At 47.6% G+C, this 274309-nt stretch overlaps 83 protein-coding genes across 83 annotated transcripts; 41 read left to right on the top strand and 42 right to left on the bottom strand.

Annotated features, from left to right (window-relative positions):
- Positions 1–28: 28 nt before the first annotated feature.
- PG994_004313 (Alpha-dioxygenase 1) lies at positions 29–3965 on the top strand (the record flags this gene model as incomplete). Its single annotated transcript, XM_066855722.1, has 3 exons — positions 29–1590; positions 1662–3148; positions 3229–3965. The coding sequence occupies 3 exons, from the start codon at positions 29–31 to the stop codon at positions 3963–3965; spliced, it is 3786 nt and encodes a 1261-aa protein (XP_066717889.1).
- A 172-nt stretch (positions 3966–4137) lies between these two features.
- On the bottom strand, positions 4138–5501 carry PG994_004312 (uncharacterized protein; the record flags this gene model as incomplete). The annotated part of the gene is made up of 2 exons (XM_066855721.1): positions 4138–5300; positions 5360–5501. The coding sequence occupies 2 exons, from the start codon at positions 5499–5501 to the stop codon at positions 4138–4140; spliced, it is 1305 nt and encodes a 434-aa protein (XP_066717888.1).
- A 569-nt stretch (positions 5502–6070) lies between these two features.
- Positions 6071–13112, top strand: PG994_004311 (hsp70 family chaperone; the record flags this gene model as incomplete). The annotated part of the gene is made up of 8 exons (XM_066855720.1): positions 6071–6223; positions 6294–6338; positions 6360–6922; positions 11781–12048; positions 12124–12223; positions 12290–12399; positions 12479–12722; positions 12777–13112. Exons 1-8 carry the CDS (start codon positions 6096–6098, stop codon positions 13110–13112), a joined length of 1794 nt encoding a protein of 597 aa, XP_066717887.1. The 5' UTR covers positions 6071–6095.
- Positions 13113–13867: 755 nt separating this feature from the next.
- On the top strand, positions 13868–16145 carry PG994_004310 (ankyrin repeat-containing domain protein; the record flags this gene model as incomplete). The annotated part of the gene is given in 4 exon segments (XM_066855719.1): positions 13868–14289; positions 14586–15438; positions 15452–15867; positions 15887–16145. 4 exon segments carry the CDS (start codon positions 13868–13870, stop codon positions 16143–16145), a joined length of 1950 nt encoding a protein of 649 aa, XP_066717886.1.
- A 1584-nt stretch (positions 16146–17729) lies between these two features.
- PG994_004309 (uncharacterized protein) lies at positions 17730–19062 on the top strand (the record flags this gene model as incomplete). Its single annotated transcript, XM_066855718.1, has 3 exons — positions 17730–18239; positions 18341–18618; positions 18645–19062. The coding sequence occupies 3 exons, from the start codon at positions 17730–17732 to the stop codon at positions 19060–19062; spliced, it is 1206 nt and encodes a 401-aa protein (XP_066717885.1).
- A 716-nt stretch (positions 19063–19778) lies between these two features.
- PG994_004308 (uncharacterized protein) lies at positions 19779–20135 on the bottom strand (the record flags this gene model as incomplete). Its single annotated transcript, XM_066855717.1, has 1 exon — positions 19779–20135. The coding sequence occupies one exon, from the start codon at positions 20133–20135 to the stop codon at positions 19779–19781; it is 357 nt and encodes a 118-aa protein (XP_066717884.1).
- A 2773-nt stretch (positions 20136–22908) lies between these two features.
- Positions 22909–24582, top strand: PG994_004307 (uncharacterized protein; the record flags this gene model as incomplete). The annotated part of the gene is made up of 1 exon (XM_066855716.1): positions 22909–24582. The coding sequence occupies one exon, from the start codon at positions 22909–22911 to the stop codon at positions 24580–24582; it is 1674 nt and encodes a 557-aa protein (XP_066717883.1).
- A 572-nt stretch (positions 24583–25154) lies between these two features.
- On the bottom strand, positions 25155–25841 carry PG994_004306 (uncharacterized protein; the record flags this gene model as incomplete). The annotated part of the gene is made up of 1 exon (XM_066855715.1): positions 25155–25841. One exon carries the CDS (start codon positions 25839–25841, stop codon positions 25155–25157), a length of 687 nt encoding a protein of 228 aa, XP_066717882.1.
- A 1242-nt stretch (positions 25842–27083) lies between these two features.
- PG994_004305 (uncharacterized protein) lies at positions 27084–27720 on the top strand (the record flags this gene model as incomplete). Its single annotated transcript, XM_066855714.1, has 2 exons — positions 27084–27397; positions 27528–27720. The coding sequence occupies 2 exons, from the start codon at positions 27084–27086 to the stop codon at positions 27718–27720; spliced, it is 507 nt and encodes a 168-aa protein (XP_066717881.1).
- Positions 27721–28487: 767 nt separating this feature from the next.
- Positions 28488–29079, top strand: PG994_004304 (uncharacterized protein; the record flags this gene model as incomplete). The annotated part of the gene is made up of 3 exons (XM_066855713.1): positions 28488–28554; positions 28714–28806; positions 28898–29079. 3 exons carry the CDS (start codon positions 28488–28490, stop codon positions 29077–29079), a joined length of 342 nt encoding a protein of 113 aa, XP_066717880.1.
- A 586-nt stretch (positions 29080–29665) lies between these two features.
- PG994_004303 (release factor) lies at positions 29666–31116 on the top strand (the record flags this gene model as incomplete). The annotated part of the gene is made up of 3 exons (XM_066855712.1): positions 29666–29669; positions 29881–30272; positions 30355–31116. The coding sequence occupies 3 exons, from the start codon at positions 29666–29668 to the stop codon at positions 31114–31116; spliced, it is 1158 nt and encodes a 385-aa protein (XP_066717879.1).
- Positions 31117–31492: 376 nt separating this feature from the next.
- PG994_004302 (Carboxypeptidase D) lies at positions 31493–33427 on the bottom strand (the record flags this gene model as incomplete). The annotated part of the gene is given in 4 exon segments (XM_066855711.1): positions 31493–32197; positions 32208–32951; positions 33009–33184; positions 33244–33427. The coding sequence occupies 4 exon segments, from the start codon at positions 33425–33427 to the stop codon at positions 31493–31495; spliced, it is 1809 nt and encodes a 602-aa protein (XP_066717878.1).
- A 4104-nt stretch (positions 33428–37531) lies between these two features.
- Positions 37532–38822, bottom strand: PG994_004301 (short-chain dehydrogenase; the record flags this gene model as incomplete). The annotated part of the gene is made up of 5 exons (XM_066855710.1): positions 37532–37668; positions 37813–37935; positions 38017–38197; positions 38288–38381; positions 38437–38822. 5 exons carry the CDS (start codon positions 38820–38822, stop codon positions 37532–37534), a joined length of 921 nt encoding a protein of 306 aa, XP_066717877.1.
- Positions 38823–38908: 86 nt separating this feature from the next.
- Positions 38909–41228, top strand: PG994_004300 (uncharacterized protein; the record flags this gene model as incomplete). Its single annotated transcript, XM_066855709.1, has 6 exons — positions 38909–38938; positions 39382–39574; positions 39616–39906; positions 40126–40252; positions 40323–40445; positions 40763–41228. The coding sequence occupies 6 exons, from the start codon at positions 38909–38911 to the stop codon at positions 41226–41228; spliced, it is 1230 nt and encodes a 409-aa protein (XP_066717876.1).
- Positions 41229–41634: 406 nt separating this feature from the next.
- On the bottom strand, positions 41635–42090 carry PG994_004299 (uncharacterized protein; the record flags this gene model as incomplete). Its single annotated transcript, XM_066855708.1, has 1 exon — positions 41635–42090. The coding sequence occupies one exon, from the start codon at positions 42088–42090 to the stop codon at positions 41635–41637; it is 456 nt and encodes a 151-aa protein (XP_066717875.1).
- Positions 42091–45711: 3621 nt separating this feature from the next.
- PG994_004298 (uncharacterized protein) lies at positions 45712–47219 on the bottom strand (the record flags this gene model as incomplete). Its single annotated transcript, XM_066855707.1, has 5 exons — positions 45712–45886; positions 45909–46638; positions 46710–46792; positions 46874–47054; positions 47198–47219. The coding sequence occupies 5 exons, from the start codon at positions 47217–47219 to the stop codon at positions 45712–45714; spliced, it is 1191 nt and encodes a 396-aa protein (XP_066717874.1).
- Positions 47220–54430: 7211 nt separating this feature from the next.
- On the top strand, positions 54431–55331 carry PG994_004297 (uncharacterized protein; the record flags this gene model as incomplete). Its single annotated transcript, XM_066855706.1, has 3 exons — positions 54431–54684; positions 54832–55235; positions 55318–55331. 3 exons carry the CDS (start codon positions 54431–54433, stop codon positions 55329–55331), a joined length of 672 nt encoding a protein of 223 aa, XP_066717873.1.
- Positions 55332–55649: 318 nt separating this feature from the next.
- Positions 55650–56623, bottom strand: PG994_004296 (thymidylate synthase; the record flags this gene model as incomplete). The annotated part of the gene is made up of 2 exons (XM_066855705.1): positions 55650–56130; positions 56262–56623. 2 exons carry the CDS (start codon positions 56621–56623, stop codon positions 55650–55652), a joined length of 843 nt encoding a protein of 280 aa, XP_066717872.1.
- A 1108-nt stretch (positions 56624–57731) lies between these two features.
- On the top strand, positions 57732–58263 carry PG994_004295 (monothiol glutaredoxin grx5; the record flags this gene model as incomplete). The annotated part of the gene is made up of 2 exons (XM_066855704.1): positions 57732–57966; positions 58091–58263. 2 exons carry the CDS (start codon positions 57732–57734, stop codon positions 58261–58263), a joined length of 408 nt encoding a protein of 135 aa, XP_066717871.1.
- Positions 58264–58603: 340 nt separating this feature from the next.
- PG994_004294 (gamma-glutamyltranspeptidase) lies at positions 58604–60576 on the bottom strand (the record flags this gene model as incomplete). Its single annotated transcript, XM_066855703.1, has 5 exons — positions 58604–59509; positions 59569–59658; positions 59711–59920; positions 59968–60320; positions 60393–60576. 5 exons carry the CDS (start codon positions 60574–60576, stop codon positions 58604–58606), a joined length of 1743 nt encoding a protein of 580 aa, XP_066717870.1.
- A 2324-nt stretch (positions 60577–62900) lies between these two features.
- PG994_004293 (zinc finger domain-containing protein) lies at positions 62901–63821 on the top strand (the record flags this gene model as incomplete). Its single annotated transcript, XM_066855702.1, has 1 exon — positions 62901–63821. One exon carries the CDS (start codon positions 62901–62903, stop codon positions 63819–63821), a length of 921 nt encoding a protein of 306 aa, XP_066717869.1.
- Positions 63822–65979: 2158 nt separating this feature from the next.
- PG994_004292 (cytochrome p450) lies at positions 65980–67776 on the top strand (the record flags this gene model as incomplete). The annotated part of the gene is made up of 5 exons (XM_066855701.1): positions 65980–66159; positions 66209–66775; positions 66820–67179; positions 67322–67491; positions 67587–67776. The coding sequence occupies 5 exons, from the start codon at positions 65980–65982 to the stop codon at positions 67774–67776; spliced, it is 1467 nt and encodes a 488-aa protein (XP_066717868.1).
- Positions 67777–68450: 674 nt separating this feature from the next.
- On the bottom strand, positions 68451–69350 carry PG994_004291 (uncharacterized protein; the record flags this gene model as incomplete). Its single annotated transcript, XM_066855700.1, has 1 exon — positions 68451–69350. One exon carries the CDS (start codon positions 69348–69350, stop codon positions 68451–68453), a length of 900 nt encoding a protein of 299 aa, XP_066717867.1.
- A 2682-nt stretch (positions 69351–72032) lies between these two features.
- On the bottom strand, positions 72033–72212 carry PG994_004290 (uncharacterized protein; the record flags this gene model as incomplete). The annotated part of the gene is made up of 1 exon (XM_066855699.1): positions 72033–72212. The coding sequence occupies one exon, from the start codon at positions 72210–72212 to the stop codon at positions 72033–72035; it is 180 nt and encodes a 59-aa protein (XP_066717866.1).
- Positions 72213–92179: 19967 nt separating this feature from the next.
- On the top strand, positions 92180–92788 carry PG994_004289 (uncharacterized protein; the record flags this gene model as incomplete). The annotated part of the gene is made up of 1 exon (XM_066855698.1): positions 92180–92788. The coding sequence occupies one exon, from the start codon at positions 92180–92182 to the stop codon at positions 92786–92788; it is 609 nt and encodes a 202-aa protein (XP_066717865.1).
- Positions 92789–93478: 690 nt separating this feature from the next.
- On the bottom strand, positions 93479–94288 carry PG994_004288 (NYN domain-containing protein; the record flags this gene model as incomplete). The annotated part of the gene is made up of 1 exon (XM_066855697.1): positions 93479–94288. The coding sequence occupies one exon, from the start codon at positions 94286–94288 to the stop codon at positions 93479–93481; it is 810 nt and encodes a 269-aa protein (XP_066717864.1).
- Positions 94289–94876: 588 nt separating this feature from the next.
- Positions 94877–98982, bottom strand: PG994_004287 (ankyrin repeat-containing domain protein; the record flags this gene model as incomplete). The annotated part of the gene is made up of 8 exons (XM_066855696.1): positions 94877–96686; positions 96743–97207; positions 97273–97875; positions 97928–97952; positions 98011–98220; positions 98384–98464; positions 98514–98628; positions 98878–98982. The coding sequence occupies 8 exons, from the start codon at positions 98980–98982 to the stop codon at positions 94877–94879; spliced, it is 3414 nt and encodes a 1137-aa protein (XP_066717863.1).
- Positions 98983–106521: 7539 nt separating this feature from the next.
- Positions 106522–108659, top strand: PG994_004286 (uncharacterized protein; the record flags this gene model as incomplete). Its single annotated transcript, XM_066855695.1, has 4 exons — positions 106522–106587; positions 106643–107283; positions 107340–107883; positions 107988–108659. 4 exons carry the CDS (start codon positions 106522–106524, stop codon positions 108657–108659), a joined length of 1923 nt encoding a protein of 640 aa, XP_066717862.1.
- A 2716-nt stretch (positions 108660–111375) lies between these two features.
- Positions 111376–111837, bottom strand: PG994_004285 (uncharacterized protein; the record flags this gene model as incomplete). Its single annotated transcript, XM_066855694.1, has 1 exon — positions 111376–111837. One exon carries the CDS (start codon positions 111835–111837, stop codon positions 111376–111378), a length of 462 nt encoding a protein of 153 aa, XP_066717861.1.
- Positions 111838–112413: 576 nt separating this feature from the next.
- On the bottom strand, positions 112414–113359 carry PG994_004284 (uncharacterized protein; the record flags this gene model as incomplete). The annotated part of the gene is made up of 2 exons (XM_066855693.1): positions 112414–113056; positions 113325–113359. 2 exons carry the CDS (start codon positions 113357–113359, stop codon positions 112414–112416), a joined length of 678 nt encoding a protein of 225 aa, XP_066717860.1.
- A 2033-nt stretch (positions 113360–115392) lies between these two features.
- PG994_004283 (interferon-induced GTP-binding protein Mx1) lies at positions 115393–115911 on the bottom strand (the record flags this gene model as incomplete). Its single annotated transcript, XM_066855692.1, has 1 exon — positions 115393–115911. The coding sequence occupies one exon, from the start codon at positions 115909–115911 to the stop codon at positions 115393–115395; it is 519 nt and encodes a 172-aa protein (XP_066717859.1).
- Positions 115912–116253: 342 nt separating this feature from the next.
- On the bottom strand, positions 116254–117638 carry PG994_004282 (Interferon-induced GTP-binding protein Mx1; the record flags this gene model as incomplete). The annotated part of the gene is made up of 4 exons (XM_066855691.1): positions 116254–117172; positions 117225–117297; positions 117346–117433; positions 117474–117638. 4 exons carry the CDS (start codon positions 117636–117638, stop codon positions 116254–116256), a joined length of 1245 nt encoding a protein of 414 aa, XP_066717858.1.
- Positions 117639–117654: 16 nt separating this feature from the next.
- PG994_004281 (uncharacterized protein) lies at positions 117655–117960 on the bottom strand (the record flags this gene model as incomplete). Its single annotated transcript, XM_066855690.1, has 2 exons — positions 117655–117801; positions 117823–117960. 2 exons carry the CDS (start codon positions 117958–117960, stop codon positions 117655–117657), a joined length of 285 nt encoding a protein of 94 aa, XP_066717857.1.
- A 2353-nt stretch (positions 117961–120313) lies between these two features.
- On the bottom strand, positions 120314–120852 carry PG994_004280 (uncharacterized protein; the record flags this gene model as incomplete). Its single annotated transcript, XM_066855689.1, has 2 exons — positions 120314–120501; positions 120573–120852. 2 exons carry the CDS (start codon positions 120850–120852, stop codon positions 120314–120316), a joined length of 468 nt encoding a protein of 155 aa, XP_066717856.1.
- Positions 120853–122743: 1891 nt separating this feature from the next.
- PG994_004279 (uncharacterized protein) lies at positions 122744–123429 on the bottom strand (the record flags this gene model as incomplete). The annotated part of the gene is made up of 2 exons (XM_066855688.1): positions 122744–123158; positions 123215–123429. 2 exons carry the CDS (start codon positions 123427–123429, stop codon positions 122744–122746), a joined length of 630 nt encoding a protein of 209 aa, XP_066717855.1.
- A 1057-nt stretch (positions 123430–124486) lies between these two features.
- PG994_004278 (uncharacterized protein) lies at positions 124487–125225 on the top strand (the record flags this gene model as incomplete). Its single annotated transcript, XM_066855687.1, has 2 exons — positions 124487–124567; positions 124638–125225. 2 exons carry the CDS (start codon positions 124487–124489, stop codon positions 125223–125225), a joined length of 669 nt encoding a protein of 222 aa, XP_066717854.1.
- Positions 125226–126378: 1153 nt separating this feature from the next.
- PG994_004277 (uncharacterized protein) lies at positions 126379–127823 on the bottom strand (the record flags this gene model as incomplete). Its single annotated transcript, XM_066855686.1, has 2 exons — positions 126379–126878; positions 126956–127823. The coding sequence occupies 2 exons, from the start codon at positions 127821–127823 to the stop codon at positions 126379–126381; spliced, it is 1368 nt and encodes a 455-aa protein (XP_066717853.1).
- Positions 127824–137198: 9375 nt separating this feature from the next.
- Positions 137199–137414, top strand: PG994_004276 (uncharacterized protein; the record flags this gene model as incomplete). The annotated part of the gene is made up of 1 exon (XM_066855685.1): positions 137199–137414. One exon carries the CDS (start codon positions 137199–137201, stop codon positions 137412–137414), a length of 216 nt encoding a protein of 71 aa, XP_066717852.1.
- A 5596-nt stretch (positions 137415–143010) lies between these two features.
- PG994_004275 (uncharacterized protein) lies at positions 143011–143853 on the bottom strand (the record flags this gene model as incomplete). Its single annotated transcript, XM_066855684.1, has 3 exons — positions 143011–143299; positions 143349–143809; positions 143845–143853. The coding sequence occupies 3 exons, from the start codon at positions 143851–143853 to the stop codon at positions 143011–143013; spliced, it is 759 nt and encodes a 252-aa protein (XP_066717851.1).
- A 1-nt stretch (position 143854) lies between these two features.
- Positions 143855–144372, bottom strand: PG994_004274 (uncharacterized protein; the record flags this gene model as incomplete). Its single annotated transcript, XM_066855683.1, has 2 exons — positions 143855–144170; positions 144332–144372. 2 exons carry the CDS (start codon positions 144370–144372, stop codon positions 143855–143857), a joined length of 357 nt encoding a protein of 118 aa, XP_066717850.1.
- Positions 144373–145045: 673 nt separating this feature from the next.
- On the bottom strand, positions 145046–146249 carry PG994_004273 (uncharacterized protein; the record flags this gene model as incomplete). Its single annotated transcript, XM_066855682.1, has 3 exons — positions 145046–145153; positions 145189–146034; positions 146187–146249. 3 exons carry the CDS (start codon positions 146247–146249, stop codon positions 145046–145048), a joined length of 1017 nt encoding a protein of 338 aa, XP_066717849.1.
- A 961-nt stretch (positions 146250–147210) lies between these two features.
- PG994_004272 (uncharacterized protein) lies at positions 147211–147492 on the top strand (the record flags this gene model as incomplete). Its single annotated transcript, XM_066855681.1, has 1 exon — positions 147211–147492. One exon carries the CDS (start codon positions 147211–147213, stop codon positions 147490–147492), a length of 282 nt encoding a protein of 93 aa, XP_066717848.1.
- A 4873-nt stretch (positions 147493–152365) lies between these two features.
- On the top strand, positions 152366–157978 carry PG994_004271 (Translation factor; the record flags this gene model as incomplete). Its single annotated transcript, XM_066855680.1, has 12 exons — positions 152366–152652; positions 155283–155425; positions 155602–155917; positions 155952–156123; positions 156183–156371; positions 156433–156648; positions 156771–156945; positions 157002–157120; positions 157155–157337; positions 157399–157521; positions 157569–157741; positions 157771–157978. 12 exons carry the CDS (start codon positions 152366–152368, stop codon positions 157976–157978), a joined length of 2304 nt encoding a protein of 767 aa, XP_066717847.1.
- Positions 157979–158920: 942 nt separating this feature from the next.
- On the bottom strand, positions 158921–160207 carry PG994_004270 (glycosyltransferase family 2 protein; the record flags this gene model as incomplete). The annotated part of the gene is made up of 4 exons (XM_066855679.1): positions 158921–159131; positions 159192–159748; positions 159816–160047; positions 160128–160207. The coding sequence occupies 4 exons, from the start codon at positions 160205–160207 to the stop codon at positions 158921–158923; spliced, it is 1080 nt and encodes a 359-aa protein (XP_066717846.1).
- Positions 160208–161513: 1306 nt separating this feature from the next.
- Positions 161514–162819, bottom strand: PG994_004269 (transposase; the record flags this gene model as incomplete). The annotated part of the gene is made up of 2 exons (XM_066855678.1): positions 161514–161576; positions 162001–162819. The coding sequence occupies 2 exons, from the start codon at positions 162817–162819 to the stop codon at positions 161514–161516; spliced, it is 882 nt and encodes a 293-aa protein (XP_066717845.1).
- Positions 162820–165764: 2945 nt separating this feature from the next.
- PG994_004268 (uncharacterized protein) lies at positions 165765–166089 on the bottom strand (the record flags this gene model as incomplete). The annotated part of the gene is made up of 2 exons (XM_066855677.1): positions 165765–165848; positions 165913–166089. 2 exons carry the CDS (start codon positions 166087–166089, stop codon positions 165765–165767), a joined length of 261 nt encoding a protein of 86 aa, XP_066717844.1.
- Positions 166090–166680: 591 nt separating this feature from the next.
- PG994_004267 (protein kinase-like protein) lies at positions 166681–167616 on the top strand (the record flags this gene model as incomplete). Its single annotated transcript, XM_066855676.1, has 1 exon — positions 166681–167616. One exon carries the CDS (start codon positions 166681–166683, stop codon positions 167614–167616), a length of 936 nt encoding a protein of 311 aa, XP_066717843.1.
- Positions 167617–169463: 1847 nt separating this feature from the next.
- PG994_004266 (uncharacterized protein) lies at positions 169464–170622 on the top strand (the record flags this gene model as incomplete). The annotated part of the gene is made up of 2 exons (XM_066855675.1): positions 169464–169884; positions 169940–170622. 2 exons carry the CDS (start codon positions 169464–169466, stop codon positions 170620–170622), a joined length of 1104 nt encoding a protein of 367 aa, XP_066717842.1.
- Positions 170623–174520: 3898 nt separating this feature from the next.
- On the bottom strand, positions 174521–176105 carry PG994_004265 (uncharacterized protein; the record flags this gene model as incomplete). Its single annotated transcript, XM_066855674.1, has 4 exons — positions 174521–174952; positions 175000–175777; positions 175828–175993; positions 176042–176105. 4 exons carry the CDS (start codon positions 176103–176105, stop codon positions 174521–174523), a joined length of 1440 nt encoding a protein of 479 aa, XP_066717841.1.
- Positions 176106–182383: 6278 nt separating this feature from the next.
- Positions 182384–182818, top strand: PG994_004264 (uncharacterized protein; the record flags this gene model as incomplete). The annotated part of the gene is made up of 2 exons (XM_066855673.1): positions 182384–182759; positions 182805–182818. The coding sequence occupies 2 exons, from the start codon at positions 182384–182386 to the stop codon at positions 182816–182818; spliced, it is 390 nt and encodes a 129-aa protein (XP_066717840.1).
- A 2213-nt stretch (positions 182819–185031) lies between these two features.
- On the top strand, positions 185032–186159 carry PG994_004263 (uncharacterized protein; the record flags this gene model as incomplete). Its single annotated transcript, XM_066855672.1, has 3 exons — positions 185032–185086; positions 185149–185623; positions 185745–186159. 3 exons carry the CDS (start codon positions 185032–185034, stop codon positions 186157–186159), a joined length of 945 nt encoding a protein of 314 aa, XP_066717839.1.
- A 542-nt stretch (positions 186160–186701) lies between these two features.
- PG994_004262 (uncharacterized protein) lies at positions 186702–187393 on the bottom strand (the record flags this gene model as incomplete). The annotated part of the gene is made up of 2 exons (XM_066855671.1): positions 186702–186913; positions 186994–187393. The coding sequence occupies 2 exons, from the start codon at positions 187391–187393 to the stop codon at positions 186702–186704; spliced, it is 612 nt and encodes a 203-aa protein (XP_066717838.1).
- An 871-nt stretch (positions 187394–188264) lies between these two features.
- On the top strand, positions 188265–189099 carry PG994_004261 (a-factor-processing enzyme protein; the record flags this gene model as incomplete). Its single annotated transcript, XM_066855670.1, has 3 exons — positions 188265–188534; positions 188596–188844; positions 188899–189099. The coding sequence occupies 3 exons, from the start codon at positions 188265–188267 to the stop codon at positions 189097–189099; spliced, it is 720 nt and encodes a 239-aa protein (XP_066717837.1).
- A 21-nt stretch (positions 189100–189120) lies between these two features.
- PG994_004260 (ubiquitin carboxyl-terminal hydrolase) lies at positions 189121–190231 on the top strand (the record flags this gene model as incomplete). The annotated part of the gene is made up of 6 exons (XM_066855669.1): positions 189121–189287; positions 189483–189531; positions 189577–189798; positions 189844–189888; positions 189964–190047; positions 190145–190231. 6 exons carry the CDS (start codon positions 189121–189123, stop codon positions 190229–190231), a joined length of 654 nt encoding a protein of 217 aa, XP_066717836.1.
- Positions 190232–190258: 27 nt separating this feature from the next.
- Positions 190259–190546, top strand: PG994_004259 (a-pheromone processing metallopeptidase ste23; the record flags this gene model as incomplete). The annotated part of the gene is made up of 2 exons (XM_066855668.1): positions 190259–190363; positions 190445–190546. 2 exons carry the CDS (start codon positions 190259–190261, stop codon positions 190544–190546), a joined length of 207 nt encoding a protein of 68 aa, XP_066717835.1.
- A 3450-nt stretch (positions 190547–193996) lies between these two features.
- PG994_004258 (uncharacterized protein) lies at positions 193997–194448 on the bottom strand (the record flags this gene model as incomplete). The annotated part of the gene is made up of 2 exons (XM_066855667.1): positions 193997–194350; positions 194401–194448. 2 exons carry the CDS (start codon positions 194446–194448, stop codon positions 193997–193999), a joined length of 402 nt encoding a protein of 133 aa, XP_066717834.1.
- A 73-nt stretch (positions 194449–194521) lies between these two features.
- On the bottom strand, positions 194522–195090 carry PG994_004257 (uncharacterized protein; the record flags this gene model as incomplete). The annotated part of the gene is made up of 2 exons (XM_066855666.1): positions 194522–194928; positions 195060–195090. 2 exons carry the CDS (start codon positions 195088–195090, stop codon positions 194522–194524), a joined length of 438 nt encoding a protein of 145 aa, XP_066717833.1.
- Positions 195091–195215: 125 nt separating this feature from the next.
- Positions 195216–196158, bottom strand: PG994_004256 (uncharacterized protein; the record flags this gene model as incomplete). Its single annotated transcript, XM_066855665.1, has 3 exons — positions 195216–195275; positions 195693–195881; positions 195940–196158. The coding sequence occupies 3 exons, from the start codon at positions 196156–196158 to the stop codon at positions 195216–195218; spliced, it is 468 nt and encodes a 155-aa protein (XP_066717832.1).
- Positions 196159–200173: 4015 nt separating this feature from the next.
- PG994_004255 (uncharacterized protein) lies at positions 200174–201296 on the top strand (the record flags this gene model as incomplete). Its single annotated transcript, XM_066855664.1, has 3 exons — positions 200174–200848; positions 200905–201014; positions 201071–201296. 3 exons carry the CDS (start codon positions 200174–200176, stop codon positions 201294–201296), a joined length of 1011 nt encoding a protein of 336 aa, XP_066717831.1.
- A 551-nt stretch (positions 201297–201847) lies between these two features.
- Positions 201848–202294, top strand: PG994_004254 (uncharacterized protein; the record flags this gene model as incomplete). The annotated part of the gene is made up of 1 exon (XM_066855663.1): positions 201848–202294. One exon carries the CDS (start codon positions 201848–201850, stop codon positions 202292–202294), a length of 447 nt encoding a protein of 148 aa, XP_066717830.1.
- Positions 202295–204016: 1722 nt separating this feature from the next.
- PG994_004253 (uncharacterized protein) lies at positions 204017–204564 on the bottom strand (the record flags this gene model as incomplete). Its single annotated transcript, XM_066855662.1, has 2 exons — positions 204017–204077; positions 204146–204564. The coding sequence occupies 2 exons, from the start codon at positions 204562–204564 to the stop codon at positions 204017–204019; spliced, it is 480 nt and encodes a 159-aa protein (XP_066717829.1).
- Positions 204565–206070: 1506 nt separating this feature from the next.
- On the bottom strand, positions 206071–206343 carry PG994_004252 (uncharacterized protein; the record flags this gene model as incomplete). The annotated part of the gene is made up of 1 exon (XM_066855661.1): positions 206071–206343. The coding sequence occupies one exon, from the start codon at positions 206341–206343 to the stop codon at positions 206071–206073; it is 273 nt and encodes a 90-aa protein (XP_066717828.1).
- Positions 206344–208364: 2021 nt separating this feature from the next.
- On the top strand, positions 208365–209736 carry PG994_004251 (uncharacterized protein; the record flags this gene model as incomplete). Its single annotated transcript, XM_066855660.1, has 3 exons — positions 208365–208655; positions 208700–209337; positions 209430–209736. The coding sequence occupies 3 exons, from the start codon at positions 208365–208367 to the stop codon at positions 209734–209736; spliced, it is 1236 nt and encodes a 411-aa protein (XP_066717827.1).
- Positions 209737–211818: 2082 nt separating this feature from the next.
- On the bottom strand, positions 211819–212250 carry PG994_004250 (uncharacterized protein; the record flags this gene model as incomplete). Its single annotated transcript, XM_066855659.1, has 1 exon — positions 211819–212250. The coding sequence occupies one exon, from the start codon at positions 212248–212250 to the stop codon at positions 211819–211821; it is 432 nt and encodes a 143-aa protein (XP_066717826.1).
- A 4746-nt stretch (positions 212251–216996) lies between these two features.
- PG994_004249 (DDE superfamily endonuclease domain-containing protein) lies at positions 216997–217957 on the top strand (the record flags this gene model as incomplete). Its single annotated transcript, XM_066855658.1, has 3 exons — positions 216997–217513; positions 217567–217907; positions 217943–217957. The coding sequence occupies 3 exons, from the start codon at positions 216997–216999 to the stop codon at positions 217955–217957; spliced, it is 873 nt and encodes a 290-aa protein (XP_066717825.1).
- A 3008-nt stretch (positions 217958–220965) lies between these two features.
- Positions 220966–221950, top strand: PG994_004248 (Secondary metabolism regulator laeA; the record flags this gene model as incomplete). The annotated part of the gene is made up of 4 exons (XM_066855657.1): positions 220966–221003; positions 221148–221439; positions 221492–221672; positions 221763–221950. The coding sequence occupies 4 exons, from the start codon at positions 220966–220968 to the stop codon at positions 221948–221950; spliced, it is 699 nt and encodes a 232-aa protein (XP_066717824.1).
- A 2386-nt stretch (positions 221951–224336) lies between these two features.
- On the top strand, positions 224337–225263 carry PG994_004247 (uncharacterized protein; the record flags this gene model as incomplete). Its single annotated transcript, XM_066855656.1, has 2 exons — positions 224337–224581; positions 224612–225263. 2 exons carry the CDS (start codon positions 224337–224339, stop codon positions 225261–225263), a joined length of 897 nt encoding a protein of 298 aa, XP_066717823.1.
- Positions 225264–229688: 4425 nt separating this feature from the next.
- PG994_004246 (uncharacterized protein) lies at positions 229689–230192 on the bottom strand (the record flags this gene model as incomplete). The annotated part of the gene is made up of 1 exon (XM_066855655.1): positions 229689–230192. One exon carries the CDS (start codon positions 230190–230192, stop codon positions 229689–229691), a length of 504 nt encoding a protein of 167 aa, XP_066717822.1.
- A 1306-nt stretch (positions 230193–231498) lies between these two features.
- PG994_004245 (uncharacterized protein) lies at positions 231499–232280 on the top strand (the record flags this gene model as incomplete). Its single annotated transcript, XM_066855654.1, has 2 exons — positions 231499–231873; positions 232002–232280. The coding sequence occupies 2 exons, from the start codon at positions 231499–231501 to the stop codon at positions 232278–232280; spliced, it is 654 nt and encodes a 217-aa protein (XP_066717821.1).
- A 5584-nt stretch (positions 232281–237864) lies between these two features.
- PG994_004244 (uncharacterized protein) lies at positions 237865–238227 on the bottom strand (the record flags this gene model as incomplete). Its single annotated transcript, XM_066855653.1, has 3 exons — positions 237865–237930; positions 237975–238017; positions 238067–238227. The coding sequence occupies 3 exons, from the start codon at positions 238225–238227 to the stop codon at positions 237865–237867; spliced, it is 270 nt and encodes an 89-aa protein (XP_066717820.1).
- A 555-nt stretch (positions 238228–238782) lies between these two features.
- Positions 238783–239442, bottom strand: PG994_004243 (uncharacterized protein; the record flags this gene model as incomplete). The annotated part of the gene is made up of 1 exon (XM_066855652.1): positions 238783–239442. The coding sequence occupies one exon, from the start codon at positions 239440–239442 to the stop codon at positions 238783–238785; it is 660 nt and encodes a 219-aa protein (XP_066717819.1).
- A 322-nt stretch (positions 239443–239764) lies between these two features.
- Positions 239765–240499, top strand: PG994_004242 (uncharacterized protein; the record flags this gene model as incomplete). Its single annotated transcript, XM_066855651.1, has 1 exon — positions 239765–240499. One exon carries the CDS (start codon positions 239765–239767, stop codon positions 240497–240499), a length of 735 nt encoding a protein of 244 aa, XP_066717818.1.
- A 2472-nt stretch (positions 240500–242971) lies between these two features.
- On the top strand, positions 242972–243265 carry PG994_004241 (uncharacterized protein; the record flags this gene model as incomplete). The annotated part of the gene is made up of 1 exon (XM_066855650.1): positions 242972–243265. The coding sequence occupies one exon, from the start codon at positions 242972–242974 to the stop codon at positions 243263–243265; it is 294 nt and encodes a 97-aa protein (XP_066717817.1).
- Positions 243266–244128: 863 nt separating this feature from the next.
- PG994_004240 (uncharacterized protein) lies at positions 244129–244772 on the bottom strand (the record flags this gene model as incomplete). The annotated part of the gene is made up of 2 exons (XM_066855649.1): positions 244129–244291; positions 244348–244772. The coding sequence occupies 2 exons, from the start codon at positions 244770–244772 to the stop codon at positions 244129–244131; spliced, it is 588 nt and encodes a 195-aa protein (XP_066717816.1).
- Positions 244773–245227: 455 nt separating this feature from the next.
- PG994_004239 (uncharacterized protein) lies at positions 245228–245965 on the top strand (the record flags this gene model as incomplete). The annotated part of the gene is made up of 1 exon (XM_066855648.1): positions 245228–245965. One exon carries the CDS (start codon positions 245228–245230, stop codon positions 245963–245965), a length of 738 nt encoding a protein of 245 aa, XP_066717815.1.
- Positions 245966–246425: 460 nt separating this feature from the next.
- On the top strand, positions 246426–247403 carry PG994_004238 (uncharacterized protein; the record flags this gene model as incomplete). Its single annotated transcript, XM_066855647.1, has 1 exon — positions 246426–247403. One exon carries the CDS (start codon positions 246426–246428, stop codon positions 247401–247403), a length of 978 nt encoding a protein of 325 aa, XP_066717814.1.
- An 823-nt stretch (positions 247404–248226) lies between these two features.
- Positions 248227–248961, top strand: PG994_004237 (uncharacterized protein; the record flags this gene model as incomplete). Its single annotated transcript, XM_066855646.1, has 1 exon — positions 248227–248961. The coding sequence occupies one exon, from the start codon at positions 248227–248229 to the stop codon at positions 248959–248961; it is 735 nt and encodes a 244-aa protein (XP_066717813.1).
- Positions 248962–251210: 2249 nt separating this feature from the next.
- PG994_004236 (major facilitator superfamily domain-containing protein) lies at positions 251211–252909 on the bottom strand (the record flags this gene model as incomplete). Its single annotated transcript, XM_066855645.1, has 4 exons — positions 251211–251430; positions 251512–251869; positions 251924–252488; positions 252538–252909. 4 exons carry the CDS (start codon positions 252907–252909, stop codon positions 251211–251213), a joined length of 1515 nt encoding a protein of 504 aa, XP_066717812.1.
- A 587-nt stretch (positions 252910–253496) lies between these two features.
- On the top strand, positions 253497–253844 carry PG994_004235 (uncharacterized protein; the record flags this gene model as incomplete). Its single annotated transcript, XM_066855644.1, has 1 exon — positions 253497–253844. One exon carries the CDS (start codon positions 253497–253499, stop codon positions 253842–253844), a length of 348 nt encoding a protein of 115 aa, XP_066717811.1.
- A 587-nt stretch (positions 253845–254431) lies between these two features.
- On the bottom strand, positions 254432–254794 carry PG994_004234 (uncharacterized protein; the record flags this gene model as incomplete). Its single annotated transcript, XM_066855643.1, has 1 exon — positions 254432–254794. One exon carries the CDS (start codon positions 254792–254794, stop codon positions 254432–254434), a length of 363 nt encoding a protein of 120 aa, XP_066717810.1.
- A 1047-nt stretch (positions 254795–255841) lies between these two features.
- PG994_004233 (uncharacterized protein) lies at positions 255842–256131 on the top strand (the record flags this gene model as incomplete). The annotated part of the gene is made up of 2 exons (XM_066855642.1): positions 255842–255887; positions 255950–256131. The coding sequence occupies 2 exons, from the start codon at positions 255842–255844 to the stop codon at positions 256129–256131; spliced, it is 228 nt and encodes a 75-aa protein (XP_066717809.1).
- Positions 256132–266819: 10688 nt separating this feature from the next.
- On the bottom strand, positions 266820–267373 carry PG994_004232 (uncharacterized protein; the record flags this gene model as incomplete). The annotated part of the gene is made up of 2 exons (XM_066855641.1): positions 266820–266883; positions 266943–267373. 2 exons carry the CDS (start codon positions 267371–267373, stop codon positions 266820–266822), a joined length of 495 nt encoding a protein of 164 aa, XP_066717808.1.
- A 4089-nt stretch (positions 267374–271462) lies between these two features.
- On the top strand, positions 271463–273528 carry PG994_004231 (GMC oxidoreductase-domain-containing protein; the record flags this gene model as incomplete). The annotated part of the gene is made up of 6 exons (XM_066855640.1): positions 271463–271523; positions 271599–271705; positions 272020–272721; positions 272779–272846; positions 272922–273051; positions 273118–273528. 6 exons carry the CDS (start codon positions 271463–271465, stop codon positions 273526–273528), a joined length of 1479 nt encoding a protein of 492 aa, XP_066717807.1.
- Positions 273529–274309: the final 781 nt, after the last annotated feature.

Genomic DNA, 274309 nt, shown 5'->3' with positions numbered 1-274309 from the left:
CAAAACCACCAGAAGGGAAAATACCACCATGCGTTCTATTAGCATTCTTGCTGTGCTAGCGACATGCTTAACAGCTGCATCAGCTAGTCAATGGCCCTACAAGAGGTTGCACTCTTCAGTACCCTTCTCCCAAATCAACAAATCGGATCCGTCCGTAACCGCACACGAAGGCCACTTCGTATCCTGGTTTCGCGGAATCGTCAACAAAGACCAAAGCGGTTCCTTGCCCGACATCTTCAAGAATGGGACTATCCCGGACGAGAAGAAGCTCACGTTCGACAGCCTGGTAGACTTCATCCAGCTCCCAGAGTCCGCCCCTGAAGGCCCGCGGACCGGCCCGCCGCCGGCTGGTGACACAAAAGGGTCGAAGAATCTCTCCTCGCACGAAGAAGCGCAGCGCGTGTTCCAGCACCTGAACTACTCCGTCGACGCCCGCTGCACCACCGACCGGGCCTGGTGGTGGTACCGCACGTACGACGGCTCCTGCAACTGGCTGAAGCAGGACGAGTGGAACGAGGGCGCCGTCGGGACGAGGCGGGAGCGCGACTACAAGCAGCACGCATACGCCGACGGCGTCTCCGAACCGCGCGAGGGGCCCAACGCGCGGGCCGTCAGCAACGCGTTCTTCCGCCGCAAGAAGGCCATCTACTACGAGCACACGCCCTTCCTCCTCGGCTTGGTCGAGTTCATCATGCACGACGTGACGTACTCGCTCGACTCGGCCTCGGAATACGTCGAGGTGCCCATGCCGGAGGATGAGGACACCTACCCGCTCAATACCACTTTCAAGGTCATGAGAACCGCGCCCATGCCGGATACGGGCACCTCGAAAGCTAACCCGCGTGAGAATGTCAACATGGCCACCACCTGGCTCGACATGTCTGCGCTGTACGGCAGCACGCCAGACGTCGCGAATGCGCTCCGATCACACAAGGGCGGCAAGCTGCTGACCCAGGAAGTCCAAGCGCGCGGCACCGGCGGCAAGGCGTCGTATCTACCATATAACTCCATGAACGTCTCCACGCGGACGCGGCCCGGCGTCGACCCCGCCAAGCTCTTCGCGGGCGGCGACCCGCGCACGAACGAGGACTGGATGATGCTGGGGGTGCACACGCTGTTCCTGCGGGACCACAACCGCATCTGTGACATACTCACGAAGCAGCGCCCCGAGTACGACGACGAGCAGCTGTTCCAGACCGTCCGCATGGTCATGGGAGCCAAGTACATGATGATCGCCAACTCGTACCAGATGGCCTACTGGACCGAGGACATGCCGTGGCCCAACGACGATGGGTTCCCGCTGTACCGGCTGATGTACGACGAGGACGCACTGGATATCAACCCCGCCACCACCTACCCGTGGCCGCTCGTCACCAAGGGCGGCAAGCCAATGACCGTCTCCGTCGAGATGGCCGTCATCTACCGGTTCCACGAGTTCATCATCCCCAGCTTCCCGATCAAGAACGGCAACAACGAGACGCTGTGGGAGCAGGACCTCTTCGCGACGGGCTTCAACTCTACCGGCTTCGTCGACGCCGGCCTCGAGAACATCGTCCGTGGCATGCTGGCGACCCACATCCCCAACTTCAAGTCCGGCGTCGACGAGAGCTTCCGCAGCGCCGGGCAGTACCGGGCAAGCCGTTCGACCTCGTGACCTGGAGCATCGTCCACGAGCGCGAGCAGGGCCTGCCGACCTTCAACCAGTACTTCCGGGCCTACAACGAGCAGGACCCGGCGATCGAGGTGCCGATCCGCGACACCTTCGAGAAGTTCTCGTCCGACCCCGAGACCGTGGCGAACCTGAAAAAACTCTACAAGCACCCGGACGAGGTGGACCTCGTCGTCGGCTGCCAGCTCGACGAGGAGAACTTCCCGGGCACGACGGTGCCCAAGGCCTCGCTCATCATCAGCCTGTTCAGCCTCTTCGGCATGGGCAACTCGGACCGCTTCTCCATCGGCTACGCCATGATGCGCTGCTTCCTCGTCGACAAGCCGTGGGACTGCCACCCGAGCAACGCGCTCGAGGACCTGGTCTGGGAGCGGCGCCACGTGCCCGGGTTTCCCGATTTTCGGGTTTACAGCACCTTCTGGCTCAAGGAGATGGACATCGAGGCCCACGGCGCCAACTTGCTCTGGCGCTTGATCACCGAGAACTCCGAGATCAAGTGCATCCAGGAGCGGCCGCTGTTTCCCATGGATCCTGAGACCAACCCCGTGCTATGCGACCTGCCGGACGAGCCTTTCGACTTTCCGGGCGTGGCCGTTACGGCGATGGCGGCGGCGAAGTTCCTCTTGCGGCGCGACAAGCTCGAGATCATCGTGTCGCTGCTGGCGGGTCTCGTCGTCTTCAGGCATTTCCGCCGCAAGAAGCAAGCTGATCAGCTCCCCAGGCTGCATGGTTTGCCCGTCATCGGCATGGCTCTAAAATGGCAGAAGGACCCGTTGCACATTCTCCAAAAAGGCTTTTCGAAGTTCGGCAGCTCCTTCTCCCGCAGCTTCGGTATCAAACTGGGCAGCCAGACTCACTACGTCATTACCAACAAGCGCGACCTGGAGATGATGAAGCAGGATAACACGTACGAGGTCAAGTTCAGCCTGTCGGAGTTCTTCAAGACCATCAGCATGCCGATCATCACGAAGCAGGAGAACTTCGATTCGGACCTGCACAATAAGCTCGTACGGATGCATCTCAGCGACCCCGCGACCGTCTCGGCCTTTGGGGCAGTCATGGAGGAGGCGAGCAGAGAGTTCCTGCGCCGCAGACCCCTTGCGTCCGGAAGCCGCCCCAGCAGGCATGCTAGCCTCAACGATTGGTCCCTGGACTACATCGTGTTCGTGGTTTCTCGCTGCATCGTCGGGCCCCAGGGATACGACGACAGCGACCTGCTTAAGACATTCCTGGCTTTCAATGACCACGCAACGAAAGCAATGACCATCGCCTCTTTCTTGCCCGGACCCTTGAAGTTGTTGGCGCCGCTGAAGATCCAAAGGGACTTCAAGACGGCCTCGAAAATTCTTCTGCCCATCATCGCGGAAAGGAAGAAAAAGTACCCATACGTCAATAGCAAAACTACCAATGGGGGCTCCCCCTCCCCGGTGTTCTTGGATTTCATCATCGAAGCTGTTGACGATGATAAGCGTGTATCAGGTAAGCCCCCCCCCCACCAGAAATGCCCCAACCATACAAAAAAACGTCTGGATGACTAACAGTAATTACTCCCTGGCTAGATCTCGCCACCCTGATTGCATGGGCCGGCATCACCAACCTCCAAACCCCCTTCGCCGCGACTCTGCTCGACATCATCAACAACACCGAGGACCCCCAACAGTCCTCTCTCGTCGCGAGCCTAGACTCCGCGGCCGCGGCGAGCCTCGATACCTTCCAGCTGCCGACCACTTCCCCGCGGTGGACCGCCCTGCGTGCCGCCGTGCTCGAGTCCGTCCACCTCAGCGGTCCCGTCACCGGGCCCGCGCGCCTGGTCGTTGGCAGGGAAGATGACAACCACAACTTTCACCACCACAAGAAGGGCGTGCACCTCGCCAGCTACCCTTCTATGCGTTCCCCAAAAGGCGCCGTCGCGGCCCTGAGCCCTTACGCGACACACCGGGACACGTCGCAATGGGGCTCGGATGCGGCTGCCTACAAGCCCGAGCGCTGGTTGACGCACGCAAACGGTAGCAACGAAAACGGCAGTAGCAGTAGCAACAACAGCAGCAGCGGTGGTGGTAAATGGGCGCAGCACGAGATTGGCGACCCGGCCTTCATCGCGTGGGGGCTCGCCGACCCGCACCTGTTCCCGGGCCGCTGGTTTGCGCAGACGGCCATCTGCGTCATCGTCAAGGCCGCGCTCGAGGCGTACCGCTTCGAGCTGCCCGAGGGACCAGTGGACGAGGCGGATAAGTATGTCTATACGGCCACGGGTGCGTGGAGGAGGCCGGTGCCCGTGGATGTCCATGTTCGTTGATATTTGCTTGGTCACGGCGTTGGATTAAATAGATGTTTACTGAGATATGGTCTTCACTTTACGATGTATGTACGATTTGTGAAGCCTGATGCAGGTTCATTTGGTTCGGATTTCAATTGACTGGTTCTTGTCTTTCACTAAGTAGATGTGATAACTTTAGCAGCAAAGGGTATTACAATCTGCCGGCAGCAAGGGCCTGTTGATCCACGCAAGCACCGTCCCGCTTCCGAACAATAGCGAGAAACCTGCTTTCCAGCTCGGAAGGGCTAGCCTCGTCTTGCTCCAACAACACCCGTGGTTCCTTGTCCAAGTCATCCCCGTTCGACATGCCCAGTTTGGTCAAGGCTGGCGCGGTGACCACCATCTGTCGGGTGGTCACCCCATCAGTTCCTGCATTGTCCAGGTCCGCACGACTAGTAGTACCAAAAGCCCAATCGATCACGGCGCCCTGCTTGCAGATCTCCAGGTCCAGCTTCACGGCCTGCTCAACGATGTGGTACAGGTGGCCACGGTACCAGCCATTTTGACCCATATCAGAATGCTGGAACAGCCGGAACGGGTACGCCGTGGCGCAAATGTTGGCGATCGCTTCCTTGATCTGGCGGTCGTCTTCCTGGCTGGTCGTGAACTGGGTCTGGGAGGGCGCCGGGCCCAGCATCATCGACGCTGTCGTAGCTTTCCAAGCTTGCAGTTTGCGCAGGGCCTGTGGGCCGCCACCAGTTCTACCTTGTAGTCGGACCCAAACGTCGTGCAGGCCTTCCGCGTCGCCCGCGGCCCATACAAATTTGCCGAACACCTTGCTCGCCATAATCTTCCACGTGTAGGCCTGCATAGAGACCGGCGTGACAGGGAACCCGTCCCGGGCGAGAGCGTGGTCGGGAAAAGGAATGTGCCGCGTCTCTTTAGCCGACCAGCGCAAAGAATGGTTTCTGGGGTCCCCAGGAAGATGCTGTGGGTGGAGGAGTAGGGCAAAGGATCGGATGGCCTGACGGAGGCTGAGGACCTTCTGCATAAGGCGCACGTCGGTCATGTCTTGAAACACGCCTTGATCTTGAGCCTGCGCCGCGGCTAGCTGCCGCCTGGCGGCCTTGTACTTTTGCATCAGCTCCGTGAACTGGGCGTCGTACTCGGCTATAGTCCAGTTCAGCTTGCGCTCGTACTGTCGCGCCAGGTCTGCGAGCCGGGCTTCGGCGTGTGCGTTGGCTTCTTGTAAGTCGTTCTTCAAACTTGTGACCTCATTATTGTGCTGGGCATGCTGAGTGTCCAGAATATCGTTGAACGAATTCCACTGCAAACTCTCCGTTCTCAGCAAAAGATTATGACCCTCTTCATCGTCTGTGGATCTATGGTCAGTATTGCAGGAGCATTGAGGAACGAAAAGAAGAAGTGTGTACCAGTGAGGTTGTTGGTGCCTTCATCGGCGTCAAAGCTAGACGCGCCGCAGGAGCTCCCATCGCTGAACTCGCATAGATCCGCCGATTCTTCAAAGAGTGCTTGTTTACCGGACCCTTCTGGGGCCAAATTGTGTTCGCTCATTGTAGTGGGATTGCTCAAGTCCGCTGCTTGGTCTGGAGTTGTATCACGTGTTTAGTGAAGTTGCAAAGGTGTAAGTCGAGAAGAGAAAGAGCCTTGCACTGGATTTCACGAGGTACTAGTGCACTGCGTGAGTGAAAATTTAGAAAGAGTAATCAGTCACTGGGTTGAGCAGGATGCAAGCATACTTAAGTATATAATAGATTTTTCAGAGTTCGGTTCGATTATACAGTCATTCGCCTGGTAGAAACGGGAAGTGGATTTAGTAAAGGAAAGGTTTCTAATATCCAAGGCTCTAGAAGGTTAATACTACAAGAAAATGACGAAATAGCGCTAACGCCTCACGCATGGTCAGGGCAGTGTTAGATGCAAAGTTAAATATCACCTGGAGAATGTTTAGATAACAGCACTGTCCCTTGATTGAGCAACTAAAGCCTCGAACTATGCTAAGTTTATCGCAGCAAATAAATCCCGAGAAAGAACACCGCCCTGTTCTCCCTAACTATTATTCGCCATCTTCAGCAGTATAAATACACACATGTTCTCAGCTAGCTCCTTAACTTGCACAAAAGCGTAACCACGGGCAAGACTGATGAGATGACTTTATCTAATGTCCTTGGAAGCTTCGCCTCCAGATTAAGGCGAGGGTTAGCCCAGTATGGTTACGTTGGCGCAGATGAAGACGGCGATGCCCTGTTGGTTATCGGGATAGATTTCGGAACCACGTAAGTTTTCGTCTCTCAAATCCACTAATGGGACAGAACCTCGCTTACTTGTTTTGGAAAAATTGATTAGGTCGTCCGGAGTGGGCTGGGCCACCGCTGCCGACATCAAGAGTGAGTAGATCAATATCATCACGAGCTGGCTCGGAAGCGGCCGCGAAGAAGGCAAGGCCCCGACTGAGCTGTTCTACGAACATGGCAAGACGAGCTGGGGCTTTGGGGTCGGACAAGACTGCGACCCAGTCCGCTGGTTCAAGCTCCTCCTGCTGAAGGAAGAAGACCTGGCCCCCAATCTGCGATCGTCCGAGTTCGTGCTCCGTGCCCGGCAGCAGATGCGCGACGAAGGCAAGACGGCCGTCGATCTCGTGGCTGACTACCTGCGAGCCATCTGGGCGCACACGATGGAGGTCATCACCAAGGCACGAGGGGAGGTCGTTGTGGACGTGTCGCGCTTCCACGTAGTCATCACGGTACCCGCCATCTGGAAGGGACATGCGCGACAGACCATGCGAGATGCGGGTGAGAAGGCCGGCATCTTGAAGAAAAGGTCGGCTGCTGGCCCGACGTGCCTCAGCTTTGTCGCTGAGCCCGAGGCTACGGCTCTCTCTACGCTGTCGGGGCCCGGCCGGAACCCTAAGAAAGACGAGGTCTACCTCATCTGCGACGGCGGAGGAGGGACAGTTGTGAGTAAAGATAGTTCGGGTAAGCCAGCTGACGGTGCTACGGTCACCCCATGCAACGGCGACCCTTAAATTTAAATAGTCCTTAATAGCACTACATATAAATTATTATATAAACTAGTCAACTTTTGATTTATAGTTAATTAAATAATATCATCTTCTTTTTTTTCTTTTTTTTTAATAGGCCGTAAACTTAACGAGTTAATATTATAACGTAAGCTAGCTAACGGTGCTACGGTCACCTTATGTAACGGCGACCCTAAAAACTAATAATAATATTATATAATAATAATACGAATAATTTAATTAAAGATTAATATAAAATCTTAAAAATACCGTTTTAGTCTCGAAACGCTTTTATAACACTTTTAATCTTAAATTTAAAATTAGATTTAATTATAACGACTTTCGACGTTAATAATAAAAAAGTAATAGCCTAGGGTTTCGATATAACGCTATTTATTTCCTTTTTAATTATTATAATATTTCGTATACGCGTAAACTTTTAATTAAAATTAAATATTACTCTTTTCCTTTTTTTACCTCTTTTTTTTAAAATTATTTTTTAAAAATAACTTCTCGTATTCTAATTAACCGATCTAGTCGTTTAAAATATTTAAACTCTTTTAAAACTTCCTGAATAAAACCCGGCGCGTCGCGCTATTAAAAATAATATTATTTATAATAAACACTATTTAAGTTCTAAAAAAAACCTAGTAAAACGTACTAAGGTTTATGTTTAATAATACGAGAAAGTATTTAAACGTGCGATAAAAGTCCGCCTTTATCGATATAATATGTAATAGTTATAAGAATAAAAGGTAATTAAGGTGCGTAAATTTAAAGGTATTTATAATAAGGTTATTAAGGTTATTTATTTTATTAATAAGTTAGATTAATATTTAAATTAATTATTAAAAAAAAAAATTTATTTAAGATATATAAAAAACGTTTATTATTTATATATTTAATTCTTTTTTTATTAATATAGGTATCGTTTCGTAATTATTTAATCGTAATTAATATTATTTAATATTATTTAATTAAGTATTATTAAGTAGATCGTTAAAGCTTCATTACGTAACGTTTTAATCTCGTATTTTTACGTGACCGAGTATTACCTTATCGTAGTTATCTCTTCTTAATTATTTATCTCGTATTATCCCTTAGGTATTAATTTAAGGTAGCTATGCTACTTTCGGTTATCGTGGTATTAGTTATCGTAATTAGTAAACTCCGATAGTTTTAATAGTCTTTTATTAATAAACGAGCCTTACTAGCCGAGGGGCTCGTAGGGTAGTTTTCGTAATTAGTATAGCTAGTTAAATTAATAAGCGCCTCGGGTTATTCTAACGCCGTTTCCGAGGTGGGGCTGGTCGTATAAGTTAGGCCCGTTCGTAACACTATCCCTTCTCCCCTGTTTACTTTATCCTTAAAGCAGTTATTATAAATATCTAGTGCGCGCCGTTATGTCGAGTTTGGTAGGTTTTCCCTCCTTCCTTTGCCTTCTCGTGTAGTGTGCTCATTATAATATCCAGTCGTGTTAAGAAACGTTGTTCTTCGCCGAAAGCTTTTACGGCTCGCCGCTATTATCTTGTTTCGTCCTTTAACGAGTTTGGTTTTAAAGTCATGCCGTGCTCTCGTTACGCTTCTAGGGGGTAGAAATACATCATGATAAAAGGCGTCGGAAAGTGTTAGGAGTGCACTCGTTCGGCCTCGGTCTGCGACGGGCTGGGCGTTCCTCTCCATTCCCTTGAGCGGATCCAAGAAGAGCACCGTCGCCTTGGTCGTGAGGAGGTCCTGGCCGAGGAGCGGTTCCTTGAACTCCAAAAGCGGCATCAAGAGGAAATAAACGAGGCCATTGCCCGTTTAATTCGTTTACGTAAACAGAAGGAGATGGCTCGTTCCTAGGGTGTCAAGCTGATACAGCGTGGCCTTCGCTCTTTGGACGAGTTGGAGGAACAGGAGCGCCGGGAGTCGGAGGCTGTTATGGCCGTGCAGTCGCGTGGGGGTTTCGGCGTGGTCGATTAGAACGCCACGGACTTCTCCTTCTTTCCGGACCTTCCCGATCCGTCTGCGGTCGTGCCTTAAACGCCTAGAGAGCCTCAGCGGCATTCTTTAAGTGTTTCCTAAGTTCCTAGGTATTATCTTCTATAGGGTAACCTTTCCACTTAACGAGGTATGTCCATCCTTTTCCTACTCGTTTCTTATTTAAGATCGTCTTAACCTCGTATTCGTATTAATCCGTTTCGACTTTTAGTTATATTTTAATTTTTACGTCCTCGATAGCTAGCTCGAGTAATAAAATATAAAATATAAGGTGTATTTATATTATTTTAAGTAGTAATAATCGGTAATTAGTTTCTAAAATAACTTCTACGATTTTAAATAGTCCGATCTTTTTAAAGTCTAGTTTTTCGCTTAGTCGCTTAGTTTTAATGTTTCGTCGTAGGAGGTAAACTTTTCCTCCCTCTCCTAGGGTTGGTCCCTTTAACCTGGTTTAATCGGCGCGTTTTTTTATCCGTTATTAGAGGAAGGTGAGGTGTTACTATAGTGCTGTCTAGAGTTCTCTTAGTTTTTCGACTTGTATGGTTACGATAGGTGCTAACTCTTAAGGGTCTAGGCAGTAACTCGTAAAAACAAGAGTAATTAAAATATAACGAACGCTATCTAAGTTTTAAAAGAAACCTAGTAAGACGTACTAGAGTTTATATTTAATAATACGAGAGAGTATTTAAACGTGCGATAAAAGTCCGCCTCTATCGATATAATATATAATAGCCGTAGAAATAAAAGGTAATTAAAGTGCGTAGATTTAAAAGTATTTATAATAAAGTCGTTAAGGTTATTTATTTTATTAATAAATTAGATTAATATTTAAATTAATTATTAAAATAGATTTTTTTTATATAAAATATATAAAAAACGTTGATTATTTATATATTTAAACCTTTTTTTATTAATATAAATACTATTTAGTAATTATTTAATCGTAATTAATATTATTTAATATTATTAAATAAATCATTAAGGCTTTATTATATAACGTTTTTATTTCGTATTTTTATATAACCGAGTATTATTTTATCGTAATTATCTCTTTTAACTATTTATCTCGTATTATTTCTTAAATACTAATCTAAAGTAACTATACTATTTTTAATTATTATAATATTAGTTATCGTAATTAATAAACTCCGATAATTTTAATAATCTTTTATTAATAAACGAGCCTTACTAGCCGAGGGGCTCGTAAAGTAATTTTTATAATTAGTATAGCTAGTTAAGTTAATAAGCGCCTCGGGTTATTCTAGCGCCGTTTCCGGGGTGGGGCTAGTCGCATAAGTTAAGCCCGTTCGTAACATTATTACTACTAAACGTATCCGCTAATTCTTTAATCTTATAACTAATCGTAAATATTAATAACGCTATAGAGGAGAATTATTTATTAAAAACGTCGAGGGGAGGCTTAAATAATCCTACCTCTACCTAGTCTTTTATTCTCCGGTTTCGGCTATTAAAAAGCTTATTAATATCGCGAAAAAATATACTAGTTATAGCCCAGCCGCTAACTATTATATACGGCTAAAAAATAAACCTTTTAACTAGCTCGTAATATTAAAAAAAATCCCTCTTACTTATATTTATATTATTAAGCCCTATATAATATAAGGTTACTTTTCGGTAATAAATATCTTTTAATATATTAAAAGAATTAAAATCTAAAGGTTATAATAAGTACGACGAGTATACCGGAAAAAAGAAAAGCTACATCTTATACTTTAAATACGTTATAATAAAGTCCTCGCTTACGTAACTAACGTAATTATCTAGGATAATAAGCCGCTATTAATCCTCGTTTTCAAGCTTTATATAAGGGATAAAGAACTTATTTAGCCACACTAGGGCTAGCTCTTTATTAGTCCAGCCTTTAAGGGATGCCGTAAAGACCTAATCCTCTATAGTATCCGTTAACGAGTCCTCCTTTTCCGGAAATTATTACTATTAAACCTATTAACCTTTAAATATAATAAAATGAGGCAAGGCTCGGCTTAAAGCGTTATTATATTCGATTATAAAAGCTTATTTTCGGTTAAAAGAGTTTATAATTAATATTTTTTTTATTTTAATAAGTTTAATAACTATTATATTCGTTTTATAGCCGAGCTAGTTACCGATCTCGTCGATATTAAATCGAAACTCCGAAAGGATCGATTTTAAAATAGGATTATTAAGCCGCTTAAAAAACTCGATAATTTTTTTTACGGAAGTTACGTTAAGCTATAAAAAATCTATCCTTTTAAGAAGAGTAGTATCGATAAATAAATAACCAGTAATAAATCTTTTAACTTAATATTTACCGAGTATTATATTAATCCCGTTAACTTAAAAAATTTATTAAACGAATATCCGGAAAATAACGTACGCTAGTAAGCAGCTTAAATTATATTACGCAAGGTAGTAAGTCACGATTTAAGACTCTTCCGCTATTATTAAGGCTTAGAAGGACTTATTCCGTTGTTTTATAATTTTGCGGCCGTAAATCCGAGCCCTTAGAGTTATTTTAAGAATATTATACTTCTCGGCGGCTTGTTTTATTAACGAGCTATTTATAATATTTTAAATCGCGCGTTATAGTATTAACTCGTTAAGTTTACGGCCTATTAAAAAGAGGAAAAGAAAAGAAAAAGATGGTATTATTTAATTAATTATAAATTAAAAGCTAACTAGTTTATATACTGATTTATATGTGGTACTGTTATGGGCTATCTAAATTTAGGGGTCGCCGTTGCATGGGGTGACCGTAGCACCGTCAGCTGGCTTATTTTAATGTGGTGTCGGTTATGGGGTGACATACGTTAACTATTTGGGCTTGCCAGGGGGGGTTTGTGGTGCCATGTTCATTGACCAGGCCTTCGAAAGAAAGGTCAAAAAGTGCCTTGGACGCAAATGGGACCGCCTCTCCAAACTAGACATCAACGAGTTGATGAGCAACAACTGGGAGTACGGGCCCAAACACCAGTTCTCGCTTAGCCACGATATTAGCTATGTCGTCACCCTCCCATCTGCAACATTCTCCCATGACTCGCACAGGAATAACGACCAGTGCGATCCGCCAATCAAGGAGGGTCGAATGGTTCTCACTAGGTTAGTCTCCTCGCCTTTGTACCAGCCCCAGGCGTCCCGCCATGCTGATCATATTATACTGCGACCTCACGCTAGAAAACACATTCAAGCTATCTTCGACGAAGTCATAACAGAGATAGATGAGTTAGCCGATGGCCAAATCGCAGACGCCAAGCGTAAGCGCCTACAAATCACCGTATGCACACGTTTAGAACCAACAATCGCCCGAGATCAACTTTGTTAACACCACGAGCCGAAACAGGGCATCATCCTCGTGGAAGGCTTGGATTCCAGCCCATACCTGTACGAGCGCCTTCAAGGCAGGCACAAGAAATCCAAGATCAATGTATTGCAGTCCGGTGGCGAGAGGCCGTAAGTAAAACTGCTCGTGGCAACGGCCCGATCCTTCTTCTATGCCCGCGGCCAAGAACTCATTATTCTGCTTTTATAGTCGAGTTGCTATCTGCAGGGGTGCTGTACTCAGTGGCTTCTTGCAAGAGCAAGCCAGCAAACCCCAGCCATGCGACGAAGACATCGTTCCCGTGAAAGTGGTTTCTACCATCGCGAGAGCAAGCTATGGCCTAAAGCATCGACAGCCGTACGACCCCGCGAAACACAAATGGGAAGACATTTCTTGGTACAATGACGAACAGGGTTGGTTCTGCCTGAAAGAGATGAGATGGTACCTCGAGAAGGTGAGTTAGTAGCTCAGCATTTCTTTACTACTTATCTAATTCATTGCTCGATAGGGGTCAAATGTAACAACGGCACGGCCAGTTTGCTATAAGTGGTATCAACTCCTGAATACGATCTCCAACGGACCCTTTCGAGTTGAGTTATTCCAGTGTGAGGAGTTGTCTCCGCCTGCCTTACAGAACAGCAGTGTAATGCCTCTCTGCACTATCACCTGCAAGCTAGCCACTCCGGTTTCCGACCTACCGGACTACTCCAATAGCAAGGGCCAGCGGTTCAAAAAGGTGTGGTACGACCTGGATATGGTGCCTTCGGGTGCCTGTGTAGAGTTATCTGTATGGGCTGGCGGAAAGAAGCTGGGCTCGTCAGAGGCGCAGATCCGGTTTGAATGACCAATAGGCAGGAAGGGATTTGTGTAGTGTTCTAGGCATCGGCAATATTTACAGTTCTGGGATGATTTCGGATATGAAAATCGGACAAAACTTGAAATAGTAAACATCATGGCTCCCGTGTGGTATCTTACGAATCTAACGGCGCTGAATTAATAAGTCGTGGTTAGGGTTACTGCGGGAAAGGGGGGTGGCTACTCCACTTGTTCGCATACAACTATCCCCTTAATGGCGAAGACCAATTGAATCAACAAACAACGCGGTATATAATCCGTTGCTCCTCATCAGTACCGCGTAGTTTTGCTTTTGGCAGCCCGTAGTGGTTCCGTTACGCCAAGCTGCGCGGGAGGGTGTGCCGCCATGTGCCCTATTGGAGGACCCCCTTTATGCCGCTGACGCCCCCTTTATTGCAGGGGTCGCTGGTCACTAGTACCGATGTACCGGTCCGCATATGCAATGAGTTCCGGAATTGGGGGCATCTCACTGCATACCTGAAAATGCATCCCGTCAGCACCAACCCCAAAACAGGAGGTATAGGAGCGGCTGAGCTTCAACACACGTCAGCCTTGGCGCAAACGCGTCAGCCGGTAGGAACCGATCATGCTACAGTTGGTCGCGTTGTCCCCCCGCACCACGAAAAACGATGATGACAGTGGAACACATCCCCTTTTACCACGCCAGAGTTTTGCGTCATTAGTCTTCTTTCCGAAACAACCTGCGATGAGAACCGGAAGTGACATTGTCTAACCCCTTCAAGGATGGGCGAAAAGCGCGAAACACAGCTCACTGCGACCTGCGCAAGTCTGGCCCGATGGGCCGAGTCTGGATCTAGGGAGGTCGATGGGTTACTACGAGCTGAGGCCGCTGCCGCACAAAGCATCGACGCAGACTTCTCGCAGCTACGGCCTCTTTCAGGTGGTCTGCACCACTTGTGCGACGAGGCACACCGTCTCAAAGTCGGGCTCAGCAGCGCGCCGGCTTTGTCGTGGAGACTCCGGACGGTCCTAGCAGCTCACTTGGCCGAGTGTGACGGGGCAGGAGCCGTCATCTCCAAACAGCTTATGCGGCTCGCGCCGGACACGCCGACAGAGACGATCAACATGGCGACTGTTCTCCAGTATGAGTCGTTTCTTAACGCCACCGCTAAGTTCCTCGCGCTTCTGTCGCGAACTCTGCGACAGTGAGAAACTCCCTTCGGGATAGCAAACCTCCTCTCTTTGTCAAAGGGTCCATACTGACGTTTGACGGCGCCTAGAGATTCAATAGTGAAGCAGGACGAGGAACTAGATGCCGAAGATGCGAAACTGCTGATGATAAGGGTCGCAACTTCTTGCCGTGCCATTGGGAGGTCAGGAAGATCAGGGAGCATCCTGCTTGAAAGCCCAAACGGCCGTGCATCTTCCTCCTCGAAGGAATCCTTCGACACATTACCCCCGCATATGAGGCTCCTCCCCTGCTCTTTCCAGAGTCACCCAGTCATGCTCGCAACGGCTTCACCACGCCTCCTATACCTAGATCGAGCAGCGGCAGCGGAAGCAAGGATCGGTCGTCCACTGGCTTTATGGGTTTCTTCTCCAAGCCCTTCCGAGCCGCGACCGACGCCCTGCGCGCCAAACCCGAACCCCTCGTAACGCCCCTCTGCCAAGCCGCCACGACCGGCAGCATCGCCCAGCTCAAGTTCCTGCTGAGCGAGGGCGCCAACATCAACGGCCGCGACGAAGAGGGCCAGACCGCGCTCATCCGCGCCATCGGCGCGAACCAGCTGGGCGTCGTCGAGTTCCTCCTCCAGGCCGGCGCCGACCACCGCGTCTGTGGTAACGGCAGTAGCGGCGACACCACCAACAACAAGAAGCAGCCGCCCCTGTTCCACGCCGTCGATGCCGAGAACGGCGGCGCCATCGACCTGCTGCTCGAGCACGGCGCCTCGGCCAACCAGCGCCACGACTGGGGCGAGCCGTACTTCACGGGCCTGGTGCGGTCAGGCGCGACGCGGCCCGAGTGGATCGAGCTGCTGCTGTCGCGCGGCGCCGACGCCAATATGCTCGACAACTGGCTGCAGCCGCTCATAATCGTCGCCTTGAAGAAGCGACAGCTACAGAAGGACGGTGAGAACGACGAAGACGACCGCGAGGAGGTGGTGCGACTGCTGCTCCGCTACGGCGCGAAGCCCGGCACGCGCGACTCGAGCGGCACCCCGCTGATCCACCTCTGCGTGGCCCAGAAGCGCGACGGGTTGGTGCGCCACCTCCTCGACCTCGGCGCGGATCCGAACGCGAGCAAGATCAACGGCACGCCCTTACTCGTCACCGCCGTGAAGCAGCGGGACCGGGTCCCTGGTGCAGACCCTGCTCGCGCACGGCGCGGACGCCAATGCGCATGACATCTATCTCACGCATATCCTGCTCGTGGTCTTCGAGGACGCCAAGCTGGCGGCCCCGGACAAGGCGGCCCTGATGGGACTGCTGCTGGAGCATGGCGCGAAGCCTGGGAAGGCGAATGACATGTGGGATGTCGCGTTGCTGGAGAAAGCACTGGAGCCTTACCTTGCGGCGATCAAGGAAGGAGGAAGTGGAAGTGGAAGTGGAAGTGGAAGTGGAAGTGGAAGTGGAAGTGGAAGTGGAAGTGGGCCCGCAGGACCGGCGGGTAGTAGTACCCTTCTCGAGATCCTGGAGCTTCTCCTCCAGCACGGCGCACATTCAAACCAGCGGCTGACGGGCAAGAAAAGCAAGGACAGGAAGCAGGCGCCGACGATGCTGACGTACGCGCTGGAGCTGCAGGCCCCCGGGGGGCCGGAACCTGGCGGAGTTGGCGTTGAGGTACGGCGCTAATGCGAACCTGGCGGACGACGACCAGGACCAAAACCGCACGCCGCTGGTCCTGGCGGCGCGGAGCGGGGACAAGCACCTGGTGGAGATGCTGTTGGAGAACGGTGCTAGGGTGGGGAGGAGTGTGTCGGGGCCGGAGCCGGGCTCGAACCGTATGGAGATAACTCGTTTATTGGCGGCACCTGGCCATCTAGGTAAAGCCATGTCGTGATGATGATGTACAGCAGCAGATACTGCATGTCTTTGTTTAAGTTCAAGCGGGACAGACCAGTCGTCTGCCATCAATGGTTTTCTCCGAGTTCATGGCTTGTTTGGGTCTGTATGATTAAGAGGTAGTTTCCCCCGAAGTCAACAAATTTTCTGTCAAATTGAGCTGAAGGTCAAATCGGGACTGAACCCGCCAGTGGGGTGAAGGTGGAAAGATATCCCCCGGCAATCAAACGTCGGCTACATAACCTGCCGAGTTCCTTTAGACCAGAGTTTCGTAGACGTTCAAGGAAGGTTAAGGTTGCGGCGCGACACATGGTCGGATGTGATAGGTGCAAACTCTATCTGACAACTTCGGATGAACTTCAACAACGTCATTCTGCAATCTCCCATCTTGCGGATACCAGACTAGCCTTTTCGCATACCGGGCTTTGATATCAAAGGGAATTCATGCCGGCCTGGAGGCCCTGGAGCCTCGGACGGCATCGCAACATTATCGGAGGCGTATCTTTCGAGCGCACAAGCCGCCCTCGAGTTCATCCCAAATAAATTGTTGGATGGGGATGGGGGGCTTGCTATTAATAGCTCGCTGGACGATGGGCCCCAAATTGTTGGCGTTCCCGCTAACTCGGTACTGGTTTGGGATAAACTCGCCTGCAAGCATGGGCCCTGACGCTAAATCGGGTTGCAGTAAGGCACAAAGCCTTGGATTGAATTTCAGCTTCACCGATACTGACGACGCGAGGATGCAGAGGGGATTCCGAGAACAGAACGAAGAGTTAGGCGCAAAGATGTGCCTCAATCTCTTTGATTGGTAAGAAGGCTCAGATCCAAGTCAGACAAGTTGGGTTCTTACTGATTGCCGCCACATGCAGTTCTTTTGAATGGTTCCTGCGAGCTCTCACTGTAAGTACCTAATCCAGGTCCTGCAAAATCCGTCTGTTAGCGGGGGCTATGCTCTCTTAACAGGGGATGGGAGGGGCTGAAGTGGACATCGCTAATGTGTATCGGCCCCAGCTAGTGGACTGGGGCGATAGGGGATCTCAGTAAGCAGCCCTGAGACATGGATCCTGTTCCTAGAATCAGATGGAGATGTTTACTTCTTAGCAGCTTAGATCAGCCGTTCTGTCAGTCGGCTGCATAAGGAGCTGAGCTGCCCCCTAGCCTGCGGTGTGAGGTGACGTGACGTAAACGACAGTAGCGCATTACTATAATTACCTCGACGCGATGCCTGAAAGTGCACTTCCTTATACACTAGAGACGGAAACGGGGAATTGATCTACTCTAAGAGAAATCGACCAATTGTCGGCCAAGTCAGTAGCCTCATCTGGCTGGCCTCGATCGGCAACCGTGGATATTAACTTACTAAGGGCAAGGGCACATTTGCGGCTGACTTGCCGTTGACCACCCATGACCTGAAGATGGGCAATACTACTGGTGGTGTAGCCAGGCACTCGGCTGCATATAATATACGGTAGCCTAGAAAGGATCTTGAAATACACAACCCACACTCTTTCATCTTTCTTGCTTGCTACTTGAGTTTGTACAGTATATTCTTGTGTGTATTTTTCTTCCATCATCAATCATAATGCTGGGCTCCCTCCCCATCGCTCTCCTGGCCGCCACGGCCAGCGCCGCCAGCATCTCCGCCCGCGCGGACCCGCTGCGCCCGCGCTGGCAGCCCGGCAGCACGCCGATCCGCGGCGTCAACCTGGGCTCGCAGTTCATCGTGGAGCCGTGGATGGCGGCAGACGCGTGGCGCGACATGGGCTGCGGCAGCGCGCCCGACGAGTGGACGTGCGTGCAGAACCTGGGCCAGGACAAGGCCGACGCCGCCTTCAAGAAGCACTGGGCCTCCTGGGTCACTAAGGACGACATCTCGAAGATTGCCAGCCTCAAGCTGAATACTATTCGTATTCCCGTCGGCTTCTGGATCAATGAGGACCTCGTCGACCGTGGCAGCGAGCACTACCCCAAGGGCGGCCTCGCCTACCTCGACAAGATCGTCGGGTGGGCTAGCGATGCTGGCCTGCAAATCATTATTGATTTGCACGGAGGTCCTGGTTCGCAAAGCAAGGACCAGTCTTTCACCGGCCACGTGAGTTTATTTTTTCCCTACCTGTACTTCCTCTTCCTTCTTTGCATCATCTCCATTCCCCTTAACATGAAATTGCTGACACGAAATCTTCGGCCGATCAGAGCACATCGAACCCCGGCTTCTACACATCAGCCAACTTCGAGCGCGCCAACAAGTTCCTCGAGTGGATGGCCGAGCGCATCCACAAGAACAACACCTACCGCAACGTCTACGCCCTGCAGGTCATGAACGAGCCCGTGCACTCGAACGAGTTCCCGAGCCAGGCCGCCGACATGGTCAAGAACTTCTACCCGGCGGCCTGGTCGCGCATCCGCAACCGCGAGAAGAGCCTGGGCGTCGCGGCCAAGGACCAGCTCAACATCATGTTCATGGGCAAGACGTGGGGCTCGGGGACCCGGCCAGCAGCCTGCCCTCGGACCATTCGCTCATGTCGACCGACGACCACAAGTACTACAAGTGGGACCCCCAGTTCGGCGACCAGTCGACACGCCAGGACTACCTCTCGGCCGCGTGCAACGACAACAGCCACGGCAGCAGCGTGGTGGGCGAGTGGTCGCTGCAGGTGGCGACGGACGACGGCGACGACGAGAACTGGTCCCCGAAAAACAACGACGACAACAAGGACCTCAAGACGTTCTACCGCCAGTTCTGGGGCGCCCAGGCCCAGGCCTACGAGAAGGCCGGCGGCTGGGTCTTCTGGTCCTGGAAGTGCAACTGGATCGGCGGCTTCAGCGAGTACCGCTGGTGCTACGAGGCCGCCGTCGACGCCGGCGTCATCCCCAAGGACGCGACGAGCGCCAAGTCGGTTTCGCCGTGCAAGTAAAGCATGCTTGGTGGAAGTAGTTTCTCTTGGTATTTGGGCTGAACGGTAGAGATTCCCTATTGGGGCTGGCTACTGCCGAGTTCTTTCTTCATATTCTTTCCATAGGGCTGTACCAGTTGCTTTCCTCTGGTTGATATAGACTTGTATATTACATTATGTGCTGGAGAGGTCTACACTCGGCGGGATTACGTTATAACATTCTTTCATTTTCATCAGCCCTCACAATAATTGCTTATCAGTGACACAAATCTTGCAATCCTGGGATAGTTAACATGATGATCACAATAACCTATGCTGTTTATGTAATTCCTATCAATATTGATGACTCGCCGTTCGTAGTCATACTATTCTGGCATACAGATAACCTCATTGCCTATTCATCTGATACTATGGCTGGCCGCTGTAACGGCCAGACCGCTTGCGATAGGTAAGAAAAGACGTCCAACACCAACCTTCAAATGCTGCCTCCTTGCTAGGTCCCTATCACTAGCTGGACCTACTGATGCTTGTGAAAGGCATTTGTAATCACACCATAGGATCGTCTGTTTCGTCCCTCTCGCTGATGCTGTCGTGTGAACCGATCCCGGGCAATGTTCATCTGTCTGATCGCCTCGTCATATGCTCCTCTTTCCCCGCTACCCGTCGTGGGCAACACACCTCCATGATTATTATAGGTGGTCTGACGAATGTTGACAGTCACGGTGGTCTCCGAATAGCTATTCTGGCCGCCGCGGCCGCGCTGCTGGCCGTTGTTGTTTGTTGTTGTTGCTGCTGCTGCTGCTGCTAGCCGGGCACGTAACCGCGAGGGGTCCGGATAACTCGTTGTGGCCCAAATAGCTGGGCTCGTAGCTACGGACGCTGCTGTTGTTGTCGTTGGACGATCTTTCGAGCCAGCGGCCGGCCACGCGAGATGCTACCGAGCCATCCTGGCTATTCTGGGTACTCCAGCCAAAGCTGTAGTTGCGTTCACGTGGGAACCCGTAAGTGTCTGTCGTCGCGTGGCTACTAGTACTAGCCACGCTGGGTGTTGGGGAAGGCTGGCTGTCGTCGTTGCTAAGCCCGCTGGTTGTCATGTTGGCAGAACTGCCGCTGTCCGAGAGCGCACTCAACTGAGATCCGGTGGTGATAAGCTAAAGCACCCCCTCACGGGCCACCTCGTTACGGGCCACCGCGTTTTACCCCACGAACGTGTCTTTTTACTGTGCATCCTAATTAGAAAACTTTTTAATTTAATTATTACCTTTTATTTTTTAAAATAATTATTACCCTTGTTCTTTTCGTTTACTTCTACTCTTTATAACGATATCTTTGTTCGATATTTAAAAGCGTATATAAGCTGCCGTGCGCGACGTAAAGCTCGGAGTAGCTATTCGCGAATCCGCTCATAAATAATTAGCCCCCTGATCGTATATTTAACGCCGTCTCGTCGGTATACCTATTAAAAATAAGTTTAATAAAGATTAACAGGTTTTATTATTACTTTTAAAAAACGAATTAATATATTAAACCGTTAATTAAGCTAAGTTAAGCTTCGTATTAATATTAATTAAGTTTAAATTTATAGCTTAGCGAATATTAAACGCCTCTAGGGCCTTTTATACTTTAAAATAATAATAGCATACTCGTTTTTTTATTAAAAACGAGTTTATTAAAACCGTAAAGTTAAAAATAATTAATTATAATTAAATTAATAAAACTATAATAATAAATATTAATGTCTTTTTTAATAAACTTAATACTTTAAAATTACTTAATATCTTTTTTAAACGCTTTTATAATATTAACAAAATAAGTATTAGTTAAAGCGTTAATAATAACCACTAAGTAACTATTAAAACTACTAGCTATTTAACCTTTAAAAAAGACGTCGAAAAAAGGGAATAGATTACTACCTTAGAATATATAGGCTATAATAGGGTAGCCCTCTCGCCGCTAGTTATTTTTAAAAGGGCCGACGTTTAAAGCTAGTAGTTTTTAAATTAAAACGGCTATCTTTAAAATAACTAACGGTTTAAAGCGTTACTTAAAAAGTGAACTAATAATATCACAGCTTTAGATTAAATTTAAAATATTTTTTTTATATATAGTTTCGTTATAATAATAAATAAATTATATATAAATAATAACTTTTTATAACTTTATTTCGTAAATAAAATATAATTAATTTTTTATAAATTATGTTATAATTATATAATATAAGTTTTTAATATAGGAATTTTTAATTTATTAAAAAGAAAGTTAAGAATTGTTTTAAAAAATTACTTAAATACGGTTTTTAAATTAAAACCTATAAAAATAAATATATTAAAAATATACCGTTAAATTAAGATTAATATATTAATTCCTTATATAATTTAAAACGTTTAAAATTTATTCACGAGATCGTTCGAAGCCGTTATTGTTAAAATATATTATTTTAAAAGATATAAAAGTTACCCGGGTACGTTTAAAATTATTAAAAGTAGTTAAAAAAGAATTAATACTCGATTTCTTTGCTAAATTAATTTTAATATTTATTAAAACACCCTTTAATAATTAGGAATTATAAAATAATAATTAAAAATTAGTTATTATAAACTTATTTTTAAATTACTTTTTTAATAGTTTTTTATTAAAAAAGCTAATAAAGCTTTAAATTAAAACGTTAATAAAATCGCGTATTTCGAAACTTAGGTTAATTATTTTTAAACTAAACTAAATATTAAAACTACGAAAATATATTAGAAGGTAAAAATCGTACCGGAGTAACGATTTATTTATATAACTAATATACGCCGGGCTAAGCGGAGGCTAAAAAGTAGGGTCGTATACGAGAACGAAGCTAACGACGTCGAAGTATTAAGAAGGCCTCGTAACGCTATAAAAACTATAAAAAATAATAGCACGGAGGCGAAGGATTATATTATTATTAAAAATAACGAAAGATAATATATTTACGTTAATTATAGCCGTAGAAATGGCTTTGATTATAGGGGTAACGGTAGCTCAGTAAAGGGGCCCGTAAAGGGGTGGCCCGTGAGGGGGTGCTTTAGCTTAGAGGCGATGGAGCCCTTACGAGACTCCGAGTTTCCAGGTGCTCTCGGAATTATATAGGATGATGGTTGATCTTGACTTGGCTTGGGAAAATTTGTTTTTGCGGCTGTGTTTTGAGATAATATGATTCGTGTTGTTTCGTGTCGGTATTGGGTGAGATTAAGGGAAACACATTCGGGGGAGAAACACACTAGTTAAATAGTCAACAGATTACCTGCTGGGAATGGCATTCTAGAAGACTACTTGTTAGCATCTATACTCTAGAAAAATAATAGAAACAACGGTTGGGGTTCCGGAGACGAGTTTCCAGGTGTATATCGCCGGCGATGTTGCGAGAACAGGCCGTCCTTCTTTGTTCACCAAGACATCGCTTATCGAGCAGCATGCACGATGCGTCTAGTAGTATTACTGAGACCTCTGTTACTCCCACCTGCTATGATATAACACAGTATTACGAATGGAATATTCTGAATTATTTATAGCTTCGTAATCCTCGAGCAGAGGTACTTGGCAACTGCCGAGCAGTCATCTGACGAATCGATCCAAGTGTCAGTTAGCAAACCACTGGAGTCACACCCGAGGGGTGTAAGTGGGGTCGTCCGTTATCCGATTGCTCTTGCGTTCCTTCGCGCTACGTCTTACTGCGTCTTATGTAATGTTCAGCTGTTGTGTAACCCATGCATCGTCATTTCTTCTTGTCACAACTTGGGTCGCGAAATACTCCGTTTACACCTCTCAATTGCCATTGAAGCTCTAGTATCCTCGACAGACTACAACCCCCTCCTCCCACTTTAGAATGCCCAAGTCGAGACCATGGTACAGCGCAAACTCGACTACTACTTGCAGCGCTCAATGCAGCCAGAGCGATCGCCGCCGCCACCACCATGCGCCTTATCTTTTCTAGATCTTCCCTACCATGTCCGTCGCCGCATTTACCTTTTGGCCGGCCTTGTTCGTTTCTGCCCTATCAACCTCAATCAAGAAGGGCCCCGCGCCCGCCACTATCTCATGAAGGACGATCTGGTTTCTGACTACGCCTGCTACTTTGAGTCGAGGAAGTTCATGGGCAAACTTTACGAGCACGACTGCAGGCCTGCCTGCTACTGTCCCCCGCTGCCGTTCTCGCTCTTGTACATCTCTCGTGCCCTATCTAAGGAAGTCTCGCACACCCTTTACTCGGAAAATTCCTTCACCATCAGCAAAAGTGATTCGTGGGGTCTGAAGCCTCTGCAGAACCTCAACGCAGCTGCACTATCGAGCCTTCGCATCTTGGCCGTTCGCCTGAATAACTGCGAATGCATCTACAAAGGGGCATTCCAGTCGTTGAGGACTTCTCAGGGACCAGAGGTTCAAAGTCTGTTTTCATGCCATCCGCTATGCCAAGGGCACGGATTCCATGACCAACCTCTTCAAAGTCGAGCGAGGCAGCACACGGCCATTTTACAGGAATGGCAGTATATAGTTGGCGAGCTGAGTTCTCATTGCCAACTGGACTCATTACGGCTCGACTTGGTCTGTGATACTCAGAATATGGACTCAGCTCAGGACGTCGTCAACCTACTTTCGCCCATCCAGAACCTGAGAGCTTGCTCCATTCGCCTGAACCAGAAACCGAGTTGGCAACATTCTACCCTCGCAAGACTGACGGCCTGTCGGCTGGGAGGCGGCTTACCAAGACAAACGGAAGAGGAGAAACCAAAGACGTACTATCTGCCGCCAGAAATACTCTCCCGCATCCTTGAGTATTCGGAACTCGTTGCGCCGTTCGACTTGGAATGGAGCTCCGATCGTGGGCTGGTTCCATTTGACTGTTGCACGAAGTGCACGGCCACACTGGATTTCTGTGCGTGTTCGTTCTATCACGGGGCCCATTCTTTGACCTGCACGTGCTGGAGGTTGCCGTTGCATATCTTCCTTGTCAGTCGTCAGGTCTACGAGATCTCCAAGACGATATTCTACCAACGCAACCGTTTCATCATCCTCCCCAAAAGCGGCCGACTGGATGACCTGAAAGCTGGCGAATTAACTCTTCCTGGAATCACAGAGTGGGTCAAGATGCTACCACCTGGTACAGTAAAACTCCTTCGCTCAGTTGGCCTTGTTGTCCCAGTACCTCATTCGGTAACAAGTCCCTCATACATTCGACTATTGGCGAAGTGGGAAAATGCTGTTCGGCTCCTCCTTACCACATGCGAAAGCAGAAAGCTCAGTCTATCCCTCTTCATGGGTCACAAGGAGGACTGGGGCAGAGGCCCGGAGCCTGAGGCCATACTACGCTCGACGTATCAGGCCTGGAGCAGATCCGTCCAGGGGATTTGCGAGCTTCAGGATCTTTTCATATATATACAGTGGCCGGATTACACTACAGCCGATGACACAATACGATACTCTTCTGAGCTGGAAAAGAGATACTTGGCACAGGCTATGACTCGGAGGCGAGGGGAAATGGGTCCGTCTGCCCCAGCTATGGTACCATGGGATGAGTAGAGAGGGTCCTGTCTTCGCGGCAGATGGCCGACGGGTTTGGCCAAGGGCATATGGTGATGATGCCTATGGTCCGCGCGCCCCTCTGCCATTTACCTATGTGTGAAATGAACTCTTTGGTCCTGGCTATCTAGTGTGGGTTGGTGGGCGAAGAGCTACAGAAGAGTGGACTGTGGGTAAGAGAGCGGTAGCAAACTTGAAAAAAGCATGAGGCTGTTCATCCTCTTCCCTTCCTTGAAGAACATGAGAAATTTTATGATTGCTTCTGTTAGCTGCTTAGAGTATATAATGAGTCCGACGGTGGTGATTTCTAGTAGGCGTAGAGGCAGGCAAGTGAGCAAAATAAAAGCTGAAACGAGTGCGAAACTTTCTAGCTAAAACAGACAGATAATAGAGACCAACGAAAAAGCAATATCCCCTTACGATACTTTATACCAAACTAAACCCACAAAATTGTATATACGACAACACCACCAAGTTTCTGCTAGATAGTAGCAAATTGTCAGGGACTGGTACATCGTAACAAGTCAGGAATTCCCCAACTCCCCTTCAATGAGTCATGGCTGATCATCTCCTCAAAAGCCTACACCCAAGTTGGTGAACACAGTTTGGCAAGGCGGGTCCAGAGGTCGATCCCCTCCACCGGAACAAAGTGGCACTGCGTCCTTGGCCTTGCCGTTCACAATGCCGTACACAGCTATGAAAGAGCCTGTGGGATACTGGGCGCCCGCCGCCAGTTTGGTCGTGAGCGAGTCCTCGTACAGAGACGCGGCGCTGTCTTCGGCGTGGAGGACGCGGGGGGGCTGCCGGTTCTGGACCTGTGACCACCAGGCCGGGGCCGCTGTCGCGCCGTCGTCGTTGATGTGCCCGATGGCGGGACCGTCCGGCACCGAGCTCAGGAACAGGCTGCGTCGGGTCGGGATGTACAGGGCCGCCATGAGGTGGGTGTCCTTCTGCCGGGGCGACTGGGTCATCATGTGCTCCCAGCCTTTCCGCGCGTATTCGGCCACGTCCGCGTGGGTCGGGTTGCCGACGATGCCGGTGCTCAGCTTGGCTTTGTAGGTCGGGTTCGTCTTGGTGCCGGTTCCCAGGCCGTCCCAGAGCTCCACCTTGACCACGTTGGGGACAGCTCGTACATCTAGAGATACGGCGGACGGGTCGACGGTGGATCGCTTGTGGTGATCGAGGAGTGATGCTATGGGAGTGCCCAAGACGGCCAGGCATCCCACGCCCAAGGCGAAGAGTGGTTTGAAGATTTGCATTTTTGAAGACAGATGCAAGAGAGTGCAGTTGACTATATGTAGAAAATCACTAAATGAAGAACTAAAGATAAACAGAGGCAAGAAGGCACGGTGAAAGGGGCTCGACTTGGTAGTTTAACGGAGGGCTGAAGACTATATGGCCATCTTTATATCTATTAAAGATTACATGATACGAGCTGAGAGTCAACAATAAAGATCTATCGTGGCTATGAGGACTTAGAATAGGCTTGAGAAGGATCGGATGAAACAGGTCCTATGCTATATATGATTTCATATTAGGGCAGGCCATCAATCAACGTCTTACATGATGGCTATTTCAATATAACCAATTAGAGCCGGTTATTCACATGCCGATATACTTAGTAGCATAGACGTGTCGGAGGTCCGATCCACACACACATATAAGCTGTACAACTTCTCGTTTTACTGGGGGTCTGGTAAATGATCAATCTATCGATTCACACATATTCCGTACCTTTCCAACTGTTCGACGAGAAGATGTACAGAATGAAACTGACGTTTGTCTTCTAGCCAAATCGGTAAGGGGGTGAATAAGTCGACGTAGTGCTGACATTCTACCCACGACCTAGCCTATCATAATGCACGACCTAGCCTATTCTAAAATAAACCCCAGCCTGTTCTGATATAAGACCTAGACTACTTGAAACGCGTCAGCAAGTATTGAGAAATCAACCGTGGCGAAGCTGCGAGTCCACGCCTGAGGTGTGGCGTCTTAAGGGTCCGTAAATATACATCTATTTTGACGCTTTTAGTTACGGATGGCAAATCTACCGGGCTCGTGATCAACTGTAGTATCACGTCATTCAATGCATGGTACCATGATGATTAAGGGGTCCCTCGTCGGCTATGGGGCGGGAACACATACCGTGGCAGCCAATAATGGAACATGCGTCGAACACTCCCTTAAGGATTTCTGATTCGAAGCAAAATAACCGCCGATCTATTCTTGGGTTTCCCACCATGGCGATATGATCATTGGACATACTATCGGTTGTACTGCCCCGTTCTTCAATACTTGGTGATAGAATACCTAGGTAAGGATAATACCATGTAGCCAAAGGAGCAGAGGCATACAGGGGCCCGAATACTTGGAAGGAAATAATATAAAAGGCTCATAAACTCCTCCCTATCCTCCTCTAATTTTCCCATCACACACTCTCACAAGCCATACACACAATCCATTCACAGCAACTACTCAATCCCTTCCAACATTTCATCATCATGCTCTTCTCAATCCTCCAAACCACCGCCGTTGGCATGTTCCTTGCCGTCTCCGTGACAGGCACGCCGAGCAGCAGCGACCCGCTTGATATCCGCAGCATCCGTCTCGATAACGGCGAAGAGTCCGTCGACGCCATCATCTACGCCGGCCCCCCCAAAGAGGCGCGCTCCATGGCTGACGACGGCAGTGCCCTGATGGCTCGACAGTCCAGCATTGACTGCAAGGGCTCGGCCTTTTGTGAGCGTCTCGGCGGGTCTTGTGACGACGCTTTCAGGAAGGTCATTGCTACGAACGAATACAGTACTTTTCAAGGGTAAGCCGTGAGGAGAACAAAGTTATAACCGCATCCACCCACCCCTCCACCCCCGCCAAAGAGTCTTTTACCCAGCTTTCATGCTGGCATGGAATTTCAGAAAGCTGATTTCCGGACGAACCATCTATAGATCCCAGAATAGCGGCACCTGCTCCGGCACCTGCGGTCTGTTCTTCTCAGGCGACCACTGCCAGGGCACCGGCCAGGAGCTCATCGATGCCTACAATGCCATCCGCGACAAGGGGCACTGCACTCACTGCGGTCGGTTCAAGCGGGACTCTGATGGGTGCATGATCAAGATTGACCGTGTTACGGGATGCTAGATGAGTTAGGGTCCTGAGATGTGTAGGGCTTTGAGACGGGATACTGGTCAGGGAAGGGTCTAGGGTGGATTCTGCTTTTGGTTTTGGTTTTGATTTGACATGCTTTTAATTTATCAGCTATGGCGGTAGTAAAGGCCGCAGCCTCTCGTTTATTGCGTAGTAACAAAACTTATTCGATCTTCTTCTCTACATTCAATGATGCGCCAATAATATTTGTGTATATGATCGATGGATCTGAAAAACCACGACGATATAATCACCCGTTAGGAACAGTGATGAAAGACAATCCTGGAGTGGAAACTCGGTGATAAGGCGTATCAAAGTTATACAGTTCCAGGGTTCTTGGTAAACCTAGTAATGATAACAGTCACCGTCCCATTTCGTGCTCAGAGAGTCCTTCTATTTTCTGGTTTTTATTGGAGTTAAAATGGCCTGTTGAGGCTAAGGAGATGCATAGTGAACTGGGAAAAGCTGAGCCATCTCCGAAAGCTGACCCGCCTGGGGATCTGATGTTATTTAATTGACCCGGTAGATTCCATAGGAAAGTCAAAGGCATCAGTACTTACAACACTCCTCAACACAATTATTGAGACACACCATTCAAGAGAACATATCAGCCAGTCATATTGCACGCCGCGTACTTTTCTCGATACAGTCGAAAGTTGTCTGACATAGTCCTTCCACAACAAGAAGAACCCCCCAAAACACAATCCTCAAGATCCGATATACGACCGCAGACGACTACAACAATCGCTCAAGTTCCAAAAATGGCTCTCTCAAAGCCCATCTCAGGCGTCGCTACTACAGCGAGCTCATATGACGATGACGATGACTGTATGATCATATCTGAACGTCCGGTGGGAATAACTCTGGAGTCTCAAATGCCCAGAAGGGCAGAATCTCGCTGAATGCAGCGAGCTCAAATGTTGGCGAGCGGAAAGTCAAGCTTCTAGAAGATGACTAGACCTCCCACACAAGCTGCCAATATAAAAGGGCAGATTGACGAGCAGAAGGTCAAGGAGGACAACCAGACCTCCCGCACAAGCTGTCACTACCGAAGGACAGATCGTCACAGCTCCATCCAATGTATGCAGTCTCTGTGAGGACTTCGGCACCAAGTGCTTCCTCTGCGACGGCTTACCCAACATCTGCAGTGTCTGTGACGAATCATGTACAGCAGTGGACTTGGATGCCATGCTGGAGCTGCCGCAGAGCCGTCTATCAAACTCAACAGAGATGACAGAATTCTGCGAATCCTGTTTCAAGAAAGCACTGGTCGCGGACAAGGAAACGAAAACAGAGATCGCGGACCTTTCCCTACAGCTCCAACCCGCCCCCGATGACGAAGTTGGCAGATAACATGGTGTTCCAAAAGAGGAAATTGAGGGAGGAGAGGCGTCAGAAGAAGCTCAAGCGGAGAGTTAGGGCTCTGCAGAAGCAAGTTGGTTGAGTGATGTTGGTATCCTTGATACGGGGAGCAGGGATTTATTCTTTTATCACGAGTGTACATTTTGGAGTTTTGTATGGAGCATGTACGATAAATATGTACATATTGTGCACATGACAAATGAAACCCCATTTTGAAGAAGAAGAAGAAGGAAGTATTATGATGTAAATTATGGAAGATGCGACATGCGGAAGTAGAATGTTTGCAGTCAGTTCCTTGCAGAAATGTAGCTTTCCAATCTACCCCAGATTCTCTTCAGGGCTGAGCCTGCTGAGCGGGGGGGATCATGGTAAGGCGGACCGCTAATTTTTAGGGACATTGGCCAATCGTGGCCCGCAGATCGGCGAAGCTCAGACCGAGAGATCCATTTGACCCAAACCCATCAAAAATTTACACAGGACACCTTCAGCTGAATTGGCTGATGATGTGATACGATACCGTCTCTCTCGAAACCTCCCGCAACCAAACACCGAGGATTCAAAACATGTTCCCAGCACCATGGGTATGCCGGCGCTGTGCAACAGCTCTGGCAAAGCCTCTACGGCGCCAATTCTTCCGAAATGCTAGCACAGGTGTGTTTTCCCTTGTCAAAATTCCCCCACCACCAACCAATCCTGCTGCAGCTCTCCCGGGCTTGGTAAATTCTGCCAGCAACACAGACTTGACCTGACCTGACCTGACCTGACCTGACCTGACCTTTCTACGACGAACAGACGCAACCGGCCCGAACCTGCCCCCAGCCCTGCTCCAGCGAGCCCGCAACCTCGCCGCCGAACATGCCTCCCTCGCCACGACCCTCGAGCAGACCTTCGACGCCAAGGCCGCGAAACGGCTCGGCGAGCTGTCACGGGTCGCGACGGCCCTGCGCTCCTACGACGAGGCGCGCTCCTCCCTGACGGAGCTGAACCAGCTCTCCCAGTCGACGGACGCCGAGATGCGGCAGCTCGCCCACGACGAGCTCGTGAGCACGCACGCCCAGCTCACCACCCTCGCCACGGCCCTGTCCGCCTCCCTCACGCCGCGCGACCCCTACGCCCACCTTCCCTGCCTCGTCGAGATCCGGCCCGGCCCGGGCGGGCAGGAGGGCCGCTACTTCGCCGACGCCGTCTACAAGATGTACCGGTCCTACTGCGCGCGTCGGACTGCGCGCCAACACGGTGAAATACGAAGTCGTCGACGGCGCCGAGGTGGCGGCCGGCGGCGCGGCCAACGAGTCGCCGCTCGCGGAGGCCGTGTTCGAGGTCCTCGACGAGGGCGCGTACGACCTCTTCCGGTCCGAGGCCGGCATGCACCGCGTGCAGCGCGTGCCCGCGACTGAGAAGCAGGGGCGGACGCACACGAGCGCCGTGGCCGTGTGGGTGCTCCCGTCCTTTCCCACGTCGGACTCGGCCGGCTCGGCCGCCATGGAGGCCGACTTCGACAACCCGGAGTCGGACTTTTACATCGACTCCAAGGAGGTGCGCTCGGAAAAGATGCGCGCCGGCGGCGCGGGCGGGCAGCACGTCAACAAGACGGAGTCGGCGATCCGGCTGACGCACATCCCCACCGGCACGGTCGTCTCGATGCAAGACTCGCGGTCGCAGCACCGCAACCGCGAAGACGCCTGGCGCCTCCTGCGGTCGCGCGTGGCGGCGCAGCGGCGCGAGGAGCAGCAAAAGATCGCCAGCGCGCTGCGCAACAGCGTCCTGTCCAGCGGCCAGATCACGCGGGGCGACAAGATCCGGACGTACAACTACCAGCAGGACCGCTGCACCGACCACCGCTCGGGCGTCGACGTGCACAACCTGCCCGACGTGCTGCTGGGCGGGGAGACGCTGGGGCGGGTCATGGAGTCGGCGCGGTCGTGGCTCGTCGGGCGCGACATCCAGGCCCTCATCGCGGAGGAGGAGATTAGGGCGGCGGAGGGCGAGAAGGGTCAGGGGAACGGGAACGGGAAGAAGAAGAAATGAGAGCAAGCGATGTACACCGCCAAAAGTGGTGGTTGAGTCGACTCCGGATTTAGAAAATTTCACCGGAAGTGTGGACTGTACAATATGCAAGAACGTGGCTATGATAGATTTGCATATTCTGAGCTGTATCATTTGCAAGAGCCGAGATGCGCTTCATGCCTCATATATACCAATCCACTTTAGAATAACCAAGAAGGGACTCCGCGCGTCCATGCTGTTCATGGTTCAGTTAATATACTTGGCGTTCGTCATATGGCTTCGAAAACGGGATGAACACAAGGCGTCCGACCATATGATGTGAGTAATTATCATTTACTGTATTATTCACTAGTTCTATTCATAGCAGGGTATAATTGGCTCTGGACTGTTTTCACTATTATAGGTGGAACAGAGCCACAGCACTCAAACCCGCAACCACCCACACGCTCACGGGCAGCGCAGCCTTCGTGGTGGTCGCCGCATTAGTAGGCGGACTTCCATTCTTGCCACCGTTAGCGCCCTGGCCCGCGCTCATGTCCACCATCGAAGGCCCAGTCCCGTTGCCGAGCGACTTGGCGTCGACCTGCGGGTAGTCCGGCTCCGCCGTAAACGCCTGAACCGAGCTCAGCGAGTCGACGCGCCCGAGCAGGACCTCGAGCTGGCGGAACGCGGCGCTGGGCGCGTACTGCGGCACCATGTGGCCCGACAGGTCGATCGTGACGTACGTCAGCCCGCGCTCCGTGTGCGTCGTACCCAGGACGCCCGCCGCGGCCATGGTGGCCAGCGCCGTCGGGTCGGCGTCGGCGGCGTTGATGTCGGCCGCGAGCGACAGCGAGTGGTAGGGCACGTAGAAGGGGTCGCGCGGCACGGACTGGAAGCCGAGCTGCCCTCCCCAGGTCATGTTCTGGATCGTCAGCAGCGTGCCGTTGGCGATGAGGACCATGTCGAGCAGGCCGTGGCCGATGATGACGTTCTGCGTCGCGTCGACGACCTGGGGGATCTTGCGGAAGCTGCTGGGCTCGGACGTGTCGCCGTCCTCACCGGCGAAGACGGGCTTGTCGGCGCACGAGCTCCACGTGACTTCCATAGGCGCGTGGATCGCCTTTCTTGACGTCGGTGCGGTTGAAGTAGGGCTGCGTGCCGTCGGGCTGGTAAGTGATGGAGCCCGGGAAGCCGAGCACGTCGTACAGCAGCGGGCACGTGGTCGCGACCTGGTAGATGTCGAAGCAGGGGTTGAGGGAGAACTGCGCCTCGAAGACAGCGTTGAACAGGTCGTTGCACTTCTCGTCGGTAAAGCGGGTGCTGCTGGGCGGCTGGGGCCCGGGGGGCGGGTACTGCAGGTACGTGGCGCTGTAGTTGGCGAAGCCGCACGACTGGTGCTGCTCGTGGATGGAGGCCGAAAAGGAGTTGTTGAACGGCATCATGTTGGCGTTGTAGTCGGCGAAGGGAACGACGACGGCGCTGTCCTGTATAACGTCCTCGCCGATCGAGGGGTCGTAGATCAGCATGCCCGACACGTTAAAGTACGTCTCGTCCTTGGCGTCCAGCATGGCCGACGCGATGTACGGGCAGTACATGCCGGCGTAGGACTCGCCCGTGATGTAGACCTTGTAGCCCTGTAGGGCGAACAGGTCCATGAAGTTGCGCCAGAAGCCTAGGAACTGCGCCGCGAGCTCCTCCTCGTTGGTGATGGTCGCGTTGCCCGTCGCGAACCCGGTCCCGACGGGCTGCTCGATGTAGACGATGTTGGTCAGGTGGTGCCAGCTCCACGGGTTGGGCACCGGCTTGTAGGTGCCGTATTGCCAGATGAACGGGCCGTTCTCCTGGATGAGTCCCTCAAGCGAGGAGCAGCCGGGCTGTGTGGCGCTGATTAGCGTCAGGGTCAATTGGGGGCTGGGGTATTTGTTACTTACACCACCGTTGAGCCAAATTACAATCTCCTTCTCGGCGGCCTTGTTGGTGGACGGGAAGAACCAGAAGAACAGCTTTTCGGCAGCATTCAGGTCTTTGGTGATTGACAGCAAGCCAGAGTACGACTCGCCCACGTCGAAATCCACATCGGGTATGCCGGTTCCATTGACGGCATAAGCTGGAGAGTGAAAAGTTAGAAGGATGAGAACTTCAGGCTGACCAGGTGTCTGGACTCACAAGAAGTGTTGGAATTAGCAAACTTGGGCTTGGAGCTCTGCCTGGAGGCGAGGTGATGGTCCGTGAAGACTTCGGGGGTCCGGGGCAGGATGGGCGACTTCTTGCCCACGTGCTGCCAGCTCCGCCGAGCTTCTATCAAGCTTGCCGCCGAAAGCAGCGCGGAAGCTAGTGTGCACCACTTCATCTTGCTAGCAGTGATTATGCGAAGGCGACAAACGATTCCTCCTCCTGGTAAAACCTTACTCGCTAAGGCTGGGGTGTAAAGACGGATGTTCGAAGTTGACACCGACAGCTCGAGAAACAGAAAGCGAGAGGAAGTGGGAGGAAGTATACATCGAGTAGATATGGATGGCGGCTGATAAGGACGCCCGGGGACCTCGAAATGAATTGGATTTGGAGTGAAAAGGCAGACAGCAGCCCACACATTCGGGATCAATGTAGCATTTGCCAGGGGCCGGCGGCCTGGTTACCCGAACCCATGCATGATTCACTCCAGGACCTTGGCGGTGTTCTTACATACCTTGGCGTAGGATGGACGTTATTGCTTTTTCATCCGGCGACATGACTGATATCACTCAAATAATGTGGCGGGCGGGAGGGTCACCCACGACACAACCAACCGACTGGCTGACGGGCGAAGTGGTGACACATTGATCGATGGGTGGTTGGGACTTTGCAGCGTTGGCAGAGGCACAGCAGGGCACAGCAGGGCACAGCAAGAAACGCCAGGCCGTGCCGCCTACCGAGGTAGCGGTCTGATCTCCAACCGCACGCACATTCTTGCCTTCGAGACCTCTCACTTCCGACTCCATAGGTGATGGCAGTTCATTCATGAGAGCTGGTAGTCCGTATCACGACGAGAGATGGATATCCAAATACCAACCCCTCTTTCAAGAAAGCTTCATTGACAGCTAAGGAAAGCTTGACCTCGCGACCCGACAGGCAATTGGAGCGGGGAGGTGTTTGTTTACTTTACGAGCCAACCATCAACCCCTCCCCCTGCCACCCCCACCATAAAGCCTATGGATGTTTCTGGTTACTGCCGCACTAAACAGGTAGATCGCCATTCAACTAACTTGCACCTGCCTGATCAAGCCTGGCAGATCCATTAGAACCTTTCTCTTTCCTCTTGCAGGTTAGCGAGGGCACAGCAATTGTGGAAAATCATTAAATGAGGCGGGAAAATATGTCTTGCGACTACGGCGTATAAGCTAAAGCACCTCCTCACGGGCTACCCCGTTACGGGCCACCGCGTTTTACCTCATGAACGCGTCTTTTCACCGTGTATCTTAATTAGAAAACTCTTTAATTTAATTATTACTTTTTATTTTTTAAAGTTATTATTACTTTTATTTTTTTCGCCTATTTCTATTCTTTATAACGATATTTTTGTTTAATATTTAAAAGCGTGTATAGGCTGCTATGCGCGACGTAAAGCTCGGAGTAGTTACTTACGAATCCGCCCGTAAATAGTTAGCCCCCCGATTATATATTTAACGCCGTCTCGCCGGTGTATTTATTAAAAGTAAGTTTAATAAAAACTAGTAAGTTTTATTACTATTTTTAAAAAGCGAATTAATATATTAAGCCGTTAATTAAGCTAAATTAAGCTTCGCATTAATATTAATTAAGTTTAAGTTTATAGCTTAGCGAATATTAAACGTTTCCGGGGCCTCTTATACTTTAAAATAACGATAGTATACTCGTTTTTTTGTTAAAAACGAGTCCGTTAAGACTATAAAGTTAAAAATAATTAATTATAATTAAATTAATAAGGTTATAGTAATAAATATTAACGTTTTTTTCAATAGATTTAATACCTCGAAACTAGTTAATATCCCTTTTAAACGCTTTTATAATACTAACGAAATAAGTATCGGTTAAGGCGTTAGCGGTAACTACTAAGTAGTTACTAAAACTACCAGCTATCTAGCCTTTAAAAAAGACGTCGAGAAAGGGAATAGATTACTACCCTAAAGTATGTAGGCTGTAATGGGGTACCCCTTCCGCCGCTAATTATTTTTAAAGGGGCCGACGTCTAAAGTTAATAGTTTCTAGATTAAAACGGTTATTTTTAAAATAACTAGCGGTTTAAAGCGTCGCTTAGAAAGTGGATTAATAATGTTATAATTTTAAATTAAATTTAAAATATTTTTATTCTTTATATATAGTTTCGTTATAATAATAAATAAGTCGTTTTAATTTATAATAATTATAAATTATATATGAATAATAATTTTTTATAACTTTATTTTTTAAATAAAATATGGTTAATTTTTTATAAATTATATTATAATTATATAGTATAGGTTTTAAATATAGGAGTTTTTAGCTTATTAAAAAGAAGGTTAAGGATTATTTTAATTTTAAAAGAGTATTTAAATACGGTTTTTAAATTAAAGTTTACGAAAATAGATATATTAAAGGTATACCGTTAGGCTAAGATTAATATATTAACTCTTTTTATAATTAAAAACGTTTAAAAAACGGTTAAGATTTATCCGCGGGATTACTCGAAACCGTTATTATTAAAATACGTTATTCTAAAAGATATAAGGGTTATCTAAGTACGTTTAAAATTATCGGAAATAGTTAAAAAAGAATTAATACCCGATTTCTTCGTCGAATTAGCTTTAATACTTATTAAAATACCCTTTAATAGCTAGGAATTACGAAATAATAGTTAGAAGTTAGCTATTACGGACTTTATTTTTAGAATACCTTTTTAATAATTCTTTATTAAAAAGGCTAGAAAGGCCTTAAATTAAAACGTTAATAGAATCGCGTATCTCGAAGCTTAGGTCGATTATTTTTAAATTAAACTCGATAAGAAAACTATAAAAGTATGTTAAAAGGTAAAAATCGTATCGGAATAACGATTTATTCGTATAGTTAATATATGTCGGGCTAAGCGGAGGTTAAGGGGTAGGGTCGTATACGAGGACGAAACTAGCGACGTCGAAATACTAGGAGGGCTTCGTAACGCTATAAAAGCTATAAAAAATAATAGCACGGAGGCGGAGGATTATATTATTATTAAAAATAACGAAAGATAGTATATTTACGTTAATTCTAGCCGTAGAAATAGCTTTAATTATAGGGGTAACGGTAGCTCAATAAAGTGGCCCGTGAGGGGGGTGGCCCGTGAGGGGGTGCTTTAGCTTATTACTACTACAAGTAGACTTGGTCGATTGTTTTATAACGCCTGGGTATGTATGTAGACTCCGGGCTGGCAAGATGATCAGAAGCCTGATTGATTGGCCAATGAACCTGGGAGGATGAGAGAGCTAAATCAACTTCTTCTTCCGAAGAGAGCGCTTGTCCGCAAATGCTCCCCAATCCTCATTCGAAAGCTCATGAGAGTCACAACCCGTGGCAGTAGGTAATCTACAATGGTGGCCGGGATACGGTGCAAGTCGTCGCGACCGAATCGCCGGCAAAACCCCGATATTTGATCCGACTTTATTCGTAAGGCCATCTTCTATTGCTAATTGGGTTCCAACATGTGTTAGAGAGAAAACGGGTCCCAGTACTACATCAGTCCGATAATAAAGTTGTCACCCCAATTCTGTTGGAATAACAGCGTATATCAATATGGACATAAAATCTCGTAGGTCCGGCAATACTCATCATCAGCATCATGCAGTATTACTTAATATTTCATGCTTTCGCCGGCTCGTTTGTAAGCAAACGGTGAGATTAGGTCATATCACGGCAGTTGAGACTGCTCGACTGTCACAGCCGGCCATTTTTGAATCCAAAACCCTAGAAGCTCTCGAGACCACGTCGACATGATTGGCCACGGGTGAATTCGTATGTATCACCGACGAGTCTGTGCTTAAACCTTGGTGAATTCGGCGTTAATGTCTAGTCCGGAACAATGGAACCCAGTAGTGCTGTGAGGCAGAAACTGAAGATGGAAATCATTCGAATGGTTAGGAAACGCAGAGACGGTGGTCTAGCTTAGACTTTGACCATAGACACATAACTGCTGGATAAGATACAGCCATATGCTCGATTCTGGGAGTTGGGCTATCAAGTCACGATGTGAAATGCACCTAGACTCTAGGGAGATCTGTACTTATCGAAGTATCTGCCTACCAATATACCCCTAACTATTATCGAGCCAATACATAGAGATGCCTATAATATTGTCGTGTGTATTGTCTTGTATGAGAGTAAGGCTACCGCCACTTGCAAATCCCAATCCCAATTTTATTGACTAGCCTCTAAGCTGATAGAAATGTCGCATTGGTAACAAATGAAAGTAGATGGGTTCTGGGAGGTCTCAGTAAGTGAACTCCTGCGAAACAAGCTTCTCTCCAGTCTTCCAAAGTCTCTCCACGTCCACAGGATCTCGACCCCAAGGCAGCATCTCTTCACGCTTCACAGAATGACAGCCCAACAGATAGGATCCATTCAGTTCTGCAAGCGGGTATGCTGTTAGTAACTTTTGGACTCAGATAGGGCAGAGAGTATGACATCGAGTTGCTAGAATGTTTCGCAGCGAAATGAAGAAGGTGGGAATTATGGTCCGTCAGGAGACGACTGCCTTTGCAGTGAACGTACCTGGTGCATCCAAGCTTGGGTGGAAGGCCGCAACGACGTGGGTGGCCACTCCGCACTCCAGCGTCTTCATCTTGAGTTCTTGTGCCAGGATGGATCTGTGACCCTGCACTTGATCGAGCTCGCCTAGAGGGATTGGTCAGCTGAGAAGTTCAACCATCACAGTGCGCTTACACCGGAGACTAGTCTTCAGCCCTCTTGACTTACCAATTTCGCGAAACTCGTCCTGCTTCACATCCCTTCCCAGGTTGGTCCAGATGACTCCCGGGTGCAGACTGACGGAGACCAGATTCTTCTTGCCCAGCTTCTGGGCCAGCGAGAGGGAAAAGAGCATGTTGGCAGTCTTGGACTGCCCATAAGCAATCCACCGGTTGTAGACTTTGCCGTCCTATTTTCACACGAAGAGGAACTTGTCAACTTTCATGTACCTTCTATCAAGTACAGTAAATCTAGGGAAGTCGGAGCTTTCGTATCTTACATCAAAGTCCAGATCCTCGAACCGCACATGCGAGAAGCGATGCCCATCGCTGCTCACATTAACCACACGGACCGGCGTGTCCCGCGCGGAGCATCTTGGGGAGGAGCAGATTAGTGAACAGGAAATGCCCAACGAAGTTGGTGCCGAACTGCCGCTCGATGCCGTCCACGGTCTTGGCATAGGGGCAGGCCATGACGCCCGCGTTGTTGACGAGCACATCGACGGTCTCGTCGAGGGCGTTGACCGCGGCGGCGGCCTCGCGGATCTCGAACTGGGAGCCCAGGTCCAGCGCGACGCACTTGACGTTAACGCCCGCCTCGACGGCGCGGATCTGGCTGGCCGTCTCCTCCGCGGTGGCGAGGTTCCGCGTCGCCAGGATGATGCAGGCGGGTCGGTACTTCGCGATGGCCAGGGCGAAGGCGGCGCCTGAACCGCCCGGGGTCGCGCCGGTCACGAGGACGGTCTTGCCGGCGATCTGGGTTGCGCAGTCGGCTGCGACTTCGCCGGCAGTAGTATCGGCCGTATAGGGGCTCATGTTGGCTGCTGTGAAGTTAACCAGGGGAGGTAATGTGGGAATGAGTGTTTGAGGGATAGCTTTGACTCTGATGTGTTTGGATGAAAATGGGAGATGAAGGTGTTACAGTTCTGACTGTTGGTGTTAAGACGCGTATTAATAGTCCAGCTTTCCTCTCGCACACAGACACATTCAGCTTCGAGACTCAGATGTAGCCATCGCAGTCTAACCTATGTTGGCCGAATTTCATCATTGCCTGTTGCGGGATGATGGCGGCACACTGACCCCCACCCGGTCGACAATCGGTGCCGGTTGGAATGGTTCAGGGGCTAGATATGCCGTGGCGCGCCAACATCTGCACCATTCCTATTTTGGATGAATTTGTGATGCCCATTTACGACTTAGTTGCCCGCCAGTCACCCACGCTGTTGGAGAGCAACCTGGAGCTAGCTGACACTCCGGTCTTATTGCCGATTAATAACCCACGTAAGATGCACTAGATCTGAAATGGACGAATTATTTCAACTTCAACTCCCGATCAACACCAAGTCAATTTTCATGCTGTGACTCAACAGCATAGGCGACATCATTGTATCAACATGACCCCGGCCAATCCGGTCCAGTCGAGGCTGTGTTCTCACTTGATGCGGGGACCTTCCTGGATTTAGCATCGGGATCTGGGACAACGCTGTTCCAATATTCGAACGGACCGGTGAAAGTCCTGGTCCATGGAAACGCGGACGTCCAAGAGGCGGTCAGCTCTTCCCCTGCAGGTTCGTCAAGCAAGGCCGCAGATAGCGCTAATACTATACAGGTGCCAAGAAAACGCCTCGGAAGAACCCCCCTGGTTACCAATTTGTGAATCTGACTCCTGGCAAGAGCTCAGCTATAGTCCGCAAAGAGGTGAACCGGGTGTCAGCGAAGAAGACAAGAAATACACCGAAGGTCTCAAGCAGATCAGATCTCCCAGCGCCGACCCAGCAGTTCAAGCCAGACTTGCAAAGGCTGGTATCTCGGCTCAACATTCACCAGATACAGGGCGTGGACCCATTCGGCCAGGCTCCTATCAACCTCGAACCATACATGCTCGATCTTCTGAGATACTGTAAATTCCTTTCGCTTACTCCTATCAGATACCCACTGGCTGACCTGCACTGCCGAACAAGACGTTGATACGGTCTGGCGGAACTTCTATACCCTCGAGGATCTGCCGGGTCCAACCCAGTCTCTGAGTTCTGGATCCCCAGGGCATTCCAGGACTCTGCGCTGATCCATACCTTTGTCGGTTGTTCGGTCGCCTATGCCTACGGCTACCATGCTATAGCCTTCCAGAACCGGGGTCTCCGACATTTGCAGGACGCCATATCGGTTGTCAAAAGGCGGCTTGACATCCCCGAAGCTACTCTTTCAAGCAACACTATCGCCGTCATTGCGGGGATCGCAATGTCGAGGTATGTCCCATCCTAATTGGTCATATTCTTGCGGGTGGTTTCGACGCAACCTAAACTGACACACTGACAGAAAGGGTGCTGGGAACCATGAGAATTGGGCAATTCACATGCAGGGCTTGAAGGACCTCGTAGACCATCGGGGTGGACGGCAGGCTCTTGCTGCCGAACCTCTTGTTCTCCACAAGATATACCGGTAAGTGTCCCGAGTGGTTTTGCTTCAACTACGGGAATAATACTAATCACGAACCCCATTCCAAAAGCGCTGATCTATTCGGCTGTCTTGACACTGGCCAGAGATCTTGGTTTAACGGGCCCTCCACACTCTCTTTCGGTGTGCAACCAACCGCACCAATCCGCAGTGAAGGCTTTAAAGATCTCTTCGAGGCCTTCGATATATGTCCGCCCTCCGAAACTGCGTGTGGGAGTTGGAGTCTTCCGTGTCTTTCTGGCCTGGCCTGGATACAACTAGGTCAGGTGGGACTATACTCCCCGTCGATAACCTCCTTGCAGCCAAGCCAGGTCCCAGGCCAACGGAGATACAACAAAGCACATGCGGAATGTGCTGACCGAGGTTCAATACGCCCTGGTCTCTGACGAGGTTTTGACGTACTGCAACCAAGAAACCCATAACGGCCGCATGAACAACTTCTGCCGGATAGTCCTGATCATATACTCCCTAACCATACTGCACGAACCGACGCCAGCGCATACGCTGGGTCGGCAGATTGGATGTGTGTTTAGTCGTGCCTACAGTGACGTCATGCAACGACCCGTGGATTTCAGCACTCGCTTTGCCTCTGAGGTCAGGTCGAAATCCCAGTGGCCGGTTCCCAAGAGTCTTTTGCCTTTGGGCCCTCTTCCTGGCGGCCACTGCCATGAAGGGCACCGAGTGCGAAACAAGCCGCTGGTTCCAGGTCATGTTCGCACAGCTTGCCACGGAGGAGTATGGGAAGACGGTTGGGGGTGCTTACGCTGATCTGCACGCTCGGCTTCAACGGTATCTTTGGGTCCCTTGTATTCACGATGCTGGGTTTGGGCGGCTATGGGAGGATCCATATTGTATTACCGAAACGGAACGGGCATGCTAATTGAAATACAATTTTAACGGCTCAAGGGAGAGGAAGAAAATAATAAATACTTTGCATCATTTGAGCCGCGCGCTTTCGTATGAACATTATTGTCTTGCCCCTTCTTAATAAAGGAAAACCCGAACCACCTGTGTTAGGAGCGCTTGCTACGGCCGGCTGTAACAGCCCACCGCAGAGATCCGACCAATCAGCACCAGCCCGGAAGCATGTTAGCTGTAATAATGAGCGAGCGACTTGGACTTTTATTACTACCTAGTCTTTTGAGAAAACACTCTGTCGGATAGGCAATGTGTTTCATCTTCGATAGGTATTGAGAATATAAAAGAGCACAAGAATAGAAACCCTGATCCTCCCCTTTCCTGCAAATTCATCGACTAATTTGAACGGTGCCCAGTGATGATTCATGGCTGCTTGTAACCCTCTAGGGATTACTTCAGCCATTTTAAAGGGTGTTGCTGCTTCGCATTTGATAGTGCAAATGGTGAGTCTCTCGATGTTGTGTTCGTAGCGCCACTCAGTGTCGGTACTTACCACTTTCGACCCGCTCCTGGAACGGCTCAGTTGTCGTTCTTGACGCAGAGGGAGTTCTTGTTGCAGTGGTGGCCCTCGCAGCAGCGGCCACAGGGCACCGCTGGGTCGCAGGTGTTGCCCACGGTGCGACAGCAGGTTGCCTCGGGCTCGGGGGCTCCGGCAAGAGGCGTGGCGACGGCGAAGGCCGCGAAGAGAAGAGACAACGACGGTGAACTTCATGTTGGGCAAAATTTGATGATAGGGGGTTTTGGTCTTATGTAGATGAGTTTGTTTGTATGGTTCGTGGGTTTCTGGTGGATGATGGTGATGGAGAAGAAATTCAACTCCTGTCTCTGGGAACCTCGCGGGTATTTATATGCGCTTGATGGCGGCCAACTCGATCATGACTGCTGGAATCTCTGGTCTTTCCGTGGTTGATACCTCTCCTCTTGCTCCGTGGTACCGCTGCTCTACCCCATCCAAGAGGCTTGGTACACCAGCAGATGGAAGCCAACGGACTATCACCACCATTCACCGCTTCCAAGCCACTGTGAATTTCAGTACGTAATTGATGATATTAGTAGACACAAAGCTTTTTTGGCACTGTAATCTCGTATGATTGCCAATGAGACGTACATATTCTTCAAAAGAACGTCAATATGGCTTGAAGGAATTCTAGTGCAGATCTGTATGTTGTGATACTGTTGATCCGATACTCATCCCAAAAAGGCAATCTTGCCCAATCCGTCTCATTAGCGTGAGCGCCGCGGGTTGTGTCTTGATTGGAATCTTGTTGCAATTTCTCCTAGGGAGATGATTGGTGTGCTGATGAGCACTAATGCGTTGTAAAAAGGACGAGGCAGATATGGCGTCTGAGGTAATCAACCAAGGGGCTTTTCATTGGTCCCATTAAACAAGCAGCTGACAGGAAAGGCTTGTTTTGCAGCTCGATGCAACTCTCAGGAGTACAGTTTGATCTATAATCTGACATTCCATCTCCTGGGTTCCTCAGAGTGATTCACCTTATAGTGCACACCGGTATAACCCCCAGGAGAGACCTACCCCTCAGATCGTGCATAAACTATACATCATCCTATGGCTTCCTATGGGAAACCGAACATTCTTCGATGTGCATCCATTGCCTCATGAGCACCACTTCATGCGGGAGGCATTGCATGACATCAGGAGCAAAGGAGGGACACTCAAATATCAGCGAGTTCAACGTCAGTCCATGTTGTCGACCGTTTTCCAGGGATGCAGAGAAAGATAGACTGCTATTGGCCTTCTCCTACAAAGCACTTGCATAGATCCATCGTCTTATCTGTTAACAAGCTGGGCAGCCATAATTACGCCAGTTGGGGTGACACTGACCCCCTATTTGCAGATCTATTTTGAACCCTATGAATGGCCCAAGGCCTGCATCTAGAAGATCTCGTTAGGTAAATAATATTACTGTACATCTAAATTTAGAACTATGGATGTCCGAAGTTGTGGATTGCAGCAGTTTATGTCCTTGGACATGCACGAAAGACCTGTTTCTCCTGCACCTTCTCGTTAGACGTTGTGACAGCAAGGTCAGATGACTGTTGAACTGCAGTCATGGAGGGTGGGATCTATGCACTTAGTCTCGCGCATCGTTCAGCCCAGTGCGGGATGGGAAAGCTACTGAGTCCACGATTGGTCTTTTTACGGCGCATCGGAAGCCCAGCGACCTGGGCTGATGCCTGTGGGCGTCCTTCCTTGTCCATATGGGATTCTAGGGCCATAATACATCGTCACCGGCCCTTTTGGTCCTTGATACAGTACCCAAAGGTGTTTGAGCTAGCATATGATAGTTTGCAGAGTCTGAGTCTACCCGAGCCATTTGTGGCTTCCATGGCAGTCACTAGGATAAAAGAAGGATCGATGATGTTAACAATTATGTATATATTTTTAACCCATAGTGGTGCCTAGGCGAAGAAAGCGTCACTAGAGCCACTTCCACAATCTTCCATTTGAACGAAGAGCTGCCCTGGTACTTTTGAAGTAGGGATAAGAGTGTTATCACCACTTCGCAAGCGCCTCCTTTCCCTCCAAAGATCGAGCCATCGCGACATCTTGGTTTCGCTAGGGACCACATGACTCAATGAGAGAAACTTCGAAATGATGCATTGATAGCATGTTGCTTACATATGCCTTCAAACTACACGCGTTGATCTTCTATCAAACAGCAAGTGCCTAGACACCTCTTCCAGCACTTAAGCTCGGAGCTGTGGCGTTTATGGACTAGGTATTAATGCAGCGCAAGGTTCCAAATTTGCTGGTCATGGTTCGGTCTAGGGAAAGGATAAGATGTCAGCAATATCCGATCCATGTTATTGGAGGGGTCCATGTCGCTTATCAGTGTTGTAGGCAGCATCCACGGCCGGATCATCACAAGTACAGTTCAGCCAGGGTGAGAGCTTTGACCACTAATTATATCGGATCTTGGATTCGATTCCGACTGTAGTCTGAACAGTCTGCCCCATAGTTACCATCTGGCCGCCACTATATATCATTGCAGGCACAGGTCAGCGTCCATAAAGTTGAAGAGTTGATGGACTTCCATGCCAATACATTGATGGCCACGCGAAAGGGGTTGGAAGAGCTTTCTTACGATCAGTCCCTGGTCCTAGTTGTTCCAGCCGAAACAACTGTTCAAATTGATTGAGGTGTCCTGCAACGTGCCCTTGCCGTCACCTGTGTCACAAGTGGCTGTCAGAAGGCCGGTCGGCGCGTCGAAGACTTCATCGTGACAACTAACGCTCCAATCCGCTGCAGCAGAGATGCCGATGAGGGCCGAAATAACTCTTATAGTTTTTATTTTTGAAGAAATGAACTAGATGTGAGGGCTGCTTTGCTTCGGGTTTGGCTTCAGTATACCTATTCCTGTGGTGAGTGTAAGATCTAAACAAAAGGTAGACGGATTTATGGTGGGGAAGCGGACTTATATAGTAAGTCCTAGCCTAACTTCTAGGTGCTTAGTGCACCATACATGTACCACTGATGTTGATGACCGTATATGGGTGTTCGGAAAGGGTCCGACCATCTGACGGACAAGTGGGACTGGGCAAACTGTGTTTCGAGGCTTTTGAGCTTACTCGAACGATTCTGTCGGCTTCTTTCCATATAGACGGAACATACATCCTGCCAAGCGAAAGCGATTACGACGTGGATAACCTCCCACATGGGAGCTCCGGGCAGGGCTAGCTGCGTTAGGAGGCCGAACCTAACTTGATGAACTTCACGCCATTAGTTTCAGTCAGACGACTGTCCAGTCCGTTTTGGAAGGTTTACGTTAGTCTAGGTAATTGATTACGGTGGCTTCATAACGACAATGTTGAGGTCGTCTACCATCTCCGGAGTTCCCGGCGGTGCGTCTATGGTACCAATCCTCGCCGAATGTGGGTTCGATAGAGAAAAGAATCACAGCCAAAGGATCTGACAAGGTAGTCATGTGGTCGTCAAATTCGCGCGTCTCGTCCGGGAGATGTGGGTTCGCGAGTGCCGAGTACACATGAATATCCTTGAATAAGTGTTCATCGGAGTTTCGGGGCCTTCACCAGGTGGTTAACCAGAAGCAATGTGAAATTGGGCAACAGTAGTTTTGTAAGTAATCTTGTTCAATGGGGCAAGGGATTTACCCGGAGTAGCTCTAGATCTTCCCAAATCTACGTGTGAAGCTCAATAATGTGTACATCGCGAAGCCCATGCATTTACTCCCTCTAAAGGTTTGGGACTGAGCTCTAGACGTAGATTCGATATTTTATTAGTAGTCTCCAGCAATGATGAACGCCGCCTGCTCCGCCAGCCCATACACCGCTGCCTGGAGATGCGCCCCGATCACGACGGGGAACACAGACTGGCGAGCGAGGTGCTGATGTGCGTGTCGTCGACCGGGACAGCTGGGTCCGTGGAGGGAGCCGGGACATATGTGATGAAGTTCTCCATATCGGCGACCTGGTCGTCGCTTTTCGGGGATGAGTGTGTGACTGGATTGTGGGCCGCCTCCCCCTTACTCTTTGGGAACGGCCGTCGACGTGACGAAGTCGTTCGCGTTGCCTAATCCGAACTGCGGTTCATCAAATAAGGGGTTGCCAGACCCAAGCGCGTAGCCATGGCTCGGGTCCTTCAGCCGCCAGAGATTGATTAGCACCACGTGGTCAGCCAGGTTCTGGCCAACGTCCGGCAAGTCAACCTTTTTTTCGATGCCGCGCTGCGCGAGGGTTTCCGAAGGGCCAATGCCCGAAAGCAGCAGCAACTGGGGCGTCCGGTAGGCGCCGGCCGACGCGACGACGCGTTTGGCCCGGTATTCCGTACCATTGGCGAGCCGGAGACCGGTGGCTTGCGTACTGCCATCGTCGCCTTTGGTCAGCGTGATGGACTCCATCAGAGTTTCCGTCAGGACGGTGACCCCCTCAAGGGAGTAGGCGGAACTGGCGATCTGGCGCTTACCATCGCGGCGGTTCTCGTACAGCTCGCCGACGCCCAGGATCCGCCCCGCGTTGCCGTCGAGGTCGGGCAGGGAGTCGACGCCGGCCTCGTGCCACGAGTCGAGGACCTTGTCTCGCAGCGGGTAGTTGCGCCCAGTGCAGGTGACGGACGCGACGTGGATGGGGCCGCCGTGTCCGTGCTGGTCGGGGTGCTTGCTGTCGCAGTGGTCCTCTGATTTTCGGAAGTAGGGGAGCTGCCCCGAGTAGCTCCACCCTTGGTCGCCGACTGTGTCGGCCCAGAGGTCGTAGTCGAGACTGGAGCCTCGCGTCCAGCCACCTTGGAAGAAGGTGCTGTCAACAGGCTGAACCGACTGATACTGATCGAAACGAGGGCGAACATTTACTCACCAGAGTTAATAACAAAGCCTCCACCCAGGGCACGCCCACTGGGATTTGCAATTTGTCGATTGCCCAGATTGGCTTGTGGGACTCTTGGAACCCAAGTCAGCCGCGTTAAAACGGCGGAAATCACGACAAGAGCGCGGTCAGAGTAAGCAGCGCCGGCGACTTACGTTTGGTAATTGTAATCGAAGTCGCCCATGATCAGGTTTGTCGAGTTGATATACACAATATCTGTCCGATTGCTGACATCGGGGCCGGCCTCAATCAGGAGAATCTTTGAAGAGGGATTCTGCTCCAGTAGGCGACTGGAAACTACCGATCCGGCAATCCCACCGCCGACGACAATGTAATCTCACACGGCTGGCCACACTATAGTGAAGTTTTAAAAGCTGGTGTAGTAAGAGTGGGAGAAAAGAGGAGTGGGTGGCCAGTGGTGAGGAGAGAGAAAATACTGCCAAGATAGCCATTTATTGGAAGATACGGAGTAACCTTACAGCCGTTGCCGATGCAGAACATGTTTGCTGCGGTTGCAGAGGATGTCCGGGATGCTACATGCTGACTGATCCTCAATCATTGCTGCATCTGGTGCATGTCCGCGGTACAGTCAGATCGGACCGTGTTGGTCCAAAATGTTGTTGGTTGTTGCCGGAGCTGCAGCGTTGGCATATCATCCGTCTCTCCATGGTAAGCTGAACATCATCATGCCATAATTAATTCGCTGCATGCCGTATCTGACACGCGATAACATGGGTGCCTAGACCGCGTACTCGACGCAGGTTCTGTACGCCTTCACCATGGGTCTGGTGAAGATGAGCATTAAGCTAAAGCACCCCTCCACGGACCACCCCTTCGCGGATTAGAAAACCTATTAAACATGCCCTTTTAATTTAAAGTTATTTCTATAGCTAAAATTAGTCAGGACATACTATTTTTTAATATTTTTAATAATAATATAGTCCTCTATTTCCGTTTTATTATCTTTTATTCCTTCTATATCGTTCTGCGGCCTACTTAGTACCTTAACGTTAATAGATTCGTCCTTAAATATAACCCTACCCTTTAACCTCCGCTTAGCCCGTTATATATTAACTATACGAATAAATCGCTATCCCGGTACGATTCTTACCTTTTAATATATTTTAATAGTTTTTTTATTATGTTTAGTTTAAAAATAATTAATTTAAACCTCGAGGCTCGCGATTTTATTAGCTTAACGTATTTTATAAGCGAATATTTTATATAAACGAATATCTTATTCTTTTATACCCCTTTCGATAAAATATAAATTAATTTTATTATAACGTATTTAATATATTAAAATTAATCGGAATCCTTATCTTTAAATATTTCTATATTATTCTAATAAGTACGCGTATTATACCTAAGCTTTCCGTAAATTTTATAGCGTTATAAGCGTGTTTTAAACGTTTTTATATAATTATTCCTTTAACGCGATTCGTTTTATAATTATTTATTAATATTCTTTTAAAACTATAAATTTTTTTTAATTTATATACGAAATAATCCTTTATTTTATAGCCGTTTTTTTTTCGTACGGCGGCGCCGGCTAAATATCTTATTTATTTTTCGAAGTATCGCGTTTTTATTTTTTAAAAAAGTAACTCGGTATATAATATATATTATAACTTTTATAATTTAATTAAAACTAATTAAAATAAACGTCGAAAAGTTAAACGTATTCGGTTTAAGATTAGGTTTTAATCGAGTTATTTAAAGTTTTTAATTCTTAAGGAATAAATAAGGTTAAAAACGTCCCTAGAAGTATTAAAATATATAGCTTTATATTTAATTATAAAATAATATATTCTAAATTATATAAAACGAGTCCTATTTTTTAAAAGCTTCTTTATATATTTAAAACAGTAAAAATCGCTTAGAACGCTTTTAAAAATATTAATAAAAAGTCCTCTTTTAAGATATAAGTAATATACGCCTATATAAAATATTTAATTTCTTTTTCGTACACCCTTTTTAATATACGAAAATAGCCGATATTAAAAGCCTAGAGCTTATATAACGAATAAAAAGGTATATAAAATATAATAATCGAGTTCTCTTTATAATAAAGCTCGAAAGTTATCGAGTAATAACTTTCATAGCTATTTAAAACTAAGAAGTAATAACAACCCTTCGTATAAAACCTAGTATATTAATTAAAGTATCAAATCTAGTCCTCGCCTTTTTTATTTATAGTCTAGCTATTTTTAATAATTACGATCACTTAGTCCTTTAATAATAAGCTGTTTTTATTAAATGGGCTCTCGTACGTACGGTGGTTCCGGTTTTAATCGAGGTTATATTAGTTAATTCTATTATTTATATTTATTTTCTCTGTTAGCTACGAGGGGCATTATATGCCCCTTTTTATAAAATAGATAAGGGTTCGTGCGCGTAGGTACGCGGCACTTTTTTTAAAGTAATATAGAAAACCTTAGTTTTTATTATTTTAATACTAATAGTTTTTATTTTAATAATAAACTTAAGTAGTTCCCCTTTTTAAAACGAGTCTTCCTTTTATAAAGGTTTTATACGAATAGGTTACGTTAATTCGGTATTCGGTACTTGCTTAAGCTATATAGGTGATATTATACCTTTTTAACGTTAATTTAATTAAGTAGCAAGTCTTTTAATAATAATAATAATAAGGAAAGTTATTATATATTTATATATATTATTTCTTTATTATAAATTAAAAGTAATAATAGTAATAAAAATAGTAATAATAATAGGGGCGTTATTATATATCGCGATACGTTATACTTCGTTAAGGAAGAAGGTATCTCTTTTTCTCCCCTCTTTTTTTTATTCGCCGTACGAGTTTAGTCTCTTAACGTATACTTTTACGCGTACGATTAACTTATTAGTTAATATTAATTATTTAAGGGCTTTATTTAGAGATTTTTTAGTGAAGGCGTTTATAGGGTTATTTCGGCCGTCGACCTAGTAGATCTTCGAGATCTCCTTTTTTATATGATTTTCGAAGCGATATGATATCGATTATTAGTTTTTTCTCGTTCGTTATTCCTAGTTTAACTAAGTATTTATTAAGTAAATATCCTCGTTAGTAAGCCGGTAGTAGAACGCGGCGTTTATTAAGTAAGTAGTGCTTTATTATGCGTTTTTTAAATCGAGATAGTTATACTTTTTTTGTTATTTTTTAGCTCTTCTTTTTTTTTTCGAACGAAATCCCTGTATTCTTTTTAGGTAAGAAAATCCTGTCCAACGTTATTACACGCTTAGAGGTATTAAATTATTATACGAGTTCGTTTTTTAACTAAGTAGTTTATTAATTAATAGTTTTATTTATAGTAGATTCGGCAGGTTCTTTGTTCGAACTACCGGTTCCCGTATAATAGCCTTGGCTATAAGGTATTAACGGGTTACTAGCTACCTTCTTATCTTGGTGGTCGGCTATTATACGGTAATTTGTTACCGTAGACTAGTCGGTTTTTTTTATACGGTTATTTATAAACCGTTTATTAATTAAGTACGTGTTTTTAACCGGGTTTCGATATAATTCTTCTATTAGATATCGTTTCGATAATATTTAATCTATTATTATACTTAGCGATATACGAAGGTCTGAAAATAATGCTTCGTATATTAGCTTTTAATTAATAAGGGCCGGTGTAAGCTCCGGAATTCTTCGGTAGGCTTATACTACTAAGGTATAAAGAGCGATCTCTTTTTCGAATCCTTTTTTAAGGGCTCGTTATATGAGTTAGAGCTTATTTAGTAAGATTTTTAAAACTTTAATAAGTTATTTTTCGGCGTTTTTACTTTTTATTTATATAAAAAAAGTTATCGTCTAATTCGTAAAATATTATGCGTAATTTATTATCGTATTAAAATACTAGTTTATAAGATCGTATATCTCGTCTTATTTCTTTTCGAGTCCGATATAGTTAAGATAGAATGCCTCCGCACAGTTAAAAAGAATGTTTAAGAAAATTATATAGTATTAGTTTTTTAGTATATCTAGCCGTCGGCATGTTCCGATAAATATCCGTACTTTATTATAAAAGATGTCGTACGGCTTGCCGGTATAGTTCTTTTTTTTCTTCTATACCTTCGAGAAGGTAACGACCTTGTTCTAGTCGATTTTACCGTTATAAATAGCTCGGCTTAAAAAGATATCTTACTCCGTAATATACGCTGGACTAAATAATTATATAGTCTAGTTTAATAATACCGAAGTTAAGGAAAGAAAAGGACGATATCTTGCGACGCTTAGGTACTTAGTAATCTAAGGTGGGACGTCGGGCCTAAAGTATCCCGTAATGTCGCGGATAATTATTCCGTATAGAGATTAGGTATCTCTCGTTTAGGCGGCGGTTATTCGACTGTTTACTCTCGAGAAGAGTATAGAATATCCCCTTTTCGGGTTTTCGAAATCGGTTCTACTAGTCGGTCTTATTAGTGTTTAAGAGCGGCCGGTCGTATTAGGCTTATAAGCTTAGTTTTAAAAGATCCGTTCGTTAGTATATCGATTCTATATTCTTTAAAATAATTAAAAAGCTCTTTTTAAAACATACGATTAATTTAACTAAATTAGTACTCGGTTTATCCGTTAAACTTTATAATAAAGGACTTTTAAAAAAAGGTCCCTATTATTTTTAATATATAGTATTTTAAGAAATATTATACGAGGTACGTCGTGAGTTATTAGGGTAATATCTCCTCGGATTTAGAGAGTATCTTTAAGGGTTCGAGCTTTTAGAGATCGAGGTTAACGTTCTTTTTCTAGATTATTAATAGAATTCCGATATTTTAAGATACTTTTTCGTATATAAATAATTCGAGGTCTAGGGTTATCGGTTTATTTAAGTTCGATACGTCCGGGCTCGTTTTTAATTCCCCGACCGTAATTAATTTTATTTTAATAGGGGTTATTATTTTATAAATCGTACGATAAGGTTATTTAAGTATATAGTTATATATAGCCTAGTTAGTTTCGCGTATAATTCGGAACCTGGTCTCCTCTTTATAATATATATTCGGGAAAAGGGGTTCCTCCTCGTATAGTTAATTTAGTTCGGCTCTTCCTCCGAATCTCTAACGGGCGGAAATTCTCGGGGCTCTTTAGCACGGTCGCCTTTACGTTAGTAGGGGCGTAGAACCGTCTCTTCACTCTTATTAATTATAATCGCTACGGGTAAGCACTAATTAATATTAAATGAGCTCTCGTATATACGGTAATTCCGGTTTTAATCGAGGTTATATTAGTTAATTCTATTATTCATGTCTATTTTCTCTGCTAACTACGAGGGGTATTATATGCCCCTTTTTATAAAACAGAAAGGGGTTCGTGCGCGCAGGTACGCGGCACCCCTTTTGGGGTAATATAGAAAACCTTAGTTCCTGCTGTTTTAACAGTTTTCGTATTAAGAAAAGAAGTATGTTTTCCCGGTAAAAATAATATATAGAGGGATAGCGTAACCGTGTAATCCGACGCCTTAAATAATTATAACTTATTCTTAGTTCTTTTATTATATTACCTTAAGTTTTCCGTATTAATCGAAAATAGTTACGATTATTTCGGACGAGATTTAGCTTATAAAAAAGCCGGTCTCGTCGAAATTATAAATATCCTCCTTTTAAATCCCGTATTTATAAATTATATTCCGTACGAAATAAACTACGCGCGATACGCGTTAGGATTTTTATAAAAGATTCTTTAATAACCGATTCTTCGGTTAAAACGCGTCCGGAGGTTTAATTATTATTATACGAAATTAAAGGCTTAATTAACGCCGACGCGTCCCGCGTTATATAAACTAAATAATCGATTCGTTATATTTTCTATATTACTTAGCCGGGGAAGAAACGATTACGTATTTAAATTAATAATATATCGAATAATTATATTTTTTTTAAAATTTAAAAGCTTTCGAGAATTCGTAAATATTTCGTATCGTATAGGTTAACTATTTTATTTATATTATAAGGTTTTCGATAAAACGTAGTAAATTAATACAGCCTTTCGTACGCTTAAAATTAAGTTTTCTTAGAGCGCTTAAAGCGTTAAAATTATATTACTCTTTTTTTAAAGTTATGGCATTTTCGGACGTAAAAGAATATAAAAAAAGGTTAAGGCTATAAAGAAATTTATAAAAGTGAGATATTCGCTTGTATAAGATATTCGCTTATGGGATACGTTATTCGTTAAAGGCCTTATTAGTTTTATAAATAAAGAGTCTTTAAGAAAAGAGGTTAAAAGTAAAGTTTATAGCGGCTAGCTTTTAATTATTATTTCTTAATACCTAACTACTAAAGGGTGTTTTAATAGGTATTAAAGCTAATTCGGCGATAAAATCGGGCGTTAATTCTTTATTAATTACTAAAGATAGCTCTAGATATAGTTAGGCGACACCCTTATCCTCTAGGATAACATATTTTAATAATAAAGGTTTCGATCGATCCCGCGGATAAATCCTAGCTATTTTCTAAGCATTTTAGATTATTAAAAGAGTTAAAATGTTAATCCTAGCCTAGCGGTATACTTTTAACATATTTAATTTAATAGGTTTAAGTTTAAAGACCGCGTTTAAGCATACTTTTAAAAGGATTTTTAGCCTTTTTTTTAATAGCTTAAAAACCTTTATATTTAAAACCTATATAATATAATTATAATATAATTTATAAAACACGAGCTATATTTTATTAATAAAATAAAGCTATAAATTTTTTTTTATATATAAATTATAACCGTTATAAATTAAAACGATTTATTTATTACCGTGATAAAATTAAATATAAATAATAAAAATATTTTAAATTTAATTTAATATTATAAGATTATTAGTCCACTTTTTAAGCGATACTTTAAACCGCTAATTATTTTAAAGATGATCATCTTAGTCTAAAAACCACTAGCTTTAAACGTCGGCCCCTTTAAAAATAACTAGCGGCGGGAGGGCTACCCTATTATAGCCTATATACTTTAGGGTAGTAATTTATTCCCTTTTCTCGACGTCTTTTTTAAAGGCTAGATAGTTAGTAGCTTCGGCAACCACTTAGTAGTTACCGCTAACGCTTTAGCCGATACTTATTTCGTTCGTATTATAAAAGCGTTTAAAAAGGATATTAACTAGCTCTGAGGTATTAAATCTATTAAAAAAACGTTAATATTAGCGATAATTACCTTATTAACGCGGCTATAATTAATTATTTTAAACTTAATAGTTTTAACGGACTTGTTTTTAATTAAAAATCGGGTATATTAATATTACCCTAATATATAAAACGCTTCGAAAGCGTTTAATATTCGTTAAGTTATATATTTAAATTTAATAAGTATTAATACGAAGCTTAATTTAGCTTTATTAATAGCTTAATTTATTAATTAAGTTTTAAGAAATAGTAATAATACTTACCGGTTTTTATTTAACTTTTATTACGTCGGTATACCGGCTAAACGCTATATAATATAAGATCGGTCGGCATCTTATTTACGGACGGCTTCGCGAACACTTAATTCGAGCTTTACGTCACGTATCGTAGCCTACGCGCGTTTTTAAATATTAAACGATAATATAAAGAAATAATTAGAAAAAAACGAATAAAATAATAATAATATATATAATTAAAAAATAAAAATAATAAAAGAAATCTATATTATTATTTAAAGGTTTAACGCGTTTATAAAGCGAAACGCGGTGGTCCGTAAAGTGGTGGTCCGTGGAGGGGTGCTTTAGCTTACTTAGATGCTTAAGCGTATCTTCGTTACCCAACGGTTCGCCGCCGTCGCGTGGGCCGTCATGGTCTTCACTATCGGCTGGACCGTCATGAACATACTCATGGAGGCCCTGATATGCCGTCCGATCGAGATGAACTGGAACCCGTACACACCAGGGGGGAAGTGCGGTGATCAGGTGACCGTATTCGCATCCATCGGAATTATCGACATCGTCAAGGAGTGCTGCATCTTGGTATTGCTAATCCCGATGATCTGGCGGTTGTAAATGTCTCTTCGCTACAAAGGGGCCCTCTTCTGTGTATTTGGCGCTGGCATCTTGTAAGTTCATCAGCAGATCTCACTTCGTATTCTCCACCCTAAAGCTGACTCAAACTTGATTTATGTTGATGATCTAACAATCGCCCGCAGGACGTTGATCTTCGCCTCTGTCAGACTCTACAACGTGCTATACCTGGACTTCACCGACGTGTCCTATTCCGCAGTCGAGGCCAACATCTACGCCGTGGTGGAGCCGGGAGTTGCCATCATTGTGTCATGCAGCCCGATTTTGCGACCGCTATTCGACAACGTGTTTGGTCGTCAGGTATCATCCAACGCGAAGAGTGGAAGCAGTGAAAAGGGCCAGCACAAAGTAGCACTCGAAACCTTTGGGCGGAGCAACCGCGAGTTTAAACGGAGGCGGGAGATCGCGACAACCGACGGGTTCACCGCGATGGACAATGATACGATCGAGGAGATTCAGCTCTCAGATTTGGGGTCTCAGGACTCCCGAAGAAACTTGCAAATCGAAGCCACGAAACAATCCGAATCAAGTGCCCATTCTGGGGGCTCAAATCTGTCATGTGCTAGTTCCCAAAGAGGGATTTTTATTGTGAGAGACTTCTATAACGTCAGAGAAGATCGCGTAAAACGGTACATTAGAGTAGTCTAACCGGGACTCGTCACTCTAGCTAATCGATATGATCATTTCTAACAGGACATTATTGCAAGCGTCATGCAGATTTTAGATTATTCCGTCGCAGACATAGGAACTGCTTTTTCATTTGAATGAAACCCCTCGCGAAGTCGGTGCCGCCAGAATATTTCAACCTCGATACTAGCTAGCCAACTAGGAGACCCTTCTGTATCCCGATATCACCGCAAATAAAACATTACTCTCCAACCTATGACCCAGCATGTTCGGAAAGGAAAACGGGTTTATCCCGGTATCAACCATCAAATGGCTTTTACTCGGAAGCGTCACCATCACCCCCAAGCCCCAGCCTCTCCTCGACCGCCTGCACAATCTCAGTCCACTCCATCATGGCGCCGTCGCCGACGTCGCCGCACGCCAGCGTCTTCTTCTGCGGCGCGAGCACCTCGAACCAGCCGGAGCCGTCGGCGTTGCCGACGCCGTACTCGTCCTCGAGCACGCGCAGCTGCTTGGCCGTGATGGGGTGGCGCCACATGGCCGTGTTCATGGCGGGCGCGACGAGGATGCGCTTCGTCTTCTTGGGTGGCGCACTGCTGCTGCTGCCGCCGTTAGTGGTGGTGGCGGCGCCTTCCGACGATTGATGTTGCTGTTGGAGCTGCGCCACATCCGTGTCCAGCTCGCCGCGCGCGTCCCAGGCGCGCACTACGCTCGTCAGGATCCCGTCGGCCATACCATTGACGATCTTGGCCATGGTGTTGGCGCTCAGGGGCGCGATGACGAGGAGATCAGCCCATCTATTTTGCGCGGGGTATGTCAGTGCATCAGTTCGTCATTTCCTCTCTACCACCAACCATCACCCCAAACCTCGATCAAAGAAGGGGATTGCGGGAAGTAACGGGGAAACGTCCACTCAAAGGTTACTTACCGTCGGAGCTCGATATGCAGGATGGCGTTGCCGCGCTTCCAGGGCTCCTTCCACTCGTCCTCGTCGACGTAGACGGCGTCGACGTTGGGGCTGTGGCGCAGGCTGGACACGGTGGGCTGCTCGACGGACTGGCCGGCCAGGAAGCGCGACGCCGAGGGCGTCAGCAGGATGCGGATGCTGAGGTTGGGGTGGCGCGCCAGGGCCTGGACGATGAGGGGCAGCTTGATGGTGGCGACGGAGCCGGATGCGGCCAGGAGCAGGTGGGTCTTGCCGTCCAGCAGCGCGGCCGTTAGGGCGGCCAGCGAGGTGGACTCGCGGCGGATGTGGTGGGCGTCGTGGTGGGAGGAGATGTACTGCAGCATGTTGGGTGGATCAAGGCCCTGTCATGCAGCTTGTGTGTGTGAGGAGGTAATGGTACCGTCTTAGAGACAGAGTGATTCTAGGTATGATAATGTTAATTGGGATGAGGCGTTGTTGGATTGATCTTGGAGAACCATGTCCATTCTTCCCCTCCATCAAAGGGGGAGCCAAGGCGGGGTCTTTTGTCTATTTGTAAAGAGTCCATTTGGAGCTTCAGCTTCGCTGGAAACTCAATCCCAGATTTTAGTCAGCTCGCGATGTCGGCTCTCGCACACTCAGACTCACTCCGTTTGGCATCATCGGACTCAATCAAGCTTTCTAGCTTTTGCTACGATCTTCTGATGTCCATCAGTTGGAGAACTATGATGCCATGCCACCAATCGAACGATGAGTGCCGGACAGAGGAGGGTGGACCCTAAGGTGTGGCAGCACGCGACAACTAAGACAACCGAAAGAGCGCCTTCGATCGCATCAATCGCCTGTACTTGCCCAGTTGGTGCAGCTTTTAGCCCGTTTGTTGGAGGGAGGAAGACGGGAATGCGGGGTGGATGACTTGTGGATGAATTGGGCTTGTTTGGTTGGTGCTCAGGCTTCTGCTCAGGTCCCACAGGCTTTGAATCCGGGCGGTTATGATTGGTTCTTCAAGGCGTCTGTCAGGCCAATGCAAGGCTGTTGGGTGTCGGCATCTCGGCCCCACACAAGCTTTTTGCTGCTTGTCAATCCAACATGTCAGTGACTGATTGCTTGATTACATCATCCCTGCTCAATCTCAGTCACCTGCCATTCTGCATCTCGCTGCTCGCCGGTTGTTCAGAAAAAAATCATCCGACACAAGAAGCTATCGGCGCAAGTTTGCATCTTTCGCATCACCCCAATACACAGTATTCTTAGATCGCTAGAAGATCCAAGATGTGGTCCAGATCTCTCTTCTCCGCCGTGAGTAATCCAGACTCCGTTTGAGCTCCAATCAGTCAAACATTGGGATGCTTGCTAGTTGCACACATACCATGCCGTCCGCCTGTGGAAACAGTAACACTGCGACTGACCCGCGACCGATGACAGGGCTTCCGGCAAGCCGCCCGCCCCATGGCGATGCGCTCCTCGGCCGCCATGCGCCCCGCGCCCTTCCTCTCCGCCTTCCAGGCCCGCCTGCTATCCGACACGACGCGCCAGGCCATCGAGAAGGCCGTCGGCTCCGCCCCCGTCGTGCTCTTCATGAAGGGCACCCCCGAGACCCCCCAGTGCGGCTTCTCCCGCGCCAGCATCCAGATCCTCGGCCTGCAGGGCGTCGACCCCAACAAGTTCGCCGCCTTCAACGTGCTCGAGGACGACGAGTTGCGATCAGGTAAGCTTGAACAGAAATACGACGACCATCGCTATGTTGTCGCAACATGGGATTGAGAGTGAATGGGAATACGGGTTTCCATGCAATCAAATGACAAATATCTAACTGATCGCTTGGTATACAGGTATCAAGGAGTTCTCCGACTGGCCGACGATCCCGCAGCTGTACCTTGAGAAGGAATTCGTAGGCGGGTGCGACATCCTGGTCTCGATGCACCAGGACGGCTCGCTAGCCAAGATGCTGGAGGAGAAGAACGTCCTTGCCCCTCTGGAGGGCGCCGAGTCGGAGTCGAAATAAAACTAGGCCGACGGATCGACTCTGCTTTTGTATGGCGGGCGGGCGACTTTACGAGTTTCTGGAATTCGGCGTGCGAAACTACCTACTTGTACATTACGAGACGCAATTCTACCAACTTAATGAACAACCATCTTCGAAGACTGACAACATAACACTGTGCTCGGATGCGCTGTTGAGCTGAACAATATTCGCAGATTATATGCAGTACTTACTACTAACGAATCATGGGGACTAGAAAAGAGCTGCAGCGCCATAACATTCCTTATTCAACGGAGATAACCAACCCCTTCGGTAACTCACGACTCATTTCTCGTACTGTCTCGATTTAAACGCTCTTCCTCTACTGCGGGTGCGCCGCCCCATCCCCCCTCATGTCGCTGCCCGCCGACCAGATGCCAACATTCTCGATCGCATCGACGCTCCACCGGATGATCTGCCCCCGCCCGAACATGCCCCGATCCTGCTCCATCAAGACCTCGACCTTGTGGCCTAGCTTCTTGAGCCCCTCAATGGTCTCCTCGCTCATGCCCTCCTCGACGTAGACGGTGCGGTCCATGACCTCGCCCTCGTCGGGCATCCCCGCCCCGATGCACACGCGCGGCGCGTCGAGCGCCTGCTGAGGGTTGAGCCCGCCCACGATCTGGCTTAGCAGGGTTTGGACGTGGCCCTGCGGCTGCATGAAGCCGCCCATGACGCCGTACACCGAGTGCAGCGACCCGCCGTCGTGCAGGTTCGTGACGGCGGCGGGGATGATGGTGTGGTAGGGCCGCTTCCGGGGTGCCAGGACGTTGGGGTGGTCCTTGTCCAGGCTGAAATTGGCGCCGCGGTTCTGCAGCGTGAAGCCGCACCCCTTCGGAATGATGCACGTGCCGAAGCCGCCGTAGTTGCTGTTGATGAAGGAGATGGCGTTGCCCTGGCTGTCAGAGCAAGCGAAGTACACCGTGTCGCTGCTCTGCAGCGCAGGCGAGGGCTGGCCGTGCAGTAGCGGCTTGTCCGTGACACGGGCCGGGTCGAATAGCTTGGCCCGCTCGCGCAGGTACTCGGGGCTGATGAGCCCGGCCGAGGGCACCTTTTCGACGTTGGGATCCGTCACCCACCAGCTCGCGTCGGCGAAGGCGATGCGCAGGGCCTCGACAATGACGTGCAGGTACGCGGGCGTGTTGAAGTCGGCCCGCGTGAAGGTCGGGATCGTGCCGGCCGCTTCGAGCTCTTGGATGATGCCGAGCGCCATCAGGGCCACGATGCCCTGGCCGTTGGCGGGTGCTCCCAAAGCTCCAAGCCCATATCCAAGTCCTTATCGTCAGCGCCGCTTTTCAGGATGTTGTCCCGGAGCGCCTCGGCCACGCCCTGGCCCCGGAACTTCAGCGAGATAGGGTCCACGGGCTCGCTGCCCATCTCGAGGTGGTGCGCCAGGTCGTCGAGTTCGAGGTCCCCCCAGGTCTTGGACGATCTTGACCAGCTCCTCGGCGATGCGGCCCGTGTAGAACCCCTTCTTGCCCTCCGTCGCTAGTGTGCGGAACGTTTTGGCTAGGGTCAGGTTCTTCATGATCTCGCCCGGCCGCGGCGCCCGCACGCCGTCGGGCGCGCTCGGGTCGTCCTTGAGCATCTCGCGGAAGTTGGGCGAGGCGGCACGGATGGTGGGCTCGGCTTTGGCCCACTGTATTTATTATTAGCTAAATACTCAAACCGTTTGGGCAGACTTACATAATGCGTCACCAGCTCCGAGACAGGGAACCCCTTCTCGCCCAGCTCGATGGCGGGCGCGAGGATCTGCTCCAAGGTGACCTTGCCGCTGCCGAACCGCTCGACCGTGTCGCACCAGCCCGCGGGCGCGCCGGGGACCGTCACAGCGTGCACGCTCTGCATGTCGATCTTGCCGCTCTTGTCGCCCTCCTCGAGACCCAGGTCTTTGCGGATCGTCTCGAGCGTGCACTTGCTGCCGGCGCGCCCGGAACCGTTCAGGGCCGAGATCTTTTTGGTCGCGGCGTCGTAGTACAGGCAGAAGACGTCGCCGCCGATGCCGGTCGAGGCGGGCTCGGTTATGTTCAGGCCCGCCGCTGGAGGGTGGGTTGGTCTTTATTAGTGTGTCTGTTTTTGGCTTGTAATTATGAATTCGCTCAACTACTTACCTACTGCTACCGCTGCATCAGCGCAGTTGCCGCCTACGTCTAGGATCTCGATGCCGCATTTCGCGGCCAATGGTTGGGTGCAGGCGACGATGCCCTTGGTACTGTGGACGACGCTTCGGCGGCTGGCGAACTTCATAAACGGGTCCGAGCCGGGCGGGAACACGGAGGGGACGGTCAGCGGCATCTTGTTTTGTTTGCGAGAGAGGGAGAGGCTATCGTGGGAGTTTCACGCAAAACGTGGGGTAGTGGGGGCGGGGGGTATAAGTGCCTGGATCGCAGAGTTCAGAGAGGGGCAGACTCGGCAGAGGGGCAGAGACGTAGAAACAGAGTTGAGCAGAGAGTTATTGATGAGAGATGCTAGATTATAAGTGCTGCAAGGTTCGATCTTCCAGGTATGGATAGATGCGCCTTGTCCTTATTTACTAATGGAAATACACAAATACTATTCACAGACTGGACAAGCGATGATGCGTCGTCTCTTATCACATATCAATCACAAGGGAACTGAGGAAGCCCGACGGCTAACGCTCAGTATTAGCGTTATCCCCTGTACGCACGGCACAGGCACAGTTGGTTTTGGAGGGGTTAGTGGGAACGCTGACTTCTACTTAGCCGGATCGGTCGCCGGTTTTGGTTTAGCCAGCCAGCAAGTACTCCAACGGGGTTTTGGAGAGTCAGACTGGTCAGAAACTAGAACTCTGGGGAAACAGGTCAAACAGATTCTGGTGATGCCGCACCACCTCCGAGCTCCCAAATCTCGGAGGGCCCCGGTAATACCACTAATGATTATGTACGAGAAGGGAAGTTGGAAGCTTGGAGAGCTTGACTCCAGTATTCGCTCGCTTCGGCAATCCGTCCTGCCGTCTCCCGCTAGATCAGTAGCGGGCTAGAGCGCATCTGCTGCAGAACATGTACTTTCGGAGGAGCTTTACCCGTTATCTGAAGCAATCGACTTTATCGGCGTTTGCATATCGGAGGAACGGATGTCGTAGATTTCGGAAGCGGCCTACTCTCACTCACCGTTGGTAATCAATCGAATAATCTCATCATCCATTTCTTCTAGTCAGATACGGGATATAAATAGGAATCGCTCGTGATACTGCCGAAGATCTCTCAATTTTGTCGCTCTGTCGTCAAAGAATGCCCCGATGCATGGCGTTCTCTGCTTGCATGGAAAGTATGCAGTGGCACACGGGCATCCCTGTCGCCAGTTCCCAAGCACTCCTGGCTGCAGAACTGCCACGTCTTGGTGTACGTCGCCGCTACCACGAGGTCTGAGTGGTTCATGTCGCAAGCCGGGACACTTTTGACCTCTAAAAGTCCACGCGCCTTTTAGAAAAGGCGTTTGCACTTCGATCTCACTGTGATACAGTTATGGTGGTCAAGGGTCCGATCTCGGGCATGCCATCAAGCAACCCTGGTCACCTCATGCAGTCTTGCATGGTAGGCCAGGTTCCATCTCCTCCTCGCACTGACCCAGCAGCAAATGGTCTTGGCGAAGTGACTCTTCCCCAGAGGGCTGCGCAAACGACTCCCGCCATCTGGAGCCGAAAGAAAGCAAATGATGGGTCTTAGGTTCAATTGGCTACCAGCCCTCTGGACCGGACCGTCTATGTCGGCCCGTGCCGAAAGCAATCGGGTGCAAGTAAGGGAGGCAATACCAACCTTGGTGCAGCGTGTGTCGCACAGCGTTGGCTTGGCAAGAGCCCTCGGGTCAAACCAACAGTGACAATCTCGGGTAAACCATATCTTGAGACCCCTATTGATAGAGGTGTGACCTTGTCGCATGGGATCACGAGTTGAAAGGGGGGGTCCGTTAGGCCTGTGCTACATACAATCGCAACCAACAGACCACGATGGGGTTGAACTTCTGCTTCACTAGTAAGCCGAGAGTAGCGCAGAAATGGACGTACTGCGCACAGCACGTCGCCGCCCGATTCATGAACAAATTCAAACTCGACAAGCAGAGTTCAGCTACGTGGATGAAGAAGCCAAGGATGCCGAGTGCGAGGTACGTCTACCACGAGTAGCTGAGGATCTCGATGCTGCCTGTGAGACAGTCAAACCCCAGCAAAGTACTCCGCGAGGGCGTAATACTCAGGGTCCCAAAGGGAGGTATATATGAAATATCCTTGCCAATGCTAAGAAAATATCGGACAATCCTGTCGCTAATTCGAACATGAAGGCTGCTTCAAAGGCCATGGAAGAGGAAGGTGGTGTTGGCGCAATTGTGGCTGGGAAACCTTGTTGAAGCCGGTGAGGGGCCTAAGCGCCCTTGGCAGCCAACTGGCTGCAGATGCTGCCAACGAAAGTAAGCAACCTTTCCCGGACCGAGGAGTCCCAACACACACACACACTTACATCAGATGATGATGGCGGTGAGCTTATGCTGACATCCCACCGCCGATCTCTCTCCGGAGAATCCGCACGCGGTCAGGAATCATTCCTACGATATCCATCATTTTCTGATTTCCCTCGGTTCCGTAGACTTCATCCGTCGTCGTCATCATGCCGTCGTTAACTTTGAGTGCGGGCAATGACCTCTCATATCAAAAGCAGCAGCCAGCAGCAGCCAAGACGTTTCCCCGATTCTTCGCCCTTCCGCCGGAGATACGCTTACTCGTTTGGCGGTGTTTTGCGCCCATATGCCCCGGGCGCGGGCCCCAGGTGCTCGCCTTCGAGGCTTGGCGTCCAGACGGCCGGAAAGGGGCGAAGGTGGCTATACCCTGCCCGAGCCTGGTCCGGCAGACAGCCAGTATAAGAGCAGTATTGGCCGTGAACCGAGAGAGCCGCTTCGAGGCGCTTAGAGCGTTTCCTCACACCTTGGGGAAATACAGCTGCGACAAGCTCGCCATCCGGTTTGACGCTGAACGCGACGTGATATTATTGGACAAAAGGCCCAAGCAAGAATGCCGCCCACCGATTTGGGGGATCCCGATTCAGGAATTCGCTGAACACATCCGTCAACTGGCCATCGGTCCCCACTACTTCGACAAATATCGACTGAACCTCAGGCACCCGAGGTGGCTTATGCGGTTCCTCAAACTCTTTGAAAGACTGGTTGTCGTCTACTATGCACTAGACGCCAGCGTGCTCGAGGAAGCTAGTTGTGCCTGGTGTGTTTCGACAGAGGTGCACCAAGTCTACAAGGCGGAAACCGAGGCGAGTGAGAAGACGTTGCGTCGACCGGAGGTCCTCTATTGCTGGCCCAACCTGGACAGTCATCGGCAGTACGCCCAGCAGGAAAAGTCGATGCGGGAGCCAGACTACTCGGGATCGCACCGTCTCCACGACTTCCTTGGGATGTTGTATGGAGAGATGCCGCCCCCTCGTCGATTTTTATACACAATCTCCAACGATCCCTCCTATCTACTACTCACGCACGAGGATGTGCGTCGACTGGGGAGGTGGAGTATTGGCCGATGGTAGCCTTTGCGGGCTTCTCCAGTATACGACGGTATCGGTCCTTGGGCGGCATTGAGGTGGAAAAGCATCCCGACGATTCTGATTCGGAGTAGTGTTGGGTTCCTGAGATGGTGGTGCAGTTTGATATTGTAATAAGGAGTTGAGGGTCGAGATCATGTTGGTACTTCTGATGCCTTCCTGGATTTGGAATTAGGTATTTGTTATAGTAATAGTAATATAGGTTAGAGTGGAAAAGGTTCTTACTAGTAGTCTATAGTAATCCACTCGCGGGTTATTCTAGTAACTGTAGCATTATGGCCCCTTGCTTTCCAGTCTATGTCAGGACCCCACAATATAACGGCGCCGGCCATTCTCCTGGCTGCCTCACACATGATTGCCCTGTCTAGTAGCCGGTTGATAGCATGCCTCTTTCAGGCAAAGTCTGGTGCAACCCAAGCCCTAACTGCAGCACCACCCACGCCATAAGGCCATGCACTCTGTTGAATGCTGCCGGTGGGTCGTAATCAGCAATGCATTGGCGCCGCATGCCGTGCACGCCCTCTATTGGTTACATAACTGTCGATGGCCGAGGGTACCAATAATCATATGATGCTGGAACCAGCGCCGCATCTGTCGATCAAATAAATATAGCAATAGCAATCATTGGCTGTCCACGGGACGCTGAAGTGACATATCGTATCTACTCATCCAATGTATAGCTTATCAAGCACCCTCTTCATGGTCGTCATCTTTAGCAATACTAAACCCCCTTTTGTGTCTAGCTCCAAGAACTATTATAGAGATGCTTCTAGTCTAATACGAATTGCTGCGCCGCTTCTCGTTTACCCCGTCACCAAGCACTACGGGCTTGATTACAATGATGCTACTTAAGAGTAAAGGATATTCCTTCAGTGGCAGTTTATACAATGAACCGGTTCGAGGTTGGATCGTCATTCCTTTGGGACATGGGTTTGACTACTGGTTCGATATCCAGCCTCTCTGCTACGTGATTGACTAAGTAACCAGTGCTGCTACATGCAATCGGCACTCCCTCAGCCAAGCTTCTATGATATGCATGAGGTTCCCACTTAATAGTATGTGCCGTTACGTGCCGTCCCTTGCCAGTGCGGAGATGATGACACAATAAAGAAACGAGCGGGTGAGGCTGACGTAGGGAGAGAGCCCTACCCACGTCTCCATGATTCAATGTCGACTCCCGACATTATCAGAATACGGCAGATATGATGTGCCCAGTCATCATGTGAGGCGTTTGGGCCCGAGGGAGGTGTCTTCTGGCGAGCGTTGCAAGGGATGGAGGGTATATCCGCGGGAGCTATCCAGCGGTTGCGCCCAATAGGCCTGCATTTGGATCTTGTGGACGTGCACATGAAAGACCCAGAAGCAGGATTTCGCGCAGCTATCATATTTACTTGCATCGGCAAAAGCAACCATCGTCGCAATTGGCGAGCCGTTCGGTTTCCTGCAGAAGAAAAGAAGTGCCCCTCACTAATCTGGAAAACCGGAGTGTAGTTCAATACCCTGCAGGATCATTAGTGGGGGCCGGGGAGAGGTCGCATCGCAACGGAGCCCGCACTCTATTTCGACATCGCATGGCTGTACTACCCAGGTATACATGATTAAGCAACTTGCAGTCCTGCACGTACAGACCCTCCAGTCTCACGCGGTGGAAGCTTGGCGGTGGGGCAATAGGGGGCTGTTAATATGCTTGCGACTTATTACTGGCTGGCCTTTGGTGATGGTGTCGCATATGTTCATGCCACGCTGCCACGAGATGACGAGCCATCCATGGGGTCAGGCGTAAACGTATTGGCAATCTGCACCCAACTCTCGCCTACTCTTGCCTTCGGGCTGGTGTTACACCCGTGGAGGTGCTTCGACCATCGTCGACCTACTGTCTGTGAAACCAAGGGGTCATATCGCTGGGTTGACTTGGCATTGGGTTGGAACAGAAGGAGAATGCTGCTCTGAAGAATCTGGGAGCGATCGAGATGTGTGACATGCCGTACTATACATAACTACATGATACTTATAAAGGTCAAGGGCTTCTGCCCTTGGGCCTTAGTGTGCAAGCTTGTGAACCGTATCCTGGTTTCTATTCATCTTCCATAACCAGCCCATCCACATCGCCAAAACATTACTCTGTAATCAGCCATTCGCCGACATGCCTAACCTTCAACTGTTGGGTAATGTGAAGCCCGCCCATCTCGGCCTAGCCCTGATGATCGCAGCCTCCGCCCTCGGCCTCCTGTACGTCCTCGCCGTCAAGCCCATCTACAACCTCCTCCTCCACCCCCTCCCGCAAGTACCCGGGCCCCAAGCTCTGGGCCGCCAGCCGCCTGCCGTACCTGCGCAATTGGCTGAGCGGCCACGCGCCCCAGACCATCCTGCAGCTGCACCTCCAGTACGGCGCCGACATCGTCCGCGTCGCGCCCGACGAGCTCTCGTTCCTGCGCCCCGACGCCTGGCGCGAGGTCATGGGCTACATCCCGCGCGGCGTGCCTGAGAACGAGAAGGACCCGCTCATCTTCCGGGGCCTCAACGTCGAGGACAGCGTGATCGGCGCGCCGCGGGACCGGCACCGCGTGATGCGCGCCATGCTGTCGCACGGCTTCTCGGCCTCGCGCATGCTGGACCAGCAGCCCATCATCATGCGCTACATTGACCTTCTGGTCGAGCGGCTCCGCGAGAAGGCCGTGGTGGACCGGGGGATTCCCTTGAACATGGTCCTCTGGTACAACTACGCCACCTTCGACATCATCGGCGACCTCGCGTTCGGCGAGGCCTTCGGCTGCCTCGAGAGCGCGGCGCTGCACCCCTGGGTCGCCGTCGTCTTTTCGTGGATCAAGCTGAACGCGCGGGTCGTGCAGTACCGGCGCACGGTGCCCTGGCTCGGCGACCTGATCGATTCGGTCTTGGGCCGCATGGCCACGGAGCAGGTGAAGGAGCACATGGGCTATGTGCGGGAGAAGCTGGACAAACGACTGGGCACCGTGACCGACAGGCCCGACTTCGTCGACTCGATGCTGCGCACAGACAAGGCCGGCCTGTCCCTGACGCGCAACCAGCTCGAGGAGAACGCGAACCTGTTCATCGTCGCGGGCTCCGAGACCACGGCGTCGATCCTGTCGTTCGCGTCGTACCTGCTGCTCACCCACCCGACAAGATGCAGAAGGTCACCGACGAGCTCTTCGCGACATTCGCGCGGGATGACGAGATCAACTTCAACAGCGTGCAGTCGCTCAAGTACATGATTGCTATGTTCGAGGAGGCCCTTCGCATATTCCCTCCTGTGCCGGTCACAGTTCCGCGGGTGACGCCACCTGGGGGACGGCAGATCTGCGGCGACCACATTCCCGAAAACGTATGTTTTCCTATTCTCTTCCTTTTCTCCTTCTTCATGCTTTGCACCAGTCTCATCCTTCTGTGCTGGGTATTTCAATATCCCTTGTAATGCAAAACTCGAACACTTGATACATTTCATTCTCTGCTTACCATCCGGAAAGACCAAGCTCGGGATTTGGCACTATTCGATGTATCATCACCCCGGCAACTTTGCTCTGCCGGAAGAGTTCCACCCAGAGCGCTGGCTTGGCGAGGATCCCCGTTTCGCCCACGACCGCAAAGAAGCATTCGAGCCCTTCTCTCACGGCAGCAGGAACTGTCTAGGCAAGAAGTATGATACAATCCGCCTTCCCTAAGTAGCGTCGACGTCCTCGTCGCCGACATCCAGTACTGCACCTTGACTAACCATGTTATTTTCACACACAGCCTTGCCTACGCGGAGATGCGCACTATCATGGCCCGTATGTTGTTCAACTTTGATATGCGACTGGCCGACGGCTACGAAAGATGGGCCGATGGGATCCAGATCCACAATTTATTCGAGAAGTCGCCGTTGTTCATCCATCTTACGCCAAGAGGCGATCATGAACGCGCCCATCTGCGCTCCAAGCACTGAATGTGCACGTATCGATATCTTTGCACAATTATCCCTCTTGTCATTGATTTCAGGTCACGGTTGGGATGGTATTATTGCATTGATGATCTCATAATGCCCACGGGCGCCAAGATTAGCCCAGCTGGGTTGCCAGGCGAGAATTTTTGTGCTCTCGAGGGCACTGGATATGTTACAGCCTAGTAATATTATAACAAATTATGACCCGATAATACCAATACAATCTTTTCCTTCTTTTCACAATCCATATAATGATGCTTAGGTCCTGTCCCCCTTCCCGTCAATACTCCTCTCGCTGCCGCTTACGCCCCCTTTCCACCGGTTAAGCCTTAAGTGCTGACTAATGCGGGGTCTATATGGGACGGAAACCGTGCTTGAGCCAATTATGACGACTGATCGCTAACCGTCTACTATTGCCTCCACGCGCTTTATCGGGAGTTGCTCTAGTGAAAAGGAAGAAGGGCACCGAGATAAGGACTATGAGAAGGAACGGGGGTTTGGAGAATACTATTAACTTAAGAAATAGTGCAATGCAATCCATCCTGTAAAACTACCAAAGCCTCTACCCAAGAACGTCGTGTCCAACCTACTGGACTTAATCCATCATGGAACTGATATTCAGTTTCGTGACCAATATTCGAGATAACTCTTGACCTGTAAGGAAGTCCTCATCTTCTTCATTGCGTGGTGCTGGTGATGTTCGGTTCGGCACCTTGAGGCTTGCCGTGCCAGGTCACCTTGATTGGAACTCGTTCCTTGCCCAACAGTCTCTTCAGTTCGCAGCAGAACCCTCCTTCACCATGACCTGTCACCAATCCCAAATCCAACTGTTCAATGAACGGCGTTGAGCCGAGTCCTTCGTACAGCCAGTCCAGCAGGTTCAAGGAAATCTCGTTATCCCAGTCATCTTCACCAAAATCTCTCAAGCCTTCGTTGATGGCCAATGTCCGAAGATTCTTCGGATTCTGCTCGGAAACGCAGAGGCGATTGTTGGGAATGAGCCTCCCGGCCAGAAATGGAAGCGGTACTTGAAGTCGTTCGACCTTGTCGAACTCAACCAGTCTCTTGAGGGAACCCCTGACTTCGATTGAGGACTCGTAGTCGAGTCCGGCCTGAATGGCGTCTGCCCCTACCGTTAGGTCCTTAAGAGTATCCTGGACGGGAGTCAGAGCATCGATAAGGACGTCGAGGTCGGCAATTTGGGGGGGGGGGGCTTTCTGCCGCGTAGCTATATTACGCTCGGAGTAGAGGAACTGCCAGTCCAGCTTTATCAGTCGTTTGGTGCATGATAAGATCCCCTTCAAGGCCGATTCCCGAACGTGGCGTAACGTTAACGAGGTAAGGGTGGTAGGGTCGGGAGCTATGGCGGCTGGCCATGAGAACCTGGCTGGGTTATCTAGGCAGAGATCGAGGGTTTGGATCGCAGGCAGATAGAAAGAATGACTGCAAAGTTTCTGTGTTGGGATCGCAATAGCAATCGTAGTTCCTGTAGAAATCTGCAGAGACCTCGTGAAGTTGGTCAAAATGAGGAAGCCAACCGACTTGATTCTGCGGGTGACCAACTCGATTTTGCCCATAAAGAACAGACTAAAACATGGACCGTTGAAGTTTCATTTCTTTCGTGAAGTTATTCGTGGTAACGAAAGAACGTAAGTTTGGGAGTCGTGTAAGTAGGCAGGCGATTATTGCATCCATGGTGCCTTCTTCGAGCCCCCGGAGCCAGTCTTGAGTATAGGGAAGCGGGAGCTCGGCCACTAAGCTGACTACCCGGTCCAGAGTCGAGCCCGTCCCGGCCCAAGAGAGCTTTGGTAGGTTCTTGCGGGACCTCCAGCTATCGCAAAAGCTGCCACCCTTACCAGCCGGAGGCTTTGGACAAGGGCGGCGAGCTGTGGATTGCCTAGATGCTGCGCAGGAAGATTGTGACGGGAGGGGTCACCCCTTCGACAGTCATGATCCTTTGGGCTGTCCATCTGAACTGGACAGTGGAGTAAAGCAAACGGTTTGCCACTCCGTTCAGTCGCTTATTTACCCGGGATAAGCGAAGATGATCGGCAGGAGAGCAGGAAAGAAGAATAGACGATAGGATCTCGCTGGGGCAGTCCAGAATGTTTGGGCTTTCCAGAGTCGAACCAGAACCCATGGCGCGAGTATATAGTGCGGACGTGTATTTGAAGAAGGTGGTGTACCAGGGAGGCAGAGGGGAACACGGCCAGACGAGGCAAGTTCCACTTCGAGCGCTACGGCCCCAGTTCTCTCGGACCAGTCAGCAGTCGCCCCTCATCTAAAAGAAGGCCAACGGCCCTAACGGGATGAGATGTGCGGCGGCATCGCGCATAGTCCCCGAGTAGGGCAACTATGGTAGTTGCAGATGTGGAAGGGCTGGGCACGATGGGTGTGGTTGTGTTCTGTGCTGGCGTGATGGCAAATTGTGTCGGCGACTGTTGGCTTATTTATGCCTTGGTACTGCTGTGGCATGAGTTGGTATTGTGGCTGTGGCAACTGCATGCCCAACCTATCGCTGGGCCCGGACCGAACGGACTTCCTGCACCAGGCTCTTATGGTTGTAGCCTCATCTGTGCCATTTCTTGGCGCAGCGTGCTTTGCATTTGTGCCGTCTTGGCATCCAGTCCATCCATTTGCTACTTGTGCCGGACTTCTCGGCTTCGCTGCGGCACAGCCTTGATTGGCCCCCATTTCACAGATAGGTCCATGCTGCAGGTTCCCAGGCGTGCGGACCACCTGGTATTAACATGGTCATGCTGCGACACAGTCGGGACGCCTGGGACACGACCGGGGATCTGACTTGCAAGTCGCGCCGCACCCAGGAGTAGGGGTTACAAATACCAACCGTAGCGGGGGTTCGGCTGCCATATCCATATACCTCCGTAACGCGCCGCTTCACTCATTGATTGTGGCACGGCAACTGCTCCCCTTCGGCGATACCAATTATGGCTCTCATTATAATGACAGCCTTTTTGCAAGACAACCTGGCAGCGAATATAACGCTGAGTTTTCTTCCCCAAGGACCATATTTTACACCTTGATGGCGTAATTATTCAACATTAGTCGCAGAAAGGGGCAGACAATGCTATAGTTCTTGAGTAAAAGCAAGAAAACATCCAGGTCTGAATCAATCACCACGCCCCATGCATTAACACAAAGCCGGAGCGGCCCAAAAATGCCTTCCTTGCGCGAAGATATCGTGACCCGAAAGCCTAGTAGCTCTAGACCACTCAGTCCCGTCGCAGCGGTGATAGGATCCTGGGCGCCATAGCTGGAGTAGACATATCTGAGGGCCTTTTCACAGAGCACAATGCCACCAGCGGAGCCAGGGAACAGACCCACACCCCCCCTGTAGGCGATGTTGGGACTTGCACAAACGCTGAGAGTGTTGCGCCTTTCCAATAGATACGCCAAGGGCTCTGATGATACTGTTGCGGCCATATATACCTGGAGTGCACAGAGGAGCGAGACGGCACACGAGATGAAGATTTACATGACAACGCTTGGTAACCATCCTAACTAGGGGTTTGAGGCGTCTTTAATCCTCAGATAGCAGCTTTTTCTTTGGCCAAAAGGATACACTCATGCAGTTCCCGTGATGCATGCAAAGTGTAATCCTCTGGAAGACATGCGAGAATGTATGCGACTAATATCGTATCCATTCTCTTACCGGACTCCTGGCTAACCTTGATTGTAGTCCAATGTTCGAGCGATTCCCAATCTATTGCTCGCACCGGGTCAGCGGGATACTCAAGCATAACTTTGACGGCCTCTATGCGAGCACGCAGTTGATTTATTTCGCAATGTTTGCGGGCATCCGGGAACAGTGACACCAAAAACCCTTCCCAAATTTGAAGCCCATACCATCTCACGTTCGGGTCCGCTCCTAGATTCAATATAAGACGAAGAACTTCGACGTTGATAGGATAATACGGCCCTAGCCTTTCAAAGTTGAATCCTATCACTGGCTTGAGAACATGGGCCAAGATAGGTTGGCCTTCCTTGGAACGAATATCGTCAATCGTTAGGTACTCCTTCAAGTACGTAAAAAGGTCAAAGATGATCGCAACAACCAGGAAGTTGTTGTGATACTCGTTGTAGCCCATTAGCATTCGTTACATGGGCACAAAGGTGTCTGTTCTGGTTGATCTTGAGGCCGTCCAAGATGTGGATGAGCTTGTCAGACACTTGCAAGCACCTCTCGTTTGTCTCTATTAGCCTCCCCTCGGCTGTAGTCGGGGGCTGGACGTCTGTGGTTACATAGGTTTGAGCTCTGCACAGAAGCTCTCGAGCATGCTCAGGTTCTCCGTCAACTGCGACGTTTCGGTGGAGGCCCCATCCTGGTAGCATTCTGCGGTCTTAACCAGGATTTTAGCACTTGTCTCGACGATCTGCAAGATATTGCATGTGAGCGCAAACGCGCTTATCGGATCCATGATCGAGTGGCCTCGTTTAGGATGGACTTTGTAGCCTGGCCGCTCGAGAAAACGCCTCTTCCGGGAATCTTTAATTTCGTCGTCAGATGAGGGGTATAAACTAGAAGTCCTAACTCTTCAGGGGCGAAGTGATAGAACAACTGACAGGAAACCCCGCTTTGCACAGCCTTGACGCCTCTAGCCAACCACCAACACTATCTGATCTACCGGGAGCTGGTGTCCCAAGAAGAATGTGATACGTCTCATTCGTGGGCAGCGAACGATCATATTCCATGGATTTCCATTTCACATTAGCCACGCCACAGGATTTGTCTTTGGTCTTGTTTCATTTCGGTTGAGTATCAGCGATCTTCGCTACACCTCCGCAACTACTTGGATAAAACGTAAGACATGTTGGTTTTGCTATACTTTACTTCACGACTCCCAGCAGCCAGTGTTTTTTCAGTCAACTATCCTGGTGCCAGCTGGTACTACTCATTATGCAAGGCATCTTCCTTCAAGCTAAACCCCCAGAGAGTCAAGGTGGTATCATTGATCTTTGCTGAAGAATGCTTCATCGAAATTGGGGGCCAAGATCATATTCCCCTAAAAAATCCAAAGGGCAAGTGTCTAATAGGTGTCATGGCTACTAACTCATACGTGTTGTTCCACTTTTCGTACTTGCATCGCCTGAGTGAAATGCGCTCTATATAGACCCCTTCACACGGGCAGCCGGTGGGGCTCGTGGGTGGTGGAACTTTATATCCACCTACAGCGCGAACCTACTGTACCTTATTTCAACGTCACTCAAACTGCAGTATACTCCGCCGGGCTGGGGACCGGGCTGTCATCCCGGGTGTCTAATGTCGTGACTGACAGGGAGACCTGGCTGGACTCGTTACTGTTAAGCGTCGTGCTATGTTATGTTATACGCCTCGTGGTACCTATGGTTAGTTACGAAGCGAGAATTTTCGGTGGTCGAAATTAAATAGGGAGTAGAGTTAGTTAGTTAAAAGCTTATAGTTTAATTAGTTAATTAATTAATATAAATTATTTAATATTAAGTTATTTATTTTATTTTTTACTTTTATTATTATAATAATATATATTACCTCGTTATTTATTTTATTTATTATTTATTATTTTAATTATAATTATAAATTAATATATATTATATCGTTATTTATTTTATTTATTATTTTTATTATAATTAATAAATAATATTAGCTTTATATTAAAATTAAAATGTTAACGAAATCTTTATAATTATAATATTAAAAAAAGCTATAATTAATAATTAATAAATTATAAAAAATAACTTTTTATATTTTATTAATATAATATAATAAATATTAGTTAAGTTTTAAAAGAAACTTAATAAAACGTATTTAAATTTATATTAATGATATAAAAAAATATTTAAACGTGCGATAAAAAAAACCCTTTATTAATATAATAAATAATAATATTTTAATTTATAAAGTAATAATAAAAATAATCGAGCGAAAGTAATTATAAAATAAAGTTATTAAAGTTATTTATTTATTAATAATTTAAATTAATATTTAAATTAATTACTAAAATAAAGTATATCTATATAAAATATATAAGAAACGTCTATTATTATATGTCTCGTCTCTTTTTTTACTAATTCCCTTAGGATCTATTAGATACACTAGATGGATAAGCATATGTTCAGACAAGATGAACTTTATAACCGGAAGTTCGAAACAGGCGTGGCTAATATCTAGATAGAGGTGTATATTTTTAATTAAAATAAATAAAAAAAGGATAGAAAAAAGAATAAATAGAATAAAGTTTATATGAATAATTGATACATACGATATTTAATAATTAAAAATCTTATTTATTATATAGAAAATTTATTTAAAAAGAAAAGTATCATGACCTTAACTATACTTCAATATAACCGATAATATTTCTTTTTAAAAGACCTTCTTTAAATTATTAGAAAACTGGGATACGTAAGGATCCGAGTTTTAGAAAAAGGCTAAGGCTTTAGAAATTTAGAAGTATATTAATTTAGAACGAAAAATCGAATAGTTAACCCCTCTTTAAAAACCTCTTTTTATAGATTATTTAACGCGACTAGCGGGATTAAATAAACGATTAACGATACGAGTTGGCGAGAGCTCGACCCTTAATCAAGACGGTCTATTAGTAATATCGATTATAAACCTTATTAATAATAAACGAGTTAATTATTAGCCTATGTAACGAACGCTATCTAGGTTTTAAAAGAAACCTAGTAAGACGTACTGGGGTTTATATTAGTAATATAAGAGAGTATCCGAACGTGCGATAGAAGTCGTTTCTATCGATATAATAGGTAATAACTAGTAAGAACGAAAATAATTAAAGTGCGTAGGCTTAGGGGTATTTATAATAGTTTCGTTAAAGCTATTTATTTTATTAATAAGTTAAAATTAATACTTAAATTAATTACTAAAGTAAAGAGTATTTATATAAAATATATAGGGGAATATTTATCGTTATATATCTAATCCCTTTTTTATTAATTTATTACTACTTAGTAATCTCTTTTAAGCGTGCTCGGTATTGTTTAGTAATCGCCCTTAATCACGCTTTACACCGCTTAATAATCTAGCCTAAACGTTTACCGTGCCATATAATTTACTGTCGGTCGCCGTTACTTTACGGGCGTATTCGCCCTATTATTAGGCGTAGCGGTAGTGTTATTTATTATTAAGGAAGGTTTAATTTCGTATTTATATAGCTAACGGTACGGTCTATAACTATGGTATTATAACCTATTTAAAGTATAATAATTCCGTGCCGGTAAATAGGGTTTTTTAGTTATATAATTAAGTCGGGTTATAATATTATCCTCCTCCTTTTAATTATTTTATCTTTAAAGTATTAATTTTATAAATATTTTAGCCGTCCGCTTATTATAATTTATAATAAGTTCTTCCTTTTTTATTACTTTCGTTATAATATATACTTATTATAAATAATCGCGTTAAAAAATCTCGAACTAAGTTTAATCGTTTTTTTACCGTTCGTTACGCAGATTTTATCGAAACTTTTTTTAAATTTAGTTTCGAAGTTATATTTTATAATCGTTATTTTATAAAAAGTTAATTTTATATAATAATAAAAGGCGTTAATAAATATAAAAAGTATATTCGTACTAACTATACGTATAATAATACCGGGGTTTTATTATCTTTTTTACGGCGTGTGCAGAACGAGCACGACCGCCTGTCTCGGGAAAAGTCTACCGTAAAGGCTTACTTTCTAAAGCTTTAACGCTAAACTAACGAGGCCGTTACTCGCTTTATTCGTTTCCGTAAATAAAAAGAAATAGTTTATACCTAGGAGGTAAAGTTAGTATAGCATAGTTTACGCTCCTTAAATAAATTAAAAGAGTAAGAGCGTCGGGAGTCTAAAACCATTATAACTATTTAAACTTACGGAGGTTTTAATATTATCGATTAGAACGCAACCGATTTTTTTTTAAACCGATCTCTAAAGTTATTATTTAAACGCCCGTAATTTTTTAATAATATTCGCTAGGTATTTCCTAAATTTTTAAATATTATTTTTTAATAAGTAACTTTTTTATTAAACGAGGTATTAAAAACTTTATCCTTTCCTTTTTTTATCGATAATCCCGTTAATTTTATACTCGTGTTAATCTATTTTAATTTCTAGTTATATATCGATTAAGTTTTTTTCGGCCGTTAATTTAAGTAATAAAATATGAAATATAAGGTATATCCGCGTTATTTTAAATAGTAATAATCGGTAATTAGTTTTTAAAATACTTTCTATAATTTTAAATAGTTTTATTTTTTTAAAGTTTAATTTATTACTTAATCGTTTTATTTTAATATTTTATTATAAGAGGTAAACTTTTTTTCCTTTTTTAAAAATTAGTCCTTTTAACTTTATCTAATCGGCGTATCCTTTTATTCATTATTAAAAAAAGGTAAGGTTTTATTATAATATAATTTAAAGTTTTTTTAATTTTTCGATTTATATAGTCGCGATTAATACTAGCTCTCCTTTTAAAGGGTTTTTAATAATTTCCAGGTTGTACCTGTAGTTCGCTTAGAATAATAAGATACGTGTAACTTCGTTATCTACGTTATTATAAACGAATTAAATTATAAGTAATAATTATACTTAATTATTTTATTCGTAATTAATATAGTAACGTAAGTATTATTTTAAGGTTTAGTTTATCTGTTCGGTTTATTTATTTATTTAAAGGTGGTAAACCGTAGATAGTTTATATTTAACCTTAAGTTATATTATAAATAACTTTTAGAATTTAGCGGTAAATAGTTTATTTCTATCGGAAATAATTATTTCGGATAGCCCGTATTAATTAATAATTATTTAAAGGAACGTATATATTAGGTTATTAGTATTATTAGATTCTTTATATGATAGGAAGTAGGTGTATTTCGTGAATTTATTCGTAATTATTAAGATGTTATCGTAATTAACCTTAGTTAAGGGTTTTTTAATAAGGGTAGCTTAATAACGAAATTAAATACGATAGTTTTTTATACTTTATTTAGCGGTGAGATCGGTTATAATTCTCCGTATAATTAATATCTAGCGGTTTTAACCTTATTATAAAGGTTATATTTACTAATTACTTTAGCCACGATTAGTTTAAGGTTTTTATAATCGAATTACCTGGTAATCTTTTTTTAGGTTTTGAATATTCCTTAGTATCTATATACGGGGTGCTCGTAGAATTTTTAAATAAAGTCTTCGCGGTATTATTTAAGGATATAGATCTTGTTTTAGTAAAAGGTAAGACCGTCGCGGTTTTCGAGGTAATCCTTAAAGTAATTTATAAGGTTAAAGTTCTAATTAAGTTATCGGAACTTAATAACTTAGTCGTCGTTATATTAGACGTAGTTTATAATATTTAGTTATTTTAAAGGTGCGAGGTTACTATTTTAATTATAGGTAAGAATTGTTCGCGTTTCGGGCGGAACCTCCTCTTAGTAGTCCGGTTGTTAGTTTAGCGCGTCGACGCGACCGTTCTTATTACTTTTTTAATAGATAATAGTAAGGTTAAATTTTAAAAAGAATTTAAATTATTATATTTATTATTTATTTAACTCTTTAATAATAGTAAATATTATAAGGTTTTTATAAGCACCTTAACTATTTAGCCGTCCTACTACGTAAGCAGCCACTTAAATTAATTACCGATAAGCGAAGCCCCTTAACCCCCTTTTTTATATATAAGTTTATATCTAACCCGCTTATTAATAATTAAAGGATATTATTAAAATCGTTACTTTTTATACTTTTTAGCCATGCCTATCCTAACCCCCGAATCCGCTATTTAGCGTACTATTTTAGCCGTATAAGCTAGCGAATCGGAACGTGCAATTTTTAAGAGATTTAAAGTACCTCGAGCCACTTTACGGGATAGAATTAGGGCAGACCGACTCGGACCGAGTCTAAGGAGTCCGCCAGGACCCTCTTTTTTACCTAAGAGGAATATCTTAAGACCTAGGTTATCCGACAGGCGTAGTTAAGCTTTACCTTTAAGTATAACGTGTTCCGGCTATTCGTTGCCCGGCTATTTAAAACGGATTAGCCCGCCTTACTTTTTAAAATTTATTAAGTAAAAAGATTTATTATTTATTATTTTAAATTTAAAATTATATTAGTTATAATAATAAATTTCCGGCGCCTTTATTATATATTTGAAAAAAATATTTAGCTTTTTTTTTAATTTTAAATTAGAATTTTATTAAAGATATTCTTTTTTAATTTATTTATAATATAAATAAAATTAATAATATTATAAGTTTAAATAATAATTATTATATAATTAGCCCGGCCGAATTAATTAAAATTTTTATTTAAAATACCGCTTATTACGAATAAATAACCGTTATAAAGTTTATAAGTATAAATAATATTATTTTACCCCTTTTAATTATTTTTAAAAACGTAAACGTATAATAGTAATAATTTTTAAACCGCGGTAACGATTTTTATAACTTATAAATAAATATTAAGGATTAATTATTCGTTTATTTATTTAAAGGATAAATTAATAATAAGCTAGCGATAATATAATTATAAAATATTTACTTATTACGGACGAAACCGAAAAACCCGGAGTAATAACGGTTATTTATTTTAAACGGCTACGGTAATTATATATAAAACTATTTTATAATTAAATATATAATTAATAAAATTTAATTATTATATTTCCCGGTATATATTTTTTATATATTATAGCTTTTAAATTTAGGTCCGTTTTTTATATTAAAGCGAAAAATCCGGGATTATTTAATTTTTTATTATTAATTAACGTTTAATATAAACGTAAATAAAACTAATTTTATTTAAGCGTGGCATAAGGTTTAAGAGTTAACCTTTAAGCTTAAAATAATAACTAACGGGTAGTAAGCTACCGGAATTTATTCACGAGATATCTCTAAGCCCTTAAATTCTCGGCTACGTAGATACGAGCAGGGCCGTAGTTAAAAAGTGGTCCCTTTACGCCCTAGATAACCTGACGACTAGCAGACCCCTATATAGGAAGCGCCTATACCTACTAACTCCCGGTAAATACGTTATATCGAAGCCCTGGCCCGGAATAGGGATATCTAGCTTAATAGTATTTATAAGAGGCTGTTATTCCGTAAGCTAAGAAAAGGGCTCAACTTTTTAAACGCTTAATTAACTAGATTAGAATAAGAGAGGGACCGTTTACAAGCCGAGTTAAATAAAGCACGTAAGCTTAAAACCCGTCGGGCGGTTAAAGACCCTAATCGGGCCTTTATTACAATATAGGATATAATAGCAGTTAAGGATAGAATAATAGGCTAGCAGTATAACCCTTAAGATAAATCGGGTGAAAATAAGGCGATCTAAGTTATTAGCTTAAATTCGAAAAGCGATTTTAATATTATTAGCTATATTAAAGTTAAAATTCGATAAAGTTATAATTTTACGATTTTTTTTTTAAATAGTTATTAATAAAATAAACTTGGGTTATAATATTATATAGTATTAAATTTAAGTGGCTACTTATATAATAAGACGGTTAAGTGGTTAGGGTATTTAATCGGTATAAACCCTAATTAGTTTTATTATCCCGTTAAAATAATATTTTTATTTTTTATAAGTTTTAATAATAATTATTAATTCTTTATTATAAATTTAACAATTAAGTTCTGGTTCGTTAAGCTTTTTCGAAAAAAATACGATAGGGTATAACCTTCCGTTACCGTTTTATTAATTTAGTTATCCTCTGATCGTATAGTTTAATATATTAGTTTTAATTTTAAAGGGTTTGAACGGGTTTGTTACGTAAAGTATTAATTCGTTAAGAATTCGTTCCTTAATATTATAGAAGGCCTTATTTTCTTTTTTTATTTATTGGAATAGTTTATCCTTTTTTGTTAAGTTCGTTAAAGGTGTCGCTATCCTATTAAATCCGGGGACGAAAATCTAGTAATAATTAGTTAATTTTAAAAAAGATTTAATTTTTATAGCGCTTATAGGCGTAGGCTATTCTTTAATTGCTAAGATTTTTAAAGGTTTTATTCGGATTTCGCCTAAGAATATTACGTATTTTATGAAGGTAACGGATCGTTAATAAAATTCGTTCTTTTTTAAGTTAATTAATAAGTTAGCGTCCTATAGCTTCTAGAGTATTAGCTTTATATACTTTCGGTATTATTCGTCGTTCTTGAAATAAATAAGGATATTATTAAGGTATATTACGATAAATTTATTGAGGTATTTTTATAAGATATAATTAATTATAAATTAAAAACTAGCTAATATATTAATTAAGTTAAACGGCATAGCTTAGTATTTAAAATAGTTATATTTAGTTTAGAACGCGGTTTTCTATTCCTTTCCTTTTTTAATTCGGATTAAGTTATATATATTAAAGAGGTCGAGTATTGTAAAGATTTTAACGTGTAATAATTTATTTTATAAATCGCTAATTAAAAGTAAGAAGTATTAGTTTTTAATAATAATTTCGTTAAACTTCTAGTAATTAATATATATACGCTATTTAAGTTTTTTATCCTTACTTTTTTTTAAAACGAAAAGGATAGGGAAGCTTGTTAGTAATATGGATAGTCGGATAACTCTTTTCTCGAGATTTTCCGTAATATATTTTTTTAAAGCTTGTTCATACTCTTAGTTAAGTTTATATATAAGTATAAATAAGTGTTCTTTCTTATTTTTAAAAAATATTTTATAATTTTATTATATATAAAATAATAAACTTATTTCTAATTTCTTATTAAAAAATATTTCGAATTATTAATACTCTTTTAATATAGTTATTATAACGTTCGGCTTAAGCTTTTTAATAATAATACATATTTTAAAGATTTTAAGTTTATTAAAAAGTTGCTTTTTAAACCGTTACTTATTAATTAAACCTTTTTTTAATATATTTTATTAAAGTTAGCCTATTTTTTAATTAATTTTAAAATTATTTACCTATAATTAAATTATGCTTAAAATTATATCGTATCCTGTAACGTCTGTAATATTACACGTAATTCGTTTATAACGTTTTTTAATATTAATTAAAAAGTTCGTAATTTCCTTTTATATTTCTTTATTGTTATAAGTTATAAATCTTTTATTGACGGCTTTAAATCGGTATAGGGCGTTTTTCTCTTATTATTCGAGTTTAAAGTAATTAATAATTTATAATAAAATATAATTTCTTTACGCTCCGTTATCGAATAACGTTTTAATATAGCCTCTTTTTATACCTAGTATTAATATAATATACTTATAGATAGCTCGATTATCTATTATTTAGCATAAGGACCTATTTTAGTCCGCTTATTATCGTTTTTTTATAATAGGCGGCGTCTATTTTCCGAACGTTACGTTTATAGGTTATTAATAATATCCCGCGATCGATTCTCGTATCGTCGCTATTATTCCTTTCGTTCTTTATAAGGTACTTTTTGATATATTAACGGAAGTGTTTCTATATTCCTCCTTATATAAAGTACTATCCTTAATATTTAAAATTCGGGTTTTTCTAATAATTCAAAGGTTTATTAGGTTTGTAATAGTTTATAAACGTTTTATAAGTTCTTTAATATATTAAAAAAGTCTTTTTATTAAGTATATACTTATATATTTTAAGAGCGTTAAACGTTTTCCTTTAAATATTTATAAGCTCGCGATTTTTTTTAAGCGTATTCGAGGTATTAGTTTTTGAAGTATTCCCTTTAATTTCGTTTTTTTAGGTAATATTATCGTAATTATTGTAAATTTTTTTATATTAGTAAGTACGCGCGTTACCCGTTTAAAATTAATATTCGGATTTTTTTAATAATATAATCCGGGTATGGTTATATAATAAGTCGTTTACCGATTTTTTAAAGAAATTATTTATATTTAAGTTTTTTCGCGAGGTATTTTATATAAGCGTTATATATATACGAGATTTATAAGAGCGTAAAGTGTTTTTCGTAAGTAAGAGAAATTCGTAAATCGTTCTTTATTATATAATTATTATAAATTTTTTAATTAAAACTGGCCGTAATAAGTATTTAGCGTAGGTATTTTAAGCCGGGGTAAAGAATATTAAGGATAGCTAACTATTTATTGGTTTTAAAGTTTTTAAATTTAGCGATCTTATTTATTAATTCGTTTATTAATATACTTATTAAACGTTCGTAGTTTATTAATTACTTTGGTTGGTTTATAATGTTATTTATTAAATTATTATTTCCGTCGTAAGGAAAGGGTTACTCCTTTCGTATTATCGCGACGCTCTAGCTATAGTCCTCCTTGTTTTTTAGTGCTTTAAAGAATTATCCGGTATTTTCTTTATTCGCCAAGTAAAAAGTGTACTTGTTATTATAGTAAGTTATTTAAAATAAATTATTATATTTAATAGTAGTGTTATTATTTTTAATAATTATTATAAAAATATTTTTTACTTTAATAATATTAATATATCGTTTTTTTAAACTTATTAAAAATTATTTTTTTAATATTCGATATTTTTAAATATAATATCCTAGTTTTTAATAATTATAATAAATATCGCGTAATTTCTTATTTTATTTATTATATTTAATAGCGTCGAAATTTATAGGCTTATTATAATAATTATATGTTATAATATTTTTAGGCGGTATATAGTTGTATTAATGTGGTTACCCCGTGTTAGTTTAAATTTAATTAGTTTATTATTAGGGTCCGCCTTATTTTTCGCGGCGTTATTTATATATACGAGTATCGATTTTAATAATAAGCTTTATATATGAGAAAAAATTATTAGGGGCGTCGAGCCGGCTGAGTTCGTTTTTAATATTATCCTTTAGTTTTTAATAGTATATTATAATTTTCGTAACTTCGGTATAATTTAATCAAGTTATAATACGTTGGAACTCGGCTATATAAAAAGCGGTTAATCCTTTTTATTTAAAGGTTTTAAGTTCTTTTTCCGCTTATTGCTTTTTATTAGGGTTTTGGAAAAGTGATTTAAAGGCTTGTTTAAAGCCGTCGTAACTTTCGAAAATACGTTATATTTCCGCGCGGTATAGCTTAATTTACTAATCGTTTTTTACGAGTTTGTTTAAGTAGGGTTTAAATTAAGCGAATACCTTATTTTTAAAAAATAAAGCGGCGTAAATAACTCGTTAAATAGCGTTTTAAAACGTTTTTTTATAAAATTATTAATAAGTTTTAATTTAAATAAAAAAGCTTCGAAAGTTTTTACTTATTTTATTAAAAGGGGTTAACGTGCTAATCTTTATATATTTTTTTAATATAATAGAGGTTTAAATAATATTAATAGCTATACGGAGGAAACGCACCTTTTCGCGTAACTTATCGATATTATAGGGTATTTATCCTGAGGTGCCTTTAACTAGGAGCTCGTTACGCTCCTTTTCGAGCTTAATATAGTAATGTTAGTAGTTGGCGCTCTTTTGTTCGAGCTTTTTAATTCGCTTAACTAGTGCTTATTATGTAGGCTTATTATTATTATCGTTATTATCGATATTTATAGTAAGGTCCCGTTAGGAGGTATTAGGGGTGGCGATAAGAGTTTTTCCTTACCGGACGGTGTTATTAGGGCTAGGTATAGATATAGTTCTTATAGTATTATTATTTAAAGGTTTAAATAATAATTCGTAAAAATAAGAGTAATTAAAATATAACGAACGTTATTTAAGTTTTAAAAAAAACTTAGTAAGATGTATTAAGGTTTATATTAATAATACGAAAAAGTATTCGAATATACGATAGAAATCGCTTTTATTAATATAATAAGTAATAACTAGTAAAAACGAAAGTAATTAAAATGTATAAGTTTAAAAATATTTATAATAGTTTCGTTAAAGTTATTTATTTTATTAATAAATTAAGATTAATATTTAAATTAATTATTAAAATAAAAAATATTTATATAAAATATGTAGGGGAACGTTTATTATTATATATTTTTTTTTATTATTAATTTATTATTACTTAATAATTTTTTTTAAACGTGCTCGGTATTACTTAGTAATCGCCCCTAATTACGTTTTACGCCGTTTAATGATCTCGCCTAAGCGTTTGCCGTACTACGTAATTTACTATCGGTCGCCGTTACTTTACGGGCGTATTCGCCTTATTATCGGGCGTAGCGGTGGCGTTACTCGTTATTAAGGAAGGTCTGGTTTCGTGTTCATATAGCTGGCGGTGCGGTCCGTAGCTGTGGTATCGTAGCCTGTTCGGGGTATAGTAATTCCGTGCCGGTGAGTGGGGTCTTTTAGCCGCATGGTTAGGTCGGGTTGTAACTGCTTAATTATATAATATATATTTATAAAACGAAAAAATATAAGGATTATTAGAATAAAGTTAAAAAGCTTTTAAACTAGGTTTTAAACACGGTTTTAAATATATATAAAAAGATATACTACGATAAAGATTAATATCTAAACGAATAATATACCGCGATTCGAAAGATTAAAAGAGTTTAAAAAAGTTAATAAATAACCGAAATAAGAGATAAATACCGAATTATTATTAAACTATTTATTAAAATGCTTAGAAACTTTAATGCTTAAATTATTTAATAAGAAACTATTATAAGAAATAATACTAGGAAAAAGTCCTAAAGACTTCTAACTCCTAAGCTTGGTGTTAAGACCTGATCCTCGCATTTAGACTAGTAATAGAGAATTAGGTCACGAATTTCCAGTTCAATAAATAAAAAGATATTATCTTTAAAAAAATCGATTACTAAAAAGTGGTATCGGACTTGAAGATCTATTAAAAAACTATTATAAAATCCCCGCCAGCTTTAAAAGTATTTAAAAAATTATTCGCTATATTCGGAGAAGCTATTAAAAACGAGGACAGTTAAGTATAAAGTTCTGATTAAAGATTACCGAACCAGGAAAAATACTAATCCCGGTTTTATCGTAACCTAAAGAAGCTTCCGGCACAGTTAAAAAAGGATACCCCGAGCTTTATTATTAAAAGAAAAAAGGATAAAGTCGGCGAAAATAAACTAGAATACGCTATATATTACAGAAACCACACTTTTTCGAATTATTTCTATCTCTTTTTAAATAAGGCCTACCTAGGTTAAAAACCTTTTAAACCACTTTAACAGGTAATTAAATAAAAACTTAACTCGAATACTAAATTAACGGAAAAAATTAAACGATTTAAAAAATTAAAAACTATTAAGAATTATTAATTTATTAATCAAATTATTAATAAAACGTAGAACTATTTTATAATTTAAAGGTAATATATAAAAGCTTTTATAATAATTACTTACCCCTTAAAAAACTTAATTATATTAAATTCCGGAACTATAATCTATATTTTTAACCAGATTAGCCGTTTTAATAAGTTCCGCCAGGCACTCCTAAATAATTATATATACACTAGAAACGATATAATATAGATTAGCGGTTATAAAAATATTAATATTATTATTAATAGTTTATTAAGATTTAAAACTATAAAACTAACCGACATTACTTATTATAAAAGCTTTACTTATAATTTAATATTATTTAAGCTTTTTTAATTAAAAAAGTATTAATAAAATAATAAAGTTTTTAATAACTCTTTTCGTTAAAAAAACGATATAATTATATACTTCCTAGCGGAAAAGTTTAATTAATCCGTAATCGAGGATATTTTAAAATCCTACTCTTTAGCCTCTTTCTATACTCGTAAGTACTAAATCACCTCTTATACTAAAAGGGCTCCTAGCTCAGCTCCGGACAATAGATAGTACCTACGACTTGGTTATCCAAGACCCGAAGTATTTCGAAACTTAACGAATCACGCTCGGGGGGTAAAAATTAAAGAATTATTAACCGTTAAATACGAAATATACGGTATATTAAAAGCTAGACGAAAAATTTAACGTACCCTAAGGGACGATCCCCTAGAACTATATTACTATATCGCCGTAAACTTTTATAACTTTAAAAAAGATTTTAATAAGAATAGTAACGTTATATTAATTATAGACCGATATAATAGTACGATTTAAAACTATTATTTAAAAGATTAAAAAATAACTATTCTAACCACTACTTTTAACCATTTTATCGGTATATTAAAAACTTATACAATTTTTAAATAAAAATTATCAAATACAATAATAAAATTTTAATAAAGACCCCTCGCATAACCCAGATATTACAGTCAGAGTACTATATTCTTTTCAAACCCTTAACGCTGTATACCCAAGCCCAAAACAGAGCCGCCGAGCGCTCGAGGGGTGTGATCAAAGATAAGGCCCGAGTAATAAAAGCAGGCTCTAAGCTCCCGATATACTTATAGAAAGAGATCTAGTAGACGGCAGTTTATTTAAATAATCGTACCTTTAAATATTCTTTTTATTAAAAATTATTATATAAGATATTCTATATTTACGTAATATATAAAAACGGGATTTTAAATGTTTAAAAGTAGCTAAAACTAGTTTATTTCAAAATTTACGGATATAAATATTACGCTTTAATAACAAATATTTTAAAGAAATCTAACCGATTTAAACAATTAAATTTAAAAACGTGGATTAAATATTTAATTAGGTATAACTTAATAAATATATATCGGGTATAAAATCCATTAATTAATAAAGTTTATACCGTATAGGATATAATCTTTAATAAAGACTTAATATTCGATAGTAATATTAAATAATTACGAAATAATTTTAAAGAAATTAATTAATAAGCTTTAACCCGATACCTATAATTAACGGCATTTTTAAAAAAAGGTGACCTTCCGTAAAAAAATACGGCTACTTAAAAAAAGATAAGGACTTATCGACTAGTTTTAAAAGTGATATAAAAATACCGAAAGTTAAGAGTAAAATAGGCCCGGGAGGCGATATAAGAAAGAAATCCTGTCTCTTCGAAGAGTAGCTATAAACAAAAGCAACGAAAGGAACTAATCACCTTTATATAACCGTAACCTTCGTCCTATTCTTAACCCCCGCGGCCTCGCCTACCCGGCCGGCTTCCCTCCTTACTAATATTATTAAAAGTTTTATTAATAACGAAGATCGTAATCGTATAAGCCCGGAAATAAACCTGCCCGATTTCCGGTACGTATTATTATATAAGGTAAATCCCCCTCCCGTTTAATATATAAGCTAGCAGTCTATATTTAACGCGGGAAAAGTGTTTACTATAATAAGCTTAATCGACGAGAAGAACGTAAATAAAGTACGGTTTAAAGCACTTTTAAATCATAAGTCGAGCTATCTTAATAAAATAAGATCTAACCCTTTGGTACTTTCTTCTAATCAAATATTAAAAATACTTAAAAAAAGGTTAAAATTTATAAAAAATAGATACCGACCTTACCTAAGAATTATCAAGACTTAATAGTTCACTTATATAGAAACCTATTTAAGGAAATAAAAAAGAACTATCTCCACAATTATAAAAATATAAACTTATAAATAGAAATCTCTTCGTTTTAAACTCTTAAATATTAAATATTTAATTATATATAAATCTATATATATATAAATTTAATAAGTATAATTAATTTATTAAATATAAAATACGCTTAATTATTTATAAAAACTAATAAGTAATATTTAAATACGAAAACATATATATATTAATACTCGTTAAACGTTCCTTTTAAATATTAATAGCTATTATAATTAAGTTTAATTTTAAACTAGTTTAATATAACATAATAAACGCGTTTATTAATACTAAACTCGAAAAGAATATATATATAAAAATACCTCTTAAGTATAAAAAATTGAAAATATTAATAAAATTATATAAAACTTTTTATAAATTTCGAAAATTATTTTTTCTTTAATAAAAAGAATTTACTTAAACTCTTATTAAGTTTAATTTTTTTTAAATTCTTTATAAACTATATTATTATTTTTAAAAAATTATATTAATCTTTTTCTATATAAACAATATCGTTATAATATTTAAAAATATAAATAAATTAAAAACTAATTAAATAATTATATACTTAAAAGATCACTACTAGTTCACTAGAAAGGATAATTTTTAATAATTCTTTAAAATCGAAATCCTCTGAGACCGTAAGAAAAAAAACGCTTTTAGTTCTCCTAAACAAACTATATCAACAAGATTATCCAACTAGCTAGCTAATATCAACACTTGTCATTCTATACACCTATAAGTTAAAAAGAGCTATTTCCTTTTAAAGGACTTACAAATTATAACACTATTAATTTATACTAAAAGAAGATCAGGTCTATCTTATACACAGTAATTATTACTAAGCTAGATATCGCCTTTACTACTTCTCGTTTATCTAGGTTTAATATAAACCTTAAACTAATATATTATACCACTACGAATAGAGTTCTCGATTATCTATACTTTATAATTCGAGGGATTAAATAATTTTACCGTCGCTAATAATATATCCTTTATAAATAATTTACTTAATCGAAAAAGCTTATAAACTTACGTTATAAAACTCTTTAAAAGAACCGTAAGCTAGCGCGTAAATAAATAAGAAACTATAATTACTTTTATAATAAAAGCGGAGTTATTCTCTTTTATATAAGCTATTAAAGAAGGATATTTTATTTTTAAACTAATTAAAGAGTTACGAATTAAACTTAATTCGAAAAAAATTCGATTAAAATATAATAATAAATAGATAATACGCCTTATTAAAAAAGATATAATATTTTTAAATACGAAACTAAAATATATTAATATTTATAATTATTAATTATAATAAAAAGTCGGTTTAAAAATAATTAATATAATCTATATACTAATTATAAATATAATTACCGACGGACTTATTAAAGCTTTTTCTTATAAATAATATTAAAATCTCCTCTATTAATTTAAGCTAGTTGATATTAAAGAAAGGCTCGAAATTAAGAGACGAACCGAATTAATATTTATAAACTTTAAAACAGTTAAAAATATATTAAAAAGAGGAGAATTTAAAATAATTAGCTATTCCCCCTTATAAAATCCTATTAAAGTTTAATAACTAAAGGGGTATATTAGATATACTAGATGAATAAATATATATATTAAGTTATATAGAAGCATATGTTCGAATAAGATGAACTTTATAACCGGAGGTCCGAAACAGGCGTGGCTGGCATCTAGATAAAGGTGCATATCTTTGATTAAAACAGATAGAAAGAGGATAGAAAAGAGAATAAATAGAATAAGGTCTATACGAATAGTTGATACACGCGATATCTGATAGGATCGTACCGTTGACTAGTGATCCTTCTAGATGGCTCACTTGAATCACCGTGATTCGTCCGCTCCTGACTTTCCTAGATATGTCATCTTTATCTTATCTCCACGTGACCTGAATTAGTCATCCATCTCTGGTTGTACGGTTCTAGCTATCTAGACCTGGCTGTCCAGTTCGTACTAGTCGCCTAGTACTGCCGTCGTTGCTCTGTGCCGTGTTCTTTCCCCATGACCGTCATCGTGTTCCTGGCGAGTGGGTCCGTTATCGTTGGTGGGTCGTAAGCGCTGACCGGGTGGGGCTAGCTTGTGCTAGGTCTCGTATATATTCCGGGGCATTGTAGAGCCGTGCCGGAAGTGGGTCTAGGTCGCATGGTTAGGCTAGGTTATAATATATAGTTTATATAATAAAAAAAATTAATATTATAAAAAAAAGCCGAGGGTATTTTCAATATTATTAATATTAATACTTTATTAAATTTAATATATTTTAATTAAAAAGCTTAATTAATTATTATATTATTATATTAATTTATTTAAAGGCGCCTCGGTATTATTAATTAATTCGTAGTCGTTTATTATAAGAAATAATTAACGTTATTTATTAAATTAAACTCGAAAGCTATTATTAATTTATACGCGTTATTATTACGGCCGACGGTTATCTCCCGTGCGGGGTAACGCTTATAATATAGAATTAAATAAAAATAACTTATCTAGTTATTTCCGAAGCTTTTACTTTATAGCGTAGTGGTTAGTCTATACGCACTGTAACATAATAACTGGACTAACTTGTTAAATAAGAGACGTGGGTTTAATTCCCACACTTGCCGGATAGGAGCTCTCTTTAACTGCCTAGGTAAGATCGCTAGTAAGCGGGCAGGGCCTTATACATCCCTTATATAAAAGCCCTGGAGTTTCTCTATACTTAGCCTAAATTATATACGTCTAAAACTTGTCACCCTAAGGCATAAGGGCATGCCTTTAAAGAGGAGGTATAGTATTACGGCCGACGGTTATCTCCCGTGCGGGGTAACGCTTATAGTATAGAATTAGATAAAAATAACTTGTTTAGTTATTTCCGAAGCTTTTACTTTATAGTGCAGTGGTTAGTCTATACGTACTATAACAGTTATTTATTTAAAATTAATTATAATATAGAATTTATTATATTTAAACTTTTTTATTAATTAGTTTATATATTTCGTATAATTTCTTTCGTACTATAAATTTATTATTAATTATCGCGTTATATTCTTTCGATTAATATTTATTATTAAATTAAATAAAACATATAAAAAACGAAATATATAAACTTATTAACTAACTTTTAATAATATATATTAAACTTTACCTACGTAATATTAACACCGATTTAATATTTTATCGAATTAAAGTAATTAATAACGTCGATATTAAAAGGTTTTAATTTCGTTAAAATTAATTCGAATTTATTAAAGTAATTATAAATATTATTATAAAATCCTTTAAAGTCGCATAATTATTATTAAATTTAAATATTATTTTTAAATTAAATAAAATAGCTTTTAATTAAATTATATTAATTTTACTTAAAACTTATTAGTTAATATCGATTAATTAATAGTTTTTATTTAAAAAATAAATCGTTAAGTTAAAAGCTTAATTTTAATACTTTTCATTAATATATATATTTATTTTTAAGTTTATTAATATATAACGCGGGTATATTTAAAGTATAAATATAAGTTAATAATATATTTAATTATTCTTAATAAACTAAAGACTTTTTTTATCTCGATTTATAAAGTTATTAAAATTAGCGTATTTTTTATATATATAAAAAATAGCTTATTAAGTTAATTACTTTAATTAATAGCGATAACGAGGATTTAAGGTTTATTAACCGGTTTTCTCGCTATTATTTATAATAATTAACGGTTATTTTTTACCCTGTTTTTAAATTTATAATTATATTATTATTATCGTTAAATAAACGATTTAATAACAGTTTAATAGATAAGTTTAAAATATAACTTAAATAACGACAGCGTTAATGATTTTTATTAAAGCTAAGCTAAAAACCGATATAATTTATCGCGGTATTTATATTATTAACGTTATTATATATAAAATACTTAATTATATTACGAATATTATACGCGGTAGTACTTTTATTAAAATAACCACCGGTAATCTTTTAAACTTAATTAACTAACGCGTTATAAAAAAAGTATATAAAACTATATATATTTATTTTATTAATAATAAAATAAACTTATTTAAACGCGTCACGTAATACTCGAGTAATAGTTTATTAATAATATTTAAAATTAAAAATAACCGGTATGTATATAATATTTCGGCTTATTAAAACTTTACGTACTTCGATTTAAAAGTTTAAATATATATAAATAGCGTAAAATTCTTAAAGCTCGATTTAATTAAAAACTACCGAGTTATTAATAAGTTATTAAATTAATTGCCGTTAAAAGTATTATTATTAAAGAATTTAATTTATTTATAAATTATTAAATTTTATATAAGCGGTTAAATATTTATAACGATGATTAGTGTTAATATTATACTTAATCTTTTTTCTCGACTTTTTTTATTAAGAAACGTTATAATATAATACTTTTTTAAAAAATAACGTATTATATTTTATAAGTTTTAATGAATAATAGTTTATTTTACGGCGTTCGATTAATAATATAAATCTTATAAATTTAATATATTTTATTATTTAACTAAAAATTAAATTTTAACTTTTAAACCCAAGCTTTACATAGCTTAATTATAATGGTCGAGATTTAATTAAGATATTTTTTAAAAAGGCTTAGGTTTACGATTTAATAACGATTAAAGGTTTAATTTAATCGGCTTAATAATAACGAAGTATAATATTAATATTAATAGTAATATTCATTAAATATAAATAAAGTTTATAAATACACGTTTATAACGAATAAAGTATTAATATTAATAATAAAGATTATAATATTATATTTTTATAAAGGGCGGCTTCCGGTTTAATTTACTAGTTAATATAAGATAATAACACTAAAAATTATTATAATATATAACTAAATTTAATAAAAAAAAAGCTTTATATCAACCTAATACACCTAAACCACCAGGTGGCTCATTAAGGCAATCTCTTAGTTGATTGGTATAATACACCAAAAGGCTCTTATTTGGTGGCTCACCAAGGCTGTATGGTTGGTTGGTTGCCAATCATGGTGGTTTCGGTTGGTGTATTGACAGCCTTGGATGAAACTCTGGACGAGATCAGGCGTGCTAGACGAAAAAGTCGGCAATGATCAGGCTCTCCTCCGTTTCTGCAAGGGTTTCAACGGCTGGTGCTGCGATACGTCAGATTCGACGATCGATTGCTGCTCCGAGGGTGTGGGCTTCCAGTGGAACAACGCAACCTCAATCAACTACGACCTTATCCGTCAGCAAGCAGACCACTCTTTCTATTCAGACGGCGCATGCACTACTGTCGCCGCAAGCACCGTTGGAACGACTACATCACGTACCACGGTCTCCGGCACACAGCAGACCGTAGCACCGACACCCGTGGCTATGCCAACAGACGCGAGCTCGGCCTTCTCAGCATGCCCCACCGATACCTGCCCGTCGACGCCGTCCGTCGCTCTGGAGGCTGGCTTCGCCGTCAGATTAAGGCGTTCCCCTGCTTGTGCTACTTGCTGCGTTGCTTTGGATGCTTGCAAAGCAGAGATATCACAAGCCGAAATCTACAAACAGGTTGAATCAGGGCAGCGACTCGGTAGAGCTGAAAGCGAAGCAAATGCGGCATCAGCCGGATGTGTTGCAGCAAGAGCATGTTGGTGGTTAGCACAAGTGGGAAAAGCCTGAACTACCAGCGGAAGAACGTCGCGTTGTTGCAGAGTTAAGGTAGAACAGCGGTAGCAGGTTAACATCAATCCCTTACCATTCTGGCATATTATTATGGTATTTTCATTTGCCCTCTCACATGACAAGTATATTAGTCTCCCTGTTCTTATGGGGGCATTTCCTATTTAACGATATTATATTCCATGGTCCTTGCGCCACAAGTAAGATTGTTGCATGTCTGGACAATGATGTGGATTTTGTATTCTAGGCCCCAAGCCCTGGAGCGAAAAAGTCAAGTTCATCCAGATGAAACCCGGCGGCATTTGCGTGGCTATGTCACCCCGGGAACATAAAACGAGAGCTTCGGCAACTTCCGCTGGGGGTCGTCCAGAAAGTTCGTCAGAGGGTAAAACAATGACTCCAGCACGGGCTCGACACGCGAAAGATTATCCCTCGTGCATGTAGGTGGTAGGTAAACATCGGCAAACTGGCCTGTAGGGTGAACGGACTCATCACAGTCACTGCCAATGACCGCCACTTTTACAGTTACTAGCTAGTCGTTCTAGTGACGCCAGTTATCCTGGAAAGCCTGTTCCATATCCAGTAAAAGGTCAGACTCCTGGCTTGCTCCGCCAGCAATATTCCATTCGAAGTTGGGGGTTGGCGAGCTAGCTGATCGCCTAAGTAGCTATTATGAACACCGAAAAGGGATCATTCCGTGTAGAACGCGTTATCCCGTGCGAAGACCATTGGGGGTTTTCCGTTGCCAGGACTGCGTTGTGTGAGCTGGAACTTGGAGGTGGCCGTAATCAGCTCGCCCAGCTTGAGGTGGCCATAGTTGCGGGGGTCGAAGTCGGGGAATCGTTTGGTGATGAGAATATCCACTTTGGCGAGTGGAGCCCAGCCATCGTCGCCAGCGACATCACGCACGACGGCCCGGAGCTGGTGAATGACGTTGGGGTCGATGGTGGCCGGGGCTGGAGCGCTGTGGGCCCGCTGCAGGTGAGGCTTGCGGGATGGTGATGAAGAAGGGGTGTCGTCACTGCCGACGCCGCTAGGGGGGAGCGGCAGGTTCTGGGCCCGCTCGATGGCGAGGTTTTCAACGTAGATGAACCGGTCGCACGACGCGACGAAGGGCTCGGGCGTCTTGCGTTCCCAAAGGCCGTAGACCACGAGACCGGACTCGCGGATGCGCGCAGCCAGTCGCGTGAAGTCCCCCTCGCTGGAGATGATGCAGAAGCCGTCGAAGGTGCCCATGTGCAGCAGGTCCATGGCATCGATGATCAGGGCCGATGCGGTCCCGCTCTTGCCCTGGTAGGGGAACGTCTGCATGGGCTGGATCGACTGCATCAAGAGCTGGTTCTTCCAGCCCTTGAGGCCCGGGCTGGTCCAGTCGCCGTAGGCGCGCTTGACGGACGCGGTGCCGAACTTGGCGACCTCGGCCAGGAGGAGCCCGACCGCGGAGGCCTGCACGTTGTCGGCGTCGATGAGGACTGCCAGCTTCATTGTGGAGTCGCCCATGACGGCGCGAATACTGCTGAAAATAGTGATTAAGGTGAAAAAAAAAAAAAAAAAAAGAACGTGAAAAGAGGTTATATCGGCATGACAAAAAGGGGAATCCAGCTTTAACAGGAATCCGAATACAGCATAGCCAATTTGGATGAATTTGGTAATGTACAGATTTCAGGAGGTGAGGTCGGCATTGGGCGCTTTGCACCCAAGCACCCTGCGCTGAGTACCCCGCAGTAGCGAATAGTGCGACAAGCCCCCTGGGCTGCTGGGTTTTCAGGGCGCTTGCCGTACATCAGTGGCTTGTCGCGCTCCTTAGCGCGGTGGAGTAGGGCTACATGTAATCATGCAATTGGTTTCAGGCTTCGGCGACTGGGGTCTCGGCGGTGGGAAAACTACTAAGTGGTAACATATATTATTGGTAACATAACTAATAGTCGGTAACGGGGGGATTAACTGGTGCAGCAAAGCTCACGAATGTTGCCAGTCGAGTTGACAGAACAGATGGTACGTGGGGGTATGCCCGTATAGAGATTGAAAATGAAAAAGGGGGTGGGGTTCGACTGTGTTTTTTATCAATCTGGTCCAATAAGTCCCATCCTACGCCCATCGCAATTCGCCATGTCCTGCCAATTCCGCAACCGCCATGGGAGTGTGCCCCTTCTTGTTCAGCAACTGCCTGTCCCCGTTGCGCGCCACCAACGTCGGGACCAAGTCCTTGTCTCCCAGCGCGGCCGCGTGGTGCAGCGCGCTGCAGCCGTCGTCGTCCTGCAGATTCACGTCGGCGCCCTGGAGCACGAGGTGGCACGCAACGACACGATTCCGTGCGTCGACAATGGCCGCGTGCAGCGGTGTGCGGCCGCGGGCGTCCTGCTGGTCGACTGGGATGGTGCCGGCCGCGAGCACCGTCTGGACCAGCGCGAACTCCCCCGAGAGGGCCGCGAGGTGCAGGTAGGACTGCTGCTCGTAGTCGGCCGCCTGGCCGAGCTGCCGCGTCGCGCGGACGAGCGCCGCGACGGCCTCGCGGCTCTTCGTCTTCACCAGGGCCCAGTACAGGGGCGTGCGGCCGGCGCGGTCGCTGAGGTCGGGGTCGGCGCCGTGCTGTAGGAGCAATTGGACGGCGGCGGCGCGCTGCTTCATCACCGCGACGTGGAGGGGTGTGAGCCCGGACTTGTTCCGCACGTTTGTGCCTTTTCCGCGGCTGAGAAAGGCGGCCATCACTGCGTGGCCGTCCAGCGCCGCGGCAGCATGCAGTGGAGCATAGTCGTTGTTGTCGAGGACTTCGTAGTCTGCTCCCTGGTCTAGGAGGAGACCCACCATCAGAGCTTGGTTGGAGGTGACAGCAGTGTGCAGCGGTGTCTGGCCTTGGCGGTCTTGGCCCCCAAGACTTGCGCCCCCGTGTACCAGCAGCCATGCCGCCGACATGTTGGCACGAGCTATTGCCAATTGGAGCGGCGTCCAGTCTTGTGCGTCGTCACGGAGCTCCAGCGCGCATCTGTGCTCGATAAGAAGCCAGAGCAGAGTCTTGTCCCGTACTGCGGGCCAGAACTCGATCAAGCGATGCAGGAGTGTTCTGCCCTCTTTGTCCCTGATGCTCGGATCAGCGCCGGCCTTCAAAAGCAGGTATGCTACCTCGGACCCTCCATAGAGAACTGCCCACTCGATGGGTGCCATCTCAGCCCAGTCCTGTCTGTGCAGGTCGATATGCAGGTCAGGCCTTTCCAAGAGGAGGAATCGAATGAGGCCGACTCTTTGGTTACCACAGCTGGCAGCCTCGCTCAGAATCAGCCAGCCGTCGTGAGGTGACGGTGTGTTGATGTCAGCCCCAGCATCAATGAGTAGCCGGACAATACTTTCGTGGCCCATTTTTAAAGACCACCGGAGTGCGCTATATCCGTCCTGGTCCTCAGAATTTATAGTATTGGCGCATATTGGGAGCAAAAGTTTGATGGCCCAGAGATGACCTTCACGGGCCGCAAAACGAAGAGAGGTGAACCCTTTCTTATCTTCAAGGCTTCCATCCAACTCCTGTGAGTACTGGAGTAGTATTCTGGTACTCGACTCGTCATGGTTCGATATTGCGAGGTGAAGTGGTGTCCTCCCTTTGGCATCTTGAGCATTAGCGTTGGCTCCACTCTCTAGCAACACCTGGAGTATACGCTGCTGTTGAAATATCACAGCCCAATGAGTTGCCGTGTGACCAGTATATGCGCCAGTATCTATATGGATAGCCAATTTGTTGATCGAGTGTAGTACAAGTCCTTTTGAACCGAAGAATGTGGATATGTGCAGGGCAGTTACATCTGACTTGAGGTGGGAAGGGATGTTCTCCATGCATTCTGTGGATTCTGAAATTTTCCTTTGGTCTCCTAGAAGTTCCGTCACAAGCTTCCAGGCTGCTACATCCCCCCTGCGCGTCGAAAGTGGTACCCCCAATGGTCTGCAGCATAAGTCAAATAAGCTGACCTATGGGATGAGATTTGGTGTGAGTGGCCGCTTGTGTCGTCGATAGGACGTTCGAGAAGGTCGATTAGGCATCTTCGAGCCAGTGACGGATGAGAGTCTTGAAAGCGGACAACCGCCTTGCGTCCCCGGAACTCATGGGCTGTATAATGAAACAGACGAACGATGCCCGACCCGTCCACGATGATCAATCCGGCACATATGGCTTCCAACGTGTTGACGTCGACTCTACCGGCTGCTTGATGACCTGCCACTGCGTGACTGAACTCCGAGATCGAAAGGGGTCGAGCCGCATAGCAGACCCAGTTCAGAGCTGCCAGCGCCATCTTCTTGTTCGAGTCTCGCTGGCCCCGGATCCTACGTAAAGCACCTTCGTAGAAATAAGACGAATTCCCTTCGCAATTCTCAATTACATTTTGGTCGGTGTCTCTTTCAAGGGCTTTCATCTGCAGTTGGGCAATGAGGAAACTGTAATGCCGTGTCAGTTAGGTACGATGTCTCAGGACTGGGGCTTGGGCTTTGCCCGTACTCACTTTCCTCGCGCCTTGGTAACAAATTCATCATGATGTTTCGACCAAGAGCCGTCCTTCCTCGTGTCTCCGGTTGCCATTGCTTGTTTCAGAACTTCCGACTGGTTGATCTTCCATTCGAAAAACGCAGCAAGGTCCTGGTTTGTTGCCTGGATATGAATCGGTTTGCCAAAATCGATGGTGTCAAATCTATTCTCACGATCCCTTGACGTGACAATGATCTTGAAGTTCCTCTGCAGCTGCGAAACGATGCCCATCAACGTGTGTGGTCGATTTTCGTTTGTCTCATCAAAGTACTCGTCCAGTCCGTCTAGGACGAGGTAGACTTGATGGAACACTGCCGCCTCTGAGATGAGGAGACTCAGATAACCCTTATGGTTCAAAAGTTCCTCTGATTCACCCCACTCGTTGTACATTCTCGTGGTATCCAGGGAGACAAACGGCTTTTGACACAGAAGCTGCGACAGTAGGTCGGCCAAAATGGCAGCCGGGTTCTGGTTATCACGTTGTTGATAATCGAAGTAAACGTATAGGACTCCTCGCATCTGCTGATCTTGTATGCCTCTCTGGACGACGGTATCTCGAAGTCGACGAATGATCTTTGCCCTGTATATAATTCAGTACAGGATAAAGCGGTTCTGGGGCGACCGGATCTTACGCCAACACTGTTTTGCCAACCCCGGCTAAGAGTCAAGTAATTAGATACGGTAAGTCCTCGGGGGCTTCTGAGATAGGACATACGTTTGCCATAACACCACAAATGTTTGAACTCTCCAGCCTGCCATCTGAGAAACGTAGGATCATTCAGGATCCAGTCCCCGGTGTTGGGCACGGCTTGTGCAGTTTCCTCAAGTCGCCGATGCTTTGTAAGAGAATCAAGCCGGGCAAGTTTTCTTAGCCTTTGAGCGACCCTGCTGGGGGAAACAGCTGCACCGGGACTCCGGAGGTAAGCTGGTGTCTGACTCTTTGACTCATCGTCGGATTACATACCCCGGGTGTTAATGGTTGTTTCTTGTAGCTACGTTAGCTTCGAATAAATAGCTGGAATTGACGCAAGAGTAGGGATGCATCCGTTTTATATCTAGAAGCCGTGTCTGGGATGGAGTTTACTTACTGTATTTCACGTCACCTCCAATAGAAAGTGAGTTAGCAACCACGGAGTTGAGATTTGTTGTATCGGCAGAGCCTTTAAATGCTTCTCGTCGTTAGTCAGCCCATTCATCTCACCAAAATCTTATACGTACCAAATCCTACATTTCCATCTACTGAAAAGTTTCCTGCAATGACAGAATGGTCGGCATTGCCCACGCCAACGCGGTCCGCCTTCGAGGGGCCTTGACGGCCTCGGTCTTCATCCATCTAGTAACTTCCAGTATGGAGTTAGAAACAAAACGAGTGTTTGCACATATGCAAGAAATAGCTTTTCCTGAATTGGGAAGTCTTATGTGTGGACCTCGAAACTGGTGAATGTATACTCCAACACGAATGTTTGTTTGAGCAGGTCGATTCAACTCTTCGTCTCCAATCCTTTTTATTGTAGCCTACCGTGAGCTGCAGGCGAGGCGCACTGTGTTCAGCGCGATATTTGGCGCATCCCAGCCTACCTACTGTAGCATCGGGTTGGTTATCTTCCGCCCCCAATCGACACCCCTGTGTGCGGCAGCCCTGGGCCTTGGCTTGCAGAGCGAGACTCGCGTAGCCAATGGTACTCATTGCATGCGTTGCTCACCGAAACGCCTCTTCAGCCGCGACCCGGCAGCCCCTGTAACTTACCGCTCCCAGACAGCTTGAAAAGGAAGGTGGGCAAGAGGTTGCATTCGGGAGATAAAGAAGTTGGTGTAATCAGGAAGGCCAGCCTTCACATCTAAAGACGGACAATGCTCAAGATGTCAGGCTTTATTGATTTCGTTCTTCTGTATTGTGCGAATCCAAGTCCGTTTCTATGGCGTCGTCTATACTGTTGGACGCTGATCAATTTCCTTGAGCTGGCTCTGGCATTGTTCAGCCTTACCATGTTCAGTATTGTCAGGCGTAATATACTACACACCCTCAAAGTCAAGGCTGTCAAAGTACCATCCACACTAACCGACTGGTGTCGGTTGATTAGTTAGTTATGACTAGCCGATTGGTTAATGTTTTTAGTTATTTAAGAGCCTGTGGTTTAGTTAGTTAATAATTAGTTAAGTAGTTAATTAATATATATTATTTAGTAATAAATTTTTAATATTAACTTACTTACTTTACTTTTAACCCTGTTATTATAACTATATTTTAATATATATTACCTCGTTATTTATTTTATTTACTATTTTTATTATAATTAAAAAAATACTAAATTAATTTCATGAATAATACCGGCTTTATATTAAAATCGAAGCGTTAATAAAATCTTTACGATTATAATCTTAAAAAGGTAGCGGGCTATAATTAATAATTAATTATAAAGAATAATTGCTTATATTTAATTAATATAGCTTATATAATAAGAAAATTTAACATTATAAAAAACGCCGAGGGTATTTAAAACGTTGCTAATATTAATATTTAAATTAAAAGGCTCGATCGGTTTATTATATTATCGTATATATTTATTATAAAGCGCTTCGTTATCGTTAATTAACTCGCGTTTATTTATTATTAAAAATAATTTATATTATTTATTAAAGTAAACTTAAAAACTATTAATAATTAATATAAGTTATTTATTTAAAACTAATTATAATATTAGATCTATTATACTTAAGCTTTTATATTAATTAATTTATATATTTCGTATCATCTTTTTCGTATTACGAATTTATTATTAACTTAAATAAAAAATATAAGCGACGTAATATATAAGCCTATTAGTTAAATATTAATAATACGCGTTAAACTTTACTCACGAAATATTAATACCGATTTAATATTTTATCGAATCGAGGTAATTAATAACTGTTACAACCCGACCTAACCATGCGGCCAAGACCCCACTCGCCGGAACGGGTTTATTATGCCCCGACTAGGCTATAATGTTATAACCACCGACCGTACTACTAGCTATATTAATACGAACTCCCCTATACGGTAGAAATACGTAACTATAAAGATGTCCTAGACAACGAAAGGATAGACCCGACTCGGGAGAGAAACCGGAGAAGTGTCACGTGATAAGGAACGACTGGATTACGACGCTCTAAGTGAGCTACCGAAATAGATTACTATAATTTAAGGGATAAATTATTATAAGTTAATAATAAGATTATTATAAACTAATAAGCGACTTAATAAATTAATAAAGAAAAAATTAAATATATAATAATAAATATTCCCTATATATTTTATATAAATACTTTTTATTTTAATAATTAATTTAAATATTAATCTTAATTTATTAATAAGGTAAATAATTTTCACGAAATTATTATAAATATTTTCGAAGTTTATATACTTTAGTTACCTTTATTTTTACGAGCTATTACTTATTATATTAATAAAAATAATTTTTATTACACGTTTTAATACTTTTTTATATTATTAATATAAACCTTAATATATTTTATTAAGTTTCTTTTAAAACTTAAATAACGTTTATTATATTTTAATTACTTTTATTTTTATAAGTTATTATTTAAACTTTTAAATAATAGTATTATAAGAACTATATCTATACTTAGCTTTAGTAATACCGTCTAATAAGGAAAGACTCCTATCGCCACCTTTAATACTTCTTAACGAGACCTTGTTATAAACGTCGATAGCAACGATAGTAATAATAAACTTACCCGATAAGCGTTAATTAAACGAATTAAGGAACTCGAATAAGAAAGCATTAATTATTAATATTATTACGTTAAGCTTAAAAAAGAGCGTAACGAGCTTTTAATTAAAGGTATTTTAGAATAAATATTTTACGATATCGATAAGTTACGCGAAAAAGTATATCTCTTTTATATAATTATTAATATTATTTAGACCCTTATTATATTAAAAAAGGGTATAAAAATTAATACGTTAACCTTTTTTAACGGAATAAGCGGAAATTTCCGAAGTTTTTTTATTTAAATTAAAACCTATTAATAATTTTATAACGGAACGTTTTAAAACGTTACTTAACGAGTTATTTACGCCGCCTCGTTTTTTAAAGGTAAGGTATTCGCTTAATTCGAACTTTATTTAAACGAACTTATAAAAAACGATTAATAAGTTAAGTTATGCCGTATAGAGATATAACATATTTTCGAAAGTTACGACAGCTTTAAACACGCTTTTAAGTTACTTTTTTAAAACCCTAACGAAAAACGACAGGCGGAGAGGGAATTTAAAACTTTTAAATAAAAAGGATTACCCGCTTTTTATATAGCCGAGTTCTAGCGTATTATAATTTGATTAAATTATATTAAAGTTATAAAAATTATAATATATTATTAAGGATTAAAAAATAATATTAAGAACGAACTTAGCCGGCTTAATATCTTTAATAACTTTTTTTTATATAGAGAGTTTATTATTAAAATCGATACTCGTATATATAAATAACGCTATAAAAAGTAAGGCGGACCTTAGCGATAAATTAGTTAAATTTAAGCTAATACGAGGCGATTATATTAATATAATTATATATTATTTAAAAATATTACGGCGTATAGTTATTATAATAAGTTTATAAATTTCGACGTTATTAAATATAATAAATAGGATAGGAAGTTACGCGGTATTTATTATAATTATTAAAAATTAAGGTATTATATTTAAAAATATTAAGTATTAAGGAAAGATTTTTAACGAATTCTAAATAAATAATAAATTAATATTATTAAAATAAAAAACACTTTTATAATAATTATTAAAAATAGTAACGTTATTATTAAGTACGGTAATTTATTTTAAATAACTTATTATAATAATAGGTATACTTTTTATTTAACGGATAAAGAAAATATTAGATAGTTTTTTAAAACCCCGGAAGGTAAGAAGAATTATAATTAAAACGTTATAATAATATGCAAAGAATGATCTTTCCTTTATAATAAAAATAGCGATTTAATAAACGATATTACGAGCTAGCTAGAATAATTTATAAATTACGAACGCTTAATAAGTGTATTTATAAACGAATTAATATATAAAATTATTAAGTTTAAAGACTTAAAGACTAATAAATGGCTAATTATTCTTAATATTCCTTACCCCGATTTAAAATATTTATATTAAGTACTTCTTACGGCTAAGTTTAATTAAAAAATTTATAATAATTACGCCGTAGGGGATAACCTATAAATCTTTTATATATATAAAGGATACTTTACGCTTTTATAAATTTCGTACGTATATAATGTTTATATAAAACATTTCGCGGAGAAACTCGAGTACGAATAGTTTTTTTAAAGGATTAATAAATAACTTATTACGTAATTATACCCGGACTATATTATTAAAAAAATCCGAATATCGATCCCCAATAAATAATGCGCGTACCTATTGGTATAGGAATATTTACGGTAGTTACGATAATATTATTTAAAAGGACGAAATTAAAGGGAGTGTTTTAAGAACTAATATTTTAAATACGCTTAGGAAAAATCGCGAGCTTATAAACATTTAAAAGAGGGCGTTTAATATTTTTAAGATATATAAATATATACCCGACGGGAAGACCTTTTTAATATATTAAGGAATTTATAAAACGTTTATAAATTACCGCGAACTTAATAAACTTTCGAATTACCCGAAAAACCTAAATCTTAAATATTAAGGATAATACTTCGCACGGGGAAGAGTATAAAAACACCTTTATTAATATATTAAGAAACGTTTTAGAAAGAACGGAGAGAATAATAGCGACGATATAAGGATTGATCGTAAAAAATCGTTAATTATTTATAAAAGCGGCGTTTAGAAAACGGACGCCGCTTATTATAAAAGGACGATAATAAGCGGACTAAGATAGGTCCCTATATTAAATAACGGATAATCGAGTTATTTATAAATATATTATATTAATAATAAGTATAAAAAGAGTATATATTAAAACGTTACTTAATAGCGGAGCGTAAAAAAACTATATTTTATTACGAATTATTAATTGTTTTAAATTTAAATAATAAGAAAAAAACGCCTTAACGTATCCTACAAGCGAATGTCCTATATAAACGAATATCCCACTTTTATAAATTTCTTTATAGCCTTAACCTTTTTTTATATTCTTTTACGTCCGAAAATGTTATAACTTTAAAAAAAAAGTGATATAATTCTAGCGCTTTAAGCGTTCTAAAAAAACTTAATTTTAAACGTATAAAAAGCTATATTAATCTATTACGTCTTATTAAAAACCTTATAGCGTAAACGAAATAATTAACCTATACGACGCGAAATATTTATAAATTCTCGAAAGCTTCTAAATTCCGAAGAAAATATAATTATTTAATATATTATTAATTTAAATACGTAATCGTTTCCTCCCCGGCTAAATAATATAAAAGATATAGCGAATCGATTACTTAATTTATATAACGCGGGACGTGTCGGCGTTAATTAAGCCTCTAACTTTATACGATAATAATTAAACCTCCGGATACGTTTTAACCGAAGAATTAATTATTAAAAAATCCTTTATAAAAATCCCGACGCGTATCGCGTATAATTTACCCTCGTATAAAATATAATTTATAAATATAGGATTTAAAAGGAGGATATCTATAATATTAACGAGACCGGCTTTTTTATAAATTAAATCTCGTTTGAAATAATTATAACCACTTCCGATTAACGCGGAAAGCCTAGGGTAATATAGTAAAAGAACCGGGAATAAATTATAATTATTTAAAATATCGGATTACACGGTTATACCATCCCTCCGTATATTATTTTTACCGGGAAAACGTACCTCTCTTCTTAATACAAAAACAGCCCATTACCGAAGGACTAAGTAATCTCAATTATTAAAAATAGCTGGACTATAAATAAAAGAGGCGAAGACTAGATTTAATACTTTAATTAATATATTAAGTTTTATACGAAAGGTTATTATCGCCTCTTAATCCTAAACGGCCACGAAAATTACTACTCGATAACTTTCGAACTCTGTTATAAAAAGAACTCGATTATTATACTCTATATACTTTCTTATTCGTTATATAAACTTTAACCTTTTAATATCGGCTATTTTCGTATATTAAAAAAAGCCTATAAAAAAGAAATTAAATATCTTATACGGCGCATATTACCCATATCTTAAAAAAGGACTTCCTATTAACGTTTTTAAAAGCGTTCTAAGCGATTTTCACCGTTTCGAATATACGAGGAAGCTTTTAAAAAATAGGACTCGTCCCGTATAATCCGGAATATATTATTTCATAGTTAGATATAAAGCTACGTATTTTAATACCTCCGGGATATTTTCCGGCCTACTTTTTCTTTAGGAATTAAAAACCTTAAACAACCCGATTAAGGCCTAATCCTAAACCGAATACGTTCGAAACCGTATTATATAATATTAAAATAACTTTCCGATATCTATTTTAATTAGCCTTAACCAGATCGTAAAAGCTATAACGTATATTATATACCGAGTTACTCTTTTAAAAAGTAAAAACGCGACATTTTAAAAAGTAAATAAAATACTTAGCCGGCGCCGCCGTATAAAAAAAAACGGCTATAAAATAGAAAATTACTTCGTATACAAGCTAAAAAAGATATTAATAAATAGTTATAAAACGAATCGCGTTAAAAGAATAGTCGTATAAAAACGTTTAAAACACGCTTATAACGCTATAAAATTTACAGAGAACCTAAGTATAATACGCGTACTTATTAAAATAATATAGAAATATTTAAAAATAAGGATTCCGATTAATTTTAATATTTTAAATACGTTATAATAAAATTAACTTATATTTTATTAAAAAAGGTATAAAAAAATAAAATATTCGCTTATATAAGATATTCGCTTATAAAATACGTTATATTAATTTAAAACCGTTAATAAAAGATTTATAACTTATAACAATAAAAAAGTATAGAAAGAAGTTACGAACTTTTTAATCGATATTAAAAAGCGTTATGAATAAATTACGTATAATATTATAGACGTTGTAAGATATAATATAATTTTAAAAATACTTTAATTATAAGTAAATAATTTTAAAATTAATTAAAAAATAAGTTAATTTTAATAAAATACGTTAAAAAAGGTTTAATTAATAAGTAGCGGTTTAAAAAGCGAAGTTTAATAAACTTAAAGTTTTTAAAATATATATTATTATTAAAAAGCTTAAGCCGAATATTATACCATAAAGCTGAGTGTCGCGGTCTCTGCTGCCGAATCCGGCGGTCTAGCACGCTGTTATAAGCGGCTTGCCCGCCGTTCTCAGCGGCTTCGACCGCCTGATCACCCCTACCACCGTACCCGCTTCACGGCCGGGGTGTGAGCGTACAAAACACCAATGGCCGGCTCGCTCTATATGCACACCCCGGTGCTTGAACTTGCTTGAGATATCGCTGACCTTTCTTCTCCCATTACTATTTGGATTTCTACTTAGATCTGACTCACTGTGGATCACGTTGTAAATGGCCAAACTAACACTTGTGGTCCACTCAGGAAGAATATCCAAATTTGCTAGGTATATATATCGTTATGGTTACCGATCGTAGTCTCTAGAATGAACCGCTGCTCCCTACTCTTCGTGCACTATATTCCATGCATCCTTCGCGTTTATCATCCTCACAGCGGCTTAGGCCTTTTTCACTCCCTGTATTGCAGAAACCTCGCGCCATTGATTATTTCACCCTTTCAGTCTCGAATCACCTTATGCATTATGCCCTCTAACACATCCACACTTCACCCTGATATCCTTCTCACGCTTCAAAATGCCGTGTCAAAGCGGACGAAGTCCATCGCCGCCCATAAGGAACGGGTGGCTTCGAAGCTGAGCCCATATGACTACCAGGAGATGCGAAAACGTCTGAATAAAACAATATTCATTTCCCCCAATGATGCTGAAACAACCCAGGCAAATATATACTACATCGAGAAACGATTTATAAAGTGACAATATCACTTCTTCGCGGCGCGATGGGCATATGCTGACACTCGTTTATTCCAGGTTTTGTCATGAGAAAAAGTTAGGATGGTGGAAGTTGGTTATCGAACCCAAGCGCTGCGACAAAGGCAGGATTATGACGTTTCTATACTGGATCTGCGAAACCTATTTCCGACCCAAACGGAAAAGATCCAAAAAGAAGACTATCAACCAGTACTGGCGTGACTTCAAGATGCTGTATCGACGGAACAACAAAGGCAAAGTGATCAACCCAAACGACTGCGAAGAGATCGTGAAGGTAACCAGATACCACCTGCCCACCCTTTTTCGTATAGCATACTGATAACACCTAGTATATCAATGGGTCGTTGAAATTAGAGTTTAACCTTGATATTATGCCCAAGGCGAAACCAGTGCTGGGCGTCGATGACCTACTCTTGGGACTCACCCAGCACTGGGCCAGAGACAGATCCGTATTTCCTACAGAAGACGACCGGCTCGATTTCGCGACTATCATGCTCATCCAGGCGTACACGGCCTGTCGCCCTGCGGAACTGGTTGACGGAGCGAAGAGCAGAGGCCGCAAAGATCCCGTGATCGATGAATCAGAAAGACAGCGCGATGATGAAGCAGGGCCTGACATCATGGAGGACGACAGCGACAACGGCATGAGTGACCACTCTAATGACGAATCCGTGTTTGACGAAGATGGTCACGATAGTGACGGGTACGAAAGCGATGCTACGGGCGATGAGGATCGCCATGCGACATCTGTGAAGGACGGTTACATTCCCGATGTTGAGATGGAGGGAACTGCCCATTCTATCGGCTTGGAAGTGGATGAATTCGGAGACCAAGTGCGGCAGCACAAAGCGCTCTGCTACGAGGACGTCACACTCTGGATCGTAAAAGATCCTAGAAATCGCGGCCGAGACGTTCTCGCCATGGAAGTTTGCTTCCGCTTCCACAAAGGGGCAGACAACAAGCCGAAACCGTATGACCACAGCTCTTTCACCATATTCCAGTTACTATGCTGACTCGCAGTTCCAGAACCATCTTCTTACTTCGCGAACACCCGCTGCCCATTCTCTGCCCAATCAGTCACATCCTCGCGAGAGCGATCCGTGACGACGCTATTCAAGTCGATGGTTATGACAAGGCAAAACCGTTCTTCTCAACACAATTAAAGAAAGACGCCGTAAAGGTGCACTGGAAAGCAGAGTGGCTCAAAAGACCACTCTTCCGGAAGTCGGTACGGACTGAATCAGGAGGCTGGAAGAAGGCGATGGAAGAGGCCATGAGATACGCAGTATACGCATTCTATCTTGTCCGTCTTGGAAGGGATCTTGGATCGGAGGACAGATGGACCAGTTACTGCTTTCGACGGGGCCACGTAAACGCTATCCTTGGCGTAGCGCCCGACCCCGTCGTTGACCAGGTCATGCGGCACGACCCGTTGACAGGATGTATAGGGAATGCCTATCTGAACGGGCGAGTCGGTTTTAACGTGCAGGATGCCTACCTCGAGCGGGACCCGTCGGCAGATGGTCTTACCCGGGCTTTCACGCACATGAGTATTCGATGTAACCCCGAAGTTCCTAAAGAGATACCCAAGGCGGAGCTAGACAAGCTCCTCCCGACCCCGATTTGGCCGACCTTTCAAGAAGAGTAAAAAAAATGTTTCTTAATATTCGACAGCAATATGGGCTCCTCAAACATGCCCCCCAAGAGGAGCTAGTCAAGTACCGGCAGCTTCAGAGGGATCTCAAGAACGGCGAGAAGAGGTATCGAGATGAAATGACTAAGGTGTACCAAGATGTCTGCCGCCGACGCATCCATGATGAAGAGTTGGAGCGACAGCTGAATGGATTAGCTGGTGAAGAGGTAGCGGAGCCTGCAGTCCAACACCAGCTGGCGGTGCGGACCGAGCTGCAAGGAGTTCTCTGCGACTTCAACATGAACCTCGACCCAAGATCCATCACCAAACGGAAAATCCAGGCAATCGACCTCTTTGTAGCCCTAGCAGCGCTGCGAGAAGTACGCAAGCCACATACATCGTCCTTGAAAGAACAACGTTCGAGTCGGCTCCCTGGCACAGCACCTTGCTCAGTTCCTCTGAAGATAGATCCCACGCAGTGTATCGTCTGCTTCGGCGATATGGCGTTGCCCTACAACAGCCGCATCTACAAATTTAGTCGTGTGTCTCACATGATGGACCATGTCGAGAATATCCATTTGCGGCGGATGCCTGTCGCGGGAAATTACAGGTGTTTTCACCCCAACTGCGAACCATTAGGCGACTTCCTCGAGACCCTCGGAGAATTCAAGAGCCATGTTCTGAAGGTTCACGGCTGCAAGCTCCGAGCTTGACTTCTCATCAACCTATGCTGTTTAGAGGTGAAAGCTCTGCCCCACTTTCTGGACCGTTTCCATACCTTACATAGAAACGAAAGTTGTTGTGGGTAATGCCTAAGGTAGTGTGCACCAGCAAACATCCTTAGCCCCGCCTAGCGCGTGATTTCCGATTCTGAGATTCGCAAATGATGTTAGGTAGTCTTGATGGTACCGACCATATTGCTCAGCACAACTGGGTCAATCCGGGTCGGTTCAATACGGCCATGAAATGAATACGCACATTTATAAGTTTTGTCAGGGAATCCATCGTATAGGTTTTTAGGCTACTTGTCGTCGCCGTGGAGGATGTCATAGGAACCTTTTACCAAGATTAAAACCATCATAGGCCCCAGGTTTGTATCAGGTGCGGCGCCTCTCTTAGGCGCTACTTTGACTAGCTTGCGCTTTCGTCTTGTTTACCCTTCAGAACCTGTGCAGGGTTTTGAGCGGTATGATCTCAGTAATGAAAGCCTGAGCGGATTAATCGACGAGGAACCCCTAGCGTTGTCTGTTTAACTGATATATGCTTGACGAGGCGCTTGGAACAGTTAGGTTGTGTTCACCATTAAGAAAAGGTTTCAAAGTTGGGTTGATCAGACAGCAAATGGGTTTGGTAGAGATGTTCTTTGAGTGGCAGATAGGCCCACTAAGAACACTGCAAAGTCTCAGGCCTCACAGTACCGTTATAAGAGCCTCCTCCATCTCAACTCTAACTCTTTTGCGCTACTTTTCTAGTCTAGCTACAGCCTCCCTATATTGCTCTTTTTCGAGAAGTTCACCCAGTAAATTGTCTTGGCGCGCAAGTTGCGCAAGGAACAAGTTTACGAACTGCATTAGGCTTTCTGCTTCCTCCAATTGCGTCGTGAAATCACCCGCAAATCGTAGGCCACGTTTTCGGGACAGCCTAATCCCTAGCCTTTGCTCACTCAGTCGCCCTGTCTCTAAACTCCACTCAACCTCCTTCATGCACACAAAACATCGTCTCCGGTGACTGCGATAGAAAGACACAACATTGCTTGGCACTTTGATATTTAGCAACGGCATACTTCGTTTTGCAAAATATACGATGGTCTGTCCAGGTATATGGTATAATAGAGCTTCAACCGCAACAAATTCGGTATTGGCTAGAGGAGAAGGATGGATGGTCCCGGGTAATAGGTACATACTGTACTTTAAGAATTACCAACAGCCTGCTAAGTGTGCGTGAGCTGACGTGCTGAGGATCAACACTCCGGCGGGCTCTTAGCGTGCGTGGTTAGTGATTATCAAATTCCAAACCATCAATATAGATGACATGCAAACATTGCCTAAAGCAGAGGCAGATCACGCCCAGACAGCTTAAACCAGACAGCTCAAATTTTGATATTAATACTGGACGAGACCAAGCTACCAGAAGTCTGTTTATTCCATGATCTCGACACAGGGGCACTTGTCGTTTTCGCATAGGTTTCTTTGGCATACGGCATAGCTCGTTTGTTGTATATACTACTTTTCAGAGTCGTGACTTCCAATCTCCAGCAGGCTTTTCGAGCGACAGAAATCGCAACACCTCACCTATACGGTCAACGCCCCAGAAGCTCTCGATCTGTCCTTTACTGTTGGTACACACCATCCACGGCAGACTAAAGGCGCCATCCTCGAACGCTTTGTCGGTATTGGCTTTGAGCGTTGATTTACCTACAGTGCCACTGTATGCAAGTGCTTCCTTGGTGCTCTCTTCCCCCAGCACTTGGGTTTAAAATGGGCTCAAAGACCTGGGGATTCTCAATCTGTTCGTGCGCCGCCCACATGGCGGCATACAGGGCACCAAGGGCACGTGCCAGTTTCTCTTAGCCATCAGGCTGCAAGGAGATAGCGCATAGAGCACGCATCGTGTGCAGTGTGTTAGGCGGGAAGTTAGGCGGAATAGATGACTTTATGGGTAGGTAAGTTGAAGACCCGCGCCAAGCGGAGACGTTCTTGGTCGACTTATCTGTCTTTGTTCTTAATCGCAATAGGCGTTATATTACCGGAAGCATGCATGAGACCGGTAAGAAAGATAGGGGTGTACTCTATTTTTACTCCTTTGAAAGCATCGTCGTTCCTCAGTCTGGAAAGCCAGGTATGCAAAGGGGCTCACCACGTCGGCGTACAGTCGGATAGTAGATATAATTATGATAGCAATGATAATACCACGCTTTGTTCGGTCAGCATCTGGTCCCGTGCTGCGGAGTATCGTCTCCGCGATCCCATAGTAGACCGTCCAGCGAATGACAACGCTCGTTACAGAGGCTGGCCAGTTAACAGTAGTTTTTAGTGCCTTGGCTGCTGGTTTCGCTTTCAACTATTACACGACCAACTGACTTAACGCTTTTACAAAGCCCTTAGGACTGCGTTCCAAAACCCAAGCTTCCGTTAATAGAAGAAAGAGGACACAGGTATTATAGATAACATAATCCGAACGCACTATCAATGTTTTGGGTGTATAGTATCGCGGCTAAAATAATCTACCCGTAAATAGCCTAACTGGTGAATAAGTGTTCGTATTCCGTGCTATGCTAGCTCTTCGGCAGCTCTCCATATTCCAATGGCACATGCCCTGCAGCCGCGGGATGTCATCGGCTGAAGCACGTGTGCCTTGCATTCGTTCCGAATCGCATGTGCTGGACCAGAAGGCCATGCGCTGCTTACCATATCCAAACGCTCGGTCGAATCACAGGTGTCGCCAGTGCGCTGCTCTCGGCCGTACGATGAGCGACGATTGGCCCTGGAGCATGAAGGCACACCCCGTCGACCTCGACACTGGCCTGTGTTTTGGCGGCGAGGGGAAGACAGATCCAATGAGGGAATCAGGCTGTGCAGGTGCTGGCGTGACTCGCGCTGGTCCCCGTCGGCCTCGTTGAGCGCCAGGTGGACAGTGGCTCTCGACGCACGCGGCCTGGCAGCTAATCTCATCGTGGGAGAAGAAGCGGCTGAAGGGCTGGCCTAATCGCATTCGATTGATCTCGAACATGATGACGTTGCCGACGGTGGCCTCGCTGGTGAACTGTATAACGTATTTGCCCCAACAGCTGACCTCGAGCTTCTCGTAGATGGTCCTAGACATGGTGGAGGCGATCCAGATAACGTCGCCCTGCAGCACTACGCTGGCGTTCCAGAGCTCCGCTATGGGCATGCCGCGGCGGCAGTAGTGGTGTAGATTGAAGCCGAAGTCGGCTACCGGATGTTGCTAAGGAGCATATCGCTGTTCGACTGGGACCTATTGACGCGGTTGGCATGGTCCGCCTCTGGGGACTCGTCGCATCGCTCGTATAGTTGCACCAGGGCGAGGGTGAGCAGGCTACTGCGAGAGGCCGTGTTCTTCATCGTAGCCGAACGGGTTGGGCTTGAGCGCATATCACCGAGGATCTCGTCGTGCTCGTTTATGGTAGCGCGCTGGATCCATTCGAGCTGCTGCGATTGTGGATATTAAGCAATTCCGGACAGCCGATCAAGCTTCATGGACTCGGAGCCAAACGAATGCGTGAGGCTTGGGGACCCCAGCCGTTGGCTGTGCTCAGTGGCAGCGTTCAGTGGCAGCGTTCAGTAGGGAATATTAATCGCCAGCGTCACTTCAACTACCAGTACGGCATCTACTGGTAGCCAGCGTTCATTACTCTTTAGTGGTCACGTCAAGTCGCGGTATCATACGAGAGCCGCAACTCAGTCAGCGAGAGCACAGCAATCCTATTCCTTACAAGCTTCAATGAATCTAGCTTGGAATCCAGCGAAGTGCTCCCCTCGCGGCGACCTTGGCATGCGCGTCAATAAGCGCCTTTAGGCTAGGCCGCGACATGCCCGCGTGGTTCTCAAGAATGTCCTTGCGCAGCTCCTCGACTAACTGCGGGAGCGTGTCCTTTATGCAGTCACGAACCATGTCCTCGAACAGCTCCTCAACTAACTCCTGGAGTGCGTCCCCTATATGGTCGCGGACCGCGTCCACAACCTCGCAGTGGATGTCGGGCAACTGCTTTCTGACCTCATCGTAGTCCTCTTCCAGTCTACAAGTGCGGCCCTCGAGGAGCTCCTGCTGCTCGTTGGTGGCGGCGACCTGGGCTTCGACTTCGTCCTGGCTCTCTCGACATTTGCTCACCTCGCCCTTGAGCTCGGCCACCTCGTTGGTGAGCTTGCCTACTTTCTTGTCCTGGGTCTTGAGCTTGTTGGTGAGCTGTTCTCTATTCTTAACCTCGGTCTCGAGCTTGTTGGTGAGCTGTCCTATTTCCTTGCGTAGGGTCTCGAATAGGGGAAGCAGGCGGATATGCGGTGAATGCGAGAGCAGGTTGGCAGCCTCGGTAATCACATTGGGGTTGTCCTCGTTGGCGGCTTCTCCCGTCTTGACCGCACCGCAGTGCCTCCTCTTCAGGGGGGAGGCGAGCCGACTTCTTCGCTATCTCGACCCTGTCGCTTGGCCGTGCGTTCGTTTCCATTTGCATCACAGTACTCTAGCGGCGGGTCGCGGTATCCTGGCGGCGTATCGGCAGGAATGGTAGACTCGCCCGATTCGGTCTCAACCTGGGAGGGCGCAGGAGAACCAGCATCGCGACCCCGCAACAACCGGTCGGGCACCTCTCCTGGCGCGTCTTGGGGCACAGCGGGGGCCTGAGTGTGGGCAGGCACATAGACATAGCCTCCATCGCCACCGTAGAGACTTTGAACATCGTAGAGCCCGGCCAGCGACTGCAGTCACGGCTGCGTCGACGCGGCCCCACAGAAGCGGAGGAGCTTGTCCTTCTTGGCCGCCGCCGTGGGCAAGAGTATGGTAAGGTGGAACGCTTCAGCCAAGGATCTGAGCTGTTCAACTTGTTGTGCTCCCCGAGCCACCCCTTTTCACAGCCATGACTTTTGGGGCCGATCAAGCGGAGGGGTGCCTCGAGCACCATGCCAAGCCGATACACCGTACTACTACTAAATGTCGACCACTTGTTGCCTTCGAGGTCCAGACTGACGATGTCCTCCAAACGGATGTGCAGATGAAGGTCTTTTTGTTCTTCTCGCCCTCCAGCGCAACGTTTCGCAAGTGCAGTTAGAAGGAGGCTTGGTTGGAGAGCACGTGGTAGCGAACCTGCAACAACAAGGTTATGGGTGATAATGTGTCGGTGTCTGCTGCTCCAGGTGTCCGAAACACTTGGACCGACGTCTTCTCAATAAGGTCGGAGGTATCGTCTTCGTGGCCGCGTGCCGCCGGCGCCGGAAGCGCCGCGGTGGACGCCGCGATTCGAGCTCGCTGCAGGGGGAGCGGCTGATCTGGGAAATTCTAATCAAAGTATAGTCAGTAGAGCAGCGTCAGCAACGTCTTCACCCGGGCAAGACGGATCCAAGGTATGGAAATAGAGTGAAGTAATGCAGCGGCGACAGTCCAGAGCACACACTCGAGTATTCGCGTTTGGCGGTGTCACTCGCAATCGCCAACCAGCACCAGCGCCAGTGCCAGCGCCAGCGTCCACAGACATCAACAGCCGACAACCGACAACCGACAGCCAATTGGCAAACGCAGGAGGTCGACAAGACGCCCGATCGGGGCCCCAGGTCTTCCAGAGAGCGTGCTCAGAGGGTAGAGGTCCGGTGGCGGGAATAGCCCCGAGTGCAAAGAACCCGGCGGCGCTATGAGACTTGGGTGTCGCAACCGAAAAACAAATGGATAGCTAGGACGAAAGGATGGCGCGGCGCGGGTAACGAATTGGATTGAATTGGATATATGGACGTCGTATGCGGAATCAGACACCAGGCACCAGGAGATCGGGTGACTGGAGCCGAAAGCCACTGCAATGACTGCAATGGGTGGCTGGGGCCAATGGGACTGCGTGTGAAGGTGGGTGTAACATGGTAGCGGATGCGAAAGAAAATAAGAGAAGTTATGAGGAAACAAGACGCAAGAAGCTGACAGATAATGAATGGGTAGGCCAGAGCACTGTGCCACGCCCCACCTTTTGTAAGATTCGCTCGGCGCATCGTTCCACTACATGTATTTGTTTCCTACCTAGCGCTGGCCTGCACGGCCGCAGGCGCGGCTGGCCGAGCGGGAACATGAGCGTGCCGTTAAGACCGGCGGCGTGGAATAGGAGTTGGACTAGGCGCCCCCGGGCACCAACGAGGCAAATGGGGGCAGATGGCCCATCGGCGGGGATGCCGCTGTGAAGTCCCTTGCGTCTTATGGGGCGATTGGGGATCGCCCGAACAATCGGTAACAGTGAATCCGCTTGGCCATACCTCGTTATCAACAAAACGTCCTCTCATACATGGCATCCTGCAAGTCGAAAACCTGGAATCTCCCCTGTCGTCCTCTGGCAAACTTGTCCTTAAGCTGCTCCCAAACAACGAACGCATGGAATGAGGAACAAGCAGGCTAAGCAGCGTTGTTTTGGGGCAAGGAGTACAGTAGCTTAATGTTTTACTTCAGGCAACCAACTCAACTAGTTCGCCAGAGTGCAGTGGCCTCGTAACGTTTAATGTGGACTTGTATAACAGAACTCGCATAATTGGAAGCAATAAGTACCACGCACGATCTATCCGCAATAAGGCACTATGCATAGATGAGCAGGCGGCAGTAGACACGGCTTTGACGAGGAGCGGCGGCTGTAGTTGGGGATAGATGGAAGCGACTGGTGTGGTGTGGTAAGAAAGGAGATGATGACGAGGGTTCTAAATAGCCGGTCATTCGACACAATGAGAACCTGGCCTGTCTAGAACGCACTTATACTGAACCCTTCAAGATCTCTAGTGCACCTTCAAAAGCGCCTATGTCTCGGTCCAGCTTAGCTCGTAGGTCCCTAACTGACGCATCTTCGCCCGCAATGTCATCCAGCTGCCCCACGTTCAAGCCTCGCACAAATTTCGATGTAAACACCTGAAGCGGGCATTTCTCATCATTAGAGAGAAGAAGATACTCAACCACCTGCTGACAAACCACATCGACAAACCGCTTTCGAGCTACTTTGTAGTAACTCGCTAACACATCATGAATGCGCTCCACAATCTGTGCAGAGTTGGACTTCGCTACAGACAAGTTCTGGAGCCTTTTGAGGGATATAAACACACCCTTCTCAGGATCCTCATATTCTTCTGCCTCGTACGTGACCGCTTTTCCGGCGCTGCTGATCATTTCAACAAGGCGAGTGTTCTGGGCTTTTTGCAGATTCTCGCTGAAATAATGATTGAGCGTGTAGGGGATACCTTCGCGCTCAACCTTGAGTAGGAATCTGGCATGTTCCATGGCTCTATTATAAGACTTCTGCAGAGCTTCAAGGATATAGTTATCCCACAGCTCAGTTCGGACATGTGGATCTTGTCAAATGAAGTCCAAGGCCTCTTTGGCGAAGTGATGAATGAGAAGCACGACACGGCTGATGTAGCAGAGAGTAATTGGCTCCCAATTTCTTGACTGCTCCCTGAAGAGCGTTGAGATCAGGGATTCCCCAAACTATAGAAAAATGTTAGTCTGTGGCAGTTGGAAGAAAATAGCACGAATATCTTACACTGCCCATATCGCGTTCCCGGCTCAAGTCATATACCGACTCGATATAATCGTGAATTGACTCAGAACTAGTGGGATAGCTCAAGCGCCAGCCATAATCACAATATTCTCGAGCTCAGGGTATCTCTCAAAAAGTTCACGCTCAGGGTAGAGTGTTGTGCAGGTTGCCAGACGTTCTTCGAGCACTGCAGAAGACAGCGGTTTGGCTGATGCTGATGATCTGGAGGCTCCGACTAGGTCCTCAAACTCAACAGACTTTCCATCAGAGGCCCCGCTTGTGGAAGGATCTGTTGGTGATGGTGATGGTCGGTTCAGCTTCCCATCTTTTGCATCATTCTTGGCCGCGCCAAAATCCCGAGAATGGCCCGCTGTCGCCATTTCCTTGGAAAACAATTCGTTAATCTCAACAATACGCGTGAGAAGCCTGAGGCTACTTCGTCTAAAGAGTGACTCAGGAGTAGAATAGTCAGCACTTAGACCATGACGAGCTATTGCCTGAAACCCATCAGTCAGGTCACACAGGTACTCCATCTGTGACTCCGGCCCGTTCCTGGCCTTCCCTAGCTTGTCGCTCTGGCTCCTAAAGCCAGACAAGCTTTTTAGGATCTCCATGCGCAATTTTGGAAACTCTTTCTTGACCAGCTCTGTCAGCAAGTCGCGAACGCGGAGCTTCAAGGCGTCTATGCCAGATCTCCCAACCGTGTGACAGGCCGACCAGGGCTCAATCGCAAAGAACTGGCGCTCATCTTGCTGTCCTCCTGCAAGGGTCTTCTTCACATCGTCTGGGCCGCGGTTCTTGACGATGTAGTAGCCCAAAGTAAGGTCACTGCGCTTACCAGTGACATAGTTAATGGCAATCTGCTGGGTCGTGCGCTCGATGTTGAGATCTGGCTTGGTGAGAACTGCCATCGTTCTTTTCATCTCCGGGTCAGCTTCTCTCGCAAGTTTCAGGATCTCCTGAGTGGCAGGATCCACGTTGCTGGGTATAATGGCCAAGATACTGAGGAGCCCTTCGTCAGCACATAAACCAATCGTCTTGCATGCGAACTTACATCGTCCGTTGGTCTCTCATGTAAAATTTCACCATGCGTCTCACTAAGTCGATATCCCCTTCGGTCGTCAACCCTGTCATTGGTTAGATCTGTCTCCGAGTCCTTATGAGCCTCTACCCACCTTCGGTCTCCCTGCGGAAAATCCCTGGCACATCAATGACAGTGAAATGCTCTTGCTGTGTTTCATCAATACACGGTCTGATGCCTTGCTACGAAGAGAGTCCGAGTCAGTTGAGGGTATAAACTTACATCAGGACCCGTAATCTCAATCTTGAGAACATGCTCGCTGAAGGCAGAACCAACGCCCAAACTGTCTATACCCATTGCCCCATTCGCCTCTTTGAAGACTGTGGCGAGCTGTGACTCATGTAAATCTGTAAGAGTTCTTTGGAACCCGAGAAGTCGCTGCTTCATATCGTGGCCGGCATTTTCATGCGGTATGATAGAGATCGCAAACCCGACGAGATTCTCTCGTCTGCAGGTAATCTGGGTTGCGTATCTTGTGCAGAGCTCGGCTGCCCGTGATCCCTTCTAGAACGGAACTCTTTCCCGAGCTTTGATCCCCAACAACGACAAGCTGTGAGCGAATTAGTCATACAGGGTTGCGTATCACGTAGGAAGGGCAGATAGTAACCTGTGGAAGCGAGATTCTTGATGTTCCGAGACGTTCTCTCAGCTTATCGATCTTTGTAAGAGTAGCCGAGTTGCCTGAATAGACTTGGCTTGCTGTTGCCATGTTCACGAACTGTCACGAGTGATGGTAGAACCAGGGGGGAATAGCATGTGCACATGGCGAGGGTAATCCACTTAAGAAAATGCAAAGATAGACGTTCACGCAACGCCAACCTGATCGACCAATTGTTGGCCTAAGGTGATGCGTGTCGCAAATAGACCGTCATATCCATGTGCGGCACTGTTGTCATTGAATCACTTGTCGACACGTTCGGCATGGCTTGAAACTTCATATCCATGCGCATGCAGTCTCGATATTTCCGAGGAAACACAACAGAAGAAGCGGCGGAGAGACCTTGTGAAACACCAGAAAACGCACACTTTTCGGTGAGACCGCTTCTGCACCTTCTGTAGTGGCCCCTCGTTTCTCTAGTCAAGATGGTACAGAGACGACGGAAGGTTCACTGGACTCCACGATACTACGCATGCCGGAGCTCCACTTCACGGATATTCCAATTCCTGTACGTAGCTGCCTCGTAGAACAATGTTATCTGTCCCCTTAGTCTCGTCAAGAAGGTCATATTTAGTCTCGGATAACCCGTATTGAAGGGTTCGGATCACTGATTACACGACAGAGGCATACCTTATTTGGTATGCGTTGTGAAATCGGACTAGTTGCCGATTCAATTGGGGAATGAGAGATCAAATCTTATAGACTAGGTCAATGAGTAGTCACACGGTGTCGATCGAAGGTACCGCTGTGTAAGGCGGTGTGAGCCGAAACATGAATGAAAGCCAGATCGAGGACGGCATAAAGCTCTAAGACATGACTGTGCCCGTGAATAATTGAGCGAGTGACGTGGCGTGACGTTTCCAGCCATCTCTTTGCGCTCATTGACGTAGCTTTCGTAAAATTTTGGTGCGATTATTATATGCCGGTGCATGTACAACATGAGCTCGGAAGTTCACATCCCCAATATTCAGTCGAGGACGTGAAGGCAACAAGTAATTTGTCCATGTGGAGCGATCAGATGTCAATGTCAATGTACTTCAAATTCACACATTAGCCGAACAGCAGTGGGCTTGAGCTTATAGAGTGCATTGTCACTACGTACCAGGGCAACAGCAGCATCACGCTGGCTAACAGGCGGCAGCGTCTGCAGCCTACGATGTAACAATTTGACAACTCCGCTAGCTTGCACTAGGATGGCTATATCAGTTTACTGTTAGGAGATTCATTGTGTTGACTCTAGGGCTTCGTCGCTCTTCAGATTCCATGCGTGATGATAAACTGAAAGGATCGAATGACTTTCTAATTGTGGTTCCTCAACTACCATGTTACTTATACGTGACTTTATGCAATGATCAGTTTCCGTTGAAAACCAATACTACAGAATGCGGCACTAAGCCTTGGGGCGGGTGGGTATCAGACGGGCTGGCCCGCTGCTAAACTTAGGTCTGCATTCTAAAACATGCTGGAAGAAAAGGATTGATGGGTAGTCCTGTTACCAGTGCTTCCCCTCTCCTCAAGAAATGAAGGAACCGGGGTTTGAGCATATGGGAGTTTCGTAGGTAGTAGTATTTACAAAGCATAAGTTGTATCTCGTGGGTCAGGCATACACAAGACGCCCAGATACCCAGGCCCTTCGTTGCTCGTTCTGATGCGAGCCGCGCACATAGTGAATACCATCGGCGACATTCAGCCCTGAAAGATCGGTCGAAGCTGTTGCGATTTGTTCATGCGCTCGTTGTTTCACCCCCTCATTTGGACTGCATGGCGTGGAGCTACGGAGCTCGGCAGAAAGCGAGACTGTCATGCATTTTTCGCCCGAGTGAGGCGGTTGCATGCATGTTAGCGCAGTTCCCATCGCAGCTATTCCGTGTTCCTTATTACAAGTCTTGGCATTGAAACACTGATCAGCCTGTAAGGCTGGGTCTAGTGAGAATTTCCACTGCACGTGCTTATCCACGGTTCCGAGTATGAGTTTCGCGCTATTTGCTTCAGCTACAGTACTGTGCATTTACCAGGGCATGGACAGTCGGGCACTGCGTCGCTCAGATTGTACCACCAGGACAGATTCTAGTGGGAAAAAGACAGCGGTTTGTCCCAAGACAACCTCTCTAGCTCCTACCTTCCACATAGATTGTCAAGGGAAGCGGGCAATGGTTAGAGCCAGCCACAGGACCTCGTAATCCCTACTACGTACCTGCGCGAGGATGGAGTGGAGTCTATAGTTGGACAGTAATACAACATCAATGAGCTGAGAATGAATTCGGAATGCGGATGCAATTAGACAAGCTCAGTATAAGCTTCTGATAAACCAATCATGAATTATTAGAGATCGTAGTTCTCTCACGGATTAGCTGGAAATTGCTCGGTCCACGTCCCTGAATCGGCTGCCCTGCCATTCGTACCTCTAGAGCTTAGCCTTAGGCCACGCAAGAATGCCCATCGCGGAAGAAGCAACAGCGCCGCTTGCAACCTGGACAACACCGCTCACGCTTGCTAATCCGTAGCCGCCGGCGCCGGCGCTTTGCAGTGTAGCAAAGAGGCTCGGGGCTATAACGCTACCGATACCGCTTTGCACGCTTGCAGCGGCTGACCCTATGAGGCTAGTATTAGATTGGTATAAGATCGTAAAGAAGAATTCCATGGAATCTAGTCAGGAAGCACACCGAGGACAACGCCATTGCTCCCAAATCCTAGTGCCGCCAAATCAGGGCTGGTGATAATACCTGGCGCAGCAGTAATAAGGAAGCAGATACCAGCGGTGCCGCACGCTACCGTTGTAGTAGGCTTGGACACTACGACGTCGAGACCTGTTGAGACAACTGCGGAGAGGGAGATGGCTGCAGTAGCAATCAGAGGGAGTAAAGCGGGAAGAAACGTGGATGTCTTCATTCTGAGCACCTTTTGCCAGTCGAAGCTAGGTGGTATAGATGGTGACGGGGCCATTTTTGATGGGAAATGGACAGCTAATTGTTGATCAAAGATCGAACCAGACTGAGGCCTGCACTCGCAGAAGCCCGTTCTTATCATATCCCTTTACAACAGTGCCTAACCAGTCGCATAAGGCTGTTACGCACTCCTCACTCCAATGGCCATGAGCCGCTCTGTCACTGTGAGCTAGAAGTGGCCTACGCATCAGTGGGCACAGGCCATGTGGCGAAGGAGAGCGGGGCGCTGCCCCTCCTGCCGGTAGTTGATTCACCCGGCATTCCTGTTCGACGGGCTGCGCCTCTCAATACAGGAGGCACTCGCTCTCGTTGCTCCCTTTCCTGGTGTGAGTGGCCTCCGAGCGTTTGTGACGAGTCCTCCGCAGCGCTAAGTCGATGGCAGCTCCCGCCTGCAGCTCTTTGAGCTACGTGAACACGCTTGTGAGGCGTCTGCATCCAAAGGCCATGCGTTAGCCGCGGGGCTGTCACCAGCCAACTGAATGAGCCCTGTGAGTAGTACCAAGCCATGACTATGAGGTGCTAATGGCTGGCTGCGTCCATACTACTTCATCAAGTTGAGTTGTAGCACCAGCTGTCCCATTCCAGCATTCGATGTCAATGAATCAACCGACTTACGCTCAGACACACCGTCGTAAGGCATATGTCAAGTTACATAAGGGCGGCCGATCAATCCGTTGCTCGCGAGTACAGAGGTAAGCAAAGCAGTACGATGACTATAAAATTCAGGCACCCCCTTCTTTTATGGCTGGCGGATTGACAGCATATTCGCAAATTGATCACACAAAAGGCTCGCTTGCACATATCTCCAACACGCTACCACGTTAAAATCCCTACCGAGAAATCAAGCCGTTCTTCTTTTCAGCGCCCCTTTTCTGGTGCCTGTACAGCAACCTGGGTAGACGGGTACGGCTGAAATGGCAGCACCATTGTACTATCAGGCTCGTGACGATGTTGATCTTGTCACGGCCTGGTTTGATTCTCTTAGCCCACTCAAGGTTGACATAGTGGGTGATTTTGTCGGAAAAGAGCTATTTGCCATCATTGGGGAGGCCCTTCTGATTCACTGCATTGTACAAGAGCGGGTAGATTTCCAAAGTGCGTCTATCCCCTGTCCCATGTCATATGACCAGTTTTCCCGGTCCACTAACTCTGATGAGCCAGCTGGCTTCCAAATCCTGCATGCGGTCCACGCCGTAGAAGGTATCCTATCAAAGATGAAGGAGCGTGGATGAAATTTCCATGTCTTATGGTTCGACAGCTATTGAGACCTCTGCGTTCCGCCCATGGTTTCGGATGAGATCGCGAGCAAGTACCTCCTCACGCGTGTTATCCTGATCAAGCATCTTTCTTTCGAACAGGTCCCCCTCAGCTTTCAGCTCATATCGATTAAATGCGACGCATTCGAGGCGCATCGGAAGGCCAACCCTCTGCATTTTGTCATGTGTTCGAACGGTCGGCTCGCTGGAGCCGGCCGTAGCGTTTCTTCTGTCAACTGTTGGACGCATCGCCATCAAAATCTTGGCTATCGAATGGCTGGCCTGGGATATCGTGTCGGCTTTCTCGACAATATCGAGATCCGCAGCTCCAAGGTACGTTTCGAGGATCAGAAGGCAAGATCCATATATTCTAAACCAACTTCCCAAACCCAGGTCTTTACGTCTGTTGTCAACACTCATCGGGACTTGAAGCCTCTCGAGGACGAGCAAGTCCCCCAACGACAGGAAACCTCTGTGGAAAGTGATAGCGTTGCGCCGCTCCCCGAGATCAGCACTGAAATGGAATTAACTACGCGAGAAATCATCTCCGTTTCCTCTCTTGGGAACATCCTATCGTCATTGCCCGAAGTCACGGACATCGTTATGGAACACGCAGCTGTGCTCCTGATCCAGCTAACCGTCCTGCGATATCGCGAGTTTTCGAGAAGGGCGCTGCCCGCTCTCAAGCTTGACCTCGGCCCTCCACACTATGACATAATGAGGGACTTCTACCAGACTGCCTGTATTACGCTCGAGAATTGGGATACCAGCAAATGGCCATCCGCTAAGTGGGATGTTTTCGATTTCTTTGACGGACGTGTGTTTATGCATGTTCTCAAGGGTCATGCAACCCTCCATTTGCATTCCCAGGTTATCCAGGAGGTCCAACGCCTGGCTCAGGTCCTCTGTACCCTCAGTGGAGTCGATGTGTCTTCGTACGTACTGCGTCAAACCGGAGCTCCTCGACAAGCTAGTACCTCCACTGCTCTTCCGCCCAGTCTCTGTTTGGGCCAACCCATTGCATCTTCCGCTCGGATGGTTACCACTTCTGGTGATCAGCTAGGCCAGGTTCTACCTTTCAGTCATCCTGTACTAGACCCGTACCTGAGTAAGGTAGTCTTGTTGCAGAGGATGACATCGAACCACCTTCCAGGGTATTTTCGGACCTGACTCATTGTCATAACCACACCAAGCCGATCGACCCAAAGCACCTCCCGAAACCCCCAGATCGATGGACTCGGAAACGAAATCAGAAGCTCATGGCCAATGTCATCGCCTATTCGGCCAGTCTGGCTGGCGCTACTGGGAAAATCATCCATCCCGAAATCATTGTCGTGTCAAAAATGCATCCTCTACTGCCAAAGAGGCGCCGAGCGCAAGTCGTAAGGCCAAACCTAAGCCCAAGAGCGGGAAGGAGAGAGGACTCGAAGCGGCAGCAGCATTGAAAATGGAAAAGCCCCGCTTCAAGAACCAGAATATTGATAGCTTCTGGAATGCGAGGTGCGAAGAGTTTCAGAAAGAGGAGTCTCCGGCCAAGAGCTATTTCGCCGTTGGGAAGTTTCTCTCCGGCCTTCCGCCAGAGCACTTGGACCGGGTTGGTACTGAGGCCTCACGGTACATGTGCAGTTTGTTGGTTGAAATGCAAGGGTCGAAAGGGATCCCAAGTTTCCACCGTGAGTCGACATCGACTCTAGCCTGGAAGAGTTGGTAACACTGCTAACGTTATAGGCTCAAATATTCTGGGCATGCTTTGGTCTAGAGTCAGCGAGTTGCAGCGACACCCAGTTACCGCTGCTATTGCAGAACAGCTTGCTTGTCTCTCAGCGTCACTCCTATTCCCCATGAACAAGCTCGATAGCTCCTTGCCGCAGCGTGGGCTGCCGTTCTCATTTAGCTCCAAGATAGTGGGAATACCAGATCCCAAAAGACCCTGGGAGTTTCAATTGAACTTCTGTGGACCTTTCATGGATCGGAGCTTCACAAAACTCGTCTCTACCTGGGTGGCCCCAAAGAGCAGATGTCCATCAACCATCATCTGAGATTCTCCATCGACTACTTGCGCCGACAACAACTCCTTTCCGAAAAAGGGGTGCCTCTGAACTTCGACGGTCTCATCAGCCATCTCTACTTTACCGAGAATGCCGTCTTTGCACTGCATTGCCTACTCAAAGAAGGCTATTTCCACCAACTCTGTTCTGGCATGAGCCAAAGCACCTCCCGCCAGAAGGTCGTCCTGGAAGAGATCGTTCTCGTTCTGGCACATCTGTTCTGCCGGTTTCCATGCGACAAGTATGAGAACCAAGCTTGGCTTAAAAACATTGTCCGCCCATCGACATCCGTTGTCCTGCTCCTGATCTTCCCAAGTCTGCTGCCCGCATGTTGGAGAAGCATAATGCGGAGACACTGCACACATTCAAGAACTACGTCGCGACATACGTGTCTCAGCATCTAGCCGAGGTCCCGGACAATCGCCTACCTTTGACCAAACTCGAAGTGAACGCTTCTTATCACCCACATTCTGTGGCAGACGCGTTGCCCTGGCTCGAAAGAGACCAAAATTCGGTCCCCATTTGCGTCGCTGTCAGGCTTCACTGACGACTTCGCCACAGTCCGCGAGCTCTGTGACGCGGTCCGCGATGGCGTGTTCCTCGACGACTCTGGCATCCCGTATATCCCCATCGCACCGAATGAGACAAGCGGCGTGCCGTGGAACGCGTACTTGTATGACTTCTTCAAACACGGCGACTACGAAGCGCTGATTCGTGCCAATGGCGTCAAGCGCGGCGACTTATGGTTTCGCCTGAAAGACTTCTCACTCATTCTCGCCGCTATCACCACCAGTCTTGCCATTTTCCTGAATCACGCGGATTTGGACGATGCCGAGGCTATGTTGAATGTGTGTGGTGCAGGCGACGATCTCGAAGAGTCTAGTGCAGCAGAAGTTCAACCAGGTGCCAACAGCGACCAGTCATTAGTGGAACAGGCTAATGATGAGGGCAAGGCTGAACCACGGAGCTGGCCCAACGGGGAAGGCAACTCTTTGTTCAATGTATACAGGGCTTTCGAAATGGTGCGTCTGGAGTTCGATCAGAATTTCATCAAAGTTTGGGCATGAATAGGTTAGTGGTGAAACAAAACCGAGGGACAATCACGTACATTATGTCGAGGATCTTATAGCCAAATGTCCTTCCCAAGGTCAAAGTGTGAGGCCGCTTCTTGGAGCTCGAGGCAAAGACAAACATGCTGCAGTTGTTCCGTTTTGAGAAGAACTCCAGACTGGCCGGGTCTGTGAAAGGATGGATGTTATTCTTCTTGGTGAAGCGCTTTGCGAAAGGCGTACGGAGCGCATTCTGGCAAACTTCCGAGCACGTCGTCTACATTCCTTTTAGCCCAAGTGCACCACACACGCGGCATGTACGGATGAGGTCTGCTCGCAGACGACTTACGTATCAGAGAAAAAGGGCAGTCTTGGGGTTTCCCACGATCTTGGGGGCTCGCTTTTCCAGGGCTCGCTTCGATCGCGCATTGCGCGGTTTCCTATGCCGAGGTCAGCAAACCTTTGAAGAGCCATGGCGGGCCGGCAGAGACTCATACTTGACGAAGCATTGCGACGGGATGGTTCACAGTACGGCTACATCAGATTGTTGTCCTTCGGTTGGGGTTGTCTTAGTCTACGGTGCTGCAGCTGCAGCATCAAAGACTGGTACAACCCTAGGATAGACAAGATCAGGTGGTGCAATCACTATCGTGAATTGTCCGAGCCAGTGCCATACAGAGTCATGTAGCCGAATCGGCCCAACATGACTCGAAAGGGTGTTTGAGTAGAGTAGCAGAACAGATGATTCCAAGTACCCAGAGACTCATCTATCGAACTAACGATCTAGTAAACGATTTCGGCCGATGAATGCGTAGCTCATTCACATTCACTATCAATAGGGGGGGTTTGGTGTGGCAGTCGCTATCTGCCGAAGTGTCCTATCTCGATGTCGATCTAGCGTAAGTGGTGGCAATACGGCCCTCCTAGACTTCCACGTAATAACCCAGCACGGAATGAGCAAGGAAGGCGGATCAACATGGAATCTATGAAAGGCAAACTCTCGAAGAATATATAGTAGCCCAGACTTGTTCTGGTTGCATGTACTGGGCATTCCAAAATAGTGAACACTCCTCGATCCTTCCATGCTAATCTTGGTCATACATTTTTACGTTCGTCTGGCTTGAGTAAAATCTGAAAGATCAGGATTACAGACGAAAGATGAAGGCAAAGCCTAATCCTCAAGGGCTCTCCGCATTTGTTTTTTTATTCCAGCGAGGAAGCTGTCGGCGCTTTCTTGCGAGCACTGCTTAATCAATTCATAAATGTCGTCCCGCAGGGACTCTTTCCCTGATTCCACCCAGCTTTCCTTCAGCGTATCATGATCCTGCGCCAGCTCATCCACTTTCGTACACAAAGTGTCAACATCGTCTGCCGTTCGTTCTTGATCATACTTGACACCTTCATGGTCCTTCTGTAGCATGGCAATTTCGTTCTGCTGTTCCTCCACCTGGGCTTCAAGCTCTTCAATCCTACTCTCTAGTTTGGCCTCTGTCCGTTTCCTCTCAGCTTCGACCTTTTCGATTCGTTCTTGGAGGGCTCTAATCGTAGATTCAACTGGACCGAGGCTCGTGATCGTAAACATTGACTGTGTATCTAATACCCTTCTCTTCGAAAGCTTGTTGTGTTCATTGTCACTGCTCCGGTAACGCTTGTTCAGATGTCCTGATCGACCTGTGAGTGATGATTAGCAGAGGTGTGACAAAGGTACCGTAGATCAGACACGGTGAATACAGATTACTCATGCATACCTTCCGCATCACCCGGCTTTTCAGAGCCATGTTTTTCGTAACTGGACCTGTACGGTGGTGGAGTGGGGACGGCGACGGTAGCATCATCCGACTTGGACGCTGTTGACTCCTGGGATGACGGGAGCAGCAGAGAATTCTGCTCCTCAATGGGGTAATCAGGGGGGCGCACGTAGCTTAGGAGGTCGGCAGCAATAGTAGGAACAACTCCCCCAGATATCGAACGTCGAAGGCAATCTTGGTCTTCAATGCTAAGCAGTTCACCGCCTTTGCCATTGTATATCGTTCGAAGATCCGTCATTCGTTCCGATGCCAGAGAGCTGCCCTCCGTCATAGCCGACGAGGTTTTAACCGCCTCGAGGAAAGTATCGCATTTCGTCTTCGGGAGGGCATTTTGTGGCATGTAAAGGGAGAAAGTCGAGGCTGCGGCCAAATAGATAATCAACGCCGAAGTAGGGTTTGTCCCGTCGGCGAGGCGGCTGCGATCAAACTTGCTCGGCACAATAAACCGGCCGGGACTGCGAAGGTGAAACTGAAGGCGCGTGAAGGAAGTATGGCCGTTAAGAAGACGCTTAATGGTATCGAAGCATCGCGGGCGGTTGTCGTCCTGCTCGTCACAGGTATTCTTCTCCAGAGACTCGATGACACTGGGTGTGAGTTCCAAGTAGAGAGTCTCCTCCTTGGAAAAGGCAATTGATAACCTGAATAGAACCGTGGCTTTGGGATTGTAGTTCGCGTAGAACTTGAAGGTCCTCATGGGCTCGATGTCATTCATAGCGGCCCTTTCATCCTGATTATCGCAGACAGCGACGACTGATTGCGTGAACCGCACCCCAGGTGCTAGGTCAACGGTGTCGACTTCGACTGGCATTTCTCGCTCGCATAGTACCTATATAAAGCAAATAGTAAGCGTCCAGGTGATACGCACCGTAATCTGCACGTGCTGATTTCCGTCTCCTGCTGCGTTGTAACCAGGCTTGGTGGCATCCAGATGTTGTAGTGACAAGAGGTGCCGGATTGCAAGCTGCTGTAGTAGACGATCAGGAACGTGGGTGACTGTTCTTTGGCAAAGGCGAGTTCCAGCGTGGTCCCGATCCTACCCCAGCACTGCTGAGTATAGTAGTATGACCAGGTACGTGGGTGACTGTTCTTTGGCAAAGGCGAGTTCCAGCGTGATCCGAATCCTACGCCAACAGCGTTGCAGACCAGCGACCAATGATGCCCAGAACGGACTTGGAGGAATCCAGTGTGGTTGACAGAGGAGAATTACAGAGCACCTGCACTTGTAGAACGACCAGGACGCCGGATAACAGGAGTGGGGATTGATGAAGTAAACACGGAATCCTTTGTGAGAGGAAAAGCCATCGTGGGAGGGCAAGGTAACATATAGGGAAATGGGATTGTGTGTGGAGGTGGGTGTAGCATGGTGATGTAGCGGATGCGAAAGAAGAGAAAGTAAGGGAGGAAACGAGACGCCAGGAGCTGACAGATAATGAGTCGGTGGGCCAGAACGCTGTGCCACGCCCCACCTCGTAGAATTCGCTTCGCGCATCGTTCCACTAATTGTATTTCCCACCTAGCGCTGGCCAAGCGGGAAATGATTGGAGACTGGCCTTTCAAGGTGAAGCATCAACCATCGTCAGCAATGGTGCATCGATCCCACAGAACCTAGCCCCTTCAACATCCCTGTTGTACCATCTTTTGTGTCGATGTACCGAGCCGCCTCGTACGCGTGTCCACTGCAGTGCTGAGCGCGTACCGAGGAGGTAGCATCCCCGTGAATGCAGATCGCAACTCCGAACCCCCTCCGCTCGACGAGGAACCGAAGAGTCTCTGCCAATGTCGCTCGAACGAGCACGAAGGGTGAACCGATCTCCCACCGTCCTCGATCGACCGCCACAGCGCCACAACAGACAGTACCAAATATGTAACCGGCAATACAGCAAACAACCCCAGAGTGGCACCAACCTGGTTCTACTGCACACACCTGTCCTACAGCTGCCTGAATGCATGACGATATCTGCCTCGACTCGTGTCCCACTTTCGCTCCGCTGCTTGTCTGCCATGCCGATGCGCTCGCAGGTCTAGGATGGCTTGCAGCTGGATGTTCATCGGCGAGGATCCCGTATGCTGCTGGAAGCGAGAGCGGACGAACCATCCAAGGGCAAGCAGTGCCACCTCGACGGTAGATGAGGACAGCTTGGAAGTGGGAAACCCGGGTTTCTCGCGGCCAAAGAGACCGATCGACTGATTTCGTCGCGCGCTCTCTGACGATACGCTACGCAAGGTTCTCAAGACATGGGCTTCGACAGTCGCGGCGCCGAGAAAGGTTGGCTGGATCCTCGTTGATCACCTCGCTCCATTCGATAGCACCGTGCATCACCAGCCCCTCCATCGATGCCTACAAGCTACACGACTTCGTTCACGACAACCCAGCACTACCTCATCTGGATGCTGGTGTACAGACGATGCTTGTGTGTACAGAACGAATAAGCGTCGGTGGTGGGCTAACCACCCTGCCAGCTCGACGCTGGCAGTCCGCACGTTATATGAACAGCACCCGAGTCATCCCAATCCCTTCGTCTCAGACCCTCCGACTTCCCATACGTCGCCTCGGCTCCTTCGACCCTCCAACCTACGCGATGCGAGAGAAGGTTTATCCTTGACTCGAAACCGGTTATGTGTGCCGCCATGCCGAGGACCATCCTGGATCGTACGAGTTAGCCACTTGACAAGGGGATACCAGGGCATCGTCCTTGCTTCCTCGTTGGCAGTGATGCAACCTTGCAACCTTGCACCCTCACCTCCTGACGGGCCCCATAGCCCTTGAGAACAGGCAGAAGTCCAAGCAATGGCTAAAGACGCGTCGGTGTTGCACCTGCTTGGACGGGGCGTGTCTTCCAGCCGGGGCTGCCGAGCTGAGTTATTCAGGGGAGGTACAGGACGGGGAGCTGCGACTTGTCGGCTTGGTGGCCCCAAATTCAAGAGAACATACGAACTTCGGATATTTGCTGGGACCAATTGGGCAGACTGCCCTTATAGCCGGGTTGGCAAGTGATCCCTTTACGAGCGTCGTAACACGACAGGGGATGCGACGACTACAGTCCCAAGACGTACCTTCCTCTGCAGTCACGAATCCGTGCCTCCGACCTCCGTGGCTGGCGCAGCGCGCCTGCGGACGACTGCGATGCTTCCCCTGGCTGCTTTTCATACACCGTTCGCTCTTCGCTTTCAACACCAGACACTTTCGCATGCCACTACGCGAGCATTCTGCCAAGTATCTGCGAGTCAATGGCCAGGCTTCGGCTAGAGCCAATGCTGTTCCACAGATTTCCGCTTTACTCAACAACTATGTACTACCACGTTAACAGCCATGTTTTCCGTCTTAAGCTGGATGCCAGTCTACGACGGGTAGCCTAGCTTGGCACGTTAGCCTTTTTAAGCAGGGACGAGGTTGACTATCTACATCCAGGCGGCTGCCGGTGCGTGCGTAGCTGTGAATCTGCCTTGCTAATCCTCGCTGGGGCATCTACGGCCGACCGGACATGCCTTCTCCGACCTGAGACCCAGTAAAGCTAAGCCGCTCAGCAGGGGCTAGACAAGAGATGATACATCTAATTGTATTGGCCATAATAAATTCACATAGAGATCGTACTACCTCAGCTATTACTAACTTGAACTTTGGCGGAGCGCCGCATTAGAACCCAGTAGATCGTTACGTTCGCGAGATTAGCCTGTCTCGCAAGCAGCTTTATTATTAGATGCCGGCGTCTGCTAAGATAGGGACTAGGCTCCGATATCCCCAGAAAGAGCGCCAGGGAGCCTAGTGGTAGATAAGGGGTAAAGGGGGCAAGAGAACAAAGTGTACCAGTCTTTAGTAGTTTCGATCAGCGCACAGGGAAGAAGCCTCCTTTCTCGTCTTAACGAGCAAAGGGGCAATAGCTTTAGGTGCTTACTGCCTGGTGTACGGCAGATTGCTTTTCTTTGCTAGACGGTCACGGATGAACAGAGCTAGGGGCAATAGTTAGGTAGGGCTTCGTCCTGGTCGATAGTGATAGATATAAATACTTGCTGTCTCGCTCCCCTTCCTTATTCCCCCTTTCCTCCCACTCGTCCTCTCTCCCCCTAAAGTCACTTGCCCTGGCCATGTCACGATGCCTTTAATCTGTCAGTCTAGCATACAAGCGTCCGATAAAGAGGACAAGTGTTTCGGCTTAAAGAAAGTTTTATACTATGAGTTCGGCCATCGCTATAAAAGTAATATCTCCTGCCCAAAGTTTTATTACTATAGGGATAAACATTAATGTCTTCGATACGAAAAGCATAAAGAACTTAACTATATAAGTCCATGCCGAAGCAACAAGACCACGGCCAGTACTAATTAACATACAGCTTGCCTACTACCAAGAGATGGGTAGATATTACCGGGCCAACTCACTATTATTCCACCAGACTCAAGAAGGCCGATGTTTCCTAGAAATGTATTACTATAATTACCCTGGTTACGGACGGACTTACACGGCCTCTCGAGTTACGAAACATAAACCATTACACGGTAAAGGGGCTTTAGCGACTGTAAAGCGACTGTACTAATATAGAAAGTCTAGCTGCCGGCGAGGTTTCAAGTCATTTAAAAACCTATATAATCACAAAAAAGGGGGTCTGCATCGCTTTAGACCGCGCCTGCCTTACTGCCCCTACTATGTTAGCAATAAGGCTTTTCCATCGGATAAAGATCTCGAGGAGTATATACCTACCGTAAAATGATCTTCTTTTCGATACTAACACGGCTTAGCCATCTCGAGGAAAAACATTCTAACAATAAACCTCTGGATATTCCACACGGCATATTATCTCGTAGTCGCAGGACCTGGCGTATACGGGCCCCGAAAACGATATTTTCAATTGTCTGTCCGATCTGCCCACGCATTTTTCCCGAAAAATACAAATTCCGTCGGTATATAATCTCCACCAATTCCTTAACCTCCCTCTAACCAGAAATCGTGGAAGAGAGTAAAATCTAACACCTACGTAGTTATCGTCGTCGGCACCACCCGCAGATTAGCTCTAACCATATGTTAGTTAAGGGTATCCGCAAGGTCTGGATTACCATATAATAAACCATCGCTTGTTTAGTACACCCAATAAAACCGAGATAAAAATCATAAGACGAAGTTAATCGCAACTAAGGGGGTGCCGCGGGGAGGTACGGTCTGGATTAGCCGCCAAAGCATGAAAGGATAGCGAGCTCGTTCAACGTGCAGGAAAAGTAGCAATATATTCTAATCCTAAGTCCTTATCTCGCTGCCGTTCTTGCTAAACTGCTATCCTCGTCATTCCCGCTGCCGCAATAGGTTCGGAGGACATGGATTTCCTAAGGTTTTAACGGTCAACAAACCATACCCAAGCCGTCTCATCGACCTGCAAGCATCCCTTTCCTGTCCCTTGTTCATTCCCAGCCCGCCCCCCTTTCTTTATCCCCTCCCTATCTCTCCTCCCCATTCCCGACAGCCCGGGTGCGGACAGGGCATTGCACAACGCCATGAATGGCCGTTCGTGTCATCGATCACTTATGTGGTCCGTTAGCTCCATCTATAAGGGCTGACGTTAGGAAGATACAAGGGAGCTTCCTACCATGGGCTGATCACATCCATAAGGACAGAGCCCGTAAAGATACGGTGCCGTTTGCGCAGAGGTGTCCTCTAGATCTTCTAATGATACCGCTTCAAGGTCAGATCGGACGGGCGACTGATCTGTCAAACGCTGCGAAGGTGAAGCGAGCCATTGATCAGCTGGTAGGTTGGGCCGAAGGACGGTGTCAGTCGGCTGCTCTGTGCAGAGGGCTTCCTCAGTCATGGAGCCTATCGACTGCTGCTCTGGCTATATGCCGAGTTCCCTCTGTAGGGTAGCTGAAACCCGTAACTTAATGAACGACTCAAGCATGACTATTCGACGCTCGAGCTATTTGTTCTTCCCTTAAAGTCCTCGTATCTGCGTCTGTATATTCTTCTCTTCGTAAACGCAATGGTCTTGGTCTTCACACGGTTCACATTTCGGTTGACCACCATCACACTGACAGGGTAAGTAAGGTTGGCCTGTGAATGCGAAGAAGGCGGCTCGCCTACCTTTACTTTCTTCTTGCGGCAGTTATTACAGGCAAGTTTGGTCAATATCCTTTTTGGTTTCTGTATACCCTGCACTTTTGGCGCAACTAAACCTACCGGTCTAGGCTTGATAGGTCTACAAGCCCTCGCCGGCATTCTGGGTGTGGTGCTCGACTCAGTACTGTACAAAGATTGATATCCTAGTCGTCGGCCCACCGCGCTGTAAAGGACTAAATAAGCTGGCCTAGAGAACGATGGGGAGACATATACGAAAACAGGCGGGATGGAGGAAGTAGGGATGGGACATATAGTCACCTAAGCCCAACTATAATGTCCAGAGTGGCATTAATTCGGGCGACGGATCGTTACAGCCAACTCCGTCCGCCACCAGATGAGGGGTGGCATGAAGCAAACAACGACGCAAACTCGTCGGCACAGTACAAAGAGGTCTAGTCTACGCCCACACGAGTCTTATCCGGTTTCGGGCAGCTGGGAAGTAGCTAACGGAGTAAGGCCCGTCAAGGAAGCACTACTACTCCTGTTCGATAAAGGCGAGGCCGTTCAATAAGCTGAGCGATTTGAGCAGGCACCCGGAATCACAGTTGCACTATTACAAGTGGGCGAAGTTACTGTACTCATTGATCATCACGACAGAAGCGTGCTTCTTGGCACCGTGCCGATAAAATGGTGGGTCGAAAAGCAAATAGTGTTGGTGATCTCTGTGCTGAGAGTCATCACGTTAGCGTGAAATGGGGCGCATTGTTTGCTTGAACGCAAACAACTTGTCGCTGCCTCATTTGAACAGTCCGGCAGGCGGGCAACATGAGGTTACGCCACCAACGTACTGAAACCGTACTTACCACAATCGGCATGGGAGTAATAGCTGGTACGAGAAATGAGGGCTACAGATGTTGGATGCCTGGTTCTTAACGCGGTCCTCCACGTTTAGGAAAACCGTGGGCTGTTCCATAAATGCTCCAGCGGACACTTCCGCCGATGCCACGGGCGGACTGGAATATCCGCTAATGCGCCAATCTACTGGAATCCTGAACTCGTCCGCTCCAATGGGTGGCCAACCTGTGAGCTGCAGGAATCGCTCTAAGCCCGTAGAGTAATACTTTGTTGTCATCTGATTTTGGGAGTTACGGGCTTATTCCCTGCTCGAACTATGGAACCACTTCCCCGATGATGGCCATTGTGCATAAGGTAGATTGCCAATACCAGACTGCACGCCGAACAAGCCTATTGAGGACGTCGCCTTTCTACACATGTTGAGTGACTCTGCTAACTTTGATTTTTAGGTTCCAGGTAACAAAGAGCGGGGGCGTGGAAAGTGCCGGGAGGCTCAGAAAGGAATTTAGCTACCCGCGATGGAGTCGTCCCGCAGGGGAGGAGGGTCCAATAGCACTATGTAGTTCTACCTGAGAGCAAATGCTTAGAAGTGGAACAGCGCTCACAATCCCATGCTATCAGCGTCAGAATCCGGCCTATCAATTACTCTCGATTTCAACCTACCTATACAATCTATCTGACTACCGCAACATCAAAAGTCAAGGCCCAGGGACTCGGCTGTATTGGAAGACACGACTCGCGACCTTCCACACCGAATAGCGACTCGATCTAGCTCCGCCCAGACCGGAGCATAGCCAGCCCTGCACGTCCCATACCTATACAGCAAATACTTTCTGAGCAGGACCGCAAGCTCGCCACAGCTCGGCACATGAGGATAATGAGCGAAAGAGTTGCCTGCGGAGTCGTTAACCCCAAGGATCTCGACTTCTTGGTCGGTTTGGTCGCCCAGGAAGGCCGTCAAGGTTTGCAAACCTACGAATCGAGTTGTGGGAAAGTGATACAGGAGGCTGTAATATGCCGATTCTAGAAAGCTTAGGTGCCGAACGAGCTCCACTTGGAGTCCCACTAAAGGTGTTGCGTTTAGGCCGTCGATCTATATCCACTAAGAGCCGTCTAAGGGTATTAAGATAATGTCCCGGTCGTAATTAATATAAACTGGCTATTTTATAAATAATTTATAATAAGCCCGTTAATAAATAAGGCGGGACCGCGGATATATATATAATAGGGAGGGAACTAATTAACCAGAAGTGCGCCATTACCGCGCGTTACTATTAATTACTACTATCTATAACATCCGAGGAGCTGGCAAAGCCAAGCGCCAGATCTCCTCCTCTAACTCAGGCGGCAGACTGCAGAGGTCAAACATCGTGCGTTTTCGAGCTATATAATTCTTAAAGGGTTTTATAAGCACAGTGCTATATTTATAAATAATCTATACTTTTCTTATTATCCGCTATATATAATACGTAAAGGGGGCTGGCTAACCTGTGTTTCTATTATGACAGCCGCGATTTTTACTTTACAGTGAAATCCAGGTGCAGCGTCCACCATTCAGATATCGAAAAACCAAGTCTAGGGTACTGTACAGTAGGGTCTCTACACCGTGCGTAAGTGATCCAGGACAAGTACCTGTCAGCACCTAGCAAGATTTCCGTAGAGCTCCATCTTTAGCGCTGACAGGTACTGTATTATATGCAAGGTAAGCCTAATATGTAGAGCCGCCTCTGATACCGCTTACTCGCGATTAATACCAATAGATCCAAAAATCCGGATTTTATAAGCGTCGCCGAAAATCCAGACTTCGCTCTAATTAAACGGGATTAGCTAGATTAAGCGTCAGCGTAAATATTAAAAGCGAAATTTAGGAGTATAAATAATATATAAACTTCTAATTCTTTACGCTACATATTATACCGTTTCGATCTATCCTAAGCTACTAGCTTTTAATAAAGATAAGTCGGCTTTTTAATATTCCGAAAAACCTTTATAAACTAATTACGAATCATTTCAACCTAATATCGCAAATATCCCTATTAAAATGTTTTTATATAAATAAGTAAAGTCTTTTTATCACCTCTACTCGCAAAGTAAACGCCATCCTTTAGGGAAAGTTATTTAAAGACGAATCCTGGATTTAGAGTGTGATTAATATGACGTATCCTGACAGCTCTTTCCAGCTAATTCCGATTCTAGTCGGCGCAAACTTGGACAAAGTGTTCTTTAGGACAGAGGCCAACCATAAGTTACACCTCATTATTAATAATTAGGGCGGTGACGTCCAATACAGCAAAGGTTTTTTCTTTAAATACTTATAAAACTACGACTACGATCCTGAGAAGAAAGTGGTTCATTTCAAGGAATCGGGACTCCGTCTCCACGTTATAGATGTTATATAGCCTAATGAAATAATATAGACAGCGAAGCTAGCGAAACTCTTCCGTAGTCATAAGGGCGTTCAAGCGACGTACGCGCTTTATTACGGAGAAGAACATCCAGTTCTGATCCCTTATGGAGGGGGTCGCATAAGCAAAAAGGGTAAGGTCAAGATTGAAGACGTTTATACAATCCTTATGAAGGACCGCAATAGGAAGAAAATGTATAGAATCTGGCGTAATTCGTCGAGTCGAAAGAAGATCGAACCAGTAACGCGCATTAAGCTGGATGGCCGGATGTGGCCTATAGGCTGGAGATACCTCTAGAATAGTCTGAGTCCAAGCTACAGTCGAATTCGAAATCGGTTTCCGCTTTCTGAAGTCGAACTGTTTATTAAAATCGGACCCACACTGGTCTTGGCGCTGACCGGTACTTTGTGCAATAGGCGCAGTACTTCAGGTCATTAAGTACGTACCAACCAAACGAACGCTATTTACAGAAGACGGTATAAATGCATAGCCTATACAGCTATTAAATGATCTATTCTTACGGATAGTAGGGTAGACAGCCCGCTTGGGGCCATCTGGGGGCCTACAACCCCGCTTTAGGCGCCCTTGGGTCATGCAGGAATGCGACTTTTTTTTTTTTTGTGTAGCCTGCCATATGCCACCTTCGGCATGCATCACCATCCGACGGGCGTTTTCCCTAAGACTGTACGATATGATTGGCACGACGTGCAGATCCCGTGATCGAATCAGCCTCATGGCGACAACCCCGACAATGGTCGCAAGGCCTGCCTTTTACTCGACTCCTGTTCAACAGGGACGGACCAGCCTACGTAGCCTCGCCAATTTCGCATCCCCCGAATATCACCAATACTAGTCGACGCTATACGAAGCGTCAGTCAAGACTCGATGGCTGAAGTCTTCGGCACCGCGGCCAGCGCTCTCGCTGTTATTGAGTTAACAGCAAAGGTCACCAAGCTCTGTGTGCAGTACGGGAAAGATGTTTCGAACGCGAGAGACGATATTGGACGAATCAGTACGGAAGTAACGAATCTGAAGACTGTCACCGCCAGCGTCCGCCAACTCCTAGGCGGCCCTCAAGGGACAAAGCTCCGTACATCCTAGAACCTAAACACCGCATTACAAGATGGGCAAAGAGAACTTCAAAGGTTAGAAGAGGACCTTACTCCCGGGGAAGGGCAGGAAAACGATAAGACGATTCGGCATTCGCGCTCTGAAGTGGCCATTCAGGAGTGAGGATGTTCAGAAGAAAATCGATATTTTCCAACGATGTTCGCAGACGATTTCTGTGGCCTTACAGGTTAATGAAATGTGAGTAGTATGTTCTGTTCTCCTTTTTTCTCTTGCGACGCTGGTTTTAATCTTTCCTTAGAGGTCTTATACTCGACACAAACGATAGGACCCTCCAGATCCAACAAGACGTCAGGCTTCACAGTCGGAAAGCGATCCTCGGCAAACTCCCAGTCGCGCAAGGAGCTGCCTTCGACTCCCATGCCGAAGAACACAGTCCGACCTGCCTTCCAGATACTCGAGTCGATCTCTTGCGCGAAATTGACAAATAGATTCAGGATGCGGACGCCAAAGCAATATTTTGGCTCAACGGCATGGCAGGAACGGGCAAGTCCACCATCTCGCGTACCCTAGCGAAGGCTGCCTCTGTGGGCGGGTTCCTTGGTGCTAGCTTCTTCTTCAAACGTGGTGAAGGAGAACGGGGCGGCGTGTCCAAGTTCTTTTCCACCCTCGCAGCGCAATTGTGCTCACAGGAACCGGCTGTTATATCGTATATCCAAGCTGCTATCGACTCTGACCCTGCTATAGTCGGAAAAGCAATGCGAGAACAATTCGAGAAGCTCGTATTGCAACCGCTATCGAAACTTTCAGGAGCTGCCTACCAGGACCGTACTCTTCTAATTATCGTCGATGCCTTGGATGAGTGCGAGCACGAGGAGGATGTCAGACTCTTATCCACCTGTTCTCAAGCCCGAAAAGCATACAATCGCCCCGGCTCAAAATCTTTTTCACCAGCAGACCCGATCTTCCTATCCGACTTGGCTTTACTGCGATTAAAGGGGCATACCAAGATCTTGTCCTTCACGAGGTCGCCGAACCTGTTATTGAACGTGATATACGCGCATTCTTTAATAGTGAGCTTACGCGAGTGAGGAATAACTATAATAGTTCCGTCGTAGAAGACCGATATATATCTACTATATGGCTAAGCGAAGACGATATACGGATCCTGGCTAAGATGGCGGTGCTATTGTTTATTTTCGCCGCTACCGTCTGTCGGTTTATTGCTGATTGAAGACTCGGGGACCTGCAGACCAATTGGAAGAGATTATAAGCTATCGGGCAATAGCTTAAGACTCTTAACTCGATGCGACATATATGCCTGTATTGAACAAGCTTATTGCTGGTGCGTTAGCCCAGCAGAAAATGGATATCCTTAAACGGTTTCAATCGATTGTTGGGCTAATTGTTGTTCTTGCTGAACCCCTTACCAGAACTTCCTTGGTACGGCTGTTAGGTACGCCTACGAGGACGGTTGCTGGTACTTTGGACCTACTACACTTCGTTCTTAGTATCCCCGATTTATCTGAACAACCGATCCGATTGCTGCATCTATCCTTCCGCGATTTCCTTCTCGACCGGAAGAAGCAGAATAACCAGTTTTGGATTGACGAAAAGGAGGTCCATCGTCGGCTAGCTATAGAATGTTTACGTGCCATGAATGAGTCGCTGCGGACGGATATCTGTGAAGTCCGGGTACCAGGGATAGCACTCTCTGAGATCAGCCCTCGACGAATTAAGGAGTACTTGCGGCCAGAGATACAGTATGCCTGCCGCTACTGGGTGTACCACTTGGAGTATTTAGGCACGAAGACCTCCGACGGTGACGAGGTGCACGGTTTTTTGACTTCCTACTTCCTGTATTGGTTAGAAGCGCTCAGTCTTATGGGCAGACCTTCAGAGAGCTTAGGGATTTTAGCAACGTTAAAAAATCTTACGGTAAGTTACCCCTAGATTTATTCGGTTAAGTTACTAATGCAATATTAAGTCCATTAATAGTAACCAACTTATTAATTTCCTCGACGATACGGAACGCTTTATTCTAGCTAGCGTTTCTATTATCCAAGTTGCCCCTCTTCAAGTCTATTCATCTGGCCTCCTCTTCGCTCCGGAACAGAGCGTAATCCGTGCTACATTTCAAGATCTTATCCCATAATAGATCTTGCGCCAGCTAGTAATAGACGATAAGTGGAATAATTGCCGCCAGACACTCGAGGGCCACAGCAGCTCCGTTAGCTCGGTGGCGTTCTCGCCCGACGGCAAGCTGGTGGCGTCGGCGTCGGGCGACGAGACGGTCAAGGTGTGGGACGCGCAGACGGGCGCCGAGAAGCAGACGCTCGCGGGCCACAGCGGCTCCGTCAGCTCGGTGGCGTTCTCGCCCGACGGCAAGCTGGTGGCGTCGGCGTCTTTCGACAAGACGGTCAAGGTGTGGGACGCGCAGACGGGCGCCGAGAAGCAGACGCTCGCGGGCCACAGCGACTCCGTCAGCTCGGTGGCGTTCTCGCCCGACGGCAAGCTGGTGGCGTCGGCGTCGCGCGACGAGACGGTTAAGGTGTGGGACGCGCAGACGGGCCAGGAGCGCCAAACTACTGACATAGGTACCGTTTCCTCCACATTATCGTTTAGTCCGGATTCTTCGTCCATTTTGACCGATGTTGGAGCTATCCCTATCGGTCGCCAGTCTAGCCAGTTATTACCTCCATAGCGCGAGGCTGCACGACTTGGCCTTGGTATTAGCGAGGATCGTAGCTGGATAACTTGGTGCGGGAATCACCTATTATAGCTACCATCCGATTTCCGGGCAAGCACATCTGCTGTATCTGGTTCTTTGGTAACTATCGGTTGTCCTTCGGGAAGGGTATTTTTCATGCAACTTGCTAAAGGGCTTAAGAACATATGGGCTTCATCTACTAGTTAAAAGATCGTAATATATCTCCTATATTTCTACTATCTTTACAAATGGAGGGTCCTAGGGCGTGTTGTATATTTATAGTCCTCGGTTCTTTATAACTATTTAATTATTTTCCCTTTGTTTAGTTACGCTTCCTTTGTTTACTATACTAAATCAACTTCGATAATATTGGCTTAATTGTTTTACAAAACATATTTATCCGTTCGCGAATTTAAAAACGCACAAAGATTAACGTAGGCATGGCCTAGGAGTAAGAGGCGCGGGCGTAAGAGATCAAGCTTTATATACTATAGCTCCAGGCTACTAGTCACCCCAGTGGCTGGCTACCCGTGCTTCCGTTGGTTAGCTAGCAAGCCAGAACGGCGGTAGAGAGCAAAGCAATAACGTTAACGCATCCCGGCTTTTAGTTATAACAATATATAATATAACAGGCCTACTTAATAATTTAATGCTTTCATCGGTTTATATAGCGATATATATGCTGAAGCGGGTCATATAAAATCATGAGTTAGGCCTACTTTTAAAGTAAGCAGCAAGCGTCGAAATAGGTGTTTCCTCATTTTATAACTCGCTCGGATATTCCATTATACAAGGTGTTATACAGCTATACGATACTTTAATAATGGCGCTAGCCAAAGCAGTACGTACCTCTAATAACCCGAAGTATTATGCAGGCCATAGAAAGTACCTGTCAGCGCCAAGCCTGATATGGATCCGACGTTAACAGATAGTTTGATCTTGAAAGGCGGAAACCGATTTTGAATTCGACTGTATCCCGCGATAATAACTTAATCGGCTACCGATTTCACTTTATAGGTGAGAATACTCCGACTACGACTAGACCATTTCGCCGAAGAAAGGCCCGAAGCACTGGACTGTCTATATAGACTATCGATCCTGCGATATATAAAGGACGAGGAATACCGCGCTTTATATGTACAGGGCCAAAAGCTTAAGCTTGTAATATGTTTAGATAAAGTCGTATCCGGTGACGAACTTTTTACTATTGGAAGTAATCATTTATATAAACCTACTCGGAACGGAAATCCTTTGCCAGGAACCTACTGGCTCCAGGTAGATCTTGAGTGTGCAGATAAGGAATGGGATGCCTTATCGGCCACCCAAGACTTTAAAGTTCCAGGACCATCGGGTCGGATATCTAGGGTTTTCTCGATTTCGAAGTTGGATATGGGAGCTAGAAGGGACGGAGAAGAATCGTTGCCAGTGCGAAACTAAGAACATCGTTATGTGGTAAGGTGCCACTTTGATATAGATATCCAATGGATTAAAGACGACGAGCTCGCTTCTTGCAAGACTGCGAACCCGCCGCTACGGCGATTAAGGAGACTCGGTGCATAGGGTAGATCTGGAGATACAGTAACTAATTAACCACATGTTCGACGTCCAGGTTATAGAATCTACTTATATCCGCCCCAGGTGCTGTAGACACGTAGCTCTGAGATATTACTTGGAACTTTACTTTAATATCGGCTATATCTATAGAATATCTTAATTATCGGGTTACAGTAAAACGCTAACTATCCCAATTAATATATAATACCGTACAGTTTATTTTATCTCAGTCTTAATCGCTCCGTTAGTTAGGAGCTCAGAATAGTATATAGTGGTCGTTAAAAGGTTTAGATTAACCCTCCTCTTTATTAATTGCCTTCGGTCTTCGTTTTTTATATACTAAATCTCTCGCATAAGTGACTTATAAATAAAAGTGTTCTGAAGATATAGCACCCTTAACACCTAGATATAACTTGAAATCTACGTCGTTATAAGACACCCGGAGTGAGCCTGGTCTTCGCTCCTCGTTTATAGAGATAAGTAGAAGCATATTCAAGGTTTATACCACCTTCAAATGAGGCCATTGGAGAATCCTACAGTAATTCCATTCGCCTATCTGTTAAGCTAGTATATAAACTGTATCAGATGAGTTAGATGGGTAAGAGAGCTAGAAAGCAGTAAAGACCGGACAACCAAAATTTAGCACTACAATTGCTACAGCTGCTTGCGGATGAGACCAAGCGCCCGTATATCTACCTTGCCGGTAAAACCAGCCTTCTTATCGACCTCATCCTTAGCGTCGTTCAAGGTTTCACCGGCCTTGCCAGGGGTGCCCTCGGCATCCCCCCCGGCGCCATCAGCTGGTCGGTGGCGAGGCCCCCCGTGAACTAAGCCTGGCGATGGTCGAGAACGTCGCCGAGCGTGCGATAACCAAGTAGCACTCGCTGCCCTTGGCCTTGGCTCGCGCTCGGCCGTGGAGGAGCTCCATCTCCACGGACACCCTAGTGGGCAGCATCCGGTCCAATCTGTATTGGCTCAGCCTCTCCTTGAGCTCATCGTCGATCCAGCGCTGTACTGAGGCCATGACGCGGAAGAAAGTGGACCATGTCCCCCCCTTCGTGGCCATGGGCGTGACCACGTGGGCTACATCCGGAGCGGTGAAGGTCACGATGGGGTTGCCTGAGTGATTGATCGTCTTCTGGTCGCAGCGGACGATGATCTGCTTCATCACCTCGTCTCGTAGAGCGGAGCGCTCTCCATTTGGGAGTGAGCTGCTCTCGGATTTTGGTCTTGTCCGTTCAGTGCAGCCGGCGGAGGGACTTCTCGATGGACCTGAATGTCTGCTGGGCAGTCACTCACGGTCTTGCTGTAATGTTCCCAATCGTGATCCCTGGTGGTGGCGGTGAAGTGGTCTGTGGCCCGGAACTAGCCGTCCGGGCCCGTGGCCTGGCGCAATCTCGAGACCAGGAAGTGGAAGACCGGCCCGTCACACTTCTTCCGCATGTTCTCCAGAAATGTGAAAGGCACGGTGGTATTGTCGGAGCCCAAGTATCGATGGGTCTCGTCCATCACCATCAGGCCCGCGGGCAGGTTCTCGGGGAAGCACCTACGGCGCTGGATGCTGGCGCTCGCGAAAAAGTATGTTCGTTTGCCGCCTACGTACTCAAGCAGGAAGCCTTTCTCGTTGCGGTCCACCCCTTCGAGGTCTTCCTCCCTCGTAGAAGAAGCGTTGATTCACCGGATCTTTGGCCTAGCTAGCCCACTTGTTATAGTTCACTTTGAATTCGAAATCATGGGCTGGACTGGCAGAGCCGATATCGACGTCGTTCTTGACTTCAACAACTGGGTTGTTGATAAGGTCGCGTGGCATAAACACGATCGTCGGCCAACGGCATATCGTCGCTGCGATTCTGCGTGCCCAGCTGTCCATTCCACAGGGGCACTGCAATCCGTCAAACATGCCCTGTCGAGGACACTTGTCGCCTGGCTTCTGGCGCTTGAACGCGGGGAGGTAACAGTCCGGGTTCTGATGCACATGGTCCCGCATCTGAACCAGGTGTCCACGGATCACCATGAGAGCGAGCGTCTGCAAAGTTCTGCCCATTCCCATGTCGCCTGCCGACAGCCCTCCGGCAATCCCTTCGCGTGCCTGTTGCGTCAGCAGAATGAATGCGCCCATGGTCTGGTAGTGGTCCAGCGACGTCTGGATGCCGGCGATGTTGACCTTGGTATCGAGTTTGTCGCAGCTGATGAACTCACACGTGCCATGCTATAGCTTCTCGCACCAGCCGTTGCAGGCGTCTGTGAAGTAGGTGTACTTGAAGAAGTCCTTGTCGGACGCGTCTTGGGTGTCCTCTTCTTCAACCTCGGGTTCCTCAGCAGGGTCTTCAACAAGTTCTTCAGCGGTCTTCGGCAGTCTTCGGCAGTCTTCGGCAGAGTCTTCGGCAGAGTCTTCGAGATTCTCGTCGTCTAAGGAGGGAATCAATAATGGCAGATATCTGGGCACATGGGGGCTATTCGCACCATCTTGCGTCAGGTCAATGACATCCGTCGCATGTGTGGAGTGCACGGTGGCAGAGGTAACACTGGAGGCTGGAGAAATGTCAGTCGGGTTGCAGGAGGAGGCGCGCACGCTGGACTGACCTAGTGAAGAGCGATGTTATTGACGAGGAAGCTTCCTGTGATTTTTCCTTTGCGAATCTTCTCGTCGGTGCCGTCGGGCAATCCTTCAATCGAGCAGCCCTACAGCACGACGCGGTCGGCGTCCTGTAGGACCGGGTTATCCATGATGGAGCATGCTCTCGTAAAGTTGGTTGCAACGTATGACGTGGTAGGTGTGCGGGGGTGCAAATTCGCGAGTGGGTAGCAGGGTGGCGTCGCAAACCACTTGTGGTATTGGTACAGGTGTTGGCGGAGGTAAAGCCGAAGTGAGTGAGCTGCGTGTCGCAAGTCAATTATGATGTTCGTCGGCGTCGTTGGCGATGGTGAGCTTGGAGTGGGAGAGCCGGCGTCGCAAGTGAATGGCGATTTCAGCTGGGGGTGTTGGAGGCCATGTCAATTGAATCCAGTTTGCGTTTTCCCCACAGACCCATCAATCGGCTGATTCAGTTTGGCTAAGGGTCTTCGCTGGCTGACAGTACCACAGATTCAACGTTGAGCGCGGATTGGTCGATGTTGCGTTATCTGATTGGGAACAAACGAGCAAGATATCGGCCCATACATACAACTACTTGCGGGAGAACGAGCGGACAATTCGGAGATTCGTGGACACCCTTATATGTGGGTCTGATAGGCAACAAGCGGTTGTACCTGAATTTCCCTCTGAACCAAGTGTCTAATACCTAGAGTACTATTCTTTTTTACGTGCTCGCTACTATAGTTAGGACTAGAGAAGGTATGAAAGCAAACCTCTAGTTCTCCTGTAGGGAGCCCTATTTCTATCAATTAAAAACAAACTATATTATTTGGCGTTGTATGGGTCGTGGTTGAGGTGTTCGACATACAGCGGCCCGGATTCGTGCTCGTCGCGCGTCTCAGGAGCGGAGGTAATCGGCCAGTTCTCCACGACCTGTAGTAGTGCCGTCCGAGCTGTTCCGGGGGAACCTGAGCCGGCTGCGACCGTTGCAGGCTAGGACTCTGCGACCAGTGCCACCCGCTGTTGGGATCGGGCGACAGGGTGAAGGAGTCGCCGGATAGGAAGGTTTGAGTTGGCTGTAAGACTGACGGGATCGGCGAAAAATCGCCTGGCAGTTCCATCGGGTAAGAGGGTTCGGAATGGCGACGGTGGATTTGGCCCCTGTCGTGGCTATAACTCCACGGGGTGGCGGTTATCTGTCCACTGTACTGCCGCGACAATCGCACTGAGGCCGGACATTGGTAAGGGCTGCCGGGCGATGGAAGCGGAGACGAATCATCGGCAGCCCTGGCGTGGCTCCTGTCGTTGGGATTGACAGTGCGGAGCTTGCCATCATGGATCATAGCCGACAAAACGCCGGCGTCGAGCAGTTCCGCCTTTTTGATAATGCGATTGACCATTTCCGTGGTTGCCTTTTGGAGCTGGGCTTGGACGAAGCTGACCATGACGAAGCTGCATCGTATTTCGATATCCTCGCGCAGGTATAGACCATCTCTCGGGGCACCCAAGGCTGCCAGTCCCATCTCTTGTGGTTCGGGCGGTTCGACCCCGGGCTGGTTTCCCGCAATACGATACGTGTTGCGCAGATCTATGTTCGCCGGACTACCAACGTAAATGTGTGTTTGCAGGCCCCATGGCAGATCGTGGAAGCACCCCTTGAAGGTGATCGTGCCGGAGCCTAGGTTTCCAAGACCCGGAATGTACTGAATTCGTTGAGTGATCTCATACCAGGCCAAGTAGTATTCTTCAAAAGGAGCGTCTCGCGGCGACTTGGTGGGTTGGTAGCTTGTCACGAGGGGGTTCACTTCGATCACCTAGGATTGGTTATACGTTGTGAGAAAGAAACACGGTCGTCCCGCTAATGCTTTGGAGAAGGTACCTCTTGATGTGCGTGCAGTATGTCGACAGCGAGTTTCTACTTTATCAGATTCGCGATTACCCGTTGTATCTAAGTCAACCTACTTACACGTGGTATAAAGTCCGGTATTGGGGTGATTTTGGCGACAACCTTCTTAGTACGAAACACCATCTTTAGGAACGATGGTGACTCGCAAGCCCAAGGACTGGGTTATCAATGGTTGGGGAAAGCAAGCCAATGCAGGTGGATGTTCTCGCTTCGCATCCATGGGCAGCAAAACAGTCGCCGGCGCAACCCACGCCCTCTTTTGACAACATGGACGGCACCGTAGTCTTATCCATCACAGTAAGCAAAAAATGCACGTACATCTGTACATGCGAAACTCGAGTACGTACTGTAAGCTCTTCGATGGCTCATGTGTACTGTCGAGTTCGACATGTTCGTTTCCGCTTTTGATGGTCAAGCTTTTTACTGAAATGGATTCTACCTTGGCGCTGACAGGTACTTTACAAGGGAAGCGCGGTATTTCTTAACCTAGTACAAACAGTACTGCGCTGACAGGTACTTCATAAGGTCAGCGCAGCACGTTAGGACTATCGAGGGTACCTACTGAGCCAGGCAGGCGCCATTGATTAGGCAGGCGCCGCCCACTAACCGCTGCTTATTTCGGTACATACGGGGTACAGTATCTTCGATGAATCTGAAGTACTGCGCTTATCTCATGAAGTACCTGTCTGTACCAAGACCCAGGTGGACCTAACGTACATAGACACAAGGCAGTCCGCAGTGGAGCGAATGCCATGAGCAGTTGGAGTGGTGAGCAAAAGCGTGATCGGTTCTGTGGCAACGCCAACAATGCGGCTCTCCAGGGCGGCTAAGGTTAGGTGCTGACAGAAACATTGCCAACAGGAACAGGCTTAGTGCTACCAGGTACTTCGCCAGAGAAGCGCGCTACTCTAGGCTCATCAAAACTACGTACACAACCCATCGCAACTGGCTGACGGAAAGCAACCCGTGGAAACCCAAGCCTAGAAACTGATTGTATATATAGCATATAGTGCGATGCAGGCCGTACGGCCAACAGGAGCTCATACTGAATGACCACAGTTTACAGTATTGTAACCGCGTCAACATGCATGATTCCGACGGCCTTTCACCAATCGCACGATGGAATAGGGAGAATAACAGCATGGAGATCACTGCTTCTTCATCAAATGCTCATGATCTTCACGGCTCTTTACAGCCGGAAGACCAGACAGGGCCAGATACGGCGACTATCGATACACACAAGGAGAGAGATGACGCATCTAGCGTGTCAACCTTCTACTTGGATCCAAACCTGATCCGATTTGAGGAACTTCTCAAGCGGTTAGAGAAGTTGGTTGACTGTTGGGAGGAACAACTGAATGGATAGGACGACATCGTGGAGATGGAGTACTTGTATGTGGTAGAAGTATGCTCTCAAGCCACCTTACCATTAGCATTGTATCTTCTGCCTACAGAGGGGTAAAATTCCATTCGTCGCAACCCGTGAGCCGGAACGAAGACAGTGGGTGACTATCGAGCCATCGGGCACAAAGTCTTACACCGAGCCTTCTTCAAAGGCTGCGGAGGTCCCACGTTCAGAGTTATCATTCCATCGTTGGAAACCATACTATCGGCCACAGTCAGTGTGGACCCGTTGCCCTGGAAACTGCAGTCGACTGTAGGCCACCAAATACTGAAATCCACATGATCTACAAAGCCATCTTAGCATCGTACCATATGAGGTCATGGGGAAACTGACCGATATCAACCCAGACTTGTCCAAATGACACCGCGAAGTCGGGTTTCAGGCCGCCCGTCCTGTTGCAGCAATCAGGACGGATGAAGCGAATCGACAGATCGTCTCATCGACCGCAAATGGCTCTGGTGGCGTGCAAATGCCAGCGTGCGGAGGCCTATCAGGAGTGTGTCTCATGGTAGTTAGTATAGTACAGGTTGTAGGCTGTGCCGGCAGAAGTGCTTGTGTTTCGATGCTTGTCAAGGTCCATATATTTGTGTGTTTGCCACACAGATGCGCAGGTGGAAGATTCGCCGTGATAAAAATAGACATGTTCATTGACAATAATCGAGTATGATGTCTATTCTTAGGTGATCTATCTCTAGTAGAGACAACGACGCTCATCTATTTATAAACGGCGAGATGGGCCCGCAGTGGCTGCAAGCTCCGCCACCTGGTCGATATATATACATGTAACACATCGAATATACTGTATCCTATATAACCACACAACCTCGCTACGATCGTATCTATGACAATGCCTCGAAGCAACCCACGTCACTAAGCGAGTGGGCTCACCTTATGGATGAGGTTTACCAAAGAACAGGGAAAGTGGATCTTGACAAGGGCACCAGATGAGCTTGGCGCTTCGGTTGATGAAGCTCCTATACATATCTCTCGCTCTATTGAGGCCCACTGTTGAAGTTTCGGTGAGTATCCTTATGACAGAGACGCCCGGAGGCTAGCATATATGGCATACATGTAAGCTAGACTGGCAGCAGTTCCTCGACGTGCACCACAAGGTGAAGACAGACGACTTACTGAGTCGATACTAAATTAACGAGGATCGAATGTGTAGAAAGACTGTTAGTAGGAGTTCGCGAAGACAGTCCGCACTGGCGTCTGGACTGTCGGTTATTTGACAGCGCATGAACTACATAACAAACTAGGCTGGATTGAAAGGAAGGAAGTCTCAAATAATAGGGTCATGCAGTATGTACAGTACGTACAATCTATTGGGAGGGGATTATTCCTGTTAGGGGGTTTCTTATCTAAGTTGTTCGTATAATTTGGTAAACGAGATGCCATTCAACTGTTACGTTGGGCGATATTCGGATGTTTTGCTGACGCAAGCTTTCCAGCTGATGTACTGGCGGGAGTTCGCATAAAGGCCGAGCAGGAGTCGATAGATTCCGTGACTGAAAAAAACTTCTATACAGAACAATCAATTATGACACGCTTGGGTGGTACATACCTTAAGGCTGGACTTCCCACGGATCCCGCCGCCATCTTGGGTTGTTAGACAGTGTATCGCATACGAACGCCGGAGACATACCGAGCGAGGAGGATCCTCAGAGGCGGACTAGGATTGCTGGTCGAATCCATCGGGCTCATGTTGGTACCACGTCGGTCTAGACCAGAATGTTAGGTATAATTATTGATTCTTTCGGTCTTCCTGGCGGCTTTATTATGATAGCGAAGCCTGTTGGGTGTATTGAGTCGTTTGAGATGGTCAGACGGTGTAGGCGCCAGACTGGTGCGGCTGACATTGCTGCGACGGGCGACCCCGCGCGACTTTGTGAGCGTCGCCGCCCAATCAGCATCATAGCGTGGTAGGTGCTGCGATCGACTGCGAAGGGGCGGATACAGGGCGTGGAAATTGAGTCGAACAGTTATTTTAGCTACTGACTAGTATTGAGCTAAATAAGAATCTCCCTTCAATCTTACGCGGTTCAATATGTATAAAGCACGTCGTTAGAACAGAGTTTGACCGACAAAACAACCCAAGTAGTGGGAAGCACTGTCCATGTTTAGGCACTTTATTGCTTACTTTAATAGATAGGGCCCCGTGGTCTAGTGAACTACCCGCTAAAAGCCAGGCTTGCAGCCACTAACAGAGAGGAAACTGTCGCTCTACAGGCACTGACTTCGATTCATGGCCTAACTGCGGCCCTCTTATCCCGCCATTCCAACCTGCGACCCTTCACATTTCGTTTCCGACAAGCCCCCGAATAAGACGATCAACATAGCCCCCCGACTGTCGAAGTCTCTACATTACCAAATGCTTTCCATGATTACTCGAGGTTGACGAATAACGGCATAGCAATACTATCCCCTGCAGCCTCCGCGCAGTCCGCCGAGCCGGATCGACGCAACGTACGATACCGGCGAACCGTCCTGGTCCCGACCCCAAAATAAAACCTATAATAGAGATGGCCCTTAACTATCAGCTTGCGAAAGAGCCTGACATGGAATGGCGCGAAATGGTGGATTTTATTAATGAAAAGGTTGAAGTAGATGTGTCTATGAAACGTAGAATGACTCAAGACAGCCAGCTCAAAGCTGCTTTTTTGTACAGGGTGTACTACAATCCACCGATCCACTGTTGGCTCCAAGTCGGCTGGAGTACAGGGCTTAGCAGTGGTATGTAGCTATTGTACAGTATTGAATATTCTATAAATAGTTAAACGTGGTACCGCCTATAAAGATGACCACACCCTGATCTAATTATATCCGAATGGTTCTATTTCGATCTCGTCGAAGTTCCCTAGCGATGCTATGGTACGAGGGCAATTGCTATATATTCTCGGGTTATCGCAAGAGCTAAAATGTGAGTCCTCTGGTATGTCCACACGCGTCCTCTAATACATATCCCTTTTGCTATGAATCTGTCACTTCTAACCCTTTTAACAGGTCTCCCCTCGCTGATGCGTTGTGCATCTCAAGAACCACATGCGATCAATGAGAACATTTGCCGATTCGCTTCATCAGTGCTAGTTACTGGGACTGGCGCAAACGGTCTTAGTATAAACTTCTCGGTGCCATTCGGACATGACTGGGTCGACATCGGTCAGCTTACCCCCAAAGTCCATCTCTAGCCTAACGCTCAGATCTTCGCAGGTGATGTGAACTTCAGCGCTTCTCAATTGTCGTGGTTCGGATGGCCTACAATCGACTGTAGTTTTCGGGGCAACGAGTCTGCACTTAGTGTGTCAAACAGTCTGATTTCTACCGAGGGGATGATAATTGTGGACGTAGGGCCTCCACAGCCTGTAAAGAACGCTCGGTGCAATACCCAGTGCCCAGCATCCCGATAGCCATCCAGTGTATTTGTTTCATAGTACAGTGTGCTTAGAATTTCTTACCAGTCTATAGAATTAGCTGCGTTGGTTCTGCTAGGTGGTGTTTATCGACATCCGATCTTCAGAGGTGCCAGTGCTCATACTGATTGTCGCTAGTGTCGTGTCTAAGGCTTAGACTAGGTTATCCTGCTGGGGAACTCTTGGGCGCTTCAGCAACCTATGTATGTATAGCCTGTATGTGGCCCTGATGCCACCGTGACGATATAGCTACCAGTCATTAATCATCAGGCCCGTCCACTACCCCGCGCCTTCAGTGCCAGGTCATACCACTGCCGCCCAGCCGCCTGCTGTTCGATGCGCGAGCAAAGAGCCCATACAGTAGATCGCGCCGGCTCTGCGTTATCTCCACCGAGGATACTCGGCCATTCGTCCCTGGAGCGCGACCTGGCCAACGCCCGCACCCGTGCTCATTAATTGACCCGTGCCATCTGGCGTGCGCCTAGCCCCTGGCGCGGCCTGCTCATCGTAAGGTTCCACATGGGTTCGTCTGGTTTCCCTGACGATGTATGACCACGTTCGCTGGAAACAGGGCCATGGTCCAAGTAGGAGGCACGGAAGGTGTGATAGGTACAACACCAAGCAGCGGTCCCAAGCAGTCCACCAACCCAAGCACTGGCCATGCCGCAACTTTCTGTTATACGACGATGAGGTTATACGACGATGAGCCCAATACCGCATGGCTTACCGGCGATGCTTGGACCACGTGGATCGAATCATCTAGTTGTTCTGCGTCTGGCGGATAAGAGAGCCGCCTCCTTTGGCTCCCTTCACCACGGTCTCGGTACGGGGGTTTGGCTGATCTTCCGTTAGCATCAGAGACTGATGAAGCATTCTCGTACGCAATGTCGAGTACGGATGAACTCTCCAGCCCCAGGGCTTTGCGTTTGGGAGAAGACCACCAAGTCTACAGTGATGAGGATGCCATCATCGATTGCTGGTTGGTACATGGAGGATGTTCTGACATTGATGGTGACGAAGACTCCGGGAGTCGTCGTCGACGAACATGCGAAATATCTGCTTGTTTCTCGCTGAGCTTGATGTACTATCCATGTTGGTGCACGAATTTTAAGAAGCTGGAATTCGCATGTCGTTCATGAACAACTTTATCCAAGTAGTACTATTTTTGTTGGCCGTGACATGCGAAAGTCTGACGGCAGCCAACTCGTAGTCCTTGACAATCTTCGCAGTGACACCGTATCCCGTCGAGAAAGCCCTTACCCCAATCAGCGGTAAGCTCTTCTCCGTCGTCAATATCTCGGGACGCAAGAATAATCATGCGATATCTCCCGGATATGACTTCACCATATCAACGGTGGTTTACAAACCGGAAGACATTGCTCTCCGTCCTAGTGTAAATCTGACCGACGGTCGGCTCTCCCGCCATGTCGGACCGTACAAGATCGAGAGCAAAGCCATCTTCGTACGTGCATGGGGCCACGATACGTCCGACGATCTGTCCGATCCGCTGGTTCTTCTTGTACGCCAACTCCTCTTTGCCCGGAGAAAACAGCACGAAGGCCAAGGCCCTTACGTCCGTAACTAGCGACACAAGGCGGCCGGGCGAAGCAGCTTCCTATGCACTGGCATGCATCACCATGACCGACGACACACTGCTCGCCATCCAGAATGCCGTCGGGGTCGACGGGCCAGGCTCCGGGCTAGCCGTCTGGTTTGTCCCAACTCGGACGGTCGAAAATATTCTTGTGTATGTACTGAACGTCTAATAACCGGACCAGACGATCTTTCGTTAACGTACTGAGCTCCTCCGCATCGATCCCTTCCCATATCATCTTAGGGAATTCCACGTTCTCAGTGATCGACCTTTCGAATGAACAACCCACCCTAGCGAGGATCGTAATATCTTCGGGTCGTTCCCGAGAGCGGCGTGGAACGCTGTCGTGGTATCACCTGCCATTTGCAAGTAGTCCTTCATAGTCACAGGGCCATCATCGTCTAATGGAAGGAAAGACAGCAGATTGCGATATTCTCCTAGAGCCCTTACCAGGCTGCGTGGGAACTTCAGCTGGTCCTGGAACGTCTTCCGTGTTTTGGGGTCTACCCCTTTTCCTAGTCTTTTTAGGACCTTTTCGATCATGTCGGCAGCCCCTTCGTCGATACTCTAGGCGACCTGGACTTTTGCGAGAAACGATAGAAACTTGTAAAGCTTGGAGGAATTGTCCAAACTATCGCCAAGTATATAGTGTTTCGCCGCTCGTTCAACCCAGTCCCCGGTAATGCGAAAATCTGGAAGCGCCACGCTACCTGTCCTCTATATCGTAACGTGTGTTATAAATCGTCGGATACTATTCGCGTTGGTTAACCGAGCTGCTACATCTGTCGGACTTGGAAACCGTTTCTGCTTCTTGGACTCTGTTACTGCTGAATCTGTCGGGCTTGGACACTGCTTCTTCTTCCTGGATTCTGTTGCTCCATACGTGTCGGGTTTGGAAGCTGGTTCTGCCTCTTGGACTTTGTTACTGCCGTAGTGTTTCTCTTGCTCTGCTGCCGTAACCCCGATTGCTGCAGCCGGATACTAGGTGTCCGATCGACTTCTGGTTCGGGCCGGGGCTCGCTTGGCAGACTATACTCGGTATCGGCATCCTCAAGTTCGGAAGGCGGCGACGTGGTGGTGCTGTCGTTTGAGGTCAGTATCAACTGCGAGGGCTATTTACTCACAGCTTCCACAATGTCTTCGTCGCTAGACTGTGTGTCTCGCGGGGTGGGTGGGCGTGCTGTCGCAACAATGGCCGAGTCTGGAAGGGTCGAAGAGGCCAGCGCGATTGGGGCAAGAGGGGGGCATGGATGGGACTCAATGATCCTCGGTGCCTAGGACACTAAAAGACCCTGGGACAGCCGTTCCAAAGTACGTATCCGTAACCCCGCCTCCAAGTACTAAAATAGCTGACAGCGGGTCAGCACTACGATCGGAGGCTCTGAAGTAAGGCTCATCTCGCATGCAGAAGCTTGACTGCCTACGCGCCCGCAGATCGGCGTAACCCAGGTCCAAAGACAGCGGTTACCTATAAGATGTCCACCCAGGATACCTGGGGTCTCAGTAGGAACGAACTGGCGCCCACGTCCCAACGCCCTAATTAAACCTCTCCTTCGATAAATATTCGTATCCTTAGCAGGCTTATTGGATTGAAAGATTAAAACTGAAATGTATTGTAGCTATTTCTACGAAAGGTATAAATCAGCCAATGGAAGTTCGAAATCCGTTTTATTGTACTTTAAATGGATTCGGGACTAGCCTTGAAGTCCCACCTAGCCTTGTCCACTGGACCGGAATAATAACGAGACAAAAGTAATAAAGGATTAAGAATAAAGGTACTACAGGCCAATTATAAGTTCGTGTTTTGTTTATTTGAAGATGTAACTATCGTCCGCGGAATTACGCTTACGCTTCGGCGTAGGACGTGCGGTGTGTCGCGAAAGGACTACTACCTAGCAGCCGTCCTAAGTACTCCGCCAGCCCTAGTATTAGGAATAACGTAGCTTTTTAGTGTTTAATAATAAACCTTATATTACGTGAAGTACGGTATAGTTTAAATTATAGAATATAGCTGGGAGCGCCCTAAAACACTATCGCCGTGTATACGGAAAATATGTCTCGCTAGTGGTACTTGTTTTCTTTCGTGTTAGTGCTAACCGCCCGTATTTCCGTCTCCGCCTTCTATATCCGGCCTATTGCGCCAGCGCGATTATTACGACTAAAATGTAGGGATCCTCGTCGGTATTCTAGAGGCATAAGGGGGGGGACGAGCAGTTGGTGTCGCCGCTTATTTAATTCGCGAGCGGGTTCGTTAGCTAGTGCTTCGTACACCTAGAGCGAATTGGCCCTCGGGTAGTCGATGTGCTTCAAATTAATAAAGGTAAGAGGTATAGCTGCGGTGGCCGAGTTCCGGGGTAAAAACACCTAGCACGTAACACGTTTATACGGTTAAGTACCGATATAAAGCTTACATATCTCGGTTTTCGTAAAAAGGAATAAGCTAGTAATAAAACGCTGCGCGGCGTAAGGGATCTATGTTTAGGCCGAGACGCTATTAAACAACGTATTAAGGTTAGCAAAGTTCGGCTATTCGTTCAGTATCGGGGTCGTAGGCAGATTCGCGGAGTCCTTAATTGCGGAGGCTTGCGTCGATATACATTTTTTAAAACGGTAATGCAGAAACCGTCAATATTGCTTGGTCCAGAAAGAAAATCGAACGAACAGCCTTGTGCCTCGCCGTAGAATAGTCTGGAGGGATACGGCTACGGCAGTCGTTATAGGCCTGGCTAGTGCACTCGTCTTGACAGGCCTCTGCATTGGCCGCTCGGCTACATTTCCGAAGCGCGCAACGGGCAGCTAGGACGAGACAACCGGTCTTCGAACCGGAGGCCCGAAGAAACAGAGCGTGCACTTGTGCTCGATGAGTTCCCAGAGGGGATGGTGCAGGCGGGTAACCAGTTGATGCATGGGCGACTTGGCAGGACGGAGGGGGAAGCGCGTTAGCTGGCTTGTGCGTCGCAGCACGTGACGTTCACCACAGGGCTGTGTAGTGCACCGGAGGGCAACACCCGCACCTGCCTCTGTCTGATCGCACCTCGCCGCGGCGTCGTACCTTCCGTGTACCAGGCCCAGCGCGCATCGAGACGCGCATCGTGAGACGCGCGCACGTGCTGTCGACTCCACCTAGCCGCGCTTCCGATCACGAAGACAGCCAGCCAACGCCCGCGACAGACGCCGAGGCGAGGCGACGCGAGGAAGGGCGTGCCTCCGCGGCGCAGACGACGCTACCCCGATCACGAGCCACCGACTTCTCCCAGGGCCATCGGACCTTTTCCCCGACGCTCCACTTTGTGCACGCCGCGCCGGCCGATTCCTCGAAAACAGCTTGCACCTACGGGTTCTACATGCCAGCCTACCCGACGATGGGCCGATGTCTTGACGAGTCGGATCCTACCAGATCGCCAACCTGCTCGGAGTGTATGCCCCTCAAACGATCTTGAACTATGGTCGTCTTCGGACCCGGAGGGTGACTTGCCCGATCCACCCGCGTGGACGACGCCACACTTCTCCGTCCGAACCTCGGCGATGGGCTGCCCGCGCTGCGCGACTTCGAGTTGGCGCCATCCCGCCGTTCTAGAGCCTCGGCTGGTCTGCAGCTAACAAGACTTCCTGCGGTCTCCTGTCAGGTCGCCCCTCGAACCACCTAGCGCCCGTCGCCCACACTGCCCTCCCCCTATGCGCTGGGCTTCGTCCTCGCCGGGCACCAGCGCGGCATGGCCGTCACAGCCCAGACCGGCTCCATGATATACCCTCACCTCGTCGAGGCCCTTGGGCACGTCGACGTCCGCACCGAGGTAACCGAGTCTTTCGCCAGCCGTGGCGGCGCCGTGCTGCTCGTCAACGCTAGCCAGGGCATCCCGCCCCGCCAGCCGCCAACTTCTACGCGCCTTCGCTGAGCGCTTCGAGATCCTGCCCGTTATCCACGAGATCGACCTGAGCGCCGCCGATATCCTATGTGTCCTCAACCGGCTCGAGGCTACTTCCAGACCCGGTTCCACCACCGCCATCGGCGTAGGCCCCAAGACGGGCCTCAACGTCCAGTCGCTCGTGCCCCTCGTCGGGAATATACCCACACTTAAGGGCGACCATATAAAGCCCTTGCGCAGGCTGCTGGTGGACTATTAATATGACGAACTCCGCGGCGTCATCTATCTGGTGCGCGTCTTCGACGGCACCGTCTGCGCAGTCGGTCTTGCGGCAGCGCAGGTCGGCTACATCTCCCACCGGGTACCAAGAAGACTCAGAACGCCAAGATCGGCCACGCCTTCACCACCGTGGGCTCCGAGAACATGGTGGCCCCCTTCCCCGGCTTCGAGGAGCTCAAACTCAAGGTCTTCGCCACGGCCTTTCCTACCGATAGCGACGACTACCGCCGCTTGGCTGGCTTGGCTGGCTTGTGCTCGCCGACAGGTGCGTGATTTTACCCAAAGAAACACTCGGAAGCTCGGGAGCCGGCTGGCGGCTAGGCTTCCTCGGTAGTCTGTGCCCCAGCGTGTTCCCGGGACTGCCTGCGTCGAGAGCACGGGGCCAGTATCATCACCGAGCCCGTGGTCTAGACGAAGGTGGTCTGGAGGGACGGTACCGCGTAAGTCATGCAGATCCGGCCGAGTTCCAGCGAGAACCACCGCACGCGGGGCGATGGGTGCTACGAGCCGTACGTGCTCGCGACGGTGACGGTGCACAAGGAGTACCTGGACCGGGTTCTCGAGCTCTGTGAGGTGAACCGCGGTAAGCAGGAGTCCGTCGAGTTCTTCCATAGCATGTCGGTCATCATTAAGTACCGGCTGCCAACGGCACAGCTGGTCGACAGCCTGTTCGGCAAGCTCAAGGGCGCGGCCAGGGAACGCGACGCTCAATGACGAGGCTGCTGGGCGGAAGCGGGCGGGCCTGGTCAAGCCGCCGCTGCTTGTCAACAAGGAGCCCGTCGACGCCATCAGCCGCGTCGTGTACAAGTCGCAGGCCGAGCGGCTGGGGCGGCAGGAGACAGTCAGCTGAGGAGAGAACCTTGGGCCGATACACTCGCGGCCCCGGAGGGCTTCGACGATCGCATCCTCGACGTTCTCGTCGCAGGAGTCGAAGACCCACCGTACGCTGAGGTTTTGGCAGCAGTCCTGGTTGCGCGTGCCGGCCGTGCCGGCGAGCTGGATATCGCAGCTGCCGACGCTGGGGCGGCCGCCCCCACGAGAAAGACCTTCTTGCCGTCCTTGTCCCTGTTCTAGGCTGCAGACGGGGCAGTGGGCAGGAGCAGCGCCATGGCATGCGTCTGGAACATGGCGGTGGCGGCGGTGCTGAGTCCCAGCAGCAAGACGGCCGCCTGGGCGAAGGACAGAGAGTCGAGGGTCTTGGCGAGGAGGCCAGCGTCGGCCCTAGTAGAGAGTTCAAAGACGCCGCTATAATAGCTTTCAAGCATAAGGTCGCCGCTAGTAGCGCTCCCTTCACGTAAGTGCCATCCGCGGTTAGGAGTTAAACGTGCCGCTATTTTCTAATGCGAGACATTGCGCCTATTACCGTAGGCATCGTATTAAGTCGGCCGCCTCCAACTTAAGTCCCATTTTACCAGTATATTTTATTTACGTTATATAGTTATATAATCCTGTTTATAAAAGCTTACCACAATAGATATGTATAGTGGTGTATAAGTCTGATCGTAACCGCAATAATGGTCCGGATAACGGGAACGAGAAAGTAAACGGTATCGAGGTAATAACAGCGCCAGAAGCTAAAGAGCTTAACGAGCTTACTAACGGCGAATATTTAAATAAGCTTACGATATCTACGTTATAAGCTGCCTATAAACAAGGAGAATAAAGCGCAAGCTTCGAAAAGAAATAATATAATTAAGCCCTGGCCTTTTTATTACTATAAGAAGCCGTCCTAGCCATTTTCTTAGAAACGAAGAAAGAAGGGCAAGCACTAGCTTTCAATTAATCGAATATTATCACTCCGATTCTATATATCTTTAGACTAGTAAAATAAAAGAGATCTTGATCCGAGTCTAATTATAAATTATGAAGTTATTATATAACTTAGCCCGGTCGCTTTTAAAAGGGATTAATTAATTATTTATAAGTTCTAGGCGTTTATAGAACGGTTAACGCCGACCGGGTATACGACTAGCACTATATTAAGGTTTATCGAGCCGCCTTAGCACCGACTTATAGTAATTTATAATAACTAAGTTAAGGCGCTATACGCAGGTTGTCGTGGGCGTTACTATTAAGTCGGTTACCCCACGACGTCTAATTAATCGTATTAATATATCTAGCTGCGGCACTTAGCGGTAGACCGTAGTAAAACTTACTACATAAAGAATAAATAAGGCATATATTTTAATCAAACCATAAAAATAGCTAAAAATAACGGAGACGAAGTAGAATAAGAGGTCCTAAGGATGGCGACGCCAGAGACCAACAAGCTTAACCGTCTTGGTAAAGAGGAACATCCAAACCAGTTCGGCAATCAGGACGTAGTGCCGGGTTTCCGGGTCCCAATTAGCTGTGCCCCACCAAAGGGTCAGCAGAATCAGGGGGTCTCCAATAAAGGCCAGCGAAGTGAAGGTGACCAGGTGAAGAGCGTAAGTGCACCACGGCTGCTGACTACCATCCAAAAAAATTAGTTTAGCCAATCAAAGGGTTTTATAAAATGGATGCACTCACGTAATCACGTTTCGCTCCTTAACCAAGCTCGTCCAGTTGCTGCGCCAGTTGCTGCGTGCCCATCGAGAGCATTGGTACATAAACTTCATGCCGTATTCCAGCGTCGTCTCGATTTCGCATTCCTTCTCGTACTGAATCCAGGTCTTCCACTGGTGGTTGACGAGCCATCGGGTCACGAAGTTGTCGTCGTCGGCGTTAAGGATAAACTTGCCCCAACGCTCGCGTTGGAACCCGTCGAGGAAGTCTCCGCTCGAAAGAATCTCTGATCGGTAGGCGCCGGTGCGGCCAGACATGCACGAAGTTCCGCCGTCCATGTTATGAGTAGCCGAGATCTCGAAGTTGCGCCGCTCGATATAGGCGGCGCCGAGCCAGTTCCAGACGTTGTCGGTCCACGAGGCAGTGCGTTCGCGGCGTACTCGCTGGCATGTACCGACTCCTCCAATCTTGGCATCCTCGAACGGGGCAAGAATCCAGGGCAGCAGAGTTGGAGGCCACCAGACATCGTCATCTGCCATGATGGTGATCGAGGTCTTGACTTCGGGGGAGAGCCTTGCAGACTTGGAGGCGCTTGTTGGCAATGTTGGTGCAGAGAATGCGGATCCTGGAAAACGGCAGAGACTCGACCAGTTTCTCGAGGGCTGCGTACTTGTCCCGGGTAGTAATCATGATCATCTCGTAGGGCTTACAGGCCAGGATGCTCTGCAACGAAGTGCGCAGCTCCTCGGGGCAATTGTGGATGGTGGGGATAACAACCGTCACGTCAGAAGGGGTGTATTTGGGCTCGGCCGGGATCGGCTTCGACTTATACATCCAATGACTAATTATATGAACAATGGTGCGGGTGTAGCGCCATAGCCTGCATAGAATTATTTTCTGCGCACCGTATGTGAGCTGGACTACAGCTCGAGCAGCAAGTCGTGATGCGCCGGAACTCACCAGAGACCCATGTGAAATTTGAGCCACGAGGGTGTCAGGAGGAACACCCAGAGCGCTCCGAAGGAAGCTAACTCGAACATGATGCTCAGATCAGGTGTCGAATCCCTGTGTGCCGAGTTCAAAACGTTATAGAAAGTGACTCAGTGGCTCTAAGAGATCAAACAGGTTGAGATTGGGACTCGGGCTGGTCGAATGCCTCCTAGCTGTGGTTCTGGACGAACTTTGAATAATAGCAAGGTAAGAGACGAGGTGCTGTTTTGGGGTGCTGAAGCTGATTGGCGAGGATAGCCAGGTTAAATCGGATGTCTTCAAGGACAACAAATAGCTTTATTCGTGTTGTGTGGCTGTTAGTCAACAGTACACGGGCAAGCAACAGGTCAGAAAGAACAATAGGTGATCAAGTGAGCCTGTGTTTACTACGAAAGATAGACGAGCTTCGAGGAACACCTTCAACAATGCGAGAGAATGAGACGGGACCAGAGACTGGAGGATGGTGAGGAGTATCCTTGAGTCTTAACGAATGAGGGAGCATAGGCATGTGGAAAGAGGCGCTACGCAACATACACACTGCGAACCACATACGATGATTCCAAAACCGTAGGGGAGGAGCACATGGAACTGCACCACAGGTATATAACTGTCCTCGCCTTCCGTCTATCAAGCCCTCCTCTGGCATGCTAGATTGGATGATCTGACCTGGAAACATGCGGGCTCTCAACCTGCAAGCCGGGGCCGTTATCACAACAGACTCTGAGGAGTCGCTATACTTGCCCGACGTGGTAATACCTGCTTGCCTCTTAAGTCATGCAAGCAATATGTAGGTGCATCGTCTAGACGTGGGATGTCTGGCTGCCGGAATCACGTAGTAGCCATTAGCTCAACTAGTCATAGCAAGCTTAAGAGGAACGCAGTTACTTAAGCTAAGGCACCCCTCCACGGACCACCCCCTTTACGGACCAGTTGAGGGGCAATTACACCTCTTTCAATTAGAATCATCTTTACAACCAAAATCGATAAAACAATCCTATCTTTGGGTGTTCCTAACAATAATACAGTCCTCTGCCTCCGTTCCATCCTCTTCTTCAGCTTCTGCAGCGTTGCGAGGCGCGCCTGGCATGTCAACGTCGCTGGCTTCGTCCTCGTATACGACTCTACCCCTTAGCCTCCGCTTGGCCCGGCGTATGTCAGCCATGCGAACGAATCGCTGTCCCGGTGCGATTCTTACCTTTTGACGTACCCTTGCAGTCTTTCTGTCGAGTTTGGATTGAAGATAATCGATCTGCGCTTCTAAACTCGCGATTTTATCGGCTTGTTGGTCCAGAGCCTTGCTAGCCTTACGAACGAAGAGCCGTTGAGAAGGGAGCTTGAAAGTAGGGTCTAAGGCAGCTAGCTGACGACCACTTCGCCGTAATGCCTGGCCACCAGAGGGTGTTTTGATAGGTGTTGGGGCTAGTTCGGCAACGAAATCGGGTGTTGATTCCCTTTCAACCACTTCCGGTGCCCCAGAACGTACCCGGGCAACACCTACATCCTCTAGGATGATATATCTCGACGATAGCGGCTTCGACCGATCCCGCGGATAGATCCCAGCCGTTCTCCAGGCGTTTCTGATTATAGAGGGAGTTAATACGTCAATCCTAGCCTGGCGGTATACCTTTAACATATCCATCTTAGTAGGCTTTAGCCCAAGGATCGTATTCGGATAGTCCCTTAAAAGCCTCCTTAGCCTTCTTTTTAATAACCCGAAGACTCCTACATCTAAAACCTGGACTACATGACTGCAGTGTGGCTCGTAAAAGACTAGCCATATCTTATTTGAAAGACAGAGCCATAGAAAGTCATCGTTCGTGTGCGATTCATGGCCATCACAAACCAGGACGACCCATTTGTTGCCGTGGCGAGACCGTATATGAGGAATAAAGATGTCTTCGATCCAATTCAAAGCCGTGGTATTACTGGTCCACCCTCTAGCTGATGCTTTGAATCGCCAGTCGTCCCAGAGATGCCGGTTCTGGTCCGGAAACCACTGGCTTTGGACGTCGACCCCCTTGAAAATGACCAGTGGCGGGAGGGCTACCCCATCGCAGCTCACACACTCCAAAGCAGTGATCCATTCGCCCTTCTCGACATCTTTCTTAAGGGCTATATGGCTTGTGGCTTCGGAAATCACCCAATGGTCGCCCCTAACGCCTTGGCCGATACCCATTTCGTCCGTGTTATAGAAGCGCTCAGGAGGGATATTGGCTAATTCGGGCGCATCGAGTCTGTCGAAGAATACGTTGATATTCGCGACCGTGGCGCCGTTGACTCTGTTGTAATTGATGATTCTGGACCTAGTTGCCTTGACGTCCCCGTTTCTGGCCAAAAACCGCGCATGCCATCGCTGCCCTAGCTGGTAAGAGGTGCCGGAAGCATTCAACATGCGCTGAGCCATGGATCTGAACTTGACCAGCGCCGGTGCGAAGCCCAGCCTGGCTTGGCCAATGGCCCAATGGGCTAATTGAGCCTCTAGGAGAGGTGACAATGCCTGCCGGTCCTTATTCAGCTCTTGTCTTGTCGGCACACCGGCTAGGCGCCGGTTGACGTACGATCGGGTGGCATCCCATTTCCGAACGGCCTCTCGAACGCCCAGCCCGAGCTTCACGTCATGTATCGCAGCGTGGGCGCGCTTTTGAGCCTCGAATGAGGCCATGTTGAAATGATTAATAGACAGCGAGCAAAAGGAGTATATTATATAGTACGAATAACTAGGAGTTGTACTAGAAATTAACATTTTCATGTCCAGGGTCTATGTTGGAAAACCGCGTTTGTGGGGCAAAACGCGGTGGTCCGTGAAGGGACGGTCCGTGGAGGGGTGCCTTAGCTTATAACATATAACGGCGAGTAATAGTAAAGGCTTAAGAGGTTCTAGATTCTAATATCTAGTAGAATATAGAAATAGTTTATTTAACCATATCGGCTTAACTAACTTGCTAATTAGGACAGAGCTAGCTCTTAGGCGACTACTTTAACCAGCCGTGTATAACCACAGCACTACTCTAGATATACTCCTACACCTTAAGGGGCGTAGTCTAAGGACCGTAAAGAGACTATTTGCAAACTATGCTTATTATGTTTGAGGTATATGGCCGGTTAATATGCGGCCACAGTTACTCCTTGGCCGGCAGGACTAGCTTCGGCCTAGTCACTTATTGAACATCGCGTACCGCTACGGCATGCGCTACAGCTATGCAGAGTGCTCGTTCTGGTACCGACTTATACATGTCTCGTCATGCCTGCCCACAATACATCCCGGTACGCATGCAATAAAGTATGCTATTACTAGCCTGTGTCCGCCACCTCTCCCACCTCATAATAATACCATGGTCATCTTGACCCCTGCATCCTGGCCGAGGCAGCAGTTCGTCATGGTGCCGGCTCCGTTTGTGCTCGCTGAGAGACCATGATAATACTTCTGTGCATTATCCTTGCGTTGGTTCAGGGTTATCAACCGGCAGGATGCCATGTAAGCCATCGTCCCACCATTCGGCCGGCAGTGCCAAGAGTCCTTCGTTTGCTTGATACAGACCCCCTGAATGTTGGAAAGTCAAGATAACACAATGGGTCTGGTAGGTCCGCTACTCTTCCTGGCACGAAAAAGGTTGAGGCGGGTCATCGCTTTCACTCGACCCTTAGCGTACTAGACCACCCAATGCCCAGCGGGTGGTGGCCTTGCCGTGCAGACGTGACGTCCGATAGGTCTGTTGGCCAGCAACAACGGCATGTGAAGTCAACGGCATGTTTGATCAAGCATTAAAGTGAGAACTAGGCAGGTTAGGTGAAGCATTCGATATTCAGATCTTAACTAGTGGTAGCCAGTCTCTAGTGGCCTATGCAGTCACGGACTGGCTGCCCGGGGCTGCCATAGCCAGTGAAAGCAGTAAACCTCAGCAAGTGATTATTCAATATGCCACCCTGGACTAGTAGACTCGCGATGCCTATGCACATGCCCAGCCCATAACATCGTCTCTCCTGGCTAGCTCGCGGGTTGCTTGTCCTCAACCATCCGAGCCAAGGGTCATTGTGCCCATAGCGACATCTGCCTACGCAGTCGAGCGCAGCCCCATCATTCGTGGCACTCTCATCGCCGTCTTCGCACCCGCATCTGTGCTCGTGCCGAAGTCTCGTGCCCAAGAAATGCAACACTGGCGGAATCGAGCAAGGCCGCTGTGTAGATTCGTCTTGCCCTTCGCCCCCATTGTTTGTGTGGATGCCGTAGGGTCATACTTTTTCACATTCGTCCCCCTTGTTCCCTCTGTCGTGTTGTGCCAGGCGATTATCACGACCATTGGCGTATGAGCCCTGACTAGTATTCTTGGCGGTGGCCTGTTTGGGTAGCAGCTCGTTCAGTCGGTGGACGGAATGGTTGGGTAGGCTGCGCATGGGACGCCAGCTAGCCCTCTAAGGGCCGATACGCTGCTGATGGAAGCACCAAGTCCTTGGAATGCGGCGTATTTCTCACGGCTCGCAGGCGGTAACGCCTAGCATGCCTAATTCATATGAGTGCCTGCCAAAACGGAGCTTGATTATCGGCCGGTTTGAGGAGCTCAAAACAAGGGTAGTTAGGAGCACTGCAACAAGGAGCAGCTGGGTTGACGTGTATGTCCCTCGATCTGGTGTAGGAATATTATTCGTTATGCAGGGGCCTCCGCGCGCGTGCTGAGACACGACGTGACAAGAGACTAGATTCCCGAGAACCATGATTGGCAGTGCTTATGGCGATAGCGGGAGGTGGTTGAAGGCAAATGTCCTGTGTGAAGTTTGTGTATGTCAACAAGACAGAAAACTGGATGAGGCTGGATGAGTTCTCGAGTTGGTCCGTGCGGTGCGGTGCTGACGTCTGTCGAACCCCACTGCAGGAACCTTTCGGGGCATGATGTTAAAAATAGTACACCAAAAGCGACGAAGACCTTGCAATAGTCCCACTTGCACACCGAAGGACTGAGCTTAAGGCAAAGGAATGTACTTCATTCAAGCAGATGCTTGACACGATATACTGAAGATAACGCTCGGCAATATGTATCTTTGCAGTTCCTAGAGAATCAGGTGCTGATTCCCTTGTAAAGGCATTAACCTAATGGACGGTCGATGGCGGGTTGCGAGCGCGCACCTCGTCACGCTCATGTGCCATCAGGCCGACTTCACCCACAGCGCATGAGCGATGTCGCTAACTAGTGCCTCCGCTACCCATCATTCTCAATTGTCGTTGCCCGATTCGCAATCTAAGATGCAAAGCACCACCTGGGGTTTTCTGCTGCTGCTATCCTGTGTTGAACCTGAGCATGATACTCTTTGGGATCGCGGAAATTGTCGCACAAAAGCCTATCGTTAATGTCGAAGCGTTGCAGGAGCCGGTGGTGGGGCCTTCCTTTGGCCGGATCACCTTGTGCAAGGGTAGGAGCAACAGTTGGATCGGCATTAGTATGAAGCCATCTTCGTTTACCATAATTGTGTACGTGAATAGGATATATAAACTAAACTGTATTGGTCGTTTAGGGGGCACGACTTGACTGGCGTGATTGGGTCGGCGGATCTGATCGTTCCGACGCACGGGGGACTTGGCTTGCCTAGCTTGATTCACGTCGACGAGCAGGTGTATCAGGCCTCGGGACTGACGATCTCTGTTGAGTCGAGAGGCGGTGCGTCACGGCCGGAGCCGTGTGTTGGGGCAGACCAACGTGACTTGAGGTAGGAGAGTACTGCCAGGCATTAGTTATTGATCACATCAACAGGTGCGTTGACTTACCTGCGGAGCGTCTCGTACTGGTGATGAATCTTCAATAGACGGTAACACGTTCGGATCAAACTCTCCTGGCTCGTCGTGGAATCCGAGGGGCATTTGGGTACTGCCTCGGCTTCCAGCTCGTCCAAATTGGCCGCGATCTACGAGACGATTCGGGTTGGATCTCCCCATAGGCGGCATCGAAGCTTCATTTCCAGGTCGACGAGCCTGGGTCGTTAGTGCCGAATAAGCGGAAACATGGGTTAAGCCAAACTAACCTCGGAAAGACCGCTTAGAAGCCAGAAGCTGGGAGAGGCACGGATGGGGCATTTACAGGTAACATATCGAGAATGAGTACTATTTTCTTAAAGCATGACTAATATAAAACAGGGCATAATATATTTGCCATTATTAAGATGAACAACGATTCAGTAGCCGTAACGAAAACAGACGATGTCTTTGCAATTGGGTCAGAATGTCAACAAGCTGCGATGCGGGGTGCTCGGGCCTCCCAATTAAGTAAGCTAGCGTAAGGTAGTGCGTCCCAAGCAAATTCGCAACCAGGCTGGGCCCTAGCTTGACATTGCAATACGAAAATATTTCCTTCAACATGTCCTCCTCACATCCTCCCCCTAGCATTCTCAGACTCGCGCAAAACCAACAAGTACGGGGTCAGTTTGGAGCTCATGTTACTCCTCCGTGTTGCATAGACTCCTGTCCAGAAGTAAAAGCACCCCGAGAGAATTCAGACACGCACGAAATTCCAGCCAAATATTACCTTTCCCATTCACAATGCCGGGCCAACACCCCGTACAGCAGTTAGTTCAGATGATTGATGACAATTCTTGGATCATCGGCGACCACTTACTTTTAACCCGTCAATTGTCCAACAAGAATTATCTCTGCTCGTGGAGTGATGGCAATGGCTCGTTCTATGCCCTCTCTGATGCACCATGGCCACTGCCACCATCGCGACCACTTTCACCTACAAGCCCTATTCAAAGGATCCATGAAGCAGGCGAATGCGCAGCTGTCTGGCGTGCTGGCGACGCATTCCTCAAGGTGCGGGACCTGGACGAGTTCGAGCTCCGATCCACACGCGAACATGTTACTTTGGCAGCGCTCCACAAAAGAAGTGACCTAAGCTTCACGATTCCCGAATGCCTATATTATGCGCTTTGGGGCCTGCGATACTTTATGGTCCCGAGTAAAGTCCCAGGAGAGCTGCTTGATGAAGTTTGGCCAACGATTGATGAAAGCAGAAGACGATACTACGTGCACCGAGCTGTCAGCATATGCAAAGAACTGGAAAAGTGGGAGGCCGATTATATTGGTGGGGTTGACGGGAAGGAGCTTTCTGACAGATTTATGAGAAGGCGCAGAGATCCTAATGACTTTTCACGTCAAAATCTTGCCGCAAATGCCAAGGAACTGTCTATGAATTGCTCCAGCTTCAAGTTCTATCATTGCGATATGGGCCCGCGGAACCTACTGGTGAATACTGGTGATAGAACAATGAGTGTTATTGACTGGGAAACTGCTGGCTTTGTCCCAAGGGAGTGGATCCGTACCAAGTTCCACATATCAAGCGGATTGGACCTGAAGGAGCCTGACGCTACAGCCAGTGATGCGTACGACTCATCTGATTGGAGAGTACGGGTGGGAAGGCAGCTGGGTGCTGAAGGCTTCCCTGAGGTCATTGATAACTGGATCAAATGGTGGTCCTAACAGATATCTAGCACGTCAATTACATCGTAGTCGGTGTTCCCACGCATTTTCTGGCTGCTGTTAGGACTGAAGAATCGAGATAGACATTGTGCAACTTGTTGGTATCTACAAGGTTGACAGGCTTGCTAGCCAGTGTCATAGTGCAACAGGTACAGCAACAGCACACCGTGTAATAATGTCGTGTATTACCTAAGCAACTATTTCTAGCTGTACTCTCAAACGACATAGTATACCACCTCGTCCCATGATTCCTGCTTTCGCTGCTCGAGATGCTAGAATCTATGTTCCTCCATTCTCTATATTATATTAGCGCACCCTTAATTTGTTTGGTATATGTACCACTGTTACCTAATGACATTTGCTTTCTATTTCTTGACCACTGGCAAGGCTGCCCCGCACTTTTTCGTGGTATTCCCGTCCTTTACTGAACCGTCGCAGGTTTCCCTTCCAGAGACATTGTTGTATCCACACTTGGGGCAATTGACATAGTTGAATAGCTGCTCGCGTTCATGAACAGACATGGTTTCAGTAGTCGAATGAACCGGATTCGAGGACTGGAGTAAATATGTGTTTGACGACCGAGCTTCAAATGAGTAGGTGATAAGTTAAAAAGACACAGATATTGATATTGGACAACCGGAATGTGACAGATAAATATGTTACGCCTGGCCGACTAGCCCGGCTGAGCGAGCCATCTTATCTTTCCACGGACCATGGTCGTACTCTATCGTCGCAAGAGATGAGTGCTTATCTGGGATGATGTTCTTTACGTTGGTCATTTCCTCCACGTAGGTGTGGGAGCATGTTCAGTTGTATATTACGCTGGCTTCTGTGCGGGTAGATGAAAGTTGTGTCGGCCGTAAAAGACGTGGTCAAATGGGAGCTGCAGTAACTACTTGGGTGACTTGCGCATGCAATCAATGATTTGCTGGAACTTGTCACTTGCCATGGGACAATGCATATGTCAAGGCCCCTGGTGTGCACTCCTGTTGCTGATCCTGGGAGCACTTGGGATGCCACACACCGTACCCAATTCACCGTTACCGACCCGTTTCAGAAGCAACTCCCTTCCATTTGTTGAACTTCATGTCCAAATGCCACCTCTCTCTCCGATAAAATATCAGGCCAGTTATTTGGCCCATCAATTATTCACACGCTTTAGATCGCTTCTAGAGCAATGCTAATAAAGCTTTACGGTGATCACGACCAGGCTTAGTAGGCTTCGAATGGTAATTTGCGTGGCGTCGAACAAGTGTTTCAGCCACCATGGTCCACCTAGAGTAGGTACTCTTGATAATCGGTCTAATTATATCGCAAACTCAGTGGACGATTATAATGATGTGCAGCTTGATATGGGATATGTGAGAGATAAATCTAGGTAGGTCGCGGTAGTGGTGGAAAGTAGGTACAAGACAGGTAGGAGTCGTTCAACGCGCTAGGTAGGTACGCGGGCGCATGTGATTTGGAGAACGAAGGCATAAGTATGGATAGGTGGTACGTACAGTAGTGGAAGTGCGGACAAGGTGCTCAGATTTGCATTTCTATCTGTAGATCAAAACCCTTGTCTGAAGTTCTGGCCAATCAGGGAGTGGTTGCATCCCGCTTGGCTCGCTAAGTTGGCCGGCAACACTATCCCTCGCTTTAAGGCCTGTGCATCTTCTCCCCAACCCCTCTTCCCACACAGTTTCCCACAGCAGTTTGCGACAATGTTCTCACACATCTTCTACATATCTTCACCGCTTCCCACACAGCTTCCCACACACAGCCTCCCACACAGCTTCCCACACAGCCTCCCACACAGACTCCCGTACCGTTTTCCATCCTCCTTTCTTCCCACACAACTTATGATGGATGATACAGCTGGCCCAACAATGCAAGACGGTGGAACTGCAATTACTTACACTTTCGAAAAGCTTCTATCTGCCGAAGTTCCCACAAACAAAGCCCCATCTAACTTCACTCGCTTTCTTGAATTACTTTGCCCACTCCCCAGCCAGGACGCCGCCTTCCCCAGCCAAGGCGACGACGTCGCTGTTGACCAAGCCGAGCGTGATTGTGCAAAAGCTCTTCTGTCGTCGGGTTTCATCCCATTCTTTCTTTACGTGCTCGTTAGAAAGAAGCTCAGCTCGCAACAGCTCCAAGAATGGTTGAGTCGAAATGAGCCAAAAGTGCTTGGGCAAAGGATTCTGGAAATCCAGCGGCACGAGAGCATCGACCGTCTCATTCAACATGTTCTTTGGACTTGTAAACGTTGCTCAGACCATCGTAGTAGGTTTCTACTTTCGTTCCAACGTTCCTTTCTGGGCATTAGCTAACTAAACAGGATATCTTGAAGCAGCAAACATCTCATTCCCCCTTCAGGAGTTCTCGACAGTCCGTGAATCAGAGCGTCCTTCGAAGCGTGCACGGCCTAATTCACCATCGACCCTACCGGCTCCCATCCTTCTTAAAAGCAGCCAGATAGCTGCCAACCGGTCTAGCCGTTCGAACGATGAAAACGAAGTCCGTCCCACAGACAACTCTCAAAGCCCACTTGCAAGGTTTTTACCGCTAGTCTTCGATGGACCAATTTGCAACATGATTGTCAGAAACGGCAAGCATTGCGAATTTTGGCCGGTGTTTCCAGAAAACCCTTCCGACTGTTGTTTCTACATTAAGATCAACGCATGCCATGTAGTCGAGCTTGCCAAAGCCTTCTACGGTGTGACGATTTGGGACAAGGACGGAAGGCGAAGCATTCGTTATGACAGTGGGGCATTTGAGGTTATCGACAACACCAGAAAACTGCAAGGTGCCAACGTGGAAATTGTTGAACTATTCTTCGGTAAAATGGTCAATCACGCATTCTCCTGTAGCCAACCACGGCAGCAAGAGTATGACTTCGGCTTTTCTCGCACATCTTATGTTGAGTTCTATATTCCCGGCGACCCTGATGCTCCTGGCGAGATCAGATTGATGACTCAAGAGGAGTATTTGACAGGTATAGTCCGAACTATGACGCCATGATGTTTTATGGAGAGTCGGGTTTTCAAAGAATCAAAGTTTCTTGATCTCCGCACCATCCGGAACGTACAATTTCCATCCATAAGGTGGTTTCCATTTGTGATTTCCGTGCTCCAAAGATTGATAATTATCTTGCCCCGGCGCTTTGCACTTTAAGTGGCTGGAATTCCACATGTACGTCGTTGAGCCATTTGCTTCGATAACACCTCTCTGCGATATGAGCGTTCCAGCTTCCCATTGTGTAGCATCACAGGTCTGGATCTGATCCTAATAGATGATGAGCCAGTCCACCAAGTAACATGACATCTATGCTTACCATTCTGAATCAGAATTCCAGATAAAATCTCGCGGTTGCTGTTATTGCGTATTGGGAAATGTATGGTGTCTAGTCTGGCGTTGAACGGTTTTTGCGATGTCGAAAGTTGATTATTTCATCTTTTACGAAGTGTGAAAATTGTAGAAATCGTAGGGAAAAGCATAGGGCGATTGCTTGCAGTTTCTGCCCAAACACTATGGCAATCGGCTAATGAGGGCTTAGGTAGAAATCAGCCACAAGAACCGTCGTTGTTAGATCGAATGGTCGGCTTTGTTGGAAACCCAAATGTGGGGTAATCCCAAAAGTTCCGGAGGCAAGGCACGTTAAGAGTATGGCAAGCGTGTGGGAGGCAAGCGTGTGGGAGGCAAGCGTGTGGGAGGCAAGCGTGTGGGAGGCAAGCGTGTGGGAGGCAAGCGTGTGGGAGGCAAGCGTGTGGGAGGCAAGCGTGTGGGAGGCAAGCGTGCGAGGAAAAGAGTGCGAGGAAAAGAGTGCGAGGAAAAGAGTGTGGGAAGGAGTTGTGGGGTGCGGGGCACCACAACGCACAACGCAGAAATTAAGAAGGCCATGCCAATGCCCCAATGAGATGCAAAGTTTTGGGTAGACCCATGCCTGTCGAACCACCCGTGATGCCTGGTCACCGAATGGGTAGTTGAGATGATATGTCTGAACCTCTATTCAATATGACCCTAGTCGGTGCGAAGCAACCGCACAAATTTTACGCATGTATACAAGACGCACTACTAGGTATTAACCTATTCAGCCCATACTGTACATCTCTTCCTGGCCCGGACAGCACAGAAAAGACCGGGCAAGCTCCCGGTCAAATCTCCGGTCAGGTTGCAATGGGAATCCCCACTTTACCATGCCGTTCTATGGTACAACGAAAAGGACTTGTCCAGATCCTGACCATGACGGAGCCCCTTTGTGTAACCCATGCCCGAGGCGGCATGCTCCAAGCCGTACCTTAACCCTATCTTTCTCAACATCGTGATTGTTCGAGGATTATTGGAACAGATCCTGCTATGGCTTCCGCTACTACGAGTCTGTCTGACAGCTATCGGGATAGGTGCCGGCTGGCTTTCTTTTACCAAGGCCATCCCAGTGATACCCAGCTAAGATATATTTAACCACACTGTGACCCATAATCGTAGCGTTGGTCCTTCACATAAATACAAGTCGTCGATAACGATACTTGATCCTGGGGCGTGAAAGCCGATGGCCCGCTCGATCGGCAAAGTAACCGCAAGATATGCGTATGTATCCCCAAGTCACTCAAGTATTGCCCATTCGATCCATCATGCCCGAGATGGCTCCCAGGATAGACCGGACAAGGTGCTCTGGTAAGCTCCCAGGTCAAGATGTCTGCGGCCAGGCTGTAATGTGAACTCATACCTTCCCATGTCGTTCTCTCGTCGAGAAAGCAAAAAGACACCGGGGTTCTGGCTGCCCTTGGCTTGCATAACCACCCAGTGGGAACCCAAACCTGTCCCTCATCTGGGGAACTCGTCGAAACTCATGACCAGGACGGGGCCCCTTTATGTAGCCTCTGCTCGAGGCATCCGTTCTTATCATAGGGTCACTTGCTCCGTGCCATACTTCTGGCCATCGTGATTGTTCGAGGATGTTCCGGTCACAATCCCGGATGCATATATTACGGTCCCCAGGGATCCTGTATGCGTTTGGATCCAGCTCTCCGCAGAATGCTAAAGATCTGCTCGTTCTGTTTCCAGCTCGTACAAGCCAGGCCTGTTAAACTGACCCTGGCCGTGCCGTTGCTCCCGCCACTGTTACTGGTCTGCCTCTAACAGTTCGGGGAACCCTATGCAGGAAGATGTATTGGCTGACCATTTCTACCGAGACTATCCCAGTGATATCCAGCCGAGATATACTGAACCGAATTGTTCGTAGCGCTACCCTTTCACGTATATGCAAGCCATCGTATTATCATCTGAGCCGTCATCGACAGGGATCCTTGATCCAGGGGCATCATAAGATCGACATTTTCGGCCATTGTGATTGCGGGAGGGATGCTTCGGTTACGATTCCGGATCCGTTTATGACGATCCCCGAGAATCATCGGGTGCAGTTGGTTCCAGCTAGCAGCTCACGAAGGCCGAATGTGATAACCAGTACAGTACTCTCCACAACATGCTGCCGAGCTGCTTGTTCTGGTTCTGGCCAATGCACAGACTTGTCAACTGGCCCCTGACTGTGATGTTTACCCTACCTCCTATTATTGGCCTGTCTCTGCCAGCTCCAGCTAGGGGGACAGCATGTAACAACCGTCAGTAGCTGACCTTGTTTACCGAGGAAATTTAGTGATGCCCAGCCAAATTCTTTCCGAGCCGCGTGCAAGCCGTAGACCCCTGATTATAGTACTATCCATTTACCTATATGCAAGCCATCGTGGCATCGTTGGCCTGAGTGGACGGTGATCTTGATCCATATTCATCGTCACACCGTCGCTGTGTTGCTGGGCCGATATAAGACACAAGTATCGTGGATCGTGTAGAGTGTTGTATGCCAATGGCCAGCTCGGCCGACTTTAGAGCCAACAGTAAAATATACGTATGTATCCACAAGCCACTCTAAAGTATTTTCTATCCGATCCATACTATGCATCATGCACGAGATGGCTCCCAGGATAGACCGGACGACAACCTCGGGCAAGCTTCCCGGTCAAGACGGCCAGGTTGCAATTGGAAATTCCTACCTTGCATGCCGTTCTCTTGCCGAGAAAGCAAAGAAGATACCCAAAATGCTGGCAACCCTCGGCTTGCATGATCACACTATTGATATCCAAACCTGACCTCTCATCTGGAGAACCCGTCGAGACCCCTGACCATGGCGGAGCCCCTTTATGTGACCTATGCTCGAGACATCCGCTCTGATCGTGGGGTTACTTGCTCCGAGCCGTACCCTAAGTACGTCCTTTTCGGACATTGTATTTGCTCGGGAATGGTTGGCTCACGAGCCAGGATGCGTACATCATGCTCCCGAGGACCCTCGCATACTGTTGGTTCTAGTGGCTCAGGCAGGTCAAATGAACAAACCAGTACTGGGCTCTCCACATGATACTACTCGTTCTGGTTCTGGCTAATGCAAGACAGACGTGCTGACCAAGTTGCAGTGCAAGTGTTCCTGCAATAAGCCGGTCGGGATATAGGTATAAGCTCGAGAGCAATTGGTACCAAGCTATTACGTATAAGATGCCGTCCCATACGCCCCATGTGATACTATGAAAGCTACGAGACGTTCACTTACTGTTGTGCTCGTATCCGACTTCTATAAATAATACGATTACTGTCTATCTTATTCTTTATTGTGGAAAACGTGCAAGAACAAACCGTTTCACCAGCCTGCCGAAGGTACTTATCAGAATTTATGTCAATAATAGTATGCTAACTTGGACTCGAGGTCTAACACAATGGACGTTGAGAGTTGCGGGGCCATACACTTTGCTGGAGATGAAGGCTCAGGGGAACTGGATACAAACGGATCAGGTGACAAAGGTGGAACTATAGGGAAACCGCGTTGAGGCGAGACCTGTCCCATGTTTGTTGGAGTAACGAGCCCTATCTTAACTCAGCTGCTAAAGGGCGAGGGATCATCAGCAGCACCGCAGGTCCGACATGTACAGTTCATAGCACAGCAATCGCTAATCTCGCTCACTGCACTATCATCTGTCTCATCCCACCGCTGGTTATCGGCCAGCCAAGGCCATGCTTCCTCCTTATAGAACTGTAAGACCAATAGGATAAGTGGGTGACCAACTGTTCTGAAAGTAACCGGCCCTTCAACTATTGCTAATGTAGATAAGTCTCGACATTCAGCAACTTCTTTCTCGTTACCCCAATCGAACTGAATCTGTGGTGTAGGGGCATACTTGCAAGTCTTGAAGGAAAGGACGATTGTTTTGTAGGTTTTCATTTGAGCATATAACCCGCCATGGACAAGATGAATCAACCTCCAGGTCCATCGTAATTGTCCCTGAACCGTTTCAAGAAGTTTGGGTGCCTATAATCATCAATAGCGTTTCCCTAGAGATGTAAGAGAGAACGTACCATCTCCCGTACAGCCAAATTCCTTATGGTTTTCACTCTTGGAGGAATTTCCAATAATTTGTATGCCGTAGGCGGTGGGTCTTTTCCTTGAAGGTGAAGTTGCTTTCTGCGACGGTTTTGAGGGTTGGATATGTACGTATTTGAGACTAGAATCTGAAGTTCTGCAGAGACAGCTGGAAATTCTGGTTGGGACCACTGTACAAGGTCATCTAAACCATCATTTTCATCACCCCCTTCTGACTGATCGGCTTGGATAGATTCAGCTAGTGTTTGTGCTTCTGAGCATTGAGGAGACGTTGAGGTAGCCCCACTCAATCTGGTAGTTGAGTCAATGACCGGTGTTTGAGCGTGAGTATCAGCCGTAGGAGCGTTGGTATACTCAGGGTATCTCGCGGCAATATCGGCGAACAGATGTAATGAAGTGTATCGCGAGTCTAGCGACGTCGTAGGTATCAAGCTCGCCGAGTTGTTTGGTTGGTCGGTTCTACCGTCTGCCAGGACGTAGCCCGATTGTGACGATTCCACAACTGACACTAGGCCTCCTGGTTCGGGTACCTGACTCATGTAGTCCGACTCTGTAGGCACATTGTCTGGCGCTGGCCATCCATCCGAATCACGACCTGGAGCAACCGGATTCCCACGGGGATGCAACGGACATACGGATCCGAACGGGATAGAATATGTTGATCCGGACACCAGCCAGCTTCTCTCGCTATCAGACGGCGCTTTGAATATGGCGAGATTGGAGAGACCTAGTTCCCGACATAGTGCGTTGTACCTGTTGGCCTATTAAAACTTGGTACAGGTGGAATAGGGGGGACAACCCACGATTCGCCCCACATCTCGTTGATGACAAGGGCGGGATGACAGATCAATTCGTTGCTTGGTGGATCTAAGAGCTCCCTCTCGGAGAGGATTGTGGCAAGTCGCTTGCTCAATGCCGAGCGTCGCTCCAGGCCTTTATCATTCATTTCCGCCAGTATATGATTTAACTCTGTATTAGGTAAGCCGGACTGTATGAGCTGATGGCCGAGACACGTACTAGCGAAAGCAGCATAGAGCTTGGTACCACATAGGCACTCCTTACAGAGCTCATTAACTGTCATATTAATGGTGTACGACCCATCTACTAGTCGATCTTGCTTGTTATCACGAAGAAGCTTCCGTCTCTTGCGGAGAATATACTACATGCATGAAGTAATAAAGCAAAACCTCCATTTCAAAGCCTTGTTTTCGACCACTCCTTTAAAATCCCTCTAAAGTTTCTTTTTTAAAGACCAAATTTTATTTACTATTTTCATATATAAATCGAGCCGAGCTTCGCCCCTAGTCTCTATATTTAGCTTTTACGGCAGGTCTCCGGCATTCTGGATACTCGCTAAAGTCTAGGGCATCTGCTGCTTAATTACTTTAATAAGTTTCTCGGCGAGTTTATTAGCAATTTCCTCATCTGAACGCCGTGTTCTCTTTCTTGGTGGTTCCTCATTAGTATCATTATGCTTTGATACTGCCTTCTTGCGTCCCGTTTTGCTGGTGGTCTGAGCCTTGGTAGTCCCAATTAATGGCTGTGGTACAATGTTTTGATCTTTCGAAATAGCCGCAGTCGATATCGAATTGCTCGAATTATAAGGTGGTACGGTACGTTCCGAAATGGGTTGTATATCTTGTTCGCTAACCAAAGATTGGGTCAAGACCGTTGCGCTTCTACTACCGGCAGGTTTTTCGAATTTATATTCGGAATGTAACGTTTCTCGAAATATTTCGCAGTTCGGACATGCAGAGGAGCTTCCTTATACTGGGGCGGTAATATTTTGCCTAGAATAAACTAATTAGCTAAGTTTCTCGACTCAGGATACCATTATACATATCGTTCTCAAAGCTTTATTAAATTAGTCGGATAAACATATTATAAACTACTTAATATCGAGACGTGAATAGATCCAAAGGCGCGTTAGCGCAACAGTGGGTATATCGAAATATAGGCAAGTAAAACGGATTTAGCCCATCATTACGTCTAACAGGACTAATACAGACCTACGCAACTCCGTAATGGCCATTTTTAGAGGTAAAAATATAAAATAGGGTTGTTTCGCAGCTCGAGACTAGGTATAGTCTTTATTATCCGTTTTAGGAGAGCTCAGTCGCCTTCCGTACTTATTCGTCTTTAAACTCATATATCTTAATTAGTATTAGCAGCTCTAAAGCCTGGTACATATTTATATAAGTATTAATATAGCCTTATAGCCTCGTTATTTTTAAATATTTCGCGGTTAGATTTAATCGGTCGATAGCAGGCTTAGTGGTAGCAAGTTCCGAGTATTAATCCGCCCCGTCGAGCCCCACTTAAGAGCTTTCAAATTAAAATCGGAAACTTGCCTAGCTATCCGGCTGATTTTCCTCTTTTATTTACGTGTTTTTAAATATTTTCCCCTTAACACCTTTCTCGAAGCTATAGGTCTTATGCCGAATATTATCTCTTTTATTTTTAATAATTATATATATTAATTCTTTTTTAATTAACGAGCTATTTAATAATTTTTATTAAAGGTATCACCTTTTATTATATTTAAAGTAATATACTCCTTATTATTATTAACCCCGTTTTTATAGCCGAATAATTCGTTATTTAGCTATAAAAGCGGGTTTAATTAGGTATTTACGACCTCGAGTTCGTCGGTATTAATCCGTTACTAATCGACGTTAAAATATAGTCTATATATAATATAATTACTCACCTAGAAAAGAATAATAAAGTAATATAAAATAATTTTATTAATAATTAAAATACTTTTTTAAGTAATAAAAAAATTATACGCTATTTATAAGTTAGTGTATTATAAAGAGGTGTCTTCCGTTAATTATATCGCGATATTATTAAGATATGTCCCCGCCAGGTCCTATTTCGATACCTTTATTAAACGTCTTGATTAAAGGTTTTTCCTCGTTTATATTCGCGCGCATGGCTAGAATCCCATAGTAACGCCCACCGATAAGGTGATCTATTCATACTACGGATTTCACTTATAGTTACGACATATCTTTAAGGTATGTAATAGATTATATTCTTTCGATTAAAAAGCCTGCCTAGAACATGACATAGACTTTACGATACATGAGAGCTTTAAGGTGACGGTCAATTGGACCGGCTAGTATGTATTCCGTCCTGGGGGGCACTGAACTAAATAAAGTGCCAGCGCATCCACCTACATCATCTGGCTTGGTATTCAACTTCTTCCTCTTACCAAAAGCTCTACCAACCGAGAATATGGGAATTATTTCGAGTCTCCGCGACGCCGTTCGTTCGTTCATATCATGGCTCTCTTAGTTACGACTACCTCCTCCGGTTAATTTCGCTGGTACGTGGCCTTCCTAATTAGTTAACCATTTCTAATGTTACTAATTGTGGATATCGAGTATTTACGGGAATATGGGGGAATATGTAAAGTGAGCGGAAGAGCCTGGAGAACAGTAGTGACAGAACAGTATAGTACGTGTATATAATAGTTATATGGGACCCCCTACACTTAAATATGAAGCGGATGGGCGGCCTCGGGAAAATAGTCACGATAAGAATGGTAATAGACTATAAAGGCGGGGATAGTTATTTAAAACCCCTGTCCTTAAATATATAATTTGAACTCGACTAGGATAATATTAGCAAGCCTTCTTTATCTATAATATGTAGGTATTTAGGTATAGCTTATAAGAGACGTAAAGAGGCGTAAATAAATTATGCTGCCGTCCCTATTGTCGTTTTTACCTTCGTCCTATTCGGCTAAGTGATATCTTTAGGGGTGATATCCATACCTCCTTGAAGTCTCCTTAAATGCCTGTCCCGGATAGCCCGCGGTGGCCTCGAAAGCCACTATTATCGATATATAGGACAGACCTCCATCTCTCTTATAACAAGGAATTGTCCTCGTATCATACGTTAGGGTTAATTAGAGCTCAGATACCTAATTAGTAGCACCTACCGTGGGTTTCCCGAATAATCTTATTCGGTCTCGCTAGGTCAATTAATCGATCTCATCTCCGAGGGATAGGTCGGAAAATTAGGCGCCAGATCACGATTGCTTTCCAATACGCGTATAAACTCGATATAAGCCCCGGGTCTTCCTATATAGCTATATGTTCTATAGATTTATAGCACTTAACCAGCTATGGATTCGCATTTTATTAACCTTATGATCCTCTGGGAGGCGTACCATACCTCCCGTGCCTCAGCCGTTCTTCTTTTCGTAAGTGATCCAACCGTTCTCTTTACACCAACTAACTGTTACAGATCTGTACCCCCTCTTTCGCTATCCTATTCCGTTTTCGGAGGCGTCGTATCCCGTATAGCGCCCTTGAATTCTATCTCTAAAAGGGATGGATCATCTGCAGCTCGGCGAAATGCTTACCTAGGAGCCAACCTGTTTTATTTGAAAAGATTAGTCTCCTTTTTTACCGGAATAATAGCAGATATAACAACTTTTTTAATATCTCTTTAGTTTTATTAGGGGATTTAGGTATTAAAAAGTCGATACTCGTGGCGCGGTATGAAAACCGCAAACCGGAGAGGACGTACGACCTAACGATTAAGGATATATATTACTTTACGCTAAAAGGAGGTGTTACTCTCGAGATCAAGGATATAACTAATATTGATTTATATCCTTCGTTACGAAACAAGGCTATTTAAGAGGGAAATTATTTTGTATTAATATTTAATATAAGGAATAAAGGCAGCTTTAATTACCTTAAACTAATAGCGGTAAATATTAAAAGCTAGCACGGGATTAAGCCGCCTATTTTATTCGTGGGCAACCGGGCCAACGGGGACGGCGATAGGGAAATTACGAATATAGTTGCAAAGATACTGGCGCATAGATCTCACGGCTTTTATATAGAAGTATTTAACGATTAAGAAAATATAGGTGCTATTTTCTCTACAGCCCTCTTCTAATTATAACAAACTAGACCAGGGCAGGATTAAGACGCCGACCTCTTTAAAATGTATTACTAGTATCGTATCCCGTCGCTTTTTTTATATATATATATATTTTTTTTACAGTTATAACTCTTATACTAGTACGTAATCGCTATTTTTAAGATTATTTACTTCTATTATTGAGCCCATAACATGCAATTACCAAGAGTCCGTCGCGACCCCTGATTATTCAGCCGAAACCCTATCGACCCACCGATTCCCCGGCCGTGTCTGCCCCACACGGTCCCAGCTCAGATCTAGCAATTACCTGTTCTCGCCAGGCCCGAGTAGGTCGACGCACCCCACACCATCTCCCAAGTGGGTAGAGTACCGCGCTAGTATCGATTCTCAACCTCCCTTGGCGAGCGAACCCATAGGACGACCGCAGTGTCCGATCGCTCCTAGGAGAGCTGGGCCGCGCACCTTGGTTTCGTCCTTCTGGATGGGTGTCCAATAGGCTAGTCGCCTACTGCGTAGCTACTTATATAGGCCGTCGCCCTTCAGGCAACCACAACCTTAACCCTATGCAATACCGTTTAGTTACCTAATTCCTGCTTCTCGCGTATCAAGATCGACCTTAAGCCTTCTTTCGCTCCCGCGCCCTCCCCTTCCTCATGTACAAGTATAAGACGGTATAATAAGAACTTTATTTAGTAATCTGAGCCTAACCGTTCCCAGGACCATTATTTATGCGGCTGTGACCGTCACATTGCGTATTACTAGTGCTCACGCTACTATAATACACAGCGCAGGTGCCCACCTAACATTAACAAAAAGGGCCGGACGTAAGCGGCCCGAGTTTTACTTAGAAAATACAGCGCTAACAATACACCAGGATCGATAAGGTGTGTAGTAAGTAGCCTGGCTCCTCGACAGCTTACATTTACCAACTAACTACTCAGCCAATTGTGAACCTCGAAAACCGGTGAAATGGGAATACATGATTCAGGCAGGAGCCGGTGGTAATAGGCCGGCCGGTAAGAGTTGACCAGTACATGGGACGATGAACAATAGCAGTGAGAGCCTATAGGGTAGGCTCTAGCCCAGGTGGCTTCCGTAGTGGTCGTTTAATACATGTCATTAGCATCCTTACTTTTAGAGCACTCGCGTGTTCGTAGCCAGCAATGCTAAACGACATCTAAGCCGCCACAAGACTCGAACGTCGTACTTGCCGCATGAACAGCCCTTTATCGTACCTACCTCATCGCTTCTACCTATTACAGACGACGACGTCGTTAAGCTCGCCCACACCGACTTATCGCGTGTTTCCTCTAACCCCACCTCGCTCCCCAAACCTTTCACGATGTAAACCGACGTTCAGCCGCCCGTTTCGAAAATACGCCTACATCCAACGGCACCATTCAATCACTGAAGGAGTCGAAAACAGAGAGAGCCCTTGTCAAGGTCGTGCAAGATAGAGTGAAGAGATGCCCGTAGGGGGTAGGTGTGTGCATTCACTGAACTCTGGTCTTCCAATTGCCTGGGAGGACCTCTAGACTTATATACTTAGCAGCGACCTCAGCGCTCTGCAGCCGGGTATCAGACCCTTGTCAGGTGCAACCCTGACAGCCCTGGTCAGATCGCCTGGCAGGTATCACGTAAAACTCAGGTTAGCCACGAAAGTCTACGGGACTGTCATCGAGTCACTACAGTATCCAATATAGGATACCCAAGAAGCCGCCTCTCGAAGATTTCTGCACCTATAATGTAACCACGTGTTGGCCAGGACGTCATCTAGCAAGCGTCAAACCACTACATATCCATAAATAATAACCATCATTACCTTCTCATCCCACGATACACTCGGAGTGAGTTCTAGCATCCTTGCCTAAGCCGGCACATACCTACCAGGAACGGCTCACAAGAGTTAGTGATCTTCTGGCAGTGAGCACCTGAGGAGCTTGTGTGTAGAGCCACTTGTATACCCTGACTAATGCGCACGGCAGCGTTCCAGTGCCCGCTTCCATGTTTCTTATACGGGAGCGGTAGCCCGTCCACTAGAATCTGGCTATCGATAGAGATTGCGGAGAATACAGGCCAAGGCCAACACTAGCACAGCAAGCCACTAGGAGCAACTCGGATAATGGAAACTAGCGACCCAAGACAGGCCATGGAGCTCCAGCTTACTCTTCCCGGAGGTCAGCAAGTAGTCCAGTAGCTAGCTGCATGTACAGGTGATGCCCGCACTTCAACACACACCGCATATCCACCCATCATAGCCAAGCGAATTATTCGAGCTGGTTAATACGTCTAGTGCTACCACACGGTTGTTCAGGCGGGAAGCGCGGGGGAACGCCACGGCGCAGCTGGTTACTTTTCGTCGCGAAGGTTATGGGTATAAGAGAAGCGTCGGCCGTGAGTGTGCTTACTATGGAGTAACTATCATAAATGCCACTTTCTGGTCCTTGTTCCACTATGAAGGTCGAGGTCCAGCCATCCACCGTGATTCAGGCCAAGATGGCCATGGAGTGCCCATTGGTCATCAGCACCTACTCACCATGCGATTTCTTTCATGCAGTGCTCATGAATTCTTCAGGCGAAGTCATCAAGGGTCACCCCATGAGTGGGCCCGTCACGACACCGAAAATACTAGACGCCAAACCTAGTCACGATTCATGTGCTAAGGCGCTGCTTTATATTATTTTCAACGAACTCACTATCTTTTGTCCTGGTCGGTACAAAATCCGCGTCGATGCGCATACGGTAGACAACCAAGGGGCCACGTGCCAAGAGTACGTGGTGAGTCGTGAGTTCACCGTTCAAAGCGGCCTAGTGGATGGTGGAAAACCGAGTAAGTTATATCTTATACTAGGATCTACTGCATATACTAACTTAGTGGGTCTTAGCTAGTTAAAAGGAAATGGGTATATTGCATGATTAACGGATTATGGCATCGGAGATGTTAAAGTGTAAAAACGGGAAGGATTCAGTTTGGAGGCAGATATGCGTATTTCCTTCACTCTCGACCAGGAAGCTTTTGTCCTACTTCACCGCTCCTAAGTAGATCAATCTGACCGCACCCTACACATCTCTCGACTGGGAGGGAAACAGCCAATAAATTTGCGTGATTTCGCTTATCCACCCGTTCTACCAACACACCGCAGCGAGATCCGTCTACTCTCCCAGCTAGGAATATCCGCGTGTATTTTGTTGTGCATCTTCTCATCCTACGGTGGCACACCCAAAATATACCCATGACCTATTCGCCTGCACTACCGACTCCATCTACCTGTCTATATTTCCAGACCCCTTCCGGCCCCTCCCCAACGCTACTGCATATCTGCAGCCTTCCACACGCATCAAGACCAATAGGAGTGTAATGGGTTCCTTTCCCGACCCTTAGTAGACTCTACCCTCCCGAAATCTGTAGCTTGCTGCTTTAGGCAACCTGGGTACTGATTGATCGCCTGGCCGCCTTCTTGATCCATTTACACATATAGAGGAGTTCCATGCTAACCTATGCAGGCGACCGTGCCGTTTATATGATACACGACGATGGCTTCACTCTCCTTTCCTGAATCTGTAAGTAGCCGATAGCTGACATACCGAGTTTCTAGCTGCCATGGAACATGGCCTGGCAGCAACTCAAGGACCATGTGAGAACCGTTTGTGCTGTTGAGAGAAAGAAGCTCGACGGGTGTCATTCAAACGGCAAGAAGCTAACTGTGGAGTTGGCTAACGAGGGCGTCTCCGTAAACGAAGAGAGCCGCAGGCGGGGCAAACATAGCTATTCGAACAAGAGACGCTCCCAATATGTTTCACATTTTTCCAACCGGGGACCACAGGCGGAGCCTGGCGTGGTCTAACCCGCAACCAGTTGAAGCCAACAAATGATCTAGCGGAACCAATATATTTCAATTTCTGCGGTGATACATTACCTGGCATCAAGTAAGTCCCGTCCTGAGCTTGCGAGCGTGTTGGCTGCTACCGTGTGCTTTTGTGGGCATACCACTGAGCGGACTGGGACAAACGACGCAACCGCCAATTACCCCAAGGCAAATGGTGGTACATGAAGGTAGTTTAGTGGAGCTTGACCCTGCTAACAGCTTTTCTAGTAGAGCTTGTACAGGAACAGCATGTGTATTACCGAATTAGTTAAGCTGTCTCTAGAAGCAACCAATCAATTTGTGTGGTTTGATTCCTTTTAGCTAGTCAGGCTCATAACATGGGTGGTACTGTACAGTAAGGGTTACCGACCCGCTTAAATGACCAGTCTCCAGTCCTATTGGCCAATGTTTCACTACGGACGGATATATGGTAATTCCTTAGACCTCCGAGAGTTTTCAAACCATACGACCCTAATCCTTTGGTCCGTTTGTTTCTCATATTTGAAAGCAATCGTCCAGATAGGCGCCACCCAAAACGTCATGTGGCTCAGGGATTCCGAGCAAGAACCGCCTGGAAGCTAGCCTATGTGAGTTAACTCGCTTCAAGCTCCTAGGCAAGAGATAGACAGGGCGAGAGTGCCAGATGATCTTGTCCTAGGAGCATGAAGTCATGAAGGCGGGCGGCACTAGCCGATGCAGTAAAATTAAAGCTAGAGAAAAAGGCCGTCCCGGGTCAAAAAGCCAGACAAGGAGAGGCATTGTGACGGTAATCCTTCTCCATAGGTCCAGGTTCTAAGGCCCCCCCCCCCTATCCTGGTTTAAACTTGCACACCATGTCTTGCCGCCTCACTTTTCCATAGACAACCCGGCAGTCACCAATAACGAATAGGTTCCCTTGTTTCTCTACATATTTGGTGGCAGGGGCTGAGTGCCAATCTTTGGCTAAATGCCACTATCAGTCGGGCACTCTGGTGAAGGGCAATCGTCACATTGTTCCGGCTTTTTGAAAAGTGGTGAGGCGACAGCAGCCAAACCCCTCACTCGTCAAATTGCATGGTCTAGTCCGACCTTGACTGGATTTGTCACGCACTAGCTGTGCATATAAGCAGGTGTCCCGCCGCTGCAGTGCATGCCATACCACATTGAAGTTCCTCCAACTGTTGTCCATGTTGCTCGTCCCGGCAGCCTCCCTGACTTACAAAATTTTCCCCTATTCGCTCCTCTCCTACTCGAACCATGGAGACACCGGATTTGAATAGGGTGTTTGTTGATTACCAGGGCCAGATCAGAGGTATGTTTTTACTCCCTTCAAGCCATGATGAATTCAAGAATACTGAACCGGGACTGCTCCAGAGAATTGCGAGTTCCTCACTACTAAAGACGAATTTATCTCCATCATCACGTCCAAAGAACCAAATGGCAAGATCAAAGCCATTGCCTTCCGCACGACCGAGAATAGCGAGAAGCGCGAGCCCCTGATCACCTCCGACCTTCTTAATACGGTCCAAGAAGCCATTGAATCGCTGCATGTAAAGTCCTCGGAGGCTGTCCAACTCTACATCAAGACCAATGGCCACAAAGTATCGCGTGACATCAACGAGGATGATGCCGACAATGCTTCTGTCGTATCGAGTGGCTCGGCGCCGACCACCAACGCCTCGTCTGTAGGGAGTGCGACCCCAGACACTGCAGCTGAGGTAATCGTTCCTTTCGAAACGGAATCCGCTTCAGCTGCCAAGAAAAGCAAGGCGACCAATGGTCGTAAAGCCCGCAAGCCACCACCATCCGCTGAGCCTGGCGCACCTCCTACCCCCACCCCCATTCCGAGGTGCTGCTGGGGGAAAGCCGATGGGTGGTTTTGGCTTTGTCTCACAACCAGGTCCTTCCCTCATTATGGGTGCAGGTCCTCACTATGTGAAACGTCATGGAGCGACCCCGCTGCAGCAAAGACCATTAGTTCCTCTACCGCTCGAGCAGGGCGTGCCCCGAAATATTACGGTAGGGCTCACCATCACCTGGCTCCGTCACTCCTCCACCCACATCCTCGAAGTGGTATCACCCTCAAAGCTCGCTCTGAAGGTCGCCGCCATCTCCTATGTCCGCAAAAGTCTTGACGTCTTCGAGAACGTGACGGACGACGACAACGCTATCTTGCTGCCAAGTGCAAGTTCTACTGCAACTCCGCGCGTCTGCCTTCTGCAGGCCACTGTGAAGCGAGCCTTTTTCGACAAAAAGAGCTGGGATATCACGAGCTACCAGGAAGACCTGTCGGAGCTGTTGGCCTTGCTAAGCCAGCATGACACCATACCCCAGTTCGAAGTAGAGGTGTACTACCTGGGTCCCTCGATATCAAGTACCGTCTAGAGATTCGTGAATGTGCAAAAGTCTTGTTTACTTAAGCCGGTTTTTCTTTTCTCCTATTTTACTTTTTACCTTATTACCTTTTTCTCCGTTGCTCCTAATAGTTCAATAATGGAATGGGTCGTACTTTCTACTGTTTCGTGTGGCGTTCTATAGCTGAACGGGAGTTTACACGTCGTTACCCAACCGGAGGGGAGGGAGTCTGTAATTTAAGGAGGGAGTTTGCAACTAACCTAATGGCCCCACGCCATACACAGTTACTGCTTATGGCTCTGGTACTCCACTAGTGTCCAATCTGAGGGAATATTTGGCCAGGGAGATCGCTTTGATTCGGCCATGGAAGGAGAATAACACAAGTTTGAATCTACTGCAATTTCTTTCGAGCACTTAGTGATACGTACGCTATTTTGTGAAATCCGATTCTAGGTAAAACCACATGAGCTACAGAAAAGCGTTGGCGCGAGAGGCACTGGTGAAGTTGGTCTCATATTCAAGTCATGGAATCCGCCGTCATTCGGGAAGTGTAATTTAGCGACGTGTGTTGCTTAGTGGCAGATGAGGGAGACCAAGTTGACCGGGACCGTTCGCGGGAGATCGAGCGCCTTGAAGTTATGAAGACTATGAGGTTCGGGTCTTTCGTTTGAAGCGCCATTGAGGATATTTTCCAGGTGAGGATCACCCTGCAGTTGTTTGTATGTGCCGTCCTGGTATGCTTGGAGAGAGGGATGGTATGGTAGGTACGAAGCTGGGCTCGCATCTCAGGGAAGACTAGTCGTAGCTAGGGGATGGTATGAGATACGGACAGTAGGGGAGAAGTAGACGACGAGGGTAACGTACAGTCCAAGTGGTATCCATAGGACCCAACATTAACCAACAGACAGACAATAGCCGTGCTCTTCGTAGCCTCCTGACCACTAAGCAGTTGGCGGCGAAGGACTTTGCTCGTCTTGCTTTTCCTAGCCATAGTGTCGATGTAGGCGTTAACAAAGGTGTGCTTCTCGGTCTGGGCGAGGTCATAGCTGTTATTGAAGACCTTCTGCTCGTTGTCGAAGGTGGCGCAAAGGAAGTCGTATTGAATGTCTTTGCGCCAGAGAGGCTCGCCCTCCTTCTGGAGGTGTCGGACCTTGTCGATCAAGCTCTCAGCACCATCATTTTCGGAGACGCTGGCGTTGACGCTGCTGTATGTAATTTCGGAGTTGCCTCTTCGAGAAGAGAGGCGGGGCTTGACTATCATCATTCTTGGCGTCTATGGCGGGTGAACTTTGGGCTAACTGTTCGCTCTTTGGTCGTTTGGGAAATCGTGCTAACGGTCAATTTGAAGGAGGCTAGTAATGAAATGGCGTAATGAGTCGCGACCTGCTATTTTAGGATGTGTCAATATAGAAAGACAGAAATAACGAGGAAAAGAAGTGATCGAAAAAGAATGGTAGCGGATTATCGAGGGATACCCGGCAAATAAGAGAAGGCTTTTCCTTGGGTACCCTTTTTGCGTGCTATTAAATTGAATCCAGTAGCTAGCCATTGCAGACAACCAAAAGCTGATGGAGGATTCGGTTTCGAGGCCCCTGAAAGCCAACTCAGGGAGGGGGTAGCAGAGCATGTACCCCCGCCTCTGGGCATAAGGGAGCGAATTGGGAACACTTCTACACCTGGTACAGGCGCATCGGGCTCTGCGTCCCCCCATAAGATGCTTAGGTGCAAGTTTCGGGACTGCAAGGCCTTAGCGAGGCTGCTAGGCCCTGTAACCCAGACCGCTATGCTACCTGTACACTCCGGAAATCGTATTCCCGATCCCCCTTCTTAGGTAAAGAGGGGGGCGGCCGCAATAAACATAACCTGCATCGAAAGTAATGTTTGCTAGCAAGAAAAGGAGTCCCTATAACGTATACATACGACCTTTCCACTCCTGCCAGCACATGTTCCTCCTTATTTGATTATAAACCACACCTATTATTAGCCTTCGCTTATCTTTCGACTTGGAGAACCCTTCCAGATCAAAAACGTGTGGTGAGCTGTCATAACCACCCCTCTTACCTCTTCCCATCTTCCTATTTCCCCGCTACATCATTAAGGCGTTCACTTATGCATCGACATCTTTTACCAGCATCATGGCGCCGCCTTTACTTACCCAAGGTACGATTGTGTATAATGTTCCGATCTGGAATAAAAGCGAACAACCCGTAGACCGGATTACGGACCACCTAGAGACACCATTACTCGATAATCGTAGTTACCGCGTTGTTCGTCTGGCTAACCAGTTGGAATACCTCTTGGTTCACGACCCGGAAACGGACAAGGCAAGCGCAGCATTAGATATAAATGTGGGCAATTTTAGTAATAAGGCGGATATGCCGGGCATGGCTCACGCCGTAGAATACGTAAGTATTTTCTATTTTATCGAGATATCGTCATTAACAGTTACTAATTAACGCTGCTTAGCTCTTGTTTATAGGGACAAAGAAATACCCGGTAGAGAACGTATATAACCAGTATCTCTCGGCGCATTTAGGCTATTCAAATGCCTACACTAGTGCTACTTTAATAAACTACTTCTTCGAGGTAGGCGTAAAGCCTAGTGAGGGCAAAGAAACATCCGAGTCTCCCTTATATAACGCTTTGGACCGATTCGCTCAATTCTTTATTAAGCCGCTGTTCCTCTTATCGACTCTAGACCGTGAGCTGCAAGCGGTTAATTCGGAGAATAAAAAGAACCTATAAAGCGACCAATAGCGGTTACATTAGCTCGAGAAGAGCTTGTCTAACCTAAAGCACCCTTACTGCCATTTTTTTATAGGAAACTTTAAAGTCCTTAAAACCGAGCCTGAAGCACGCGGTATCGACGTGCGCGCTAAGTTTATAAAATTCTATAAGAAGTATTACTCGGTAAACAGAATAAAACTATATATGCTCGGCCGTGAACCTCTTAATATTTTAGAACGCTAATTAGCGGAGCTCTTCTTAACTATGCCTAACAAGAATCTGTCCCAAAACCGGTGGGAAGAGGAAGTGCCGTTTGCGAAGGAGCAGCTGAAGTGGCAATGTTTCGCGAAGCCTGTTATAGACTCGCGGGAGCTCAACCTCTTCTTTCCATTTATAGACGAGGAGAAAATTTATAAATCACAGCTAAGCCGGTATATTAGTCACTTAATTAGATATAAGGGACCTGGTAGCGTTTTTTCCTATATTAAATTAAAAGGTTAGGCCAATTCGTTAAGCGCTAGTGTGTATACTATCTGTCCTGGCACTCCTAGTGTGTTTAACTACCAGGTTAAACTTACTAAAGATGTAAATATCCCTCTCCCTGATATTATTAAATAAACTCATAGGCTGACTCCGGAAATACAAGGCTTAATAAACTATAAGGAAATCGTTAAGGTCTTCTTTTAATACGTTGCTCTGCTTCGAAAAACGCCACCTCAGGAGTGGATTTTCGAGGAGCAAAAAGGTATAGCCGACGTGGACTTCAAGTTTAAACAGAAAACACCTGCCAGCCGTTTTACGAGCAAAATTGCCGCCGTTATGCAGAAGCCATTACCGAGAAAGTGGCTACTTAATAAACAAAGCCGACTCCGGAAGTTTAACGCGGATCTTATTATAAAGGGACTAGACTATCTTCGTCCGAATAACTTTAAAATAACTCTAGTCTCTAGGGACTACCTTAATAATTAGGACCAGAAGGAGAAGTAGTACGGAACCGAATATAAAGCCGAGAAGATCCCCGAAGAGTTCCTAGTAAAAATAGTAAAGGCCGCCGATACTAATATTAAAACGCGTCTACCTTAACTATATTTACCGTATAAAAACCAGTTTATCCTAACTAAGCTAGAAGTCGAGAAGAAGGAAGTTAAGGAATTATCCTTAGTGCCGCGCTTATTACGAAATAATAACGCAGTTAGAACTTAGTTTAAAAAAAAACGATACTTTTTAAGTACCGAAAGCGAACCTCGTAGTTAGTTATAAAAACCCTATTATCTTTACTACCGTAAAGAACTCGGTTAAGGCGAAACTGTACACCGACCTCGTCCGGGATACCCTAGAAAAGTATTCCTACGACGCGGACCTGGCAAGCTTATAATATAACGTTACCCTGGACTTTTAAAGCATGTTTATTAAAGTGTCAGGCTATAATAACAAACTCCCAGTCTTACTAGAGCAAGTTCTAATTACTATGCGCGACTTAGAGATCCGCGATGAGCGCTTTAATATCGTTAAAGAGCGTCTGTCGCGTAGTTACAAGAACTGGGAGCTTTAATAACTATATACGCAGATCGAGGATTATATCTTATAGCTCACCTCTAAGCACGAGTATATTGTTAACCAGCTCGAGGCGGAGCTTTTTAATATCACGGTTAAAGCTACTAGGGCCTTCCATAAACAGCTTATTTCTTAAATATATATCGAAACTTACGTACACAGTAACTTATATAAAGAGGACGCTTTAAAGCTAACCACGATAATTAAGAATATACTGAAGCCCCGAGTACTACCTAAAAACCAGCTCCTAATCTTACGATCCCTGTTATTCCCCGCCGGTACTAACTATCTTTATAAAAAGATACTTATAAATCCTATAAACGTTAATTACTATATTAAATATTACCTCTATATCGGCAGTAAGGGTAACCGTATAATGCGAGTAAAGACGCAGCTACTTAATTAGATGATCCACGAACCTGCTTTCGACTAACTGCGTACCAAAAAGTAGCTTAGCTATATTATTTTTAGTAACTTACGAGACTATTTAATAACATATAACTTCCGGTTTATTATCTAGAGCGAGAAAACTCCCGAATACTTGGAGTTACGTATCGATTTATTCCTAAATACCTAAGCTACCGCTTTAAACGATATAAGCGATTCCGAGTTTAATAGCTATAAGAAAGCCGTTATAGTTAAACGTCTCGAGAAGGTGAAGAATCTCGACCAGGAGACTGGACAATACTAGGCCCAAATCGCTAACGAGTACTATAACTTTAAAGCTGGTATGCCTCTTATTCCCTAATACCGATAATATTAACTTAATAATTAATACCCTAATTAGCGTAAAAAGATGCTACTTATATAAAACGACTTATAAAGTCTAATATAATCGACTTTTACTTATACTATATTACTATCTTCGCCTATTAAGGCCAAGTTGGTGGTATATCTAGAGGCCTAGGGCACAAGTACTAAGACCTAAGAGGCGGCCTCGTTTAAGAAGGAACTAGAGGTTATACCTAATAATAGGACTGTTCCTACTTAATCGAAGACGTTAAAGAGTATAAGTCTCGATTAGTTACCAGTTCTAAAGCCCGTCCGATACGAGAGCTTATTAAGTTCGAGGATTTTAATATTAAACTATGAGCTTTATATAGAGGGAATGCATATTACTGGCTACAATGGGCGTTCGTAGCGGTCCTATGCGGCTAATAATAGACTTACTGCTAAGAAACGATAACTAATTCTAGTTAGTATTGGATATTATGGATAATACTCTTGGTGTACGTCTCCTATTCGCGACTCTCCTCTGATAGTAGCAGGAGCTCTACACCGACTCCTTCCACCCAATTCGTTCCATAAGTTTTAGGTTACATTTGAATAAAGCTCTGTGATGCCAATGAACTAAATCTATATTATTGAGGCGAGTGACATGGCTGTGAAAAGAGAAGTCGGGTAGGCTGTTGGAATGCTATGGAGCGGTGGGCCCCAGGGGGCCAGCAGTAGTGGGCCTGGGACCTATTCCAGGCGTCAGTCCACCAGCCATGGTGGTGCGATAGGCATGGGCGATGTCCTGTCTGCGGAAGTAAGAGACGCAGTTCCGAGCTAAACCCCTGTAAACTTTATACTAGGCATTACGCCCTCGTAATTCCCACTAACGCCTGTAAACAAAAGCAATACTTTCGCTTGCCACCTCTAGCTATAACACTAGGCTTGAAGCTCGCTAACAAGCTCCTACACCGCGACCACTACCTCGACGCCCTTGAGTCGGTGCCAGATTTGATTGAACTACGGCGAACCAGGTCTGACAGGTAGACCGCATTCGACTCGCACTGGACAGATGCATCGGACGAATTGGAAACCGCCCATCGAGCCGAGGGGAAACGATACCATACCAGTACATGCATGTGATATGCTGGCCCAATGACGATGGTCTACTGCAACCACCGTTTCCATCCCTGACTGCCAGTTCACACGCTACCTGTCAGTCCGTATCGTTACTTGTGGTTACCGCTACGAAGCTGCGGTAGTTTATGCCGCCGGCCGTTTCTCCTACTCTTGTCTTTCCGGAGCTAGCCCCTCACGGTTTGGGCTACCCACTCCAAGAACCATCATGCTCTGCCACGGCGCTTCACACGGCGGACACTTCCAGTACATGCAGCCATGCTTCATCGGCACTCACACCGCGCTAAATACAGGAAGCCATTACGTCACTGCACTACCCTATCGTACGCACCCACCTGCCCACTTTGGCATGCGCTTCGTGGCGTAAGCACCGGAAATGCCCTAGATAAACTTTTTAGATGGCTGGCTCACCTCTAGGGAAGACCTGCTCAATAGCAGAGCTATATAACGCCGCGGGTCCTACGAGACGCTTCTTGCCACTTGTTCTTAGACCTTATCCTCTCTTTTCTAGATAGTAGCTACTGCTCATTTCTAACAATAAACGCCATAGCCGTCGCTAATAACTGCGCCCACTCTTTTAAAATGATTAAATCCGATAGCATACTAATCTAATAGACCTATAACCTATGCTATGCAGGTCCCTCTTAGTAGATTTTCGAGTGCCGGTACTGCAAGGTCCATGCATGCCGTACCTGCGTCCACAACGTCTAGTCGACGGGTGGTGTTTCTGGTACGTGAAGCAATCTGTGAAAACGTTCGACGGATAGCTAACCACGGCTTAGGCTCTGCGTCCCCATGTAGCCAAGGGGGCTGAAAGTGAATGGCGTATAGGGAGATTTAGGCTCTTACGTAGCAAAATTAAGCGCGGAAGGTGGCGAGTCGATACGCCGGGCCTTATCTCGTGTGTGTGTAGCTTATGTTACATCTACTATAATGCAGACTTTACTTACCCGTCAACACTATGTTTCTATCGTGATATGTATATGTCCTCGCACCGTCTATACTATATTATACTATCCCTCGTACCCGCGTTGCTCCTGATCTCGGTGCCGACGTAGCTAAATTGCGAGGAGGTACTCGTACCGGGGCCGGCAGCCTTTGATAGGGAGCCGTTTGGAAAGGAAGCCTCCTATTTACTATACTTACGAGCTTCGCTGCAGGGTTGAAGCATAACAAGACCGGGACCTGCGGGGAACCGGCATTGCCCCTAGTGGCGTGGATATATTCCCCCGATGGTCTTAGGGGTTTATAGATCGAGCTATTCGTTCCAAGCTCAGGCTAGAGCTAGACCCTCACGCTCTCTTGGCCACATGACGACACGACCGTGCGTTATTTTCCCCTGCTCCTTCAGCACTTTGAACTCCCGAGTTTACTAACAGCCCGAGAGATCCAAGCTGCTACCCAATATCGGCATCGTTAGCCTGAGGCATTATTGCCTTGAGTGGAGCATGCTTTTAGTGATATTGGAGATCGCGGGCCAGTTGCTAGTTGCGTAGCCGTATCGTGGCATGTGCGTTTAATAGACTGTATAGAATCTAATGTAGATATCGTGTTTGGGTAATAGCCCGGCTGTTTTTCGATTCCGGATCTGCTTTGAGAAGGACTTGACGAGTAACCTGCCCGTTGTAACGACTAGGTGCATAGCCCCCAAGTATATATACCTAAGTACCCGTGACTTCTGAATATGCTCTGCCTCACCACGTCGCTCTCCGATTCGAACATCACACAAGCCGACTTATTCGACATACTGCCCGATAAGGTGCGGGTACATGGCTATCTCGGTTCTGGCCCACACACTAGGTCCCTTCGTGAGGATAAACGTATTAGGCAGTGATGCTTCGCTTGGAGACCCGGAGCGTAGTGGGGTTGTGTCGGAGACACTCGATAGTATTCTTTGCGTAACAGTCTCGCCTATAACATCGTGGCCCAGCCTGCGCATGGCTTTCCCATGGTCTCCGGGAGCAGGTAGAGCTTGGCGGTATGCTTCCACCCGGCCTCCTGCATGCCTATTTGTAATGCCTTGTACGTTCGGGTGGGCTTCGGACGAGGTTATTAAAGGGAGGGTGCTCCCGCTCCAAGTGTCCGGTAGCTTTGCCACTAGGTCGAATGATAATTAGATAAGGGCCTTTAGGGAGGTACTAGCTCCCCTAGTGGCATAGACAATTGATCGCTCGTTATTGACCGCATTAATATTCCCCTGATGATCTTCGGGGTTTATAATGCGGGATATCCGTTCCAGGGCTGGATCAAAACAGGGGGGTTAAAGCTCCCTTAGCCATGTGAGAACGTGGTTATATTCTTTCTCTACTATCTCTTTATCCATAGCAATTTGGTTATTTAAGCTTGTCGAAGCTGCCGGAAGCTCGAGATTTTTTACCACTATCTTTTTGCCGGCTCGTATACGAAGTCGCTGCGAATATAGCGCTGTTAGGTAAGGATCGTCTACTAAATCAAAGAATGTCCCATAAGAATAGAAGTAAGAGCGAAGATATGTTTTATTCAGGTCAAATATTATACTATCGTCCCTAATATGAATACCGCGCGGCGACCGTTGCGTCGGAAGCATATAGCTTGGGTTGCTGCTCGGCTCAAGTAGCTTTGTCAACGGATCATCCGGCAGGTTATTTGCAATATTGTTTTCTAACTCTTCATCGGTTACGCCTTCGCCTTAGTCTCGAAAAATGACGTTGGTTGAATAGTAACTGCGTCGGTTTCTACTTTGTCCGGTCAGCCATTCTTTGCGGCATTCTATGATCCTCACCTGCCCTGTTGCCTCGTCTTTCTCGAGCTTCAAGAACCCCTATCGGTTGTCCATAGGGCCTTCTGCATATTGTCTTTCTCTAACTATCTCGCTTCTTCATAATCTATGTTTTATCAGGGTCCGGTTCGTCGAGACGAAATCGAAAACAATAGTAGTAAGATGTCCAGTCAATTTCTTTTACTTCGAAGGCGGTTTAATTCGATAATCCGTAGAGATAACTGTTAATAATCTCGAAATAGACAGTGGAGCCGATCTCGTAACCGACGATATTGGATAGATGGATTTTTCTCCTTAACAGATGGCGCTCGGCAAGGTCGAAGAATCGAAGCAGCCATTTCTGAAAACCATCAGGTCCGTATTCCGAATGAGTACCATAGTAGAGATAAGACCCGCTGTTTCGGACGAATAATCGCATTGTAGATTTAAGGAGAATTAACCCGACTAGCTCCTGTTTTTCTGTGTCGAGAATTAAAAGCTAATCCTCTGGATCGGGAAAGGCGAACGAGAATAGGCAGCTAGTAATTCCTTCGGCGTTGTGGATAACACGAAATGTGTAATCCAGGCAATTTTGGGACCGCGGGATGGCTTCGGCTATAAGTCTAGGAATGTCGACTACAATTTCTTATCCGGATAGATTATATAGATCCAAAATCCGGAGCCAGCTTTGTACCTTGTCCTCGTATACGTAACACAGCTTGCCACTGGAATACAAGAACGAGTCGGCGACTCCGACTATAGCCACGATATAAGGGCGGGCTTCTGATACCGCCCTTCGTCTTTTAACCAATCGTCTCAGCGCTCTCGCGTAATGACCATCACGCTCCGCCTGCTGCGCCTCCAGAGAACACGGCGCTTTTGTCTAAATAATATCAGTAAGCAGCACCCCCGACGGTTCGGGTTGTTAAGGACGGACTTACACGAATGATTGGTTTGCAAAAGTTGTCTTCAGTAACCAGATATTGGAAATGCCGAGAGCATAGGGACAAGTCGAAAACCTCTTCAATGCCGAGGCGCATGGCGATGTTTGCCATCATCTCGTAAGGCAATTTCGTTAATCCAGAGGACGATGGCCAGACCACCATAGTATCACTTCTCGAAGGTGATGCGCCCGCACTCGAAGTGGCAAGCCGCTTCATCGTGCTGAAAGAGTCCAATCCCACACGCCGAAGCCAATACCAACTGAGCTAGGCTTTTGTCGTAATACAGCTAAGACGAGCCGAATTCGATCAGTTAATAGCCAAGTCGTTGGGGTGATCGTGAGCCGCCAGGCGCGAATTGGACCGAGGCGTAATCCACGCCTGCCTCCTAGGAAGTCGCGAGATGTCGCTAACCAAACTCGACTGTGCAACTGCTGTTTGCGCTCGAAGGTAATGTTTCGAATTGCCAGGTGGATGGAGGCGGACGAGAGCACAGGAACAAGAAAGGTGGCCGGCCTAAACTCCCCAGCAGTTACAGCTTTATCGTGACGTCGACCGTTTTAGTAGAGCCGGCCATACTATTCTCTGGGGTTCTCCGCGAACTAATAACAGCCGGTATAGGAGCTGTAGGTCGGGTATACTATACCCCATAGGGATTGCGATTAGCGTCAGAACTTAGGCAGGGATAGGCCTCGGGGACTCTACTGTTAGCGGCTAGGCGAAAGTAGCTAATCTATTTACATCGCTAGCTCCTACACTTCATATTATTCACCGGGCCAGGACCGCGCGGAGCTTTTTTAAACACTCCCTTTAATTACGCGCGAAAAGTAAATAAAGCCGAGTTTAGCTTAAATAATACCCGGGCGTTATTCTCGCTAAGCTTATTAAAAACGACACGGTCGCCGCGAGGTAAGAAAATATATTACGAGTATACTCGGACGAAAAACGATTAAGGCTAGGCTGGCTCCGGGGATGTGTACGGGGCTGCTCGACGCAAGGTAATACAATCCATGCAGCTAACAGTCTGGGCCGAGGCCCTTCGCGAGTACTACCCACCGCTCTCGGGCGATTATTACGCAGTGCTATTACTATAACTTACCTCTAGAACTAATCGCTTCCAGGCAGCTTTAGCGACGAGGCCTTGACACTCAGGAACCGGGCTATGCTAGGATAGAGCCACGGTGACTAGGGGAAGGGGTTATCGCTACTCAAGCAATGATAATGAATACCTGATGCGACTGCTAAGAAATTCCTATATCCGTTCTGCTAACGAGGTATCTACGCTTAATCATCCAGTTCTGACTGACTTCCGGCGCAAGTCGTACATCATTACTTATTAGAGGGGAGTTAGTAAGCGCCCAGGGTTATCGTTTATTCACTTGCGGTCTCCTAAATCTATACTATTAAGGTCACCATTATTGCGTATCTCCTAATCATGCTTATTCTATTCGTCTTACCCGTAAGTCAACAGGGCCTTCTCAACCTAACTTTTTAGCTGGAATTATCTCCTTCATTCTCTAGACCGTGTTATCCTTACTATTCACGTTGTCTTAGCCTCGTTTCTATTTCCCTGTATCATTCTTCGGCAGGCATGAGCCCCCACCATGCGATACCTAGTAGACCAAAAACAGTAAAGACCTAAAAGATAACTTCAAGAGTCAAACATAATGCAACCTAAATCTTGCGCATATCGTCTTTAATCTCCGCAAAAGCCGACCAGTATAGACCGAGAAGCACAAAAAGCGTAAATAAGCCATATAAGCGACGCCAACCTGATAGCAGATTGTGAATTAGAGCCAAGCCAAAGGGTAATATCCCATTACCAATTAAAATCTTACTTTTAGGTTTCATAGATACCTTTTGTTCATAGTAAGATATTATTTGCTCGAGATAGGTTAAAAGGACATACTATAATAATATATTTATAACGGGATAGTGGTGGTTTAGGGAATGTAGGAACGTGTATAGTTTAGATATGATAAAATATATAAGAGAAGAACTATGAACGACAAGAGAGGAGCTTTATTTATTCAATTCCACGACAGTGGACCTACGCGCCCGGCAACACGCCCGGCAACAGCAGTAGCCGTTATCGGCTGGTTAGTACCGTTACCACCGTGTGCATTGGTCTGCATGTTCCTACACCCCGCGGTCGATTACCAAGGGTAGAGTTGGGCTAATAAACCCATTCAACAGTGCCTGTTACGCGCCGCTTAGGGATAGCAATACCGTCTGATGCTGCCGCGCAGGCTAACTTGAGCTAGCACTGTGTAGTTCCTGTGTCTGCGGGCGGGAACCAGCGCGAATTCGAATATCCGCGTCTCTTGGCTAACAAAGCTGAACATTGTCTACCAACCTCGGATATTCCCCTTTCAGCGGTTCCTGCAACGCTGTTATATGAGCCCCTGGCAGGGGTCAGGCGAAGCTTTGCCGGCAGACTATTGGGCCGGTACATCCCCAGCCGCGTTTCTGGACACGGGCTTTGGTGACGGAGAAACATAAAGAAACAACCAGGCTGGCTCCAATAATGCGCACAGGGCTTCTCGATACAGCACAGCTCAATCCATATAGCCAACAGCCAGGACATGACAACAAACTCTACTACTGGCGCGGAGAGAAAAGCAAACAACTTAGGCTTTGGTACTCCCAGCGCGCACGCGCACATCTGCGCCCAGGGGTTACGATTAGCGTCATAACGGGAGCAGGGATTAGTTGTAGAGCACTTTACGCGTAATAAGTAGAAAGAGTAGCTAATCAGCTTACATCGTTTGCTCCTAAACTCCACATTATACGCGGGGTTTTATGAGCAGTCTCTAGCAGAGCGCGAAATAAATGAGCCGAGTTTGGTGTCACCGTCGCTGGAGCGTCCTCTCGTTCGGCTTGTAGACGAAGGGCCGCGAGGGCTGGGCATGCCTCACGAGTGCACTGGGACGAAAGACAGCCCGTGCCAGGCTCGCGCCAGGCTGGTGCCAGGGATATGTATAAGGCTGCTCAATGCAGGACAACCGAACCCATGCAGGCAACGGTCATGGCAGGGGCCCTTCGCGAACACTGCCCACCACTCTCGGGCAACTGTCACGCAGTGCTATCACCATAATTTGCCTCCAGAACTAATCGCTTCTAAACCGGCTGAGAAAGGTGGCCACCCAGGCTTCGTGCCGTCGATTACCATGATCAGCTTCAACTAGTACCGTCTATGCCTGCTATTCGCAGTCGGGAGACAAGCACCGCCGGCGGATATGAAGTAGTACTGTGCAGTCCCTGTGTCTGCGTCGCCAACAAGGCTGGAAATCCTCCACTAACCCCGGAGCCTCCTTTCCGGGGTCCCCGTGCGTTCCCTGCAGGGCGTGGATGGTTGGTGTTGCTGCCTTCCTGAACCCTGGTCTGTATGGTCACACGGCCGTGCACCGCCAGGTAGCCCTCAGCCAGGACGTGACAACAACAACCCCTGCTACTGGCGGTGAGATAACAGTAAACAACCTAGCTCTCGATACTCCCAGCGCGCCTGTGAGGAGGGCGGCGAACCACAAGACAATAAGGTTTCGCCAGATGCGCTACAGAATTTACGCCTCCGTTTGGCGATTTGGCGAGTCTCCTGATATCTCATTAAGCTTCTTTAGTGGGTACTCAATGAGGCCCTTTCCGAGCGTCGATAGTGGTGGCGTTCCTACACCCCTTACATGACCGTTGGAGGCTGCCAATACATATTGCCGGTCGTGTAGCACTGCCATAGCCAGCACACCTTGTAAAGTGCAACATGGCCACTACAGGTATCAGCATACACAAGACGCGACTGGGACGATTCGGCACAATGACCAGACTGACAGGCTTGTCTGCGGGTAGGGCAGGGCCCTCTGTATATCATGCAAAGTGTTAAATCCGATGCTCGTTAAGATCATTACCCCCTACTGTCGGGCGGTTGTTCCTTATTGTCCGGGCGTAGGTGATCTACACCTTCAACCAATCGCTTGCGGAAATTCACAACGAGGTCACCGGTGCTAGGGCCCGCGCTTCGATGCCATTCTCATTGGCCTGGGGCCGTGATAGCAATAGTTCCTGACAGTCAAAATGCACACCGAAGGAAGCACACCGCGAAATCCACGATGAACTACATAATGGCATACGAGCCTTTCCACCAAGGCTCGTAGGCTAAAATCAGGGGAGTCAACTCACGTACTTTCCTGAATGGCCTGGCTAACTTCAAGCAACTTACTTCACATATATTGATTCGAGTATGGAGTCTGGACCGCCCGAGGCCAAACGACCTCGTCTCACAGCTGTCGGTCTGTCGCACTGGCAGCATCTTCCTCAACCCCAACCAACCAATCCTCCTCCACCGCACTCAGCTGGCCCTTATCATCCCCAATTACCTCCACCGCAGTACCAGCCGCCTCCTCCTCACCATTATCCATTCTCTCGTCCCGGCGAGCTGCTACACAACCCGGTGCAAGCCCAGCTTGACGAGCGCCGTCATCATGAGCCAGATCGATTTGCGCCACCTCCAATACAGGAACACCATCGACATCCTCCCTCGCCAGCGCATATCCCGCCACCGTATCACCAGTACTCCAGAGAGCCTCTTGTGAAACCTGACCCTGCCCAAGAAGACATGACCCTGCCCCAGCTGCGCCGACCGAACTCGACTGGCAATGCGCCAGATGGTCTACCACCCACACCTCACCAGATGCCTCACCCAAACCATCAACAAGACGACCACCGAAGGCCCCCGAGTTTCGACAACGGCCCACAATATCCTCAGTCGCCTGCCCCTCCAACACCGGTCCAGCTTCCTGGCCACTATGAGCCTCAGAACCACGGCTATGGACATCATGCGCCGAGTACAGAGGTGCCATATCCAGCCCCAGTTACCATTGCGACAGCTAAGAGAAAGGCGCAACGTGCTTCACAGGTAAGCATCCAAGCTATTATCATACCTATACATCCCACTAACAACTCATGCTGTAGGCTTGTGATAGCTGCCGGCAACTGAAAGCTAAATGCGACGAGCTGAAGCCATGCAGGAATTGCAAGGAAAAAGGTATCCAATGCAATTACCGAGAGCCTCCTGCAACGCAGTAAGTTTCTAGTACCTAGCCGGCCAATGTTGTTACTGTTGTTGACATGATAACAGGCCCGATAAAGTGAGCGCAGATATCTTGGAGATAACGCGAATCCTCAAGGCGCAGATGACTTCGATTGATGAACACATGTCGAGGATGCATATCATCTTGAAAGGGATGGAGACTAAGATTGACAGGGCGTTAACAAGTGGAGGTTCACTCGAGAACGCAACTCGAGAACGCAAGATAGAATCGCTCGAGGATAATGATGACTCGGCGCAATCACTTGAAGACTAGAGGGAGTCGAGGACGAAAAGTCCGAAGAGAAAACAAACGGAGTGCAAGGAATAATCAAATCCCCGAATATGTCTCAACGCGACCAGTTCCATAGCACAGAACGGCGGAGCATCCAACGCCACCATATCAATGTCAAGTAGGAAACGGAAGCACCCTTAAGGGAACATTTAGGAGCCTTTAAGCGGTAGATCAGGCTGCGAGGTACGAAGGAGGTGCAAGTGTCGGAAGTTGCGTGGATGGTGCGAGAATCGATACCCATGAAACCTAGCTCCCAAAACTATAACCTCGTGCCGTACAGCGAGAGTGCCGGTATCAAATCTTTCGGAGTAGCCGTCTTCCATGTGCCCATAGTGGTTTTGTTAGCATTCGCAGCCGATCAAGGTCTGCCGAAACTGCAGAGACGATTTGATGGTACCGGGAAAGATCGGGTTTCCGCACGAACCTCTTAGTGCAGCCTTCCAACTGGTAGGGGAAACGGATACTCTCGCATCTCATCGTGAGTCTCGAGGTGCGCCTTGAATTTATAGTGGAGGAGTCTACGATTAGCCATCATGAGCAGTCAATCAGTAACGGTACCCGCCGCCGTCGTCGTCGTCATCGGGCAAGGTAACGTTCGATTGGATCTGGAACCTAAGGTCCAGCGGCGAGCCTTTACCTCGGCCTTCATCGAACGTGTCCAGGCCGTCAAGTCGGAGATTGATCGTCTGTTGGGTCTCGAGAAAAGGTTTGCCGTGGTCTTTTGCAGGGGCAGTTTCATAAACGACGAGGTCCGCAAAGAGATCAAGGACTACATGGAAATGCACGTTAAGTCTGAGGCCGCGTGCAAGACGTGCAAAGTTACATACGACTTCCTTAGCGAGTATAACGAGACATGGTCGTCAAGGGACATAGCAAACTGTTCAGTCGCAGTTACACTCCCATCTAGACCAACTATCCGTCCCACAGCAACCCTGGACTCCTTACTAGGAGGATCGTGTTTCGAGATTGTGGATAATTAATGGTGATGGTTTTTGTCAACCACTCTTCCGCCTGCTTCTTTTGCGCCAGACTGCTTGCCTTGACTGGTTTCATACTTATCAACCTTCTATTACCTAAGTCGATAGACGTACTATCGACGGCTTTGGGATGGGTCGAAGCCATGTGCTTACGATATACAGAAGTAGGGTTTCGGAGAACGAGAACAAAGTGATCGTGATTGAAAAGGGCCTTGCTCAACATGGAAGGAATCCTTTAGGCGACGGTCTGATATTGAGCTGCGTCAGTTGAAATAACCAATCAAGGACGATTGTTGCAACATCTTGCATACGCCATCTCGGCCAAAGAACGAAATCCCAAAACACAAGGGGTTAGCCGAACCCAACTACCATGCGGCCCCCGGAACGATCTCAGTACCTAGCCGAAAAGGGGTTTTGGAAGTTCGGTCTGGTCGATTGATAGGCCGCTGCAGCGCACAACATCATATGCGGCTGCATAGTTCTCAACACGTAACCCGTCGTCAGAACCAGCCATGCCAACGCCTTTGCCGTTTAAGAAAATTGGAAATAACAACGTCCTAAAAACTCCATAGTTCGGCCAATTAGTTCCTGACTCCAAGGGTTCAAGGATATGTTACGGCTCTCGTTGGTGTGTGGCACTGGTTTTGGGGCAGTACGGATGCAAGTTTAGAACTTGCGTTTAGAACTGGAGTCGCTGAGATTTACTTCATTCGTTCTATAACTAATTATAACGCATTATAGGTACCTCAAGCAATCAAGAGAATAACTAGTAATATTAAGCAAAACCTATCTTAAGCCCAAGGAGTCTACAAGACTTAGCATGTACAAGCTGCTACCGACTGTGGGGCGGTAGATACAGAAACGCTTAGGCTGGCTCCTTACGACACGACTTCTTCTTCGGCGATGGCCGCCCTACCATCGACTCTGCTCCTCCCTATGAGTTTTCTCCGGTCCTCCGCCGCGACTGTACAGCGGATCACGACCAATCGAGTGGAAGAGATCATGTATGCCGGCAAGTGCGCGCCCATGTGCTAGCGGCGGTACGTTTCCCCAAGCTGAGACTGGTTTATAACCAATGCGTAATCGCTAGGGCTTCGGACAGGATCCCATTTTGAAGGGCGGATCTGGCTGCCGGCGTGGTTGAGGCGCTGCTCCTAGAGGAGCGAAGCAGTTCATTTCTTTTTTCTCTTCGTCTATCTCTTTTGGTGAGTTTCAGATCTAGCCACTTACCCTTTACTCCTTTTTCATTGGGGGCCTCCGGCGCTTGGTGTTGCTCCTCTCCTCCTCGTACTGCTGAACAGCCTCTTCGTAGTAGTCCGTCCGGGTCATGGGGCGATTAGGCTCTGTGTGCAGCCTCAAGTGCTGCCGCCAGTTGTCCCGTCGGTTGAACTTCTTGGTGCAAAAATTGCACTTCACCTCCACCCCCAAGCCGTGCTTCCTGTAATTATGGGATTAGTAAAAGGGTATTCTGGATAGGCGAGTAGCGTATTGCGTTGGCTACAATGAGATGCTTACGTGTTCCAATGACGCTGCAGGTGCTCGCGTCGCTTGAACGCCGTCTGCTTCTCACACCCAGGAAAGTCGCACATGTGCGTCGCCTTCGGGATCTTGGACACGGAAATTTGCGTCTCGCTGGTTTTCCTCATGGCCTCACCACGGCCGTGGCACTTCTGGAGCGGCGTGCTCCTCCGCTGCGCGTTGTCTTTGTTGACATTCCGCTTGACGTCACTCCACAAGACGGACGTTGATGCGTTCGACCTCAAAGACTCTATGTAGACGGAGGGCTCTGTTATGTTGTAGAAGTTGCAGACCAGGAGATGGGTATTCGTCATCTGTGACGGCCAAGGAGGATACTCATTGTAGTCCAGATTGGGTGCGTATGGGGGCGACGGCGCCATAGGAGCTGATCCTCCTGTGATAGAATCACGCAATAGGTATTGTTGTTGCAATACATGTGGGTCGGTGGCCTCGAAAGGCATGCCTGATGGCGGCACGGAGTTTCCCAAGACATGGTTAAAGCCGAAGTCGATTATCTGCTCTTGGAGATGAAGCTTTCCTATTGGTGTTGAGAGAGTGTTGTTTTCGGAGGACATTGAAGGGTCATATTCAGGCTTGAAGTCCACGGAACAGTATCCATTAAGGTCAGAGGCTGGAGGCTCTACCTCTTGCAAACTAGTAAATAGAGACAGTGATGCCTGCGGATCGGTAGACTCGAACGCGAGGTTTAATGTAAGTAGGGGTGAAACCTCGTCAGGAGAACTGGTACAATACATTTTCGGCACCAACGGAGCGACTGTGTTGGAGATCGAGGGTGGGAGGTTGTGGAAAGACTGAAGAAAGCAGACGGATCTGAGGCTTACTTTTATACAACGTATCTCCAGATGGGCTAAGCTACATGTGGGCAACGTCCCCTTCGCTGCCTATTAGGTACATTATCCGTTCCACTAATACGCTTTTACGGGCACCTTGTCCGAGCAATACCACAACACTTATCAGAAAGATCCACAAGTAGCTTGGAGGCGGATCCTTGCTTGTGCATAGTAACCACCAGCCATGGGACATGAGCACTCTAGTCCGTACCAAATAGCTCGTCACTAGAACACTGGGCAAGGTTGACGGGTCATGAGGGTGACGGGATAAAAACGATTCATGCTGCCATGTTTGCCGCCCAAAACTAACGACCTTAAATAGGCATCCATTTCCTCATGGCAACTAGGGTCCCATGGCATCACTTGAAGTGATAAGCAGAATATATGAGAAAAAGGGGTTCCAGCGCGTTCGGCCGATCAGTACCTCTTCCCTTCGACCATCCTCCCCCAGACTACGGATTCTAATGGAAGGTATCGTAAGTGCGTTTTATGTATGTTAGCGCGAAGATTTGCAGTGTGAAAGCAAGTTCTTTCAGCACACGTCCCAATTCCCGCAGTTTTCTACAGGAACTCCCCTAACCACTCCCTCGGGTTTGCGTGCTAGATGATTCGCAGCAGCAGCAGGGAAGCGAGTACAGAGTATAGCTGTGAATTCCAAGAAGCTTGGTTACAACGATACGGGAACTTCTTCGATTTCAACTAGTCTGTTGTGCCCATGTGGACTTGACGACAATGCTGCCTCTCCACAGACTATCGACATTAAATGGCACGGCCAGGATGCCTAGTATAAGCAGGCCTCGTGGATTACTGAAAATGGAAAGACGACATGATGTGAAAAATCTGGTAATCTCGGCTCTCGAAATCGAATAGGGGCTGATCCTTGGCTCATTGGACAACCAGTAAAAGCGTCGACGATCGTATAACGCGTGGGGATGCTTAGAATAGCGTATTCCGCCGCTTCGCGTTGCAGATTCCTAAGCTGATGGGCCAAGAATGAATCAATACAGCGGTGTTTAGGCGGAGTATGCAACGCTTGCGGGAACCATTTGATCGCTAGAATAAGACGTTACCACGCCTCGGCAAAGAAACGGAAAGGTACAATAAAATGACACACGAGCACATTGCGCTTAACGGCGACAAGATATAGGATAGAAACCTCGAAGAGGGGAGTTCTTTCACTTTGTTAACTTGTTTCTGAAGGAGCAGTGGTATACCTTTGGGCACCTGAGGAATAAGCACGAGGCATTGCATCTTTGCATATGCTGTTTAGCCAAAACATCATGCCAAGCTAACGATCTATTTTAGTAGACCAAAGAAGCCGAGAAGCATACAGCCGTCGCCTAAACCTTCTGCCATCGACCCGGCAAGACTCGCCGGAGCCAAGAGCATCGCCTTCGCTGACTGTCGCGCTCAGCTAAGGAGCTGGCCGCTGAGCTGGCCGTGCAGTGCCGGCAATGATGGCTGCTCGAGATAATACGAGTCCATCGTCCCCTGGGGCACACTGGCATCGTCGCTACCGAGCGTTCGGTTGGCCCACCACCCGTGCAAGCCAGAGCCGAAGAAGTGACCCAACCGACAGACGGAGCGTTCGGCCTCGCCCACGACGATTGTGACGGCGCTGCGGTAAAGGCCTAGGCGTACAGCACCTGGGTGGTGATGAGGCGCGCCTCTTTGTGTCGGCATGGCGTTACCGGTTCAGCGAGTCGGCGTTGACGTAAAGGAATTGGTCTTGTTAGACATGGCAGACGTGCTTCGCTACATTTGTTAGCCGAGCTCGTGGCTCTGGCGTCTTTTTCTTCTTCGCCTCACCTCTTTCTGTATCCGGTGATAACGGTGGTGGGGATGGGATCAGTCGTTCATTACGATGCTATGGGTCCTCCTCTTTTGGATAGTTGCCTTTTCTATCCTCCTTTTGTTTTCCTATGGGCGATTGGCAAAGGAACTATGTATCACTCCACCAAAGATAGTACACTTCCTACAGCAGCGCCCCGCTCAAAGGCAAAGCAATATGGGGGAAGGCAAGCCGAAAGAAATATTTATTATAGGAAAATGTTTGTTGTAGCCAGACCGCTAGTCCCAGTTTATGATGTTCCCTATCTGCCGGTCGATCGTACTCTCCCCTCTGTCGTCCCGAATATACTTCTTGATCCCACGTATGAGGTCAAGGCATAAAGTCTTAGAATCGAGTCTCTTCCCAGGGTCATCCCAATGAAGGTGACGAGCAGAAAGAGCCATTGTGGGCGCGGTAACTATATCAATCGGATAGATAAGAGGCGCTGCGTTTTCGTAAGACCGCTCGGTGGTACCTGATGTGCTCGGAAATGATTTATTCGGTGGATAGTAATTTTGATAAGATGTAACGGAGCGATCAGGGTCGATAGAAACAGCCATACATCGACAGCCCATTCCAGAGTTCATCGATCCGAGTGATACTAGCACCTTGGACCGTGCCAGTCAAAAGAATTGCCAAATACACTGGCCTTGGACTTTTCGAACAGGGAGCTACACCGTGGGGAGCATCCAAGCTAAGGAGGACTCCGAATAGATTGGAGGTTAACGAAATAGGTAGGCCACTTCAAAAATAAATCCATAGTGGATTGCGGGTAGCGGCTAGGGAAGCAGGAATGAGTGGGCGGAGGAAAATTGATGCGGAGAGGCGCCGACAAAACATCCAAAAATAAGAGGATGGGCAGAGGGGCTCGGGTGTTAGGGCAGGCAGAGGCCAGCAATGCTTCAGCTGGCGATGGGGGAGTTCGTTCAGGCTTGTCGACAGAGGCAAGACCACAGGCCCCGAGGCAAACTAGGTGGGCAAGCAAGGTCAGCCTTCTAATCCCAGGCTACTGGCATAGCAGTGACGGGTAGCGCGGCATATTTCCTATTGGCTGCCCCGAGCAAAGCCGCATGGGAAAGGTTGCCAGGAACAAAGTAGTCCCTTCCATGTAGAGTACTCTTCTCTTCTACATCCCTTTTCAAATTCAGTGAAAGGCCAGATGCTGTGGCATTGCGCCCAGGGATCATCAATCTTCACGCTCTAACCGCCACGTGAAAGCGCCTGATTTATCAGAAGCATACAACACGTCCGACTCAGATAGAGCTTACGACTTGCCAATATTTTCTTTAGAGAACATACTCTCGGTGATCCTGTCAGCTACCTTTGCCGTCCTCCTTCAAGATCAGGGCAGAGGGACGTTATCTTTACCCACCGGTACTATATTAGCAGGGCTTTAGTACTTTTCTCTGCTACTTTTCCTATCTCAGTCACACGTTCCGATTCTTGTGCAGCCCCCTTTTCGGATGCTTCAAAATGCCGGCTAGCAGCAGTCAAGAATGATGGATAGCGAGTGGCTCGAAAAAGAAGGGTCGAACGCTAATAGCCCGCCCATCCGAAATCCAACCACTTGCCTTCACCTCCGCCTGCAGTACATAGACGGCGGAAAGCGGCCGGATATTGCCTTTGAGGCAGGAAGTTGGCCCCTGGCATCGCCGATAGGGATGGCGGAGAAGAGAGGGGAGAAGAATGAGAAGAGAGGAAGCGAGCTGTAGCTCAATTTCGGCATCGAGCGACCTAGCGATAGACGAACAAACGAACAGTCCAGTAATGTCTCCGAAATCGCGCCCGATTTTACCACCCGCTGTCAATATCAAGGCCCCCGCTGATAGCGCTTGGTCCGCAGTGTAGGCCCCGGCCCCCAACGAGCCGCACGATGTTGAGAAACCGAGCGAAAGGGGAGCTTCTACCTCAAGAGACGTTCTCGTCACAAAACGCCGACCGCACCGCGAGTCTACGCCAGCAACAACAACCGCCTTATCCGCTGCCCCTTCGGAGTGCGACCGTATTGCAAGGGCCTAAACCGGTGCTGGCGCCTCCGATGTCTCCTTGCACTTCCAAAGCGACGCAAGACTTGTCCTCCTGCACTACGCGCTTCAACTATGGAGCCAAGTGTTACGGTATCCGAGCGATGCGAAGTATCCAGTCACGCAGTTACCTGCTCCCAGTATGCATAGTGACCTACCGCCTATCGATTCTCCCTAATTGGAGACCAATTGCTACGCTTCGTTACTTCTCATCAGATCCCAACTTGGAGAACAGCTCGGCGAGAATACTGGTATAACTGGAAAGGAGCATGCCATAGAGCATGACCCTCTGACTCCGTTCTTCCTTAATCTTCCGCTCGCTCCATGCCAGCAACGTGCAACTCGCATGCTTCGCCTCCGGTGTTGCCCAACTACGCACACTCCCTGCCAATGCTCAGTCTGTACGCGCTGCTACCAAGCAGCACTGGCAACAGGCAGCGTTATGGCTCCAAATCCAGTCGCAATAACGGTTAAAGGTCGAACATCTCGGACCAGCAGACCTCTCCCCTGCAAATTCCATCACAGACCGAATGAGCATCGACAATATGGCGATTTAACAGAACCCTTTGTCTGCAAGTTCGCCGGCTGCAACGCGGTCCCGTTCCAGACGCAGTACTCGCTCAACTCCCACGCCAACGTCCACTCCTCGGCGCAGCCCCACTACTGCGCCGTCAAGGGATGTCCCCGAAGCGAGGGCGGAAAGGGGTTCAAGCGGAAAAACGAGATGATACGGCATGGTTTGGTTCGTGAGTCGCCGGGGTATGTGTGTCCGTTCTGCCCTGATCGCGAACACAAATACCCCCGGCCGGACAATCTGCAGAGGTACGTCTTGACGGATGGATGGATAAGTGGCTCCTTGGAGTCTGTCGCATCGGGGGAGGAGGCAACGAATACTAACACGAAATCCTCTTTAGGCATGTCCTGGTACATCACGTCGATAAAGACAAAGATGACCCCCTCCTCCGCGATGTCCTTTCGCAAAGGCCAGACGGGCCAAACCGTGGCCGCAGACGGCGAGGCCGGGCGCACCGTGACTTCGCCACGCTCCACAAGGAGACATCAGCCTACACCGATCACAGTTTTACCACGTCGAGCCTCGTCGCACAGGCCTCGAATCCGCCCGCGCTTCATAGTACACGCCGCACGGTTTTAGGTTATGCTAAATACGTATACTGCGATACCGATTTACGAGGTCTTACCTTTGTAGCTTTTGTACTATAATTACCGGAATTAAGGTTCGAAACATGGAATGCCCGATGGGAACGAAAACGGCTTACCACTTTGAGCTGGGCCATAGAGTCTCACATGTTCACTATGTTTCTGGTCAGCAATTGTATTCACCACTTGCACGGGCATATCACATGGCTGAGTAACAAGGTCTTTTGTTTGGATCGCCATGGAAAATCCCCGCAGCACCCAGGGGCTGCGCAATGTCCTGACGTGTTTCCTTGAGATTCTTTACGGACAGTTCCAACCTTGGCGACCGCCTTGCGCGACGCCTTGGCTGCTGGCTACTATTGACCCAGGGCAAAGTAGGAGCTAAACTCCACGCAACATGACGAGCTGGTATTCAGAAAACAAACCGCTCTTATAAATAACTCTGCAGCTTAGAAAACTCACATATTCTGTTAACAAACATTATATACATTGGGTCCCAAACTCCTGGCCAGGGCTTTTAGGTAGGTAAATAGATGATTGACAAGACGATCTCTTCAGCCGCCTCATTCCTCGTCAGATCACCCAATGCCTTTGTAGCTACTTGATCCGACCTCCCTTGAACCTTTTGCCATCGTTCTCCCACAAAGATTGCATTGCTTGACGACTTCTCCGCTTCCCAATAACCACGTGCCAAGTTGTATCTGATGAGTAGGATACTATACCGCTGCCTGACGCTGACGACATGACCACCGAAAACGTCCTACGCCACTGTTTGCGCAGTTTCTGACCAGCCAGGCTATTGTCCAAACAGCCCGGCCATTCGCGTTTTCACGTCGAAAGGACAACTTGGGGTTGCCTTCATGGCTGCTCCGGCCGATAGGCTGCGAGCCTACTAGCTCTGGTTGCCGTGTTGCTGTGCTTCGGTAGCGGGCGAGCTCTGCAGCAGTGCACTGCATGATGAGGGTGTGGATCATCGGCACAAGCTGAAAGCAGCTCGACATGGCGTGATACCAGACGCCTCGGGACTTTTGGTAGCCCAAAATCCCGAACAGAGACGTGCGGTGTATCAACGTAATCATTCGTTCACTGGCGGATGATAGGCGGTTCTGTCATGAAATCATCGATCAGGCATGTCCTCATCTTTCTCCGCCTCGTCAATAGCTTTGTCGCCGGAAGAGGACAGGGCTAGTGTAGAAGCTTGCGATAGCGTATCTGCTTCCGAAACGGGCGCCATCTCGGTATCAAAGTCCATGTTGATATCGACCTCCTGCTCGAATCGAGAAGGAACTGAGAACTGGTGGAGCTTGTCGTCGTAGATTAGCCATTGCCCTTTCCCTTAACGCGCAATGTAAACAGCCAACCAAATGATTCGCTCTTTTCGCTCGTCTGTCATGGATGCGACTTCGAAGTATTTCTCATCATCGCCAATCTTGTCGTTTGAAAACCAGTCCGATGGGAAATACTTTTCAGCCCACAACAGGCCTCTTAGAGCAAAATCTTCTAGAAGAGGCCGGGGCAACTATTTGACGGGCCGCGGGAACTTGCTACTTTAGATCCTTTCATAATCCCGGCAAGATAGGAGAAGGTAGTTCAGAAGCATCGAGACCATCTTCCAGGGAATATCGCCTCCAGAAGTTCCATAGCCGAGGGATATAAAATTATAAACCGGTAGAATACTAAAGTTAAATGTAGGAAAGGTAAAATATTGGGATCAGCAAACCGAGGGAGAACTTTACTATATATCCCCTCGGCAAGATGGCGTGCTTTCTCCAGCACCTTCGCATTCTCATCGTTGTTCGGGTCGGGAATTGTCCTGGTATTATATTTTTCCTCGGTATCGTTTTTGTCATGTACCCGCCGCGGTCGAATAGTCTAGTAAATAAAGCTGTCTTTACCCTATGAAAGCAAGGCAAAGCAGTTCGAGATTATAATGAAGTACCTATATAGTTAGCGCGGAGGACAGTCTCGGGGGATTTAGATAACTAACCCGTATTCCATCCATCTTCGAGTCGTTCTACTGATGTGGTTATCGAGATTATTAATAAACTCGGCTACTACTGGTTCGTATTCGCTGCTAGTCTTGCCGGTGAATAGTAGGCCATGGGCCTTGACATAAGCGAAGTCGATAGGTAATAAACGAGATTGTTAGCTGGTAGAACCCAGCAATGGATCGAAAAGAGTCATGATGGATTCCAAAGCGTCAGAAAAAGGATCCGGGGCAGAAAGAGCTTTCGAGTAGAAGAAGAGTTGCTGGAGTACGTTCGGGCGTGCCAGAATAGCCAGGTGGTGATATAAACGTCCAGTTCCCGGGACGACATCCAAGGCTTTCGAGTACCAAGCTCTCGAAACAGCAGTCCAGACTTCTCGATCGCGGATTTCGTCGTCTTCGATCACCATTCTGTACCGGGCAATATCACCCAAGCATTCCATCCAAGTCGCTTCAAATACAGGCACTGTCTCATATAACAGTGCCATTATAGAGTAGGCGAGGTAGATGAACGTTAACATGTGCTCTAGGGAGGCGGGTAAGCGATGCCTTAGCAACTCTAGGAAGGCGTGAATCCCGTGCTTCCACATCTTGTCAGGCATGTAGTACTTTGCCCCAAGTCTTTTTAACGACGAGCTGGCAATCGGATGCTGAGAGGCTAAGAAGAAGTCGTGATGCTCATGAAGTAAGGTCCGATGCAGAGCTATGAGGGCCCCCCCATTGCTCATTATTCAGCTTAGCATCCTTTTGGGTGTTTTGCGCGCTGTCCACCTCGATACACTTCGATTCGACCATGACTAAGCCAGCGTAGATGCCCTTTACTTCAGCGACCAGTTGGAGGTGATCGATTGGACGGGTCTTGAGCTGTGGTACATAGCCAGCCTCGTTTGGATCATCAGAAACACCCAGCCGATCATCTCGAATGGGAGCATGTTTTTGGACAAACCCCCATTGGTCAGGCATTTTTGGTTCGGGCTTGGCGCAGTCCAAGGTGACAAAAGCACACTCGATTAAGAATTAAGGGCTAGTTTAGTCGACTGAGGACCGCCAAAAAACAGTGCTTGTCCAATTATGTCGAAAGCAGAGGAGTTGCAGATATATGTGCGGCTACAAGCTGCGATCAACTCTCCGTTGATCTTCAGGGCGAAGCAGTTCTAAAGCGTCAGTTAAACACCGCGACTGTGAAGCAAAATATGGCATAGGCGGCAGCTAAAACGCGGGTTTTGGGGTGATAAATGAGCGGGCCAGTGAGCAGTGGGTTTAAGTGGGGAGGGTTTTCCGTGCAAATACTCACCTAGCATACAAAATGAATACAACACGTCTAGTATCTTCGGCACTGGTAGCTTCATAAAGGAACGAAGTCTTTGGCCAGGATCAGTGGGAGAAGGAAGACTTTTGAGAAGGTGGGATGCGGCTCTTACGGTCGATGTGGTTCGCTTCTCCGAGGCGACTGGACTAAGTAGGCAACCACAAGGCAAGCAAGGGGCGCCAGAGTGGAGGTGGTCTGTAGGCCGCCAAGAGCATTCGCTGCCGTTTGTGCTACTTAGTGCAGATCCGCGGTCTCACTGCGATGACATTCTTCATGATGACCAGCAAGCCATACATGCACACTGACAAAACCGAGAGCAGATTGAGCGCAGCAGCTTGCGACAGCATTGGGTCCCGCCACGATCTGTGCTTTGCTGTTGGCCCTCTCTAGCCACAACGTGGCGGGGAATGCGCCCCAGAGACGTGCACTAGGCAAAACGGTCACATACCGTCTGGAAGTCCCGCCCCTCGATTCGGTCAGGCCCCACGGCGGAGCGAAGTACCCAACACAACATCGTGTTCGGTGTGCACGCGCAGATACCTGGACAGGGCTGACAGGCCCAAGCTCGGCCCATTCCAGAGATGGCGAGTGGCGGCGCGAGGGAGGCGCGTTGGGCCCGCATCCTTGACTCGATCCATCCCTCTAGCGCCCCGTGTCCCTGCGCCAGATGCATCTACTACGCAGTTGACCGACCGAGGCGATTACTTCGGCGAAACAGGCAACTACCCCTGCACGAGACCGCATGTATCTCAAGCCTAGATTCTCTGGGCGCGCATTCCCACGTCGCTGGCCTTCCGCGATTGCAGGCCACATTTCTCCTCCCCTCTGTGGCAAACGCATAGGCTAGCCTTGCCTTGATGCCTATCGTCAGGTACGAAGCACAGTGCACTATCGTGGTATATGATTTGGAAGTTGGATCGGACAGGATAAGTGGGTTGTATGCAGTACTAAGATAACCAAATCGATTGGGATTATCAGAAACACGCCCTGCCGCCGCCATGCCAAACCACCACGATTGTAGAAGCAAACGCCCCTCACAAAACTCCCAATTGAACAGCTTACCCAGTGGACAGCCCGTTCATACAAAGGCCTCACGGCACTTTGTTTTGCTTTAACAATAACATAGTTGTTCAATTCTTCCGATTCCCATAAAGCAACTTCCAGTCCAGCGTCCTCTATAAGCTCGGCTGGAGCCTGGCTCATACAATCCCTCTGCTTGCCGATGAGGTACTCATGCCCGGGCTCCAGGTCTTGCGCCACAAAAGCCTTTGCACGTGTATTTGCCTCGTATCTATCGTGCACACGTCTGGGCAATGGGTAGCCTCGAGGCCCTGCCCTTGGAGATCCTCAGGCAGAGGAACAAGGCAAAACCCTTTCCCCTGCACCTCGCGGTAGTACGCGTCATGTTGGCCCATTCAGCATAACAATGTATCCCTTGATTGCAAAAGGTCGTGCGATCGGCCGCAAGAGTCGGCAGCGTCCCTTGGACGTGCAGGCAAGTCCGCTGGGATTTCAAAGGCACAGCACCAGGCCGGGAAAGTCAACATCCTCCTTTCACATTGTTGGCCCGTGGCATAACGACTTGGCTGATGTCACCCCCCAAGATGTACATTGACGCTTGTTCACTTGTACCCGCATTCCATCCAATGAAGGAAAAAAGATGGAATCACGATCGTCAGCCCGGAGACCGTAAGGGGTAGGGGTACGTCTCGCTTGGAGCGAATCGGTGGGTGACGCCGCACCAGGCAGGGGTGGATTCCAGGGCGAGCGGCATCGCCAGTATCTTACGGGAACACGTTGAAAAAGCTAAGTGCGTTGGCGGGATTGGAAACCAAAAGCGCCCGGGGTGGATTTAGAGACGTTGGTCAACTCTACGGCGAATCGAATCTTCCCTCGTCAGGCTCAGGGGTTTTGACAGGTTCCCCGGGGAAGGTATGTTCAACTGCCCGCTCACTGCTGTACCAAAACCGTTTCGACAATAGTAGTCTCCAAGACGCATCGCCTTGCACTACTGTAACCTCGCTAAAACTTTCCGATACGCTATCGGTCCAGGAAACAGGTCACACTACATAGTAGCGTGTGTCTGGCGCCTGTAGAAAACCTGTATGGTTTTTTTTTAAATTAATACGTGACACTGTGTCCTGAGGCCGCTGAGGAAAGGGGAGACCCCCGGGTCTATTTCCACTGCCCCTGAAGGACGATGCCTAGAGCTGGTGTGAACTAAAGCCACGGTGGGTTTCGAGCAGCATCGCTTACGCAACAAGACGCAGCGCGGGAGGCTTTGCTCCTACCCTGACCATATTAGTGCTTAAAGTTTCGCGAACTGGTGGTATCATACGGTGTGGACTACACATAACCGGCCCTACGCAGTATAGCCCTTCCATGCTGCCGCTTCACGTTTGGCCGACCGCGCGTGGAAAGAGAAGGTACTCCAAATTGTCGATGGGCTATTATTAGATCATAACCTCCTTTGACTCCTGAACGGGTAACGTATGAGACCCTGGGCTGATATGGATCCGGGCAACTTGGATGACACCTTTCATTTCAAAAGAGGGGCGGGGTTTGGTCAATAGTACATCTCGAGATGCATGCATGGAGTGAATGACAAATCACATCAATTCGAGCTCGCGACCGAGCACGCCTATCGCGGCACTAGATCATAACCAGCACAAACAACATCCAATCATTGAAACGAAACGGACATATGCGTCTCGACCAATTCGGAAGGTCTGATTGCTCAATAACACAGTTATCTGGCAGGTAGAAATGTTTGCTTCCAGTTATGTCCAAATGGGATGGTTCTCTTCAGCTCCAACGCTCCAACCTGCATATAGCGGATCGCGAAGAGTTCCTACTGGCTGAACCATGGAAACCCTGGTCTCGGTCCAATTCAGAAGGGTACCGGTATAGGATCTGTGTGTTGGACTAGCACGAAAGATCCTATTCGGCATTGGCAGACCTAAACGAGATGAGATTGGCACGTCTTTGCTACGTGCACATGTGCTTCGTCAGTACCTTGGCTCTGCTGTGCTGGCGAGTCCTCGTAAGCGCTTTCCCCGGCCCCGCGGCCAGCACAAAATCAAACCATATATAGAGGTGTATATTGTATGATACTTATTAAAACAAGGATGTGCCCTCCACAAGCGCCCGGGATACGCTGCTATGCAGTGTGGTCTGTTTCTTAAACCAATAGCCTACCGGATAGTCTCAGTGAGGCTACGACCGTACCAGGTGTTACATTTTGGAGACTGTCATCCTGGGACGGGTGTTTGGTATGTACAGCAGTAAGCAAGCAAGGTAGTTAAATGAATCCTTCCTGGGAGATCCTGTCAAAACCCCTGAGCATGATCAGGCCAGAATCCGATTCGCCGGAAGGTTGACCAACCCTCTCTGAACGCATCGCGGTCGCTCATGATTTACAACCCTGCGAACCCACTTCGTTTTCGTAATCTGTGCCAGCAAGATACTGGCGCGGTCGCTCGCGCAGGGAATCCGACCCTGCTTGATGCGCCGCACCCACCGAGTCGCTCCATGCGAGGCCTACGATTGCGTCGGTGAACCCCCACCCCTTACGGCCCCGGGGCCGAACGTAATTCCCCTCGTCTTTTCTTCATGGGATGGTATACGGGTACGAATGTGCAGGCTCTCATACCTTGAAAGGTGCTATCCGCCCAGTTGCCTTAATGGGAAAGGGAATAAACATGATATTGCTCATGGTTATTACCATCCCCACCACACCTCCGGACACACCAGCACTCCGGACTAGTAAAATAACAACAACCCCTTTAACTTCTGTATAAGTGTATTAACCAACTAACCATGTAATTAAGGTGTTATTTACATAGTTTTAATCAGAATCTCTTGCTCTATAAGTGCCATGAAGTTTTTTGAGATGTAGCGTCTTGGCATCGGTGTTTCGGCTCTTAGAAGTCCGCGCCGATCGCAGAATTTTCTGTATTTTGAGATGTGTGCGCCCCCTGACTAGAGACTCTTGCTCCTTATACACGAGGTATCAGAACCAGCCAAAATGCCTTCCCCCAGCTATACCGAGGACCAGCTAGTCGATACTATATTCGACATTACAGACAACGGCCTCTCCCTATCGAAATCGGCCCAGAAGCATGGGATTCCCAAGCAGACCCTTTCTGACCGGATGAGGGGCAAGGGAAGCAAGGAGGAGTATAGTCGTGATCAGAGACTATCGGAGAATGAAGAGAAGAGACTAGTCGACTGGATTCTGCGCCAAGAGAGCCTCGGATATGCCCCCTCCCACTCTCAAATCCGGGCCTACGTAGTCTCGATTTTGAGCAGGAATGGGGAAGACCTGGAGGCGCACCCCTTGGGGGTTAATTGGGTGGCGAGGTTCGTGAATCGCACCGAGAGTATATCGAATAAGATGGGCCGGCGTCAGGAGGCAGTTCGGTTCAATAATTTCACCCCCAAGGCCGTCAAATGGTACTTCGATATCAGAGAGAAGGAATACGGCTGGATCAAGCCACAGAACACAGTCAATGTCGATAAGGGAGGCATCATGGCTGGGTTTGGTATGCCCCTGAATTCTCTGGCCAATTCTGAACCTATACTGACTCTCTCAAAGGACTGGATAGCTTGGTTGTTGGCTCTTCTGATATGAAACAGAAGGCCTTGCTGAAAGGGGCGCAAACCAGGGCCTGGACCTCCTTTATCGAGGCAGTAACAGCAGATGGTCGAGCACTCAAGCCAGGAATTATTTTCAAGGGCAAGGACCTCCAGAAGCAGTGGTTCGTTGAGCAGTTCCGGACTATAGCAGACTGGTATTATATTACCAGCCCCAATGGGTGGATAGATCACCACATTGCTATAGAGTGGCTCAACCAGGTATACCTGCCACAAACCAAGCCGGCCGACGAAGGAGAAGCTCGATTGATTATACTAGATGGTCATGGGAGTCACGCACAGGTGAGAGCTTATTTTTCCGATTTTCCTACGTCTAGATTCTGCGATCCTAAGTTGCTGACCCCTTTTCCAGGATGAGTGGATGGCGACCTGCTTCCTGAACAACGTATACTGTTGTTATCTGCCGGCACATACTAGCCATGGCCTCCAGCCCCTGGATAATGGGCCATTCAACGCCCTGAAGGCAGCGTATAGGCGAGAGCTCGAGAAGCTAGCTATATTAACCGATTCCGTACCAGTTAATAAGGTTAACTTTATTAGAGCTTATTCGGCGGCCAGGTCGGCTAGTCTGACCGAGAAGAATATAAAGTCGGGGTGGAGGGTAATTAGGAATTAGCTAATTTTATAAATTAAGGCCTTAAGCTACCTAGAAATATAGCCGGACCTAGTTAATATACCTGTTGGAACAGCAGGAACTGAGGTTTTTCCATACGACTCCAAAAGGGGTGCCACGTGCCTGCGCGCACGAACCCCTTTTTCTGTTTCATTAAGAGGGGCATACGATGCCCCTCACAGCTAGCATTGGAGATAGATAAGAAAAAAAAGAACAACAAGAATACAGCAGTATAACCCCCCCAATTAAAACCGGAACCCAACCCGTACGTACGTACACAAAGCCCATTCAACAATACCCCTAGTTAATAAGGAGGATGGCGTAACCCCTAACTCGCCTTGTATATTAAGAAACGGCCGTTAGATTAGAGATTTAATTATAGGAAAAAGCCCCTTAATTCGTTAATTATTCGGAAAAATAGCCTTTAATTACGAGAATTAATAGATTAAGTTAATAATTAAGGATATTATTATAATAAGACTAGAGGAAGAATTAGTTCGAGCTAAGCGCGGAAAGACTAGACAGGTTATATTAAACCTTAATAAGCGCTTTATAGACTTAGCAGAGGCGCTGGGGGCCCTTAAATAAGAGGAGGTTATAGTTATAGAAGAGGAGCCCCTTCGTTATAGAAAGAGGGCTTAAGAGGTTGCGGTGGTAGAGGAGGAGGAAGAGGACGAGGAGGAGGAAGAGGACGAGGAGGAGGAGATTGAGCCACCTCAGATCATGACTAGATCTGGTCGCATGGTGAAGCGGCGTAGACTGTCTTAAAGAGCTTGAAATTCTGATTAAAACTAGCTATATAACACTCTGATTGATTGACTATAACCTGTTTTTATCTATAAGTGAACATGTGGTGTTTTAGCTTATTTAACTAGTCCGGAGTGCTGGTGTGTCCGGAGGTGTGGTGGGGGATGGTACTCGAAGAAAACTGCTGGAATAGGTATTTGTTCCGATATATCGTCGAAGGTACACTTACATGGAGCACCCGGCTGACACAATATGGGCGAAGAGTGCAAAGGGGTCGGACTCATGCGTCCAGACCTGAAGTCCAGGGAAAGGGTTTCAGCCTTTCTTTTCTCTATCGGAAGTCCTCCAAGAGCCAGGGCCTCGAAGTTACCCAGTGCCAAGAGTTGTACAACATTAATACAATGCAAATATACACGCGCAGACAATTTAATAGAGCCTGTCAAGCAGAATCTTGGGGTACTGGCTAATAAGGACCTACAATTACATGCATATATAACGTTATGGAAACTCTGTCTCCCGTTCGACGATTCACTCTCAAGGTTCGCATCATCTAAGCCCTATCAAAATGAAACTTTTACAACTTCTTTTCCTCATCTCCTGGTTTTCCAGATGCACAATTGCGGCTATTAGCCTGATCTACAATCCACTCTTTACGCACGAAAAGGTCGTTATATTTGGAGACCTTGCCAGAAACGATCCCTTTCTTAAAGAGACGATTTCTGAGTATCACTTTCGCACGTCTTATCTCCGAATTGTTTCATCTCACCCAAAACATCCTCCTTATTGGCGTACCTCTCCTTATCTGGGATGCAAAGGACCAACAGGTAGCACAACCCATCGCTATCTGGTGCTGTGTGTTTTTTGGGCATACTTCTTCTCTCTCTGGTGGATAGCGTTACGCTCTGATAACGAGCCCGATTATGCAAGCGAATTAGAGTCGAACGAAACTGCGACCGAATCAGACGAGGGACCCGAAGGATTGGAACCATCAGGATAGGATGTTCTCGGGGCGTTACGCGTTTCGGCGACTAAGCATCGACTGCATGGCAGGGCCTACCAGCAAACCGCCTCCTTTTTTAAATGTTCGGCGATGCTTGTGGGTTTGGTTTCCTGGTAACTCGATGGTATGCTGGCCACTAGGCCCCTAGTACTGGAGGGTCTTGTCTCTACCACGGCGAAGCATTTTTGATGCATTAAGATCGTGGCATCTGTCACGGGATGGAGGAGCGAAGTGACCAGAGGCCTCTCTAAGTGCCAAGGTAGTAATATATTACACTTGTTAACCGTCATCACTCTCGCTAGGCTCCCCGAAAGATATACGGTCTCTATGCGGTCGCCGTGAGAGGTCTAAACGTGCATAATACGATTGCACGAAGGGCAATCAACATCAGGCTAGCTCCAGGGATGCTTGCGGGGCTGTTCGATGCAGGACAACGCCCGGCATGCCCAACGGCCAAGGTAGAGACTCCCCGCGAACTAGTTCTATTGCACATTACCACTCTCGAGTGGGAGTAGACCGGAACACCCGTATCTTGGTCATTATTTTGGTTTCTGCCTTGAGGCTAATGAATATTATGATAATAATATACACAGGAGATGGAGACCATGCAATCGCACATAATTCATTGATGCAAAAATCATAACCAGGTGTTACCCCTTTCCTCCAGCGTCAATCCATAGTAACACCCTCATACTGTACCACAAACTCACAGCTCCAGTCAAATTCTGCCAGTACAGCCTCCTCGCACCCCAATTCAGCCATTTTAGCACGGAAGTTGTCCACCTGCTCCTTCGTAGCTTTTTGTTCCTGTTATCCGTTAACTGAAGCCCATTCCGATACCAGTCTTACAAACTCACCTGATGCCTCTTCGTTTTATTTTGCAGTTCTTTGACGGACATACCAGCTTGAGAAGCGCGGGGTTGAAGTTCCGCATCGGATACATTCAATACGAAATCGATGAGACCCGAGCGCTACTGAAGATGTGGAATCAGCTACAGCACAAGACGGTGGTACGCTTGTACGGGAGTTCATGCGACAACCAATTGGCCGTTGCAGCTACCAATAAGTGAAGTACAGGGTGCTTCGCCAGCGAATTGGCCTAAAGTGTCTGAGGCCGGGCTCCTGGCTTCTGCGCGTAACATGCTACCGATGCACAACCCAGGCCCGTTTGGAGGCTCTCAGCATTTGAGACGGCCCAGAAACAAGAAATCGTGCTGCTCGAGGGTAATTTGTGCCGTATACAAGGTCAGTTCGCCGCTGCCCTACCGCTCTTGACCAGCTGCGTGCGCGCTGTTCCTCCTTCCAGCAAGCAGGAGGAGAAGAAGAAGAAGCAGCAGGACAACAACAACAGCAGCAGCATCAGCAGCAGCATCAGCAGCAGCATCAGTAGCAGCATCAGCAGCAGCATCAGTAGCAGTAGCAGCAGCAACGATGATGCAAAGAAGAACGTGACGGTAGCTCACCTAAACCCCGTCAATGCTTCCCTCCTTGGACATTCAACACCAGCAACAAGAGATACCGTATCATCCGTGGCCCGATAATGAGCACCTGAAGAGCATTGCGCGGTGGTTCAACCTTTCCATGCAATCGGCTATCCCCGTGATGTCCATGGCGCCTTTGACTCACTGTGCCGGATGGAGTCGAGAACAAGTCGAGAACCTCAACGCTGAGGTCATGCAAGAGATTTGTATGCGACCTCAGCAATTTTCATGTCGAATGTGAGCGCCACTGTCTGTTTTCTTGCACGAGCAAGGCTGTATACTAACACTTACCAAAGGCATATATGGCATGCAAGAAAGCCATAGTGGCAAGGGTATGGAGTATCGCTTTCCTGCTTTCATCGTGGCAAGAGTATCATCGGCCCGTCGATTTCTGCTTCGAACAGGCTGTTTACACATCTCCGTTTCCCACGATCCGGGATCCTGGAGACTGTGGGCCAACACTAATGCACCCCGATGGCTCTGAGCGGAGCGGCGGAACTAGAGCAGGCATCGACTACTCCATAAAGTAACACAAGCTCCCCTTTTTTTGTTATCCAGCCATATAATATACATCCGGTGTCAGTTCTAGTTTTACGGTATTTCCTTTCGCATGGTGATGTAACTGGAAGGGCCAAGCGATCGTAAACCGAAGAGTAATAATAACGCCGATGGCGATTAGTGAACCACATCATTTCGGGCTCTACGCTATACGAGTTTAGAACAATGGTACACCGCCTCTGTCGCTGCTCCCAGGAGGTCCTAGGTGGTGAGGCCAAACACCGATCCCAGAACAAGAAGCTACGGGTGCCTCCCAGGCTACTTTCCAGCTCACTAGCGATTCTAGTGTCCATCCAGCGGTTGAAGTGATGAGCTGCTATCCTGGCTGGCGACAAGGCTTCCGATCTGACGAATTCTGGGGGCGTGGTCTTCACTCATGGTCACAACTACCAATACCACCCACTGGGCTGCGCCACGGCCTTGAAGGTCCAGCAGATTATCCAGCGCGACGGGCTGCCCGCCAATGTCTGAAGCCAAGGGGCCTATCGGGAGAAAGTGCTCGAGAGAGAGGCGGGAAGAGATGGGGAAGGAAACAGGGCGGCCGGATATTGTCATTGTTGATGGCGATGAGGGATCGAGAGCCTAGGTCGATGAAGACGTGAGAGCCGGGCCCACGGGGGATCGAAAAAGCAATGGGGCTACTGTTCAATTTCATACATTTTCAACCGCCAAGCGAATACTAGTTAATCATGTACTACTACTATACAAAACACTTTCGTACGTGTCTCGCTGGGCAACATATTCGATTACTTTATGTCAATACATTTCTACATATGAGGATGGTTTTCCTCCCCGGCCCGTCCATTTATTCGTTGCGAGAGATGCTAGGGCCCCCGGGGTTTTCCAGCAGTTGACTCGTCGCCGTTCCTCTCCGCTGTTGACCACCCTGCTGCAGCCCTTCCCGCGATTGTGCCTGCCAGTACGGTAGGCGCACCCAGCGCCGAGTCGGACCACGACCTCATCGAACGTGAATGTCTGCGTGAGCCTGGCGTTGGTGTAGATGGCATTGAGCCCACGCTGAACTCAAAAACCGGGGCCGTGTGCGGGAATGGTTTGTTTGATGCCGGGTTCGACCGAGAGTGGGCGGGGCTCTTCGATTTGGGTGGAATTAATAAAATGAAGGCTTCACCAACCACTGCCGCATTAAACATATCCAGAAATACACGAACCCCGACGAGGCGGTTGCTAAATGTGGTCAAATTATCGACGACACTAACAGTATGGAGGAGCCTGCCAACAATATACTTCGGGACCGTGAAATTACTCGATTGTAACGCGTACAGCTGTCGCAGTGACAGGGGTAAGCCCCTTATTTCTATTAGCGTGCTTAGCTGGCTGTTCCTTTTGTGCATATATAGTAGCACGGCGGTGCTGTTCTCTTTTGTACATTCTCTTCTTTTTGGGTAGCCCTTTATTTACCATCACTCGCTCTCTCGTGCGTGCAACATCAGCACACTCACTTTAAGCTGGAACGGAAGCTTCGTGCTCACCTTCCCTAGGTCCACCGAAAGCAGCCACAACCTTCCGGGGTTCTGACATACGGGCACAACTACACCAGAAGACGTTTTTGATAGACCAAGAACCCTCCCAAAGTCTCATTGGTCACACCACACTTGGTTTGATCTTGGCACTCAAATTTACTTGCATCTTGGCCCCCACAGGGAATAAGAGCCCTCGAGTGAAAGAAAGTGGACGATCCCACCCTCACTCGCGCAGAACAGGTGGCAACCCTTCTCCAATTCCTTCCAAGTATCTTGCGAAGCTTTTACGCCTTACACCAGAAAATCCTGCGCGTTACCTACGCCTTCGATCCGCCAGAGCTCCTTGAAGCGAATGTGACACGGTTGGTTTTCGCTGGGCGTGGAGTAGCTGCGCAGTTTCCACCCCCTATCGTCTAGTTTTATCCGGTGGATAGCTTGTGAGAAGAAGAGAGAACATCTTACACATCGGTATGCTGGACAGGGCCACCGCAGAGATCAGAAAATACCACATACGAACCGACGAACAACTATTTGTTGTCTACATCAGTCCCGTCAGCATCTGACCAGGAAATCACCCGCATTCCCATATCCTCTCTCTGTTACAGGCAGAACTTATCTCCCTTTTTCGACCTGCTCGTTAGGTTAAGGTCGGGCACACGAACAAAAATCAATCAAACGGCCTGGCATATATCTCTCTCCGCAATTTTAGCCTACGTTTCACGTCACTACTTTAATTTCGGCGGCTCGTTACTGCCACAAACGAAACGCCTCTTGCTCAGCCTCATACGGGAAGCTTTGTAGCAGCCGACTCCTACCTTCCAAACTGCCATCATGTCGGATAGAGTGGCGGGAGGAGCGATGGCTCACCACCATCACCACACATCGCTTGGGGTCACATTGAAGCCATCATTTGTTGGCTATATCAACTCGACGATGGACGCTCTCGTCCTGTTCGAGGCGTGTTTGACTCATCGCATATCCTACGTACCTTATCGGCCACATGACCGAGAGCGAGCGAATCTAATCCGCAGCGGTAACGTCTTCATCTACGAGGAGCACTCGAGCGGCATCAAGCGGTAGACCGACGGCGTCCTATGGAGCCCTAGCCGTGTATTGGGCAAATTCCTGCTGTACCGCGAACTCGAAAAGCCATTCCAGCCGGCCGAGAAGAGGAGTGTCGTGAAGAAGGACAAGAAGAGCACCAATGGAGTATCAAAACCCACCACAAACTCCAAGGCGAACTCGGTTAGCTTAAGCGGTATAAACATAGGCGGTTTAACTTCCCAGTATTCGGATGCGTCAAGTAACAACGAGGATACCAATAGAGCCTTAGTAGGATCTCTCGTGGACAGCTACAGATTCAAACCGGACGGTCTGGTGAAGAAGACGATCAGTGTGAAGTACAACAAAATGCAGTACCACCTCATCTCGTACTATAACATTAAAAACGTGATTCAAAATAAACTACGCACCCCCCTAGAATCCCCCGTGTTACAGTATATCACGCCACGCGCTGCCTTAATCTCGGCTAGGAACTTCCGCGCCCCGGTCGAGCCAATCATGGACGACCGGGTGGGAGTGCTCATCTCCCAGGGCCATATTCCGCCCGACATGGCGTACGGTGGTTCTCAAGCCATGTTCGTGCCCAATATACATCACGGCCACCAAACAGGATGGGCTGCAGGATACCCTATGCAAGCCAACTTGTATGCGGTAAATCCTCACACTTTACCGCCGCCGCCGGTTGCTTTCTCTTAGCCACCCTCAGGCGATAGCTACGAAGCCTCTCGCCTACCAGCACAGCCACCGAACTTCCCGTCGATACAAATACCCTCGCGGCGGCATAATACAATAACTAACAACGGTTATAATACTAACGAGAGCGGACACAACAGCTATAGGCTTATATTATCTCTTAGCATAAGCCACATGAATAGCACGCCGGTCGTCCCGAATAGCGTGATAACCAGCAGTGGTTTGCTCGATAGCCACGGGATGAGCCGCGGCCTTTTCAGTGCGCAATCAATTTACGGTTCCCTGGCGGCATCAGTAGCATCGTCCCAGTATAGGGTTATGTATAACAGCAGCGCTAAACATGTGACATCTTACGATAACAGCAATTTTCAGCTTTAAACCCTATCTTATAATATATAAGCGAATCCTATATTCGACTCGGCTAATAGAGCTCAGGTTACGAGGGATTACGAATCGACCTTACAATCGCAACAGGGCTTCACAATTTATTCTTAAAACACAGCACAGGATATGCGACCCGCGGACCACACTAATAGTCCATTCTTTAAGGGCTTAAGCGACGAAAACGAAGCTAACATAATTTAAAAATAAAAAGGGGGGTAGAATACGAGATTTCTCCCCGGAAGGGTTCCAAGGTCCAACATTTTAGTTTCACAGCATAATTTAGCTAGCGCTTTTAATTCAATCTTATGTCGTTATACAATTATTAGGAGGATAAAATACACTCGATAGAACATAATGCAGCAGTGCTATACTACAAGTTCTTTCGCTACCAACTGATTGATTTTCTGCATAGCACACGGTGCCCATCAATTGGTCAGTCGCTGGCTCTTCATTTCGCCAGTAGTTGTTTCAAGTAGTGTTGGGGGAGAACTGTGATGGATTATTATGTGAAATGCTTGAAATACCTGCTTGCTGTTATTGGCACGGACAAAGGTATCTGACCAGACAGAGCGTCGAAGGATCCAGAACCGGCTCAACCAAAGGAAACATCGTGAGCCTTGTTCTCGTTTCGTCGCGGAGGTACATAGTTTATTGAACTGATCGCAGACAAGAAGCTTAAAGCGAAGCGAGGGACAGCGAGGGATTCCCAGAACAAGCCCGACGAGCTGTCGAGAGACACATCATCGGTGTCGCGTGCGAAACAAGAACCGGCTGCTTCCTCTCGTAATTTGGAGGCCTTATGGTATAAGGAACCTTTTCAATACTACCACTTGTTCTTTTAATAAATCGAGGCCCGGGAGTGTTGCGTACATGATCGGGGGAGTTCTTACATTAGAAATTAACACTATTTCAGAACATGGCGGGAATTTATCAATACTCTAGCGATACAAATCGGTCGAGATGAGGTACTGTATCACGTCTTCGTATCTACCCATCCATCCCTAAGTATCGCTGTTTCCACAATTCCGATCTAATATAATAAACGCACAATCCAGCCTTCCATAATACCCCACCATATGTACCGATCGCTTTCGTATAGGCAGTTAGAACCCATAACGCTTGCAAGTTTCAAATACTGAACTCTTTTTCGCGCCGTCCACCGTTCCAGCCAGACAAAACCTACGGAACATATCACCAAAACATAAGGGCCCAATGGCACTTTTATATTATGCATAGCTAATAGCGCGCTATTAAGTAATACCGAAATCGTATAGATATTTCCGTGTAATATCGTGCGCCCAATAAAAAGGCTTCGGGCTATATATGTAATAAGTCTTGAATAAACGAAACTTAAGTTAATCATTATACTTACTTTATATAATAATCGTTACGCATAAATTTAGGCAAAGACTAAAAATAAAAGTCGTATAATTACTTATAAGTGGTATATCGGTCTGAGCACAGGCCTATAGCCTAAAATAATTCGATCCCGCGTTAATTGAAATAATGTCGCCGTTTAAAGGATTACTAGTATTATATCGATAATATTCGATTAGAATCCCTTTAGGTTTAACGAAAGAGCTAGTTATACGTAATATCTTAATACCTCAACAGTACTCGTTGCAATATATAAAAGAAAAACAATACTGCTACGCCGTTTTAGAAACTTAAAACAGCGATAAATCAAAGCTCGAGTATAGTTTGCAACAACAACACTACTAAAGTTAAAAAAATAAAAAGCTTCGAGCGGGAGGTTTATCATTTTAAGTTAAGGGGGAACAGTATATAGGCGAAATAACAGAGAGTGGGATACGCGCTGAAGACGACGCTGGCCGGATTTATATTAAAAGCTCTTTTTACAGACGCTGACAGGGGCAACTGCATTTCCAAGGAGAATATAAACTGTCAGCAGCTTCTGGCTCATGGTTTGGTTGAGCATAAAGTAATCCAGGAGTATAGTAATCGATTTATGGATACACAAGGTCAGGATAAGCAAAGCCCGAAATGGATACGGTGCATATAGTACAGTACAATAAAATCCAGGTTCAGCGTCCGCGATAGATATGTGAAAAATGCCAGTCCTACGTACTATGGGGCTTCTTTATTTTCTTTCTACGATACCGCCGCCCTGCTCGTGCGGAACCGCCCCAGTCACGAAGAGACCCCAGATCACGATGCGTCTCTGGGTGCCTGCCGGACACTCATTGACTTCTCTACCCACGAGTACGGGCCCGCCAGCCTATAAACGATCGATGCCCTTGCGGACCTCGAGATACATCTGCGGCGGCAGTAACCGCAGTAGCGGCATTCTACCCTGATCCCCTCTTTCAAAGGCCTAGTTCCTCTTTCCATTTCCACAAAAATATCTCAAGTAGTTATTACAGATAAGAGGCAGAGGAATGCGACCGACAGGGGGCGGGGTTGGGCTACGCCTCAAAGTAGGAGCCCCCGTGAGGCATCCTCGTGACGAGCATGACGAGCATGACGAGCAGGACAGCCGCATTTGCACAATCGTGCATTCATTTGCTTTGGCAGAGGGAATGTTAGGGTGTATCTTGGGCGTTTTTCAAACTCCTTTGGAGAGTCACGAGAGTCCCTCGATCTGTTGCGTATTTCTACTATGAAGGGATAAAGGGATAGCGAAAGGGTGACTCCACATATGAGGCGAAGCCCTTGTGATGTAGTGTGGATGGCAGCCTGAGAGTAAGGCTGACATTCCAACACTCCAGTGTAGCCTGCAGATTAAGGTGTCAATATGCTGTGCATTTGTGTGCCCTCAAGGCGGTCATTTTAGACATTTCGTATGACTTTTGTGCAATTACTCAATTTTCGAACTCTTCTTTGTTATGGCGAGGAAAGGGAGGGATTGCGCGAAGCGTTTCAGGCCCCCTGGAACAATCTGTACAGACTACTAGTCGTATATGATCTAATACCTTGGATATGTTAAGGTATTGGAACCTGAACCGTCCCAGATCTACAAGGCTGTCTCGATGTACGCATCTCGGAATGGCGATTTCGATGTTGTTTACCTACCTTTCCACTAGCAACGAGATTTCGCTCGCGCTCTAGTTTATGTGGCTTACTGTAGCAACAAGGAACCCGTGTTTGGAAAACAGTAGTCTCGCAAGGCTAGTAAGATTCTTCACCTGGGCCTGCATGCGCAGGGGACCGGCCATAGCTCTACCCGAATGAATGAACCGGACCCACAGTGAGCTCTATTACTATAGTTCATGGAGAGTCATTCTTTATTCCTGAAGATGTATTAACTAGAGTACATGCTGGTTTGTACAGGCGGTAGAAGAAGAGAAATAGTGCCGGCAAGGACTCCTATGAGTTCCTGCGTTGCTTGCATTTGTCGTGGGCGAGGTGGCCGTTTCGTGCCGTCGTTCGTGTAAATTCAGCCCCGCAGTTTGGGCAGATTGCCTTGGCTGCCTGACCTGACTTCTCGCGTTGGTGTCGGAGCAGATTGCTGAAGGTGGAGAACTGTCGACCGTTGCACCCGTGTTCCCAGCACTGAGGCTTGGGCCGGCTTTGGACCACTCGCACGTGGCCTTCGTGGCTTGGACTGCTTCTGGACGATAGGACGTGCCGCACGGTTCCAAGTGAAATATGTCAGACACCTGATCTAAAAAAGGGACGGGTAATGAATGCTCTTACTCATCATGAAAGTTTACTGAGTACCTGGATGATGCCTGGAGGTATGCAGTAGTATACTCTATGCTCCTGTATGCCTGCCAATTCCGTCCCACCACCTCGGCTTGATGACTGCCGCTGCTACAACATCCGCGTTGGATCGATGGCACCGCTAATAACGATCCTGACATGGCTCGTTGCCCCCAAGCACACGCAGTGCTATTGGCCCCGCCGGCCGTGGAGGTGAGTCGCTGCCAGTCCACGCTTCCAGCCCAGGGCATTGTGTCGTGCAAGACAGGGGTCGTACGGGTCTGATTCCATGAAGTCCATCGTCACCCGCGCCATTCCATTACAAATCGTCGTGCCACATGCATCGCACTCCTTCCCGGCCGCAACCAAACACGTGCCCAGTCACGCCCCAAAGTCCCACCTGCTCCCCCGCTGCCCGTTCGCGCCATTGCCGCCTGCCGTTCGATCCGCAAATAAGGAGTCTGTGGGCATGGCGCTGACTGTATCCTCGGCTTTCCTTTCATGATGCGCGATATGGCCACTACCCGCGCCTGCCGTCTCTTGAAGATTGAACCAATCTCCTGTCCTCCGTGCTTGTGCTTCGGCGTGGCAGGAGACGCGGCAGGAGATGGCGCAGGAGGCGTAACAGGGGCGACACCAAGCAGTGGCCCTATGGTATCTGACGACAAGCCCGGCATCGCCTATATCATAGAGCTTGTCAGGATTGCAAAACATAGCCAGGAGCGTGCCAGGCACTGTTGCCTTGTAGATGCAGAATGCAGAATGTGTCACCCCCGTTCTTCTGTGGACGTCGTGATGACCCGTCCTTCCATCTTCGCCTTGTCCGCCCCGGGCCGTTGCGCCAGCGCAATCATCACGGCCAAGATGTGGGATCCACGTCGGCATTCTGGGGGGGCGAGCGGCTTTGTGTCGCATCTTCTTCGATGCGCGAACGGGTCCGTCGGATGAGGCTCTGCATCGGTTGGCCCTCTGATAGTTGATGTGCTTCAGGTTGACTAAGCTAAGACGTACGTTGGCTGCGGCGGAGATAGGCGTCTGGGACGAGTGTTTGCCGAAATCTTGGGAACGAGCTGGTGAGAAGATGCCGAGCGGGATTGCGACCGCTCAGCTTCGCCAGATCTGCGCCTGGAAACAATACATTGAGATCATCGAGTGTATGCTGCTCAAGCGGTGACGATATCGTGGACAACTTCGACGAAGTCCTAGCTTGGGGGCCTGCACTTGTTCACACCGGCGTGCACATTGAAGTAGTGGGCGAGACTGGCTCGAGCCTTGTTGCAAGTGGCCGCATGCTGAGGTACGCAACGGGCGGCTGGGACGAGCAAGCCAGCATTTCAACTGTAGGGCCGAGCAAGAGAGTGCACGTGTGCTGGACAAGTTCAGAGTTCGAGGTCTCTGGCTCGGAGGTGACCAAAAGAAACGTCAACAAACTTTGTCAAGGACAGAGGGGCGAGGCGACTAGTTGGTCCGTGCCGCGCAGCACATGACCCCACCGCCGGGCCTGGTGCAGCAGACAGTGCACCGACAGGTACTGCTAGAACCTCTGTCTGTGGGCTTGGATAACACCTCACCGCTGCGTTGTACCTCTGTGTACAGACCTCAGCGTGCATCAGGACGCGCGTGAGTGCTGTCGACTCTACATAGCCGCGTTTCCGATCACGTCACGAAGGCCCAGCACGACAGCAAACCAACGCACGCATCGGTCGCCGACGTGACGCGACAAAAAACCTCCCGGCGGCGCAGCGAGAAGCGATTCCTTTCCTGGGCCACGGGTCGCCCATCGCCTGCAACCCGGCCACCATGTCCGCGTGAAGGGATGTCCGGCTCCGGGCCGGCGTCATCTACTGACTGACGGAGGTTCCGGGTACAGCCCCACCCCCGTCGTCAGTATGTCCGCTGGAACAAGACACCCATTACGCTATTGATAATAATCCTACTCTACTATTGTATCTAGTTATACATCATCGGTTGCAACCAAGCAAGCGACAGCGCAGAGAAGGCCACCATGCGAACACGGAAGACTGCCGGCGACGCCATGGACCAAACCAACCGACGAGTCGTCCAGCATGACCGACACAGAACCTACCAAAGACAACGACAAAGTCAAAGACTCCGTATAACCAATTGACGACGAGGTTCATAGGACTACCTGGGCCCCTCGACTCATGAAGGCGGCGAGGGCGAGGTCATCATGACGATGGCAACGCGGAGGATTTCGTCTGCTACATCGCCACCCAAGGGGGCAGCGTCCTCGACGGCAAGGCCGAGCCCCTCGAGGAAGCCGCCTAGGAGCTGGACTACACGAGCCGCTCCAAGGCCACTAAGGAGACCAACAAGCTTGCCCAGGAGGCAAGAAGGTGGTGGGTCTAAGGAAGGCAGTGGCCTCGAACGCGGCCTAGGGGCTGTTGACAAGGCTGCCGGCAAAGCCACAGGTACCGTCAAGGGTACCATCGACACCGTTGACGATGCTCTTGGTGGCGCCACCCGCAAGGTTGGCGAGATCATCGGCGAGGCCGACGAGACTACTGAGGGTGCTGAAGACGTCAAGGACGGAGCCGAAGGTGCAGTGAAGGGTGCTGAAGACAAAGCTGAAGGGCTTGGCAAGAAGGCTCCCTTCGAGATCCACTGAGTTTGCCCCTCCGTCACGGTCAAGGTCGTCGACCTGTTCCAAGGTCCCTTCGCCGTCTCCGTAAGGACCAGAACGGCAACATCCTTGGCAAACTGGCCGGGAGCCAGAACTTAATCGGCAAGGAGCTCAAGGCCACCAACGAGAAGGGCGTGCTGCTGGGCGAGGACAATGCCGTCCTGGATCAGGTCGACCTGGCGCCCGAGGGCACCGTCGACGACCGCATCCAGGACGAGACCCCCGAGATCCCCGAGGCCGCAACACCCAGGTCCGGGTCGCCGCCCACCAGGCCAACGCCGAGATGTGCGACCCGCGAGCTGCTTGTGCCCATTCCATTGTTCATGTGAAATGAACTCCTAGTGGCACACTGTTGCGAAAAGCGAAGAATGGACGTTACTCCTCTAGATTTCTTATATAGACTACTAGCAACACTCCGGCGCTTTGCGCCTACGATCTACCAATAAAACGCACCGAGAAACGGGGGACTCCTCCAGCCACGTTGGCTATAATCGGATAGCTGCGGCTACGAATGGACTTGGCACCAAATTGAGTCACGTGATCGAAACTTTTCTGCATGTTTGGTACTATTACTAAAGATAATGGTGTAGCGTCAGTAGAGGATCTGGGCGATCTGTACCTTTATCGTAGTCGAAGATTCCCCTTTTTTCTTAACAATATTTCCAGACCTTATATCCCTATGAAAGTTCTACACAATGTCACAAGCAAGCCAATGAAATTCGAGCCGAAGGCTGCAACTTTGCGGGGAGGATTTCTCAATTAACCTTTTAGGTTTCGAAGAAATCGTGATGTGAACCAAACGCATCTCAAAAGTGCGATAACACAGTTGAGGTTTCTGTCTTGCGTCTACAATACCAGGTGGAATAAGCTTTCGCATAATTCTTGTACATAAGTTCCTATTATGCCAAAGAAAAAAGAAGAAAAAAGTATTATATACCGCACACTGCTAAGATCCACCGTAAAGAGCTAATTCACTTTACGGTTTTACTCCCACCTACTAGATGGACAGGTGGGGGATATCTTTTCTCCTTCCGACAGTTAGCCACGGTGATACCAAGGTAAGTTAAAAACGTACTATGTCGCCTGGTAGCAGCGGTGAAACCCCTTCTACAGACTGGAGTATGTAGTGCCTTCGTACTTTCGGTATGTAGGCCCAGACATAATAATCAGCCCCAAAGCTGTCGTAGAGATGACTAAGGATCTTTTCTATCGTTTTTACCCTCTTTAATAGATTCTCTAAGCTTCTGTTTCTTTTTTTCCGAGGTTTAGAGGCACAACTAATGTAAGTATGTAACAGAAGTATCTCGGTCGCATTCTCCTTAGACGCGTTCTAGCCTCGAAGTAGACCCTCGCAGGAATCGCCGTTCATAGCGAGTTTGCGGCGGTTACCGATAACATAAAGCTTGAATTCCTGTTTACAAATACTAAAACGTAAAGTGCGCGGGTTATAATACACGCAATTTTAGAATGGGTTTCCATCCTTTAAATTTAAATTATATATCATCTTCAACATTCAATGCAATTCTAGCTTGGCGTAAAGCTGTCTCGCTTCTTTTACGAATTTGTGGATAAAGTCACTTTCGAGGCACAGTACATACAGTCAGCGCAATTTTCCCTTCTACCTAGGGTGTACAGTAATCCAACGATCCATCATTGGCTCCAAATCAGTGGGAGTTCAGGGCTTAGCCGTAGCGGTACTTGTCAGCGCCGCATTTGCAGCCCTACGAAAGTCTTGCTTGGCGAGGACCGGTACTTCTCCCATATTGCTTACGCGCGGCGCAGGCGCCCCACAGTACTTCGGGTTCTTATTTTTAATATCAGACAGGTGGAGGCTGAACCTGGATTTTACTGTACTGTATGCATGTACTGTTGAAATAGAGAACTGCATGTTCAGATGAGTCGTCAGTGAAGGCTAAAGTCGCCCTTGTTTGGAAAATGGAAGCCGTTGACAAGAGCATCAGCGCGCGTCCCATTTAACGCTCCGAGGGCTCCTCTAGTATCTTACTGTAGTCAACGACCAGGTCTGGCTAGATTCTGCCATAAGTAATATTTCTTCTAGCGATTGCCCGGTGCCTGAGCCCCGGCGCATATTCGCTGTTTCATTGCTGTCATCCGGTTGAAGCATAAGATACCGCTCATCGCCGGAGCTACAGAGACTCAACTAGTCACCAGGCTTCTTTCCTTTGAAAAGCTACAAATTGGTCTTCTCAAATTAGCCGACGGAATGTAGGTTTATAGTGGGCCAGATAGTGGCTAAAACCCGAAAATAGAATGTCAGCCTCGAAGCTGAGGCACCACATAACGTAACAAGAAGTACATAAGTCACACTACGTTCTTTACAGTTATATACTGTGCAGTATTGTACTGCTCAAAGCATATACAGAAATTGATTGCTTGATGACGTGTCCACGTAAACAGATACTTTGAGGGAGAATTCGGACAGGATGATAGAGGTCATGCCGAAAGGAATATCCAATAAACCCTAGCGACCGACGATAGCTATAAACAAATGTAGTGGTAGGTTTGCATCACCTCTTTCCGAGACAAAGGCCTAGTCTTGACTCTCGCTTGCTACCTGGCTTGCCTTGTTCCTACTAGCTCCAACGGTGACATCCTGCGACAGGTCTCCAAGCGGGTATCCGGTAGTCAGTTGGTCATTCGCGAAGTAGTAGCTCGCCCTTGCAAACACGACGAGACGGTCCATGGCCAGCTCACCTACTAACAAGATAACAATGGCGATATAAGTGATGATACGATTCGGAATAAGGTGTGTTTGCAGCTTTTGACCTATCGATCGACGCAAGCTAGCAAATATGATTGATAATAGAAAAGTAATAAGCACTGTGTTTGAAACAAAATCGAAAAGCATTTTTGAGCTTAGGATAGATTTCTAAAATAGAACGTAGATATACCAATATAAGCTTCTAGTGCTAGAAGAATAATGCTATTGTAATCTAAAAAAGTAGGAAATATGAGCCAGGTGGTTCAGGACTACCGTATATAAATATAATGAATACCTATATCTGTAGTCGGATATGAGCTGTTCGCTTATAATATGTAATTGCTAACGCATTCTTCTCGTATAGCACTGCGCCGAATTTGTTACCGAATTGTTTACCAGTAGGCTATGTATATTAATATCGCTTACGGATTCCAATGAGCGTGTCAGCGCCTACCAAAGCTGATAATCTTTTGAAGCATCGACACGATACTATCTACTCGCTTGGCACATAGCAATCTCTGTTCCATTATAGAAACAACCTAGACTTTGTGCCTGTCATGTATAATTCCCATTTGACAGAGGAGCAGATCGCCTTAAACCTCACCCCTCGAAAAAGCCAATCAATAGGAGACAAAGGTACAGTTAAAATGGTGCTTGATGTATACATCAAACCTGGCTGCGGATACTCATTCATTTAATAGGGACACTTCATATCCGTCGAAAGCGAGAAGAACTTACAGAAGCCCCAATCATTCGGAAAGGGCCAACTTTGGTAATATGTGCGAGCCCTGTTCAAATGGAGCTCATGATTAAAGCTCTCTGTGAATACATGGAAGAAGGGTCGCTACCGACGGAATTGGAATCCAACCTACGAAAACTCGTTTATTAAATTAACTGCAGTCTGAATGTAAGCAGCATTGAATTCTGAAAGCATAACTAGACCCTTTACTAGAAAGGACTAGTTAATGGCGGACATGTTATCTATCTTGCCATTCCATGTTAAAATACTGATGGGTCTTCGTGGTTAACAATCATAAAGGGGGTGTGCGGTTTCTGACACAAATAGATCCACATACCGCAAAGGTATGTATATTGTATATCTCATCTTCAAACATTGTATATAACCAGGAGGCCAATTTTAAAGAGTTTGCTTCTTGGCCGTGCATTTTAACACTGTATTCGACGTATTGTTCTTCAGGTTATTACGATTTAAAACCATCATGTCAAACTCCATCCAAGAAAGTTGGCTTCTTTCACAAAGTTGTGAAGTGATAAGTAAATTATTGGACATAAGGAACGTTATTACATAGGGCTTTAAAATATATCATTTTCTTAGGATTATGCAAGTTAGTATCACATATGTACTGTTGACGCAAACGTATTCTTTTTTTTTCTTTTTTCTTTTTTCGATTCTGACGCAAACGTATGTATACCCTTATGATATATGAATCATCTGCGTACACCCTCAAACCATTGAAGCAGGTAAGGCAAGACATTCGTGATTGTAGGGTCGCCGGATGCCTCCAATCTGAAAATTCTAATCGGAATGGTAAATGGCTGAATAACTGGAAGGTGACATACTGACGCCTATTAATTGGTTTGAGGCATGCTAGTGCAGTGAGTTTCGCACAGTATCCAACCACTTCCTCGCTGACGTGGACGAACACGTTCCCGACGAGTGGAGGAGGAAAATGGCGAGGAACGTCTTCACGTCGGATCGGTCGCAAAAGGAATGCAAGATTGCCAGGTTCTACCGAGTTAGCACCCGAGACTAGTAGTTCTGCACCTTGCGATCAGCTGGTCTGGATTCCACCGGCCCTTTAGGTTTATCGCCACAAGGCCATAACCTAGACACATATATCCGGGACAAACTAACGCAGGTTATAAGGAGCGTACCTAAAGACATGTTCCGCGAAAGCGAGGATAGAGGGCCCCTACTTAAGACGTTTAGGCTATAATAGATCCTAGGTAAGCGTTCCGTGGTAATAGCTAGCCACGATAGCCTTATAAAGGTATATAAGTCTACTTTACGTCCCCTAGTAATTCGTTATAAATAGAAGATATTATTATAAAACTATTATAAATAGCGCCGTATCGCGTAGTCTATATCGTTACTAGATTCTTAATTAATTTAATTTCCGATGCGCTACATAATCCGGCATATAAATCCATCCCTTCTAACTTTTACCCCCACGTCGTCCTAATACCTGTCCTATCTCCTATATCCAATTATTAACCGCTTCTCGTCACCGTCGCGTTAAGGATACTACGACTCGTTAGCTAGGCCCAATTTTATTATTGGGCAGAACTGACGGATATTTAAGTAAATAATCTAGGGCATTCTTAATATTCCTCAATTAAGGGCTTTCTAGCTAGTTACTAGGTGGGAAGACTTCCCGCTAAAGTGACTCGCCTACCTGCCTATCCTTGTTTTCCATAACCTTTAACGCCCTAGCCAGGTTCTTAAATTCGGCGCACACGCTACCCAAAAACGCCGCGGCGCTTTCTATATAAGTTGCTGCGGATTCCAAATAATTCACTATCGTGGCGTCCAGATCCGCCTTCGACAAATGCACCAGAGCCGCCAACGCACAGGCCGTCTTTTCTCCGTCGTCGACTAGGTCGGTCTGGTCGCTGCCGCTGTCAGCCTTAGGAGCGGGAAAAAAGATGTTACCCATAATGATGGTCTGGAATCGTGGGTGGGTTTGCGGGCGGATGGAGGTGTGCTAGTGTCCACGAGAACGGCGGCGTTGTGGCATTTTCCCCTTTTTTTAGGTGCCCGTTCCATATTGGCAAGGCCGAGCCAAGGGACGCATCTAGCCGGCATAGACGCCTTCAATTCGCTGACAACACCATAGAGCGCTGTGGATACGCTGACTTGCCCCAAGGTGTTGTTGGCGCTAGGCCTGTGGTCAAGGGCGGGTCTGGGCGCTCGATCCGCACCAAGACCGGTCCGGGGCACTGACGATACGTTACGCTTCACTCCATCAGCGAGATTGCGACGACACCATGCTTCTAGTAGAGGATATATTATGCGGATGGAGGCGCCGGATAGGTGCCCCGGGCCTAGTGTGACTGCCCCGCTCTACGTAGCTTGGACCGAGTCCAGAGTAGCTATCCAAGTTCCCTGCTCGATCGATCCCCACCCACGCAGTGACCCTCCGTCATCTGCCGATAACACATACGGTGTTTTACCGCACACCATCACCTTTGTCCTCGCCGCCCTTCAGAGCATCACCAAGCAATTCCTCCCTGTCCTGTTGTTAACGCAGGAGTGGGATGCAACTTCCTAGATACGTACATTGCTATCGCGATGTCGTTCGATGCATGCTCTTGCCTCTTCCCTGATAACGCGTTAGCTCCTGTCAATTCCCCGAAGGCGTTGATGCGTACGAGCTGTCTGCCAGAGTCTGGAGTACCCGCCCTAGCATGGCCCCGATCTTCTCCGTTCTATCCTCTGCTGCTTGCAGACGGCGCTCTAGCTCTTCCAGGTCACTCTCGGAGTTGTCTCGTCCCCTTCCACCCAATGCTACCTCGTTTCGTTTAAAGGCCATAACTATTAGCAAGAAATTTGAACTGAAAATGCTGTACGTTGGTCGCTGCAAAGAACGCTGGGTTATTCTGCTGGATTTATGACTGGCTGGCAGCGATTACGGGCCGATTTCCTCGTCCGCCGTGAAGCAGCAAGGAGGATAGGAAGCGGAAGCTTCAGCAGGGAGTTTCCGCAACAAGGTGGGATGCGGGTTCGGGACAGATCGTCATTGCTGACCTGTCGCTTACACATACGCACGCTCTACAGAGGCCCAAATTCGACGTAGCTGCCAAGGTCGCTAGCCCTGTCAAATTCGCCGTACCGCTATTTGGGATCTGCTGGGACCAGGGCCCCCACATGCAGGGTGAAGATTCCTGTGGAGCTGAATCGTACGAGTCTCCCTCGCTTACGAATAAGCAATCTCCAAGCCGCATGAAACAAGGTACACGTGATAGTGAAATGCGCCCGTAAGCCAATCAGGGGTATGCACCTGAGCGCTTTAGGCAAGTGCGCCTGTCTTAGGGACCCTGGTCAATGTTCGGTGCTTGCAACCGCCAAGTTGCCTGCCACGGCGAGCTTATCCGGATGCCCCTTCCGAACAGATGGGGCGCATGCCTGCGGGCCTTGCGCACCGTACTGCCATCTGGTCCATCGCAGCCCATATGGCGGAGTAGCAGCTGGCATAGCTCTCGCCGCCCGACTGGAGCCAGTACGAATACGCCAGGTAGTTCTTGATGACCTGCACGGCTTCGCCGCCCTCGGCAGCTTCTGCATCCAGGAACTCGAAGCTGCGGCCAACCCGGTCGCTTAGGAAGACGGTGAGGCTCTGCAGATTCGCGAAATGCGATACCGAAAGCTGCGTGATGCGAGCCTGCCAGCCGGCTTCCACGAGGCCTAGGTGGCGAACTGACTCGACTTGGAGGCCCGTCGTATGGGCTGTGTCGAGGATGTAGGACTGCGTCTTCTTCGGGCCCAGTGGATGCATCAGGACAATGTCGCGCTCGTAGTCGATGAAGATCGGTGTGCTCGTCCCCAGCCTCTGGTAGAATCGGAGGCAGATGTGACGAGGTCGAGCAGCAACATGCATCAGGCTTGGCACCGGCTCCTGGGATGCGCACCATCGCCAGTTGTCGTCGTGGGCTCGAATGAGCCAAAGAACCCTCGGCGCGGGCAGAGCCCAGGACCAGACTTCATCCTGGATCTCCAGGGGCAGTCTTCGGATTTCGAATGCCCTCATCGCTACCCTGCCGCGAGAGATGTAGCAATCAGACCGGGGGCCGACGCTAGCTTCGGCCGCCCTAAGTACGTGGGAAGACGCTGACCGCTGACAAGCTGAAGCCGAAGCTCCGCGGCAGGGTCAGCCCTGCTAAGGGAGTGGGGCGGTTGCTCGTGATGGATATATCGCCCACTTGCCACCTCCTCTATGCATAGAATTCCAATCTAGGATTACCGCGCCCAAATTCCTGACGCTGGCAAGCATTGCAATGTCTAGTGTTACTACGCTGTCGTCTAGCGTCTCTACGCTGGATGTCTTCGAATACGAGTGAGTGCGCCGCTTCATGGTGCGATGGGCCGAAGCTGATCGTCTCGCCTCTAGCAGGGCCGCTCGCGACGGGAAGGAAGGCGCGCCAGCTGTGTCTACCATTTACAGGCCTGCGGCATATCCTGCGCCGGCGCCAACGCTGTGCGAACCTCGCCGGGGCCTATCGACAAGGCGACCAGAGATTTTCGACATGGTGCTCCGCGGCAGCGCGAATCATCGGTCCCTCCGCGTGAACCAGACAGAGGACGCGGCAGCGTGGGCGCAGTTCTACCTGGAGGCAGACAAAGACCACATGGTGTCGGTGCGAAACCGTATCATGGACATACTCCAGGACCTGCACCAGGCCCAGGGCGAGCGGATGCCGAGTGGCCGTTTCATGGATGTCGCCTTCGCGGATGGCGTCCCCCAGCTGCCTCTGCAGGAGTGGGCCGTGTCTATGGCGATGCGAGCGCTAGCAGAGGGACAGATTAGCCCGGAAACGCATGCGTCGCTGCTAGAGGAGAGACCATCATTTGCGCTGGCCCACTCGCGATACCTCCAGCGCGCGGCCCAGGACCCGAAAGCCGGTCTGTTCTTGTTTGCCGACCCGAGAAAAAGAATGCCTCGTGACGACGGGAGGGAAGAGGCATTCATCTCATTCGACCTGGGCTTCGACCGCAAGTTCTTTCATCTGCAGGAACCCCCCCGTCTCAGCTCGGCAAGGACGATGGCGGAGTACATTAATCTGTGGCACAGTGGAGTTTTGGAGTAGACTTAGTGACTGGTTGGAGTCCAAATTCATGTTGGTGGGGATTATACGCTAGCCAATATATGAGCCATTCGCCAAGCGGGGCACCGCCGACCGGGACCTGGTGGCCCCTAGCTATACAGCTATACTCATGTGTGCCGTGGGGGCAAGGTCGTTCTTTCTGACCAACGGCGATGCTCAAATAAGCCCAACTCAGGGACCTCGTACGATTGTTCGCTCAAGATCGAAATCAGGCCACCAGACAGGCTTTCATGGCTCGGCATGTGTCTGGTTGTAGTTTAGATTGACTGGCGAATCGGCCCGTTGGACGTGAGTAGTACAGCGTCTTACCTGGCGCCAATGCGAGGCTAGCGAAGCGTACCATCCCATCGGGACGCTTCTCAGCTATTGCCCAGTTGGGTTTGCATGCTCGGCGCTGTGCCTTATTGTAATCTAGGTTATCTTGCTAATCAGCCCACGAGAGGACAAGCTAGTAGCTCCCTTCACCCGAAGACTCATTTACCATTCGGCGGACATGGGGGTGCGTTGGTCAGTGCCGTCTTAGTCAAGCGCGCGAATGCAAGGCTAGCGGGGCGTACCGTCCCGTCGGGACGGTGTTCTACCTGCCATTCGGCCGCTTAGCTAGGCCCCGCAGCATTGTGGTTAGGGTGGTATTGATGTTTCGAGATCGGTTCCTAGCGCTATGATAGCAGATGCCTGTACGTGACCTATCTTATTTCCACAAATCTATTTGGAAGTTGGATGGCCGCCGGCTACCGTATTCTCTTAATAGATTCGCCGGTTGGACCACTTTTATTGTATAAGCGCTGATTGGTCAACTCTCGTGGAGTAGCAAGCCAAAAGGTGATTCTATCCATTTAAATTGAAAAGCGAGCCTTCTGAGCCAATAGGAGCTCCGTTAGGACATAAGAAAAGTGGCCCAACCGGCGAATCTATTGACAGAATACGGTATAGGCTAATTTCTTGGTGGTGACGACAGGCCCTGCCCTTTCTAGTAATAGTAGATGCATGCAAGCTGCTCCGGGCGGGGCTATGATATGAGTGTTTCCCTGGCCTCCAGTGCCGCTCGACTCCGGCAAAATTTCCGCCGTATACGAAAGTTGTAAACGTTTGCAGGGGCTGGTTCGGCACCAGATCCTTGTTATCTCTGACAGGGGCCGCTGGCAAAAACCAAGAGATCCGTGCAGACTGACCAGGCATGCCGAGGTGGCACCCCATTGCAGATCTCTCTAGATCAATCTCGCGCATCGCTAGAGATTTCCTACCTTTCGACAAAGGTCTCCATATCGATAACATCTCACTCATGGCTGGCATTGTGGTAACGGTCTACTCGGCGACAGTGCTCCCGACCTCTCTAGTTTCCTCTAGAGGACGTTCTCTTGATGGCAACCCTCCTGACCATGCCATCTTGACGAGCCATTTTCCACAGCAGCTCCCTGTGCTGACATTTCTCCTTCTCGTTTCTTCGCACGTCTTTTTTGGTATACGTACAACCGAATTATCATCAAATTTGACTGCACTTCTACCCGGGTGCTAACAGATACGTTACCCGATACGTGTGATGCTTTTGGCTCATAGAAAGCACGTACTGAGTTGAGCAAGCCGGGCATTCGTTCTTTCATGGCATCTGCTTACTTAGTGCATATCTTTTATGGGCCTAAATACCAAGCTTATCTCGCAAAGTAGTTGTCAGCACCAAGGCAGTGATGTGCTCAACTCTGAGAAACAGTTTGACTTGGACGCGAAAACCGATACATATCGAATTCGACTGTACCCCTTTGGCATCCTTCCTCCCCTCATCATTCTTGATGACACCCATCTGGACGACCTTCTTTTGATGACGGAATTCTTGATAACCCCGGCTTTGATAACAGCGGCTTTGATTACGTACTGCTCGATGACAGCCTTTTTGATTACACCACCCTTGCTTTCTTTGATGACAGCCACACTTGATAACCGCCTTCAATGGCAACACTCACTGCTGCATTACCCTACTGGCTTGCATTTCCTTGATTACGGCCCTAGATGGCAATCCCTCGAATCACCCTTCGATGACAGCCTTTTCGATTACACTTCACTTAGTCAAACTTCCCTGATTAGACTTCCGTTGACTACGCCCTTTTTGATTACGCCCCCTTCCATGATACCCACTGAATCACGCTTTTTGATGACACTACCTACGCTTCTTTCCATCGACATTCCTCTACTGGGTGATGGCTTTGCGATGATACTTTCCTCGACGACATCCCCCCGACGGGATTCTCTTTGATGACACCCAACTTGATGACATTTCCGATGACGGCGCTCTCGGTGCCCGGTACGTGCCCCACTTGCTTACGCTTTCCTTGACGAAACTCCCTTGATCACACTCACTTGGAACTCCCGTCGACAACAGCCTTCATGGTCAGGCTACCTCAACAACACCCCCTCGGTGACAGACATTCGGTGACATTTCCCTAGTTGATATTCCCCGCGATGACGGCTCACTTCAAGATAGTACTCTCGGTGCTGCGGTACGTACCACTCTTGCTTACACTCGATGTCACTCCCTTGATGGCACTCCTTGATGACAGCCCTTCGCCGACGACACTCTCGGTGCTCCGGCACTCCATCGACGACCGTCTCCTCGCTGGCGCTCCCCTCGGTGGCACCTCACCTGATGGCGTTCCCCTTAATGAAGGCACTCTTGATGGCAGCACTCCCGGTACTGCAGACTCACCCCCACTTGCTTACGCTCTCGGGGAAACTCCTTCGATGAAACTCCCTTGATTACACACTTATCGACGCTAGCCATTTGGTTATACTCTTAACCGCTCCCCCTCTGATTATGCCCTCTCTGATTATGCCCTCTCTGATTACACCCCCTCGATGACACTACCCACACTCCCTCCGTTCGGTAACTCTCCTTGATGACAGCAAACAGGGGACTGCAATGCTCCCTTCGACGATATTGCGCTCGATGACGCCCCACTTGCTTACGCCCCCACACGGCACTCCCATGGAAGGTATCCTGCACGACGCCATCTGATGAACACCCCACTTACTTACGTTCCCCATACGGCACCCTCGATGACAGCCATTCGATGGCAGCACTCTCGTTGCTGCAACACCCTAGTTGATGACACCCCACTTGCATACGCGCCCCGGTGACAGCTCACTTGCTCACGATCCCCTTGATGGCACTCTAGTTGATTATAGTTTGCTCGATCCCATTCCCGTTGATGACAGCATTCTTGAACACTCCTCGACGAAGCTTGTCTTGGTGGCATCCCACTCGACCGAATTCGCCTCGTTGATACACCCATCGGCGGCTCCCTTGACGATATGCTCAGCACTGAAACACCCCACTTGCTTATGCTCCCCTCGATAATGACATTCTCGATCCCCATTCCCTTCGATGACAGCAGTCTTGGCAACTTTCCTCGACGACGCACCCCACTTGCCTACGAACCCGTCCTTGGTTTACTACAGCGCCGAGACAACCTTGACAGCGTGCATAGAAAAGTTCCTATCAATATACGAAATCCACCGCGTAGCGTATTTTCCCATGGGGTTGACAGCTGTATTATCGGCACAACCGGAAGAAAGTCTACGAGCTCTAGCTACATTTCGTGTCCTCGCCCGCTACTAAGTCACCTCCGGATTCTCCGCCAGGTGCCGCCAGTCGTGTTCCAGGAGGAGTTAGTCTCCTCGTATGTCTTCTGGCTGGCTTGGTGGGAGCGTTGGACGTCGTCCCCAGGGTTGATCGTGAAACGCAAGCCTGCATGGCAGCCCTGCGGCTCATCGGCGAGTATGCTGCACACCGGTTTGTTAGTAAGAGTCAGCCGCCAGGTAGCGTTTCAGCTTTTTACCCGTAGAAATATGTAGGTGCGAGGTCCCCGACCGTGTAGTTGACATAAACGCCTCGGTCGCTGTGGCCCTGCGAGCGGGAGTCGAATTGGCCGTTTGGTCGATATGGATCTTGGCCTGACGATTGCACAATAGCGAGCTTCCGGCCACGAAGCTCAAAACGGACCACATCACCATGGGCAGCGCTGATCCAGGGAGGTTGGAACAGTTCGGCCCCGTCAGCGTTAATCAAGACCACGTGGGTGGCCGAGGGCCGATCAGTCGTGGCGTTGGGGGGATCAACGGATCTGGTCGTGGTGACCGTGAAGGTAAGGGTATCAACAACTGTAGCCGTAGCCGGATGTTGAACGGATGCTGTGCCGGATGGTGTGACGTGTGGGCTGGAATGCCCTGCCGAAGCAGAAGGCGCGGCGGGTTCTGACAGCATCGCGGGGAGCCCCGCCGAAGGCTGCTGTACACACTATTGGACATCGAAAAGATTCTCTGCGCATAGTCCATGCGCAGTAAATATAGCCAGCCCGAATAGATTATTCTTCATATTGGCGTTGTGAGGATTGGATTGGTGAAGCTGCTGGTCAGGAAGGCGGCTGCGCTTATATAGGCCTGGATGTAGTACTACAAGGTGGCATAGAAAACATGGGAGGCAACCAGCCCAACTCTCGCCCAACTCTCTAAAAATAGGATTCTAAAATTATCATCACTGCTATGGCATATGTATTCGATACGGCTACAGTACCCATGGTGCTTGCCCACTCTGCTCTGCTGACCGGTCCAGAAATAGACACTGTGGCTATACCGCGAGGACTATATACAGGCATGGCCTGTCCACGGAGAACCGCGCACCAGATTGGGCCCCATCACCTCTAGCACGAACACATCAATATGAGAACCGCTTCAATTTTGCCCTTCCTTGGCGCCAACGTGCTCGCCGCTCCTCTGTGTGGAAACGCAACGGGGGCCAGCGATACACGTCTAAGCTTGCTACCCACCACCGTGACTTACCTGCAACTCGCCTTGTTCCTCGAGAACCTCGAGGCGGAGTTCTTCCGAAGCGCCGTGTCTAATCTTACCGACCAGGACGCGCGGCACGGCGCGTCCTTCCACCAAACGGTGCAGGCGGCCGCCACGGTGCGTCATAAGCTAGTCCCCTCCATGCCCGCCCCGCTAACGACCCCTAAGCAAGAAGTCGCGCACCAGCAGGCACTAGTAAACATACTCGGCGCGGCCGGAGCGGCCGCCGTACCGCCTTGCCGATACGTGTTTCCGTCCACTAACACGGACGAGTTTTCCTCGGTAGGCAAGACGCTAAGCGTCGTCGGCGCCGGGGCTACCGTGGGCCTCGCAGGGGCTCTCTCCGCCACCAACCCCGAGCTGGTGCCGGGGATTGCGAGCATCGCGGCCACGGAAGCAAGGCACGCGGCGCTCTTCGAGGTCGCCAACGGCGCCGCGCCCAACCCGGCGGCCTTCGAAACCCCCATCCCCGGCCCGTGGGCGTTCAACCTCGCGCTGGGCCTAGCCGTGCCCGGCACCTGCCCTGTCCTCCCCCCCATGCCCATCCTGCCGAAACTCGCTGTGTCCCCTCCTGAGAGAGGCCCAGACACGCCGACGAGATTCACTTAGGATGCGACGCAGGAGGCCTTCCAAGTGCAGAGTTCCAAGCCGCTCTACGTTGCGTGGGTCAATCAGATGCGACCACCCATCTACACGCGTCTCAACATCTCTACCCCTGGGTTGGGGGACGCGACGGCCCCGGAAGGCTTGCAAGGCGCCGTGGTGGTGGTGTTGATGCACAAAACCGCCTGGAGCGGTTGGAGGAACTCGCGGCCGCCACGTTAGCGGGCCCTGTGGTTCTGGTGGTCTGAGGCACAGACCGGATTTTGCGTATCGTGGGGTTTAGATACAACCGTATGTAGAGACCGAATTGACTAGCCTCTTTCTTAGCCTCTTTCTTAGCCTCTCCTGTGACACTAGCTCTAGCGTCAGCAGCAGTCCAGCATTTGCTTTCCTGGTGACCTGCTAGTGGATGTGGAACGCGCTTGTTTCTATGATCGCATCCCTGTCGCTGGCTTGTGGGGCCATGATGGTTTACGTCGTGCAACTGACCGAACATGAACACATAAAATGTCAGCGCCCGCCCACCGTCTTCGAGGGACCCCAGGTCGCCCTCTTGTCGTCGTTGCGGACCAATTCAGATTTTCGGCCCGTGATGGACAAGGAAGAGGACTACAGGAACGTACAGGATCCGAAAGAGCGGAGGAGGATCCAAAACAGGGTGAACCAGCGGCGTAACCGCGAGAAGACCAAGAGAACCAGGAAAGAACAGGTAACTGAGCAGGCAACCGAGACGGCGACTGGGCTGGCTTCCGTACCGGTTAATATCGCTGATTCGGTCACTGTGGCCCCCATGGCCCACGATGACGATCTCCGGCCGCCCAAGAGGCCGTGCTACGAGAGACCGGGTACGACAGGCCCGCCACCATCAGCACCGTTCGGCCAGACCAACTTTCTCGACATCGAACAGACGAGAGCAGCGTACCGCGAGCTTCCGTTCGGGTCGGTCGATCAGCCGAGCGCACCGGGTCACCTTACAGATGCCATGACTGGCAGCTACGAACAGGGCGGCACTGCACCAGCGGTGTCAGCTGTACCCGCTTCGGCTGGCAACCCACCGCATATAGTCACTCGCGCTGGCGATGGCCTTTCCACGCCGTCCTTTTTACACTCTGCAACCTGGACGGAGTCAGACCAATTTGGATTTCCTGGCGGCGTGTCTGCTGGATCGCTGGACGTGCACACAATGGAGCCCTGGCCCATCTTGTCAACCATGCCTGCCTACGAGGACGCCAACCAGCTCGCGGCAGACCCAGAAGAATTGACTTATTGGTTGAAGGAGTTTGACCCGGTTGAAGTGGAGAAGGATGCGGAACTGCGTGTGCCCGAGGAATGGAAGATGGCCCAAGCCCAGACACGCGGTTCGCCAAACGACGGAGATGGTGCAGGATGTCACATGCCTGCTTCTGACGCAGCCCTCCGGCGGTGTTTCGAGAGAATATATTGAGCTGAAGACGGAGCCCTTTGATTTCCGACGCGTGCTGCGGCAACTGTAGCAGGAGTAGAATCCGGATGCGCGGGGGATGTCTTGAGTTTAGATAGCAAGCATGATGCTGCCTTCCATTTCGCCTACATGCCTACATGCCTACTTCCGTAAACTACCTATGGCGCCGCTTTACGATCTATGTACATATGCTGTCTTCACGCTACGATGCCTCATAAAACTGACAGCTAGTTCATAAATTTACTGTAACCTATAGCGCCGATTAGTAAAGACATGCAGAGATCATTTACACGAGTACTAATAGGAATTGAGGGAGTTAAGCCTCTCGAAGATAGGAACGGGCAGACGGGAAGGCTTAGAACTTACTGAAGAAGCGCTGCTGTTTAGAAGCATGACAGCATAGTGTGCAAAGAACGACGGTGCCACAGTCTGGGTGAATTTACGCTACCGTGGAGATCACTTCGTCATAGCAGCGCCTCGGGTACAAAGAGCACTCTACAAAAGCCACAGTGCGTTTATAGCTAGGGACAGTAGAGGGTAATGGTATGCGAAGCGAAGCCGCAGTGATCTTATAAAAGTTCTCCCAGCAGCATGGTATAACAGGATGGCACCTGTCGTTTCCGCGGGTGGCCAAGACAGTACGAATGAGTCAACTAGATTCAGGTCAAGAGTACGGCCCCACGTCTATTCATAGATTGCTAAAAATGATAACCTATATTTAGCCCAGCTGCAGCATTAAGGCAGGGTAGTTTCGCTTCAATGTACGAGTATAAATTGTCGGCGGGGTACCGCGGCATAGGATGCTTCTCACCACACAGCGATCGCAATGGCTTCCTCTATTGAGGTTACCCATACCCCCGATTCAATGGAAGGCGTCGAGAGCAATGCTACGGCCCCGGTAGGAGGCACGCTGGCAATTGAAAACGGTACTTCCGGCGCCAGTTCTCCCCCAAAGGACGGAAAGAACCATCAGTCTTACGTTAAGCCGGAAGATAATAAGCCCAACGGTAACCCTGGCGCTCCGACCCATGCTTCTGGCAAAGACCCGCTGTCTTCTCTGGACAAGGCGCGACTTGTCGAATCGTATTACGTGTTAATAGGCTTAAAGGCCGATGCATACCGACTATTACAGCTTCCGGCGTATTGTGACGATACGGCGGAAATGAAAAAGGCGTGGTGGGTCCTTATGCAACAACTTCACTCAGACCATAACAAGGTTGAAGATGCGGACGAATATAGCGGGGCAGTCAACGCCGCCCGGGACGAGATAAAGGACTCGAAAAGACGTAAACTATACGATACTACAATCAAGGAGGAGAAGAAGGGGAGGTTTAAACGCGAGGACCTTACTGCGTACGAGCTTCTCTACGTCCCTCGGGACGCTACCGACGCAGAGATAGGCCATGCGTACAAAATGGAGCTGGATTACTTCCTAGAGCCGGCAGACGAAATATTTCGGTACTGGCTCGAAACGCATACAACAGCATTAAAGATAAAACATCCCGCGCGGCGTACAACAAAGAACATGGAATCGTGCCGACGGAGAGGGCGAACTTCTTAGAAAACGCGGCTAGGGACGAGGACGAGTACCCAGACAGCGAGTCCGAGGCCGAACCCGCGGCCCCACCTCCTCCGTCTACCACCGTGCGGGGCTTGCTTAAGGCGAATACAGAACTGGTGGTCAGGTGCTTTCTTGGCGATACAGCCCCAAGCGACTTAGAAGTCATGAATAAGAAGATTCGCAGGAATAATTCCAAGCACAGTATCGATTTACAAGCCTACGTCCTGAAGGAGGAGCATATAAACACGTGGAACACGCAGCTCAAAAGTATTAAGACATATTTGGACAAAGGAAACCGCCAAACCGCAGACATAATGGCAAAGACCTTCTTAGCAACGACCGAGATCGAATTCAACGGAATCGGGTAGCCTGAAGCGTAGTCAGCCGATATTACGAGGAAAGCATTATCCGAGGTATATCCACAATACTTAGAGGAGCGGCCCCCCAAAGACCAGGTGGATAGCCCGGGCATGGCCCGCGACCTTAAAGGGGACATCAGTATGGCAGACGTCAGGGTAAGCTACCCCGATTTAAATCAAGCGTTTAGGAGGGAAACGGGCGACAAGATGCTAAACCAGCTGGTCTATAAAATAGGACAGATATAAATCATCAACAATCTAGAAACGAACGGAGAAAGCCTACGACCGGGCGAAATACCAAGCGGACACCGTATCCTTAGCTACTACCCACTGTCGCGTTATACGTACACCTTCGTCATTATATCGAATAACCCCCGAAACCCGATCCGCTCGCAGCCGGGTTCTACGCTAAATGCCGACATTAAAAACGCCTTCTTCGGGTTACCGGAAGAGAAAAAGACAAATATAAAGATCCAGGTACCCAATACTCGTATAACCAAAGTCATCGGCCACTACCTAAGCGTAAAAACGGAAAGGTCCCCACCAATCACATATCCGAGCTACGGTTTTGTCCTGTGCCGCATAGAAAACAATAAGTGTATCCTCTGGAGCCAGAGTAAATTTCTTGGCCAAATCGGCCACCGTGAGGGTATGCATATGATTATCGACTTTTATGCCGCCAATAGGCTCCCTCTTCCTTGGTACGAGGGCGAGGTTCCCGCCGCATACGACGCTCGTCTCTCTAGGGAAGCAGAGCCTATTGGATCAGAACCGTGTCAACCCGAGCAGACGACCGGAAAACTATAGGAAGCAAGCGTTCCTTCAGGGTCGAATGCAGCGTCTTCTACCTAACGAGGACGCACTCAGTGACAACAGCGAAGACGACATACTGCGGCAGCGCACTTATCCTCGAGACGTAACCGAGCATTTTGATACAAAGGCGCACCACGGCTTGGGCAAGTCGCGCCGCAGGAGTGGGCTTAGGTCGGCGGGAAATAAACTGAAAGAAGGGGTGCCGCTTGCCTTGCCTCGCCTTGATTTGATTTGATTTTGATTTCTTTATTATTCCTGGCTCCATTTCCTTTCTCCTTCCCCCCTCCCCACATGTTGGCATATCATTTAGTCCTTGGGCTTTGCCAGGGCGAAGGATAAAATTAGATCAAATTAGCTAAAATGGAAATTGCGAAGATGCATGTTGTTTTCACTGAGAAACTTAGATATCAGGGGCATATACGGTTACGTAATTACCGATACGAACACATTTCTACTAGAGGACTCCGTAAAAGCACTGAATATATAACCCCCTTTATAGCTATTTTCTTACTGCAAGTATAAAGACTACTTCGGATAGTCCGTATACCTTTATTCATTTATTCCTTTAATAACCAAGAGTTAGCGCCAATATGCAGGTAAACACATCATCCTCTGTTTGCTTCACGGCAACGATAGACGCCACAGAAATAGCAAAGGTTGAAAAATATATTAATAAAGATCGCCATCTACTATCTTAAGCATGCAGACTCCAAGGGTGTTAACATGAAACGGCGTAGATAATTCGTGCCCCTAGGCGACCGATAAAGAAAGTAACGGGGCGGGCGGGCACCGACACCCAGCAACCGACGCGATCCCGCTTCAAATCCAGGTTTTCGCGCTTTCGGGGACACGAAGTTCTTCACGGGGTACTGTCATCTCCACCTCCAACGGCGGTGGGCGAGGGCGAACATCACGGATCCACACGAGGCTGATAACCAGGGCCGTGCCCGAGAGCACGTAAAGCACCAGCTACACGTTCTTAAACGAGTCCGCGTAAGTAGAAGCCATGAATTGCTAGATGTCTCGGTCGCCCAGCCGCTGGATGGCCTCGATCAGGGCCGGCGCATCGCGCGCCCACTACGCCGCGTACGGCGCGTAGCGGGCATCCTCTCCCAGCTTCGACTTGAAGGTGTTCTGAAAGATGGTCCCGCCTACGGCGACCCCGAGAGTCTGGCCGAGGGCGCGGATGAAGACGAACGTGGAAGCTGCGAAGGGCGCATCGGCGGTGCTCGCGGGGGCCTGCACGGTAAAGCTGCCGGCGCTCCACACCGTGCCGAGCCCTATGCCGGCGATGCTGCTAAGCAGAACCTACACCGGCGCGGTAGTAGCTATGTCGAGCGCGAGCAGGAACCCCGTTCCCGCCGTCGTAATGCTCTACCCGATCAGGATACGCGCTCTGTACTGGAGGTCTTTAGAGATCAGCACGCCGGTGCCGATGGCGAGCGAGCCCGTCGCGAGGCTGAATGGGAGGAGCGCGGCGCCCGACAGGATGGCGGAGTACCCCTGGACGCCTTGAAAGTATAGAGGCAGGTAAAAAACAAGGCAGTATACGAGCATGCCGTGGATGAGCGCCGAGGCGTACGCTGCCTTGCCGGTAGCTGCCGCGAAGAGCGACTTACGGATGACGGGCCGCTTGGAGACAAAGGTGTTATAGAGTACGAAGCAGATAACGAGGGCGAAGCCTAGCACGAGGGGCACGATCGTGGCCGCGGCCGTCCAATCGTACATGATGCCACCTATAAGCTTCGTTAACAGACTGTTATGCGTCAGTTCTTAGGTTACCGACGTACCCCAGGTCAGAAGTACGAGGAATACGGTCAGCGAGCTCATCATCAGGAAAAACCCCCGCCAATCGAGACGCGCCAGCTTCCTCGCCGCGCCTGGCGGCCTCGCCTCTAGGCGGAGAAAGAACTGCGCCGCGACGAGGGCTAGGGCGTAGAAGGGGAAGTTAATCCCGAAGATCCAGCGCCAATTGGCGTTTTGCGCCAGCGCGCCCCCGATCAGCGGCGCGATGGTGCTACCGAGGGCCCACTGGAACGAGATCAGCCCGAACCACTTTCCCCGCTCTTGTAGCGAAACCAGGTGGGTGACGATCACGTAAGTGAGGGCCACGAGCCCCCCGACTCCCACGCCCTGCACGACGCGGCCTACCAAGAGCAGCGCGAAGCTTGTGCTAGCCACCGCCAGCACGGACCCCAGGGTGAACAGCAGCAGTGCCGCCAGGAGAGTGCTCTTCTGGCCTCCGATGTCCGACAGCTCGGCCCACAGCGGCTGCAGGACCGCCGACGCCAGAAGAAAGGACGTCCCGGCCCAGAAGGCCTCGAAGGCCGAGCCTCGAAGGTCTTTCGTGATGTGCTAGCCATGTCAGTGTCTACTCAACTTGTAGGGGCGTCCTCGCGCGTACAGGAAGGGCAACCGAGAGTATACTGCCATCCAGGGCGCAGAGGAAGTTGACCAGGCAGAGGACCGCGAAGGAGCGGACCAGGTGCCGCTTCCGGCTGGGCGGGCGGGGTGGCAGGTGGAGGGCTCGAGGCTCCGGCGAGGGCAAGAACGGTCTCCCGTGCAGGAACGGGGGCGGCGATCCTGTTGGCGATGGCCTCGTTGGCGGCAGCCTCGTTGGCGGAAGCTCTGGCGAGGGCAAGAACGCTCTCTCGTGCAGGAGCAGGGGTGGCGTTCTCGTTGGCGGCGGCCTTTCGAGCCAGGGGAGGTCGGACATGGGCCCGGAAAATCGATACCGGCTGGGCCGCTCCGGCGGGCTTCGGTCGTGGGCACGCATGATGGTTGATCAACTTCCTACTGTCGTACTACATCGATGTAGGCGGCAAGGCAGCGCCCGCAATTCGACTTGAGCCTTCAGGACGCAGGTGTAAGTTGGTCGTTGTACAGTACAGCACCTACTACGTCCACGGGCCCAGGCTCAGCCTTCGTGCATTCGGGTAACCTCTCTGGTCCTTGGCGCTGACGGACGACGTCGCAACTCCACATTTGCCATCAGCGTCCGCAGTAGTCACAGCTTACGAGAACATGCGAGCCAGTGCTGGCTGCAGTCGCTTCAAAGGAAGTCCTGACATTGCCTACAAGTGAAGTACGTCCTAATACGTGCTGTGGAGCTATCAAAGCGCAACGTTGCGTGATCAGCCCGTACAGTTTTGATCCATGCTGACCGATGTGGTCGCCGCGTCACCGCTGGGCGTGGTATCTCGGCTAGCAAGCAGCCCCTGCGCACGCGATTTTGCTGACACTCGGTTCACAGCCTCCGAAGCCGGGCACGCTGGGGCACACAGTACTTCTATCCTCTCCCACCACGATGCACCTAGTGTAGCCACGCCAAACAAGCTCCTGCTAGACAGCGCACTCACCACAATGGCCCATCACGTCCACCAGGTGTTCTTCGTTGACGAAGTCCTCGGTATCCGCCGTACGGCCGACACGGAGCTTCTGTTGCAATGGTCCAAGACCGAGATGGACCGGGCGGACGTCTTGCCGTGGGGCGACACGGGGTTTCGAGTGCACCCCAGCACCGGGCCGGCTGGGGAGGATCGGTATGTGATCGAGTGGGACCCGACGTGGGTGGCGCGAGGAGAGCTGGGGCCGGACCTGCTGGCAGAGCTGGCGCTTTGGGAGCAGATCCTGGAGCGCGAGGAGCAGAGGGGCGCGGGCTCGAAAGGGCCCATTCAGGAACTCCTCATTGTGAGGAAGTACCAGACCTAAAGGAGACGCAGGTTCTAGACAGCTGGTTCGCATTCAATATACTACGCCGAACAGTCTTGATTGGCTTGCTTTGATGATGCGACATGGGGTGTCTTGACGAGTCGAGAGGGGACACTTCGGTGCACAAAAGCCTGCCCATGAGTATTATTTTGATATATCTTCGATACGGAGATGGATCCCTCGATCCGTAAACATCTGCAAGCAGCAAGCCAGGCATAATTTGTGAAGTGATGCTCCTGGCTTCCATCGCCAACCGTAATGTTTCGGCCTTGACGGCTCCCCTCCATCGCACCTGACGGGCATGCGTCCTCTTCATTTCTCGGAAACATATAGCCCGAAGTGGCCGGGAACCGAATATTGGAATGCAAGCGTGAACATACTCTACCAAAGCGTCTCCCTACCTCGGCACCTCATCACAAATGCACATACACTAGGAACCGCCCGCTACCACCAGACCTTGTGCTTCTTGCAGAGCATTCTGCGTGGCAAGCCATCCTTCGAGCCCCTCGACCCGCTTCTCGAGGATGGACAACCTGCTTCGTGGTCAGCGCCCTCTGTGCAGCCCGGCGGTGAGACGTACTGGTCAGTCAGCATGGCTGAGTCGCCTGCATCTCCACGAGCGAGCTGAGCTGGGCGGTGTGGTGGTATTCTTGAGCCGCCGCGGGCTCGACATGCTGCTCCGAAGACGGCATAGCGTACGCAGGCTCGGGAGTGCCAAAGGGCGACGGGAAGGGCGACGCAAAGGGCGACGTGAGAGGCGACGCATATGGTCCTGGCAGCATCGAGGGCCGTAGCGCGTACGGTCCGGCATAGTCGAAGGGATCAAGATAGCCCGCCTGCATCGCTGGGTGGGGGCGAGGCCAGTACGGGCTCGCTTCCGAAAGACCGCCGTGTCGACAGGCGGCGCACTGCGGGCAGCGGCGTCCGTGTGGTGCGGCGAACTGTGCCATGCCTTCCTCTCTGCGTGTTCTCGGTGCTCGGGTTCTCGGTGCTCGGGTTCTCGGTACGCGGGGGAACAGTGAAGATACTGGGCCAGTCTTGCGTCGTCTTCTTATCTATCGTCCAGGCCCTGTCCTGTTGGCATAGCTGGGCATGCCATGGGAATCCGGGAGACGTCACCAGGGTAGATACGACCGATGCCATTGCGCCTTCGCCCTGGATGATAAGCCCTCTACTGTAGGTGGTGTGGGTGCTGTGGCTTGTGGCCAAAGATGTCAGCGCTGACCAAGCCGAGTCATCTGACGAAGTTGCGTGGTGCGATCGGAGGCCCGATGCCATCTACCTACCACCTCAATCGGGACATTACACATGGAGGAATGGTTGATCTTCGCCCCTACTGTCTGCACGATATGCATGCACACGGCGCGAATGCATTGGGATGTGGACGCGTGACCATCCGTACATTAGACACAGGAAGATTCCCCCGTAGGATATGGGCCAGAAGTCCGGATTGTCTATCTAACTTGGAAATGCTGTGCCACCCCTTGCCCATTCTCACCGGCCTCGACATTCAAGCAATGTAACAAGTCCTTTGATCCCTTCCGTGAAATGGTCCATGATGCCCCTTAGTGCATGCCACATTGTTGCCCCGCCATGTGTGGCGAAATGATCGTACAGCGCTTCTTGGTCTTCGTTCGTCATCGTGATTGCCAGGCTACGGCTTGGGGCGACGAATTCTAGAGTGGTCCACAGACCGTAGGCCGTCACAGTACGTATGTGTATTATAGAAAGACGCATCAAAATCCTGTCTGCGTTCTTTTCATGTTGAAAAGCTTGGGCTTACCGAAGTTACGATCACTTCATTAGCGTGAATGTCCTTCGCTAGAATCGTAGCGCTGACTAGGTCCACTATGCTTTCTACGTTGCTCCGAAATAGTAGCTCATGTCGCTTGCTAGGCGTCATCCATATCTACTTGTAACGTACGCGCGTCCTGCACAATTCAAGGATCCTGCACTCTCTACATAGCCCGGAGCGCTGATGTATAGTCACAGTAGGCATGGAAGCGATCGAGAGGCGCCACAGGGAGGAGCTTTTGACCCTTCGTACGTAGAGGGGTACATAAGCATGAAGCATATTGGCGCTAAGCTTGTTTTGGTTAAATTAGTAATTTGTCCTGTCATCGCCAAGCCTGTCATCGCCAAGCCTGTCATCGCCAAGCCTGTCATCGCCAAGCCTGTCATCGCCAAGCCTGTCATCGCCAAGCCTGTCATCGCCAAGCCTGTCATCGCCAAGCCTAACCCTAAGCCTGTTCCTACCAACTCAGTCCCAATTAGCTCTAGGCCGTAAGCGCCAAGCCTGTCATCGCCAAGCCTAACACTAAGCCTATTCCTCTCAGTCTGTCCCGATTGACTCTAGGCCGTAAGCGCCAAGCCTGTCATCGCCAAGCATGTCGCCATGCAGAGCCGCATTCTTTGCTGACAAGCAACCAATGACAACTTTTGCCTACGACTCCAATCACTGTAAACATCCTTGAGTGGGGCAGCATGGTCAGCGATAGGCGTTTCCACACTATGCTCCTCTCTGTACTATGTCCAGGTGTGACTCCTTCGTCGTTCTCACACTTCGGTATCCCACAACGTCTTCCTTCACTTCTCGTCCAACATGCCACAGCAGAAACAGGATCGCACTTCCGCAGGCGGCGACGACTGGACAAAGATCTCTGACCCGACCGAGCGACGAAGGCTCCAGAACCGTCTCAACCAAAGGGCCCACCGTGAGCTTTCTTTTTCTTTTTTCTTGTCTTGTCACGGAGGTAGATGATGTGTCTGACTGATCGTAGGCAGGAAGCTTAAAGCGAAGCTAGGAACAGCGAAGAATTCCCAGAGCAGGCCCGGCGAGCTGTCGAGAGACACATCATCGCTGGCGTGTGCGAAACAGGAACCGGCTTCCTCTCATGGTTTGGAGGCCTCATGGCGTGAGGAACTTGTCAAATTCTGCCACTCGTTGTTTCGATGACTTGAGGCTGGGAGGGGGGATCCGTTGCGTAACGGATTGGGGGAGTTCTTCAATTGAAATGTTTTTGCCGGAGTATTCTCTTCTAAAGCATGTCTCACGGTGTTTCAGTGGCAGGGCTTGGTTTCAAACTGACTTGCAAGAAGCGTGATGTCCAAGGAGGGCATGGTCTGTTTTATATTCCATATATCGAAGCTTTTAGCGGTTTCATATTTCTAGAATGATTCTTTCTTCCCAGTATCTGATTATACTGTTCTTTCACATCATCGGCCATTTCAATCTAGCGGTAACCTTGTCGCTTTTCAGATACGGACTGGATTTCTACAATATGTGAGTTACGTGGCCAAAAGCTTGTGTGACGACAACATGAGCGATGCATAAGTAACAACGTACTGTAACTACCTTGAGCACAGGTCCAAAGCTGAACACCCGATGTCGCGTCGGCTACAATAACGTTACTGTTTCGATAATCGCCCGTATGAAGTTGAGGATATCAGACTTGAAATCATGTATGCCGGACGAAAGAGCTGGGCGTGCGTAATATATAATGGTCTGAATGATGTTCATTGTAGTGTTTTCAATAACCACAACGCTACTGCGTTGTTTCAAACACTTAAGAAACCGACAGATCAGGATCATTGTATGGTAGGTAACGGTAAAGGTATAGAAGAAGAGGATGGTACGAGACTCGAGGGGTAGCAAAGCCATTTCATAGTATTTATAAATACCGTAGTGGAAAGTAGGATTGATTTAGGAACTTCTCAAGATCCCGTGGCCTTACCTAGATATACGGATCCATGGTTGATAGGCTATTCCTAAGCTTGAATTTTGAAACTCTTAGAGTAGACTATAAGTAGTATTCTGTACTACATCACACCCCGAGAACTATATACATTACAGGGACCATGACATATTCTATTTGTGCGGTACGTAGGTACCCTAAATACTGCCCAATCTACTCATCTAGATTTTCTCGCATGATATTTTTGACAGTGTCGGACGTTCAAAAAGCACAATGCCACAAAATCGGATCATTCTAAGCCACGCCTGAATCTAAAATAGGCCGATATGCAGCACCACATTTCGATGCTATTCTAAGACAGTTTGATAAGCGAGCTATAATTAGAATTTCTGACGATTGCCTAGGTGCATATAAACTCAACTCCCTGCTACTCGATCATATTTCGTAATGTATTAAGCATTTGCTACTCTTACAACCATGAAGAGCGAATCAGTAACTTGGTTGAAGATACGCCAAAAAGGCCAAGACCTCTGTTTACAAAGAACAGTGGGTTTGGAAGACATCCTAGGCATCGAGGATCCCGCGCCGAGTCTCGTCCTTCTAATAGGCGAATCATCCAAAGCCAGAAGTTTCCAAAGTTTAATGGGCCGTGTTCCTAACTATGTCGACAAGGCATGCATTCGTTTACATAAACCTCCTCTTAAACCATGCAGTGACAGAAGTATGCTATTTGCTGATGGGCCCTCATGTTTACATGGTCGAGTCCCCTCTGAGGGGCCAATATCAGGGGACCTACTTCCCCGATACGGAGGACTGCTTACCTCTGCGGCTCTACACGTCTATTCTGGCATCTTTGGGGCGCTGGCAGACATTATTTGCACATTCCTGGAGGACTTCGGTGGTCTTGCGGGATTAACAGACTTTGTGACGGCGTGGTTAGAGCACGCGCCGCAGCTCAAAGATCCAGCTTTACCAACGCTGGTAATTATTACGGAGGGCTCCGTGTCAGCGATGAGCACAATGGACAATTTCTTTAATAAGCTCCACGGAAAATGTGCGACACCTTTTAAGAGGGTTTCTCTAGCCTTACTATCTATTATTTATCTTTTCCCGGGCAACTCCGAGATTTCATTACAACACAATCCGCTACGGCTCTCTTAAACCGACGCACTCGTGGGCTGGCCTTTTATTCGCGCCATTTCTATACCTTTTTAGAGGGCGCTTATAATACTTTTATCGGCGCGCAACCTTTCAATTACGTCGCCTTGTCGCGGGTAGCGAACCCTATACCGCCAGATGCAACATTGCATCTATATAGGTTTATACGAGATTTCGTAGCCTCGGAGCATCTAACGACTTTTATACTCCCAATTACCGCCTCCAGCATTATGGTCAATATATTCGCTCCTGGTATGCATAGTACGTAACAAGTTTCCTTAACTAGCATTCCGGTTTAACACTGCGTAAGAGATTCCACCCTCGGACTGTCTTCGAGGCCTCCTACTAAAGTGCTTAGGAGAAGATCGCAAGCAAGCTGTATCTTCCGAATAGTTCGACAGAAATGCTAAAGGGCATCATTACCACAGAGTACCCACCTGCGAGGGTAACTGCCATCAAAGAAAGCCACGAGAAGTCTATCCGGCTGTTCACCAAGCATTTCGAGGCGTATAAGCCGACAAGGACCTATTTAATGTGTATAATAAGACCACCAGAGCATACGTTACCCTGCAAGCATACGATATGCGAGGTTTGCATCAAAAGGTACGGAGAATTAGATACAAACGGGTTCAGGCTTATCGAGAGCTATTACTTCTACGCTACCCCGACGAATAGCGCGAAGTTCAGGTTTCGGCCAGACACGAAGAGTCTCAAAGTCCTCGGAATTGATAGTGGTGGTGTCAAAGCGGTGGCACCGCTAAGACTCTTAGAGCTTATAGAGAAAGTTACGGAACCTTTCCTAAAGAACTATCACATTCAAAACTACTTCGACGTAATATACGGAACAAGTTCAGGTAATATGGCATGCAGCAGTTATATACTGTTCATCGCGCTAATAATCAATTAAGTAAGCTAGCTATCCTTACCATATTCTAAAAAGGCCTCGGACCCAACGATTATATCCAAATTTTCCAGCGACTAGCACGCAAAGCCTTTCGTAACCGATACCCCCACGCTTATTTTCTCATCAAGGTCGTGTCCTATCTTCATTCCATTTGGGCCGGTTCGGTGTATCCCTCCGAAAATATCCAAAGTGCCCTTAAAGAACAGTTTAGTCGAGAAAGCACCCTTCATAACTACTCCCCGGCCACAGCTCGAGGTGCTAAAATAGGTGTCACTATAACTAATATCTTAAAAGGGAATTTCATTACTATAAACTTTAACAGATCGAGCCCGGATAGCATCCTTCACTACCGACTAACGCTTCCTAGCAAGACGGCCGGCCAGATCAAGGTCTACGACGCGTAAATCATTCCAGTATGCGTTCCCATGACTAGGTGTTAACGGTTACTAGCGCCCGGGTAATAACGGCCGCACCGTGGTTTATACCAATAGTCGAAAAACTCCGAGCCCGGCTGACTCGATTGCAGGTATTTCAAGCCCCACCGCATCAAAGGCTTTAGGCGTTTCATAGACGGCGCATTCTCAGTCAATAGCCCAATCGCGCTTGGTCTTACCGTGGCCTCCAAATTGAGGCCTTGGGGCCTCAAGACGGACCTCGCACTTTCTATAGGCAATGGCCATTGCGCAGACCGCAATAGCCCGCCCTCACCTGGCTCTCCGAGCAGCCCGCTAGAGCAGCAATTGCCGTCCTCGAGGAAATGGATGTTCTCGATCATTAACACGTTTCAGGGCGCATTGGCGGCCATATTATCAAGCCCGGTGATGAATGGCAACCGACTGCACAACTTACTAACGAAATCTGGCTTCTTAAACAGTATAGCAAAACAGGTGTTTCGATTGGATGTGAAACTATCAGGTGCGGAGCCGCGCCTCGATACTATTAAGCTAATAGAGCCTTTACTATACGAAACTCAGCGACAACATACGCAAAATTCCGAGGTGGCCCAAATCGCAAATATTCTTATCACGACTATATTCTATCTGGAGTTAACGGACAAGCCGATACGTAATAAAAAGGGTATTTCCTACCAAGGCCGAATACTTTGCGACCTTACTCCAGGCACGCTAATAAAGCACTTTATTACCGAATTAAAGCAGCGGAAAGCCGTATTCCGGATCCCAGGTGCCACAATCCGTATCCAAAAACGTCTACGGCAGCGCCTCACTACGGACGTATTTCAAATTAACGTGAAATTCCGTATTCGAGATCACAATAATATATTTCCTATCACTCTATAATTTAATAATAGACACATAGTTAAAGTCTACGGTATCAGCGCCTCTCCTTTTACTTTAAATTAGCTATTACGTGCTCAAGGCTGGGCCAGTCCGTTTAGGCGCGCTGATCATAAGCTAATTAGCCCGGACAAAACCGCAAAGAAACGCAGGCGGTCCGAGAGGATTTAAATACAGTCTAAAAGACAGCGCTTACTATAAACATATAAAAAGCTCTGACGGCCGCCACGACGATGCGTTGTCCTTCCATCATGATCTAGGGGCTATATACGTCATTTTTAATATGGGTGAGTGTGCTATAGTACAGTCATAGTAGGGGAGGCAATGATATAGTGGAAAATTGTTTCGCATTATATAGGACGGTTTTTCAAAGTAATGACTGAAAATTTGCTCCTACGTAATATCTTTCTTATGCATCATTCGATCCAACTTGTATGTGACAACCACCGTGTGAGATTTATATTATTAATTGTCCGGCACGATTACAAACTTCGACGATCGATTTGCTGACGGGATGTTATGAAATAGGTTTTCCATCTAATTTTGCCCTGGTTGAACTCTGGCGACGCAAATCGGTTGAGATAAAGCGTCATGTTTTTGTATCTACCAATCCATCCTTGAGTATCCCTGTTTCAACCATTCCGAGATGGCATAATAGACGCACAATCCAGCCTTCCATAATGCCCCACCATGTGTACCGATCGCTTCCGTATGGGCAGTTAGAACTCATTACGCTGGCAAGTTTTAAATACTGAACTCTTTTTCGCGCCGTCCACCGTTCCAGCCAGATAAAACCTGCGGAACATATCAATAAAACCTGAGGGCCCAATGGCACTTCTATATCATGCATAGCTAATAACGCGCTAAGTAATACCGAAATTGTATAGATATTCCCGTGTGATATTATGCGCTTAGTAAAAAGTCTTCGGGCCATATACGTGATAAGTCTTGGATAAACGAAACTTAAGTTAATCATTATGCTCGCTTTGTATAATAATAGATATATATAAATGTAGGCAAATACCGAAAATAGGAGTCGTATAATTGCTTGTGAGTAATACACCGGTTTAAGCACATGCCTGTAGCCCAAGAATACTCGATCCCGTGTTAGTTGAAATGATATCACCGTTTGAATGATTGCTAGTGTTATATCGATAATATTAGATGAGAACCCCTTCAGGTTTAACGAAAGAGCCAGTCGTTCGTAATATCGTAAGACCTCAATAGTACTCGTTATAATATGTAAAAGAAGAACAATGCTACTACGTCGTTTTAAAGACTTAAGAAAGCGGTAAATCAGAGCTCGAGTATGGTTTGCGAAAACAAGACTACCGAAGAAAAAGAAACAAAGAGCCTCAAGCGGAAAGTTTATCATTTTGAGTTAAGAGGGAAAAGATATATAGGTATAATTGATATAGAACTTGTAATTTTACTAGGATGCATAGCATACATATAAACTTAGGGTTACTGTACAGTCGCTAGCGAAACCTGCGTCCTCTCTACACTCTCTTATAGTTCCCGTTTTGAACCCACTCTGCAGGGGTAGCTGCTGACACCATGTACCCCACCATGCTCGCAAGTACAGAGCCAAATTCTGCCATTGCTTATCCTTACCTTATGCATCCATAAATCGACTATCATGTCCTTGCATTAATTTATGCTCCACGAAACCTAGAGCCAGAAGCCGCTGACAGCTAATGTTCTTGTTGTGGCTCCAGGCCACCAGCCCACCTGGGGCTGCCTGTTTCCCCATATGAGCTTAGCTAGCAAGCCAGAACGGCTGTAGATAGATGACAACAACATCAATGCATCTCCAGCCTTTGGTCCCAACAGTTCTCCTTGGCAATGCAATCGTCCTGTCAGCGTCCGCAAACAGAGCTTTTGATACAAATCCGGTCAGCGTCGTCTTCGGCGCGCATTTCACTCCCTATTATTACAATATAAGCGAGTTCCCAGCCGAGAACACTCGCACCTTTTATTCGTTCGGTCTTATGGGTTTTTCCTCTGGATCATATTCACTAGCGACAAGATGCGGAATACCGATAAGACGGCCGACCATCCCGTACAGGTCTCTTACTACTGTAGCGTAAACGAGGTGCACCCAGCAGTTATTCTGCCGAAACTGCAGTTTTCGCACCTCTCCATGATGGCCTAGAACTAGTTGAGGCATGCTCACTCTGGCCTATTTAATGGACTGCGGTCTTTTAGCATCGCCTTCGAATTACTTAATGCTTTATTGAAACCATTATAAAGTTAGCTCGGTACGATCCGTCGAGGCCGATCCAGCCTACTGCAACGGTGGATAGCGCCTGTAATATAGGGCTCTTCATTTCTAAGCTAGCAGGCTGCCAATATCTGGCGGGTTCAAAGCACTGGTGCCAAGCAGCGCTATAGTGACTTAACTGCTCGGCCACAGTGGCTGCCACAGGGCTCTCTCAAAGATGAGTTCCCCGACAAAATGACTCCCCTAGTTCCTTTGCTTCTTTCCCTTCCTTCCTCAACACCTCTGCGGTCGAAGCAGGCAGCCGAACAACCATGTTTCCCATCGACTCGCAGGGCTCTCATGGCCAAGATGACGACTGGTTATCGCCCCGATTAGCCGATTCGCAAATGCAAGACTGTTTTAACAGCCAAAGCCCCGCACCCGATTCACCTGGCGTGATTCAGACCCAATCTAGCAATCGATCGAGTCGGAGTGCGACGCCTTCTCAGCAAGGAACCCTCACATTCGCGCCATCCAACGGGACTAGAGATACATCCAACCGACGAAGCCGATCGAATCATATCCGATATGACGTCGAATGGAAGGTTACTCTTAATCGTAGAAGTAAAGCCGAAGACACGGAGCAAGACGTTGTGCTTTCGCCGCGGGAACTTTAGGAATCCAGTCCACAGCGAAAACTCGAGAATATCGTTAAGAAGAAGCTCCCGGCTAATAGATCCTTCCAAGTGGAAGATACTAGGATGGTCGTGTCCGTGACTGGCAAGCAAAAACTGAAGAAACGTTACGACGGACTGGATATTGACTAGGCTACTTTAGAGAAACAGCTTCGAAGTTGGAGCTATCTGCTTATGCGTCGGAAACAGCTTTGTATTACTATCTCTTTCAATTATACGGAGACAACACCCGAAGCAGGTCTATCACAGTAGACCACGCGGCCGAGGACGTATCGAAACGGATCGTCGACCAACTTGATGCTCCACGAGCTTGACGGGCACGTTGATTCTTCAGGTGAACCTCTTCCATGGCGTCGTGTGCGTACCCTTATGCGATGTCCGGGAGCCCCTTGCCTATTAGGCCCATACTGCTGGCGGGACAGTGAAATAAAGAAGAGGTACAAACTGAGGGCGCCTTATCTTCGGCGTCTCGCTGAGTACATGCAAGACGGTAACGTATTAGAGACGCATGACGATGTGCCTCAAGATATGCGTGACCTGCTTTACGTGGAGGATTAACAGAAGATGGAACGACAAAGTAAACCTATACAAGGGAAGTGCCCGCCTATCAACATCACCAATGTGCTGCCTAGTATAACTGTTGGTGGCCCATCGTCGAGTGCGGGCTTATCGTCGAAGACGCTTACCAACTTTAAGATTCCTGGTCCTCTCGATGACTCCGTCCAGGAGTATTGCAACTGGCTTGGTTCAAGGGTGACGCGGATGGATCTTAAACTAGAATATCAGAAGATCTGTGACATCACCTTAGAGGAAGGCCTTGGTCTTGAGTTGGTATACGAAGCCCAGGACGCTACATTGTATGAACAGAAAGGCATCAAAATGGGTGCTGCACGACGTTTCGTACGTGATATCCCAGAATGGGCTACATTGGTTAGCACAGAAGATGTTGGAGGGGTGAAGGAGTGTATTGTCTAAGTGCCTTGGCCTTCCACTCCTGAAGCCTGGTAGAAGGCTGGGTCTTTATAGACCTAGTCAGAAGTGAACACCGTGTCTATAGAATATTCTAAATACATGTGGAGTCTGGTAGACTTGTAGAGAAGTGCGGAGAGATATCTCCCAACAGAAGATGATTTAACAAGCGCAGGAGATGGGTGGCTGGCTGAAGATGTAACAATTTCTTAGATTCTTTAAGTCTATATAAATTCTTTGCCCTTTCAAACGCCTAGGTCATTACTCCTCGATCTCAATACTAGCATGTCGAAAATGACCCTGTGCACTACGCTCTCTACTACCCACTGCCTGAACATACCAGTCTAGGAATGCTATAAAGTTTGGCTCCGGCGTATCCGCAAACTCTTGCCAGTGATGCTTAATGAATTACTTCAGCTCGGCGAAGTACTCTTTAATAGGGTTAAGGTCGGGTGAGTACGGCGGGAGGTATAATAAAACTACGCCGGCTTCGTCGCACATCCGCTCAATTCTGTCGGATCGGTAGAATCGAGCATTATCCATAATTAAAACCGACTTAGGCTCGGGCCACCGGCTATAATATAGTAAAAGCTCCTCTAGGAAGCTCTCGAGTACGTCGCTATCGGTAGAGCCTTGGAATATACGGGAATATATAATGCCGTCCTGCGCATACGCCGGTAGGATCTGGTAGCGACGGCCGCGATAAAACTTAGCTATCTATACCGGTGTCACGCTTAGCGGCGACCAGCCAGTTCGGCGAAACCCTATACGCTTATCGCAGCCCGACTTATTTATATAAACTAATTGATAGGAACGGAAGGCAGATAGCTTATAGAGGTAGAGGTCCCGTAAATCGACGTTTCGTTCTTTCGCGACACGTCGGGCCGTCTTGTTCGACCACCGGATCGAGGCTAATGCTCTACTAATACTATATATAATAATTAAAATTTCGAACTCGTCCTAAAGAAATATAACTATCTCGTCTTAGTATATACACGGCTTCTTAATTAATCGATCGCAGAGTACATTTAATATAGATAAAGTAATACTACGCGGCCGTCCACCACCGTTCGGCGGTGCTCTAGCCGACCCGAAACACCGCATATTCGCACGAACCCGTCGGACCGCGCGCGTGCTGTAATCTGCGGCCTCTACTCTTTAGTTATCGTTAAATACTATATCAAGCACTATAACTTCAACCAGTTCGATTTATAATTGCGGGAGTCTTGGTGCCATGTTAGGTGCAACTTGCCGTTGTCTAAACTATGGGAACCTCGTGGAACGGCCTGTAACAACTTGCATATAGGAGTCCATTAGACCCTGACAGAAACGCAGACTCCATGCTAGCAAGAGTTACCTATAACAGGCGCCAGAAACGGCGTCGAAGGCTATGGTGTCGATTGCTTTGTCTCTGGGCTTTGTCGCAAGGGATGGTGGCATGTCTTCGGTGCTGCAAGGTCAAGCCGATTTATTGTGCAATATCCCTGTCCACGGTACTTTTAGCAGGACCCTGACAGCGTCTTTTCAGAGCCATCAGCGAAAAAGCGCTTACGCTATTGGTCAGTGGACGGGCTCGTTCTGTTTACCCCACTATCTCTCATTTTTGTTCTGAAATTCTAAAGAATTGTATTTAGTTACTGCTAACGCTGCACAATTATCCCTTAAACAGATGCTACTATTCGGGGTCTACGCGATTCCCACACTTGTTGTCCCTCAGTTCTCTTGCCTCTCTCCCAACCTGCTAGTTTTACTGCTTCCCAAAGCTAATCCCGCTCACCCTACCATTGATCACTCCAGCTTGAAAGCCCGAGTTTTAACTCCCAAACGTGACTGTCCCAACAGAACCCTGGCTTTGTGCAGTGGCTTTTACTACTGTCTCTACCTACAGCTTGACCAACAGCTCCTGCAACAGTTTAAGTGAAGCGGAGAAGGCTTTCTGTTCCTGTTCAAGGCTCGGCTGATCTTGCTCGCTAGGATCGGGTTCCAACTTCGCCATACTGTCTTCGACAGCTTGAAAACGATTCTTTGTCGTACCAATGGCTTCTGTGATCTCTGTCTATCGCGTAGAAATCGCAATTCTAATCTCTTCGGTAGCATGTCCGTTCCGAATAGAAGCGTATCTATAGACTAAAGTTAGCATAATTGTATTTAGACCTTTATGGACAGATAACCAGCTCACAAGACTGCCACGCCTACAACAGAGTTGATGGTCGATTTACAGCTCTGAAGCTGCTCTGTCAATGACTTGATCGGGCCTTGCTTGAAGAAGCCTACGCTTGCTCGATCCTGCCAGGACAGTTTTCCGCCGGTAGAGTGTCGAGTCCAGCGTTGGATATCGGCCCGGAAAGATGCACATGCCGTTTGGCATGTGCCGATTGTCGTCTTGGAGTTTTCAGCAACCTCTTTGCCTAGAACTGTCCACTCCAGGTCGTCGACTGCTTGAAGCGATGTGATCGCAGCGTCGACAGTGCGCAGGTCTTCCTGCAATCGTTGCACAGTACTGGGAGCATCCCTAAGCTCTTGCAAATCATTAATGAGTAGTCTTGTAGCGTGTAGGGCTGGAACCGTAATGCCGACCACGCTGGCCGCGACACTGAGGGGATCTGCCATCGTTTTCTCGCGTTAGAGAATCGAGCTGATGCGACGAACGAACATCTAGGCAACGAAGCCGTTGATGTGCGGGGTTTTAGCCGCCGAGCTGACGGGGCTGAGGATGACCATGCAGGACGGCCATGGATGCGTCCACCAAATAGCCTGCTCTTTCGTAAGATCGCCCTGTAATCAACAATCAGCCTCCACAGTCTGAACTGAACGAATGCAATTAATGGCTTCCGCAGTACACTTTAGGACGGGCAACTCGGGCTTTCAGGCCGGAGTGATCAACGGTTCGGTCAATACCGAATTTCATCACCATGCCCCGCAAGGTAGGATCAGTCCAGGGATCCACGCAGACACGCGCTAACGAGGCCCCGACTCAGAACGGCCAGAAACTCCACCAAACCCATCGTCTATCATTCCCTTTGGCCGCGATAACGACTTCATCCAGCGAGGCGACATACTTGATCGTATTTATCAAGCATGCGCCATTCCCGGTACACGTATCGCGCTCGTGGGCCTGGGCGGCGTTGGGTATGCACGATCTAGACAGGTAATAGGGCGAGAAGCTGACTCGTGGTAGAAAATCGCAACTAGCCATCGAATACGCGCACCAAACACGACAGCGAACACCAGACAACTGGGTTTTCTGGGTTCACGCGAGTAACGCGACGCGATACGAACAGAGTTTCCGGGAAATCGCCGATCATGTCAAGATACCCGGGCGTCACGATCCTCAGAACAACATCTTCCAGCTGGTACGCGACTGGCTACGTGGCGGGAGGAACAGAAGGTGGAGACTCATTCTCGATAATGTCGATGATGCAAGCTTCCTTCTTGAGCCTCCAAGCCTGATCAGGGGTGACCAAGCTGACAGTGCAATTCGATCGAGTCCATCACGGCTCGTGGATTACCTCCCGATCTGCGAGAACGGATCCATATTGATCACGAGTCGAAACAAGGGCGCGGCTGAAGATTTTGTCGAACGAGACAATATCATCCAGGTCGAACCTATAAACGAGGCGGAAGCGATAGCACTTATCGAGAAAAAGCTAGGAACGGAGCAAGACAGGACTAACACTGAAGCGCTCGCCGCCTCACTAGAAGGTATGCCGCTTGCTATTGTCCAAGCGACAGCCTACATCTCCAAGCTTGCACCGCGTTGCTCTATACGAGAATATCTCAAGAAGTTTGAACAGAGCGACCAGAAAGCGACCCTCCTAGATTACGAAGCCAGGCAAGGGCAACTTCGGCGCGATCGAGAAGCCAAAAACTCAATCATCATCACATGGCAAATCTCATTCGACCACATACGTCAAACAAGACCATCGGCAGCCGACCTACTTTCGCTAATGAGCTTCTGCGACCGACAAGGTATCCCGGAAACCCTGCTTAGGGCTTTCAGGCAGAAACGATGCTGCTTCTTCTGGGCCAAACGGACAGACTCGAAGCCGAATAGCCCGGGCAGCAATGAAAAATCAATTGATAAAGGGGTGGAAGAGAATCCTAATAGGGAGGGCGCGTTCAAGGAAGAAATCTATTAATGAAGAAGTCGAAATGGACTCTAGTATGGATGATCAATTCGAGAAAGATATTTCAATTTTGCGCGATTATTCGTTTATCTCTACAGTTGAAGACGAAAAGACCTTTGAAATGCACCGCTTGGTTCAGCTGGCTACGAGACGATGGCTTGAAGCCGAGGGACGGCAGGAGAGATGGATGTCTGAGTTTATTTCTCGCCTCAATGACCAGCTCCCAACTGGGGCGTACGAGAATTGGACAACTTGCCAGGCGCTTCTGCCGCATACCGTCGCCGCAGCAGGACAGCGGCCAAAGGAGGAGACGTCGCTGATAGAATGGACTGCCATCCTATACAAAGCAGCATGGTACCTTGAGATGATTGGTCAGGGGCCCGAGGCGCAGGGGATGGCGGAGGATGCCATGAAGTACAGAATAAAGGTATTCGGGCGGGCGCACGAGGAAAGTCTGAACGCCATAGAGATGCTAGGATCTGTGAGGATGCTGAGAGGTCAATGGGGCCCAGCACAGAAGCTGTTTGTGGAAGTGATGGAGACTCGCAAGCAGAAACTCGGGCCGGATCATCCTTCCACGCTGGCCAGCATGGGCAACCTGGCGTCGACGTACAGGAACCAAGGCCGATGGGAGGCAGCGGAGAAGCTGGACGTGGAAGTGATGGAGACTCGCAAGCGGAAACTCGGGCCGGATCATCCCTCCACGCTGACCAGCATGGCCAACCTGGCGTCGACGTACAGGAACCAAGGCCGATGGGAGGCAGCGGAGAAGCTGTTTGTGGAAGTGATGGAGACTCGCAAGCAGAAACTCGGGCCGGATCATCCTTCCACGCTGACCAGCATGGCCAACCTGGCGTCGACGTACAGGAACCAAGGCCGATGGGAGGCAGCGGAGAAGCTGTTTGTGGAAGTGATGGAGACTCGCAAGCAGAAACTCGGGCCGGATCATCCCTCCACGCTGACCAGCATGGCCAACCTGGCGTCGACGTACAGGAACCAAGGCCGATGGGAGGCAGCGGAGAAGCTGGAGGTGGAAGTGATGGAGACTTTCAAGCAGAAACTCGGGCCGGATCATCCCTCCACGCTGACCAGCATGGCCAACCTGGCGTCGACGTACAGGAACCAAGGCCGATGGGAGGCAGCGGAGAAGCTGGAGGTGGAAGTGATGGAGACTTTCAAGCAGAAACTCGGGCCGGATCATCCTTCCACGCTGACCAGCATGGCCAACCTGGCGTCGACGTTTTGGAACCAAGGCCGATGGGAGGCAGCGGAGAAGCTGGACGTGGAAGTGATGGAGACTCGCAAGCAGAAACTCGGGCCGGATCATCCAGACACGCTGGCCAGCATAAACAACCTTGCCTGTACGTTAAAGGATCAAGGCCGACTACCAGAAGCTCTTGGATTAATGCGGGAATGTGTACGGGTTGCGCTAACTGTCTTGGGCGCTCAACATCCTCATTATCTATTTTCGCTAGAAACATTGCGTGCTTGGGAGCTGGAGTATACCGGCGCCGATGCTAGTTGAGTATGGAATAGTCGATCGTGTTGGGATTCTGCATTTTAGGGTAACGATGGTGGTCGTGTTTTTAAAGAAAATTATAAGATTAAATTAATAAAGGATACGACGATAACGAGATGGGAACTCGCTCATACTGTAATAATAGAAGATGGAATATGCGTCGAAGCTGGCGATAATTGAATTCATATAAAAGGGTTTTTTTTTTTTGCAGGTGCTTACAGTGACGATTGTATTGCCAAGGAGTGCATGTACAGCTGTTAGCAGCTTCTGGCTCCCTTATCGAGCATAAATTAATTTATGAGTTTTATGATCGAGTTATGAATGCACAAGGGAAGAGTAAGCGAAGCCAGAATTGGCCGGTACTTGTGAGAATGGAGGAGTACATGGTGTCAGTAGCTACCCCTGTAGAGTGGGTCTAAAACGGCAACTATAAGAGAGTGTAGAGAGGACGCAGGTTTCGCTAGCGACTGTATGTACAGTATTATTATAGTAAATGCACTCGAGTCTTGAACCAGCGTAGAATATCTCCTAATACAGTCAGTCAGCTCAGAGATGCCCTTCTATCCAGGGTGTAATCCACCGATCCACTGTTGGCACCAAGGCAGCTAGCTGGAGTACAGGGCTTAGCGGTAGCGGTACTTGTCAGCACCAAATATACAGCCCTACGAGAGTCTTGTTTAGCGATAACCGGTACTTCTCCCATATCGCTTACGCGCGGCGCAGGTGCCCCATAGTACTTCGGGTTCTGATTTTTGACATCAAACAGGCGGACGCTGAACCTGGATTTTACCGTACTGTATATGTACTAAAAGTTCCGAGCTGAAGTAGAGCGTCACCTGTCAGCGCCTAGTATGCAAGCCCTACGGAAATCTTGTTGACAAATAATGACAGCTACCAATCCTATGTGGGGTTGCGTATGAAAGCTAAATATCCCCGAGAAGTCGAGGCTGGACATCTACTTTATATCTGAATATCCCCTATCCTAGCAAACCTAGTCTGGTATTACTATTGTTATAATAAAAGAGTGTATATTTGCTTTTGCCATCGATTATTATGGGTATTTATATGAAGAGCGCGGATGATATCGACGAGGTCGATATTATTATTGTAGGAAGTAGTTTCGCACTCTACTTAATATTTACGTACCGCGTTAACTAAGTCCTTTGACTGACTAATCCTAATTTAATAGGCGGTACCGCCGGCTGCGTTATCGCCGCCCGGCTAGCCGAGGCCGACCCGAAACTGTCTATCCTCGTCATCGAGGGTGGGCGCGACAATTATAATGACCCCCTCGTGGTGAACCCGGCACTATTTATATCACTTCTACAGCCATCGAACAAAGCGGCCATTTTCTATTAAGGCAATAAGGCGCCATAGCTGGCCGACCGCACGCTTATTGTGCCGTCGGGCGGGATCTTGGGCGGCGGCTCGTCTATTAACTTTATGATATACGCGCGAGCGTAGCGGCCCGACTTCGATTCGTAGAAGACGCCCGGGTGGTTAACCGACGAGTTGCTTCTATACTTGAAGAAAGTAAGTAAGGAATCGGCATGGGGGATCTGTCTTAAGTACGCTTATATAAACATTCGCACTTGACACGATAAGCACAGTTAGAAATATACTATGGCGCGAGGGACAAGGCCGTTCATGGCTACGAGGGCCCTGTCCACGTCATAAATAGAGGCTACCGCGGTAAAGAGTCCGAAGCCGACTTTATTACAGCCGCAAAGAACTTGGGCATGCGCGAGATCCAAGACCTGCAAGACCTCGACTCTAACGACGGCATCTCATCGGGCCTGCGGACCGTCTCCGAGGAGGGCAAGAGACAGGATGCTACGCATATGTACTTGTATCCGAAGCTTAAAGATAGTAACAAATACCCTAACCTGCACGTAATTATCGAGGCGCAGGTGGTCCGGGTGCTGTTTAACGATAACAAGAAGGCCGTGGGCGTCGAGTACCGCGCTAATCCGGCGTTCCAGGCTACTGTCGCGCTAACCGCAGCGCCTACGCGCACTGTGCGGGCCCGCAAGATGGTCGTCGTGTCCTACGGCGCCTATGGGACACCTTCGGTGCTGGAGCGGTCGGGCGTAGGTGACGCCGGCGTCCTGGAGCGCGCCGGCGTGCCCCTGGTTGTGGACGTACCCGGCGTGGGCCATGACTACCAGGACCATCACTTGTTTCTATACCCGTACCGGACCGGGTGCCGGCCCGACGAGACTATTGATGCGATGCTCGGAGGCCGCACCGACGACTTCGCGACGATGCTGGAGAAGAAGGACAAGACCCTGGGCTGGAATAGCATTAACTTTGTATCTAAGATTCGGCCGTCTGAGTTTGAGCTGGCCGCACTGGGGCCCGAGTTCTAGAAAGCTTGGGATCGAGACTTCAAAAACGCGCCTAGTAGGCCACTCATATTGATGGCTACTATTATGTGGTAAGTTGTATTTATACACTCGCTGACTCTATTATCTTTTATATTCCGGTATTTTAATAGCATATATTCGCATAGCTTCCTAGGCGACCCGAGCACAGTCCCCGTAGGACAGTACGTTACGGTAGGAACCTATACGGCGTACCCATATTCGCGCGGCCACCTGTACATCACTGGCCCCAAGGTGGACGACCCGATCGACTTCGACGTTAGTTTCTTTACCGACCCCTACGATATAGACCTTAAAAAGCAGATGTGGGCGTATAAAAAGTAGCGTGAGTTCATGCGGCGCACCAAGATGTACCGCGGCGAGCTGGCGGCCGGCCACCCGAAGTTCCCGGCCGGGTCCAAGGCGGCATGCGTCGAGACCGAGGAGGCTCCCGTCGCGGACGTGAAGAACATCGAGTACGCGGCCGAGGATGACGCAGCCATCGAGCAACACCTACGTAAGAACGTCAATACGACCTGGCATTCGCTGGGTACGTGTAAGATGGCGCCGTGGGAGAATAATAGCGTGGTGGACCAGTACCTCGGCGTTTATGGCGTCGAGGGCCTGAAGCTTGCCGACCTCAGTATCGTACCAGAGAACGTGGGTGCCAATACCAATAACACGGCGCTTATAATTAGTGAAAAGGCGGCGGCAATCCTTATCCGGGAGCTCGGGCTCGTTAGCACGGCGGCATGATCCGGGATATATAGACGGCGGAGGACAAGTAAAGGGAATACAAAAGGGCACACTCAACTACGCGTACCGTGAAAAAATCATTAATACGAAGATAAATTATACTACGATTCCGACTACCAGTTACTTATTCAAACCAATATAATACAACACGCCAATATCTAGAACTCAAACCTACACTATTAGAGATTCGTCCGACCAGTTTCCCACCATCCTGTCTGCCAACGTGCATAATCAATCCACTAACCAGGGAACTCGTTTAATAATTAGTTCCATAACCACTGTTAAACTATAGTCGCGACCCACATAAGAATCTAATGTTATTACTAAGCGAGATAAGCTATAAAAAGTCGTGAGCAGATCTCGTTAACCGTGCTCACAGTAAAAGTTCGCGTTTAGCGTATCGCATACTATATAGAGAACTGAAGACGTTAACCTAATAATGGGCAGTCTGGTTTCGTAGAGGTTAATGGAGTTGGGTCTCGGTCTCTATCTGTATTAAATGGGAACGTTATGGTGATCATGATAATAAATGCCAGTTTATCGTCCAACCGAAGGCCTGAGCCATATACAGACATTAGTTATATACTAGCTACTATAATGCACTGCTACGGCACTTCAGTCTTCCTCCGTTCAGTGCTCGCGAAAGTTTTCCACCCACTAAAGCTCGGGCCTCAGCCTTCTGTCACAATCCACCGCTTTAAAAATGCTAGACACTATACGCGCCAACGCGTCCCTATTAAACCTGCTATCTGTTAACTAAATAGATATCTATGCTACGGAT

Source organism: Apiospora phragmitis, assembly GCF_038363925.1.
Source record: "Apiospora phragmitis strain CBS 135458 chromosome Unknown utg000005l:1.0-4161743.0:1.0-4166827.0, whole genome shotgun sequence".
Lineage (NCBI taxonomy): Eukaryota > Fungi > Ascomycota > Sordariomycetes > Amphisphaeriales > Apiosporaceae > Apiospora > Apiospora phragmitis.
Note: the sequence above shows the minus strand (reverse complement) of the source record. Positions and strands in the feature narration are given on the sequence as shown.